We start from the raw sequence: 288,358 nt of genomic DNA on the forward strand, positions 1-288,358 counted from the left end.
TACATTTGTTCAGTATCTTGCCTTTGTCATCTATATATCTTGGCCATCTTTTCATATTGGCACTTACCAATCTACCATGTAAATAGCTGCATAGTATCCAATTTTGTGAAATAGTTTAAAAAAAATAATTAAAGAACTTTTACTTCCATTTGTTGACTTTCCTAATCAGTAGTGAAATTAACACCTTCTAAGAAAGTTTAGAAAACCTCTTCAGACTGAGAATGAGTGACATTTGTCCACCCTATAGTTGGTGAGAGGGACTCAACAGGACTCTGCACTGAGGGCAGTAGTATTTTTCACTGTATGGAAAAACAAAGAACTCTCTCCAAAACACAGTCAACATACTCAGTGATATTAGAGTTGCCAACAGGTGAGACGACTTCAAAAATAAATAAATAAATAATAAAACTTTCTGTTGTGCCAGTTTAGTAAAAGAGCAGAGACTTGATATGATTGCTCAACATTAGCTGGATCAGAAGAGAAATTTCCAGACTCAGTTACAAGAGAGCTGAGGATTCCACCAGACAGTCTGGAGACAGCTAGAAAGGGACATGAGCAGCAGAACTCCAAATCAGCAACAGCACGTGTGGAAGGAGCAGTGACCTATGGGGAGAGTCATAATTCATAGACCAAAGCTCTTCCAGCAGAGGGCAGTGCCTCAGATATCAGGCAAGGCCCAGGACAACTAGAGTCAGTGCTGGGGACTTCTCTGGAGAGATTGCACCAGCTTCTGGCGGTGGAGAAGTTGAGCTAAACTGTCCTTTGAATTCTGTAAGTAGCATTGGGGGATACTGAGGAGGGACAGTGGAACCTCACACTACTGTGATTTGCCTGTTTTCTAGTGTCTAAAAATTTGGATTGGGTATACATGTCTATTCATACAGTTTAGCCATTACAGCTTTTAACTAAGGAAATTTGGGGTCATTTTCACCAAGTTAGCCACCGAATCTCTCAGTTTCTGGGTGAACTTGAATTTTTAAAAAATGGAGTGACATACCTAAAATATAACCTAGACTTCTGACCCTGGGGCCTGTGGAACTGACACAAAGTTTACAAGTAGAAAGTCAGCAGAGGGAAAAATAATGTAAGAAGTAACAATTTTATCTAAAAATGGAAACTTAGTGTTTAACTCTGGAGTTATTGTTTTTTTTTTTAATTTTAGTGGCTAAGAAAGATGGCCTTTAAAACAAAATTTTAAAGTGGAAGAGCCAACCATGCAAAATGTTATACATGCAGATAATCAAAAATTAAATGAAAGTAGTCCACAGGCCTAGACCATGTCCAACCAACTCTTCCTTAAATATTGGTCTTTTCTGCTGTGTAGTGGTTCAAATCAAATGGGAACAAAACCGTGTAGAAAGTCTAATGCTTTTGTTTTTGAGTCTTGGTATTTTTAAAAAGAGGAGTGGCTTTAGTATTTGCTAGCGGACCAGAGTCAAGGCAGATTTGCTGGATAATAAAAGTACAGTGTGTATTTAACTGCCAGGCACAGCTAAGTAAAACACCACATATGAAATAAACGCCAAAGCCAAGTCTAAAGGCAGTCTGTATACATGTCTGAGAAAAAGATCAAGTGGGAAGAAATACCAGCAAAGATAATAAACTTCCTGAGCTGTTTTCTTTTTCCTGCAACTTTTAGTCCAGGGATGTTTGACGTTCTCCCGATTGCTAGATTATTAGCTGGCGATCCTCGCCGGCCAAGAAGCGGATCGAGTGCTCAGACCCAGCTGGTGGAGGCCAAGAAGCCAAGGGACTTCAACGGGTTTAGGGGTGGGACAGTCAGCAGCGGCTGCGGGCGGGAAAGTAGAAACGCTGGAGGTTCTCAGAGGGGCCCTTTCCCAAGGCCTTAGCCCCGACCTGAAACTGTCTAGGGCTGCCTGCCTCGCTCAGCAGGGCGCGGCCCCAACGCCACCCGGCTCGCCCCGGAGAGGTGGGACTTTCCCCACCGGAAGTGATCCCGTCCAGTCTGGGGGAACTGGGGCACCTCAGCCAGTGTGTCAGGGAAACCCTTCCGGGTGTACGCTGGGGGTGGGGGGTGGGGGGTGAGAAAAAAAAGAGGTGGGTTCGCCTAGAGTCCCTGCGGCCGCCGCCGCCGGACGGCCCCCGCCCCTTTCCCCTTGGCGAGCAGCGGCGCTGGGGCGGCCCTCGGACATAGGAGCCAGCGGGTGGCCATGGCCTTGGCTTGACAGCCTCCCAGGCAGCCGAGCTGGTGTGGACAGCTGGGTAAGCGGTGGCGGCTGCGGCTGCGGCTGCAGCTGCGGCGGCAGCAGCCTGCTCTGAGTGGGAGCTGGGAGAGATGGCAGCCAGGGCCGCCGGCTTGGGGCAGGGGTCAGGCGAGTAACGTGCGCCTTTCTCCTTTCATAGGCCGACGACCCCCGCGGGAGCCTGGGCCCAAAGACCCGCCCCGGCGGCGGTGACTGGAGCGGAGCCCGTAGGCCTGGACCGACTCCGTGGCGCTAGCAGGAAGCGGGGTCCCTGGGCCCCTTTGTGTGAAGGGCGGGGGAGGGGTGCCGGGCAACCCCTGTCTGCGGGCTCCTCCTTGGACGCCCTTTCCTCGGCCCCCACCCCTGCCCTCCTGGGGGCGTGCTCCGTCTCCCCACCCTCGCTCGTCTACTCGGAGGCTCACCCTCCTCCCCACGCCCCCTGCCTGGGCTCCAGTTCCTATAGGAAGGGCATTACCATCCCATCCCCACCCACCCGACACTCCGCTCTTTCCCCTCCCCCTCCTTTAACTTCCTCTTCTTCCCCGGTCGGGCCCTCTGCTTCTCTGCACTCTCCTCCCCAGTTCGCAGATTTCCGCCCACCTTCCGCCTAGGCTAGCCGCAGCGCAGCTAGCGGGGTGTTCTTTTCCCTACTCTGGTAGGAGTTAGAGAAGGTGAGACTCATGAGGGAATACAAGGTAGTGGTGTTAGGGAGCGGAGGGGTTGGCAAATCTGCCCTTACTGTGCAGTTTGTCACCGGGACTTTCATTGAGAAATATGACCCCACCATTGAAGACTTCTACCGCAAAGAGATCGAAGTGGACTCTTCCCCCTCCGTGCTGGAAATTCTGGACACCGCAGGAACGGAGCAGTTTGCCTCCATGAGAGATCTCTACATCAAAAACGGCCAAGGTTTCATCCTGGTTTATAGTCTGGTTAATCAACAGTCTTTCCAGGTAACCTAAACGAGTCTTGTAATTTGTTAGAAGGGGGTGTGGTAATTCTACGTTGACTTTTGATTTGCTTGAACCGTGCGTTAATGACTGTGTTTTCCTTTTCAAAGTTGGACATGGCACATTTTTGAGGTTACTCCTGGCACGGAAAAGTATCGGATGGTTTGTATAGACAGTGCTAAAGTAACGAGCGTCAACAAATATGTTAAAGTTATTTTTAAAGAAAAGAAAATGAAAATGAGATAGGTCGGTCTGAATTTGTTTAACCTGGAATATAACCTTCTGAAGTTGCTTATTCAATTCAACAAGTATTGATTAACCTACTCACAGAACAACATCTAACAGATAATCTCGGGTAAATAGAAAGCTTTGAAAGGAAAAAATTATTTGGAGCCCATTATCTCTTGAATAGATAAGACCTGGGTCTGCTTTCCTCTCCCACCCCCTCTCTGTTCTCTCCCAAGTTTCTCAACTACAGCCATAAATCTTAGTGCTGCAAGATGAAGAACTCAAGACCTGCCTTCTAGGCATTTTACTTACTTATTTACTTACTTGGGGGCATGTAGTAGGAAGGGAAGTTACCCATGGGAATGGCTAGTACCTAGAATTAATAACCACCAGAAATCAAGAATGACTCTCCTTTTCTACATTTGATCCAGATTATTTCTGGTATCATATCCTATATTTATAGAAAATATGTGAGTCTGGAAACAGTGAACAAGTGCAGATTTCTTACCCCAGCAGGGTAGCCAAACTGGATGTGGTCCAATTTCTTAGGAAAATCTGTCCTGTCCTTCACTGGGAGACAGAATGAAGATTTAACGTTATTTTAAGATATGCAATAAATGTTGCTATTTATTCTTTGAAAATAAATAACCTCATATTGACCCATTATATTGACCTCCATTGATTTAGGAAATGGATATTTTTTCTGCATTTAAGGTATGCACTTAGAGTTGCTTACTTGAGAGACTTTAAGTGCTTTAGCCTATGCAATGTGTTAATTTCACATTCTTTAATATTTTAAGTTAAATTACTATCATGAGTTTTTCCAGTACCCTCGTATAGCAACTTCAGAGATTATTTTTAAAAGATAACTTTGAAGTAAATGAATCAAAGCTTTTGGGACCAAACTAAAATTCATTTTATGTAGGATTAAATTCCAGACAAAAGTAGCATAAAGCATTTCCCCCCCACCCCAAAAGTACCAAAGTACTAAAGGTGCTATTTGACAGATTTTCTTTCTAAAGGCTTCTCAGGAGATTTGTTATTCTTTCAGCTGACCCTCTTGAGACTGGGAGTCTTTTGAAGGTTGTTTCACAAGATTTCCATTATATCCTCTTCTGTTATACACATAAATAGGCAGTATAAACCTGTAGCATTATTTCAACAGAGAGACTTAGACTCTTGAGCCCAAATTCCATAAGTTTGGATTCTCAGCTGAACTTGTGTTCTGTAAGGGCAAAGTTAAAAGAAGTTAACCTTGAAGACGGAATTGATATGGGATCAAACTAAATTGTTGCAAATATAAGATCACTCTGAATTTTTAGAAATGTTCTTGGATTCCTTGTTTTCCCTTTGACCCACCCACAAATGTTCTGTTTGTAACTATTCAAATCAAATACACATTTATATTTAAGGCAAATCACAAACAGCAAATTTGAACTTGGCTGTTAGCTATGACTTATGTCCCTTGAATGACTATTTTCTGATGTATATACAATAAATTCAACCATCATTTTCAAAAAAAAGAAGGAAAGGAAAATCACAAAAATTGTAATGCTAGAGTTAAATCTATAATATTGTCTTCCCCCAAAATTATTGCTACTGGAAAATTGTTAAGACTCTTTTCTTCTGTAATTAATTGTAATTACTCAAGAAAAGTAGTACAGGAAGGGAAAAAAATCAAGTAATAAAAACAAACATAGGCAAAGAGAAGTATGATTTCTTCCCGCCCATATTCCCCCTACATTATCCTTCTTCAGTGGTGATCACCATGACAATATTTTCTACTGTACTTAAGTATATTTTAAGGTGTTTGATTTTATTGTAATAAAGACAAACTATTCAATTTGAGTGTATTAATCTGTTTTAAAAACTGTTCTTCTAGGCATTACAAAGTATTTTTTGTTCCCACCTAAAAAACTTTCTCTCAAGCCCTCTTGCTAAATGGCTAGGAATGCATGAGTGCTGCAATCCTGTGCTTGGATAACAGGTGTTACAGGGAGCGATGACAAGCAGGCAGGTTTAGGGAGATGGCCAAACATCCTCATGTATGAATGGATTAATCATGTTTGGGAACTTGATTTTTTAATCAATATAGACTGAAGGTGGGAGAAGTGTTAATATAAGTTTTAAGGTTAGTGCACATCCTGCATTTAGCAGGGCCTATAGAAATTATCTACTTGATGGAAAAAAAATAATGATGTTTTCTTTATTGGGGTGTGTGATTTTATTTTGGATTCAGCTTTATGTACTTATGGAGGGATGACTTTTGTGATACTATAATGCTTCTGTTATGCAAACACATAATTTTTCTTTCTCTTTGTGATTCTTTGAATAGGATATCAAGCCAATGAGAGATCAGATTGTCAGAGTGAAAAGATATGAAAAAGTCCCACTAATCCTAGTAGGAAACAAAGTGGATCTGGAACCAGAAAGAGAGGTTATGTCTTCAGAAGGCAGAGCTCTGGCTCAAGAATGGGGCTGCCCTTTCATGGAGACATCGGCAAAAAGTAAATCAATGGTGGATGAACTTTTTGCTGAGATCGTCAGGCAAATGAACTATTCATCACTGCCCGAGAAGCAAGATCAGTGTTGTACAACTTGTGTTGTCCAGTAAAAAGATAACCTCAATCATGGCCATACCGAGCAGGTTAGTTGTTAATGAAACTGTATAAACTAGGTAGTGTTTTGTGTTTTTTTGATGAAGTATAACAAAAATCTGGATAACAGTAGTACATAGGATACTACCTTAAATTTCTTTATTTTTAAAATGGCATTTTCCTCAACATAAAATAGTCAATATTCAATGCAGAAAGCTTAAAAAATGCAGATAGACAAAACAAAGGTAAAAAATTGCCTAATATTCCCACCTTTAAGATTTATTTTTTGGGGGCTGGGGTTGTGACTCAGTAGTGGAGCACTTGCCTAGAGTGTATGAGGCACTGGGTTCAATTCTTAGCACCACATAAAAAACTAAATAAACAAAATAAAGGTATTGTGTCTATCTACAACTTAAAATATTTTTTAAAAGACTTATTTTTTAAACTGAATTGCTGTTCTTCCCTCTCTGCCTTATTGATAACATTTCTTTGGGGAAAGTCAAAGGACAATACACCTTCACCCTGTTTTGCTGATTTAACATCTAAAATACACTGGAGAACATTCAGAAATTGTCTCAAAATATGATTAGTTTTGTGATGTTTCCTATGCATTTATGCTATTATACTCTGGACAAGAGAGTTGCTTTAATTGAAGCCATCAATTTACCATCACCAAAGTGCTTGATTTAACAGGATGATTATTTAATCAAGTTCATCCGTACCTTGCACTTGAGGAATTTAAGTGACCTGTGATGATGATAAATTATAATGCCACAATATACGTTGACTTCATTATGAATATATGGTCCAAATGAGAATCTGGTTAAATCATTTGTGATGTGTTAGAAGGTGCTGTCCCAATTAATAATTAATGGAATTAATAAGAAAAATAAATCTTTATACCTTTCATTGAGTTAAGTGCTAAAGGTTGTTTTTAATGAAACAAGTTTTGAAAAAGTAAGATTATATAAAACTTAGCACTTAAAATGAAATTATTTTATTCATATTTTAGTCTTGATTGTAATGGAGCAAATGATCTCACTTAGACAGTAACACTTAGATAATAAGATAAAAACAAACAATATCATGGATGACTGAGAAACCACAGCAAATGCCAGACTAGCCCAATAATATCAGGAATGAAATTGATCTTTCTGAGCCAAGGCTGACCTCGAGTCTAGGAGGCAGTTTTGCAAATGGCAACAGGCATTTCAGATTGCAGAGATGATTCCTAATCAAAGGTCTGGCTTCATATGTGCTCCCGGGAGAAAAGACTAACAGTCCCTAATTTATCTTTGTAGACAAGGTCTACTGTCAGGTAGTGTCATCTTTGAAAATGAAGGATGACAACAGTGCTTCATTCAAAATGCTTTCACTCATCAGCTTTTAGCATATCAGAATATGTTGCAAACTCATTTATTTTCTTCTATCTAGGCACATCTATTATTTTTATAAAGTCACTGTTCAACTGTAGTCTAATTTTTGTTGATAGTGTCACACTTGCAGTATAGTTATTTCAGGAGGGGACAGACACGTAGGCAGTTGAGTCCCATGCTATTGCTTCTGTAATCTCTCTTTTTAAATTGTAAGCCAGCTTCAGGTTTCAACAAGTTCTGTGTGGTGACTGCATCTTTACCATTATGCTCTTTTCTCTAACTGACACCATTAACTGGGCAGAGGACATTACTATATACGTTTTGTTTTAGTTTTATCATCTTTATAAAAAATTGATCAAATCACACTAAATTTTGCCAGTTTTTTCTCATCATGAATGTAGACAGCTATAGAAGGTAAATGGAATAACAAATATTCTTATAGAGGGCCATTGTTATTAATTTGTAAAGCTTTTAAACTAATTAATAATTTATTAATTAGTTTAAATTAATAATTTCTAAAGCTTTTAAACCTTTTTTATTCTGAATTATTTGATCTTATTTCATTTTGCAGTTTTTGTGATGTGACTTATTTTTCCATTTGATTACCTCCAGGGATGCATACATAGGGATTTTTTAAAACTCTAGCCAATTATTTTTATATTTCTTATTAATTATTATAGGAAATATCAACCCAGGCATGAAGGTGCATGCCTGTAATCCCAGTTACTTAATAGATGCTGAGGCAGGAAGATGCCAAGTTTGAGGTCAGCCTGGGCAAATATGAGACACTGTCTCAAAAAATGTACTAAAAATCAGAAATTATTAATACTAACAATTACTCACTTTTCTAGTGATACGTCAAGTTCCCTGTGTGGTTTGTTGCATGGCTTTGTTTTTATCAGAGCAATACATGAATGAAGGTATAGACTTTGAAATAAAATATCTAATCAGCTGAATTTCTGAAAATATTGGAAGGGAACTCCCTGAATAAAATCTTTTATTAGAACAAAGTCTATCATATGCAGATTTTTTCCAGTGTCAAATAAGACTGGACTGCTGTGTGTTGAAATCAGTAATCTGAAGCTAGTAAAGTTTGTGATTATTCTTGCTCACGATTCACCTTTAAAAAATAAGCTAATGGATTTCAAATCTTGTAGCTTGTGAGTCATGAAGCTATGAAGTCTGTCAGTCCCAAATCTAGATTGAAGATCAAACTTTGATAGGCAAATGTAATTTGAGAGATGTTTGTTCTTCATATTTAGAGGAGTGCCTTGTCTAAGTTAGAAATAATAGAATTTAAAACAGACTGGGATCATTGTTGTTAATCTGTTGCGTTTATCTGAAAGGGAAAATCTATTAATGCTCTAAGAATTGTTCCTTATAATTTCTCACATTTATTTCTTACTACCTTTTAATTTGCATTATGGATCTCTTGCCTAACTCCTCTTTATCTTCATGGCTCCAAGGATTATTTCCTCGATTTTTACACTCACATTGGCAGATATTTTAGTGTAAGTTTGGAAGCATGACCAGATTTTTTATACACAGTCATCATTCTGATTTCTTTACTGACCTGAGGGGGGGGGTACCATCAAATGCTTTGAAAGACCTCTTTTACTGTACAGCTGCAGTATAATATAAACCCAGGTCATTGCAACTCTCTTGTTGTATTCACTACATCATAGCTCCTCCATACTGGTGTACGTAATAGGCAGTCTAGTGTTTTAGCACATTGTTATTGAGAAGGATGGATGAATAATCTCATAATATGAAAGAAGTAAATCACAGTGCTATAGGAATTCAGAGCAAGTAGAAAGCAGTCTCAACATTCTGGGCTCTTTGTTATGTGAGCCTGTCTTCTGCATTGTCAGATGTTTAGCAGCATCCTTGGCATCTACCCACTAGATAGAGATAGCATCCCCCAGGTTCCTGGCTGTGAAAAATAAGAATATCTCCAGAAATTGCTTAATGTCCCCCTATAGCAGAATCACCCCTGATTAAGAACCACAGAGTTAAAGGAGCTCAGGAGTGGTAGCATCTGAGTGAGGTCTTAGGAAAGGGGTAGGATTTGAGGGGATGTGGGATAGAGTTATTTCTAAACAAAAGGCATTTGAAGAAATAGCATGATAATATCTTAAAATAAGGGGGAAGTGCATTAAAGTTATCCTTTAAATGGACAATTTAGTATATGTTTTTGTCAAATATAGTTTTTTAAAGACAGGTTTTGAAAGATTCCTATGAGTCAGCCCGGTATTGATGAAAGTTATAAAGAAATAAAATGAGGAAAAAGGTGTTCTTTACTACAATTTGAAGGTCTTCTGCAAGATTTTATCCATTTTCCCATGTATTATGGAACTGGTTCTTCTAATAGAGTAAATGGTGCATAAGAGTACCAAACACCAGGAAGCAAACTGAAAGAACAAAGATCATTATTTATGTCAGCCCCAGTTCATTATATATGTCAGCCTGAAGAAAAAGGGAGATTCTTGATTCAAGACTAGCTCATCATTTCACGTGGCTGCAGAATTCCTGGGATGTTAACAAAGGCTCCTAAAAGGCTGAACAATCTACGAATGCCATTTTCGTTCAGCTGGACTTTTTTCTTTTCTTTTCTTTTTTTTTTTCTTTTTTTTTTTTTTTGGTGCCAGGAATTTAAACCTAGAGGCACTCTACTCCTGAGCTAAATTCCCAGTCCTTTTTATTTTTTTCTTTTGACAACCAGTTTCACTAAGTTGCTAAGGCTAGCCTCAAACTTGCCATCCTTTTGCCTGAGCCTTTGGAATCACTGGGATTGCAGGTGTGTACCACAGTGCCCAGCGGAACTTTTTTCTAAATACAGTGGAATTAATAAGCATTTTCAGGATTTTTTTAATGAATGAAAAAGGTAGAATCAGAAATGTTTCTAATCTTTTTTTTCCAGTTTTTCATTAGATACAATGTGTTGAGAATTTAGCAAATGTGAGGGGAAAATCCTCGAGATTAAATCATTGTTTGCTTTAAAATGCTGGCATTTTCATATCCAAGTTAAATATTATATCAGTAAAACACAGGTGAAATTCTGTTGTAGTAGGGAGTTTGGTTGGATACTTTCCTTTTTTCCTTCTCCTGTTCTATTCTGTGTATCACTTCAAGTGGGAGAAATGGCTTATTTAAAATTCTCATCTGTCATCCAGTTCACATGGTGAGCCAGAATGGAGTGGAAGAACTGAGTGGAGAAAGAAGCATGCTTTGGAATAGTATGTACCATGAAGGCCTAGTGTGGGTCTAGGGTAAAAGGGAAGAAAAGAGTTGCTTTGACCTCTCTGCCACCTTTCATTCTCCCAGACCTGCACTGATCCCCACAGGGTTCATGGTTTGAGACTATTCATAGTGGACAGTGTCTAGTTAGACCTGCTCTGGGTGTGAAGGTGTCTGGTGATTAGAATGACTCTTTGTATATTTGTTCCCTCTTTAATTGCTTCCTTTTAACCTCAAGATTAGGCTTTTATTGCAGAATGAAATGCATATGAGCCATTGAGTTTTACTCCATTACCTCTCTGGCTTAGAATGAACCATCAGTAGAATTAACAAAAATTACATCATGAAATTGGAGAATTGCCACCAAGGAAGTGTTCTAGCCATGCTACAGGGAATATTCTCCTCATGGGATTACTTCTCAGTGGAATTCTATAGTTCAGAAGATAATGTCACTAAGAAAAATTGAAGTCTTGTCAGCTGTTGGGAAAACTTTTCCAATCCAAAACATACTCCCAAATTCCTTTGATTAGCCACAGTGTTAGGAATATCACATTCAGAAAGTGCGATTTAAGCTGGGTGTGGTGGCACACCTCTGTAATCCTACTACTGAGGATGGCAGGTTCTAGGCCAGCCTGGGCAAGTTAGCAAGGCCCAGGTCTCAAATCAACAAAATACAGTTGAGGGGAGCAGTACCTTATCAGGTCTGATTCAGTTAGCAAGTGGGATTGGATCATTTAGCTCACACTACTGTTTATTATCACTGGACCTAGTTTCACTACTTGAGATCTCAGAATTAAATCCTTCATGTTAAACTTTTGGGAGTTTTAAGTCTAGGACATAAGGAAAATAGCTATTCCCTTCTACCCTGGGTTTATCATAAATATTTTGGGTGTATGCATCCTTTAAGCAGGATTCCACCTGCATTCATATCATAAGTATCAGGAAAATTAGGATAGAGAAATGAAACATAAAATATTTTTTTTTAAATGTAACCTCTAGACTAGGCATGGGAGCACTTGCCTGTAATCCCAGTGACTCAGAGGGCTAAGGCAGGAGGCTCTCAAGTTTGAGAGCAGTCTCTGTAATTTAGGGAAACCCTGTCTCAAAAAAAAAAAAAAAAAAAAAAAGGACCAGGAATGTAACTCAGTGGTAAAGCTAGACCCTGGGTTCAATCCCCAGTACCAAAAAAAAAAAGTAGCATCTGTCAGATAACAGAATGTCAGCCTGGTATTTCACTAATACAAATAATATTTAACTTGGATATGAAAATGCCAAGTAAAAATATGAAGGAAAATTAATTTTCAAAAAAATTCTTTGGTTAAATCCCCAGAATATCATGTTTCTCAAAGGAGAGAAAAAAGAAAAATGACTATGATTGCACATTTATATTTGCTTAAAAAAAAGGAGAGAGAAAGAATGCTAGTAAATACCATTGTATTGAGAAATGGTAAATCCAGTTAAGCAAAAAAGACATTCACTAACTGCTAAGCCTTTCAGGAGCCTTTGTTAACATCCCAGGCATTCTGCTGCCTCGTGAAATGATGTGTTAGTCTTGAGTCAAGAATCTCTCTTTTTTCTTCTGGCTGACATAAATAATGATCTCTGTTCTTTCAGTTCTGTTTGGTTCTCTTGTGTACCAATTTACCCCACTCAGGAGACTGTATTTCACAATTTACTGAGCAAAAGGTTTGGACTATTGTTTGATTGGTTTCAATTTTTTATTTTTTAAATAAAAACTTGTAAGAGTACAAAATAAAAACAATCAATTAAGCAAGTGTTTGAGCAGAAGCCTCCAGAGTTAAGATTTGTTGGGTGTCTTACTGAAAACTTGTGAGGACAAGGATAATCTGTTCTATATTGAAAGCAGCATTACACCTTTGCAATGTGTCTAGTGTCCTGTCAGTTAAAAAAGTACTAATTTGACCAGCTGCTTTTAAGCCTCTGGAATGTTTTCCTTTTTTAAATGAATAAGAGTGTTAATACACTAAAAATTTTGCTGTCACTGTGGAGCAAGAATATTTACATTCTCCCTTCTGTAAAGTTCTAAACTGAGAGACACCGTCCTTTTGGTTTAATGCAAGATTTTGCTTCAGGATTTATTACTGTACAGAATTATATTACTCTTTTGAAAAGTAGCCAGCATTAATACTTTATTTAAAGGTATATCTAATGTTGATATGTTGAATATGACTCAGCATTTATCTATATGAACATTTCATTGGATTATTGTCATTTTGTAAAATGCGGATGAAACAAATGTTAACCAGGCTTTTGTGAGGCGGGTAGTAATGAATATATAAACTTTTATTTAATATATATTATGGTCAGTAAGCTGGTTTGTATTATTAATGTTGATTTGGGTTAGATATAAATAGTAACTACTTTCTTAGTTTGATTTCAGAGAAAACCTAAACATTTTATAAGTCTTTAATATTTAAGAGACACAAACATTTGAAAATCTCAAACTTTCTGTAATTATTTATTTTGAAAAATGTAGATTCAGATTTATAGTGAATTTAATAAATTAATTGCAGGTAGTCTGAATTCCTAAATATTCTTCATAAGGAGATGAATATGTAATGAAATATTGTTCTGTTTAAATAGGTATGAAAATTCAAAGCAGAATTAAAAAATACATACGTTATTAGTCTGGATATCAAAGACACAATCCTGGTCTTCTAGACATTTATAATACTTAAGAAATGAAAATAATACATGACATTTGTACAGTCATTTTATAAAGTACTTTCATATATTATGTTACAACAACCCTGAGAGAAAAGTATTTTTATCACTGTTTTAATAATGAGAAAACTGGACTTAAATAACCCATGTCCTAATTAACAATTAACTTTAATGCAAAAAATTCTTAATTTAATTAGAAAAACTGTTTCTATGATATTTTCTATGAAGGAGGATTTTGTTCTTTTTTCTAATGTGTTTAGGTGGCAGAATTTCAATAATGATTGGAGCTACCTTCTTCAAAAGTAATCATGTTTATGATACAGCTACTAATAAAGCATTCTATCAGGCCCTTTGAACACTACAGAAGTACAGCTGTCAAATAAAATTAAAATTATGCATTTATAAACGTTGGTAGAACCCTTCCAGAGCTTCCACTGTTTTCTCTTGGCATTCTTTCCAAGTTGCTACTCTTTTGTTTCTGGCTTTATGATTACATTTTTTATCTACTATGTTAAAAAAACAAACATAATTCCATTCCCCTAGAAGCTAGTTGGTGATTCAGCACAGCTGAAGGACATTGTATCTGTCTGAATGATAGATCCCCCCCTCCACAATATTAAATGGAAGGGCAGAAATCTATCAGCTATAATAGCAGAGACTGAGGAATCCCAGTCACAGAGGTCCTTATGTTTGGGAGAATGTTTGAAAAAAAGGCATACTATAGTGGGAAATGTGAACTGCTGCTATCACCTTGCATTTAGCTCAAACTAGTGTACCTAGTAGGTGCTCAATATCTAAACTGTTTGAATCATGTTTTTTTTATTTTAAATTGCCAAAAAGCTTTCAGATATCCCAGAATGCAATGTAATTAACACTTTATGGTGAAAGTTTTTAAAGTGCCAGTTTGTCTCAATAAAATTAAATGAATAGGAAAAATTACCAAAAAATTAAATTGGAAAAAATCTATCATTGTCAAGTTTACTCATAATTAATATGCATTTAATTCTAATAGCATTCCCAGTTAAAATATGAAGGTATCAAGTTCAAAGTAGAAGCACCACTTTCCACATGTATACTCTAAGATGGTTTAAACTAGTAAGAAACATTAATATTGCATAAGTATAAAGTCTAATAAAATTTTAAAAACCCAACTGGAGTAGTTACACAGACACAGTATGTGATATCCAGTGCATCAATACTGTGCTTCTACTTTTTAATGACATTTCAGGGCCATAGAAAATTGCTTTTTTACTCAAACTGATGGAGAAAACAGTGAAAGTCCACCTAAAGATTCTTACTCTTGTTACTGCTTCTGTTTCCAGTTTTTTGAAACTATAATCTGTATTTCTATATTTTTATGACATTTTTATCTTAATTGCAGATAAAACTCAGAGGAAATTTGCACAGATGCTGCTTTGGAGAACTTTACAACCTGGGTTGCAGAACTGAGCCTTGGTAAACCTGTCTCTATTACAGCATGTTGCCATACATCTAATTAAGTGCATAAGGTCTTTGGCCTTCAAGATCCAACGACCTTAAACAAGAATGCTTAGCACGTTTACCATACGTTTAAAATCTGTTCTTTATCAATCAGTCCTTTTATAGCTTTCTAAGTTCTTATTGATGGCTAATATGCAAGGGTTAATTTTTAATATTTTCATTGATTTCTTTAATCAGTTTCTCAAGTTGTATTTATTAAATACTCAAACTCAGTATTACCTACTCAATGCCTTTTAAAAGAAAGTTATAATGGAGAAAAAATTGAGCCTTAAACAAATGGTTACTGCTGTATATTACCTCGTACCAGTGCTTCATCCTATTTGTAAAATCTTTCTCCTTCAAATGGTTGGTTAATACTTTGAGACTTTGTTTACGTGTGGCAGTGTTGTAAAAAGAAACTAAAGATCACATTTTACCTGTATGGATGGAATATCCCTTTTCCTCAAGTGCAGTTTGTGCTGTGTTTTTGTAATTAACATATTCTGAAAAGTTACTATTGCTATTGGAAATTGACTATAGACCATTTAGTTGAAGAGTTAAGCTTTCGATTCCATTAGGTTTTCACACGTGTTAATCTCATTTACAGCATCGAATTGCGGCAGTAACATTTTCCTTTCTGTGAATTCTAAATTTAGTTATGACCTACTTAGCAATGCCTTTGAAAAGGGATATTGTATCCATGGTAAATTAATTGTATACCTAAACAGAGATAGCTCAGCTTTGCCTGTCAGGCTTGTAATTGACATCTAGTAGACTTCTGCACATGTAAAATTGAATTCAAATAAAATCATATACACTTTCTAGTTCTTAATATTTGTCTTTCTGAATAACAGTTTAAAGCAATATTTGTTAAAGTTTTCTTGCACTATCATGATTGCTTTTTAGTTATTTCTCAAGAAGCATGTTCGTAGTAGAGACAAAATCTGTGTAACAGGAGGGAGAATAGCACCAAGTCTCTGGGCTATTTTTTATTTTTGCAAATGTGCTTTCTAATAGCCATTGCCTTCCACGTTGTTTACCTAATCAGCACATTTTGTCTGAATACTTGAACATTTTAACAGTAACACAGGTATAGAAGCAGAAAGGAAATTTAAAGAGTGATTTTTTTTTTTTTGGTTCAGTTTTAACATCAACGAGTGCTTTTCATAGCAAAGATTTTTCAGTTGTGTAAGGTTGACAGTATTTTGCTGTTGGATTTTATTTGATTTTATTTGTGTGCTTTTAATTTGCAGAAGTTAGTAACTGCAGCTCACCTACTGCACCAAAGTTCTCGATTTTAGGAGCCCAGCTTTAGTCATTTGAACATGCTTCTAAATAAAACAAAACAAAACCAAAACTATACTTTTGATCTATAATAACCGCTCAATAACTTTGTCAAGGAAAGCTCTAATATATGCAGTGACAGTTTATGGAAGGGTGTGGCAATTTTAAATTTATATTGTGTGTGATGTTCAAATACAGTGATATCTGTATTCATGTGATTTATTGGTCAGCATGACCATTAATTATTGAGTAGAAATTGATTAAACTTTGATTTCCTTTTTTTAAATCGTGTTGCATTTGATTCCTGATCAAATTCCCCCAAAGTGAACTCTTGCTCTTAAATTTTGAATTTTCTTATTAAATTGTAAGTATAGAAGCAATTGAAACATTGTTTTTACTATAAACTGCTTGAAATGAGTACAATTTAAGTTTGCACTTTAATACCAAACTTAAAACCAAATGCTCATTTCAAAGTAGGTTAAGTGATCATGATTTATTCTTATTAACTTTATGAAATTCTAAAGGAATCAAATAATTCATGATAAATTTTCTGCCGATTATTGATTTTTATACAGTGTTTCTTTCCTATGGATATTGTTCCCTACCCTGCTCCCCAAACCTGCTCCCCAAACCTATCTCTCTCTGTTAAAGTGTTCATTGTCATTGACCTCAGCTACAAATTTAACTTGAATTCACTTAGGATCACAGGAATCAGGGGAAAGTGATTTTAAAGGTGGTTTCTCCAGCACATTTTAAGAAAAGGGACCAAAAGTTATTTTAGCTTCCTCAATAGATTGCATGTTGCTTATTAGGATAATAAATTAATATTAAATGCAATATATGTCTTGTCTTTACTATGGCATCTGTTTAGGAGTTGTTCAAATCACTGCAGTAGGGCTTTGCTAATAAAATCATGTAACCTATTATCATGGATCTAATGTACTGTAACTTTATCGGTGAAAGGTAAAATCTCGAATAACAAGTACAAACATTGAACAATTACCTTTAAAGATTTGTAAAAGTAAATTTTTCCAATAGATTTCATTCTTGTCATTTTGTAAGACGACCCTGCAGTCCACCTGTTTGTAACTTTTTTAATAAAATAGACATCTGTATTACTGAGGTTGGTTTCTGTAATTATTTGGTGTATCACTTCTTGTTCTAGATTTCCTCACTTGTAATTCTTTTTCATAACTCCAAGTCTTTACTTTTAATAAAAATGATAATTTGTATTACAGTACATGTTTAAATGGTAATTAAACATTGTTCACTTATTTCCTTAGTCACTATTTTGACATATATGGGGGGAACTGAAATATGTCCTAACATGTAATATTTAATCAAGTGAAATAATTCATAAATAAATTGGAAATTATAAATAATGAGTAAAAAGAAGGTATAATACATATAACTTAGCACAACTGGGCTCCATCCATCATCCCATATTATGCTGTTTTAGATGCTATCCTTGCAGTCCAAAATGCCTTTTTTTGCAATGAAAGCACTGATGATTTCAGGGCCTTTCCTCTTTTTCTCCACTGCAAGAGTGGTGTCCCTTCATCCAGCAAGGTCAACATTTCTAACAAAGTGAATAACTCAGAGGGAGAGATGAGAGGCTGGAATAAGGTTTAAGAGCTAAGGGAGGGGGCTGGGGTTGTGGCTCAGTGGCAGCACACTCACCTGGCATGCATGAGGCACTGGGTTTGATCCTCAGAACCACATAAATGTAAAATAAAGATATCGTGTCCACCTAAAACTAAAAAGTAAATATTAATAAAAAGAGCTAAGGGAAATTAACCAGATCTGCACTGGTTACCATTAGAGGACTCTTACAACAGAGAGATCATGTTATCTCCTCCCCATTGTCCTCTTCATTTCATTCTTTTCCTTGGAGAAGATGTGTCTAATCTTCACACTCCTTCAGTATAGAGCATCTTGGGATCAAGATCCAACACTACAAGTCTTTTCATTCAGGTTTAAGGCAAGGACAGTATTTCAGATAGGCTCCTGCTTTCACCTGTATTTTTCTAATTTAAAATTTACTACTATCTGGTGTTTTGTATTTGATTGTCCGTATTTTATGTTGATGAAACCAAGACTCAGAAAAGTTGACTTAAGTTCATAAAGACAAGGTCAAACAAGATGTTGAGAAAGGTTCTTTTGGAGAAGCTTTTGAATGAATTCATCATTGGGTAGAGTCAGGTGGGTACTATTAAAATTACAAAGCTCATGGAAACCAGATTTTTAAAAAATATAGCAAGAAGTAGCTGTTTTAAGTCAGTGTGTCAGTCTATATGTAACAAAATACTATGAGTGCTATTTAAAGGTAATGTGTGTCTTATATTGCTAAGAGTTTATGTAAGACATAAGCTATTTTCATTATAGCTATTTTTCATTGGAAAGGCAATGTCTTAAATCAGGGATATGGCAGTCTTTGGCCTCCAGGCAGAATCCAGCCTGGTTAGTGCCAAAAGAACTGTAGTTAGATTTACCAGCTGTATCCTGAATCCATTGCAGAGCTCAGCTGCACCCTTTTTCTCCCTAAACTTCTGGTTTGAGTGGAGGACAAGACTGAGTCACATCAAAGGATGTGCAAAGAGTCATACTCCTATAAGCATTGTTCTCAATGGCCCAGGTTACCCCACTCCCAAATGGGAATGGTCCATTTGTTGTCTTATCATTCATGAGTTTTCTCTTATAGACTATGAACTCTAGGGACTTTGGCTTATCTGTAATGCATTATAGGTACTCAATATTTTATGAAATTATAGTCACAGAGTCAGTAAGGCAGTTTGCTCTTCAGAAAATTCTAACACTGCCATTTCCTGCTGATCTTTAATATTTACAGCATTCAGGTAGCATGGGAAGTGCATTTTCTCTCCACATCTTCATTCTCTATAAACCAAATTGTTTTTGTTTTGTTTGGGCTTTATGTGTTTATTTTTCCAGTCCTAGGGATTGCTCTATCACTGAACTATTCTCAACCTTAAAAAAAAAAATTGGTACTAAGGATTGAGTCCAGGGACACATAACCACTGGGCCAAATCCCCAGCCCTTTTTTATATATATTTTATTTTTAGATAGGATCTTGCTGAGTTGCTTAGGGCCTCACTAAGTTGCTGAGGCTGGCTTTGAACTCACCATCTCCTGCCTCAGCCTCCCAAGCCACTGGGATTACAGGTATATGCCACCACACCCGGCTCAAAAAATTTTTATTTTAAGGCATGTTCTCACTAAGTTGCTAAGGCTGACAATTAACTTGTGATCCTCTTGTCTTAGCTTCTTGATTCACTGGGATTACAGGTATGTGACACTGTGCTTGGCTGTTTGTTTTTGCTTTTGATTTTTGTTTATAAAATTTGTTTCTAAACTCACTTTAATGAGAAATGTATATCATACATACATGGTCTGTACAGGTACACTGTGACTGGACTGAAGCACTTATCCCTCAAGGGATAAGAATGCAATCAAGAAAGGGGATTTAATCCCATACCTGGGTTTCCTTTCCAGTAGATTCTGTAGCTTCTCTAGAACTGAACCTTCTTTATTTTTACATGAGTGGGAAATGCTCATATAAAGACCCCAAAACTCAAATATTTCCTCTTTGATGAAACAACAACTCATGAGCTCCTTGCAAAGCATCAGGTAATCCCCTTATCTATTTCTCTACAGTCAACTGCTCTGCCTTTGTCCCTGCTCCATTCTCTCATTGTACCTACTAACTAACTTGTACCCAATTTGCTTGAACCCTACCCAGCATCGTCCCTTTTTCTGTGTTTGCCATAGTTTTATGAGTAATGAAGCTATTAGAAGGTTTTTTTACTCCACATTTTCCAGCTCTCAAGACTTAGTCTCCAACTCCTTTGATACCAATAATTGTTGCCAACCAATTTTCAGGTTGTCTTTTAACATGAGGTCATACCAACAATGTCATCCCCATGTATGTGCTTCAACTTTAGTGATTTGTGCAATGATTCATGCAGTCGGCCATGTAACTAGAGACTCCCAGATGACCCAGAAAGCCCTCCAGGAATTGGCTCCTAAGGCCCTAGGTACTTAGTTACTCATACTGTGAGCCCCAAGGAATGTCCTGGGCTTAGTAGTTTGAAGCTCCTACCAGCTGCCATAAAGTTTAAAAGTTGGGAGGAGGAGACATAAAATCATGCTTAACTTTTCTTGGAACTTAAAAATGGACAGATATTAAATCTATAGTTAAGAAATATAAGGATTCCTGAGAGTTCTGATTTTTAAATAAGGGGAAGAGGGTTTGTTGTTCCTCTACTGAAGAGGGAGATCAAGGAAGCCCTGATACCAATGGGCAGTTTTCTCTGGTCCCTCCTTTGGACACATGTGTGCCTCTCTTTAGAAAAAAACTCAACTGGCTGGACATGATGGCACCTGCCTGTAATCCCAGTGACTCAGAAGGCTGAGACATGAGGATCACAAGTCTGAAGCCAGCCTTGAAATTAGCAAGACCCTGTCTCAAAATAAAAAGAGCTGGGGATGTAGTTCAGTGGTAGAATGCCCTTGGGTTCAACCAGTAGAATAACAACGAGAGAGAGAGAGAGAGACAGAGACATTCCAACTGATCTGATGTGTAGATATTATGTCATTCTCCAAGATATCTCAGAATGTTTTTTGGTCCTTTGTTCAGGCCCCAAATTATACAGAGGTGAATAGAAGGGGTGAACATTTAGAAGTCATATATGGGCTTTCTTTTTTAGTATTGGGGCTCAAACCTGGGACCTTGCACACGCCAGGCAAGCACTCAACAACTGAGCTACCTCCCCAGCCCCATATGTGAGCTTTCCCATGCTGTTTGCCAGCTGAAGCCATGGTGGTTGCTTGAGTCCCTCCGGCAGCTGGGATGAGAAGAATAAACCCTTGCTTTCTAACTCAGGAGAATCCTGCGCTCCAAACCTTCAGCAATCCAGCTGGCTAAAAAAAAAATAAAAAAATAAAAAATACAAATAGTTCCAGTGACCTAGGAATGAAAACCTGGCCCAGAAAAAAGTGATTTACCATTGACAGTAAATAGTTGCCTGGTGAGGAGGCTAACTATTCTAGACAAAAAATGGGACAAGAAGATCAGTACCTTTATTTAACATTCACTGGGTTTCAAAGTATGTGCCCAGGCATGGTGCTATGAGCTGAATTTATCAAAGGAATGCCATAGGGCCCCATTCTCTGGTGGAGTTCCCAGTCTAGCCTGGGAGACAGACTTTCAAGAATAATTATGAGGTGTGCTCTAATATCAGCATGTACCATAGGTCAGGGAACCCAGAGAAGGGAATGAATTTGTTCTCCCTGTGCAGTTCAAGGGAAGGTCAGAACTTGCCTTGTGTGTGGGTTCTGGAAGGTTAAGGAGAAATTTGCAATAAAGAAATATCAGATAGGCTTTGAAAGATGAGATTAAGAAAAGCCCTGAGAGTGGCTGGCAGGGTTGGGAGTTAGCAAGGATAGCAGAGGGAGTGCAGGGGGGAGGAAAAGGGGAGGAGCCTAGGAAACAGCAAAAACTGGAATGTAAGAGTAGCGCATACCACACTACACATGCCAGGAGGAGCCCCAGGCAGGATGCTGCAGAACAATGGCAGGAGCAGGATGGTGCTTCAGAAAGATGTCAATATCAAGGATAGCATGGAAGTGGCCTACCAGAGGCAGGATGTCTGTCAGTAGACTGCTGCAATAATATAAATGACACAGAGCAAGAGGCTTAATAGGGCACAATCAGAGAGACAGTGGTACATTAAAGTGGCCTAAGATATAAGCTCCAGTCACAAATCTGGTTGTATCACATTCTTCAGCTTATATATTTCTCAGAATTCTCCAGGATCCACTTCAAAGCAAAGACTTTCACATTCCAATGTGCTCCACCCTCCAAATTCATGCCCATCTTCTTCCATGCTTCTCAGAATGTCTGGTCCAGGTGACACCAGACTCATCATTGGCTCCTGAACAAGGCTACTCATTCCCATTCTCATGCCTATTCACAAGGTCTTCCTATCATAGGCAAGCCCTCCCCCAAGCCTCTCCCCTCTGAGGGGCTCTTTCCTATCCTCATTACTCATACCCCACCACCTTGGATCCCTGGTTTCCCTCTCATTCCTTAAAGGAAGATTTTTTCGCTCCTCCCATTTCCACTTTAGATACTACCCAGTGAATATTTATCTGATTATTTCAAAATTATGAATTTACATATCAGTCACCCCTACAAGGGAATCAGCTTCTCTTTGGAGAGAAATGGGTTCTTTTTCACCTAGTGCAGCACTGAGCCCATAGAAGCATTCAATAATTTGAGTGATTAAATAAATATTGGATATAGAATTTTATGCAACAGGACTTGATGTTATTATAGATTACAATGTGGTGGTGGCGGGGGGGGTGGGTAGAAAGTAAGTAGTATCTAGTGTGGGTAACTGAATAGTCATAAATAATTTGGTTCCTGAATGGGTTCCCCTGCTTCCACTCTTGACTCATTCTAATTTTCTTTTTTTAAAAAAATCAGTCAGAAGGATCTGTTATGAACATAAATTTACAGACCAGGTGCAGTGGTGCACACTTGTAATCCCAGCATCTCAGGAGGCAGAGGCAGAAGGATCAGGAGTTCAAGGTCAGCCTCAACAATTTATTGAGGTCCTAAGCAACTCAGAGAGACCCTGTCTCAAAATTAAAAAAAAAAAATGAAAAGGACTGGGGATTGGGCTGGGGTTGAACTCACTAGTTCCCTCCATACCTATCAGTGGTAGAGTACTCGCCTATCACAAGTGAGGCACTGGTTTTGATCCTCAGCACCACATAAAAATAAATAAATAAAAATAAAGGCATTGTGTTCACCTACACTAAAAAAATACTTTCAAAAAGGGGGCTGGGGATGTGGTTCAGTGGTTAAACAGTCCTGCGTTCAATCCCCAGTTCCTAAATAAATAAATATATAAATAGAATGTAAGTACAATCCCAATTCTCCACAGTCAAAAGTTCTCCAGTGACTAATTCTCACTATCAGGTTGGGTTCAAATTTCTTAGCATGACCTGGCCTTGCCAACTTGTCTGTCCTCCTTCAAACCACTCTGCCCTTACATCTTCCCCTTGAATGTCAAATGGCTTTGTAGCTTCTTACATACACTCACATGTCTTTGTTCATTGTCTTTCTTGTCTCTGAAATATCCTCCCTCTTCTTCTTTGCCCGTGTCCTACTGAGACATTGAAATTGCTCATCTATCTGCTTTTTCAAGACAGTGAGCTCTGAAAGGAAAAGGATTATGTCTCACTCACTAGTTCCCTCCATACCTATCACAAAGCAGATGATTAATAGGTTTTTGGAACTGAACTCAATTGGGTGAATAATGATACTATTAATAGAAACTTCATACAACAGGAGATGGTTGGGGTTAGTTGAGAATGGGAGTGTGTGTAATTTCAGCCTGAGGCATGTTGAACTGCTAGTGACAAGCGGGGAGGTAAGGTGGGCATTTTCCATGACTATCCACAAGGATTCATGGAGTGGCCCTCTTAGAGCAGATTTATATCAATTTCCATCAATGCTACATCCAGGCTGGCATGATGGAACACGCCTGTAGTTCCAGCTACTTGGAAAGCTGAGGTGGGTGCATCACTTGCACCCAGGAGTTCAAGACCAGCCTGAGCCACATAGTGAGACTGTCACAAAAAGAACTCAAATCCAGCCAAGTGCGATGCTGAGTACCTGTAACACCAGCAGTTTAGGAGGGCAAGGGAAGAGGATCACAAGCTCAGTCTCAGCCTCTGCAATTTAGCAAGCCCCTCAGCAATTTAGGGAGACCCTGTCTCAAAATAACATAAAAGGAGGAGGGGCTGTGGATATAACTCAGTGATAGAGCACTCATGGGTTCAATTCCCAGTGCCAGAAATAAATAAATAAATAAATAAATAAATAAATAAATAAATAAATAAATAGTGCTGGGCATATAGCTCAGTGATAGAGTGCCCCTGGGTTAAATCCTCAATACCAAAACAATTTTTTTAAAAGGAAAGGAAAGTAAAGAAAGAAAAGAAAAAAAAGAGAACATCAACAACAAAAAAAATCCACACCCAATGCAGAAAAGTCAACAAAATTTCTTCTAGTCTTCTTACTCTCAAGAATCAAACAAAAAGGACTTTTTTTTTTCATTTCCCTCCCCCACCCAAGTGGGGTTATAGCTAAAATCAAATAAAACTGTTATTGGGCTTTCGTTTCCCTCTAATTCTTGCAAATTATGTGGGTAAATTTTAAGTGGGTAAAAATTCTCTCCCCCCCCCACAGAAAAACTATATGTGTCTGAATCTGTTATTGCAGGAATGTGTGTTTTCCCATTTTTTTGTTTGGGGGTGAACACATCAATGCTTAAGTATCTTTCATTGATAGAAGCAGAATTAAAGGCTTCAGCTTCATATTAAAGGTTTCCATGGAGACATTAGAAACAAATATATCTTTGGCAAATAGTTCAGGTTCTGATATGTTTGTTTATTCAACATCAGAAAATAATACACAGCAGTATTATGAAAGCTAAATACAGAGATCACTGGTCCTGTAGAGGACAGTCATTCTATAGTTCCCATCTGCCCTGCCCAGCAGGAGATTTCCTCCTATTGTGTACTCTATGCTAAATGTGTCTCATTCGGAGACCAGGTGGTTTACGTTATGGACATATACCATAAACAAGACAAAGCAGCTACTGGAAAAGATCTTTTTTGATTCAAAGAAGACTTTCCTACCCTGCAGCTCTGCATTTACGCTACCTCAGGTCCCTAATCCTTCGCCCCCTTGTTTTTCTTGCAGCTTATTAAGAAAGGCCATTTCTTTCTGCCCCAGAACTCATGTTTTTCTGGCTATACTAAAACAAGTCAATTAGGCTTTTAAAATTCTTGTTCTGTCATACTCTGTGAAGGTGTATTAATTATCTTGTGTCACCTCTCTTTGACAATCTAGTAAAATTAAATCACATGGTCTCAAGGTCAATTCAATCGCTGTACTTCTAGAAAAACAATTCCCTTGCAAATTATTTGAAAAAAAAAAAAGGAGAGTAAAGGGAAGCACACCCCCTGGTTTCGTGAAAATATACTACAAAGTTATAATAACTAAATCAGTGTGATATAACTAACAATAAATAGATCAGGGAAACAGAAGCATCACCCCCCCCAAGAATCCCTGTTTATATAACTTAATACAAGAATGTATTGAAAAGTGGTGAAACAATAATACAACAAATAGTGCTGGGATAATTTGTTGACTATTTTAGAACTTCATCTCATTGCATGCATCACTATGGATTCCAGAAGGATCTGACAAAGAAATGTGAAAAAAAAAAAAAACTGAACCAGAGACCATCAAAACAACAACAGGACTGACTATTCATCAGATCTCCTGAGAAGGGAAAAGGTTTTAAGAATAAAAGCAGTAGAGGAAGCTGTGAGTGGAGCTCAGTTGGGAGAGCTCTTGACTAGCTTGTTCAAAGCCTTGCATTCAATCCCCAGCAGCCACAAAAACCAATGCAAACATAAACAGTGGAGGAAATAATAAAAGATAAAAAAAAACCTTTTTTTTCAGGTATTGGGAATTGAACCCAGGGGAAATTTACCACTGAGTTACTTTCCCAGCTCTTTTTAATCCCAGGCTGGCCTCAGCCTCCTAAGTAGCTGGGATTACAGAAGCCTGGCTATAAAACAAAGTTGTTAGATTCAACTAAATTTTTAAAACTTTGGAATAAATATAATTAATATACAAGGATTTAATAACACTAGTATGTGTGTGTATTGTTTTTAAATTTATTTATTTATTTATTTATTGGTACCAGGGATGAAACCCAGAAGCGATTTACCACTGAGCTCATCCCCAAGTCCTTTTTAAAATTTTTTTGAATTTTTGAGACAGGCTCTCACTAAATTGCTTAATACCTTGTTCAATTGTTGAGGCCAGCCTGCAACTTGGGATCCTGTTACCTCAGCCTCTGGAGTCGCTAGGATTACAGGAGTGTGCCACCATGTCTGGCAATATGTATCTATAGAGTGGAGAAGAAAAACCTGAAATGCTAAGAGAAAATTGGACAAAGAAAAATCCATAAATCAATCAAATTGTTTTTATGAATGCACAAATATACCACAATGAAATCCATCATTCTGTGTAAATAATATGCACCAATAAAAATAAAAATGTATATTACATATAAAAAATGTTCAAACTCATTGGTAAAAATTGTGCTAATAAAAGAACAGAGAATTAGCATTTTATTATTGTGTATTTAAATTTTCTTGTTTTTAAAACTTGTAACTATCATTTTATACAGTGAATGCTTCCTAATCCTCACATATTTATCATTTTATTTGTTCAGTGACCTTCTTGGGATTCAGACTTTCCATGTAGAGTCATGTTCTTTCTGCCTGGAATATACATCCTTTAGCATTTTCTTTATTGTAGGTCTGCTGGTGACAAGGTCTCTGAATATTTTAAAATTGTGTTTCATCCTCATTCAAAAATCTTTTAATAGAATAGATCATTTCAGCTTCTCCTTTCACACTGAGAATTTTATTCTAGGGTGTTCCAAGTTCCATTGTTGCTATTGAAAAATTAGCCATCCATCTGTCTCTCCTTCAAAGATAATATATTTTTAATCTGGTGTTAAACCTATCTATTTCTTTTTAAATTGTAATTGTTATTGTTTGTTATTTCTAAAACTTCTATTTGGTTCTTCGTGATATCTGCTGGATATTTTAAATTTTCTTGTTTCCTAAAGATATAATTTTACTTCTTTAAGCATATTAAGGAGAATTATTTATAATTTGTGCCTAATAATATGTAATATATTAGAGTGTAGCAAAGAAGGTCAAGAAGAGTGGTACACACCTATAATCCCAAGGGCTAGAAAAGCATGGCATGTATGTGGGTATGTGTGTGTACATGCTGACCAAGAGCTCCTCTTTATATTTCATATAAAAGACAGAGCACAAGATGTGTAGCCTTAACTTTCCAATCTCTTCAGGAAAAAGTAGTTTCTTTTTCCCCTTGAGTAAAAGAAAATCCATTTGTTCAGCTAGGCAGAAGGTTTTCTGCAATATTGGTTGGATGATTGAATTTAGATCCATGGGATTCAAAGTGCTATTGACAGAAACATAAAGATATCTTTATATTTAGAATCTTAGGACTTAGTTTTATATGATTTTGTAAAATAAGAATATGAATCGTTTAAAGAATTGCTATAAATATTCAATTATTCCTAATTTATTGCTTTCTTGTTTTTGATTGTAGGAAATGAACCCCAGGGGTTTTACCCCAATTCATTCTCTTTTTTTTTTTTTTTTGTGTAGCAGGGGTTGAAATCAGGGGCACTAAGCCACATCCCCAGCCCTTTTCATGTTTTTATTTAGAGACGGGGTCTCACTGAGTTGCTTAGGGCCTCACTAAATTGCTGTGACTGGCTATGGAGGAGCTTGCGATCCTCCTGCCTCAGCCTCCTAAGCTGCTGGAATTACAAGCATGCATCACTGTGTTCAGCTCCCCAGTTCTTTTAAATTTTCATTTTGAGACAGGGTCTCTTGTAAGTGGCTGAGGCTGGTCTCCAACTTGTGATTCTTCTGTCTCAGCCTCCAGAGTCCCTGGGATTACAAGCTTGCGCCATTGCACCTGGCTAATCATGGATCACTGATTTGCATTTGCACTCTAACTCATATACACACATACCCACTTATATGGCACACTTTTCTAGCCCTGGCCTCCATTTTTAGCTCTCTAAAGGATTTCTATCATGACTCATTGTTTTCTGGTTGTTTTTAGGGGGGGATCTCATATGTGCTCATGAATAAATACTGTCAGTTTCCTGTGGCTTTTGTCTTCTTTTTCCCAGTCTTCTGCTCCAGCTTACATCCTCTGAATGCTCTTGTGTGATCTAAGCATTGATATATTTCCTTGGCATAGTTGACAACTTATGCAATGTAATGTTGCATTTGGAACATACTGTACCACATCCATTGGGTACCAGCTGCTTCCCCTGGCTTCTACAATTCACACTAGAGACACTGATACTTCTTTGTGGATAATAGTTTCTCTGATAGTAACTTTTCCTGGATACCACCAAAAGGAGCAATGGACATAACTACTGTGACAGAACAATTGTTGACACCTTGGATCCTTGCAGCAAGGTCACTGTGGACAGTGGTGCAGCTTGAACACTGAACAAGAGATGGTTAACTAAGAGGACAAAGCGAAGTCTAAAATTCAGCCTGTGTTTCCTGCCATGCTGTGTACCCATAGTATTTTATGTATCCTAGAGGAGAGGGTGAAGACTAATTTCTAATTCACTAGCCTAGTGAGGTCATTGTCCCCTCACAAAGCTTTGGAGATACCTAGAATTGGTATACTTTACTAATTTGTACAAAGATACAGTGCAGACTAACTGTGACTCTGCGTATAAAATTAAACTAGATGGTATTTGGTATGATGAGGCAGAAAAGGCCTCCTTCTTTTAGGTTATAATCAAATGAAACCTCTGCCATTTTGTTCACTCTGATACCCCAAAACCTAGCACACAATCTGGTACAGAGCAGGTATTTGATAAATATTTGTTGACTGAAAGAATGAATGAATAGGTGGAGATCCATAGCAGTTATGCATGAGCTTTAATGACAGAATATTTTTTATAAAACAGCCTTTTCAATTTCATTGACCACAACTTCTTTCATGCCCATCAGGCTCAGATATTGAATCCACAGGGGAGACAAATTCAAGTGACAGCCACTATGCTCTACTCTACCATGCCTCTCCCCTCTAGTGACTAAAGCTTTCTTCTTGGGCCAAGTTTATATACCTGCCTCTTCTTTCCCTAGGATAAATGATCTCCCAGAAGCCTGCCCCACCAGTTTCCCAGCCATGCCCAGGCATGTGTGAATACCAGCAGCTGACACAATTTAGGCTCATGCAGAGACCCTCCCTCCCAGCAAATCTCACACATACATAACCATGTTGAATATATTCATAACCAGACCAAAGTTGCATACATGTCTGTTTGCACAGAACTACACATTCATCCTCTTCCATATATGTTAGCCTCATACATATGTTATCAATCATTCATGTAAAAAATAAGCATGAGGCTGGAGTTGTGGCTCAGTGGTAAAGCAGTCACCTAGCACGTTCAAGGCCCTGGGTTTAATACTCAGCACCACATAAAAATAAATAAAATAAAGGTATTATGTCCAACCACAAGTAAAAAATATTTTTTTAAAAAGCATGCATGTGTACATGTATACCCACATACACACACACATAAGTATATGCTCAATACACCTCTCTAACACCCTTGTTCGATAGAGTCGCTTGCCAAGGATCTTGATTTCATTTTTCAATTCTATGACAACTCTTATCTTTCTGGCTAAATTTCCCCAATCTAAATTCACACATTGGAATGAGTCTATTCCATTTCAGTAATAAGAGAAATGTGTGTCGCCAAGCCCTTACCTTTCATGTCTGCACAACCACCCTCTGCCCCAATCAATACCTTTAAGTATCACCCAGGTCCTCTGCTTTCTTGTTTGAGCCTCAGTTAGGAATTTGTGGTTAAACCTCAACTATCTTACAGTTGAGGCAGACAGATACATCCTAGACATACTAATAAATTAAATAAGTGAGTGGTGAGACAAAGATAATGTATAATGAGGTTTCTAAAAGCCAGAAAGTACTACTCTTTGGGGGCATTTGGGGGAGACTTATTGAGTGAAGTATCACTTAAACTAGGCCTTCAAGGACATGGGGACTTGAACCTGCAAGGACAGAGATAGGAAATTCCAAAAGGTGAGAATATTCACAAAGGTTCAAGAGTAGGAAAAAGTGAGGTAATATAGAAAACTGTACTAGTTCAGATGTCCAAAGTAAGTACCCAAGGGAAGCTTGACAGAGTAGGATGTGGTAGCCCTGTTGAGAAATTTTATCTGTATCTTTAGGAAAAAATCAGAGGTACCCAGTGGTTTAGGAAACTGAGGCAGAAGGATCATGACTTCAAAGTCCACCTTAGCAACTTAGTGGGACCCTTAGCAACTTAGTGAGATCCTGTCTCAAAATAAAAAATAAAAAGGGCTGGGGTTGTGCCTCAGTGGTTAAGCACCCATGGGTTCAATATCCAGTATCAAAAAAAAAAAAAGAAGAAGAAAGAAAGAAATCAGAGGCAAATAGGGTCCCACTGGCCGCTGTGCGCGTGGAAGGCAAATTGAAGAGGAGCCATGGATGCTGGTAGTAACAGTGCAAGCACCCAGCTTGAAGGTGATGGTACAGTGGATGTGCTTTGTGAAGCTGGAGAGAATGGACAATTTCAAAAGCTATTTGTTGGTGGGGGATGGGAGACTAACAAGAGGCAAGTCAGACTGAGGAGTACTTCAAGGTGGGCCTTTAAAAGCTATAGGGGACCATGGAAAGGTTGTAAGATATTGGAAGGCTTTAAGCAAGAGAGCTGTGAGGACATTAGCATTTTCCCAAGATCTTTGCAACTACAGTGTGGAGAAGGGCTGGGAGGCAAGGGAGAGGCAGTTGAGAATGTTGTAAGCATTACACAAGAGACACTAGAGGGTGGTGGCAGTGGAAATGGGTACAAGTGGGTGGGTTTGAGAGATACAGTACAGTGGTAGTCTTGTTGGAATTTGATGCCAAATACATTATGAAAGGTAAGGGCACACCAGTATATCCCACTGTGGGCTGGTGTTTGTTCTTCATAAGCTTTAACGGGAAAAAAAAAAAAAGCAATCACATCTCCTTAGTGAGCAATGACATTGCATTCTTACTCCTGGGAAAAATGTGGGATTTGTTATGAGGCCAAACACTTATTATAAGCACAGAGGACATTTATTGAATCGACATTTGGATAATGCATTTGGCCTGGTCCCCTCCACTCTTCAGATCACCTTCTCCCCATCCAGCACAATGGGAACTGATGTTTCCATCACTGGCCTCTTGAGCCTTCGGGCAGAGAAGAAAAGCAATGATGGAAACAGCTTTTTTTTTTTTTTTAAATAGAATGCTGCTTTGCTAAGTGTCACACTCTGCACATGCTTTCATTTGTTTTCCACACTAAATCCTCTTTCCAAAGCCGATAAGACAGGAATTATTATCCTCATTCTCCAGATGAGGAAAATGAGGCTCAGAAAGTCCCAGCTGGGTCACCTAATGACACAGTCATTGGATTCCAGTGCATGTAACTCCAAATGCATGCTCCATCAACTACATCCATGGTTTTCAAACTCAGCTGCACATTAAAATGATCTGGGGGAATATTTCCCCACCCTTGAAAACAGCTTTTTTGAGATATCATTCTCATCATCCAATTCACCATTTAAACTATAAAATTCAGTGTCTTTAATATATTCAAGGATAAGTGCAACTATTACCACAGTCAACTCTAGAATATTTCATGTCTTCAAAAAGGAATGCCAGCCAGGTGCGGTGGCACATGCCTGTAAACCCAGCAGTTTGGGAGGCTGAGACAGGAGGATTTTGAGTACAAAGTCAGCCTCAGCAACTCAGTGAGGCGTAAGCAACTCAGCAAGACCCTATCTCAAAATAAAATATTAAAAAAGGGCTGGGGTGTGGCTCAGTAGTTATGTATCCCTGGACTCAATCCCTGGTACCAAAAAAAAAAAAAAAAAGGAATGCCATGCCTCTTAGCTATGACATTTGTATCCCCCATTCTCCACAGCTACCCATAAACAACCGTGTATTCACTCATTTACTTACCTAATTAGGGCATGCCTGTGAATGGAATCATAGAATGTATGAACTTTTGGAACTGGATTCTTTCACTTTGCATAATATTTTCAAGGTTCATCCAAGTGGTAACATGTATCAGCACTTTATTCTTTCATGGTCAAATAATGCTCCATTGTATGGATATACCACATCCCATTTATTCTTTCATCCACTGATATATTGTGGGGTTGTTTCCACCTTTTGAATACTATGAAAAATGTCACCGTAAACTACTTGTGCACAAGTTTTTGTGAAAACACATGTTTTCACTACACTCAGACACATACTTAAGGATGGAATTGCTGGATTATATAATGATTCTATACTTAATTGTTTGAAGAACTCATAGACTGTTTTACCTGGGGAATTTTAGAATACCCTATACCCCGCCCACACCAACCATCTCCCAGCCCTGATCAAATGAATCATGCTCTCTAGGGTTGGACTCCTTTTGATTTTAATATTTCCCCTTAGGTATATTCCACTGTGCTACCCATATTGGATTCAACTGCACTACAGTAGTAACCAGTAATATCTGGCATCTCAGTAATACCTAGTACATGGAATTACTTAATATTATCTTTTATTGAAAAATCATCAATTGAAAAGACTCAAAAAAAGACCATATTGTTTCAGTATTTGTTCATTACCTAAGCCAGCTACTCTAGTAATGCATGATGCTGGAAAGACATGGTTTGACTAGAACTTTCAAGACTTGTAGCTCTCTTTTCTGGCAAAATTGATCTTTATATATATATATATATATATTATAGTTGTAATGGACAGAATGCCATTATTTTATTTATTTCTATGTGGTGCTGAGGATTGAACCCAGTGCCTCACACATGCTAGGCAAGCGCTCTACCACTGAGCCACAACCCCAGCCCAAGGTTGATCTTCATAGCAGGAATACAAGACAGCAAATATCAGGCTGGATTTCAAATGCACTAAGAAAGTATTACTCCCACACATTCTTTGTCACATTTTGTAGGATGATGCCATGAAAAGTTCCTTCACTAAGGTCTAGAAAGATGATGAGTCTTCAAAAGTTCCTTAAGAAACTGTATCCAGACATAGTGGCCATGCACGCCTGTAATCTCAGGTACTTGGGAGGCTGAGGCAAGAGGAGGATCACAAGTTTGAGGCCAGCAGAACTGTCTCAAGATAAAAGAAAAAGAGCTGGGAATGTAGCTCAGTCAGAAAGTTCTTCTGGGTTCAATTCCTAGTACCAAAAATAAAACAAAATTAAATTAAAATTAAAAAGCTGTGGCATACACCTGTAATCCTAGTACCCCAGGAGGCTGAGGCAGGAGGATAATGAGTTGAAAGCCAGCCTCAGCAACTTAACAAGGCCCTAAGCAACTCAACAAGATCCTGTCTCTAAATAAAAATATGAAAAGGGGTGGTGATTTGGTTCAGTGGTTAAGCACCCCTGGGTTCAATCCCTGATACCAAAAATTAAAAAATAAAAATAAAGAAAAAGAAATCGCAAGCTCCATCGTAGAAAGGAAGAGAACAGGGTGAGAACCAGGTGGAGACTATAGAGTTTTTTGGGGCAAGAGGTAAAGGGAGGGAAAATTGGCAGGAAGGATTGTTTGCCTTTTCTCAGCCCCTTTCTGCCCTCAGGCTGTTCCACGTTCCCACATTTCTGGAGAGTCAGATCCGTTCTGACTCTGCTGGTAGGGGACACTGGGGGAAGGGGTGGTGTGTGGGGGTGGAGGTAGATGAGGGGAATCAAACAGATACATCCTGGATTGCATCATTCCACCCAAGGAGAACCCCTCCCTGTTTGGCACAACTCGGCGCCTAGAGATTTACAGCTGAAGACTCTCAAAATATTTCCAGGAGTATGTTTACAGCAAAACACATTGAATCAATCACTAATTATGAATTCTCAGTCTACTTCATATTGCTTCCAGACCTTTGCCCTGGTGACCCTTCCTCTCAATTTGTTTTAAAAGAGGAAATGCCATACTGTTGAAATTTCAGCCAATTCTCATTTGCCTTTTTTTTTTTTGTACTGGAAATTGAACCCAGGGGTGCTTAACCACTAAGCCACATCCCTAGCCCTTTTTATTTTCTCTTTTTGAGATGGGGTATCATTAAGTTGCTGAGGCTGGCCTTGTACTTGTGATCCTCCTGCCTCAGTCTCCCAAGTTGCTGGGGTTTCAGACCTGTGCCATGGTGCCTGATTCACTTTTCATTTTCAGCATGTTGTCTGTAGCTTAAATATGCACAAAATGCTTTCATACATATTAGTTGCAGTTATGCCATTAAAAACCTTGTTTGGACTATGAAAGTAGCTCACTGGTAGAGTACTTGCCTAGCATGTCTGTGAGGCCTTGGGTTCAAATTCCAGTAACAAAACAAAACAAAATGAACAAAAACACCCCTACTACTTTGTAAAATATTATTGTCTTTATTTACAGATGAGAAAACAGAGACTTAAAAATGGTTAGATGACTTTCCCAAACACACACTACTTAGTCTTAGGCAGAGTCTTTTGACTATATGTTCTTTCTGTTCCACCCGCCAAGCAGAATATCTAATAGGCCTCTGGAAGCATTTGAAAGTTAAAGGTACTTTTTCTGTAGGGTTCTGCTTTGTTTTCCTTTTTTTTTTTTTTTTTTTGGTATCAGAGATTGAACCCATGGGGCACTTAACCGAGCCACATCCCAGCTCTTTTTTATTTTTTACTTTGAGATAGGGTCTTGCTAAGTTGTAAATGGATGAGGCTGGCTTTTAACTCGTGGCCCTCTTGCCTCAGCCTCCCAGCCACTGAGTTTTATAGATATTTTTGCTCTTAAATATTTTTAACTCCTGAACTATAAATAGGGGTAAAAGAATAAAAAGTATCACTAAGTGGCTGAGATTGTGGCTCAGTGGTAGAGTGCTTGCATTGCATGTGTGAGGCAATGGGTTTGATCCTCAGCACCACATAAAAAAAAATAAATAGAATAAAGGTATTTTTTAAAAAGCACTAAAGAAGACTAAGGAACTAGCTGAGCTTAATTAACATGAATTTATAGTGGGACTAATCTTTATTGTTTGTTTTTAATATTTGCCAGTACCATTGAATGCAATAGTTCTCAAAAATGTTTTTAAGTCTGGGATCCTTTTTGAAATGTGATAAATACAGTGCATTGTTGGGGGCTGAGGATATAGCTCAGTAGTAAAGTGCCTGCCTAGCAGGAACAAGGCCCTGGGTTCAATCCCTAGCACCAACAAAAAATTAAATGATTAACACAGTGTATTGTCTATTCAGATAAAACACATACATATGTATATGGAAATTTTTCATATAAATTTGAAACGTTTACACAGCCCATCTTTGAATTCTAGGTTATAAACCTAGAACCTAGGAACAGAAAAAAAACATAACTTTACTTATCCAGAATTGAGTATTAGCATGGCAAATATGATAGGAATTTTAAAATACAGCAAATTTAAAAGATCTATATCCAGTTGCTGACTTAACATTTCCACTTGGATACCAAATAGAAGTCAAAATTTAGAACTCTTGACTTCCTCCTTTCACTCCAATACATCTCTTCTCCAATCTTCCACATCTCTGTTATTGGAACCACTCAGTTACTGAAGTCAACACCTGAGTCATTTTTTATTTTTCTTTTTTGCTCTCATATACAACTGATCAGTTGGTCTTGTCAATTTTGCCTTCATCATGCGTTCTATAGCCATCAACTTCTCTTTATATCCACTGCCACCAGTCAAGTCTAGGTCATGTGGATGGGCTGAGAAAATTCTTCATAGAGAGAGAGAGAACATTTAAAGGGATTCTTGAAAAAGGTGGAACATTTTGTGCTAATCCAGGTAATCCCTGTGAAAGGCATGGAGGCCCCAGGCTCTGGAGGTAGCAGGGTGAGTAGAGCTTTTAAAATGGGTATAACTCTTCTGCTTCCTCTTCCTGAACAATTCAGTCCCCAAGTCAGTAAATGGTCAAGTGCATGGTGGCTTGGAGGAACGAGCAAGGGCTCTTGAAGAAAGGGGTCGTCAGACTCCCAGCAGGATAGTATATAGAGTTAGATGCCAAGCAGGTACAGTGGTTTCAGTCTGCAGTGTGGGCAGGGTGTCCACACATAAGAGAGGCCCTACATGGGGTGTCAGAACCCAAAGAGGGTAATGAGGCTGCCCATTCAGGGATGAGGAAGGCATCCATGGAACAGCAACCTGGTTTGGGGCATTGGAGGCCAAGCAGGGTAGAGAAGGAATCTACAAAATAATAAGCAAAGGGGAAAAGAGTAACTGTAGTGGAGAAGGCCAGCAGATACCCCCTAATCATAAGGAAATATTAGATCAACTCAAGTTGGGGACATCCTGTATGCAACTTGCCTATAATTTTCAGATGTAGCTGATGTTTAGAGTTGACTAGATTTAGCTGAGTGCCATGGCACATGCCTTAATCCCAGTGACTTGGAAGGCTGAGGCAGGAGGATCAGTAGTTCAAAGCCAGCCTCAGCAACTTAGCAAGGCCTTGTCTCTAATAAAATATAAAAAAAGTGCTGGGGATGTGGCTCAGTGGTTAAGTGCCCCTGGGATCAATTCCTGATACAAAAAATATATATATTTGATTAGATTTTAAAAATTTGGAAAGTAATCATAACAAATATGATAAACAAGGGGTTAATAGTATTTTTATATGAACATCTCATACAAATAGAGAAGAAAAACTTAAAACCTCAAGAAAAAGCAGTTGCTTTGTATTCATTTGAAGAATTTCATTTCTCCCACAAATCAGCCTGGTGAAAGAAAGACTGGTTCCTTCAGAGAACCCTGTACCTTTCCTTTATGGCACTTTTCCCTTTCATAATTATTGTTAAATATTTGTAGATCTTTCTGTATAATGCCTGTCTCCCATTTTTTCTTCTGTAGGCTGGAAAAAAAAGCAGTATTTCTTTTGGCTTGTTTTATGCATTCTGGGGCTCTCGGGATTTAGTACAGGGCTTGACATACAGTTCTCCATCAGTAAATATTGGCTGATTGCATAAATGGAGGTGGGGGTCAGGATATTCTATAACAGAGAAACAGGTCGTTTATGGATTGAGTCCCATGCCTAGAAGCCAAAGGGATTAGAACAATCCCTTTCACCCATCTGCTTTTGAGGCAGGCTCTAAGACAGGGAAGATCTAGCTGTCTGTGCAACTATGGGGAAATGGAACCCCTGGCAGAAATCTTCACAATGCTGGCACCTAGGGCATGGAGAAACTGTCCACTTGCCAGCAGGAGATCCAGTCTGAAAACTTGGCAGCCTCTCATCCTCACCCGGAACTGACACACATCCGGAAGAGTCCACCAACCACAAAAGTTGTCTTTGCCCTGAAGCTCCTGGCAGAGATCCAGGGTCACTATGCCATAGTGCTCCAGAGCCCAGAAGCAAAGGGGGATATTGACCAGCAGTGTGCCTATTGGAAGTTCCCCCGGAGAAAGCTGTCACATAGACCCAATTTTCTTATCTCTTTAGACAAGAGGTATGGCCCAAAGCTTTTTCTAAAGAGTTCAAGGCAGAGATGGGGGAGCATTCCAGACACAGAGAAAAGTTCAAGTAAACTTATACAGCCATAATGCACAGTGAGATCTTACAAGTATTTTGATATAACTGAAACTTTGGGGAGCAGGTGGAGCAGACCAAAAGATGAGGCTCAAAGTACAAAAGGCCAACTTCTAAATGCCTCACCAAGGGAAACAAACTTCATGCTGACGTGGTGGAGAGCCACCAATACAACCAGTTTCATGTGAGTGCCAGCTGAAGTATTATCTGGAGTGGGAGGCAAACCATTCAGGAAGCCATTAAAATGGTCCTGGAAAATATAAGAATGGCTTGATTTGGGGTAAAGGTACTGAGTACCAAGAGAAGTAAAGACCAGTTGAGAGAGGGAGAATGGACTGGGAGTGGAGGTGCAAGCCTGCAATCCCAGTTGCTCAGGAGGCTGAGGCAGGAGGATCACAAGCTCAAAGCAAACCTCAGCAACTTAGCAAGACCCTAAGCAACTCAGCAAGACCCTGTCTTTAAATAAAATATAAAAACAGACTGGAGATGTTTCTCAGTGGTCAAGCACCCCTGGATTCAATCCCAGGTACCAAATAAATAAATATACAGGGGCTGGGGATGTAGCTTAGTGATAAAGTGCCTCTGAGTTCAATCCCCAGTACCAAAAAACAAATACTCACACAAATATATCAGAGTACTAATGCTCTTTCACAGGCACACACATAAAAATAATTGAATAAATGAGTGAACACATTTTTTTTAAAAAGGCAGAACTATAGACTGGGTGTGAAGGGTATCAATGGTAATTTCACTGAGGTAAGCAATGAAGTTAATAAATGAGATTTTGGGGGGATGTATTAAATTTGAAAGGCCCACAAATTACTCTAGTAGAGATGTCCTATCAGCCCCTGGATTCACCAGTCTGCAAAGGACTAAAGCTCAGAAAAAATACAAGGCTGGAGATATGGACGTGGAAATCATTAACATAAAACCAAGGCCATGAGAGTAAATAGGATCACCTACAATGATGTCAAACAAGATCTGAAGGCCAAAGAGAGAGCCAGAAAATTTTCCATTGCTTAAAGGATGGTCTGAGGAAGAAAGGTCATTGACACTGGAGAAAGTAGCAGAGGTTATGTCTCCTATGTCAAGAAAGGGAAGATTTTTTAGATACTGGGAGTGGTCAGCTCTGTCAATGGCACTGTGAAGTACTAAAAACATCAATTGGACACAATAATTAGAAGGCTACTGTGAGCTTTTCCTAGGATAGTCACAGGGAAGGTGTAAAGGCAAAAGTCTGACACCATTAAGATTCCAAAGGAGAGATCTACAATCTGAAGATATCCCCTGCAGGAATACACAACACCTTATGAATTCCATGAGTAAATAAACCCTTGTTTCCAAAACAAGGCTATTCTAAGTAGGTGTCATTTGTAAGAAGGCGTTGCTTCAGGCCAAAGGCCAAAACATGTCTATAACTGAATTCATTCATCTGTTAGTTGAATTGTATCCCCCCCAAAAAAGAGATACTAAAATGCTAATCCCCCAGCCCGGTACCTTAGCACATGTCTTTATTTGGGAATAGAGTTATTGCAGAAATGAATTAGGATGAGGTCATGTCCTTAATCCAATGCAACTGCTCTTAGGAGACAGAGACAAAGACACACAGGGATAATGTCATGCAGAAACTGAGATTGGGGTGATATGGCTTAAAGTCAAGGAATACCAAAGATTGGAAGCTACCACCAGAAGCCACAAGAGGCAAGGAAGTCTGTACATCTCTGTTTTTTAAATCCAGAAATGTGGTAATATTGTTCCCCTGTATCCCTATATCTACAGGTTTAATACCTATTATTATTTTGTGGGTACAAGGGATTGAACCCAGGGGCTCTGAACCACTGAGTCACATCCTCAGCCCTTTTTATTTTTTATTTTGAGACAGGTCTTGCTAATGTACTTAAGGCCTCACTAAATTGCTAAAGGTGGCTTTGAACTTGTGATTCTCCTTCTTCAGCTTCCCAAGCCACTGGGATTACAGGCATGTACCACCATACCCGGCCTTAATATCCATGGTTTTAACCTGCTGCAAATTGAAAATAAAAACAAAAATTTTAAAAATCCAATTACATCTTCCTGAAGTTGTACACCTTATGTCTTGGCAGTACTTCCTAAACAATACAATATAAAACTACTTACACTTTGCCATTATATTAGGGATTAAAACTAATTTGAGATAATTTTAAATCATGGGGGTCTGGGGATATAGCTCAGTTGGTAGAGTGCTTGCCTCCCATGCACAAGGCCCTCCCATGCCCAAGGCTTTAGATGTACAGAAAAATGGAGCAGAAAGTACAGGAATCCCTACAATCACTCTCCCTATACTCCTACATTTTCACTTGCCACAGTCTCTCTTATTGTTATATTTTGCATTAATGTGGTAACCATGTTATAATTGCTGAACTGATATTGATACATTATTATTAACCAAAGCCCATAGTTTCCATTAGGGTTCACTCTGTGTTATACAGTTCTGTGGGGGTTGATAAATACATAATGTCATGCATCTACCACTATGTACAATACAAAAGAGCTTTATTGCCCTAAAAATCCCTTGTGCTTCCCCTTCCTTTCCCAGGACCACTGGCAACCACTGATCTTTTTTATTGTCTCCATAGTTTTTCTTTTCCCATAATGCCATATAATTGGAAGCATATGATATGTGACCTTTTCTGATTGGCTTCTTTCATTTAGCAATATGCATTCAGAGATCATTCACATCTTCTTGTGGCTTGAAAATTCTTTTTATTGATAAATAATATTCCATTTTATCAACACACTGAGATTTATCTGTGTTTACCTTTTGAAGGACATTGGTTGCTCACAAGTTTCAGCAAATATAAATAAAACCGCTGTAAACATTTGTGAGTAGGTTTTTATGTGGACATAATTTCTCAACTCATTGGAGCAAATACCAAGGAGTGTGATTGCTGGACTGTAGGGTAAGAATATATTTAGCTTTTTAAAGAAACTGCCGAACTATCTTTTAAAGTGTCTGCACCATTTTGCCTTCAAACCAGCAATGAAGAGGCTTCCTGTTGTTCCACATTCTTGTCAGGTTTGGGATTTATCAGTGTTTGGGGCTTAACCTATTCTGATAGGTGTGAAGCGATATCTTGTTGCTTTAGGAAATAAGCTTTTCAGAAATGAATAGCTTGAGGTTAAAGCTACAAAATTGCCAACTCTAAGATTCTAGGGACATTTCTATAAACCAAGACATTCTTTCATAAATATGTAAACCTTCAGAATGCCACAGGTAAATAAACTTTTATTTCAAAAATAAACTTTCAGTTTGAAAAGAAATACACAAGTATGTTCCCACGGGGAAAATGATGGTGGCTAGGATGTTGCAGAGTTAGCAAATGTTTCAGAGGTCAAGTAACTACTCTGCTGCATCATTGCTGTTGGGAACTAGTGTTTTATCTTATTTAGCCACCCTCCCTTTAGACCTACACCGTCCCATAACTCCAAGATGGAATTCTTCCAGTCTCCTCTTTCCCTTTCTCTATCCATCTTTTAAAGTTTCTGTCTCTAGCCTGGTGCAGTGGCACACACCTAGAATTCCAGTGGCTGGGGAGGCTAAGGCAGGAGGATCATGAGTTCAAAGCCAGCCTCAGCAATGGCAAGGTGCTAATCAACTCAGTGAGACTCTGTCTCTAAATAAAATACAAAATAGGGCTGGGGATGTGGCTCAGTGGTTAAGCGCCCCTGGGTTCAATTCCTGGTACCCCCCAAAACAAAAATTTCTGCCTCCATCAGTTTACTTCCATCTCCCCATCATCTTGCTAGTCCTGTCCTTTGCTCTGTTATCCCCAACTCCTGTGCTCCATTTCATTTCTTTCTCCTCATCTAAATTTTGGAAGTATTTCACTAAGTGAAAGAAGCCAGGTGCTAAAGACCACATGTTATATAATGCCATTTATGTGACATATATAGTATAAGCAAAGTCCTAGAAACAGAAAGTAGGTTGGTAACCAGGGGCTGAGGTGAAGGGAAATAGGGAGCTATTGCTTTCTGGTGACAGCTTCTATTTGAGGTGACCTATGATATATTTTCTGTTTTGTTGAAATCTATTGAATAGTGGTTTTCCTCTATCTAAATTTAAAAACAAGTAGAGTACTTTTTAATTTTTTTGAAAATTACATTGTTTATTCCACATGTGTGATGTTTCTTTCCTCCTGTAGCCTTTTCTAACAGTCTTCTGGGCCTTGCAGACCAATTCTTTGGGAGTATTGAGAAGGGACTATGTAAAGAACAAAGGTCGCCTGGTCTTTAGGTCCTCCATCATGAACTAGCTGAAAGTGCTTTCTGGAAATTTATGAAAGTCTCCATCCTTGACTGCATCTTTGATATTTGAGAATTAATCAGAGTGAGGCTATGGTAAGTCAAAGAAGTCAGTGAACCTATTTTCTAGTTTTCAAGGCCTACCAAGCACCAAAATGTCTGTTTGCCTTGGGATTCCAGATGCTGTTTTCTGTGACTGGAACATGGTTCTTTATCAGTATCCCCAGAGGGAATATTGTATCTCCTCAAAGAAGACTGATAATTACTTCTCTGGTGTCAGACTTTGAATCTTTGGAAATATTTTCTGTATTGGTAAATGGGATTGAGGAGAAATTTGCAAGTACTATTCACATGAGTTCCTCTGGGGCCAAGGAATACTGGTCCCTTGGTTAGTAACAGTCAAGAGCAGAAATATTTAGATTTCTTTCTGTGGAAAATAGATTTTGTTCTTAATACAATTCAGTTGGGAATTAGATGAAGTTTCTAGGGACCTTGTAGTTTGGATACCCCATGGTTTCTTACATGTGAGTGTATTTGTCGCCCACCCCACTTATAGGCCAAACACTCTACAACCAGCCCCTCAATTTCCTTATCATTTGCTCACAGTTTCTGCCTCGCAATCTGGGTCTTTCTTCTTTTTCCTTGCTTAGCCGAACACTTCCCACAACCCAAGAGAGCTCAGGACAGTTTCACTTGTTACCCTGGAATTCCTTTCATTGTCTTCATTCTCCTTGAGCTCTCTAAAGCAGTTGACATTGACCTTCCTTCCCTTCATACTTGAAGCTCTGTCCTATTTTGGAATGCTCATGATAATGACTTAGTCTCTTCTTTCTTTATAATTTCAAATTCTGAAGTTTCATTCTTCCCAGGGCCTCTGTTAATGCTTTTATGAGAAAGGCTCTCAAATATGTATCTGCAGTCCAGCCCTCTGTCCTGGGCTCCATGTACTCATATTTGACTTTCTGATACATATATTTATCTAGATAGCACAAAGGTGCTTCAAATTCAGTATACCTCAGACCAAATGTGATATCACATGCCTATAATCCCAGCAACTCAGGAGGGTGAGGCAAGAAGATTGCAAGTTTAAGGCCAGCCTCAGCAATTTAGCAAGACCCTGTCTCAAAATTAAAAAGAAAAAAAATGTAATGTACCTCAAACTGAGCTTTCCATCTCCCTTCTATACCCCATCTCCCACTTATCTTCTTTTTTTGTATTCCCTATTTTGACAAATAGTCCAATTTTCTTCCAGAGACTTAGATTTGAAACCTCAAGATGAGCTTACTTATGTCCCACTACACAATAAAATTCCAATAAATTCCATCTTTCCAATGTGTCTTGTATTTGTTTCTTTCTCCCCATCTCTACTATCATTGCTTGATTCAGGTCCATGTTACCACTTGCATATTACAATAGCCTCTCTGTGTCTCTGCTTCTTCTATTCCAAACTACATATCTTGCTGTTTTAAAAAAATCTGATCCCATCCACTCCTTGTTCATGTTGTAACACTAGTGCTGTAGAAATTTTCAAACTGTATTACTTTCTGCATCAAAGCATTTTGGCCAGCAAATTAAGTACTCTTTGTTCTGACATTCAAATCCTTCCCCAAATGACTTCAACCTTCCATTACAACCTTACCTTCCGCTGCTCCCCAGCTTGGACCTTAAGCTCCAGTCAAACATAACAACTGATTCTGCTCATTTTGATTGCCATGCCATTGTTCTCACTAATCCTCCTATCTAAAATGATCTGCCCCAGCAAAATTCTTTCCATGCTTCAAAGTCCATTTGGAACATTCACTCCTCTGGGGAATTTTACCTTTATCCCCTTAACGAGATGTCTTTTGCTCTTTTAGACATTTTGGTGCTTTCCTTGTATAGAATCTATTATATTTATGGTCGAGACCACTAGTTTTTGCACAATATCCAATCACCCCTTATTCCTTAGTAAAACTGAAATTTTAAGCTAGGCACATGACCAGGTGTGCCTTGAATAAAGACTATAATTCCTAACATCCCTTCAGACACATTTGATCCTGTGATTAAGTTCTGACCAATGGGTTATAAACAAAAGTGATGTGTGTAACTTCTGGGAAGTGTCCTTAAAGGTCAAGGGGCATGCCATCCCTTCCTCGTTCCTGCTGGCCAAAAGAGAAAGAAAAGACTGAAGGTCTCAATGTCATTGTGAATTATGGGTGACTTTAAGTATGAAAGCTATAAAAGACAAAGCAACAAAAGAGGGAACGTGGTCTCCAGCACTACTTATTACCTCTGTGATGATGACTTCTATTCTGTATGTCTAGCCTAGACCTCTGCCCTTGAGCTCCACTCATTTACGTCTTTCCTCCTGGTTTACATTTTCATTCATAGCCCCTGTTGCTATAACCACCATGCCTAGTAGTGGACTAATGGCTTTAGTGATTATTGAACATGAAAGAGAAACAAACTTCTGTTATTTGGGGGCTTTCCGTTGCTAGTAAATGAACCTGATCCCAAATAATCTAGCATAGCTCAGCCTTTTGTGGCTTGTCTTATAGATGAGGCCTTACCTTAATCCCTGTTTGACTTTTAGGACTGTTGGTATGTAATATAAAGGAACGGAAGCCTATAAGGTATTCACTCTCTAGCCTGGCAGAGGAACTCCTACTTAGTGGACTCCTCTGAAATGAGATTGCTTATAAATATGTACTTACCTTCCTGTGGATTCTAGGTTCTAACACAAACAGACCATTTCTGGGGTTCAAGAAGAACAGTGCTTCTGATCACAACTGGGGATATGTTAGAGATGATCATTTCTTTTCATTCACTTCCATTCACATGTCAGTCCCAGGGAAAGTAATAACAGTGTAGTTATTAGGACCATGGACTCTGAAAACCAATTTTTAAAACTTAATTAATTAATTTGTTTATTTTATAATAATCATAATAATAATAAGCAGATAACAGATAATAAAATACAAAATAGGGCTGGGGATGTGGCTCAGTGGTCAAGTGCCCCTGGGTTCAATCCCCAGTACCAACTAATAATAATATTATTATTGAACCCAGGGACACTTGACCACTGAGCCACATCCCCAGCCCTATTTTGTATTTTATTTAGAGACAGGGTCCCACTGAGTTGCTTAGCGCCTTGCCATTGCTGAGGCTGGCTTTGAACTCACAATCCTCCTGCCTCAGTCACCAGAGCTGTGATTATAGGTGTGCACCAACGATCTGGGCCCAATTTTATTTTTTCTCTCCCGCCTCTCCAGGGATTGAACCTAGGGTTGCCTTACCACTGACCCACATCTCCAGCCCTTTTTGTTTTTTATTTTAAACCAGGGCCTCCCTAAGTTGCTATTGCTGGCCTTGAACTTGCGATCTTCCTCTCTCAGCCTCCCTAGCCACTGGGATTACAGAAGTGCGACACCATGCCCAGTTGAAGACCTATTTCTTGAGTTCAAATCCTACTTCTACCCTATCCTAGTTCTGTGACCTTAGGCAAGCTACTTAAACTCTCTATGCTTTCATTTCCTCACCTCTCACTGAGTAACAATAATAATGCACTTCTCTGTAGACCGTTGTGAAGGATTACATGAATTGATACACACAAACACATACAATAATGCCTGACACATATAAGTGCATATTATTAGCAAATCATATAATTATTAAGAATTTAATGGAGAACAAAGTAGACATTTCTGTTCTCCTGAATCTTATAGTCCATTAGTATAAACAGATATTAAAAGATATTTAAGCAACTTTTAATTTTTTCATTTTTTATGTGGTGCTGAGGATGGAACCCAGGGCTTCATTTATGCCAGGAAAGCACAGTACCCCTGAGCTACAGCCACAGCCCTTAAACAACTTTTCATGTAGAGCTGAAATAGTGCTACAAAGTGGTTTCTGAGCTTGCATGAGGCAAAGCTATTCTAGTCCAGGAATCAGACTAGACATATATGCAACAGTGACATTTAAGCAGTGGCATGAAGAATGACTAAATTAGCCTTGGGAAGAGGACTAAGGCAAAGATAAAGAGGATAAGAGAACCCAGGTATTTTGGTGGTCTCTGGCTGGGCTGAGCTGCTTAGCCTGATGGACAACATTGTAGAAATTAAAGATGCCTACAGGAAGGACTGCATTGCTACTTCCTGATAGACAAGGATGTTAACAACTGATAGACAAGGGCCTTGAAGGCCAAGGAAGAGAGCATACCAGTGACTTGGCCTTTGGAAAAATCCTCCAATCCCCCAGAAAATTGTAGGGCAGAGTTGCACAGGCCGGGGCAGGGGGGGGTGGGGGTACATTTTTCAAGGCAGGTCAAAGGATCCGTGAGGATATTCTGGCAGGGGAGGATCAAGGCAGGGATTGCACAAAATTGGCCCAATAGCTTTTGCAGTTGAATTTTAAAAAACAGTCCTGGAATATTTAAGAAATCATATTTGCTGAACGTATGTGAAGGGTCGAGTCAAGAGACCTCAACTGCTCAAATGTATTCCTGGCAAGTACAACCTTAAATTAGAGGGGCTAAATAAAGATGTGGCCTGCCCTTTCTGAAAGTTTGCCAACCACTGATACAGATCATGTGGGACATGGGGCCTCATCTGGGCTGATCTTAGGGCAGACACTGGAACTTGCTTTCTGGCTGAAATCTCTGACATCAGCCTTAATTTTTAGTCATGTATCTCTTTTTCAAAGGCAGAAAGTACTGGGGGCCCTAGGGGAGTGTGGGTTTAGTCCTCAGCAGGCCAAAGGGTTCCTTGTCTAGAGAGTAAATGATTGATTCCTGGCTCCAAGAAGCCTGCCCCAAATTGTTCTTTTCCTCTGAATAGACCCATCATCTTCTTGGCTTTTAGAGGTGCCCTTTGACTTTTGAGCAACATCAGAAGCCTTCTTTTAGTTTAGCATCAGTAAACACTTCAGACCTCCCAGGCAGCTCAAAGTCATGCTCCACATCACCTTGTTTGGAAACATCACCATCTGGTGGACTTCACTGCATGCGCTCTCAAAGACCTGGCTATGTTTTGCCAATTGAGGGCATCCATGACTGGCTAAATATTCCAGCTGTACACTGACTTGGAGATTGGTAATGGAGGAAGCCAGAGTTTGGGGCCAAATAAGATAGAATATACTGTGTATCATGCTTCTAAGCTGAAATCTTGGCACAGTCAACTGGACATGTACTATTCAGCTCTCTCAGTAACATGAGGTGCCCCCAGGCCCTTTCTCCTAAAGAGTCTCATTGAATGCCTGTGAACCTGGACCACCTTTGCAGGGACCACAGGAAATTTTCAAAGGCAGAAAGGAACTAATAAATTTCTTTCTTTTCCTTTCATAGGTGATTGAAATCCAATCCCTGGAATCTGAAATGAGGCTAGACTGCCTTCCTTCAAATGCAGGCCCTCCCTGGCATGGTCTATCCCAGGGATTCTAGGACTAATGATCTTGTGGGCAGCCCAGCCAAAACCCATGTTATGAATCCACACTACTCAGGTTTTTTTCTTTTTTTTATCATACTGAGGGTTGAACCCTGGGGCACTCTATCACTGAGCTACATCCCCAGCCTTTTTAGTGTTTTATTTTGAAACAGAGTTTCACTAAATTCCTGAGGCTGGCCTTAAATTTGTGATCTCCTGCTTCAGCCTCCCAAGTCACCAGGTTACACTATGCCTGGTTACAAAATAGAATTTTTAAGGGTACAAAGGAATATGTTTAAATTATGGATTCATTTTAGATTGAATGATCTCATTTGTTTAGAGTAGTCTATATCAAGCTTCAATATTTTCTAGGTGGCAGAGTCCTCTTTGCAAGTGAATTCTCACTTGGAACACCAATATATTAAACAGAAAGAAAACAAAGACACAGAGGTTGGAGCTAGGCTAGATGTACAGGAAGAAAAGCAGGATTTTCTGTGGTCTCTGCTATAATGTAAGCTCTAGAACAGCAAGAATTTTGCCTGTTTTGTTCAATGCTACATTCTCAGTGTCTACAATAATGCTTCACATTGACAGGACTCAACAGGTATTGATGAATGAATGATGGATATACAGCATATAAGGAAGGTGGGCACATAATAGACATCCCAAAGATCTTGGTGATTCTTACATAAAATCCTGAAGAATAAGAACTTCAGTCTGGAAGAAGAATTGTGCCCTCCTTGGTCACCCACCTCCCTTGTCATCCTTCTTGCCTCCTAAGAACCTTCCAAAGAGGGTTAGATGTATAATGCAGAACTGGCTGTGCAGGGAGAAGAGACACTGTGCAGAGTGACTTTGGTCTCATAGCTTCTTTCCAATCTTTTCAAATACATTTGAGCAAATAGCACCATTTGCAAAGATCAGACCCAGCACCTGGTGTAAAAAAAAAATATGTACCTCAATTAAGCAAATACCCTCTTGAATAATAGTGTGTCTGTAAGGAGAGAGGCAACACGTTTGCTCAATTGCCAAGTTAAATTGGATATTTGGTTAATTGGGAAAGAACAAAGACAAATTCTGGAATCAACAGGACCCAAATCTAGGTTTGCTAGTTATTGGTTAGCTGACCTTTGGGTAAGACCTTCCTGAACTTTGGTTTCTCTATCTGCAAAACTGTCTTCATTCCATATCTGATAAAAATAGTAGCCACATCATAGGTTTGTGTGGAATTGAAATGAACTGATTAACTGATCAGAAGAATACTTAGCACATAGTGAACACTCAATAAAAACATGTCTTGCCAGTCACAGTGGCACATACTATAATTCCAGTGACTTTGGAGTCTGAGGTGGGAGGATCACCAGTTTGAGGACAGCCTCAACAACTTAGACACTAAATAGAGTGACTTTGGTCTCAACAACTTAGTGAGACCCTGTATCAAAATAAAACAATACATAAAAATTGTTAGCTAAATGCCTAAAAAAAAGGGACTGGGATGGTAACTCAAAGGTAGAGTGTTTACTAGCATGCACAAGGCCCTGAGTTCAATCCCTAGAACTACAAAAAAAAAAAAAAAAAAGGAAAAAAAAGTGACAATTGATGCATGGTTTTCTGTATCAAAAATAATGATTAATGCTATTTTGTGTCTGAGACTTCTCCCAGTAAATACAAAAACAAACAGTTCTGTATTAAAAAAAATAAAATAAATAAAACAACAAAAAGGGCTGGGGATATAGCTCAGTGATACTGTGTCCCTGGGTTCAATCTCCAGTACCACAAAACAACAATAACATCAACAAAACCCTCGTCTTCCCTTTCTTTTTTTTCCTAGAAGTTCCAGAAGTAACATATTACAAGACAAACTCTATATAGAAATCCCAAAGCAAAGATCAAAGATGGATTATGCAGAAATTCTGACACTTGAGTTCAGGGGCAAATATTAGGATACAATGTCAGCATATTTTAATTGATAAATTTCTGATGCACACACAAGGGAAAGAAGGGAGAAATTCCAGATTCTTAAATCTGCTGAGAGGTAGGTAAAAATGGAGAGGAAGAGAGTTGGGCACCAGAGTCGGGCATGTGTTACCTGAATTAAAATCCCAGCCCTGTCATTTGCTGATACTTACCTTTTCTGAACTTTGATTTTTCTCACCTATAAAATGGGGATAATAATAAGAATTTCCACATCAGGAGGCTGTTGTAAAAGATGAAATGTCATAACATATTCAAAACTCCTAAATACTGTAAGAGTTTGATGTTCAGTAGTAGTTATTCCTAGGATTATGTGCATAGAAAGAGAGTGGGTTGGAAAGAATGGCAGTTCCCCCAACTTTAAGCAGGAACAGAGATGTATTTCTAGCTAAATGGGGAAACTAGAAAACAGAAGCATGGGGGTGGGGCAGGATGGAATTTCAGGCTAAGTCCCAACCTTTTTTCTTATCCTTCAGGGAAGCTCTGGTATGTAAATTACACATCAGAGCTGGACTTTGATATTCCCACAGCACTCAGTCATTGGCTAAGCACTGCCCTGGAGGGATGTAAGCTCTCAGGCTTTTCTGATTTCCTGTGCTTTAAGAAAAAAAGGGGGAGGTGGGCTCTAATCACTCAAGGCCAGATGTCTTAAAAGGGTTACAAGTATTGACCATTGAATGCCAAACACGTTGGAGGGAAGTTTGTCAGTTTCCTACAAAACTAAACATACTCTTACCATAAGATCCAGCCATCGTGATCCTTGACATTTACCCAAGAGTTGAAAATGTATGTCCATGAAAAGACCTATGCGAATGTTTACAGCAGCTTTATTCACAATTGCCAAAGCTTTGATGCAACCAGGATGTCCTTCTGTAGGTAAATGGATAAACTGGAGTATGTCCAATCAATGGAATGTTTTTCAATGCCAAAAAGAAAAGAGCTATCAAGCCAGGACAAGACACAGAGGTACCTTAAATGTACATTACTAAGTGCAGGAAGACAACCTGAAAAGTCTACATATTATTGACTCAAGTCAGTCAATACATTCCATGCCCCCAGCCTCAGAGATTGGGTCAGAGTTGAACACATCATCCAATTCAAACCAAAAAGGGCTAAAGACACAGAAGCTTTGTTTAAAATATTGGAGGAAACAAACTTTCCCTTCCGTGCTGGATGAATGATAAAGCCCATAGCCCCAGGGACTGCAGGGCAGCCACTTTAGGAATATAAGAGTCTGATAAAAAAAATCACACTGACACCATGGGAAAAGACACAGATATGAAGATAAACTAGGTATTTTCTGCCTGAGACACTAGATCAAATATATCTATATACTTCTGGACTTTTCCAATAAAAGATGTAACAAATTCCTTATTAATTAAGCTAGTTTAAGTTGGGCTTTCTGTTACTTGTAACCAAAGACCCTGATTTATCACAGTTCTGGATTCTGGGGCTAGTACATTGTCCACAATGACTTTGGGTAGTAAGTGATTCTCTTCTTTTTAGATGTTTTCCATAAGCTTTTGATTGATGTAATTATAGTTAAAATTCAAAATGTCTTGACTACTGCTTTCAAATAGAAACAAACATGGGAGGTGAGATTGGAGTAATCATAAGATTGGAGTAATCATAAGAGTATTGGACAATTTAAACATATGCCTCCTTATATTTCAGCAATTATAAGAATTTTTTTTTGTATCTTTGAGGTCAAATATTGTTAGGCTTTGAATGTGATTCGTCCCCTAAGGATTCATGTGCTGGAAGCATGATTTCCCAGTGTGGTCATATTGAGGTGGTGGAACTTTGAAGAGGGAGAGCCTAGTAGGAGGTGGTTAGGTCATTGGGGGCACCACCCTTGGAAGAGAATAGGGTAGTTCTCATGAGACCCTGGTTAGTTCCCATGAGAGTGAATTGTTATAAAAGAGAGAACCTTGATTCTTTCCCACTCTCCAGCTCTCTGTTTTGCCATGTAATTTCCTTCTCTTTCACTTGCTCTATCATGATGCTATCCCCCATGATATGATGCAGTGAAGGAGGGCCCTTGCCAGAGCTGGTCACACTATCTGCACTTTCTGCTTCCAACTGTGAGCTGGATAAACCTCTTTTCCTTGTAAAGTAGTTAGCCTCCAGTATTTTATTATAGTAATGGGCATATATACATGTGGGTAAATGCACCAATTCTAAAAGTGCAGTTTGGCAAGTTTGGACAAATATACAACCACCAACACAGTCAAAGATACAGAATATTTTCATTACCTCAAAGAGTTTTCTTGTGTCTTTTTGTGGTCAGAACTCTCACTGCTGGTCCCAGGAAAATAATGATTTTTTTTTGTTTGTTTTCTTTTACTAGAGACTTGACTAATTTTGGATAAATGTTCCTATAAATGTGTTGTTAGCTTCATTTACATGTAAAAATAATTTTAAGGTTCATTCTTGCCATTGCTTATATAGGTTGTTGATTCCTTTTAATTGGTGAGTAGTATTCTTTTATATGAGCACACCACATTTTTTTTTTATCCATTCATCTGTTAATGGATACTTGGTTTTTTTTTCCAGATTGGAACAGTTTTGAATAAAGCTGCTATACACATCCATGTATAATCTCTGTGGAAACAATTCCTCCTGTATAAATATCTACAAATGGAGTATCTCAGTTGCATAATAATACGTATGATTAACTTTATAAAAATTGCTGCTTTTTTTCTTTTCTTTTTTTCTTTTTGATACTAGGAATTGAACCCAGAGGAACTTTACCACTGAGCCACATTCCAAGCCCTTTTTATTTTTTATTTTGAGTCAGGGCCTTGCTAAATTGCTGAGGCTGGCTTTGAACTCACAATCCGTCTGCCTCAGTTTCCCAAGCCACTGGGTTTACAGAAATGCACCATGGTCCCCCAGCAAAACCACAGAATTTTTTAAAAGTAGTTATTTATTTTAATATTCCAATGGATGTGTTGCATGAGAAATATGTCAGACTTATAGCTGTCTCACATCCTTGACAGCACTTGCTAGGGCCAGTCATTTGTAAATTTACCCAGTGGATGTGAGTTACAATATCATGCTGATTTTAATTTGCAGTTTCCTGATGATCAGATGGTCTTGAACATCTTTTCATGTGCTTATTGCTCATTTCAATATTTATTGTAAAGTGCATGTTCAAATATTTTGTCCATATTTTTTTATCTTCATGTAACACTATCTAGAGCTTTTTTATATGCTCTGGATAAAAGTCTTTTGTCAGATATAAGCATTGCATATATTTTCTCACAGTCTTTTGCTTGCCTTTTGATTTTCTAAATGTACCTTTGAATAAGTTTTAAATTTAAGTGAAATTTATCACCATTTTCTTTAAAAATTCATGCTTTTGCCAGACGTAGTAGTGCATACCTGCAATCCCAGCAGCTTGGGAGGCTGAGGCAGGAGGATTGTGAGTTCAAAGCCAGCCTCAGCAACTTAGTGAGGCCCTAAGCAACATAGCAATTCTCTGCCTCTAAATTTAAAAATAGAAATAAAAAGGGTGTAGTTGAGTAGTTAAGCACTCCTATGTTGAATCCCCAGGACCAAAAGAGAAAAATTCATGATTTTTTTGTGAACTATCATAATCAATGCTAGTTTTTCATTATTCAAAAGTCAGAGCGATATCCTCAAGATATTAAGGCTTATTGATTTTTTTGCATATATGTAAGGTAAGGTTAAAGTTTCTTTGTTTTCATATGGATATTCAGATATTGCCATTCTATTTGTTGAAAAGATTATCATTTCTTTATTGAATTGTTTTTTACCTTGTCCAAAAATCAATTGAATACTCAGATATTTATGTTTGAATTTTCCATTCTGTTCCTTTAATCTCTGCCTATCCATATGTACTGCCTTGATCACTACATCCCCAGCCTATTTTTATAGCTAAGTTTTAAAATCAGGTAACGTAAGCCCTGTACTTTGTTTTTCTTTTTCAATATTGTATTGGCTATTTTATATTCTTGTATTCCAATAGAAAATTTGTCAGTTACTAAAAATTATCTGTTGGGATGTTGATAGGCAGTGCATTGAACCTAGATATTGATCCATAGATCAATTAGCAGAAGATTGCTATCTGACCACACTGAGTCTTCTAATCTATGAAAATAAAAATCTTTCCACTTATTTAAAATTTATTTCATTTATCTCTGCAATATCCTATAGTTTTCACTGTACAAATAAAGTATTTCATTTGTTAAACTTATGTTCAAGTATTAATGCTATTATTATTCATGGAATTATCTTCTCAGTTTCAGGGTTTTATTTTGTTTTGTTTTGTTTAGGGACTGGGGATTGAACCCAGGGATGCTCTACCACTGAGCTACATCCCAGCTCATTTTATTTTTTTATTTTGAGATAGTGTCTGTTTAAGTTGTTGAAACTGGCTTTGAACTTGAGATCGTTCTGGTTCAGACTCTGGATCCCTGAAATCACAGGTGCGTACCACTGTGCCCAGCTAATTTTAGATTTTTCACTGTTAGTATATAGAAACTAAATTTAATTTTTCATAATGTTCGTTTATTCTTCAAATTTCCTAAACTTCCTAGGTCTAGTCATTTTGGGAGACTTTCTAAGGAGTTTCTATGTAAATAATTTTATCATCTATGCATAAAACAATTTTATTTCCAATCTGGATTTCCACTATTTTCCCCCTCTTTCTGTTTGCCTTATTGCACTGGCTAGAACCTCAAGTACATTACTGTATAGAAATGGTGAGAGTTACCAGGTACAGTGGTGCATGTCTATAATCCCAGTGATTTGGGAAGCTAAGGCAGGAAGATTGCAAGTTCAAAGCCAGCCTCAACAACTTAGGTCCTGTCTCAAAACTAAAAATAAAAAAGGACAATAAAAGTAGACATTCCATCCAATTCCTGTCCTTAGAGGTAAAAGCATTCACTAATAAATAATTAAGATTGTTGCTGGGCATGGTGGTGCATGCCTGTAATCCCAGAGGCCTGGGAGGCTGAGGCAGGAGGATTATGAGTTCAAAGACAGCCTCAGCAATTTAGCAAGGCACTAAGCAACTCAGTGAGACCCTGTCTCTAACTAAAATATAAAAAAGGACTGGGGATGTGGCTCAGTGGTTGAGCACCCCTGGATTCAACCCTCAGTACCAAAAAAAAAATTAAGATTATTATTAGTTGTAGGTATTTTATAAGTATCTTTTATAGGTTGTAAAACAACCTTGATTATTTCTAGTATTTTGAGAGTTTTTTTTTTAAGAGAGAGTGAGAGAGAGAGAGGGGGACAGAGAGATTGAGAATTTTAATATTTATTTTTTCTTAGTTCTCGGCGGACACAACATCTTTGTTGGTATGTGGTGCTGAGGATCGAACCCGGGCCGCACGCATGCCAGGCGAGCGCGCTACCGCTTGAGCCACATCCCTAGCCCATTTTGAGAGTTTTTATCATGAATATGTTTTTAATTTTTCTGTCTCTATTGAGATAAACATGTGATTTATTAGTTTTTATTGTATTCTTACAGTGTATGATTTTAGGGGAGAGGTTCTGGGGATTAAACCCAGGGGTTCTTTACCACTGTGTTACATCCCCAGCCTATTTTTATTTTTTATATTGAGATAGGGTCTCACTGAGTTATTTAAAGGCCTCAACTAAGTTGCTGAGTCTGGCTTCCTCCTGCCTCAGTCTTCCAAGCCACTGGGATTACAGACATGCACCACTGCGCCCAGCTTGGTATATGAATTTTATCTTGCTGCTGAAACAACTAACCATAAACTTATGGGCTTGAAACAGCAGAAACATATTGTCTTATATTTCTGTATATTAGACTTCCAACACATGTTTATTAAGCTACAATCAAGAGCTAGTTAGCAAGACTATATTCCTTTCTCAAGTCTTGGTGGGAGAATAAATTCTCTTGCCCTTTCTATCTTCTAGAGACTTCCTGCATTCCTTGGTTTGCAATTCTCTTCTTCTATCTCCAAAGCCAGCAATGTCAGCTTCAGTCTTCCCCATGTTGTCATTCTAGCTCCTTCCTCTTTTGTCTCCCTCTTCCACTTTTAAGGATGCTTGTGAGAACACTGGTCCTAATTGTATAATCCAGCATAATATTCTTATTTTATAGCCATCACATTATGAAACTTAATTTCATCTGTAACCTTCCCTTTCCTTTGGCATGTAATGCAACACATTCACAGTTCTGAGCATCAGAATATGAATGTTGGGACTGACCATTACTCTGCTGATTACAGCATGCCTCTGACCCACAAACGTATACGTTTGTTTTACATACAAAATCCATTTATCCCATTCCATGATCTCCAAATGTCTCATTCCAATTATATCAGTAACTAAAAGTAAAATAGATTATCTAAATCTTATCAGCTCAAAAATATCCTCACCTAAATACCCTCACCTAAATGATACAAATCAAGTATGGATGAGCTTTGTGTATAATTCATTGTAGCCACAATTCTTGTCTAATCTGTGGATTTATGGAACTCCAGAGGCAAGTAACTGGCTACCAAAATATGATGACAATGGTACGGAATAATAGTTATATAAACTCCTATTCAAAAAGAGAGAAAATGGCCAGGTGTGGTGGCACATGCCTGTAATCCCAGCGACTCCAGAGGCTGAGGCAGGAGGATCACAAGTTCAAAGCCAGCCTCACAAACAGCAAGGCCCTGAGCAACTCAGTGAGGCCCTGTCTGTAAATGAAATACAAAATAGGGCTGGGGATGGGGCTCAGTGGTCGAGTGCCCCTAAGTTCAATCCCTGGTATCCATGGAGGTTAATAAAAAGAGTCGTTTTTCCTTAGCAGTTTCAACATCAGGAAAGGCAAACTCAATATATTTTTAAGACCTGGAAATGATGAAGCTAGTGTACTCAGCCTGTGGAGTAACAATTCTGCCCTTTAGGTTCATGCTCTCCAATTCGTCCTTTCTTTTTCATAAAAGGTAGCACATATACAGATTATTATATCATAGCCTGCTTCCTGCATATATAATTTGGGGGCTCTGACAGTTTTCTTTCATATAATACTCTCTCTGTCCTATTTAGTCCAAGTTGGCAGTGTTTCTGCTTGTAAAAATTCTCAAGAACCTTATGTGTCTCCCATGGTTGTCACAGAGATTAACTCCATTAAGCAAGAGCTCCTCCACAGATCTATCCTAAATAATTCTATCTCTATTTTTGACAATTGCAGAAAGGGTTGAAGGGATCTGAGTTATACCATAATCTCTTCAAAAAGTCTTCTGCATCGCTGAATACAGTAGTCTCCCCTTATCCATGGGGATTACATTCCAATGCCCCTAGTGGATGCCTGAAACTGTAAGTAGAACCAAACCCTATCTATAGAGATTGAGCATTCCTTATCTGGAATGCTTGGGATCAGAAGCGCCAGAGATTTTGGAGTTGGGAATATTTGCATATACATAATGAGATATCCTGGGAATAAGAGCCAAGTCTAAGCAAGAAATTAATTTATTTCATATATACTTTAAACACATAGCCAGAGGGCATTTTTAAATATCTTATTTTAAACATCTTATTTTACCTTCATTTACTTCTCTTTATTTTACATTTATGTGGTGCTGAGGATCAAATCCAGTGCCTCCTGCATGCTAGGCGAGCACTCTACCACTGAGCCACAACCCCAGCCCCAGACATAATATTCTTAATAATTCTGTGTTTTATAGTGTGGAAATTCCCACTTGTGGAGTCCTGTTGGTGCTCACAAATTTTGGATTTTTAGAACATTTTGGATTTCCAATTTTCAGATTAGAGTACTCAAACTGTACTCTTTTTTCCCTATACATATATACTTATGATAAGCTTAAGTTATATATTAGGCACCTAAGATTAACAACAATAACTAATAACAAAATAGAACAACCATAACAATACACTATAATAAAAGTTATTTAAAAGTTATAAATTGTTTATTCTGGAATTTCCTACTTAATATTTTTCAACTGTAGTTCACTGGGAGACAACTTAAACGATTGAAAGGGAAACCACAGATAAGGAAGGACTAGTATACTCTGATCCTTTGATCTTTCTGTAGTATTAGCAAAAGGTGTCTCAGCCACACTCTCAGGTTGTGTTCTAGAACATGCTGTTTCATGAGTGAAACTATCCGCCTCCCTGTATTGGAGCTTGAACCTAGGAGTGCTTTTCTACTGAGCTATATTTCCAGTCCTTTTTATTTTTTATACAAAGACAGGGTCTCACTAAGTTGCTTAGCCTGGCCTTGAACTTGCTATCCTCCTGCCTCAGCCTCCAAGTCACTGACATTACATGTGTGTACCACTATGCCCAGCAAGCTTTCACTCAGCTTCTAGCAACTTTTGAAATATGAATAGGCTAAGACTTTCCAAATCACCAACTCCTAATTCCTTTTTGTTTAAAAATTTCCCCTCAAACTGTCTTTCCTCTTTTATATTATTATAAAGCAGCAAGAGGAAACCAGAATACACCTTGTAGACTGAATCTGGAAACCTCAGCAAAATGTCCAATTTCACCACGTATAAGTTCTTTTTCCCACATAACTGCAGAAAAGTTCTTTTTCTCACATAACTGCAGAACACAATTCTGCTAAGTTTTCTGCTATTATACAATAAACATCCCTTTCTTCCAGTTTACAATAATATGCTCCTCATTTCCTTTTGAAGCCTTACCAGAGGCATCTTTAACATCCATATTTCTAATAAGTTTGTTCACAATGACTTATTGACTAAGATGATGTGTTTCATTTACCATGCTTCTGGATTTCTTCTGAGCCTTCATCAACACAATTTAAACTTTTTTTGTAATTGTAGATGGACAGCATGCCTTTATTTTATTTGTTTATTTTTATGTAGTGCTGAGGGTTAAACCCAGTGCTTCACACATGAAAGGCAGGTGCTCTGCCACTGAGCAAAAGCCCCGGCCCACCAATGCAATTTAAAAAAAAATTTAAAATATATTTAAGTTGTTGATGGATATTTATTTTATTCATTTATTTATATGTGGTGCTGAGAATTGAACTCAGTGCCTCACACATGCTAGGCAAGAGCTCTACCACAGCCCCAGCCCCTCACCAACACAATTTTGAACATCATATTTCTATTAATAGTATGTTCAAAGCAATCCAAGTTTCTTTCACTCAGGTTTCTCACATTCTTTCAGCCTCCATCCATTGTTTATTGTTCAATTCCAAAGCCACCTCCACATCTTAAGCTATTTATTACAGCAGTATCCCACTTTCAGGTATCAAAATCTGTATTATTTTTCTATTGCTGCTGTAACAACTAACTACAAATTTATTTGCTTGAAACAGTACAAATTTATCATCTTATAGTTTTATACCTTACAAGTTTAACTGAGGTCTCACTGAGCTAAAATCAAGATGTTAGCAGGACTATATCCCTTTCTGTAGGATTTATAGGAGTATCTGTTTCATTCTTTTACATGTTCTAGAGACCACCTATGTAGTTTAGTTCATGACTCCCTTCTTCCATCTTTAAAGCCAGTAATGGCAGATCCAGTGTTTCTCAGGTAGTAACATTCTGATTACTTTCTCCTCTGTCTCTTTCTTCCTTGTAAGGATTCTTTCCATTACATTGGGCCTACCCGGATAATCCAGCATAATCTCCTAACTTTATGATCAGACTGGCAATTTTAATACCATATATAACTTTCATTTCCCTTTGACATGTAATAGAACATATTCATAGGCTCTGGGGATGAGAACATGGACATTTTAGGGGGAGCCATTATTCTGCCTATTACCTGTATCACATGAATTGACTTTTAGATATTAAGCCAATATTGTATTCCTGGGATAAATACTGCTTGATCATCATCATGTATCATCTGTTTTTTAATATCATTGAATTCTGTTTGCTATTTTTCAAAGTGATAATGCTGTGTAGTGTCTTTTTGTGTGTGTGGTGTTATAGGGTTTTGTATCAGAGTTATACTGGCTTCTTAAAAACAAGCCAGATTCAGAAAGTCAAAAGTCGAATGTTTTCTCTGATTTGAGGAAGCTAGTTTAAAATTGGAGGGGGTGGGGGAAGAAATGGGAATTCCATCAAAATAAAAGAAAGATCAGGGGTGTAGAAGAAGGGGACTCAGGGAGAGGAAGGAGGGATGGCATAAGGGAAAAACAGCAGAATGCATCTGACTTAACTTTCCAATGTGCATAAATGAATACACTAAAAGTGAATCTCATCGTCATGTACATCCCCAAGAAACTAATTTTTTAAAATGGCAATAAATAGAAAGATCAGCAGAGAAAAGGTAACAGGAGGACAAAGGAGAGGAAGGAGAAGTACTAGGGACTTAATTTGAGCAAATTATACTCCATGCATTTATAATTATGACAAAATAAATCCTAATGTTATATATAATTATTATGAACCAATAAAAAAATTAAAAGTACATATAGTCAAAACATTTGAGAAATACCCCCTTCACACATTTCTGAAAATATTTGTGAAGGATGGATATTATTTCATTTTGAGTATTTGACAGAATTTTTAAATGTTTTTAGCTGTAGATGGACACAACACCTTTATTTTATTTATTTATTTTTATTTGGTGCTGAGGATCAAACCCAGGGCCTCACATGTGCTAGGCAAGTGCTCTACCACTGAGCCACAACCCCAGCCCATTGCTAGAACTTTTTAGTTAATCCACCTGGCTGGACTTTTCTTTTCTTTCTTTCTTTTTTTTTTTTTTTTTTTTTTTTTTTTTTGCATCAGGGATTGAACCCAGGGGTGCTTAACACTAAGGCACATCCACAGCCCTTTTTATTTTTTTTATTTTGAAACAGGGTCTTGCTAAGTTGTTCAGGGGCCTTGCTCAGTTACTGAGGTTGGCTTTTGAATTTGAGGTGCCCCTGCCTCAGACTTCCATGTCAATGGGATTACAGGCGCGAACAACCACAACTAATGAGATAATTGTTTTTTTTTTAATATATATTTTTTAGTTATGGATGAACCTTTATTTTATTTATTTATTTTTATGTGGTGCCGAGGATTGAACCCAGTGCCTCACACATACTAGGCAAGCCCTCTACCACTGAGCCACAACCCCAGCCTGAGATAATTGGTTTTGATTAAAATTTTTAAAGTAGTGGTAGATCTATTTAGATTTTAAATTATTGAGTCCATTTTGATCATTTATGTCTTTCTTGAAATTATCCCACTTTATATACTTTGCTTACATCATCAAAATAAATTTATTTACAATGTTACATTATAAACTTAAAATTCTATAGTATCAGTAGTGAAACTCCCTCTTCTATTATCGTTCTCTTATTTTCTCCATTAGTCTAGTAAAGAGTTTTCAATTTTGACAATCTTTCTAAAGAGCCAATTTTTGTTTTCCTATATTTCCTATTTTTTCTGTTTTCTAATTCATTCATTACTGATATAATATTTATTATTTATGTCCGGATTGCTTTGGTTTTAATTTTCTCTTTATCTTCCATTTTCTTAAGGTTGAAGCTTAGCTTATTGCTTTGGGACCATTTTCTTTTCTGATATAAATATTTAAAGGTGTATATATACTTCTAAGCCCTGCTTTATATACATCCTATAGTTTTGTATATATTTTTTCACTTTCATTTAGAACAAAGTATTTTAACTACTGTGATTTTTTTCTTTGATCCATAGGTTATTCAGAAATGTCTTGTTTGAGTTCCAAAAATTCAGCTTTTCCCAGATTACTTTCTTATGTGGATCTCTAATTTAATTCTTCTACAGTCATAGAATGTACTTTAAATGATTTCAATTTTATTCAACTTTATTTTGATTTGTTTTCTGGTCCAGTACATGGTATATGCTAGAAGGTGTTCCATATCCAACTAAAATATGTGTATTCTGTAATTGCTGGGTGGGGCATTTATTATAAAAATGGCAGTTGGGTCAAGTAGGTTAATAGTGTTATACAAGTATTGGGCTGGGGTTATGGTTCAGTGGTAGAACAATTGCTTAGCATGTGTGAGGCACTGGATTCAATCCTCAGCACTGCATAAAAAATAAATATATAAATAAAGGTATTATATCCATCTACAATTTAAAAAAATTTAAATAGTGTTATACAATTCTGTAGAAACTTGCTTGTTTTCTATAAGTTATTGGCAATGGGATACTGAAATATCCAACCATTATTGCTGATTCATCTATTACTCTTTTCAATTCTGTCTGTTTTTTAAAATATATTAGTGATACAACCTAGGAGCATTTTACCCCTGAACTACGTTCCTTGCTACCCCATCACTTGTTGGTACTAGGGATTGAACCCAGGAGCAATCTACAATTAAGCTACCTCCCCAGCCTTTTTTACTTTTTATTTTGATACAGGGTTTCACTAAGTTGATTAGGACCTTGCTAAGTTGCTAAGGCTGCCTCAGCCTCCAAAGTTGCTGGAATGACAGATGTTCCTCACTGTACTTCTTCCCCCCCCCCCTTGGAGGTACTGGAGGTTGAACCCAGGGCCTTGCACGTGCTAAGCAAGTGTTGTACCTCAGAGCTACATCCCCAGCTCTTTCTCTGTCCTCTGTCAGGTTTTGATACATGTATTATGGGGACCTATTGTTAAGTGCAAATATGTTTATAATTGTTACATCTTCCTGGGGGATTGATCTTTTATCATATAAATGGTCTTTGTTTTCGGTAACATTTCTTGCTTTAAAGTCATTTTATTCTGATACAAATACAGCTGTACCATTCTTTCATGTTTTCTTCCCCCATATCTTTTCCCATCATTTTATAAATAACGTTCAACCTATGTATGTATTTAACTCTGTGATATGTCTCTTGCCAAGAGGATATGGTTGAACATTACTTTTATTTATCTAGTCTGGTGATTTCTGCCTTCTAAATGGAATGTTTATTTCATCTACTTTTTAAAAAAATTAAATTATAGATGGATATAATATCTTTATTTTATTAATTTATATGTGGTGCTGAGGATGGAACCCAGTTCCTCATACATGCCAGGCAAGCACTCTACCACTGAGCCACAACCCCAGCCCCTTTCATCTACATTTAATGCAATAATTGATATGGTTATATTTATGGCTTCCACTTTGTCATATGCTATTTATTTGTCTCCATTTTATTTATGCATATGTTACTTCTTATTTTCCTTCTTTAGGCTAAATACATATTTAAGTGCATAATTCATTTATTATTTTGCTTTTGATATTATATTCAGTTATTTTCTTAATGCTTGCTCTAGAATTTACAATATGCATCTTAGCTTACTACAGTCTTCAGGATAATATTAACTTAATTGAAGTAAAATTTTAAAAAAACTATACTCAAGTATTTCTCCTTTTCCTTCCCCTTTCTTTCTTTTTATTTTTTAGTTGTAGTTGGACACAATACCTTTGTTTTATTTATTTATTTTTATGTGGTACTGAGGATCGAACCCAGGGCCTCACACATGCAAGGCAAGTGCTTTACCACTGAGCCACAACCCCAGCCCCTCCTTCCCCTTTCTTTGTGCTACTACTATGTCTATAAACGTTACAAAACTAATAATATAGTGTTATTTATTGGTTATACAATTGTATGCCTCTTTAAAAGGCTGAGAAAATCAACAGATGAATGGATAAAGAAAATGGTATATATACACAATGGAATATTACTCAGGCTTCAAGAAGAATTAAATTACGGCATTTGCAGGTAAATAGATGGAGCTCGAGAATATTATGCTAAGCAAAATGAGCCAATCCCCCAAACCCAAAGGCTGAATGTTTTTTTTTCTGATATGCAGATGTTAATTCACAATAAAGGGAGGGGGTAGGGAAGAATAGAGTTACTTTGGATTAGGTAAAAGGGGTTGAAGGGAGGAGAGGTGGTATAGGGGGTAGGAAAAATAGTAGAATGAATTGGATATTATTACCCTATGTACATATATGATTACATGACCAGTGTGATTCTACATCATGTACAACCAGAAAAATGAGAAGTTATGCTCCATTTATGTATGATATGTCAAAATGCATTCTACTCGCATGGATAACAAATTAGAACAAATAAAAAAGACTGAGAAAAAAATATATATATATATATTTAGTTATCCATAGACCTTTATTTAATTAATTAATTTATATGTGGTGCTGAGAATCGAACTTAGTGCCTCACATATGCTAGGTGAGCACTCTACTACTGAGCCATGACCCCAGCCCCAAGAAAAGGAATATATTTATAGAAAATTTTGTATGTACCATTTCTGGAGCTCTTCCTCTCTCCTGGGTTATTGTTTGTCATTCCTCTCAGCTTAAAGGTTTCCTTTAGAATTTCTTTTAAGGCAGGCTAATAAGTAACAGATTCTCACAGTGTTTATTTGAGGATGTCTTTATGCTACCTTCATTTTCTAAAGGTAGTTTTCCTAGACACAGAATAGTTGGTTAATAGTTTTCTCTTGACTATGTCATTCCATTGCCTCCTGGTCTCTATCACTTCTGATGTGAAATCAACCATTGATCAAATTGTTCTTTCTATGCACCTAATGAGTAAGCTTTTTCCTGCTACTTTCATTTTTTTTCCTGCTTTTTGATGATGTGCCTGGGATGTTTTAGGTATAGATTTCTTCGTGTTTATTCTGTTTGGGTTCACTTAGTTTCTTGGAAATGTTGATGGATTTTTTGATCCAACTTAGAAAGTTCTCACCCATTATTTCTTCAGATACAGTTTCTGTCCCTTTTTCGCTAACATCTTTTCTGGCACTTGCATTATGTATACATTGGTAGAGTTGATGGTGTTCCATGGATCTTTGAGTTGCAGTTAGTTTTTCTTCATTTATTTTTCTTCTGTTCTTCAGATTGGATCCTCTCATTGTTCAGTTTTTTACATTCACTGATTCTTCTGCCAGCTTCAATCCACTGTTGAGCTCTTAAAGTAACATTTCCATTTCAATTATTTTCTATTTCCCAAATTATTATATGCTTATTTTGTATAAATTATATGTCTTTATAGAGACTCTCTATTCTTGGCATCATTGTCATCATACTTTCATTTAATTCTTTAAACATGAATTCTTTGCTTGAATTCTTTAAACATATTCCTAATGAAGACTTTTCTGCTAAATTCAACATCTGGGAACACTCAGAATCAATTTCTATTAACTGACCTTTCTCCATCCATGTGAGTATTAGTCACACTTTCTTCTGTGCATGTCTCATAATTTTTTGTTGAATACTGGACATTTCAGATAATATATAGTAGTGCTTCTGGATTCTGACTCTGTCCCAAGGGTTCATGTCCTGCTTCATTTTGCTTGTCCTGTTTGTTTCTTTGAAAATAATTTGATTAGACTAATTAGACTAAATCAATCACTTACTGTCACTCCCTCTACCTCTTTCACTTTCAGACAGGGTTTCCCTATGTTCCCCAGGTTGAGCTACAATTTCTGGGCTCCTGCTTGAGCCTCCTATGTAGCCTCACTGTGCCTGGCTTTAGACTAATTCTATACATGCTCTTATGTAGAAACACACAAACAAACAAACAAAAACCCCACCAATGTCTTGTCTTAGACTTTTTTCCCCTCATTTTTATTTTAAAAGCTGGTTCTTTAGGGATCATTACTGGACCTTTATAGCTTAGTGATCAGCCAAAAATTAGTCAGAAGTTGTGTTTAAATACATTGTGCCAGAAGACTTCCTCTCTCTGATGATGGATCGGTGTGTGGGCAGGAGAAAACATTCATACTTCAGGTTGTTTTCAAGACTTCCCAGGATTTTGCTTTTTGCCAGCCTTTCTTATGGCTCCTCTGAGTATGTGTACTGTCTTCATTAGCCAGGAATATGTGGGTGGCTTAAGCCCATTCCAATCTCTGCTGCACATGTGTATCTCATTCTACGTGGGAAACACATGAGCACCCTAGGCCTATGTCACCTCTCCAAATACCTTGTTATACTCTTGACTGGTCCAACAGTCTCTTACTTGTTCCAAATAGGCACACAACCTCAGACTACAGGATCCACTGGCTCTTCCTATTCACCTGCTACTTTGCAAAGAGAATCCTATACACTGCTGGTGGCTATATAAATTAGTGCAACTATTATGGAAAATAATATAGAGGTTCCTCAAAAGCCTAAAAATAGGTTTACCATGTGATCCAGCTGTCCTATTTATGTTTATATATCCAAGGGAAATTAAATCAGCACTTCAATAGTTCTTTATTGAAGAACTATTCAAAATAGCCAAGACATAGAAACAATTGAAATGTCCTTTGACAAACGGATTTAAAAGGTGGCATATATACATAATAAAATATTATTCATCCATAAAAAGATACAATCCTATCATCTGTGCCAAAATAGATGGAACTGGTTAAATAAGTAAGACACAGATAAATACACCATGTTCCTATTTGGAAAAAAAATGTTGATATCATAGAAGATGAGGGCAGAATAGTGATTACTAGAGGCTGTGAAAGGTAGAGGGTAGGGGAGGCAGAGGAAGGTTGGATAATAAGCATCAAAATATAGTAAGGTAGTAGGAATAAGTTCTGTGGTCCACAGCACAATAGGATAATTATAGTTTATAATAACCTATTATATATTTTATAAAGAAGTAAAGAGAGGAGTTTGAATATTTCCAACACAAAGAAATGATAAAGAGACGGAAATGGTAATTACCCTGGTTTGATTAGTACACATTGCATACACATTGAAATATTGCACTGAACTCCATAAATATGTGTGATTATTACATGTTAATTAAAATAAGAATGTTTACCATAAAATCCTAATATTTAAAAAGAATAAAATAAAATCTGATTTGTTCCAGTAGAAGTAGGGGATAGTGGAACTAAAGCCCAAGGTCACTCGTACTCTTCACTCTCCCCCCCTACTCTGACAAGTACTTCCACAGAAGCATTAGATTTCCATGAGTGAAATGGAGTTTCAAAGGACACACATATAATTAATAGTATGACTTATTTAGGTAATAAAATAGCATGTATCACAGGTCAAACATACACATATATAATGATTTTATATTTAATAGATATGTATGCATATGTGTGAATGTATGTGAGTATTTGTATATATATATATGTACATATATGATAAGAGTCATTATGTCAGGCTGGTTGAATTCACTTCAGGGGAACTTAATACCTTCTTTTTTAAGGTGCTGGAGATGGACCTCAAGGTCTCACACATAGTAAGTAAGCACCTTACCATTGAGTTATACCCTCAACTCTGTTCTTTACATTTTTTTTTATTAAACTTAAACAAAGTGGACATTCTTGATATAGTCAGAAAAATCTGTTTTGTGAGGTACAGGAAATGAAAAAAGATACATAAGATCTCTTAAGCCCGGATATTCTATTAAATCCATTGTTAAATAATAAGATTGACAACATCCAAGAATATTGGCATGTTAATAAGGAATCCTGAAATTAATCAACAGACTTTAATCTCTGGAGGAAGAAGGAACCAATAATGAAATGCCAAAAAGTGGGACCAGGACCTTGGTTGGAAGGCTTAACTTCCACCAAGATTCCTCCCAAGTGACACCACAGCTTACTCTTGTGATCTTAGATAAAATGCAGTTGTGTGGTGCTTTTTATTTTCGGAGGAAGCTCATTTTCTTTATTATTTGTAAATAATAATGATAAAACCTATGTTGACAGACTCTTCTAATTCTGTCCAGCTTACAAAGCCTGGAATCCATTGCTCACTCTCCTTCGGCTCCTCTTCTGGCCTCTTTCCCAGCTCTCCCTCTCTACTTCCCTATGTGTGGAGAGACAGAGAGCTCAGACGGGCCAGGCTCATGTTTCCAAGGGTGAGCTCAACATTGGATTTATACTCCTAAACTAGAATATGAAAATTTCCTTTAGGACAGTTTCCTGTTTTGGATCACACAGTCTATTTGTAAAATGTTGCCAGTAAAAACTAAAGGAATTAAGTCTAGGTGGAAAAATGGGAAAAGAGGCAATTCTTTCTTAACTTACCATTTTAAGCTTCAGCAAAGAAAGTAATTTATATATATTTTCTTGTTATTCACCTACTCAGCAAACATTTATTGAGTGCCTACTGTGTGCCAAGCACTGAAATACATGATTTTAACATTCTAGATTTTATATTTATCACAAAATCTCTATGAGTTAGGATTGTCACTTTGTAGATCAGGAACTGAGGCACAGGGAGCTAGAATGAACTGTCCCAGGTCACACTGTTGGCAAGATTCAAAATAGACTCTTGGTCACCAGAGCTATTGCTTCTTTTCTTGCAGCTGCTTCTCCATTTGGAGTTGTTGTGGAGACTGTGCTGTGAGCTGTCAAAATATTAGCAGAGGTATGCACCCTTGTCCATCAGATGACAGCATTTCATTTTTCTAATTTTACCAGCCTGTTTATTTAGTGACACAGAATAAGTTGATTCAATATAGACAAAGGGTGGTGGTGTTGGCTTCTTGCCTAATCTGGTTTAAATGTACTTTTAAAGATATCTCCTTCAAAAGCTACTGTTGTACTTAATGAGGAGGTACTGGAAGCTTTCCCACTAAAGTCAAGAGGGAAAAAAGGATGCCCTCTACTGCCAGGATTATTTAATATTACATTGGGAGTATTAGCCAATCCATTCAGACAAAAGAAAGAAATTAGTGTTACAAAAATTAGAAAGGAAGAGATAAAACCATTTCTATTCCAAAAAATAGAATTGTCTTGTGCCTGAAAAACCAAGAGTCCAACAAAAGGCTACTATAAATATTTAAGAAAATTCAATGTGTAAAAATTAATTCCCTCCACATATGCAAACCACTATCAATTAGATGATATAATGGCAGGGAAGTTCCCCATTTTAAAGCAACTAAAAAGATTACTCACCTTGGAGTCAATTCATAAGAAATGCATGAAGTCTATATGAGGAATACTTTCAAACACTTTGATGTTCATCATCTAAACTCTTTGGAAAATCTTAGCATCACGAGAAATGAAATGAACAGACATGTAATATAATATGAGGTATATAGCAGTGGTTATGAAGTATCCTTACCAAGAAACTTTAATGTGAATTTCATCAGGCATTTATAAGAAATATGAAGAGTAGGAGAACAAATTAAATGACACCATGATGAAGCAAGCAGAAGATTCCAGAATGTATAACATTACACAGAACAATTGGCCTAGTTTCTTCAATAAATCAGAGACATAAAAAGGAGGGAGGAATACTGCTACAGATTAAAAGAAGATGAATAGATTTACCAAGCAAATACAAAGTGAGGTCCTTCTATTCTGATTCAAACTCATCAACTTAGAAAAGGTTTTTCAGTCATTTGGGGGAAATTTAAAGATGAACTGTTTATGATAGGGGAATGAGAGTGTGTTTGACAATTTTGTTAGGTGTGATGACTTTGGGGTAATACAAGAAAATATCATGTTTTTAAAGAAATGCATAATAAATATATTTAGAGGGTGAAATGAAATGAAGTTTGAGATTTGCTTTAAAGTAATTTGTGGGATAGAGAGGATGACAAAATCTTATATTATTTGTAGTAGTTTACTAGAGCTACTATAACAAAATACCACAGACTGGGTAACTTAAACAAAAAAACTTGTTTCTTACAGTTCAGGAGGCTAGTGTTCAAGATTAAGGTGGCAGCAGGTTTGGTTTCTCCTCTCTCCTTGGCTTGCAGATGGCTGTGTTCTCACTACATCATCCTCAGTAGCCTTTCTTTGTGAACACATCCTTGCTGTTTCTCTGTCCCACTCTCCTCTTATAATAAGAACACCAATCATGTTGGATTAGGGCCCACACTAATGGTCTTATTTAACCTAAGGATCTCTTGAAAGGGCCCACTCAAAATACAGTCACATTCTGAGGTACTGAAAACTCAGGGTATCCAGGGAACAAATATTTTCTCTGATAAGTGGATGCTAATCCATAATGGGGGAGAGTGTGGGATGAGGGGAGGAACTTTGGATAGGGCAATGGGGAGGGGATAGGGGCAAGTGGGTAGGAAAGATGGTGGAATGAGAAGGACATTATTACCCTAGGCACATGTATGTTTGCACAAATGGTACAACTCCACTTCATGTACAACCAGAGAAGTGAAAACTTCTGCTCCATCTGGGTACGATGAATTGAAGAGTGTTCTATTTTCATGCATAACTAATTAGAACTAATTTTTAAAAAAGAAAAAGAAAAGTCAGGGTTTCAATATATAAACTTTGAATGATTGTGTAAGGGAGTTTCTTATACTACACTCTTTGCTTTTATGTATTTATAAAAACGTCTATTAGAAATGACAGCATTCTGGGGGCTGGGGTTGTGGCTCAGTGGTACAGCGATCGCCTAGCACATGTGGGGTGTTGGGTTCAATCCTGAAGACCACATAAAAAAATAAAATAAAGGTATTGTGTCCAACTACAACTAAAAAAAATACAATATTTTAAAAAAAGAAATGACAGCATTCTAGGGGCTGCAGTTGTGGCTCAGTGGTAGATCACTTGCCTTGCAAGTGTGAGGCACTGGGCTGAATCATAGCACCACATAAAAACAAATTAAGGCATTGAGTCCATACACAACTAAAAACAATATATTTTTTTTAAAAAAGAAATGACAACATTCTAGAAGAGGACGTAAAAGCAGTCCTAACCCCAAAACATTGAAAAACAACATCTCCAATGAATAGGAAGACTCATCATTAGAAAGATATCCTTTACCCCTAAGAAAATTTACAATTGTAACATATCTTAACAAACATGCCAACATTCATTTCTTGGAACTTAACAAGGTTATAGGTATATAAGAAATAAACAAATAAGAATCAGCAGGAAAACTGTACAAGGAAGCAACAGGGTGGGGAACCATGTTGCTAGATATTAAAACATATTCAAAAGACTAAAAAATTAAAAGAGTATGATATTTGAGCATAAATGAAAGATAATATAAAGCCCCAAATAGACCCAACTCATATGGAAATTTAATACATGATAAAGGCTGCTTTCCATATTAATGGCAATAGAAATGTTCTTTCTAACCAATGATGTCAAGCACTCTACTGCTGAGGTATACCCTCAGCCCAAAGAATTAAGTTTCTTAAAAGCAAAACTATTTAAGTACTAAAAGAAAACCCTGAAGTGAAGAAAGGCTTTCTAACTATCAATCAAAATTTAGAGACCAAGAAAGAGGTATGGAGATTCCTCAAACAACTAGAAATGAAACCATATATGACCCAGTTATTCCAAAAGAATTAAAATAAAAAAAATTGATACTTCCACAATAAAGTTTATAGTCACATAATGCTGAGGGCCATTGCCAAGTAGGAATGACGCATCGAAATTTCCTTGCCAGCGTATCCCATGTTACTTAGAGGAAGGACTCGTGGAAATGGACTTGCCTTGGACATTCGCTGTGACATTGCATGTATGTTTGAGAAAGGTGACCCTGCTCAAGGACCAGGGTGGATCCAGGTTTAGGGTGTATCCTGCAGGTTTTAGGAAGTATCCTGCTCCTTGGGTTTAGGGCATTCCAGGTTTAGGACAATTTGGGTTTAGGGCGTTCCCGATTTAGGACAATCTGGGTTTAGGGCAGTTCCAGGTTTAAGGTTATTCCTGCTGGGAATAGGGCGTATCCTGCTGCCTGAGTTGGCAGTTGAGTTCTCCTGGAATTGAGAAGGTATTTGGGATTAAAAGCCTGGGGGAGTACGTGTATTTTGCAGCAGAACTTGGATTTCCCCAGAACGTGTGAGTTCGGGAATAAAGAATTGCTGTTTGAATCTACAAAGCTGTGAGTGGCTCATGATCTTGTGCCCAGCCAGACTGCGTGCGGCAACATAATTCATAATAACCAAGTTATGGAACCAGCCCAGATGCTCATCAATAGATGAATGGATTAAGGAAATGTTGTATGTATATAAAATGAAGTTTTACTTGGCCACAAAGAATGAGATTATGGCATTTGCTGGTGAATGGATGAAATGGAAAGCATCATGCTAAGTGAAATAAGCCAGAAGCAGAAAGTCAAGGGTCCACTGTTACCTTTTAAATATGGAAGATAGAGTAAAATAAGAAGGAAAAGGAAGGGTCAGACATCATAATGATATCAGGAAGATCAGTAGAGTAGAAGAAGGAGATTGAGAAAGAGAAGGAGTAGGAATGAGAAAGGGGAGGAAATGAAGAATGAATTTAACAAAATTATGCTGTGCATGAATAAATACACCACAATCAATCCCACCTTTATGTATATGTATAATGCAACAATCAAAACTAAATAAATAAAAGAGTGAAAGGAAGACCAATAAAAGAAGGAGAATAGCAGTAGGAAGGAGGGAAGAGAAAGCAGGGTAAGGTCGCGTAGTGTGCACTGGGGAATAAAATGAAACAAATTATATTCCATGCATGGATGATTATGTCAAAATAAACCTTAATGTGATGTTTAATGCACTAAGGAAAAAATTCAGAAGCCATTTTTAAATGATTGACAAATTTCATTACACAAAAATATAAAACTTCTCATGGGAAAAGTACGTACGTATATGAGTTTGCACACCCTGTAAGCAAACTCAAAAGACAAAGCAAATGAAAGGAAAATACTTATAATTCCTGTCCCTAATTTTAATTAATTAATTAATCAATTTTTTATTTATTTATAGCATATACCAGGCAAGGGGTCTACCACTGAGTCCTATCCCCATCCCCCACTAGAGACTCTTAAAAAATTAGGGAAGGTTTGGAGGTATCACTCAGTGGCAGAAGCCCTTGCCTAGCTTGTGGAAGGCCTTGGATTCCATTCCCAGCACTGCCAAAGAAGAAATAAAGATCCTAGAAATCAAGGAGAAAAGACAATAAACTAAAATTTTAAATGCATATGTGGATTATCATGAACAGATTGTTCACAAAAGAATTCCATAAATCCCTTAAACTTAAAAAGATGTTTAACTTCTCTTGTTATAGAAAACATTCTAATTTTAAAAAATACAGATTTTTTCTTATTAGTTTGTCAAAATATCTAAAATGTGACACTATGCTTAGTCAAGCATGTGGAGAAAACAGGTATTCCTCATATACTGCCATTAGGATCGCAAGGGCTACCATAAGATAGCACTGCATGCTGATTGTATGAATAGTGATTCACTCCCACCATCATGGAGGATAGAAGCTTAAGATCAAGGTGCTGGCAATAGTGATTTCTTCTGAGACCTTTCTCCATGGCTCATAGATGGCCATCTTCTCTTCCCTGTGTCTCCACATGTGGTTTTCACTATGTGTGTCTTTATTCTGATGCCTTCTTATTATGAAGACACCAGTCAGATTGGATTAGGGCCCACCCTTAACCACCTCATTTCAGTTTAATTATCTCTTAATTATCTCTTTAAAGACCCTATCTCCAAATCTCTAAATCCATTCTCATTTGGGATGGGGGTAAGGATTTCATCATATGAATTTTATGGGACATGATTCAACCTACATCAGTCCTTATGGAGAGAAATCTAAAAATAGCTAGCAAAATTCCCAATGCATTACACTTGACCAGTGACTCCACTTCTGGAAATCTGTTCTACAGATACACCTACACAGATGTGAAATGACATATATTTGGAGACTTTTATTTCAGCCTTGTTGAGGCTGAAATGTTAATTTCAGACTGATTGAGTAAATTATGGTTCATGTATATGATGCAAAATAATGTAGTTGTAAAAGGAAATGAGGAAGTTCCCCATGCACAGCTAAAGGGAGATCTCCATGATAGGGAGGATTTGGAGGTATTGCTCACTGGTAGAAGCCCTTGCCTAGCTTGTGGGAGGCCTTTTTTTATATATAAAAAACAGGAAGACACCAGTGTAATAGCCTGTTACCTAAATAGAATAAATGTATCCATATTTGCTAGTGCAGTGCTTGCACAAGAAAATACTGATGCCTAAGCAATGACAACAAAATAATGAAATTGGTTACTGATGTGGGTATAATGGAGACAAAAAGGAGGGGACAGGAGTAGAAGTTATATTTTCTGATATTCCTAGTTATATAGTTTCAAAATAATTAAAAGGGAGGATATTAGTTTTCATTTTCAAATTATGTAAACTTAAAATCATTAAAGGGCTATATATTAATATATGTATGTATGTGTATATATATCTCCAGATATATATGTAGCTTTTCAGCCCATAAAATAGTACAATATAAGACTAACCATAATCCTTTTAACTTTTGAGAATGGCTATTCTCAGTTTATTAAAGCTTCTTCTAGGGTTTCCAAATTATGCTCTTGTGAAATAAAGAAAATTTCCAGGAGTAGGAAATGCTTTCCTTTCTCTTTGGTTTTCTTTGCAGAAAGGAACTGAGTTTTAAATCCAGTTGAGTTTGACATTGACCAAAAAAGAGGCTGCCCAGATGCTATTGATCCCCAGCACTCGGCAGCACAAACGCCCTTGGGCGTGCATCACTTCAAGCAAACAGAAGTGGGCCCCGCTGAAAATGGGGATGCCTGGCTGGGGGTGGGGGGACCCAAGTACACTGCATCCAGCTGAGAGTGAGATTCCTGGAGCAAGCCCCCTTCCTGTCACAGCACCCACAGCACTCTGAGCCTGCTCGCAGCCCAACGGCCTCTCCGAGGATGCTACATTTAAAAGTGCAGTTTTTGGATGATTCCCAGAAGATTTTTGTGGTTGATGTAAGTGGAAATCACATTGCTATTATTCCTTTATTATTCATTCAATAATGATCATTTGTGGACAGCCCATTAGCCGCCGATGTTATAGCTTCTTTAGGACTGAATGAAGGAGGACTGTGGGTTTTAGCTTGGGAAAAGGTATCTGTGTTTAATATCACAATGTAGCTCGTGTTTTCCCACTAAGCTTTCTTCTAGAACATGTTTTCTTTTCTCAAGGGACAATGAAAGTGGATTTTAAAGATATGCTAAATGTTTGTAAAAAAGCAAAGCAGCAATAACTTAGATCTTCTACCCAATAAGGAATTATTGTTCATTGGAATTATGTGCGTGAGTCTCACCCCCTGAGCATTATGTGAGGAAATAACTGTGGCTCTGAGGGAAATGAGAGGGGGAAAGCTGCCCTCCTTTTCTGAAGAAAACCTATGGGTTATTGGGTGTAGAATTATGCAGTTCTAATGAGAACCTCAGGAAGAAATGACAAGTATGAAAGAAAAATAGGATAAGAGATGATTTAGTTTGATTTAGTACTTATAGTTCAGAGTTCTTAATATAATTCCTAGCTACAAGATGATTGCATACAATTATACCTCATCTCTTCAAGAAAGAACAAATGTATTAAGCACATCATTGGGTGCTCATGTTCCAGCATCTTAAGATACGTACATTTTGATGTCAGGATTTATGTATGAGCATTTTGAAACGTTCTACATTTTTATCGGAAGCAAAAGCTGCTATTTGCTCTGATATTTATATTACCTACTAACAAGGAACAAATAGTTCATTTTCCTTGAAAGTCATACAAATTCTGACTGTTTTATGCATAAACTGACAACTACTGTAGCTCAGCAGTGGTGTTGGGTGTGTGGGTTGCCCATTTTTCAAATGAGTATTTCATTTTTATTTGGCTCATGGGCTTGGGGGGGTGATGAATTCATGGCTTCGGCTGCTGTTTTGTCATCTCTTCCTTTCAGTTTTATGTGCAAAAGGCATTTCTAGGTCCACGGACCTGAATGATTTGTTTTTGTAGCAAATAGCTTCCATTAGAGGTACAAGGCACTTCCTATTCTTTCTTGGAACTATATTGAAGGGGTGGAAAATGTCTTTTGAGTAGTTTATCCATTTGCAGGCTGGTGGTGGACACTTACAGTGCTCCAGTACCTGAATTAGTGAGCTGGGTATTCAAAAGACACTGCTTTAGGCTAAGTTTTTAATAGACATTTCAAGCAACTCAAAGAGAAATCTTTGACAAAAAGTGACAGAAGAGTTTTCTGAATGTGCAGTTTGAGTTCAGATCCAATTAGATGGGGAGTGGGGAGCACAGTGTGATAGCTTCATAAACTTCACCTTCTGAAGAGCCGATTCCAGCAACTTGAAGCCAGCATAAGTTGGCTTCAAGTCAAATTGTCTCTTTCCAGCTGCAACACATTGTGTTCCCTGGAAAGACAATGGGAGAGATTTGATACCCTGCAATTCGGGTGTCAAGCATCTGATCCCTTTTGCTCTGTGGAAGGCTGCTCAGTAAGTAGCAATCACAGTATTATGGAGAGTGGCAAAAGCCCTGGCTGCAGTCCTATGCGCAGCTTGTCCCTGAGGGGACAGAACCTTGAGTTAGCATGCAGTCATCCAACAGTGTCTTCTCTCCTTAACGTGATGTTGATGATGATAGTGATGATAATAGCATGGGTAGGGAGTGACTGGTGTGTAGCACTTTAAAATTTACAAAGCAATTTCTCATCCATTAGTTCATCTGATCCTCCATTGCCCTCTGTGAGTGAAGGTAAGAAAAAGATCTTTTCCCATTTTGTAAATTAAGACACAGAGGGGGGTGCTTCGGGGAGCTCTAGTGACTTGTGCAGGACCACATAGCATGTCAGTTCAGCACTGGGACTTCAATCCAGACATCTTCCCACTCCCCTGCATAATTGTATTCAGAAGACTCTAGGCCTGAATATTAATTGCTTGCATATTATTTATTTTCTATCGAACTCAAAGAGCATATAATTTGGCATACAGTGGACTTTTGATGACTGTTGTGAACTAATCAGTATATCCTTTCTTTATGCATGGATGGGGAACTATGTGGAAAAGTGGTTCCTAGAAGCCAGGGGGACCATGGCATGAACCTTTTCACTGATTCAAATGCCTCAAAAGCCACCTGAAAAATATCCTCTTTATTAGTACTACCATCCTAAATAGTATGGAGAAATGTTTAGAATAATAATGAGAACTCATCACTAGCTGAGAAAAGCCACATGGAGGGGCTTTTGGTGCCAAACTTAACTGACAGTCTCAAGAGGCATGGATCATCCCCAGGGATAATTTTCCTTCAAGATAAACTTCAAGAAAATAATTGGTTGCATGAGGAAAATAAAAGACTCTTGTTCATTCGTGTTGATTTTATAAAAAGTACAGTGGTAGAAATACAACAAGGACATGTGATCAGACAGAATTATGCCACCAGTGGAGGCTATTTCACACCAGAGACCTTTATCTAATCCCCCATGGCATTATCTTGGTGGATTTGCCATTGTCCAAGATCTGGCTCAGTCCTACATATAAGTCTGATTTATCAGCACTCTACAAACTGAAGTCAGAGGCGGACTGTGAGTCAGAATGCCAGTGTCTCTCTTTATAGTGGGGTCAGGGACACTGGAGTCTTCTCATTATATTACACAGGAGACAAAATGATGTCAGAAGGGTCCAATCTGAGAAATTAGATATATGATGCCATATTCAATAGCTTGATAATGTCTTCATCTCCACAAGAGCCCTGTCATTGAGAACTTTTATTCACTTGTGCTTTAATTTAGTCATTTATTTAACAAATTATTATTAATAACTTAACATATTCAAAGCACTGTTATGCACACAATTGGCTTTACAATATGAGTAAATAAAGTTCTTAAGCAAGGACATGCTCTGGTTTGGAAAGTGATAACTGATAACTACCAATTTGGCTTCAGGGATTCATTTTTCTCTCAGTGCATGATTGGGGTGTGTGTGTGTGTGTGTGTGTGTGTGTGAGAGAGAGAGAGAGAGAGAGAGAGAGAGAGAGAGAGAGAGAGAGGTTTCTATTCTGTCTTTAACCTGTTATTACCATTAGTTAATTACTAGAAAGAGTGACTGGCTCTAGAGGCATCCTGTTTATTTGAAGCTTCTTTGCATATTTGTGCTCTGGGTACTGTGTGTTGATTTTATAGATGAACTCTAAAAACATTAGTGAACCTTTTGCTTTATGAATTTTCAAGAGCATTTGAAGATATGAGGATTTAAATTTGCTGAAATGTGCTAACTGAAGTATTGTCCAATGAAGAAAATGGCTTTAGTGAAAATGTCATCTTGCTTTTTAAGTCCTCATATTTGTTTCATAAATCTGATCATTGTTAAATATCAGCATTTTTCTTAGTGTTGCTCTTATCATGGATACTGTTACATCCTCAAACAATCAAGGAGAGCCTTCTAAAGGATGATGTGAGTGGGTGGGCAAGAAAATAAGTAGAATAAAATTATAATTTAAAAATTGCCAGGCATGGTGGCACATGCCCGTAATCCCAGTGGTTCAGGAAGCTGAGCAGGAGGATCGAAAGTTCAAAGCCAGCCTCAGCAACTTAGTGAGGCCCTAAGCAACTTAATGAGACCCTGTGTCCAAATAAAAAATAAAAATGCTGGGGATGTGGCTCACTGGTTAAGCACCCTTGGGTTCAATCCCTGGTACCAAAAAAAAAAAAATCAATTGCAGGTTTTAGTGTAAATCCAGTTTTGCTTCTTCAACATGGGGACTAGAATTTTCTTGAAAGAAAAAGAGAAGATAAGGCCCAAGCAAGCGAAGGTTTTAGCTTGGCAGTGAGTCCCTCCAATTCACACCTACACACACCACATAAACCAGTAGTAGTGACTGTGAAGTCAGAGAGGAACCTCATTTTAAGCCAGAATTATTTGCTCATCTCAGGTTTAGAGCCTAAATCAAAATAAGAGATGGAAATATCTCTACTCTTACGCTTACCTAATTGCTCATTGATCGTGCTGGCCACACTGTGGTTATTCGGTGAGGGAATATAGTGAGTCAGCTCACCTGATTTCCCTTCTAAGCCCACTTAAAGGCCACTACTTGTCATATGCTAAAAAGACAGAAAGGAGGCAGTGTCAGGAGTGGGCATTGTTCAGGCCAAATAAGAAAACAAAGAACTGACTAGTGATTTATTTTTTATCAGTGGTGGTATTATTTATCCTGGGGATGTTTGTCCAGGAGGTTTTCTTTATTCTTTTCAATTTACAATGATGAGGGATCTTTTGTAGCTTGTTCAATTCAATATTAGATAACCTTTTCCCCAACTTCATTGGGCTAAGTTCTTGCAACTCCAATGACAGGAACTGCTTTGGTGTAATAGAAAACACCTGGATTTGAGGCTGCCCAAACTGGACCCATTTAGCTGTGTAATCTTGGGCCAGTCCCTTATCCCCTTGAGCTCCCTGAATTGTTTTGAGGAATAATATAAATAAGATAATTTTTATCTGAAGCCTGATAAACCAGGGTAAATTTGACTCTGTCACTTATAAACTGTGGGGCCTTGGGGAGATTATCTGAGTCTTAGTTCTGTCAACTGTAAAAACCTAGACTTAAGGTATCAGGAAAAACTTCCCAAAGAATAAACCATTCTGAGTTGCTGAGTAGGAGCTAAGAAGGTGAAGAGTGGGAGCTAGATTGTTGGGGGAAAATAGAATGCTAATCGACACAGAGGAATATGTGAAGGCCAATGCACAAAATACAGTGTGATCCTTTCACAGAATAAAAAAAAATATCAACCTGAGTGATGAGTGGAGTGCTGAAAGAAACAGAGAGAGTGACCAGAAATCACATCTGAATAAAAGAGCCAGGAGCTACATTATTCAAGCACTGTGTCCTATATATAAAGACCTTTATCCTGAAGGTGGTGGAGAGCCACTAAGGGATTAATATAGCTCAAAGTGGGAATATTAGCACCTGCTTAGCAATTCATTCATTCATTCATTCATTCATTCAACCAATATCCAAGTAAAGTATGTGTTCTAAGTGGTGAGGTACAATCTGGATAATGGCATCAAGTTTAGTGATTCCAATTTTACGTGGTTAGATTACCTACCTCCTAATACCTGTGACCAAGCATCAGTGTTCTAGTGTGATGGGGGCTGGAGGGCCAAGGATATGCTATCTCAAAATGTGTCAACTTGGGATAGTGATTATTTTGAGCTTAAATCACTTTAGGATCTGAATCTTCAGAAAGGGACTCTTGTACTGAAGAAAGCCATAAAGATTACTTCGTGTGGGATGTCCTTCACATACCAAGGCTGTGATCACCAGAGACTGGGTCATTAGGGCTGCAGTGAACCTTTATAAACAAACTCTTTGAAGTAACCCTTATCTTCCACTAGTTTCTACATGCCTCCCACCATATATTGCTTCATGACATACCTAGAATTTACTACTCTAGTCCAGATATTTATTTGTCATGTTATTCCTTCATAAGTTTATTGTTATTTGTCTAAAAAGTATACTAGAATCATGCTTTGGTCATTTCTTTGAACTCTAGTCTCTTTAAAGTTCTCTATGCAAAATTAATAAAAGTCTTTGCTTTTCTCTTGGTAAGCAGATCTTGTATTAATTCTTATATCCACCCAAGGAACCCACACAAGAACCAAGGGAGGCTGGGCACAGTGGTGCACATCTGTAATCCCAGAAACTCAGGAAGCTGAGGCAGGAAGATAACAAGTTGGAGGCCAGCCTCAGCAACTTAGTGAGATCCTGTCTTAAAAAATAAAAAGGGCTAGAGACAGAGTTCAGTGTTTACACCGTCCCTGGGTTCAATCCCCAGTAACCTCAGTAGTAAAGAACCCCTGGATTCAGTCCCTAGGACTGATGGGACGGGTCTAAAGGAGATAGAATAATCTCTCCCTCTTCCCTATAGGATCTGAATTTAGTCAATGGTGAATACAAACAGGAAGGATGAATAACAGAGAGGGAAATGAGGTAGAATTTCTACAACCATTTTATGGTCCCCATTTGGACATGAAGATAATCAGAAGGAATGTAGATAATCTTCATGTTTCTGGCTGAGGTAACTGGTCACCAAGGTAGAGAATAGAAAGAGCAAGTTTAGGGAGACAATGATCAATTTGACTTTGGATTTATGGATAGGATTGTGGAGAGAAAGAAACACAGTTGGACTTGGGCAGACCCGAATTGTTGTCCCAGCTCCAACAATTTTAAGGTGTGGGACTTCAGGAAAATCACTTCATCTCTCTGAGCCTGTGCCCTTATCTGTAAACTGAGGATGATTGTAGCACCTACCTCACAGGCCCCTGTGAAGATAAATGGGATAGCAGAGGTAAACTGCCTGACACAAAGCAGGTGCTCCAGCTTGTGAAGCCCCCCTCCCTTGCTTGCAGACTTCTTTAACTCTACACTTTACAAAACAAGGGACAAAAGGCTTTCACCTCCACTTGGAGTTTCATTTGCTAATGCTTGGTTTTGCAACCCCCTCCAGGCCATAGAGCTGTACTCCCCATGTCTGAACTTCCTCTGGGACTTGTGGAGGTTCATTATATTATACTGCCTTTCTGCAGGATTTGGCTTCTCATTAATCAGCAGCCCCAGGGGATTTACTCTCCCCTCACTGGAGTCATTAATCCTGGGAGGGTCTATGATAACTGTCTAGAGTTACCTAAAATAATGTAGGACTTCCTTTAAGGAAGTGGATAGAAATAGCCAAAACCTTTGCATTTGACCACATTTGTAGATTACTCTGTGGCCACTATTCACAATAATGTTTGTTGCTCTTATGGGCTTTTTGTTTTTGTTTGTTTGTTTTTTGTTTTGTTTTGGTACTGGGAATTGAACCCAGGAGCATTCTACCTCTGAGCTACATCTCCAGCTCTTTTTATTTTAAGACAGGGTCTCACTAAGTTGCTAGGATGACCTTGAGCTTGTGATCTTCTTCACTCAGCCTCCTGATTATAGTAATATCAACATAGATGATAACAACAATATTACTGAATATTCATCCAAAATAGTACTTAATACAGACTACATTCTATGCATATTTTGCATGCCCTTTCTTACATAATTATCATGCAAATCAAATTAGTGAGGGTCACTATCTAGGGCAGTGACATAACTTTCTGTGAATCAGTTTTCTCATCTGGAAAATGGGAATAATGTTAGTATTGCTGTTACAAGTACATAGTATATGTAAAAGAGCAATGCCAGTGAGTGCTATATCAGTATTTGCTGCACCAAGGCCTCATGAAATTGTGTCCCATTTTAGGTGGTGAACATTCATCCTGAGAACTTATGTCCAAACAACACTATTCCAAGCTGATGAGGCCTGAAATACTATGTTTATCTCTATTTTTACAGCCATATATATTAGTCATTTTTTTTTGTTGCTGTGACCAAAATACCTGCGCAAAACAACTTAAAGGAAGAAATTTTATTTTGGCTCACAGTTTCAGAGGTTTCAGTCCATGGTTGGCTGGATCCACTGCTTTGGGCCTGTGCTAAGGCAGAGCATCATGGTGGGGAGTGTGAGTTACAACAAAGCTATTCACTTCATGGTGGCTAGGAAACAGAGTGTGAAGGAGAGAGGAAGGGGCTAGAGTCAAGATATAGTCCCCAAGGGCATGGCCCCAAGGACTCACTCATTTCAACTAGGTTCTACCTCCTATAGTTTTCACCATCTCCCAGTAGTCCAATCAACTATAAATTCATCAGCTGATTAATTCACTGATGAGGTCATCATCCTCATAATCCAATCACTTCCCCAAAGTCCCACGCCTGAATATTGCTTCACTGGGGATGCCTTCAATATGTGAGCCTTTGGGGGACATTTCAGGTAAAAACCATAACAACATATAAAAATGAGGCACAGAGTTGTTGACTTATCCAGGATCCTATTGCTATTTAGTCAGAGGGTGACCTGGGGTTCAGGCCTCAGTCTATCTAGCTTTGAAATCCCAGCTGGGCTTTGTTTAGGCAGGGGCTTATTACTCCAGTGTGGTTGCTTTATGTGCAGTGAAACTTTTTGGTTTTGCAGGACTTCATGATGTATTCTCCAGTCCCTAGCAGCCTGCCCTACACTGCTTATTCAATCCATATTTGTTGATAGATGGACCAACAGATGTGGCCAGAGCAGCTCGCTTCCTGCCCCATCTATGCTAAGAAGGTCAAATGAAGGAGTTTCTAAATCAAGTCTTAATAATCATCCTGGATTCATAAGGTCCCAGCCTAGCCAATGTTGGCTGTCTCTTTGCCAGGGATTTATTTGTCATTGCAGGGGGGAGTGCCATGCTCCCTGGCAAATGCTTTTGTTTAAACTGATTTTGCTCTGTCCCTCACATCCTAAGGTTTGTTGTTTTGGGGAATAAATTGAATTGAAATAGAAAGAAAGTGCTTGTGCTGCATCTGGCCCCAGGCCAGGTTGAGCAGTGGGCCAAGTGTGGTTTGGTGCTGCCCATCCCACCCCTCTGGGGGCCCCTGGGCTTCTGCTGTCACCTGGCTGCCAGGCTGTCTCCCTGCTTGAGCTCAGAGGACAGGCCTGGCCTGCAGCCTTGCCCCTCCCACCTCTCACCCGCTTCATCTCTTCCCATCCCCACAGCTGAAAGGAAGAGGGAAACAAACCCAAGAACTGAAATGCTGGGGGAGGAGACTAGGGAACTGGCTTTGGAGCCAGGTGGGTGGCGGTTGGGTGTTTGTTCAAGTCTGTACTTGTGGGAATCCCAGGGCATCCGGGTGCTGCAGAGGCCTAGCTGAGGCTCCCTACTGTGCAGCCAAGAGCTCTTTGCTAAAGGGCAAGATTCCTCAGAATTCTATAAGCATTTATGCCTTTTCTCTAATTTCCCTTTTCTCTAATTTCTCTTTCATCATTGTGTGACCTGTCACAAACACCAATACATTACACTCTTAAGGGCCTAGCTTTAACTTGTGCTTTAAGACAATGAAGTTGTCAATTGCAATTTAGAGGAGACATTGTTCAAACTGAATGAGCTGAGTCCTATGTCTTGGGGTCAAAGGGTATGGCCTGAGGGGCAGAACCACCTGGGAGGTAGCTGGACTGGCTGGAGTCATTTCCTAAAAGGGTCTGAAGCCCCGCAGCCCAGCAGCAGAGAGCTATCCTTTGTAATCCTAGGTGCCACTCAGCAGCTTTGCACCAGACTGTCAGAACAGGAAGAACATTTGGTTAGACCAGTTCTACTGCGGAGAGATCCACACTTCAGAGTTCATTTGCACCCCAGGAAGTAGTGCAGACTTGGCCCCTGGGAAGATCTGCAAGGTCCGGAAGAATGGAAGGTGACAGGCGTCATGGAGGCACTTCTCTGGGAGCTGTGGATATATAGCTTGTCTGATTCTAAACACAGCTGCGGTGCAAAGTCTTCAATTATTTCCCCCACACAATCTTATTCCGGTTTCTTTTTCTTTATTCCCATTTTTCCTCATTTCCTATTTCCTCCTTCTCTTCTGGGTCTGAGGTGTGGAGCCAGAAAGGGGGAGGTCTGTCAGGCCCTGGAAGCACTTAGGCATGGCGCCTCACTACTAATCACTGGGCTTAGCTGTCTCAAACAAGAGGTCCTTTGTCCTCTGAGATTCCTTCTATGATGACGAAATTTACCTTTCAACAGACTTAAACATAAGACAAAGGTTCTCTAGAACTCTCACGCTCTCGGAACATTTTAAGTGATTGAAAGAGCACTGTCAATTGCCTTTAAAGCCAGAAGATACCATTTCCTGACCTAACTATATTCCAGGAATTTCCACTTATCTTTTTCATATGATCATTAGTTAAGTTTGGAAGATAGGCATGATTATGCCCCTTCATTCATTCATCACTCATTTAACAAGTGCTTGCAAACCCTCACTGCCCAATATGCACAGATAAGTAGGAAATAGCACCCATCCTCCAAGAGCTCACAAGCTAGTGAAAGAATCAGACACATAAAAAATGGGCTGGGGTATAGCTCAGTAGGACAGCGCTTGCCTAGCTTATGTAAAGCCCTGGGTTCCATCCCCAGCAACACACACACACACACACACACACACACACACACACACACACACACACACTGTAAATGGTGAAGAGTACCAAAAAAAAAAAAAAAAAAAAAAAAAAAAAAAAAAAAAAAACCAACCAGCAGCAAAGATAGTTTTCCTGGCACAATGGAAGAGGAGCACTTGGCACCTGACTCAAATTGAAGTGTGTGTGTGAAGAGTGGTCAGGCAGGGTTTTGTGAGGGAGGTAATGTCTGACCTGAGCCCTAAATGACCAGTACTCATTACTTAAGTATGTAGTGGGGAGTTGGGGGGATGAGAGGAGCAGAGCTGAAGGTTGATCCACAAAAAGGGAGAAGCAGGGATAGTCCAGTGGAGTAGTCTGATTGGATCTTAAAGGTGACAGATGGAGGGGAGAGTGGCAAGAGTCTGAGAGCTAAGAGAACCAAGTCATAAATGGGCTTTTTCATACAAAGAAATTAAGGTTCAGCAAGGACAAATATGAGCCCAAGATCACAATTGCAAGTAGGTTATTTTTGGTGGTGGGGGGGCGGTTACGGCTCTGGAGTCACAATCTAGCTACCACTGAGCTACATCCCCAGTGCTTTTTATTTTTAATTTTGAGACAGAGTCTTGTTAAGTTGCTCATGGCCTCGCTAAGGCCTCGCTGAGGCTGGATTTGAATTTACTATCCTCCTGCCTCAGCATCCAAAGCTGTTGGGATTATAAGCATGCACTACCACACTCCACTGCAAGTAAGTTTTTGAGTCAGAAACTGAAAGTAAATATTCGGACTCCAGAGCCCAACTCTCTCTCCCACCAACCACCAATCTCCTGAATTCTGAATACCCAGTTTGGGGTCAGAAAATGCTTTCACTGTTTTATGAAGTAAGGATAATCACAGTCATGAATTCTTTCCACAATTTATATCCATGTTTCAGTATTTAATGAAAAATGTTCATAAAAGTTAATTAAGCATTTTAGTATTCATTTGTAAGTCTCAAACAAAAACAAGACAATAAACAATGCACCCTAAATAAGCTGGAGAAATTCAATTTCTGGAAAAATGTATCCTAAGGTTATGCTATAAAGATGGATGTACATCTTTGTGTACTAAGGTGTTTCCCTTTGTGTTGTTTGTAATGGTTAAAAGAAGAATACAACAAGGAGACATCCTGTACAGTGACTAATAATATTTATAATCTAAAACTAAGTTTCTAAAAAGTTCATCACCAAAGAGTATTATGTCACATTTGATAAAGGGTCTCACAAATTTGCTGAGGCTTGCCTTGAATTTATAATCCCCCTGCCTCAGCCTCCCAAACTGCTGGGATTACAGGTATGCACCACCACCATACTCAGCTGACTGTCTCATAATGGATGAGATTATGAGCACATTATTTCTTCTCCCTGCTTTTCTTTTTATTTTTCCCCTGATTTTTTAATGAGCATATATTCTTTTGGAATGCAACCAAAAAATAAAAACCAATAAAATAGACTTCATTTTTTAAAACTATCCTAATGATAAATATGCAAAATAATACATGTGTTAATTAGCTCAATTTAGCCATTCCACAATGTATACATATTTTAAAATGTTGTGTTGTACATGATAAATATGTGTAATTTTTGTTTGTTCATTAAAAATACTAGGCCTGGAATGTACCATAGCAGTAGAGCACTTGCCTAGTATGTGCAAGACCCTGGGTTCTATCCCCACCACTGCAATAAAAAACTAAATAAAAATTAAAAAGTACATCATGTACAACCAGAAGAATGAGAAGTTATACTCCACTTGTGTGTGATGTGTTAAAATGCATTCTACTGTTATATATAACTGATTAGAAGAAATAAAGAAATAAAAATTATAAAAATCCAAAAAGTAATTGCTGTATAAGTCCATTTCCTGCATAAGCAACCAAAATAGAAAGTTCTCTCAAAATGTCAGAGCCAAAGTTTCCAAAGTGCTTACAGTCACATTACATGATATGCAGAGGTTCCAGGCACCTGTCTCCAAATATCAACTCCATTGCCCACTAGTCCACACTAACCATTCAATTCATTTCCAAACCAAATAGTAATGATAATAGCTAATATGTGGCAAAAGAATGTTTATTATGTTCCAGGCACTAGTTTAAGTATTTTGCATTTACTAGTTCTTTGAAATCCTCAATAAAGTTGATGCTATCAATATTTCCATTTGACAGGTAAGAAACTGAGAAGAGGTTACATAACTTACTCAAAGTTGCAGGCTGATAAGTAGTAGAAACAGGATTAGAATAGTGTGTTCTGGGTCCAGAGCCCTTGCACTTCATCGTTTTGTCCTTCTAGAGCCACTGTGTTGGAGTTGTGTCAGCATTTCACATCTTTGAAAGCTCTCATGTGTTTTGGGAATGGTGATACTAAAAATGCTCAGCAGTTGGCAGGGAAAACTGACTTGAGGCAGCAGAACCTGCCAGAGCCATTAGGAATATTTCATAGGACAAATGGACAATGAGGGAAAATGATTTAGAGAAATGGACAAACTTTAAAAGGTATATGGAAACTGGGCATGGTGGCTCATGCCTGCAATCCCGGTGGCTCCGGAGGCTGAGGCAGGAGAACTGGGAGTTCAAAGCCAGTCTCAGCATCTTAGCAGAGAGGCCCAATGCAACTCAGAGAGACCCTGTCTCTAAATAAATTATTTTTTAAAAGGGGCTGGGATGGACTGGGGTTGTGGCTCAGTGGTAGAGCATTTGCCTAGCATGTGTGAGGTACTGGGTTCGATTCTCAGCACCACATAAAAATAAGTAAATAAAGTAAAGGTCCATCAACAACTAATAAAAATATTTTTTTAAAAAAAAGGGCTGGGGATTTTGCTCAGTGGTTAAGCATCCCTGTGTTCAATCCCTGATACAAAAAGAAAAAAAAAGAAAAAAAAGTATGTGGAATCTGAGAATTACATGAGGCCCAAAGAAAGGTCATTCTTTGGAGCTCAATGGGTAGGATTGAGTCCCAAAGGGCACAGTAAGTACTGCTAATTCTGGGAAGGCAAAGTATGTCTCCTGAATAGTTACTGCTTAACCTGAAATATGGTAAATGCTCAATAAATATCTGTTGAATCAATGAAATAATGATGTCTGTTCTTGCTCTCTGCTGCCAGGCAGCTAATTCCTGCTCAATTGAGTTAGCTACTAAGATGTCAGTTTGCTGATAAAACATGCTAGGAAGTAAAATCTTTAAGTCAGGAGGGATGTGGCACAAACATTTCATGTATTACAGTAACAGTTTTCTCTGGACCACTCTTGTGCATATGTAAAATTGTGGTCACAGTAAGCCCTCACTGACTATATGAAATGGAGTTGCCAGAAATGAGAAATGCCCTGCCTCAAGCCCTCCCAAAGAACAGGAGATGAGAGGTCATCTGCACTCCTAAGGCTCCTCAAGTCTTTCAGTGCATGCCATTGTGAACATGTTTGTTCATTTCTGCACTTGCAGGAATGTGGATTAGAGCCTCCTAAATTGGAAAAAGCAAATGTCAAATTCAACATTTAGAAGAGAGGAATATCCTTGGTTTTGATTTATAAATAGCAATGAGTCAGCTTAACCAGATCCTTCTGCACAAATAATTCCACCTAAGCACTTAAAGGAGAAAGGTATTGGAAAAAAGGTTGCATTGGAAGGGTACAAATAATTTTAAGACATGAAGGTTAGTATTTCTTAGGACCCACTTTCCCACTGAAGATTATTAATATGTTAAAAATCCTGCTACTACTCCCATCTCAGTTTCTCCATAATTCTTCATTTTGTAAGCTAAACGATGTTTTCTCTTCCCTTTTTATATCTTAAACACTTAACTGTGTAATATTTAAATGTATCTTTTATTTTTTAATTTTTTAGCTGTAATTGGACACAATATTTTATTTATTTTTTTTATGTGGTGCTGACAATCGAACCTAGAACCTCACACATGCTAGGCAAGTGCTCTACCACTGAGCCCCTAACTGTGTAGTATTTAAAGGAAATATATAAATTTAAAGTGTTCTATAAGGCAGGGGCTGGGGTTGTGGCTCAAGTTGTAGCGCGCTCGCCTAGCATGCGTGAGGCATCAGGTTTGATCCTCAGCACCACATAAAAATAAAATAAAGGTAATGTATCCACCTAAAACTAAAATAAATAAATAATTTTTTAAAAAAATATTCTGTAAGGCAGACATTGTGGCATACACCTTTAATCACCTCCTCACAGGAGCAAAGGCAGGAGAATCACAACCTCAGCAATTTAGTGAGATCCTGTCTCAAACTAAAAAGTAAAAAGGGCTGGGGATGTAGCTCAGTGGTAGGATCCCTGGGTTCAATTTTAGTACTTCAAAATAATGATAATAATAATAATAATAATAATAATACAATACAATACAAAAGGCTGAGGAGGTAGCTCAGTGGTAGAGCACCTGTTGAGCATGCATGAGGTCCTGGGTTCCATTCCCAGCAACACACACACACACACACACAAACACACACACACACACACACACACACACACACACTACTTTGCTTGGCTGTGCTTGGACCTGGGTACAACTAAAGAACCACAGACAGTTGTTTTGCATTATGCTGTATGCCCTAACAGGAGAGATATCATATTGAAATAGTCTTGAGGACAGAAGATGGCAGAGGTTCCCAGATCTGAGGCCAGCCTCAGATCAGGTCAGGCCAAGAAGAATATATAAGGGCAGAAATCTGCAAACAGGCTCAAGATTTAAAATTATACTACTAAGCCACATGTTCAGCAAACCTATATGAAGCACCTACTGTATATACAACATATGTGGCAATAAGTCAAGAGTAGAGGAAAGCTAAGTGGAGTCTAACTGGCTATCATAGTAGGTCCAAGACATGCCGAGGAGAAGAGACCCAAGTGAAGAAACTAGATGAACAAGGAGTCAGAACCTTAGGCAGATGTCTAGGGAGGAAAAGTGGAGTGAAATGACAGGCCCTAAATGAATGGTATTAACTGTGAAACTTGGCAATGAGCCAAGTTGATACTGAGGCAAGGGCTCCAGAGCAGAAAACTGGTCCCTCAGTGTGGTCCACAGGTGTCAACAAGCAAATACACCTGGTTGACATGAGGATGTTTAAGGGTTAGGGGAGGAGAAACTTGGTGCATGGAGATTAGCATGTTCACATGACCTCTCAACATGCTAATCAGAAACCCTTAGAGGTTGCTTTCTGTTTGTAAATTTTTCATATCTAGTTTCAATAAATGATTTAACATATTTATAAATACATTAGAATATTCTGGAGGCAAAAAGAAAATTAAAAACTTAACCATGATCACATTACCCTGATTTAAACACTTTTTGTATATACTTTATATATTGAAATATTACTTTCTACTTTCTTATGGATCTCTAAACTCCACATGTGCTTCCCCATTACACTTAGTTTGCAATTGTTTCCTGAATATATTCAAAGACTCTCTGTTCAGTTGATGCTGATTCTCTACAGCAACCCTAATATACTAGATTTCATGGCCTCATATGAAGTAGATTTTTTATTTTTATTTGTTACTGTGGATTGAACCCAGAAGTGCTTAACTACTGAGCCATATCCCCAACCCTTTGTATTTTTTAGTTTGAGACAGGATCTCACTAAGCTGTTAAGGCTGGCTTTGAACTTGCAATCCTCTTGCCTCAGCCTCCTGAGTTGCTGGAATTGTAGGCAGGCACCACCATTCGGAGTCTAAATAGATATTTTTAAAAGGCATTATTCCTTAGGGACTTCTTTGTAGAGATTCAGGGAAATGCACAACCTGCCACAACAGAGTGGGTCCCTACCTGCTCACACCCTAGCTGGGCAACACAGTGAGCACTCTTTCTAAATGGAGCAAAGCTGATTGAAGGAAAGAAGAGATAGGAACCGGGAGCAAGTGAGGAAAGGGAGGCTAAAAGAGGAGAGACATTGGAGTAATAAGCAAAAGGAGAAAATCAAAATAACAGAATTTAAGTGTTAGGCAGTGTAGCTCAGTGGTAGAGTGTGTAATTAGCATGTGACTAGATCCCCTCCCCAGAACCATACAAAATATTTAGGTATTTATTTCTTTCTTATCCTCCATATACCCAGATATTAGTTTTTCCTTTATATTTAAGGATAGCCTAGTGTATGAAATGAGAACATTATTGGAGACGAGAACACCTGGGTTCCATTTCCAGTTCTGCTATTCATCTGCTGAAAGATCCCAGGCAAGTCACTTTCTTGATCTGGATCTCAATCACCACACTTATAAAATGAGGGCTTTGGAATATGTGATTTCTAGTGGTCTCTTGTGTCTTGGGTGTCTCTTATTGCTAGATATATACAGAATCGATTTCAACCTTAAAAAAATTCCAACTACCATTTAGAATCTGGTTGTGCCTTATGCACAACACATGGATTCAGTGCTAAAGTATTACGTGGAACAAACAATTATAATTGTTTTAATTACCCAGAGTAGCTAGTAATTTCGACAAGACTTGGGAACACTGTCTTGAGAATGCTGTTATTACACTGTCACTTTGCAACAGTTTTTCCAGTATAGGCATGATAATTTCAATGTCCCAGGAGTGGAGGCAAGATTGCTATAAGGATAGTAATCTTTTGGAGGTTTTTTTTTTTTTTTATTCCCTTAGTTAAAGGGTAATTCTTTTTTTTTCTTTTGTATTGGGGATTGAATTCAGGGATGTTTAACCCCTGAGCCACATCCCTAACCTTTTAAAATATTTTATTTAGAGTCAGGGTCTTGCTAAGTTGCTGAGGGCTTCACTAAATTGCTAAGGCTGTCTTTGAACTTGTGGTCCTCTTGCCTCAGCCTCTGGGATTACACATGTACACCACCATACCCAGATAAAGGGTAATTCTGAGTGGAGAGAGTCTCTTACCTTCCATCCAACTTCTGTAGCAAAGAATGTGAATCAGATGCAACCTGTCCAGGTCATTGCCAGGCCAACCTAAGGCCTCAAGGCAATGACACATGTAGCTTTGAAAAAATGTCTGCCAGAAAGTATCACCTATCAGGTAAGATTGGCTATTTAATTCCAGAGTTCTCTTCCTAATTTGGTTTTATTGGTATCAATACGGTAAAGGGGAGGTGGTCAGGCAGCCACAAAATTTGATTTTCCAGGAACCCCCAGGACAATTACATGGGCCAGAAATTTTTCTGAGCAGTTAATTCTAAGCAACTTTAAGCCTTCTATTATTCACATATGCAGCAATTTGAATTGCTTTATGTTTTCAGAAATCCAATAAAACCTAGTTGTAATTGGTGTAAATTTCACAATGCTCACACAACTGTAAGATAAGTTTTTCTTTCTGCTTACCCTCATTGGGAAATCTTAAGTACCCAGTTAAACCATGCTTCCCTTCAGGGATTATGGCTGAGTCCTATGGGTACTAGAGAAAGGGCTTGGGTTGACTTGTTCTTTCTCTTTTTTTCTTGGGGGGTGGATACCGGGGATTGAACTCAGGGGCACTTGACTATTGAGCCACATCCCCAGCCCTATTTTGTATTTTATTTAGAGACAGGGTCTCACTGAGTTGCTTAGCACCTCACTTTTGCTGAGGCTGGCTTTGAACTTGCAATCTTCCTGCCTCAGCCTTCCAAGCTGCTGGAATTATAGGCATGTGCCACCACTGGAACTCTTATCTTAACTGCTGCTACCTGGTAATTAGGCTCTTGAGGATCTCAGCAACTTTTTTAAAACCAGGAGTTAAACCCTCAAGGGTTACAGCCTGGCCAATGAAGTTCTTCTGCCCTGACCTAAAAGAACTCCCTTTCCTATTTCCCCAGCACACACTTTCAAATTCTAAAAACTGGTTACATCCAACTATATTGGTAATTGTAAAATGTGTAAAGTGTGTGCTTTTTTTTGCAATGTTAGAATATTTGCATTTTTAATGAAAACAGTCTTTTTAAAGAGTTTTAAATGTTATTTATTTAGTTGTAGATGGACACAATACCTTTATTTTGTTTATTTATTTTTATGTGGTGCTAAGGATCGAACCTAATGCCTCACATGTGGGAGGCAAGTGCTCTACTGCTGAGCCCCAGACCCAAACCCCCCCAAGAGTTTGTTTTGTTTTGTTTTGTTTTTAAGAAGCAGCCTAAGCCAGTGTGGTGGGGCACATCTGTAATCTGAGCTACTAAAAAGGCAGAGGCAGGAGGATTGGAAGTCCTGTAGCTCAGTCATCAAGCACCCTAGGTTCACCAAAAAAAAAAAAAAAATTGTCCCAGAGTTTAATCCCCAAGAGGTTTCTGGATTCCCAGAAGTAGACTGTACATGATAAGAAAGAAGAAATGCTTGCTTTGGGGGGAGTGGTGTCCATGCTCTTTGAAAATGAGGTACACACTTACCTATTGCTTGTTACAAACAGTTGGGCTGAAGTGAAAGTATAAAGATGCAGAACGAGATTTCACTACATGTCTGAAATTAAAACAGCATCATCAAAAACATGCTTAACTTGGATATGGACCAAATAGGACCAAAACACAGAAATATGTCTAGACTGCCTGTTCTACTTAGCATAAGTCTGATCCTCTACTTAAAGAGTGCTCTGTTTGGTTGTGGGTTCCAAAATGCAATTTGGAATTTGGGATTTGGAGAGTCAAAAGAGAGATGGAAATTAGGGAAAAGTGACCAGAAGGAACTAGTTCATCATGGCCTCCACAAAGATGCTCAGTGGCAACCATTTGTATTATTATAGATAAAACTGTTTTCTTGCCAGTGCCATAGGTGATTGGAGTCAGTTGCAAAAGAGATAAAACACAAAGAAGCTTTGAGTGTCACCACAGAAGACCCGAAAGAAAATGCTAGGTGGATGACTTTAAAAGGAAGTAGTTAACACCTCAGAGGTGGAGTGTCAAAAGAATATTTGATCAGTTTAAACCAGTGGAAGGCTTTAGATATGACAAACCATGATTTTCTTTTCTGATCTGTGCAGAGTAGGAAGTGTCAAAGAGGGGTTCATATATATATGGATCAACGTGGAATGTTCAAACAACCTGCTTTTGGACAGGTCAGGGTGGGAGCAATTCAGTAATTAGGTTTGAGTGAAAGTAAGGGAGAAAAGATGCCTGGTTAGTCCCTGGCTGTACGTGTAGTTGGTGGGACAACTGGTGAAGGAACGAATAGCAGGGATGAGCAAAGTGGTGCACGAAGTGAATAAAAAACTGCAAAAGGTGTGGTGTTTGCAAACCCTTACCCTGACAGAATGCAAAATGGAGAGCAAGCTTCCAAGGCCTGTAAAGAGAATACTAGGAGCCAGGCGCAGTGATGCATGCCTGTTATCCCAGCAGCTCAGGAAGCTAAGGCAGGAGGATCATGAGTTCAAAGCCAGCCTTAACAACTTAGTGAGACCTAAGCAACTCAGTGAGACTCTGTCTCTAAATAAAATATTTTTAAAAAGGGCTGGGGATGTGTGGCTCAGTGGTCAAGCACCCCTGGGTTCGATTCCTGGTACCAACAACAACAAAAAAAAAAAAAGAAAAGAAAAAAGAAAGAAAGAAAAGAAAAAGAGAGAGGATGAATAGCAGGAATCTCTAGGATTCTCCCTCTTTCTCCTTAAATTCTATTGCATCCACTATGAAGACACGTGTCACATTTTACCTTTTCTATTTTCGCTAGTACTACCATCTTCTCTCATCTGAACTGCGATGATAGCCTCAGATTGTTTATTACCTGTTTTCCCTCCTTTTTCACCCATCTCTTTCAACCTTGTTTCTCAAAGTACACTCCACAGACGGAGCAGCATCTATCTCACCAAAGAGCCTGATCAGTTCTCAAAAATGCACGTTCTCAGGCCCTGCACACAGCTATTGAAACTGAAGCTGCACTTTCTCATTTGAGAAGCTGTGCCCCAACTATTTCCATGACAATGCTTCTAAAACACAACTCTCAACTATATCAATTCCCTGCTTAAAACTATTTAATTACCCCATCCCTATCTTGCCGCAGTCTGGCTGGGCACAATCCACTTGTCTAGCAGAAACAAACTTTATTTTTAGAACTGCTGCACCACATGGGCTCTTGAGCCTCTCAACCCCAACTCCTCCCGCTCTTGAGGCCTATTGGCTGGATCGCGTGGGCGGAGCCAAAAGAGTCCCCCAGTGAGCAGCTTCCTGGTCTGAAAGGGCAGGGAAACAGCCCAATGAGCATCACCGCAAGGGAGCCAATCAGCTGGAAGTTTGCTGGGGCCCTTTCGGCTGTGGCTCTCAACATCATCTTGCTCCCCATCCCCACCTTACTCCCCATCTTCATTGCACGTGGCTTTGTGTGCCCCAAGAGGTATGTATGGCTCCTGCCCTTCTTTTCAGTTACTATATCTCACTTTTTCCTTTAGCAACACCAAACTGCTTGCAGGTTCATTGTTCACACCAAGTTTCCTAAACTCTTCTGCCTCTGATACCCATCTTTCCCTCTCCTCATTTGGTTACCTCCAACTCTTGCTTCATGACCGATTAGGTGTCTCCTCTGTTAGGAATCCATTACCATCTTTTTGGGTTTGGTGCCTGTTGAATGCAATTTCATGATGCCTCCTGCCTACCAGTCTCCACAAAGGTACTTGGTCCAAACTACTGTTATTAACTATTGATGTGCCTGCTTTGTCTGCCAGACTGTGTGCTAATGCCTGTGTCTTGCTCACCACAGTCTCCCTGGACACTAGGAGAGAACCCAGCATGGAGCAGCTGCTCAGTGTGTTGAACTAAAGGGATAGTCAAAAGGGTCAAAAAGGGTAAAGGCAAATTCAGAAGGACAAAGGCAAGCATGGCAAAATTAATCTGAGTTTTAGCAGATGAAAACCACATCAGGAAAACAAAAGAACTCAAAAAACGAGAATAAAGAATGAGAAAAATTCATGCTAAAGGAAAAGGTGAGGGGTTGGCTTTTAAAATGTTTCTGTCACTAGGTGTGGTAGCACACACGTGTAATCCCAGCGACTCAGGAGGCTGAGACAGGAGGATCTCAAGTTCAAATCCAGCCTCCGCAATTTAGCAAGGCCTTGAGGAGCTCAACGAGTCCCTGTCTCTAATAAAATATTTTTAAAAGGGCAGGGGATGTGATTTGGTGGTTAAGCACACCTGGATTCAATCCTTGGTACCAAAATAAATGTTTTAAAAAGTTTCCAGGTTTGGTTGATAAATTATATGGTCACTCTACAAATAGTCAATGGTTATTGAGTTCTTCCTTTGGGCCAGGCACCATGTAAAGCACCAAACATGAATATTCTCATTAGATACTCAGTATGAATCCCTTTTGAAGCTGAGGTACATCACAGAGCAGAAACTTCATCCCTTTAAAGTGTACAACTAAATGGTTTGTTATATATGCACTATGTTGCACATCAAATTCCAGAATTCTTTCATCACCCCAAAAAGAAACCCTATAATTAGCAGTCATTTGCTATTTTCAACCCCCGTCCCCCAGACCCTGGCAGACATTAAGTTGATTTCTATCTATAATGGAAGTCCCTATTATAGATACTTTACATAAATGGCATCATACCATATGTGGCCATTTGTGTCTGGCTTCCTACCCTTCTATTTTATAACTGAGGAAGCTGAGTCTCATGGATATGAAGAAACCTACCCAAGATCATAGAGGAGTTAGAACTAGTCTCAGGTGTGTCTAGCTCCAAAACCCATATTTTTAGCCACAGTGATATGCTGTTTCTTCCTACTTATTTCAGGTGCTCAACACATTCTTGGAATTCCTCTTTGACCTTTTGTAATTGGATGCATTCTTTCCAAAATGCATCACAAGTCTTCATTACTTGAGACTGGACTTAGTGTTTAGAAAAAAACAAGAAATGGTAAAGTATGGTAACTAAAGTGCTATGGACTGACTTGGCTTCTCCCCAAATTTGTATGTTGATGCTGTTACCCAAAATGTGATGGTGTTTGGAAATAGGGCTTTTAGAAAGTATTTAAAGTTGCCAGTACAGTGATGGATGCCTATAATGACAGGTAGACAGGAGACTGAGGCAGCAGGATCACAAGTTCAAGGCCAGCCTCGGCAATTTACCAATACTCTGTCTCAAAAGAATTAAAAGGGTGTGATGGCACATACCTGTAATCCCTGCAACTTGGGAGACTGAGGCAGGAGGATCACAAGTTCAAAGCCAGCTTCAGCAACTTAGTGAGGCCCAAAGTAACTTAGCAAGACCCTCTCTCAAAATAAAATATAAGAAGTACTGGGGATGTTGCCAGTGGTTAAGATTCTCTGGATTCAATCCCCAGTATTAAAAAAAAAAAGTAATTAAGATTAAGTGAGATCATAAGGGTAGGGTCCTTATCAAATGGGATGGGTGGTCTTATAAGAAGAGGAAAGAGATCTCTCTGTGTTCTTTCTGCCCCTCACCTCATGTAAGAACACAGTGAGAAGGCAGCCATCTATAAGCCAAGAAGAAAGTCCTTACCAGAACCTTACAAGGCTAACAATCTCATTCCAGATTTTCAGCCTTTGGAATTGTAAGCAATTAAATTTCTATTATTTGAGTTGCCTACTCTAAGGTATGTTGTGATGGCAGCCTGAGGTGAGCAAGATAGTCATATTTGGGGTTAAAAAAATGAGATAGAACCATCATAAAGGATGAGTGATTAGCATTTGTAATGTTGAGAACAATTTTGTAAGGGAAGCATAAATATTTTGAATGTCAGAACATTAGAAATAGAGAATCATCTATAAGACACTTCATATGACATGCTTTTAACTGTTATAGAATCCATTGCATTTCTCTATAAAATATAATAAACACAAAGAAAAAGTAAAAATAACCTATTCTACTAGGGCTAATAATGTGCTATATTTTATTCCAATTTATCGTTTTTGAAATCTTTATTCATCTGGGTGCAGTGGCTGTGCCTGTATTCCCAGCAGCTCAGAAGGCTGAGGCAGAAGGATCGCAAGTTCAAGGTCAACCTTAGCAACTTAGTGACACTCTATCTGTAAATTTATAAAGTATAACAAAGGCTGGGGATGTGGCTCAGTGGTTAAGTGCCTTTGGGTTCAATCCTGGTACCAAAAAATAAACAAAATAAATCTTTATTGTACAGTTCAAATATTTTAAATTATGCAGTGAGATACATATATATTATAATCTCTTTTTTCTTATGTTGTCCAATCACTTTGGACAACATTTGAAAAAAGAGATTGTAATTGATAAAATTTCCTAAAGCAAAAACCCATAATAAGGGCTGGGGATGTGGCTCAAGCGGTAACGCGTTTGCCTGGCATGCTCGGGGTTCTGGGTTCGATCCTTAGCACCACATAAAAATAAAATAAAAGATGTTGTGTCCACTGAAAACTGAAAAATAAATTCTTTCTCTTCTCTCTCTTTAAAAAAAACCCATAATAAGTCATATACATATATATGTGAATACTCTAAATTATTTATTTTAACATAAAACATGTATATTTATATTCACATATACCATCAATGATTTCCAGCATTGGTTTATTTAAGGTGGAAACAGAATGTAGATGCTTGGGAATCAATTTGAGTACAGAATCCTTTCAGATTTTGATATATTTTCTCTTCCAAACTTTTACTGCTACCATAGCCAAAACTATTAGACAGCACAATTTTGCAAATTTCCCCAAGTCTTACAAAAATATCAACTTAATTTTCATAGAAACAACTCTTGCTTCCACTGCTCATAATAATTTTTGATATACATATAAGTTAACTTAATTGCAATTAAATATAAGTAGTAATGTAAAACATATGTTCAAGAAAATTATTACTAGTCAGCATGGGACTCAACTGGTGGATGTCAAAATACACAATCATACTAGTGTAGTATGCTGCCCATGAGCTTTCTTCATAACATGGACATATGCCAATATTTTTTCATTTTTTAAAAATTTATTGTTATTGTTGATATTCTTATTATTATTTTATGTGTGTGTGTGTGTGTGTGTGTGTGTGTGTGTGTGCTACTGCCAATAAAACCCAAGGGTACTCTAAACCCCCAGACCTTTTAAATTTTATTTTGAGATAGGGTCTCACTAATTGCAAAGGCTGGCCTCAAGCCTGAGATCCTCCTGCTCCAGCCTCCTGTGTTATTGGGATTACAGTAACATGCCACTGTGCCCAGCTCTACCAATATTTTAAAGTGGAAATGGAAAGCATTGTCTTCATCATTAAGCAGAAGCTGGTTAAGACAGTTTCTACTGGGGCTGAGGATGTGGCTCAGTGGCAGAGTGTTTGCCTAGCATCTGTGAGGCACTGGGTTCAATTCCCAGCACCACATATAAATAAATGAATAAAATAAAAGGTCCATACATCTAAAAAATATATTTAAAAACAGTTTCTACTGTCCTTGCTTATTAAAAATAATAAATTAACAGACATGCACAGCGTGAAAAGTTAAAGTCCCCCATTCTCTCTTCAATAATCATGCCATTAACTGCTGCACCTCATTTCATACCCATTTCATTGCATTCATCTATGCACGTGCCGAGCTTACATCATATGATGTGGTATGTGCTGCAATAAGAACTTAAGGTGAATTATCTTGTTTAATCCTCACAACAAACACATGAACCCATGAGATAATACCACCATTATCTCCAGTCCATAGATGAGTAAACTCAGTCTTAGAAAGGTTGAGTAATTTTCCCAAGGTCACTTAATGACAAACTATTCTTCCTCCTGAAAGGATTACCATACTACCTTACTTGGATCAAGTTTAATATTTGGGTCCATTTATCTATTTATTCAGTAAACATTTATTGAATGTCCACTCTTTGCCAGGTACTGTGCTTAATTGCCAAGTATCCAAACACATTTTTTTTTCTTTTGTGGTACTGGGGGTTGAACCCAGGGGCATGCTGCTACTGAGATACTTCCCCAGCCCTTTTTATTATTATTTTTTAAATTTAGAAACAGGGTCTCAGTAAGTTGCTGAGACTGGCTTCAAACTTGTGATCCACCTGCCTCACCTTCCCTCCCATGTAGCTGGGATTACAAGTATGCACCCCACATCCAACTAAACACAGGATTTCTGTATTCAGGTCCCTGGAAAAGGTACATTGTTCTGGGAGTTACATGATTGCCCTAATTCTTTCAGTTAGAAATCGAGTAGAGCAAGATTACAATTCAGGTCTATTTTAACAAATTGTTATATGACAGCTCTAGGTGCATAGAAAGTTGTGTAGACTTTTTTTTTAATTTTTTAAATGTTGATGGACCTTTATTTTATTTATTTTCATGTGGTGCTGAGAATTGAACCCAGTGTCTCACACATGCTAGGCAAGCACAGTACAACTGAGCCATGACTCCAGCCCCTGTAGATTGTTTTTTGAGCTAGCCATTTTGAATATTGTTTCTATGAGAAGATGAATTGTCATTGCTGTTGTTGTTTGGTACTGGGGATTGAACTCAGGGGCACTTTACCACTGAGCTACATCCCCAGCCAATTTTATTTTTTATTTTGAGACAGGACTTCAGTAAATTGCTGAGGCTGGCCTCAAACTTGCACTCCTGCTGCCTCAGCCTCCTGAGTCACTGGGATTACAGATGTGCACCACTGCAACCAGTGAGGAATGAGTTTGGAACCCCCAGGAATCAGTGTGCAATGGTTATGACCCAGTAAATTAGACATTATAAATAAAAATTCACATGTGTTTTTGTGTATGTGTGTGTGTGTGTGTATATATATATATATATGTATATTACAGTACTCTACTATACATTTATTAATTTTACAGTACTCTAATCTAAGGAAGATGATGGCAAGATAGGATTCGAGGATGGAATTCCAGTTTCTTGAGAAGGGTTGACTGGTGGTACAGAATTTAGATCCACTAAGGATCTTGATTAGAATGTTGAAATGTGCCAACTTAAACAAGAGCAAGAAATTGTACAGATAATCAGAAGTTCACAAAAGAGAAAATAGAAAAGTCATAGATAAGGTAATATCATGACAAAGATCATCATGACATGAAATTGGAGGAATTGGATCATAATGTTAAAAAAAATTAAAAGTTGCATGTTCAGACAGAACCAAGACCATACCTATTATGCAACACATTCCAGAAGTCTGGCCAATTTGAATGTACACTATGGAGGGCTGAAGGGAAATACCTGTCCAGGACAGAGATGAGGGTGAAGGACACTAGCCATGTGAGTGCCTGACCTGCAAATGCATAAATGCCAAAGGCTTTTAGAGTCATTTGGCAACATATACAGGGATGAAAGAATCAAGGGATTATTCTTATAAACATGGTATAGGATCTTGCTGAAGGGAGCAGAAAGCCTTGATTTGAAACCTTAAAAGGATGGCTATATATTCTTTGTGACTACAGAAACATTTAAATATACAAACACATGGAATGTGGCAGTGTTGATAGGGTGGATTAAGTGCCCTGATGGAAAATAAGAATAAAAATGAAGAGGAAAAAGGAAAATCTTGAGTGTCTTAAATTGTTTGCAAAGAAACTGGAGTCTATGACGGAATTTAGTCCTTGTGACTGAAATATGTCTTTGGTGTTGGAAAAAGTATTGCTGTCATCCCTCTCTCTTTAGAAATTCCTTTTTTTTTTTCAATAATAAAAATCCCGTGGCAGCTCCTTGTCTGGAGGACTTTAAAAATAGGAGCGATTTCATCTGTCTGGAATGGTCTGTGTCAGCACTTGCCCTAGGCAAGGTTGCTACACAGGCAAAACGCCCCCGCCCCTTCCCCCTACCAGGCACCCTCATCCCTAGCCCCCCACACCCTTGGCAACCCCCATCCTCAGGGCTGACTCTGACTTCCGGCCTGGAGCTCCCTTGTGAACTCCCACATCAAATCAAACTCCTTTCCTCAGTACAGCAGCTCTCTCTCCAGGTGCTAGGGATGCAATAGGTTTCACCCTTTGTGGCCTATTTGCATTTAAAAATAGGATCCTGGTTAACCCAAATGAATCTTGAGTTGGTGGAGCTCTGGGCTGTGTAACCAAGTGGAGGGAAGTCCAGGGGGAGAGGGGTGTGTTTTTGGTCAGTGGGGGAAGGGGCGAGATAGGCCGCCTTCCTGGAAGCTATTAAATCCCAGATGTGGGCTCTTTTCAGTGAGCTGCTGCCTTGGGGTGGGGGTGGATGGACTTTCTGACCTCTCAAGGTTGCTGTGGATTCTATGGGTCGGTGATTTCCCTGCACCCAGCTTCCTTTGCAGCGCTCCGGGCGCCTCGTGACTTGGCTTTAACTAGAGGTTTTCAGCAGTTTGTCTTTGTGCGTATCAGCCAGGGCCCAATTTTCCCATCACGGTCTTCTTTGCAAACAGCAACCCTTGGGTTTGGCAATGGTGGCGGCTGAAGATTAGCCTCAGCCATACTAAGTTCAAAGAGATTTCCACAGACAGCTCTTCAAAGCTCTTGTTCTCAGAGACGAAGTCTAAGGAAGGCACTGCTTCATGCTCTCAGTGTGTGTGGGCTTTATGCAGAAATATTTGTGGCCTTATGTGAAAATATTTGTGGCCTTATGTGAACAGAGACTCCAGTATGGAGACTTGGTGGGCAAAACTATCAAGCAAAATCTACTCAAGGAGTGCATATGATTAATTTGGTCCGATTCATATTGGATTAGCAAACATTCAAGGTTTCCTACTATGTGCTAGGTTTTGAGTTGGACTAGATGGGTAAAAGGAAAAGAAAGCATGGTCCAGGCATCTTAGAGCTGGGGTTGTGGATTAGTGGCAGAGCACTTGCCTAGCATACGTGAGGCACTGGGTTCGATCCTCAGCACCACATAAAAATAAATAAATAAAATAAAGCGACTGAATCCATCTACAACTAAAAATATTTAAAAAGAAAGAAAGAAAGCTCAGTCCCAACTGTGAAGGAATTCAGTCTAGGGGGAAGATAGACATTCAGCATAAGAAGCACCATGTTTGAGGTGAGCCAGGGTGCATGGGAGCACAGGGGCCTGCCCTTGGCCAATAAGGCTGATAGCATCAGAGACAGCTCCCCTGGGGAGATGACATCTGAGCTGAGTAGGAGTAAGCCAACCACAGAAAGGTGGGAAGGAAGGTCTGTGGAGAAGGAATGACATGAGCAGAGGCAAAGAAGCATGAAGCAACTTGACATGTGTGGGGAACTTCCAGCAGGCTGTGATTATTAGGGGAAAGTGTCAGGGAGAGGGGACAAGAAATGAGGCTGGAGGGGCAGATCATGTGAGCGAGAGCCCAGCCTCTCTTACTGAGGAATATAAGCTTTATCCTGAGGAGAGCCTCTGAAGGATTTTAAGCAGGGGAGTAAAGGGTCAGATTTACATCTTGATTAAACTAACTGTCAATTGAGGGAAAATCATTCAAATTGCCTGTGAGATGAATTGATTAAAATTTCCATTGAAAGGGTAAATTTGCAGATCAAGCCATAGTTAAGTGCAAGGCTCTCTTTTTCCAAGAAGAGCTATCATTAAGCTGAGGCTTTTTCAGGGATGTTGCTGAAACCATGTATACATAGATGCACATATGTGTTTGTAAAGCTCCCAACATCTTTTAGGAGGAATCAGGTCCTTTAAATGATGTGGTGGGTAAAGGAAAGGGGCTTTAGGAGAGTCTTGCTGCTTCAACCCTTTATTCCAAACTGCAGTGACAATATAAGGTTAAGAAAATGCAAACTGTGCTGTGATCTCTTTGTTTTGTTTAGCAAAAGTCATCTGGAAAGGCACTGTTTAACCTGAGTTGCAGCCATCTCAATCTTGCCGAAAAGGAATATTTTGGGTTAGAATTCTGCAGCCATTCTGGAAACAATGTAAGTTTCTTTTATTGTAGGCTTTTTGTGTGTGTGTGTCTAGAAATGCTTGCAAAGGCAGTTTGCATCTAGGTATGTAGGGCTCAATCCCTTAACTGAAAAATGAAACACCATTTACATACACCTTACAAAGTGATAGAATGTAATAACTATGCCCCTTCCTCCTTGTTTATTAAAAGTCACCTCAGTTTTTCAAACACAAACTCTTCTACCACATGCTCCAGTTTTGTCACTCTCTGAACAGTTCTCCACACTGTATCCATTTTGACTTTCCAGAGGCTGGACCTCAATCCCCAGAATTAAGGCTCCTGACCTCCCCAGAAAATCTTTAGGGGATTCTTCATTCCTCTTTTTCAGTCCTAACATTCACGATGTTCTTTTACTGTGTCCTGCGCTGGCATATCTACTCCAGAACCTTCCCAGAAAGGCTCCTCAGGTCTATTAAACAGTCCTTTGGGGGACAGTAGGATTCAAAAATGGAGCCAAATGCCTTCATTAGTCTTTGTAGCAATTAATGAGACTTGTGTGTGACACCTTTGTCATCCAACTGAGGCAGGGGAGCAGTGATTCAAATGTCAACAACAAAGAGTTTATAGATCAACAACATTCACTGTCATTGGAAAAATACTAGTGGGCAGATTGTGGTGAAGGTACATCGTCTCTATGACACTGCTGTTTGTTTCCAACTATCTTTAGAAAGCTAAATAGTCCTGGTATTTATTTCATGTTGCCCTTTTTCTGGTACCAAAAGAAAAACTGCTGTGCTCAATGCTATGTTCTACCAATTTTTTTTTCATTGATGTTATTACAGGTTTGGTTGGAACTTTTGAAACCCCTAACAAAGCAAGTAAAAAGTAAGTATGGAAAATCATTTAAGGAATATAGTTTGCAGTTCACACTTGAAAAATATTTCAGCAATCCCACACTATTCCTTACCTTAACATAAGGGGAGAAAAGGACTTTGACATATTATCTCAATCCTTCATACATTCAGTATATTTGGCAATTTAGAAAATTGTTTTAATTTTGCCTGAGATGAAGGAGATCATGCCGCTGGATCTTTGAGTACATCTGAAGAACACTGGTAATTATGGCGCTCTGGGGATTGGCTCTAGGAATAGATCTCATGCTCTGGCACTGCAAATCTTCAAGCATCCTTAATGTCAATCTGCAATGCCATTCACTTTCTGCCTGAAGAGTCATTAGTTTTATGCCATCACAAACACCCCCCATTTGCTTCAGTTCATATTCGAGTGCCTTCTATGCATGAAATATTTCCTCCTATAGTTCACTATCTAGTGTGGTTGTTCTCAAATTTCAGAGTGCCTTAGGATCACCTGGGGTTCTTGCTAAAATACAGATTCCTGAACCTTATTTCTGGGTTGTCCACCAGCAATCTGCATGTTTAACCACTTCTGCAGGTGTTTCTGAGGCAGATGGACGTCAATCAACACTTTGAAAAACACTGTTCGGTACCTCTTTTCCTGGTTCCTCTTCTCCCACCTGCTCTTTACATGTGGGTGCTTCTCACAGTTCTGTTTGTTCCTGCTGTGTAATGATCATCTGTCACATTATTCTAACAGCTTCCAAACTGATTCTCCCCAATCCATCATCTACATTACTCCCAAAAGGGATCTATTGAAAATACAACCCTGACCACATTGGTCTCCTGCTTAAAATGCTTCCTGGCTCCCTTTTACCCACCAAGTAAAGTCCAACCTCCTCAGCATGATGACCCAAAGCACTGGTTTCTGACTACCTTTCTAGCTTTGCCCCTTTCACCAACCATTTGTATTCCTATCTCTGCTGACTTTAACAAAACTAACCTCTGGTGTAGGTGTGATAGATAAAATATAGGATGCCCAATGGAATTGGAATTTCAGATAAAGAATGATTTTTTTTTGTATGGTACATCCCGTGTAATTATTATTTAAATGAAATTCAGATTGAACTGGGATTCTTGCACTTTTATTTGCTGAATCTGGTAGCCTTGTTCCATTCTCAGCTCCTCTAGAAAGATTTCCTTGACCGTCTTCAAACTTTTTTCTCCCTTTTGTGCTTTCCCAGTACTCAGTGCTTACAACATTTTGTGGATTTGGATTTGTCTATCTAGATATCCAACTCACCTACCACATTGGCAGCTAATAGCTGCCTTTGTATTCCCCTTGGCACATGGTAGGCACCCAAGAAATATTTACAGAATATCATTTATTGAATGGCACTAATGCTATGTGTATGTAGTTACTTGTTTCTTCTTTTTAGGTATACATAACAGTAGAGTGTATTCTGACATATTATACATACATGGAGCATAACTTATTCTAATTAGGATCCTATTTTTGTGGTTGGACATGATATGGAGTTTCACTGGTCTTTTATTCATATATGAATATAGAAAAATTATGTTCAATGTGACTACTTTAATTCTTTTCTTATTTGTGGTGTTGGGGATGAAACCCAGAACCTTGTGCATGCTGGGAGAGTGCTCTATAACCGAGCTGCACATACCCTTGGCTCAAGTTTCGTATTTTCAAATGCAAGTAGGTGCAAAAATAGGTAGATATGGTTCTTCTAGTGTATATTTCAAGATATAGGCATTGGTCTACACTGCTTCTAGTTCCTTTATGAGAGTCTTAAGCCAAGTGATAATCATGTGTTCCAGCTTAACTTGGGTCCTTTTCTGAAGCAGGAATGCAGAATCCCAAGCAGCAAGTGGTAGATTTTTTTGAATAGGACATTTCTGAGGACAAATAGTAGGCCCCAAAGGGGGCACATCTTAAAAAAAAGAAACTATAAAGGAGAGTGGGTAGGAGAGGGGTGGGAAAACTTTTCCAATTCCTGTCCACATAAAGACACTATACAAATGAAAAATTGAATTTAAAATAAAAGTCTAATGGAAAGGACTAATAGAAAGGGGAGGAAAGTAAAGAAGTAGGTGTGGGTGGGTGGGTGTCTGTGTGTGTTTCTGTGTGTAAAGACCTGTAACTGTTATGATGGACATTTAATTACAACTTATGGAGATATTGTGTTTTAAGATCCTAAGGAGGTTGTTTTCAAATTTATGGTGAAATTTTTCCCAGTGGACCCTGGACATCTTCGGGAAGAACTTACAAGGTATAGTACCTTTGTGTCTGCTGCATGATGTTACTTGAGGATCATCATTCTCCATTGATTGGGAAGGGGCTTCTAGCTCCCCTTAGCAAGACTTGGCTCTATGTCACTCTCTGGGAGATGGAAAGGAGCAGGAGAGAGAAAGAGCCTGGCTGGTCTCTAAGATGTAAATCTTCAAAAGTTTGGAGCTTCAGGGAGAATGAGGGGTGATATTCTAGAAGTGGTAGCAAACCTGGCTGACCCTTAGGGGTTATGTTATTAACTGCTACAGCAATAACCATGCTCTCCCTCATAGCATGTTTCAATAAGTATAGGCATGATACCAGCTGATTTCTGTGAACTTTGAAAATAGGCACGTGTGTGTATATATATATATATCTCATAGGTAGAATCCGAGACATTCTGTAATGATGATGTATACTTATGAAAGATGCCCTTTGGAATGACAATGTAAACCTACTTCTGCAAAAATTCATTGTCAATACAATACTCCCCCAACCCCTACTCTGCTTTCTAGACTTAGACTCTTAAACATAGAACAGATCTAAGAGATAACCCAGTCCAACCCTCTTGGTTTACAGATGAGGAAACATGTCCTGGGAGTTAAAATGATTTGGCCAACATCACAGGATGTTGGCAGTTATTCTTCCTGACGTCTCCCCTCCTACATGGTTCATAGATAGTTCAACCTCACCCCTTTCATACAAGGAAACTTTTCTGAGAGGTCCTGCACAAGTCACTTTTCATAAGCCTCTCTCTTCCTATTTTTCTCTCCAGATTCTCTCCTTATTTGTGATAACCTGATATCTTGGTATTTATGTTAGTTCGCATTCATAAACCCATTTCAGTTAAGTTTTAAATTATGACCAATTTTGATGGAGATAAACATATTCTCTTCCTCTCCCTCAAAAAAAAAAAAACAACCTGAGAAAATCAATGTGATGATGAATGATTCATCAGCTGTTCAGAGGAAAGATTTGGTATTTGTAGCAGGCAGCTGCCTTCTTAACAGCAAGGAACGTGTCAAATGACAAGAAGTTTCTTTCTTGTTAGGAACACAAAGAAATTCACTTTCCTTTTAGCAACTGAACTGATTTTTTTCTCATTTCCATCTCTGTTTGAAAACAGGCAATGGCAAAGGTTAAGTTCCCTTTCGCTTTTCCCCATTGGTACATTTAAGAATACTTAACTGGTTGAATTCATAAGGATACTTGTTTGAGGCTAATATGTGGATTTCTGTGAGTGGTGTGCAAATATAATTTTTCTAATTGAGTCATTTCTAATGCATTAGGGAGCTCACAATTCTAAGGATTATAATGATTAATGCTTTTGTAAACTGAATAATCATCTGCTAAATTTTTCAATCTGTATTTTTGTCTATCACCTGCAATTAATTTTGATCCACCACATGGCCTTCAAGGCTTAATTAGTTACCAAAAAGGTCAACTGAACTTCATTTAGAAAATCACATTTTAGTCAGGAGTGGTGGTGCACAGCCATAAGCCAGCTACTCCAAGATGATGAGGCAAGAGGATCATAAACTAAAGGCTAGACTGGGCACTTAGCAAGACCCGGTTTCAAAGTAAAATAAAAAGGCTGAGGATGTAGCTGACTTGCAGAGTGCTTGTCCAGCATATATAAGGCTCTGGGTTCAATTCCCAGTGCCAAAAATGATTGTATTTTATATAGGGAAGCACCCACTGTAGATATTCAATAAATGTTTTAATGTATAAAATAAAATCAATATTTTATCTTGGACCACGGAAGAAAGCAGTGGTGGAGACTTTATTATAGACATTTTTTCCCCCAAAGTTGATTCTTCTTTGATAAGACCTTAAATGTGTGGGACAAATGCTATTTGTTTGGTAGAGGCCCAAATACCAACCTTCATTTTAAGGGTCCCTGGTGAGATGCTGGTGGGGAAAAAGGCTTAATTCCATTCAGCAAATGTTCCTTATGATACCTCTTCTGTGTAAAGTGTTGGGCTGGGCTCCAATGATAGAGATAGCAATTCAGGCAAAGGGAATAATGTGGGCAGAAGCCTGGCCCCAAGTCCTTGATTTCTGAAATCATAATCTTTGGGTGGTATGACCTTGTTAAATCATGTCACCCCTCTCTGTATAAGTGTAAACCAGGCTAATCATTCCTGGTCCACCAACCTCCTTGTTATTGCAGAGAGTACTTGATAACACTATTTTGTTTGTGGTGCTGTGAATGGAACCCAGGGCCTCATGCATGCTAGGAAAGCACTCAACCACTGAGCTACACTCTAGCCTTTGACTGTACTTTCTCAACAGTTCAGTACTGGCCTCAAAAGTGCCTTCATTCTTGCTGGCTCTTATTTTCTCTCTTGTTTGGAATGTGGCTTTGCTACGTGGCAGAAACTACCAGAGAATGATTGGCCACTTCCCTCAAGTTGGCGGGAGGATTTGGCCAGGGTGACTCCTAATGGCTGCAAAAACTGCCAAAATGCTGGATCAGCACTTTGTGGTCTGGGGCTGGTTTGAGGCTGAAGCAAATCTTAGGCATTACTCACCACTGGGGGTGCCATTCGTCTCTTGAATTATCTTGGGTCTGGCAGAAGTGAAATGCTCTTTCTTATTCCTGTTTCTCTCTCTAAGAGATTTTTCCCAACTTCTTTGCAGGTATCTTTTTACTCTTCAAATAAAGAAGGATTTGGCTCTAGGAAGGCTTCCCTGCAGTGACAACTGTACAGCGTTGATGGTATCTCACATCTTACAATGTAAGTAACTAATGTCTGCTTTGGGGCCTATCAGCCAGATGGAGACCCAAGCAAAAGAGCTGAACATCCCAGTGTGAATATCACTGTGTTAGGGCTTAAAAGGACAGACAGCCTGGATAAGATCTAGAGAAACAGCATGGTGCAGCAGAAAGAGGCTGCTTCATTGCAGCCATTGAGATTTGTATCAAATTCTGTTCTGTCTCTACTACTTCCTAACTGTGGAGGGCAAGTCCCTTTCCTTCTCTGAGCCCGAGTGTCCTTGTCTTTAAAATAGAAATAAGAATACCCTCTCACAGGGTGGTTCTGTAGATTAAAAGTAAATGCTGATTTTCTTTTACCTCAGTCCAACCTGCCCCTCCCACTGCCCCTGGGCTTGCTGTCCAGGAACTGGTTTGGACAAATCTGGGCATGGACTTTGCCAGGCAGGCACTGACTGCCTCTGTTTGCCCCCAGGATACATCTCTGGTATGTGCTCTCTGTAGCACACTGTCACGTTCAATATGATTTCTGTGTTGTTCTTTATCATGGTTTCAGAGAACAAAGCACAGAGTACAGCAGGTGGAGAGAGGCTAAAAGGGAAAAAGGCCCCAGGCATCTATTAGTGTTCCCCATATCCTAGCAGCCATAGTTGGACTAGGCTGAATAACAAAAGTAGGCAGAGGAGGCAGAACAGTGGGGGCCTGCCTGGGAGGGTTGACACTGGACAGGCCAGGCTGCTTCTGTAGCCCTAAGGGTAGGGTCTAGGCAGCTGAAGATAACATCTCTTCTTCTAAGGCCAGCTGGACTTTCTCTCTATTTTAGAGACCTCCCAAGAATACACTGTTCCTTAGTAATCCTGCAGGATCATAACTTCAGTTTCTTGTTTCATAAGTTCATTTTTGACCTCTGCCCCCTTACCTTTCTGCCAGTCCATAAATGGTTGATTTCACTAGGAACTCCAGAATGAAGTGCTTGGATGCAGATGGTGTCTGAATCCATGTTTATCAAGGGACTCCTGGCTGGGACAAGTAAAAAGAACTGAAGTTTATCTCAGCAAGGCAGAGGGCAGTAAGAGCAATAGTAATCAGGGAAGGCTGAGGGAGGAGGTGGCTTTTGTGCTAGACCTTAAAGAGAAACTGGGGAATTGGATAGATGATAGGCAGAGAAAACAGCATGAAAGAAATGGTGGTGGGGCAAGAAGCAGCATATATGGAGGATGCAGAATGTCCCAGTAGAGCTCAAGCATGGTGTCTATTTAGGAGAAGTAGTGGAAAGTGAAGCATCATTTTGAAGATCCTGAATGCCAAGGTCATTAACCATGTGTCCAATATTTTGTTTGGCACTGGGATGTGGGGCCTGGGTAGAGCAGATGGAGGAAACATTGTTGGAAAACATCTTTCTCCATTGGCTGCCTCTTAAAGTAGCAACCAGGAGGTTGGGGTTTCTGGGTGGCCTTTTTTGGGGGAGCCCAATTTCATTCTTAACAATGCTGCCTTATGTGTTTGAGCATTCCCTAGTGGCCAATTTCAGGCATAGCATAGAGCCCTTCAACTTTCCCAGGAGTTATTTTGTTTATCAATAGAAGCTCTTTCCATAGGGGAGCTGTGGAGGCGGAACTAAACTTCCAGTGAGTTAGCTTTTCATAATTGATCCTGGTCAGGCTCACTGGACACTAAGATAGTATGCCGGTCACAACCAGATTGCTCATTTATCTGTTCATTTATTCACTCATCCAATATTCGTTGAACACCTGCTGTATTCTAGGCATTCAAGAACCCCGCATCCTGACGTTCTTACCTGCTTAAGTCTGTCTTGGAACTCATCTTCTCTAATGGGACATTTCCTCTCAAACACAATTTATACATTTCAAATGAAGCTTCCCCCTTATGAACTCCCTTAGTAACGCTTCTTTGCCATTTATTCAACAAAAATTCATTTTTGCTTATCAAATACATGCCATGTACCAGATACTATTATAGGTAATTAAGGCCACAGCAAGGAATTGAAACAAAAATCCTCACCCTCATGGAGTTCACATGTTGACAGTGTTAGAAGGTGATGAGGGCAATGGAGAAAAATAAAGCATGGAAGAGAGATAAGGGATTCTGAGAGTGGGTACTGAATATTTAAATAAGGTGGCAAGTGGAGGTAAATGTACTGTGAAGGGAACAGTTGAACAAAGACTTGTGGGAGGTGAGAGACCAAGCCATGCGGCAAAATCTGGTGGAAGAAAGTTCTAAGCAGAGAGAACATTCAATGCAAAAGGCCTGAGGTGGTAACATACTATGTGTCTTGGGGAAACATCAAAAGCTATTGTGACTAGCTAGAGCTGAATGAGATGCAGAGAGATTAATCCTGAAGGGCCTTAGAGACCCTGTCTCTAAATAAAATATAAAAAGTGCTGGGGATTTGGCTCAGTAGTTGAGTGTCCCTGAGTTCAATACCTGGTTTTAAAAAAATTGAAAACCAAATCCTAGGCACTCACCTGTAATTCCAGCAACTCAGGATCCTGAGGCAGAAACATCAAAAGTTCTGGGCCAGCCTCAGCAACTTACAAGACCCTGTTTCAAGAAAAGAAATAAAACATATTAAAGACATACAGCTTGACTCTAAATGAGATGGGAAAGTATTAAAGCAGTTTAAGCAGAGGAGTGAAATAATCTGAATTAGATTTTAACAGGATCATGTTAGCTGCTGTGGTGAAAATAGATCTGAGGAGGGAATGGTGGGAGTGGGGAGACCAGATAAGGGGAAATTACAGGAGAGATAATGATAGTTTGGACCAGCATGGTGATACTGAAAGTGCTCATGACATTTGTCACCTTCTGTTATTGGTGATATTTACTTATTTGTATGTAATAGTTCTCTTCCTAACTTGTCATAGTTCTGCATGAAGAGAAAAACAAGCCCAGTCTTAGATGTTCTTATGTTTTCAGCATGGGGTCTTGTGCTTAATAATTCCAAAGTCTAGGGTTGGGGATGTGGCTTAGTGGTAGACAACTTGCCCAGGATGCGTGAGGCCCTGGGTTCAATCCCAGCACTGCACAAACAAAAAGCAAAAACAAACGAATATACTAAAGGACTTTAATATCTACTTAGTCACTTAAGAAGGAAGAAAAATAAGCCAAAAGTTTGATGTGTCATGTATTTTTTAATGGCTCTATTGATGTAGAATTTACATACAATAAATTCACCTACTTAAAAATGCATAACTCAACTCTGTAAATTTATAGAGTTGTGCAACCATTACCACAATCCAGTTTTAGAACATTTCTATAACATCAAAAGAGATCTTCTTTGATATAAGGAGAGTAACTAAGAACAGAGTAGGGACGAAGAGCATGAGAAGAAGATTAACATTAAACAGGGATGAGAGGTGGGAGGGAAAGCAAGAGAGAAGGGAAATTGCATGGAAATGGAAGGAGACCCTCTGGGTTATACAAAATTACATACAAGAGGAAGTGAGGGGAAAGGGAAAAATAATACAAGGGGGACAAATGAATTACAGTAGAGGGGGTAGAGAGAGAAGAGGGGAGGGGAGGGGGGATAGTAGAGGATAGGAAAGGCAGCAGAATACAACAGACACTAGTATGGCAATATGTAAATCAATGGAAGTGTAACTGATGTGATTCTGCAATCTGTATATGGGGTAAAAATGGGAGTTCATAACCCACTTGAATCAAAGTGTGAAATATAATATGTCAAGAAGTATGTAATGTTTTGAACAACCAACAATTAAAAAAAAGAGATCTCTCAGGCCCATTTGTGATCACACTCTGTTCCCGTGCTTGGCTCCAGGCAACCACAGTTTATTTTCTGTTTCTCCATATTTGCCTTTTTTGTACATTTCATGTAAATTGAATGATAAAATATGTGGTATTTCGTATCTTTTTCTACTCACCATATTTTTTAAATTCATAAATGTTTCAGTTTGTTCCTTTCTGTTGCTGAATAGTATTCCATTTTATGTATGTACCATATTTTATCCATCTAATCACCTGGTCATGGACATTTGGATTATTTCCAACTATAATAAATAATGTTATAAACATTGGCTCACCAGACTTTATATGAGTACCTGTTTTCATTTCTCTTGGGAAGATTCCTGAGTGTAATTGCTTGGTGTTGTGAAATACTTATGTTGAATATTTTAAGAAACAGCCAAACTGTTTTTCAAATTGTTATATTAATACCAGAAATGTATAAGGTTTTCAATTTTTCTATACCTTCATTAATATGTGTTTATGAAGACATATCTTATTGCAATTATAATTATCAGCATTTTCCTAATGACTAAAGATTTGACACCTTTTTGTGTGCTTATCACTGTTTGTTTTTGTAAAATGCTTATTTAAAACTTTTGCCTATGTTAAAAGAGTTAGCTTACTATCAACCTTTTTTGCAGGGGGAGGTGCAGGGTACCAGAGATTGAATCCAGGGGTGCTTAACCACTGAGCTACATCCCCAACCTTTTTTTTTTTAATTTTAGTTTTATTTTGAGACAGAGTCTCACTAAGTTGCTAAGGTTGGCTTTGAATTTGTAATCCTCCTGCCTCAGCCTCCCAAGCTGCTGGGATTATAGGTGTGCACCACCAGGCCTGCCTCATTTGAGAATTTAAGACATTAAATTTGTCTTTTGACCTTATTTCTGGACTCTCAATTATGGTTCATCAATCTCAACGTCTGTCCTTTTATCATTATTTACACTTACTTTATTGTTGTAACTTTGTAATAGGTTTTGAAATAAGCAACTGTATATACTCCAACTTTATTTTTTCTGCAAAATTGTTTTGATTAATTTGCATCTCCTCATTTCTATGTAAATTTTAAGCTTATTTATTTTTACCAAAAAAAAAGTCTGTGGGATTTTGATGGGGATTGTCCTATGTTTATAGCTCAATTTTGGAAAAAGTTGCCATCTTAACAATAGCAAGTCTTCTAGTCCATGAACATGAGATATCTTTCCACTTGTGTAAATCATTTTTCAAAATTCATCAATGTTTGTAGTTTCCAGTGTACAAGTCCTACACTTCTTTTGTTTGATTTATTCCTCAGTATTTTATTCTTTTCTTGATGTTACTGTAAATGCAACTATTTTCTTAATTTTATTTTCAGATTGTTCATTGCTATTATATACAAATATATTTACCTTTTGTATATCAGTTTTTTCTTGCTGAACTAATTTATTAGTTTTAGTAGTTTTGTGGGTTCTTTATGATTTTTGACATACAAGATCATGTTTACTCCAAGTAAAGACAATTTTATCTCTTCCATTTTTGAGCACATCCTTTATATATCTTTTTGCCCAACTGTAATTACTAGAACCACCAGTATCATGTTGGGTGAGATAGCAAGAACACATATCTTTGTCTGGTTCCTGGACTTAACAGAAAGCATTTAGTTTCTAACCATGTAGTATGATTATAATAGTAGTTATAAGATTTTTTTCCCATATTTTTACTGGTACATTATAATTATACATAATGTGAGGATTCATTATTACATACTCATATGTGCACACAAAATAACAATATAATTTGGTCAATAACATTCCCCAGTATTTCCTTTTTTCCCTCCCCTCCTTAGCCGTAGGTTTTTTCTTTGCTTATTTGTTTTTTTTTACAGGGCTGGGGATTGAACTCAGAGCCTCACACATGCTAAAGAAGTGCTCTGTCACTGAGCCAAGTGTTTTTACCATAAATGGGTGTTGGATTTACTCATTGCATTTTCTGCATCTATTCAGAAGATAATGTATAATGAGTTGGGGTGTTTTTTTGGTGTGTGTGTGTGTATGTGTATGTGTGCATTTGTGTCCTTTATTATATTAATAGGTGTATTACATTAATTGATTTTCGTATGTTGAACTTACCTTGAAATCCTGAAATAAATCTTACTTGGTCATAGCATACAATCTTTTTTTTTTTTTTTTGATGTTGGTGTATCTTTATTTTATTCATTTCTTTATTTGTGGTGCTGAGAATCAAACCCAGTGCCTCACACGTGCTCTACCACTGAGCCATAACTCTAGCCCCTGCAATGTTTTTTATTTAATGTCGAATTCAATTTGCTAGTATTTTATTGAGGATTTTTGCCTCTGTATTCACAAGAGATATTGACCTATACTTTTCTCTTCTTGTTGATGTTTTTATCTGGCTTGGGTATTGGGGTAATACTGGGCCCCTAGAAAGAATTGGTAAGTATGCCCTTCTCTATTTTCTGGAAAAAAAACTGTGAAGAATTTATATTTATTACTATTTTGAACATTTGATGAAATTAATTAGTGAGGCTATCTAAGCCTGATTATTAGTGAGATTTGTACATTTATCAGTATTGGTAAAATAAATGAACAAATAAATAAATTAACAAGTCATTGTATTGGCCTTTATAAATGTTTGATATATGGAGATTTTCATCATAATGTGATTTTGAAATATACATGTGTACCTTAATTGTCTAAAGATGACCAAACTGTCTGTCCAAAATACAAATAGAACACAAAGAAAGAAAAGAGAATATCAACAAACAAAAATCCTTCTAGCTCTCAAACTAGGTACCCTATTGTTCACATATTTTGCTTACCACAGGATTTCATGGAGAGTCTATTTACGCTTTTTAAATTTTTATTTATTTGTTTGTTTGTTTATTTATTTATTTATGGTACTGGGGGTTTAACCCAGGGGGTACTTTACCACTAAACTACATCCCCAGTACTTTTTATTTTTAATTTTGAGAGAGGGCCTCACTAAGTTACTGAGGCTGGCTTTGCACTTGCAATCTTCCTGCCTCAACCTCCCAAGCCACTGGGATTACAGGCATGCACCACCGTGCCCAGCAAGAGTGTATTCACTCTTATACAACATACACTTCTAATAGGTGTGGAGATCTGATTTTCCATTTTATGTTAGATGAGAATTCGATGACCAGGAAGTAATTCATATAAACCTGATACGAAAAAAGCAAAAACAACAATGGTAACAACAATTTAATAAAACAACTATAAAGAAGACAAAAGAATCCAAATGTCAAAGCAGCCTGAGGCCTTTTAAATTAGGGGCAGATAATCCCTAAATACCTCAATTGCCTGCATAGGCATAATGCTATAAAAAGTATTTAAAATAATAAGCTGGAGACATCTAGAAAAGAGTAAATTATGATCATGCATACACTGCTAGGTATTTGAAAGCCCAGAATAATTTCCAGAATGATTCATCTCCTGGGGATTCCAGATAGCTGGGGATTTACTAGATTTCCAATGTATAGAGTGATAAATTGGCTGAGACTGGTTTGCATTATAGTTAGCATGTTTATTCCTTTTTTCTTGATAATATATGATCAGAGTGGAGTGAAGTTGGGGGGATGAATTAGTCTACTAGGGCTGTCAAGGAAAAATACCAGATACTGGGTGGTTTAAAGGAGAGAAAATAATTTTCTTATGATTCTGGAAGTTCAAGATCAAGGTGTTGGCTTGTTTGGTTTCTTCTGAAGCCTGTCTCCTTGGCTTACAGATGGCTGTCTTCTTGCTATGTCTTCACGTGGGCCTTTTGCTGTGCTCACATCCCTTGCATCTCTCTGTATGTCCAAATTTCCTCCCTTTATAGGAACACCAGTCAGATTGAATTACAGAGCTCCCAATGTCGTTGATTTTAACTTAATCACCTCTTTAAAGGACTTGTCTCCAAATTGAACCATGTTTGGTGGTCCTGGAGGTTAGGATTTCCATATTGGAGAGAGAAAATTCAACCTCTAACAGGGGCTAGTTGGAAGTAGGAGATATAAGAAGAATGTGGGAAAAGAAAATCCCAACAAAACATGCAGCTATAATCTTGGTAATAGGTCTGTTGCTTACTATACTGAAACAGCATATACCAACTGCTCATATTAGAATATCTAGTGTCTCTACCATAAATTCAGTCAAAGAATAGATATTTATCTCTGTGTTCTTATTTTTAAATTTTTTTAGTTGTAGATGGACACAATGTCTGTAACTTACTATACTGAAACATCAATACCAATTGCTCATAATTTGAAAAATAGCCAGTCGGTCCTCCCCTACAGAAATACACATATATGTATAGCATGAAGTCAGAGGCATGGAGCTACAACTAGCTGCAAAGAAAGAACTATTTGGGGGAGATCATTAGGCTGAGTTTGCTCTTTGGAACTTCTAGAGCAAGTATATTAGGGCATCTAAAAGATGTAGGCTGTGACACTGTCCAGGACCTCCAGAGACACCTTGAGGTGTACAAAATGTGCAATGCTTCTGTTCATTTCTGTTTGCAATGGCTGAGTTGCTTAGTTCCTCGATGGCAATGTGAAAAATGTCACTTTCTTTTGTCATGCAGCAGAACTGGGAGACTTTCATGAAGAAACAGTCAAGAAACATCTGGCACAAAGCCGGTACTTACCAAACCAAGACTGTTTAGAGAGCAAGATCATGCACTTTCATCAGAAGCACATGTAAGTACTTTAACTGGCACCTGCTTCCCCAGTGGAGGACACTAAAGCTGGGAACAGATTCTTGAAAGCAAGCCCTTAAGCCTGAGAAGCTTCAGGCTCAAGAAAACACTGACCTCCTCATGGAGCTCTCAGAGTGGAGGTGTCATGCGTGCTGGATTTATTAGGCTCATAAATTCTTTCCCCTTGCAGTGGCAAAAATCCAGCTGAATCTGATATTCTACTACTGGACATAGCAAGGAAACTGGACATGTATGGCATCAGGCCCCACCCTGCCAGTGATGGTGAAGGGATGCAGATTCACCTGGCTGTTGCACACATGGGAGTCCTGGTGTTACGGGTAACAACTCTTTCCTTCCAAGTCCTTCAGCTTGCCAGGTTATCTCCACTCAAACTTGGGTGTCTGTTCCATGGGTGATCACAATACTCAGTTTTACCAATTGCTATAAAGGGAAATAATGCTTGAAAAGGTCAGGGGTAAGCCATCTCCCCTCAATGCATTTTGCTTCAAGGTGCAATCTGTAAATAACTATCTACATTCTAAGGGGTTCACACATTTGTTGAGGCCAACATGGTAGGGAAGTAAAGTCAAGAAGCTCTTTGGAACTTCTAGAGCAAGTATATTAGGGCATCTAAAAAATGTAGGCTGTGACACTGTCCAGGTCCTCCAGAGACACCTAGAGGGGTCCAAAATGTGCCATGCTTCTGTTCATTTTTGTTTGCAATGGAGGTGCCCAGTGCTAGCTGGCAGGGCATTAGTGCTCAACCTTGCCACTGACTATTGCGATTTACTGGTTCATTCTTTTCCCAGGACTTTGTTGTGAATAAATCACTTGTAAGAGAGAAGGGAGATGACCTAAGGCCCACTGACCCCCAAGACCAAATTAGAACTCTGGAGTTACCAAACAGGTCATGTAAGGATTCAGCTAAGAGAATCTTGGCCTTCTCATTTATTTGGTTATAAACTTTTCAGCATGAGAGTCAGTCACACTGATGAGCAAAAGACTCAATGGAGTAAAATAAGCAAATCCCAAAAAGCCCAAGACAAAATGTTCTCTATGATATGCAGATGCTATCACACAATAAAGTGGGGATACAAGTTCATTGGGTTAGACAAAGGGGAATGAAGGGAAAGGAGGAGCATGGGAATAGGAAAAATAATGGTATACATTGGACATAAATTTCCTATGTTCGATTATGAATTCAACACCAGTGTAAGTCCACTTCGTGTCCAACTGCAAGAATGGAAAATTACACTCCTTTTATGTATAATATGTCAAAATACATTCTATTGTCATGTATAACTAAAAAGAACAAATTTTAAAAGCCTCATATGTGTTTATCCAGGAGGGCCTTGTTACCCTTCCCACTCTAACCCCTGGTCCTTGCCATTTCTTACTGCACTGGAAAAGATGGGAATGGTAGCAAGGTAGAGCTACCATGTTGCTTGTGATTTCTTTCAATGTGATTATTTCTGTAGGCAGTTGGGAACAATACAGCTGATGTTACTTAGAATATGTTGTGTCTCTACCCTAAATTCAGTCAAAGAATAGATATTTATCTCTGTGTTCTTGTTTTTAAAGTGTTTTTTTAGTTGTAGATGGACACAATATCTTTATTTTATTTATTTATTCATATGTGGTGCTGAGAATCGAAACCAATGCCTCACATATTCTTAGCAAGTGCTCTACCATTGAAACGCAACTCCAGCCCTCTGTGTTCTTTATCATATTCTTTCTTTTTTTAAAAGGGTTTTTAATTATTTTTTAATATATGACAACAGAGTGCATTACAATTCTTATACACATATAGAACACAATTTTTCATATCTCTAATTGTATACAAAGTATGTTGACAGCAATTCGTGTCTTCATACATGTACTTTGGATAATGATGTCCATCACATTCCACCATCATTGCTAACCCCCTGCTCCCTCCCCTACACCCCTCTTCCCTATCTAGAGTTTGTCTATTCCTCCCATGCTGCCTCTCCCTACCCCACTATGAGTCAGTCACCTTATATCAGAAAACATTCACCATTTATTTTTTTGGAGGATTAGCTAACTTCACTTAGCATTATCTTCTCCAACTGCATCCATTTAACTGCAAATGCCAGGATTTTATTCTCTTTTATTGCTGAGTAATATTCCATTGTGTATATATGCCACATTTTGTTATCCATTCATCTACTGAAGGGCATCAACTACATCCTATAAAATTGAACTGTTTTAAAATGTGCAAGTCAGTAGTTTTTAGTGTATTTAGGGAGTTAGGAAGCCATTTATTTATTCATCCTTTTTTCAGTATATTCTTTGTGCATTCTGTACCAGGCACTAGGGCTACAGAAGTAGATAAGAATGATCCTGAATTCATAGCACTTGGTTTCTAATGAGGAGAAGACAGATAGTTAAATAAGTAATTACAAACAAGGGCCAGGAGTTTGTGCTAGAAGTGTAGGGCACTAAGATAACAGGTGAGAGGGCCTTAACGTTTAAGCCAAGACCTGAGGAAGTTATCTAGGCCACAGGGCCAGAGTTGGGAGTTAAGGAAGGTTGTTTCAAAGAAAGAGAGAACAGACAAAAGGCAGTCAAGAAACTAACATTGAATGTGAGAGAGACTTGGTCCCAATAGTGCTATCAGACTTTTAAATAATCAACAAACTAATAAATGTGGTGCTTGTAGGGAATGGTTAGGTGGGAACAAGAGTAGGGGTGATGGTGGTGAGAGTGAAACTTCTCAATGCTACATATCTTTTTTTTTTCCGTGTGTGTGTGTGTGTGTGTGTGTGAGTGTGTGTGTGTGTGTGCGTGTGTGTGTGTGTGTGCATGCGTTTGTGTGTTTTGCAGGGAGTACTGGGGATTGAACCCAGGGGCACTCCACCATCCCCAGATTTTTAAATTTTTTTGATACAGGGTCTTGCTTAAGTTTCTGAGGCTGGCCTCAAACTTGGCTTCAATACTATTTATATTTTGTGTGTGCTTTTGGTTTTCAACCATGTGAATGGATTACTTCTTGAACAAACAAATAAATGAAAAAAACAAGGTAAGCTGTTTACGCAGACCAGGAGATCCAAGAGAGTACAGGGGAGTTAGGAAGGGACATAGGCTGCAGGAATAAGAATATTCTAGAGAAGGCATTCACAATAGACAAGAAATAGAAAAATTGTGCTCTATATGTGTAATATGAATTGTAATGCATTCTACTGTCATATATAACAAATTAAAATAAAAAATAAATAAAAATAATAATAAAAAAGAAATGAGAGCCAGGGCTGTAGCTGAGTGGTAGAGCACCTGCCTATCATGTGTGAAGCCCTGGGTTCGATCCTCAGCACCACATAAAAATAAAGGTATCATGTCCACCTACAATTTAAAAAATATTTTAAAAAAAGAAATGACCTAAGCCTCTATTAACTGATGAATGGGTAAAGAAAATGTACAAAAATATACAAGATGGAATACTATTCAGTCATAATAAGAATGAAATGCTCTCATTTACAACAATATGGATGGAACTGGAGGCTCTTATGTTAAGTGAAATAAGCTAGGGACAGAAATGAAAGTACTAAAAAAGTTGATGTTGTAGTTGAGAGTAATGGTTCCCAAAGACTGGAAAAATAGAGGGAGGGAAGGATGAAGAGAAGTTGATCAATGTGCACTAAGTTACAATTAGATAGGAGGAAACAGCTCTGGTGTGCTATTGCACAGTAGGATGACTATGGATAACATTTATGTCTTACATAATTCAACAAAGCTAGAAAAAGTATTCTGAATTTTTTTAAACATTTATTTTTTTAAGTTTTAAGTGGACACAATATCTTCATTTTACTTTCATGTGGTGCTGAGGATCGAACCCAGGGCCTCACGCATGCTAGGCGAGAGCTCTACCACTGAGCCACAACCCCAGCCCTGATGTTATTTATTTATTTATTTATTTATTTTTAGTTAGAGGTGGACACAATGTCTTTATTTTACTTTATGTGGTGCTGAGGATCAAACCCAGTGAGTGCCTCATGCGTGCTAGGCAAGCAGTCTGCCTCTCAGCCACAGCCCAAGCCCCTGAATGTTTTCATCATAAAAATATTTGGTGAGGGTTGTGGCTTTAGCTCAGTAGTAGAGCACTTGCCTAGCATATGTAAGGCACTGGGTTCGATCCTTAGCACCACATAAAAATAAATAAATAAATAAAGGTATTGTGTTCATTTACAACTAAAAATATTTCAAAAAATATTTGATGAAATAGATATGATTAACCTGGCTGGAACATTGCACAATTATATATGCAGTGAAACATCACATGGTACCCCATTAACATATATCAATTTTAAGTTTTTATAAACAGCTAAAACACTAATTTAAAAAGTGAATCTTTTCAGCTGGGTGCAATGGCACACGCCTGTAATCCCAGTGGCTTGGGAGGCTGAGACACGAGAATCTTGAGTTCAAAGCCAGCCTCAGCAATAGTGAGGCACTAAGCAACTGAGTGAGACCCTGTCTCTAAATAAAATACAAAATAGGGCTGAGGATGTGCCTCAGGGGTCAAGTGCCCCTGAGTTCAATCCCTGGTACCAAAAAAAAGTAAATCTTTTCTTCAAAGAAAATGAATATTCTCAAGAAGGTGCTATCAAAGCTGGTAAGAAGGCTTGTCTATGTAGAAGGTATTTTGAGTAAGGAGAATGAGGAGAAAGGTGTAGATTTGAATGAAAGAGTGTTTTTTTGTGGGGGGGAGCAGTGGGAAATACAGCTGTATATTCAATAGAAAAGTAACAGGAAAACTCAGCCAAGACTTGATGATGCAGGCAGTGAGGAATTATTAAAGGTATTTGGGTAAATGGGGTGGCAGGAGAAATATGTCTTTTTTTTAGCAACTGACTCTGCAAACATGGGAAAGAGGTGAGTTTCATGAACCTATTAAAGTAATCCATTTCTACTGTGATCTCACTGTCTAAGCCAGAAACCATCCCCAGAGCAGTCTTGTGGCCCACCTGAAACACTTGGCCATAGCTTCTACTTAGCTCAACAGGATCATTCTATGCAAGAGATGGATCAAAAATAGTTTCATTCACCAGGGGCTGTGGCACATGCCTGTAATACCAGAGACTCAGGAAGATAAGGCAGAAAGATCACAAGTTCAAGGCCAGCCTCAGCAACTTAGCAAGATCCTGTGTCAAAATAAAAACAAATTTAAAAGGACTGGTGATGTAGCTCAGTGGTAAATTACCCCTGGGTTCAATCCCCAGTACCCCCCCCCACACACACCACACAGTCCTATTTATGAAGTGCATTTTCAATCATATTTGCCCTGTTTTACAAGCCAAATTTTGCTTACACAGACTGAAATCAGCTACATGTTTTATTACAGGGAAATACAAAGATCAATACTTTCAACTGGGCTAAAATCCGCAAGTTGAGTTTTAAGAGAAAACATTTTCTTATCAAACTTCATGCCAATATCTTGGTAAGTAGATTTCTAATAAATTCTTTTGCTTTTCTGTTCACTTGGAATTTCTTGGTTGCTTCTGCAAATGTTTTGAATATAAGTAGTGAAAAGCTGACCAGCCGTGAGGGGTGATATGCCCCCTCTCTTGCCTCTACATAACCAACCAGAGCTTTACTGACACTATTAGCAAAGACAAAACACTAAGAAATCTGATTTGTAGTTCAGAATGAGTAAAGTAAGGGAAATCTCTGTGGAAATAGTTTTTGAGGGGTTTGATGAGTCAAATGGGAATGAATGATTAGAATTAGGACTATGGACCGAATCACTTGATGTTCTCCATTGCATTTTACAACATATATCTTTTTTAGAGGTTTATTTATTTTTATTAGAGCATTATAGTTATACATAGTAATTGGCTCATGGTGAAAATTTCATATATTCATGGAATTCAAATTCAATTTCCCCTTTCCCTTCCCCTCCTGCCTTCCTCTGTAACTTTACCTATTTTTCTTGAGAAAAAAATTGTTGAGCATCTACTACATGCCAAAGCCAAGCAGGATATGAGAAGTGGGTATACACATAAGCAAAATAAGTAATCATTGGGCAAGTTTGCATCATACAAGATGAGACAAAGATGTGAGAAATGATATTGTTTTATAACCATAAAGGAAATGAAACATGTGTATCAAATAATTTTTGACCTACAGAAGGTCCGTTTGGGCTTCATTCTCTGAATCTTGGCATTATATTAAAGTGTTCATTTGAGCAGTTAAGGAGACTGTATCCAGTGGGAAATTCATGGTCAGCCGCAGGGGCTGTAAGTAGGAACCTGGAAAGAAATGAGACAAGTGGGAAGGTCAGTGCAGTGGGTTGGTGGGGCTGTGGAAAATGTGACTGTAATCATGCCATGTAGCCTTGGGCTAAAGGGGGTATATAGTGAGTCAGGGGATGGGAAGATCTTGAACTTTAGGTTTGGAAGGCCAAGGTCCCCAAAGACAGATTGAAATATGTTAAAAGAGCAACACAGAACATCATAGAGCAAGATAGCATCTAGAGGAAGAAGTGTTTCTTGCTGGTAAGTTAAAAAGCTTCATGGACATGTAATCATCCTATAAACCCTTCCATCTGTAAGGAAATCTCCTCCTCCCTCCCCTTTCCTGTTGGTCATTTATAACTTCTTGTCACCTTGAAAGGATGCCCTTTGATGTTCATTTTAACCTGATTTACAACTTCATAAAAATGTTCCTGGCAGAGAAGGGGTGGGGGTTAAACAGTGTCTAAGGCTAGTGTGTAAAGCAACACTGACTTTTAGAGAAGGCTCTATTTGAGAGCAGTGGCCCTGTCTGTTCCTCTGAAGGTTGCCAATCATTTGGTCTCAGTAGGTGTGAAGCCTATGGGGAGCCGAGTGGGAAATCAGAAGCCCTATAGTCCCTGGGACTGAGAGCTTGGAAGGCATTGGGATTCCAAAGTCTTTAATATTCTGGAAGAATGTTTTGCTAGATGTAAATTGCTTTACATAGGCGTTGTGCAAGGACACCTTGGAGTTCACAATGGCCAGCCGAGATGCCTGCAAAGCTTTCTGGAAGACTTGTGTGGAGTATCATGCCTTCTTCAGGCTTTCTGAAGAGCCCAAATCAAAGCCCAAAACTCTACTTTGCAGCAAGGGTTCCAGTTTCCGCTATAGGTAATTAAATACCATGCAGTAGTATACTACTTCTTTTTAATAACATGGGAGGCAATAGGAGTTGTTCAAATTCTAGAAAGAATAAAGAATCTATTTCAGCCAGTCACAGTGGCACATGCCTGTAATCCCAGCGGCTTGGGAAAGTGAGGCAGGAGGATTGCAGGTTCAAAGCCAGCCTCAGCAACTAAGTGAAGCCCTAATCAACTCAGTGAGATCCTGTCTCTAAATAAAAAAATAAAAAGGGCTGTGGATGTGGCTCAGGGGTTAAGTGCTCTTGGGTTCAATCCCTAGTACCGCCCCCCCCCCAAAAAAAGAATTTATTTCAGTCACTTGAAAGATTGTACTCTTTACTGCTCACTTTTGACAAGATGCTCTAAGTCAATATTTCCCAATTGGGAGACAGGGGGATGGCGGCTTACCTACTTAAGGGGTTGGATCAGAATCACAACAAGGATGAGGGGGCATAAGCAGTTTGAGAAAATATATTCAATGAACCTATTGTTTGTCTTATATGCGACTTATATGCAAGACTTGGGAAGGAAAGATCAACAACATCCTCTGGTGATGTTAGGCAAAAGAGCAAGAAAGCACTGGAGGGGATAAGGGATTAAAAAGGTTGAGCAATATTACACTAGCAGCTCCTCACTACAGGTCACACCTTGGAGGAATGGAAGTGAGGTCGAATTAAGATCTTGTTTTTACTTGAAAACACCAGCCTAGGAATGCACTGCAAGAAGCTTTCAAAGCTCTTAGCTAAGATAAAAAATTCTAATCGAATGCTTCCACATAAGGAATTCGTCAAACAGTGGAAGTCTGCCCCAGTAAGAATTGAGGTATTTTTAAGAACGTATTTTTGATGGAATCTTTCCAAAATGTATTCTACAAATCCCTGTCTTCTTGAACAGATGATACTGTGCATATTTTGCCCTTTCCTTAATGACCTGAGTTATTATAAACATCACTTATTATCCTCTGCAGGCAGCTGTAGTGCAGTGACGGCCTCAGGGTGGGGGAGGCAAGTCAGGCCTTGCACTTCAGTGATAAATGGCTCAGACTTTCTGGGTTTTATTATTTTTGTGATATCTTTCTTGGCTCTTGTTTCTCCCACCAGTCAGCTGCATTTCTTTGCTAGTGTACAACTGACTGGAGCTATCCTCTTGTGCTGTTTAGTTAGCTGCTTTTTTCCTGCCATGCATTTGGGAAACAGATAATCAGTCAGTTGAGTTTTTAAAAAAATTTTGTTTTAGTTTCAGATGGATACAATACCTTTAATTACTTATTTTTTAATGTGGTGCTGAGAATCTAACCCAATGCCTCACGTGTACTAGGCAAGTGCTCTACCACTGAGCCACAACCCCAGCTCCAGTCAGTTGACTTTTTAAATTTGTAGAAATGAAATGTCTGGGGGGGCTGGGGTTGTGGCTCAGCAGTAGAGTGCTTGCCTAGCACGTGAGAGGCCCTGGGTTCGATCCTTAGCACCACATAAAAAAAAATAAATAAAATAAAGGTTTTGTGTCCAACTATAACTAAAAAATAATTTTAAAAAAGAAATGTCTGGGTTCTATGTAGTTAAGGTTGCTCTCTTCCTGGTTCTTGGATAGGTGGGCATTACCATTCATGTGATCTTCAACAAGTCATGACCTATGTAATTCATCTAGATGCTTTTGGTTTCAACAGTAACTGAGGCTCGAGTTTTAGTAGCTTATTGGATTATTTATTAATTATTTGAACTCATCTTTGTAATAGTGGAAGAACCCAAAGGCAGCTTTTGGAATATGGGAATAAACGGCAGTTGAAGAGCTTGCCATTTGAAAGGTACATGCTTTTGTTTCTCCCTCTCATGCTGACTTCAAGTTGAATGTACAGTTTCATACATATCCCACTATTCCCATGTCAGCCATTTCAATGACTTCTCTATTTGGGGATTTCAGAAAGCATTACCCGTCTCAGTATCATGAACGACAGTGCAGGTCCTCACCAGACATCCTCTCTGATGTGTCAAAACAAGTAAGATTTCTGAAAATTCCTACTTCTTTAAATACATGTAATTCATCCAAATTTCAAATGCTCCCAAAAATTGATTCCGCACAATCTCCCACTGTGTCTAAGGGTTATTCTGTTCCAGAAGGTTAGCCTCCTGGGGAGGGCTGCTGGCTCAACCTTTCTTGGCCAAAAGAAGACCATTTAGTAAACTCCCACTGGTGTGTACCTTATAGACTAAAAGGCTCTGGCACATTTTCAAATTGTAACCAGTATTGTTAACATCTTGCAAAATGAAGATCCAAATCAATTTCTATGGCTTTGTATTTTTAAAACTAAAATCTCTGCTTTTCTACCTATGGAAATTTTAAGGCTTAGAGGAAGGTAAGAGGTCTGTGTTAAGGTTTTAAAATAATTTTGCTGCTTAACTGTGTTTAAGTGAAGGAGAAAGTTGCCAGTTTTATAGTATCAATCTTGTTAATCACTTTTCTTTGGATCTTTCTACAAAAATTAATTATATAAAAAATTAATTATAGGTCTCATAAACTCTCATGCCTTCATTTCAAGTCAGTTTTTATCCAAAAGCTATCAGAGGTATAATGATGAAAGGTTCTGTCCAGTATATGAAAATTTCATGCCATTTATAGACTTGTTCCCAATCATTTTACAGAAAATAGGGAGGAGGCTGGAGCAAGAAAGTTAGGAGACTTGTCTAAGGTCACACAAAAGCAAGACAAAAGCAGAGTCCGGACCAGGCAGGTTTTCTGGTTCATTGATAAGAGCTACTAAACGAAAACTGCTTGAAGTACAATGTTGCCTCAAGTCTATTGCATACTTGGAGGCCAGAAATGGGATGTAACTGAGAAAGAATAGTCTGTCATATTCTTTTTAATACACAATTTAGAAAATGGTACAAGTTCTTCTCCTTTCCATATATATTTGTCAATCCTGGAATATAACATGGATTGAACTAACTTTGTGGAAAACTACTTTTCAAAATTCTTGGCTAAGATAGAAGTGTGATCCCCACTCCAGTCAAATGGCTTTTTCCTTTTTTTTCACCAACATGTCCTTTCTTTCAAGGTGGAAGACTTGAGACTAGCATATGGTGGTGGGTACTACCGAAATGTGAATGGAGTACACGCATCTGAACCTGTGTTAGACAGTAGGAGGAGGAACTCTGCCGTGGAGGTGACGTTTGCAGCTGAACTGGAGCGTTCCAAACCAGAGGCGGATCCCACATCGTTACATCAGTCGCAAAGCAGTTCATCTTTCTCTTTTCTTTATTCAGATCCTGTCTTTAACACTGACCCTGATCCTCAGCCTGATCCCAGAGACTTCTTTGAGCAGAGAAGTCCTCTAAGCTCCTTCCGAACAAGCTCCAAGTTTGCTGACCATCACATAAACACATCTTCTGGCCTCACAAGTGGAGTGAGTCCAGCAAGGCAGCTAACTTACACAGATGTGCCCTATATTCCTTGTACTAGTCAGCAAGTGGATATTATGCCTCCCCAAGTCTTTTTTTATGTGGACAAGCCACCTCAGGTGCCCAGACGCTCTCCAGTCATGGCAGAGGAAAGGGCAAGACCAGACAACTACTTAGAGCCCTCTGCAATAAAGCCACCCAAAAGGAGTCCAAGGAACACCAGAATAAAAAGCTTTCAGCAAGACCTTCAAGAACTCCAAGAAGCTATGGCCAGGACTAGTGGTAGGAACAATATCAATTTAGATCCAGAAGAGGAAGACCCAAATTTAGAAGACGCTTTTACATATAACATTCAAGAGCAAACCCCCAAACGGTCCCAGAGCCAATCAGACATGAAAACTATCCGTTTTCCTTTTGGGTCCGAATTTAGACCTTTAGGGCCTCGTCCCGCTCTGAGTCGTAAAGCAGACCTATTTACATGTATGTTTGCAGAGCAGGAGTTCCCAGCAGTTCTCATGGATCAGAGCACAGCAGAAAGATACGTAGCTAGTGAATCCAGTGATTCTGAATCAGAGATTCTTAAACCAGACTACTACTCTTTGTATGGCAAAGGAAAAAAGTCACCCATGGCCAGAATCCGTTTGTCTTCTGGTAGTCTCCAGCTAGATGAAGAAGATGAAGATGTTTCTTTCAACACACCAAGTGCTGAAGACAGGACTTTACTAAAACCATGTAATTACTTCTTAGCTTAAGTATGAATTCTGTGAACATTTCTGAGTCAGTTCTATGTTAGAATCTTAGGTAGAAAATAAGGAACTTTCTTACAAACCATTTTCTTAGTCACTCTTCATTGGAAAGATTCAGCTGCTGCCTCATTCCCTGAGCTTCACTCTTCTGTTCCCTCAGAACAAACTGGAGCATGTCCTCTCCTCCCCAATACTATGGCAGGGTGTGGGGAGTATTTATCAGCTCTGTTATATATTTCTTCATAGAGTGATGAAAAATGCAGGGCAGGCTGTTCAATAGTGAATAGTGAGTATGGATTTACATATGGATTTGGCTTCTAATGACATATTGTGATTAAGTAGACTGTGGCTATCTTGGTTATTTTGTACATTTTTAAATAATACAAAATAAAGGCTTCAGTCCTCATTATTTGTGGGGGACCCAGTAAAAGCAGTCTTGTTATTTGCTAAGGACTTTGATTTTACCATTTTTATCTAGGGGAGCATGGCCCTCTACAGCCTCAAAAACAAGGTGATAGCATAGATCCTCTCAATGGAACGGATGTTTTTAGAATATAAGACTTGGCAGAATTTAAAGCCCAGGAAATTAATGTATTAGGCCCAATTTCTACAGCCAGATATGGGGCTGATGAGGATATTATGTCTGATGTATAATTTTTCTATTCTTAAACATCTACCATATGTAGTGAAGGAAACAAGCTAACAGATCAGTTTGTTGACTGAATGTCTTCTGCCAGAGAGGTTTTTTTTTTTTTTTTGGCCATATCTTGTTGCATGCATGTAGGCAAGAAAATGAGATTTTTTTAATAAAGTGTGATGGAAATCTACTCAATTAAAAAACAAGGATGGTCTTCCTTTTGTTTTAATTGATTTCAGAAGTGATTGGTTCTGGCCTATTAATAAGGGATAGGACAGTTACAGAATAGGGAAAAGAAGGCAAGTGAAAATTTATGGTCAGGATGGATAAATGGAATTGAAGGGTAAATATTAATGACATCAGACTGCATAAATGAACTAAAATTATATTCTTGATCAATTCAGAATTTCTCTAATAGTCCTCCTAAAGGTATAGCATTCCACTTGAGAACTTAATTTTGTTAACTGATCTTAATATTAAGTCTAACATATTTATAAGATAATGTTAAACACAACGTTCAAAGAAAGGAAGGAATTATACAAATAAGCTATTTTTAAATATAACTTAACAGAGAAAAGATAAATCAGTTTCTTTATTCTCCTAGCCCTTACATCAGAAAAATCCCTTTTAATATATTTCATTCCATCCATTCCCTTTCTGCTCCTGGAACCATATCCAATAACTCACAAGTCTAGAGTAGTTATTGAATAAGAAGAAGATATTGAAGGACTGGGGATTTATCTCAGTGGTAGAGCTTTTAACTAGCATGCACAAGGCCCCGAGTTTGATCCCTAGCACCACAGAATTTTTTAAAAAAATTAAAGACTGATCACTTATATATTAAATCTTGGATCTTCAAGGATCTTATATATAGATCCTTGAAGCTATGAAGTTCACCCACAATCTTATATCTAGAAAAAACTCAAACTCCTTTATGCTATATGCTATTTCTTTTCTCTTTTACTGAAAATCTTTGCTAAATTTATGTTTTTTCCTAAGAACTATAGGGCTTAAATCTGTACATGAGTTTCTAATAAAACGGCAATTAAGGAGACCATATAATTTATTGTCTAAGCCAGGACATTTTGGAAATGGTACTTAATTAATAATTCTGTCAAGATAGGAGGCAGAAATCAGGACAGATGGTCACTGTAGCTGTAATCAATCCTAAATAAAAAGTGAAGAGTATCTTTTAGTTTCAAATAAAAACTTTGGTTATAATGTTCCAATAATAAATTAAAAGTCAAAGGAGAAATGTTTTGAAATGATTAAGATACCACATTATACTCCCCTCAAGAAAACAAACATTTGTAGATCATGAAATTAAATATTTATTTTCAAAACCCCCAAAACACTGGAGTATGCTTCACCTAGAAACAGTTTACAGGACTAAAAACTATAATGAGTAAGCAGTACAATTCATATCTGTGATGCAGTTGTAAAGTTTCAAATAATCAATTTATAAACTTGTTGCTTTTACTTTTACAAAAATATTCATTTAATCCATGATGAGTTGCAAAATCATTTTGAGAGTGCTACAGATTATAAACTTTAATTGTGTTTCAGATACATAGCAGGTGAAAAATTTAACTGAACCATTACTTCAAAATACAATTAACTAAAATTAATTTTTACTGCATAGGCACCAATGACAAGAAATTTCTTGGCATATTATACCACAATTTTCTCAAGTGTTTATATTTTAAAAAGAGCATGTAATGGCTACCTTGATGAAAAACTGTATTCTTTCCTTGTAGAACATTTTCTTTTAATATTTGGCAATTACTCAGATTTCTTTTTAAAAATGATTTTTGTGCAAAATCCAAGTGTGCAGACCCAAACAAAATATTAACTATTAAAACTAATTAATATCAATAATTCTACAACTACTGATATACAGCCCCAGTTCAGCACTTAGCCAGGCATAATATATATACTGGGCTTAAAAGAAAGAAGGTTATTATCCACTCAACAGTACCATAAATATAACTAAAAATTAACTGTACAGTCTAACTTACCTTTGAATGGACAGAAATCATCCTGTACTATGGTTATTTTCATATGAATTGGAAAATGCTTGATATACCCTTTCAGAAATGAACATATGATGCTTTTGTACTGATAACTATGATGAACAAAAATGAATAAATAGTTTACAGGACAATTTACTGCTATGACAAAAATATACTGTGTAAATTATATTCATACCTGTTGATCAGGTATTTAATCACATGACAATCAGCATTTTTTCAAGCTCTCTAAATCCAAGCATATGTAATTTGACTTAAAGATTTAAAAAATGAAGCCAGTATAATTCCTCCATTGTTACCAAAAACACATCCTTGGCTAAATGATTTTGCTTTAAAATTTCTAACCATTTAAATAAGGGTTGATTGTGTCTTCCATCTAAACAAAAAGATAAATACTGTACACCAAGAGGTACTTCCGTTGCTACACGCTGCCTGTCAACGCCTCAAACACAGGGCTCTCAAATGTGATAATCATTGAGCTGCCTGGAATTCATACCAACTTGGTATAAGAATCAATACTTTTCCAGGTTCAATTTCAAAGAGCTTATTAAAAATTTGTTTTAAGAAGATGTGTCTTACTTCCACTATTCCACAGATAGTCCTTTTTAGAATATGCTTGTGTAAATAAAAACTTTTGAAGCTCGATGATTTACGAAAATTGAATATTTAGGATGCCGTTGAAAGACCTGTATGTTTTATGAGTGTACAGTTAACTAAAGATCAAAACATGAAAGGTATTCATCCTAGTAACTTAAGAAATAATGATACCTAAAAGCAAAACTGTATCTCAACATTTACTACAATACAGGTGAAACTATAGTATTAAAAGTTTTCCTTACAAAATAATCTCTTTAAAATATAAAATGATAAACACCATCACAAAATAGTTGAATAGCTTCTTCCAAATCTTCAATGATGCAAAGATCCAAAAGGCACATGGAGCTCACGAGTTAAGCATTGTTAAGCTTGAAGTAGCTTTGGTGGGTTACTCTGGGTCCGTATGAAATTGAAGCCAGAAATACTTTCTTAGGTGGATTCATCTGCAGAACACCTATAAAATTAAGAAAAACATAACTTGATGTACAATTATGCATGTTTATATTTCTCACTTATACGAACTCTGTAATGAAGGATCTGATTAAGCCAAGGAGATAGGTATTTTCAGTTGAGTATTGTCCTAGAGACATTAAAACACAAGCAAATCCAAATATCCCTCTGTATTTGATTTCACAACTTCCAACTGATTCCTTTGCATACTGGAAAATGGATGGGAGTTTTCCATTATAATCTAAGGGATTTTGAGTTTATGAATACAAGTGGGCTTTATCGGGTAGAAAGATCTTTGAGATTGTATGATTTTACAGGTCTCATGGTTTGTTCCAACTTAATCCCACTTGACATCATGAATACAAGAAATACAAAGGGGCACTGAGAAGCAATATAATGGATTTAAGTAAAATTTGTATCACTTCATAGCTTGCTTAAGCTGTATTGTATGTGTACATACAAGTCTTATTTAATAAAATAGTTTTAAAATTGGTTATAAGTTCTTCAAGTAAAATCAAATTAATAGTTCAAAGATACAGTATAGAAATTGAAGTCAAACAATTGTATTGTCTAGACATAGTCCTCTACCTAAAACTTTTCCCTTAACTTTTCATATTGGACTTCAAACTTAGGAACATAAGCACTGGAAACTATGTGAACAGTTGTGTTTCTGCAAATTCTGAGCCCAGTATCAAGAAAGCATTCCTAAATAACATTACTGTAAGTGCTCAAATAAGAACATGTGCAGTGACCTTTTATCTATACTAGTAGCAGAGAAAAGATGGGGTCAGGGGAGAATCGGGCCATTCATTCATTACTGGAAAACTACCTCCTCATGTCTAAAGAAAATAACTTCAAAAGTTATGATTAAGATGGGCAACAATTTTCAAGCATACAACTATTTTTAAAATGACATTTCAAGCTTACTTTTGAAACTTTTCAATTAATTTCTTCACCATTTTGTCAGTGATGCCAGGACAGGCAGCTTCAGCCACAGCAATACTTTTCTCAAGTTCTTCAATTGCCTGATTCCTGCTTGCATTATTCTCATCCTGCTGTTTAAGCTGAGAAAGAATGACAGCTGTAACATCTGAAATACTATACTATTTAAAATAGATATCAAATGCTCAAGAACTTGTACTTACTTCAGCAAATGCAGGTGTGATTATCATAGACAAACAGCTCAGAGTTTGCACAAGATCTTGCTCCTTTGAAAAAATAATATAGATTACACACATAAAATTAAAATAATCATTCATGCTTTTCTTATTTTATGACAAATGGGAATTAATTTGAATTTGGCCCAGGAAAGACCTAAGATACAGCAAAATCCTATGCTTCTTCCTATCATGAATTCCCCTCCATAACCAAGAAGGCTTCTTCTAAAATTACAATAGATATCTATGATTCCTTGGGCTTATTATTTCTAGGTGAAACACATTTTAAAATACCAATGACCACTTAAATGACTTTATCTTTTAAAATTAGCTCAAAACTAATGATATGGGGCTGTGTTGTGGCTCAGTGGTAGAGCACTAGCATGTGTGAAGCACTGGGTTCAATTCTCAGCACCACATATAAATAAATGAATAAAATAAAGGTTCATCAACATCTAAAATTTTTTTAAAAAACTATGATAAATGAAGCATACTACATGTTTAATGAGGCAGACAGATATTTAGGGGTACTGAATCCTAATAATTTTTAGCCATATAATCTCACTACATAGTTGGAAAAAGTCTATTAAGAGGAAGTGATAGTTTCCATATACATACTGCTCCATTCTGTAGTTTCTTTGGATCAGGCTTCTTTCGCACAGTGGTAAAACTCCATTCAGGATGAGCATTGTTTTCCCTGCTGGTGGATTCCCTAAAGAGATTGCCAAAGATACGTCTGTAAGTTTATAAATAATTCAGCATGATAAAAACATCAAATCAATGCAAAGATAATTATCTCAATGTTTAAAAAAAACATAGCATAAAAAAGCATTTGATCTCACTTTCAGGTACATACATTTTACCAAAGAGTAATGTGTGTCTATCTTTCTATCCATCTTTCTGCCTGCTTGTCCTTCCTTCCTTCCTTCCTTCCTCCCTCCCTCCCTCCCACTTTCTTTTTCTTTGTAATATTGGGGATTGGACCCAGGGGTACTTTACCACAGAGCTACACCTCAGCCCTCTTTATTTAATAATAATAATAATAATAATAATTATTATTATTATTACTACTACTACTACTACTACTACTACTACTACTACTACTACTACTACTACTACTACTATTTGGCACCAGGGATTGACCACTGACCTTAACCACCCAGCGTCACTTAATCACGGAATCACATCTCTAGCCCCTTTTATTTTTTATTTTAAGACAGGGTCTTGCTAAATTGCTGAGACTGGCCTTATACTTGCGATCCTCCTTCCTCAGCCTCCTGAATCAAGTGGTTTTCAATTCTAAGTGTGCATCAGAATCCCATAGGAATACTTCCTACATATATACATACATACATACATACTTACCCATCCCCCACCACTCCCCAGTTACTGAACCAGGACCTCAAGCAGTGCAGCTTGTGGTCTTAGGCTTCATTGGGTGACTCACAAGGACACCTAAGTCTAGTTACACCATTAGAACAGGGTACAAACTATTCTGATATATTTTACACATTTTGAATATTGGGGATTTTTTCATAAATGTGGGAATCTAAGAGTATTATCTTTAAAAATTTGGTCTTTCCTTTCTTCCAGTTTGCCTAATGAAAGTGTAAATTATGGTGTAGCCTAATTATTCTCCCAGTCAAAACTAAATTAGAAACCTAAAGTCTGAATTTTTTATATAAATGCTTCCATTTAAAAAAAGCCACTGCAACATTTTAAGGGGTGAAAATCATATATAAATGGGTATTATTATTATTATTTTTGTGGTGCTGGGGATGGAACCCAGGGCCTCACACATACCAGGCAACTGCTCTACCGCTGAGCTACATCTGCAGTCCATGTATATTGTTTTTGTTGTTTGTTTGTTTGTTTTTTGCAGTAGTAGAGATGGATTCTGGGGCCCTGTATATGCTAGGCAACTGAGCTACACCCTCAGTTCCCATAAATAAATATTTCAATGTACCAATCTGATCACAGTTTGGTGCATGATTGAGACTTGGGAAAGCTCAGTTCTCCAGAGGGATTTTGGAGGTTGCCATCAGAGTGTGAGAAGATATAGCTCCTTACTTTTTAGGGTACTGGAGGTTGAACCCAGGGACATTCTACAACTGAGCTACATCCCCAGTTCTTTTTATTTTTTAATTTTGAGACAGAGTCTTGCTAAGTTGCCCAGGCTGACCTCAAACTTGTGATTCTCCTACCTTAGCCTCTTGAACTACTGGATCACAGATGTGCTCCACTGCATTTGGCTCCTTATTACTTTTTGCAAACTAATGTTAACACCTTTAATGAAATTTTATTCCAAAATTTTGTAATATGCTCAAGTATCCACTAGGGGTTAGACCAAGACCATTTAAAACTAGAGCTATTCACTTCCAAGAACAACATGTTTCCAAATTCATTGTATTACACAGACTGTGACTGGGGAACTTTCAGTTTCTATAATGAAACCTCAGAATATGGTTAATGTTTCATGCTAATGCAAGCATACCAGATAATTGTTAAAAGACACAGTGTATTGAAATGGGCTACCTACATACAAATTGAATAATTTGTACATACGAATCAGAGCCATCAGAATCAGATTCATCATCACTGTGTCCTTCTGCCTTCCATCTCTTAAATCGATCGATCAGTTCAGTCAGATAAGAAGTCTTCTTGGAATTTTTTACAATGAATTTATGTTTCAGAAGTTCTTTAGCTGTAGGGCGCTAAGGAATAAAATGAAGAATGCATGACTATATCAAAGCTCTTTGTGAGTGTAAAAAAAAAATCACTGGAACTAAAAGTAAATCTATAGACAGGAGGAAAACTAAAATGTAGGAAAATAGCTAATTCTACTTTTTAAGTGGCTCAAGGCAACCACATTAAATTCACTACGTTTTTACACCAATTTGGTAAAACCCAAATAAACCAGAAGGTAAAGCTTTCTCAAAGGCACATCAAAGGATTTAGAAAGTAAAAATGTAAAAACATCTCAAAATAAAGCTTTAAAATACTTTTATTACATTTACTGTAAGTTGAAAAAATTCATGAAAACTATCAAGGCTATAATTTTGTTATCATCTGCACACATCTTAGGAATGCCTAATTTTGTTATTATCAGCCCACATCTTATTATCCTTTCTCTATAAAGCATCGATTCCTATTGTGTCTAAATGCAAACAGCAGATGCTGTGGGCGATATTTTCCCTCTAGCATTTTATTAATATCAGAAGGTTTACTATTAACTTAAAATTAGTTATATCAAGTTCTTGTATATTTTTAGTCTCTAGAAATCACAAGGCAGCTTTAATTTAAACAACAGCAAAAACAACTATAATAAAACTGCCAAGTAAATGAGAGGACTTTACTAGACCAGGAAAAGTATAAAACTTCATGTTGAAGTCTCTGAATATTAAATAAAAAGTAAACACAAACTTTCATGAAAAATGATAACATGGTTGAAAGGAATCATCGTGAACATTTTACACATGTACTTTAATAATGACATAAGATGAATTTTATTTCTCAAATTTCTTTCTCCTTGAAATAGGAAATGATCAGTAAACAGCAGGAAGCTGGGGACCAAGAAAAAGATACAGGGGAAGGAGTAAAGTTCTGGTTAAGAACTGACTAAGATCAGCAATGTAGAAGGAAGAACTAGGTTCCTGGATAGATTTCAGCCAATTTTCACCTCATTCTATTCCCCACTGTGGAAAAAGCCACCTCTACTCCAAATAGATCTAATAATGGAAAACAGATAGTAGTAAAAGAAATAAATACTCACAAATGATGGATCTTTATTCAGGCAAGCATCAATAAACTCCTTAAAAGACTTAGTAAAGTCTCCAACAAGAGTTGGAGGATTGTTTTTTGGAATAAGAAACAAAACTCTCATTGGATGCATATCAGAATTAGGCGGCTCTCCCTTGGCTAGTTCAATAGCAGTAATTCCCAATGACCAAATATCAGCCTGAGGTAAAAGAAAGAAAAAAATTCTATTACCTTGAAACTTCATTCCAGTATACTGCCACAAAAGAGTCTGTAGAAGGTAGTGGTCCTATAGTTTTGAAAAGTCTGCCAAGATCGGTGGCATTAATAAATTGTTATTAATAGAATTCACTTATTTTAAAATGTATTGGATTCCATACTTTATGCCAGGCATCATTCTAGGCCCAGAGGATTCAGGTGGTAAAAATGCTAGACAAAAATTCCTGCCCTCAAGGGGCTTACATTCTAGTATGAGAGACAGAGAAGAAACAAACATGTCAGACAGTGATAAGTTCTGTGAGGAAAATAATAAAGCAGAATAAAGAAATAATGAATAAGAGGGTAAAGAAGTTTGCAAATTCACATGGAAGGTCTGAGAAAGACATCTTTGTGTCTGTGATGTTTAAGCAGAGACCTGATTAGAAGAAGGTTATTCCAGAAAGAGGGAAGAGCAAGAGCAAAGGTCTTGAGGCCAGAGTATACTTGCTATGCTTGAGGAACAACAATGAGGCCACCACGACTGGAGAGGCAAATAACAGCTGGAGTTACAGTAAGGACTTAAGATTTCATTCCAAGTAAGATGGAAAGTCATTGATGTGAACAGGGTCCAAATATTATTGGCATCAAGGGAATTTATGAGGAAGCAGCAAAATATGACATAACTTTTCCTTAAGAAAGATTTGATAAAGAAGGAAAATAAGGCAGTTCTTTAACTAGGATAGCACCAGGACCCTTTGCTCTTGGCCGTTCCTCTATCTGAAATAAAATTCTTCCTATCAGATCTCTGCTATATAAAATTTATTCATAAAAACACAACAGTTTAGACAAGCAATCCTTTACTTTTGAGTCATAAGCTGACTGTTGAATAACTTCAGGAGCCATCCAAAATGGAGTTCCCACAAACGTGTTTCTTTTAATTTGTGTATCTGTCAGCTGGCCAGCCACTCCAAAGTCAGCAAGTTTAACATCTCCTTGTTCTGAAAGCAGGACATTGGCAGCTAGGAGGTAAAGAAAAAAGGGCAAAAAAAATTCAGTTTCTGCAGAATGCATCTATTTTTCTAAGATTCATATTAGACTGCTATATACCTTTTATGTCTCGGTGAATTTTCTTTTCTGAATGCAGATAGTCCAGACCTTTCAAAATTTCCTTTAGCATGGTAGCGATCTGGAACTCATCAAATGGACCAGCTCGCAGCTTAAGGGGAAAAACATACACACACTCACACACAAAGTTTGCAAAATAAAATTCAAGATTGCTATCTTTGAAATAATGTAATCACTTAGGTATATGAAACAATTGTTTATTAAACCAATATTTAAACAAATGAGGAAATTTTTTAAATATGGGGGAAGAAAGCAAAAGAATTTTAAGTCCCAAGGCTGAACAGATTTTTTAAAAGATTAAATTTAATATTTAAAGATAATATAAACACTTTTTCCTTGATACTAGCTTCAAATTCTGGAGTTCCTGAACTTTTTACATTAGAGATTTAACAAATATGTTTAAATGGTGATAGTGCTAGCTAAATTGTTTTTCTGATTGGGGAAAAAAATCAACTACTTACATGCTGGCATTTGTTATTAAAAAGTTACTAAATATTGACATTGAACTGATTTTTAGATCAGATAATCTGTAAGATTTCCCCAGCAACTATCTGATCATACAGGTCAACTACAGTAAAGTTATTTAGCATTCTGTATGTTTCAATAATATTGTAAGGAACAGAGTCTTGTTGAGACTCAAATTTTAAATTTATCCATGAATATAATAATTAAACCATTCAGACTCATTGTAAAACAAAATTTGAATCATGGAGGGATAATATTTTTCAAATAAATGTAACACATTTCCCTTTCTATCCCCATCCCTGTACTGAAGCCAATAGTTCCAACTGGAATACAAGGAAAGCAAAGAGTAGGTTTCAGAACTTGTAATGGAATATCTGAAAATTTCTCTTTAAAATAAATGGTGATTTAAAAATTCTGGTACCTCATAAAGCACAAACAGTGGACTGTACAATATTATTACAGGAAAGGGTGGGAATCTAAAGTCAGAGCCGAGACACAGTTCTGTTTGCTGGAAGGAGGAAAGAGGTGGTGAAAATCAAACATTGCACACTCTGCCTCACACTGGGAGGGATTCACAGCTCTTTGGCACCTTGTGTATTTCATCTTTCATGAATGCCATATTTATGCTGAATAAAGGGCACTTTCATGTCAGAATTTAACAGCCTAAAATAGGACCCATACTTTGGTCTCACCATTTAATATTAACTCTAGTCTGGGTATACAGTATACTCCAGGGATGGCTGCAATTCAATAGCTCCCTTTCCTAGGCAACATTATCTATTTATTTCCAAATCTATCAACTTCTACCCCAAAAGTTCCTTTCTGAAACAGTACTGAAGTGGGGCTGGGGTTGTGGCTCAGCAGTAGAGCGCTCATCTAGCACATGGGAGGCACTGAGTTTGATTCTCAGCACCCCATAAAAATAAATAAAATACAGGTTTGTTTCCAACTACAACTAAAAAAAAAACAGTACTAAAGTAATTCTAAAAGGTGAAAATGAGATATTATTTTATTGATGGCTGGCAACAAAATTCTCAGGTACTACCAACTAACTGAGGGATAAACATATTCATAAGACTGGTACCATCAAAAATGTTGGCAGGGCTACAGCATGCTGGACAACTGTAGCAGTGAAATGGCCACGGGGCGACAGTGAATCAGGGAAGAAAAAAAAATCACCCACACTAACACACAGAAAACTGTCTCAAATCTTGTAGTTAAAATGGCTCCTTAGGCATGTTGGTAGTGATGAGAAAAGGAGAAGAAAGGGAATAGGAAAGAGAAGGAATGTAAAGTAGAAGGAATAGAGGTTTTTTTAAAAAATATATCTAACACATCTTCAGGAAAGATTATGCCAAGATTGTGGTTTATTGTCCTTAAAGTGCATAACTGAACTTCTTTCCAATGACTGAACTTCTTATCATATCTCTAATATGTAACACTTCTGTCCCAGGACAGTGTACAGGCTTTGTGTAATTTTGCCTCTATTATGAAGAAAGCATATGCAAAAGAGGGACATGTGCTCTTTCAAAGATTGTACCCTTAGGCAGGTGTGGTGGTACACACCTGTGATCCCAGCAACTTGGGAGGCTGAGACAGGAGGATCACAAGTTTGAGGACAGCCTCAGCTACTTAGTGAGATTCTGTCTCAAAATTAAAAATAAAAGTAGAAAGACTGGGGATGCAGCTCAGTGGTAAAGCACTCCTGGGTTCAATCCCTAGTTCAAAAGGAAAAAAAGGAGAGAGAAAAAATGAAAACTGTACTCTTGTGGACCTAGGCCTGTGGATTTTCCCTACATTCCTTTGACTTTCAGCCAGTCAGTCCCTAATACAGCATGTTATATTATGCCTTCTTTTACAGTTAGCAGATTGTTTCCAACATTTTTTCTTGGTGCTCATGTTTTATTCTGTTTACTTTTTTATATGGGTTTTTGTTGTAAGCCACTGTAAATTCTTTTTGGAAAGCAATGGGATATAATAAACTCAATAAAATAATATATAGTATGCTCAAAGTTTGTTCAGATGCGACAAATGGTTTTTCAAGAATGAGAGAGACCTTTGAGGTACACTATGTATAATGCTGATATAAATTACAAATCATAATGTTATGTTATTCCATTAGTCAGACACCAGTTTAAAGTGATAAATACTCTGTTCAACATCTCTCTTTGTTTTCCCTTGCTCCTGGTAACAGAGTCCTCCTCTACTACTATCATCGTTCTTTCTTAGATTCCCCAAATGACAGCACTCATTTCTATATGACTATACATGGAAAAGGAACAGCACATTTTTTCAGCACTAGCTCTCCTTTAAAAGCTCAGTTCAATGAGGTTTACAATTAAATCACAATATGATTGAATTTTAGAGCTATGAAAACAACAAAAAAAAAGTTCATTAATCAAATTTCTTCATCTAACATTTGAGGAAATTAAGGCACAAAGAGATTATCTTGCCCAATTTTAGTCAACTGTCAGTGGTAGAAATGGGACTAAGAACTAGGTCTTTATATTCTCAGCCAATATAGTACTAACAACATTTCAATTCATTTAATTTATTCTAATTGCCATTTTTATCAGGTAGAGTGCAGAATGGCAGGATGAGATCAAGAACTCACAATCATTTCACTCAGGATATCGATTAGGGCTATTAGGAAGGGTTAGGCCAGTGTTCAAATGCTTGACGTTGCTATTAATGATCTTGATAAACAGATTGGACTAGCTTTGCCAAAGCCTACAAAATGGAGAAGAGAAATGGTGAGTTCCATGGGGGAACAGATAAGGTAAATGATAAATTTGTAAAGGCTTCTCAATATTTTAAAAGTAGAAGGAGGTTCTCAGAGCAATTGAGAGGCTTCTTCTAGGGCTAAACAATAAACTAATGTAATAATAAGACTGACAAGGCAAACAGAAATGAGATCATTTAACTTTAGGAATGAAGTCTGACTCTATATGCATGAAGAATATTATACAAAGAAATGCCAGTGGTGTTCTTGCACTGGAGAGGAGAGAAAAAAAATGAAATTAAGCTTTAGGATATGAGAATTAGATTAGAGACAAGAAAGGATTACCAAATGTGGCAACTGATTAAGCTAAAATGAACTCCTAGAAGTAAATGAGGCTTTCCAGATCAAGTTTATCATGTCTTTTTTTTCAGTACAGTTCTGCCTAAAGCAAAGAAAATTTTTTCAGTCATTTCCGTTCATAGTATTAGAAACTTTGACTCATCAGTAGTCAGGGTTAAAATATTTTAAAAATATCTAATCACCTTCAGGTAGGAAAACTCATCTTCACTTAAAAAATAAGAATTAAAATATTACTTAATGAGCCTAACAAAACACTCTTTTCTTAGACATAGCATGCTATATAATTTCAAAGGAAGAGGCATGTAAATAAAATATATCCTATAGTATTAAAGATGGAAGAGAACTGAAAAATAACTTACTGCAACTTGTTTTATGACACACCCAAGTTCAGGGAGTTCCTGGGTCTGGTTGACAGTCACAGTTTTAGTTGAGCAAAGCTGGCCCTATAACCTTAAACCCCTATAGACTGACTGACCCAGTGGTCATTTCATAATTCATATTTAATCTTATAATTAAAGCCATATTAATAAAGATTTTAAAGGGAAGAAATCAACATTGATAGTATTATACTAACGTGGGGGAAAACCATCAGTTTTTTTCAGAGGCATTCTGCACATGAACATATCTTCATTGAATGGAAATTTTCCTGTACTCTGCAGAACTTCAGCATTCTTGATAATGGCCCACTAAAATGGCAGTAACACTTTCAGTCATTTTAATAATCCAAAAATGCCATCACCTTTCCAAATAACCTACAGTGGGGCAGAGAGAAATCTGTACAGAACTGTATCTGTAGGCCTACTTGGTCAAATCCCTAAAACCAATGTCTTAGTCACTTTGGGCTGCTCTACCTGAATATCATAGACTGGGTGACTTAAAACTGCAAATACTTATTTCTCACTGTTCTAGAGGCTGGGAAGTCCAAGATCAAGGTTCTGGAAGACTGAAGTCTGATGAGAGTACTCTTCCTGGTTTCCAGATGGCCATCTTCTCAATGTACCCTTGCAGGGTAGAAAGACAGCTAGAGGGCTCTCTGGAATCTCCTTCACACAAATGCCATTCCTGAGGGCTCTGCCCTCATTACCTAATTACTTTCCAAAGTCCCACCTTCTAAGACTATCACACTGGAGTTAGGATTTCAACATACGAGTTTGTGGGGCACACAAATATTCAGTTCACAATCACTTTTAGTGACAGTTATCACAATTATATATTTTTAAAAATCTAAGAACTCAGTCTTAGAATAAGCTTGTAAAAGTCAAACACAAAACTGACAGTAATTAGCAAACACTCCACTCCTAATTTGGGGCAATCATTTTATTAAGCTATTTGTATTTCTTATATACCATAGATTGTCAGCAACAGATTCAAATCTGCAACAAAGAAGTATCTACATAAGAATTGTAATGCATTCCACTGTCATATTAAAAAAAGAATTATCGACATAAGTGCCATGGTCCTCAAGGAAGAGTTTAATTTGAACATATTAACTAATACAACCACTTAGCATTGCTCAAAAGTCACTGCTTACTTAACATAAAAGAACAGTTAAAAATGTTTGTGTAATTATTTTAAAATACTTACAAGATCCAGTGCTGAACCGCCACCCAGGTATTCCATTATTATCCATAATTTTGAACCCTGTAAAGCCATGGAACAATTTAATAATTATAAACCTTAGCCAAAATAGCATACTAATAAAAAGTTAAATCTTACATACTAATGCAATGATTCTAAAATAGATGTTTAAAAGTGGTTGCTTGGAACACAGAACATATTTTTTCCATATACCATTATACAAAAAAATAAAATTCTGAGCCTAGTCTTGCAATTCTATTTAGCCTTTGATATAGCTAAACAAATACAGTATTGTCTGTTATTGTTAAGCTACTAATAATCATTACAAAACTGAGAAAAAAATCCAAAGTTTGCAATTGTTATCTTGAATGATAATACTAAAAGGAAAAGATAATTACAATAAAGAATGAGAAGAAAGGACACTTATATAAATGGATAACGAAAGGGGAGTGTGTAGCTCAAAAAGCATATGATTACTCCAGGAAAAATTAATTTCATTTTGACCAGAACAAGAGTAATGAGGTTTATGGGGGAATATATGTATATGAATTCTAAAACTAGTATACACACATACACACCATTCTCCTCTATCAGTTAAACACTGGAATAAAACACTTCCTTTTTTCAGATATAGCTTGAAATATTAAGGATAATTCTTTCTCCATACCATTTCATGAATGATATTCTCTATTTTTGAGAACACATAGCTGACTAGAAATCGAAAGGTTGGTTTTATTATACTAGCAGTAGCAAAGTTGTGAATGAATTATGTCCCAAAAGTCCATTTTTAAGTAAGTTATTCAAAAGCAAGCATTTTTTTCTATAAAAAAAATCAGGTTTGGGATCATGGAGTTGTCTCCCCAAAAGAAAATGTTAACATAAATATATCCATAGTATATAGCATGAAGAATATTGGAGAAACTCACTACTACTTATAACTTAGCAATTTTTCTGGGGAAAAAATATATATTCAGTGTTGTGCTCCAACTTGGGATGCCAGGAACACATTTCTCACCTTTACAGGCCCAGCTGTGGGATGAAGATTCTCAAGCTACTGCTGGTGCCCTCACTCTAAAATCCCTGGGAAGTACTGAGGAGTTCAATTTAAAATTTGTCAAGCATCTCCATGGGGCTGGAATTTTATTAAGGCAGAGAATGGAAACTCTAGTGACACAATGATGAGTCAGGGGAATGTTCCAAGGTTGAGGAGTCAGAGTTAAGTTGAAATTGTAGTGTAGGGGCTAGGATGTGATCTAGAGCTAGGGGCTGAAGAGGGAAAGATTAGTTCAGTTAAAACAGACGGATTCTACTTTCTTAATGTTGACACTATATACAATATATAAAAGAAAGAGGAATAGAGCACCACCATCCTATCCACTTCCACTAATCTTAACATCTGCTCTGTTTTGCCTTAGCAGGTCAACTTGAACTGAGGAAAGAAAAAGCTGAACGTCATGTGTGCATGGAAGGAAAGAGGAAATAAATTTCTACAATAGTGGGGAGGGAAGCAGAGATCTAGGAGTGGTTCCTGTAACTTGAATTTATGCATAGAAATTAGGCATTCAGAACCAGAGAATTATAAACCTGATACAACTTTTTTTTTTTAAAAGTATTTCCTGCCACTCAAAATGGTACATGCCTGTAATCCCAAAGACTCAGGAGGCTGAAGCAGGAGGATTGCAAGTTAGAGGCCAGCCTCAGTAACTTAGTGAGGTCCTGTCTCAAAATTTAAAAATAAAAAGATTTGAGGATATAGCTAAGTGGTAGAACACCCCTGAGTTCACTCCCTAGTATCACACACATAAAAGTGATTCTTATAATGGCTTACAGCTTAAGAATATTTTCTTTTACCATAAGTCTGTTTCCAGTAAGTACTATATTCTATCATATGAATGCAGAAAGCTTCCCATGCCCTGACATTTTAAAACAAGATTTTGTAAAATTAGTTTATCTGTTTTAAGGTTCTTTATGAATGAAAAGCACCTGTTTTTCAAGTCTAAAAACAATGTATGCCCCTTTGCTTATACCAATTCAAAATGGAAACTTCCAACTATCACCAAAAGGTATTCATAAAAAGCTGGATATGTGACCTTACAAAACAGTATATACTGCTTAGTTATTAAAGTTGAAACTAAGCAACTTCCAGATCTGAAAATAAGACTTACTACCAGAAGAACTTTTCAGTAGAACTAGGTACTCCTCTGACACAGGGAGTGGCCAGAGGTATCAGATAGCTTTTCTGACTGCCTCCTTTTGATTGTCACTCCTGGAGACAAGCATCACTGGAGGATGGCCAAAGACCTGGACATCTGGAAGACTGTTAGGCGGGCAGGAGCCTGAAGCAAGGCCTAGGGAGCAAGGTAGAAATGGCAAATTGGCAGGGCTTCTCCCTGCTCAAGGCAACTTAATGAAAACACTAACTACAAACAAAACTAATCTAAACTAGCTTGCTACTATTTGGAGGGAGGATGTGTAACGTCTCAGGTTCTATCTTCAAATTCTACAAAAAGGCTTTATTGTTGGAGGATACAAATAAGTGGTTGGTTTGCCTTTTAAATAATTTAAAGTGCTAAGATGGTATCTACATGCTGGTTTACAATTCTAAAAGAGCCAGGTGAGTGTAAACCGTAACCATAAACTTCGCATACAAAATTCCATCTCTCTGCTTATAAATGAATCCATACATTTGAACAATGGTTTGGAGGATTAAGTTTTGAGTCCTATATCAACATGGGTTTTCAGTTGGTATTAGGAAATTGTTCCTAAATTCAGAATACCTAAAGAACAATTGCTCTAGCTGGCATGGTGGTACATGCTTGTAATCCTAGTGGCACAGGAAGATCAAGAGTTCAAAGCCAGCCTCAGCAAAAGCGAGGCAATAAGCAACTCTAAATAAAATACAAAATACAGCTGAGGATGTGACTCAGTGGCCCAGTGCCCCTGAGTTCAATCCCTGGTATCTGCTCCAAAAAAGAAAAAAACAATTCAATATACCAATTGTATGTACGTATAAGAGAGGATTATTTATGCTACCTATGTGTTCAATTAAGTAGCTGGTCTATTAATCCAACAGGCAATAATAACACTGACCACATCAACCAGCAAGTGCAATTGAAACTAGCCTGTCACAAAAGGACAAATATTCTTTGATATCACTTATATGAGGTACCTAGAATAGCCCAATTCACAGTGACTCAAAGTAGAATGGTGGTTTCCAAGGATCAGGGAATGGGGATTATTGCTTAATTACCTATTAATTGGTAAAGATGTTCTGGAAATAAATGGTGATGACTACATAACATTGTGAATGTACTTAATGCCAGTGAACTTAGAAATGGTTAGAGTGGTATGTTATGTGTGTTTTATCATAACTGAAAACCACAGAAAACAAGATTTTATCGAACTGCAAGGGACAGTAGAGATTATTTTTGCCTAGAATATGGCTAGATACTTTACCACCTCTGAACCATTTCCTTCCAGTTTGGAATGCCTTGTCCCTACCCCAACCTCACTTTCCAACTTTCATCGCAATCATATTCAAAACCTAGATCAAATGTTAGCTCCTCAGTTTTAGGGTTACTGCCCTTAAAGTACCCACAGGTAAGTAGGTAATAGATGAGGCAAACTAGCAATACATATCTGAGACTGACAAGAGTCTTGGACCAGAGGCATTAATTGTCAAAATAAAGTAGATGAGGGCTGGGATTGTGGTTCAGTGGTAGAGCACTTGCCTAGCATGTGTGAGGCACTAGGTTCAATCCTCAGCACCACATAAAAATAAATAAAATAAAGGTCTATTAACAACTAAAAAAATATTTAAAAAACAAATTAAGTAGATAAGATTGACTAGGGCAAAGAAACAGAATGAGAGGCACTCAGTAAATACATGTCTGTTAAGCTGAATCTAATATGAGGCTTCTTAGAGATATATTTTGCTGAGGCTGGCTTTGAACTTGCTATCCTCACACCTCAGCCTCACAAGCTGCTGGGATTATAGGCATGCACCACCATGCATGGCAAGGTATATTTATTCTGAGAAAAGAACATTTTGATAAGGAGAAATATATACTGTCCTTAATTTTCTTCAATAAATTATATAATTATAGTTATATAAATTATAATAAATTTTCTTTTATTTAACTATAAAAAATTTTCAACAAAAGAATATTCTAAAGACACTGAACATATACCAGATATAAGCACACACAAAGCTTCAGTGAAAAATGAAAAGGCCACAAAAGTGTACAGAATTTTTTCTGGAATATTTCACTTTATTCATTCAATTCTTTTTTTAAAATAAATTTCAGTGGTGGCATATGTATGTCTGTGTGGAGGGGGTGATTATTTCCTTAACATAAACAGAAATCTAAAGGCAATTTTTACCAGCAAATAAAGGCATGATTCAAATTCTACTCAATGCTTGAGTGAGCTTCATTTTAAGATTTACATTGAACTAGAAAAATATTTAAAGATTATAAAAGATTCTTCCAACATTATGAGATCAGAAAGGAAGGGTTTGCTTATTTTAGCACTCTTCATAAAGACTAACTTTGTCTGTCAAGAAACTCTGCAGTGAACTAAAATTAAAGGAAAACACTGTGGTCACACTGATGTGTTTGTCTGGTTTTTACTCTTGTTTTTAAAAATGAAGTTATACACTGAGCTCAGTCAAAATGAATACCTAGTACATTTTTGCATGTCTCAAGGAAATCACTACAATTGCATACAGTTTTAGAGAGTATATAATTTTCTCTCAAGTGCAATAACCTTTTCCTCCAGCTTATGGTGAGGTCTTGGTTATGTGTGATATCCTGTGTAAGGACAAGCTGAGAAAACTGATACCCTACACTGTTCAATTAACTTGACTCACAAAATCTTCTGTCATCTGAAATGTAAGGATGGATCAAAGAAGGTACACAGTTGATTGACAGTGCAGTTTTCTGATGTTACTTAGAGGATGTGGCCTTGAATTACATTGACTGCATTAAACAGAATCCTGTTATATGTGATTTTAGTTTAGGAAAAAACTCAAGTCTACACAATCACTGTAAGATTTAATATAAATGGAAAACAAGTTGTTCAATTTTAAAAAGTGATTCAAATAAATAGTATTAAAAGACCATATTTTGTTTTCTGTGTGTGTGTGTGTGTGTGTATATATATATATATATATATATATATATACATATATATATGTATAGAGATAAACATGTGTATCATACATTTATTTACTTTAAATAGATAATTTTATCATGAAACAATAAGTTCTTCACTGTATTTTTTTTTTGCAGTACTGGAGATCAAACCTAGGGCCTCATGGATGCCAGGCAAGTGCTCTACCACTGAGCCATTCCCATCCCCAAAGTATTCTTTTACTAAGAGACTTCAATTAATGATTGAGAAAGGAGATAAAAAAAATTTCAATTAATCCATCAAGAACATCTTGGACAATGGTGTTTTTTCTATTATCACCAACTAGTCTTGAGTATATTCTACAATCAAGATTTGGTACAAAAATTAGTTTATATTTATTTAAAGATTAAGTAATTACTAGATGAATAGTACATATATAATGTGGTGCTAAGTTTTGAAGAGAATTTTTTTAAATGTGAAATCTTGTAAAAATAGAGTTGTAATACATTTTCTATGAGACTGAATATGAATAAACAAAGGCTATAACTAGTAAAAAGTTAAATTTCTCATATCAGTAGTTATTTCCAATATAATAAACAAGACCTATTTTAAATAGGGCTTATTAAATATTTTAAGTCAGTCACCAAAAATAGCTTATCTGTTATATGGGCGTAAAAATAGCAAGGGTTCAGGTTTGCTTTAAACTGGGTCTGGAATTACCAGTATTCTATCCAGAAAGAGTCAACCCAAAAGAACAAATCACACACATACACACATACAAAAAAAAAAAAAAAAAAATCTTAGGACTGCCTACAACAAAGTCTGTTGTAGGAATTAGAAGGGGGACTTAAAAACTATTGAAACTGAATAATCATGAGATTTCTCTAACTTAATATTAACTGCTAAATTAGCCTTTTAGGAGTGAACATGAAAGCCAAAGGACAAAAACTCAGGTATGAGGTAAAATACAGCTAACACTTAGAAAGAAATGCTGAAATTGAATAAAAATTATCAGTATTATTACTTCCTTTTTGAGGACTTTTTTTTCAAATTATTCTCAAAAACAGGATGCTGGCATATTTGTGCCTCATCTGTATTTTAGATGCACTTTAATCATAAAATTTGCACCATTTTTATGCATCTAGTACAGTGTTTAATATAGTGGCTGTTTAAGGATTAATTCTACTATGCATACACTCTCTATCTAATTCATATAATGTTAAAATAAATCAAACTTGTAAAAAGGCAAGGAAACTGATGGTAATTTTTTTTTTTTTGGTACCAGGGATTACTCAGAGGAAGTTTATCACTGAGCCATATCCCCAGGCCATTTTTGTATTTCAGAGACAGGGTTTCGCTGAGTTAGAGCCTAAGTTGCTGAAGACGAACTAGTGAGATTCCTTTCTCAGCCTCCCAAGCCGCTGGGATTACAGGCGTGCGCCACCATGCCTCACTTACATAGATATTAATTAATATAAATACTGATAAAGAAAGCAATGACAAAGTGAAGTCACTAAGATGGAGGAATAAAAAAGAGCGATCTTTGCAACATCTGCCACACAGACGCAAACCAAAATAATCCTGGAATGGTTCAAGGGCCCTTTTAAGAAATTGAAACACTACAGTGGAGCATAGGAAGCATTATACACCCATAGGAAGGATTACAGGTGGATCTAGTATACCTGAGATGCCACTGGACCGCTAGGAACAAAGAAGTAAGGCAAGAATTATTTATCAGTTTCATCATCACCGGGCTCCAGATTCATGAAAGATGGCTGCCAGGCGAGTTCACATACCAAATGCGCACCCGCTTTGTGGCCGTGCGCGCGCTCTGAAGTTGTACACACATGCTTTGCAGCTATGAGCGCATGCTCTTTGCGGTTGTATACACTGCCTTTGCAGCTGTGCGCATGTGCGCTCTGCAGTCGTGTACACACACGCTTTGCGGCCATGCGCAAGCGCTCTGTGGAGGAAAGCCCACACACACGTCATATGCACCCTTGCCAAAACCAAGGTTTCTTTGCTTCCGTCCTCACTCCGCACACTGGTTCTGAGGCCACTGAGAGACAGCAAGTACTCTGGAATCTGGAATGTAACCTTGCCTCAGACGATCCATATTTAATGGCTCACACCAGGTCTGCGCCAAGGTTGCTGTGCGCATGTCTACACTGCAGACATACACTCAGCCCAGAGTTAGGGTCTAAATTGTAGCGGCACTGCAGCCAACCTGAAAAGTTGAGACAAACAGATCGCCACAACAAGCTAGCTCCCTTTGGGCCGAATTTTTTGCACATGCATGCACTCTGGACATCTTCTCAGAGGTCAGTGAAGTAGTCTCTTCTCTGTCCCATAGTAGCTTTGTGTGTGTGTTGCGGGGGGTGGGGGGTTGGGGGTGTGTGTCCATCTCCATCTTTTTCACAAACACCGGCGCCTTGCATAAGAAACAATACTAAGCAATCCCACCCTTATAAACTCTGAAAGTCTAATACTGCTTTCCTTTGAAATTTTTCAACATGGGATTAAGCAATTTTTTATTTCTTTATTTTTGGTGCCAGGAGTGAACCCAGAGGCATTTAATCACTGAGCCATATCCCCAGCCCTTTTTATTTTTTATTTTGAGATAGGGTCTACCTACATTGTTTATGGTCTTCCTAAATTATTGCTGAGGTTGGCTTTGAACTCACAATCCTCTTGCCTCAGGCTCCCAAGCTGCTGGGATTAGAAGCATGCACAACCACACCCAGTAAAAGTTTTTTAAAAAACATTTTTAGTTGTATATGGACACAATACCTTTATTTATTTATATTTGGTGCTAAGAATCAAACCCAGTGACTCATACATGCTAGGCAAGTGCTCTACCACTGAGCTACAACCCCAGCCCCAACAATTTTATTTTAAAAACAATTTAAAACCCAACCTAGAATTTTCTAGCTATTTATTCTTTTTCTTTATCTCTTTTATTTTTATTTCTTCTTTTTAGTTATATATGACAGTGAAGTCCATTTTGACATATTTATACAAACATGCAGTATATCTTATCTAATTAGGATTTCAGTTCATCTTAGGATGTACATGGTATTAAGATTCATTGCAGTGTACTCATACATGTACATAGGAAAGTTATGTCAGATTCATTCCACTATCTTTCCTATTCCTAATCCCCCTTCCTTCTCTTCATTCTCCTTTGTCTAATCCATTGTAGCTATTTATTATTTACATTTCAATGGACACAAATCCTGACTTTTACCTCTGGAACCCAAGAACTCTTGGGTTTTACTAAACAAAGAATTTTCTGTTATGCAGTAACATCTCCATCTGCTGGAAATTTAGGTGGCTGCTAATTACATCATCTTGGAACCAGGAAAAAATCCAGCTTCAGCAGGGGGTCAATATTGTTTCATTTTATTCCATTTTAACAAAAAGTTGTTCCCCTATAAGTTCCATATCCAAGATTCAACCAACTATGGGTCGAAGAAAACCTCTCTACTGAATAAGTACAGACTTTTTTGTCATTATTCTGTAAACAATACAGTATAACAGCTACTAACATAATATTTACAATGTATTAGAGAATAATCTAGAGGTGATTTAAAGTATAAGGGAGGATGTACATAGGTAATACACAAATACTATGTCATTTTATATAAGGGACTTGAGCATCTGGGGATTTTAGTGTCTTGGGAAGCAGGGCCTACAACCAATCTCCTGAGGACAATAATGAATGAATGAGTACATTTATCATGTGCTTGAGATGTGCCAGACTCTGTGTCTGTGCTGTGACAAAGAAACCAAGACTGGTTAAGCTAAACTGCCTGCCATCAAGAAGCTCACAACCTGATGGGAGAGAAAAATGCAAACACCTTAACTCAATGGAATAAGAGACATACTTAAAAATTTCATCAATTCTGAGATTCAGACAGAATGAACTATTGAAAAGAGTTTGCAGGAACCAAGGAAGGTTGGCTTTTTCCTGACAAAGGATATGTCTCAAGAGCCAGCTGCTCCATTTCTGCTCCTCCACTGAACCAAAAGTTCAGGTATAGAACAGTGTACAGCTGAGTGCTGAGATATATTCAGGATACAGTTGCTAAATCTAACAACAATTTATTTGGCACTATAATGGAGGGAGCTGGATTCTGCCTAAAGGACAAAGACTGCCAAATCTTAATTTGAGACATTGCTTTTCAAAAACAGAATTTAAAAAGAGAGGAAGAAAAACATAATGAAAATACCTTATGACTTAAATAATATAGCACACACATTACCTTTAAATATGACCCATAGTATTTTGTTACATATGAGCTGTCACATTGACTCAAAACAGTTATTTCTTGTTGAATGTCTTCTATTTCATCTTCGGCTTCCTCAAGGTCAATGATTTTAATAGCAACAACTTGCTGAGTACGGTTATCAATTCCTTTGAAAACTTCTCCAAATGAGCCTTTTCCAATGCGTTCTAATTTTGTGAACAGTTCTTCTGGATCTGCTATATTATTCTATGGAAGAAAGAACACAGATGATTTTTTAAATGAAGGAAAATGAATCATAAGACAAAAACACTTTTTGTATAGGTCTTCAATTTTTAATATTTTTAATTGTATGTATTTACTGGGTATAGTGTGATCATTCAACACATATACAATGTGTAATGATCAAATTTCATCTCCTTGAACATTTATCATTTTTTAATTTTTTTTAAAGCTTACAAACTCCTTTGACTCTTCTCCACAATTGCTTTGTTAGAACAACTGTAATCTCAAACAGCCAGCTGGTCCACATTCTACTGGATCACCCACACCAAAAGGGTTTAGCTGATGGTGCTACCACTAACAATCCCATACAGCAAAGTCTCTGAGGACTGCCAAAAGATCAGATATATTTTGGAACAAAGCAAAGGATTGTATATAGTTTAGACATTAATGCAAATGTAAGAAGAGTTTTATAAGCATTCTTTGTGAGTATGGTGGTGCACACCTATAATTTCAGTCATTCAGAGGCTGAGGCAGGGGGATTGCAATTTTGAGGTCAGCTTCAGCAACTTAGGGAGACTCTAAATTTCAAAATTTAAAAATGACCGGGGATGTAGTTCAGTGGTAGAGCACCACTGTGTTCAGTCCCCAGTACCTAAAATAATAACAAAAGAAAACAACATTCTCTCAATATTACCTTTGAACTCTCCTCTGTCTCAACTCAGACCTGCCAAAAAACCCACCTATAATTCTAAGCAACAAAGAACACAAAATACTTCTGATCCTTTTTTTTTTTAATGTAGGATCCTATTTGTGTGAAATGTTCTCATCAATGGCTGAAATGTTTTTGTCTTTTTCGTAATAGCTATTCTAACTGGGGTAAGATGATACCTCATTGCAGTTTTAACTTGCATATCTCTGATATCTAATAAAGTTGAGCAATTTTTCATAAATTTGTTGGCCATTTGAATTTCTTCTTTTAAGAACTATCTGTTCACATTTTTAGGATCCTATTTGTGTGAAATATTCTCATCAATGGCTGAAAAGCGATTCTATGCCTTTATTAAAGAACTGTTCTCCATGCTGAGGAAAGAAATCTACCAAAATATACTAAGCCCATATATGCATATATCACAATTAATCCTGCTTACATATATAATTACAATGTACTAATTAAGATAGTAATAATGATAATATCAGTAGAGGAAGCAGATCGGGGGGAGGGGAGAAGGGACAGAAAAGGTACTGGGGAATAAGATTGATAGCATCATGTTATGTGCATATATGAATATGGTGTAACAAATTCCACTATTATATATAATTTTAATGCTCTAATAAAAATGTTAAAAAGAATTATTCCCCAAAAGCACAGGAAACAAAAGCAAAATTATGCAAATGATATTATATCATATCAAGAAGCTTCTACACAACAAAGAAAACAATAAAGTTGAGACAAACTACAGAATGGAAAAAAATAAATGTAAATTATTCATCTGATGATGGTAGATGAACCTACATAGTGGAACACTTGTCTAACATGCATGAGACTCTGGGTTTGAGGCCCAGTATTGTTTTAAAAAACAGAATGTAGGAACTTTGAAAAGTTTTTAAATATACAAAAGAACTTTCACAAATTATTTCACAGTGGAGAATAATAATATTAACACTTTTCTCTGATAAAATCTGACATGAAGCAAAGGTTTTTAGATTAATGAATGTATAGGCATGACTTAGATTTATAAATTCACTGTCCTTTCCTGATATAGAAATATTCTTTTTCTTTTCTTACAATATACAACTTTAAATTAAAACCTTACTCCCATAAGAATTTTTTTATACTTCTTAAACTTTTAATGTTGAAGACATACTTCTGATCAAGTAGCATCTCAAGATGTCCAAGCCTTCCCCCAAAAGCATATTATTAAATTATTCTTAAGTATTTTATTAGTCTAAAACTTTGAGTTCTGCCAAAATATAAGAGGATGCAATTTAGTTCTGGTGAGCTAAATTATAATCGACTTTGTCTATTGGACCTAGAATATCTGTTCATTTTCTATAATTTTGCCTAGTTTTACCTTATCATCAATTTCAGCAGATAATTATGGAGTTAACATGTCCCTTATATCTTATTATTAAAGAGGCCATTAAGGTTTATTTTTCTCTTATCAATTTCTTTGCTCTGTGATAACCAAATACACACACTACTACCTTAGTAAACTGGTTCCTTTTGAGGTAACTTCAAGACGTACTACTGCTTTTAAAGAATTTTATCAACTTCTCTTTTTCAGCCTGCCTAAAATACAGTTTGCACATGATGTATTTTACTTTATAAGCTTCCCACATATTCCTGTATTTTTTCCATTTCTAAAACATGCACATTCCATATTGGAGGCTCTTTGATACTTCAAGCTATATGAATATCCTCACCTATCTCCAGAATGCACATGAAACAAATACACCTTGAGATTCCCATATGGCCTTTTAAAAATAACTTGAAGACTTCCAGTAGGTTGAACATGCCTCTTTAAAGCTCACATTTTGTTGTAATACCTTCTCAAAAACATGATTTCCTTGATGTCCTCTTTTATCAAGCTATTATATGTATGTATTTCATTGTGATCATTACTTTATTACTATTACACAGTGGTGATCCCATAGTTACCTCTTCCTACTTTTGGTGATGTTTTTTTGTTTTTCTACTACCCTGTGGTAAAAATTTCTACCAAATACCTTGGTGATGGGTTCAGTTTTATATAACTTCCCAAATTCAGTGACCTTGGAAATTTTTCTTAAAAAAAAAATGTGTCAGCCTGTTCATATTAAACATACTAAAGTTTGGAAATAAACCATTGATGAAAACTACATAGTATACACCTTTTGATAACATACTCTGGGAAGTGTGTATATTCATTAACTCTATAACAAGAATCTTCTGTTGTTAAGAAACAAAAAATTAAATCCTAATCTTCCTAATTAGTGTTTTAGAAGGATTTGACTGGAACAATCAGCCCCAGGGAGGATACAGCTGTGTCTTGCTTTCTATAATAAATGGATTCTGGCAAATATGTAAATCAAGGATTTAAAAATCAAGTCACATTTTGCATTTTAAGGAAGCTCTAAAGTAAATCCTGACTCATCAGTATAGTTTAACATTTTATTGGAGATGGAAACAACCATCATTTATACAATGTATCATACTTCCTACTCTTATTTTGGGTCTAAAACTTATGCAAAACATTATCTTTAGAGAGAAAGGAATCATGAAAACAAGTTTTCTCTAGCATAACTTCACTTCTGTAAGCATTTAAGGAATGGGGATCCTTACCCAATTTACCAATTTCTGAATCCATGATAGATAACAGCCAAGTTCTAATTTCTCCTTCAGCATTTTAAGCCAAGGCATTCTAAGTATCTTTAGTAAACACAGGTTGCTTTGTTGTTTTTAGTAGAAGGGAAAAAGTCAGGTAAATAAATGGTAAACAGGGCTGGGATTGTAGCTCAGTGATGGAGCACTTGCCCCTCAGGTGAGGCACTGGGTTCGATCCTCAGCACTACATAAATAGAAACAAACAAAATAAAGGTATTGTGTACACTATAAAAAAATAAAAATAAATTAATAAATGATAAATACCCCAAATAATGCAATTAAAAAACACCCACATAAAGATGCTGGTTTGTCCATGGCATTTGCAGGTAAATGGCTGGCGTTGGAGAAGATAATGCTAAGTGAAGTCAGCCAATCCCCAAAAAACAAATAGCGAATGTTTTCTATGATATAAGGAGGTTGACTCATAATGGGATTGGGAAGAAGAGCATGGGAAGAATAGATGAATTCTAAATAGGGAAGAGGAGTGGGAGGGAGCAGGGGATGAGCGAGGATGATGGAATGTGATGGACATCATTATACAAAGTACATGTATGAAGACTTGAATTGGGTGTCAACATACTTTATATATAAACAGAGATACAAAAATTGTGATATATATGTGTATTAAAATTGTAATGCAAAAAAAAGAATAGTGTTACCTTAGATTAGGTAGAGGAAGTGAAAGGAGGGGAAGGCAAGGGATGTGGGGATAAGAAAGATAGTAGAATGAAACAGACATTATTACTTTATGTATGTATGTGACTGTATGACCAATGAGATTCTACAATATGTAAACTCAGAAAAATGACAAATTATATCCCATCTATGTATGATATATCGAAGTATATAAGTGCATTCTACTGTCATGTATAACTAATTAAAACAAATTAAAAATTTAATTTTTTTTAAAAAGATGCTGGTTTGTGCCAGGTATGATGGCACATGTTTATAATCTCAGCGACTTGAGAAGTGAGGCAGGAGGATCACAAGATGGAGGCCAGCCTCAGCAACTTAGCAAGACCTTGTCTCGAAATAAAAAAACAAGAAGAGCTAGCAGTGTAGATTAGTAATAAAGCACTCCTAGGTTCAATCCAAAGTGCCATACCAAAAAAAAAAAAAAAAAAGATGATTTGCCCAATCATTCCCATTACTTTTGTAAACTAGAAGAAAATCAAGTCAGCATCCTCTCTACTCCAGATCTAATATTCTTTTAAGAATATAGAATCTCTAAATGTTACTATTTATGCTGCAAATTAAACTTTACTACTTTGTTTGCATTCCTTTCTCAAAGCCATTGTCTAGGAAGGTGTTGTAAAAGTTGTGTAGAAGCTAATACAACGTAAGAAAACTTCATATTGATTTACAGGTAATGGTAGAGGATTTCTAAATGTGGGTCTGTGAAAGTGAAAACTTCATACAGATCCACCTCAGGACACTCACATTAATACTTTGATTTGCTTTACCTGTTCAGATTGGCTTCAATCTGCATCCTTCACTATAACAAATTTAAATCATACAAGGTATTATTACCACTAACCAACTATTCACTAGGGAATTATTCTGAAGAAGCCTAAAAGGGGAAAATTTTTTTATGGTGATCACCTTGCTTTTCTACTATGGAAAGTCAGAGGCAGATGGAAGAAGACTTTTTGGATTCTCAAACCACAATTTAGTTTCTTTTTTATTAAAACATCATAATTTTACATAGCAATTGGGTGCATTCTGACTGGAGGAATTCTTAAAAGTTCTCCAAGTGCTCACCAATTTTGGCTGTGCATTGAGAATCACCTGGATAACTTTAAGAATGCAGATACTCAGGCTTTATCCCAAAACCATTGATTTGTATATTTGAGACTGGAGCCCCATGAGTATTTTGAAAAAGCGACCCAGATGATTACCATGTCGTCATTTTGGCATCAGGCTTAAGATCAACATTTGGAAACTATAGAGCAGACAGATGTGAAATTTGTATTCTTGATTACAGGAAACACATTATCCTTACTTTTCCCAGACAAGCATGGGGGTCTCATCTAGTTCTGTATACTAAATGAACAACTTGGAGATTAAGATAAAATCAAGAAGCTGAAAATGGTGGCACACTCCTGGAATACCAGCAACTCAGGAGGCTGAGGCAGGAGGATCACAAGTTTGAAGCTAGCCTCAGCAAAATAGCAAGGTCCTAAGCAATTTAACAAGACCCTATCTCAAGATAAAAAACTTAAAAGGGCTGAGCATGTGACTCAGTGGTTAAATGCCCCAGAGTTCAATCCTCAGTACCAAAAAAAAAAAAAAAAAAGAGGACTTGATACTTTGATACTTACATGTTTGTGCCTGTACTTGAAAATCAAGTCTCCAACACTTCAAAGGATGCGTCTCTAAAATTAGCCCTTATTCTCAATACTAGAAACATAATATTTGTTGAAACACAAGCAATATATATCATGCTTTCTAGGTGTAATCATTTTTAAACATTGTTTTTACTCAGTATAGTCTATGAATATTCTATAGGTTAGGATGCAACTGGTGATAGAGTTTTGAGGTTAAGAGCCAACACTGATGAAGGATAAAAGTTAAATCTCTAGTAAGCAGGAGAAAATGGGTCCATTGTAGAGGGTGACATTAGGAATGGGTGAACAAATCAAATAAGAAAATTATAGACAGATTTAGAATAAAATTTTTTTGTACCAGGGATTAAACCCAAGGGTGCTTAATCACTGAACCATATCCACAGCCCTTTTTATTTTTTTATTTAGAGACATGGTCTCACTAAGTTGCTGAGGCTGACTTTGAACTCACAGTCCTCCTGCCTCAGCCTCTGCTAGAATTATAGGCATGTGCTACCTTGCCCAACGAGAATGAAAATCTTGAAAGCCAAAGGTGGGGAAGAATGTAAGGTAAAGAATCTGTTTCTTGGGCTGGAGTTGTGGCTCAGCGGTAAAGTGCTCACCTAGCATGTGCAAGGCCCTGGGTTAGATCCTCAGCACCACATATAAATAATAAAATAAAGGCATTGTGTCCAACTATAACTAAAAAATAAATATTTTTTAAAAAGAATCTATTTGGGGCTGGGGATGTGGCTCAAGCAGTAGCGTGCTCGCCTGGTATGCGTGCGGCCCGGGCTCGATCCTCAGTACCACATACCAACAAATATACAAACAAAGATGTTGTGTCTGCCAAAAACTAAAAAATAAATATTAAAAAAAAATTCTCTCTCTCTCTCTTTAAAAAAAAAAAAAGAATCTATTTCTTTGAATCCGAAGTAGCTAAGAGCACTAGTGTGAAAATATAGTAAGTTTAAGGAAGAGAAAAGAAATTTCTCAAAGGATTTGATCAGGAAGGGTTGAGCTCAGATGTTCTTAAGGAACCTGCAAGGCACAAAAGCAAGCAGAGCAAGGCTGAACTCATAGCCATCCTACTTAATGAAGCCCATGCAATGAATCCTCTCAGCTATAACTTTTTGCCATAACAAAGGCTGGCCTGTCTGAGGACCCATCAGCGATGCTCTGATGAGGAGGAACACGACAGAAAATGATGAGCAAAGAGTGTGCTAATGATATCAAGGCTTAAAGAGGAAGACCTCTTACTCTCTTCAGATTCTCACGTGGTAATACTAGGACTGACAAACAGTGAAAATAGGGAATGCTAACAATCACCGAGAGTAACTAAAAACTTCAGCCTAAGAGTGTACTAAAATTGAGATGTACATCTAATTAGCTATCTATTTAAATCACTCAGATTAGGTCTCCTGAGCTGGAGATGAAATGCTTTTCTGGATGACTCCCACATCTATACCATTACCTATCATCTAACAAGCAGAATGGATATTAACAAAAATCATCCTCTATTGGCTTCATGCGCCTCATATTAAATTATTGTTTTGGGTTGGGGTTGTGGCTCAGTGGTAGAGTGCTTACCTAGCACGTGGGAGGCACTGGGTTTGATTCTTGGTATCACATAAAAATAAATAAATCAAATAAAGGTATTGTGTCCATCTACAACTAAAAATATAAATAAATAAATAAATTTGTGTTTTTTATAATCTCCTATATTAAGATTTTTTATTTGCTCTAGGAATATTGCCTAAAAGTGTTGAGTGTTTCCTAATCAAGATAACTCCAGAAAGAAAAAAAAAAGTTTAAAATCAACAGTCATGTCCTTCTTAGCACTGCTGAATTCAAGACCACAGGATGCTATCTTTTGTAAGTGCTACATATCATCCTGCACAACTGCCTTCTCCCTCAGCATAGACATTTAGAGCTGGAAGGAAATACATAGATCATTCAATCCAACCCACTATCACTACCATCAACAACAATGCTTGCTATGTCCTAAACTAATATCACTTGAAAATCAAGTCATCGACACTTCAAAGGATGCATCTCTAAAATTAGCACTTATTCTCAATACTAGAAACATAATATTTGTCAAAACACAAGCAAAATGAAATTTATGATTATGAAATTTAAGGTTATTTATGTCAAAATGATGGTAAAGGAAGAGAGGTTAAGAATGAATATAGAGTCTTGGAATTATAGTCTTGGAATTATAGACTCTTTGAGATGAATAGGAACTTGGCAAATATCTTATCCAAAATCCATTTTCTCTAACACAGAAAGAAGTAGCCTAGAGAGATTATAAATTCTTGAAATATATAAGACATTAACCAGTGGCAAAATTTACACTTGAAATCTGATTTCCTGACTCATGTGTCTAAAGTTCCTTTGCCACAGCTTAGATTTGTAATTTAAAACTATACTCCCTTTTGCTATAAACCCCAAATTATTTCCATCATAAACAGATCATACAACTGTCCAATGTCTACTTTGTAATATCCCAATATTTAAAGAAGTTGAAAAATTTAAAAGTGAAATAATTTTTACAATTTAATATGGGACTTTTCTATTCTCCAAATGATACAATTTTATTATTTTTAAACAATGATAAAAATGCATCGATTTATCATGTTTACAATACTGTTGAAATACATTTTGGCATGCTGAAATCAGGTAGTTATCATTTTTGTGGCAAGGACATTTAATATCCAGTTTCTTAGCATTTTTCAAGATGACTACATATTGTTACTAACTATGCTCACCATGATGTACAATAGAGGTCTTGAACTTACTCTTAACTGAAAGTTTGTACCTTTTGATCCATCAGTTGCCAGAACATGGACAAACCTGGAGGGTGATATGTTAAGTGAAATAAGCCAGAGACAGAAAGATATTGCATGATCTCACTCATACATGGAATCTTAAAATGTTGCTCTAACAGAACTAGAGAGTAAGTGACTACCAGGGCCTGGGGCACTTGGCAGAGGGCAGGTATTAGGGAGATGTTGGTCCAAATGATATAATTCCTTACAATTTTGAACCACTGTGCAACTGGTTGACCCTGTACATATCCATAAATACCACAAATTTCATATTAGAATCATAATGAAAAGTAATCTGTAAGTACCTTGACTTTCTGTCATAGTTACTTGACCCTATTTTTTGTTTTCCATGTCAGTAACTAGGCTGGAATCTGCTAGTCTCTAGAGTGTAGGAGGCAAAGTAGTGATGGTATTCCATATCATAATTCCCATAGGATCCAATGGCAGGAAGCCACTGGCTCCAATTTCAGCTCTATCAGTGATTTATTGTAGACTTCAGTAACACTAACACTAAGGTTTTTGAATTTGTCCAAGAATAAAAATAATATTTAACATCAAATGTTAATCTTGTGCTATTTCATGTAGACCTAGAATTGTTTAAGTGGCTGTGTGAATGTTCAGATTTATAATGAGAAGGATAAAATAAACTCCCCATAAATCTGTCTGAACTCTTGGAGAATAAGATGTTAGCAGAGTGTTTGTCTACTGTGTATAACCTCAAGTTCATATTACAATTATCTGATAAAATTGTATGGATTCCTTAAAAAGAAACCCCTGTGATTTATATTCCTGAAACAAAATACTTAGCTTCACCATATTTTGCATATGACAGAATAAGAACTAAGATAAAATTTAAATATGTCTATGTATGTTTCAAATTAAACATGAAGAATTTGGCAAGAGGTCAGATTCCTTTAGGTGGTCAGTCATGGAAGTTTGCATTTCCATGTTTATAAGAGCTAAAAAATATGTAAGTGTATAAAGAAAATGTCCTCAGTTTATCTATTTTTGTAGTTTAATCACATTCTTACAACTTTCTCAAAGGTTATTTTAACTTGTCTTTGCATCGTAAAGTAGCAACTGAATTGCCAGATTTTATATACATGCAATGAGATAAATGAAATGTAGTCAGAAATGCAGTTATAACAACTCTGGGCTTCCCATGGTCATCAACAGCATATGATCAACTCACAGTTGAATCCCCTTCTGTACTCACTCACTTAAAAGGCAGAGTTTTGAGATGGATGAGGCTAGCCCTGCCACTGTGATCCTAATAGCAATGCATGAAGTCAGAGGTCTCATACAGCATTGTTTTGTACTCTTGAAGCAACCATTTAAACTCTGAGCAATATTATGCACAGCAACAAGAAAAATGTGTTCATAAAGCAGAAATACAATTAAATGTATAAGTACTTTTTCATCTCCCCTTTATTTTATTATTCCTATTTTTAAATGCACCTCATTAGCAAAAATATTTAGAATGCAAATATTTTAGTAAAGGATAACTTCATTAAAATTATTACCAAAGGTTTTGACATAGCTGTATGAATAACATAGCAGTTTGAGGAGTTTCCCCTGATTAGCAATTGTGATTCTACTTCATCTTTAAGAACAAAAGAATAATTGAAAATATTCCTTCATCTTAATTCCTCCTACTCAAGGGAGGATAGGAGAAGAGCTTCCTCTCTGCCTCCCAACTTGCATTCTTCTCTTTACTCAAACTCAGATCACAAGAACAATGAAACCAGCAGGAGCCATTCTCGCCAAAGGGTCCCCAAGAATGCAGTTCTTTACATATGTTTGTAAGTCAGTTCAATTTACAATGGGGTAAAGTAGAATGAGACATTTCTTTGACTCTGTTGTCACTTTATCACATACCACATTTTTGTAAAGCAAGATGAAAATACAGAAAGAATGAGAAGAAATTTAATCAGACCTTCCCTCATATTAGAAATCCCCAAGCAAGAACCCAAGTCATAACAGGCAGCACTTTTATTAACTTCATTTCCCACATATGGAGGTCTTATCTCCCTGTTGTTTTAATTTAGACTAGAAATATCAGATTATTTTGTTCAGCTAGGTAAATCATCCTTGGATCTCAGACCTCTTCAGTGAAAGGAAATAACAAATTTTGTCTTTTCAACCAACTCCAGGATCTGAAATTTCCTTAAACCTTTAATTATATCCATGGGGAAGGGGAAGGAAACGTCCTGCAAACAATCACATTTTTCTCTCAATAAACCGAAACTCAAGGCTATCATCACAATAAATGCTGGATGCAAATTCCATCACATCATTTAGCTCATTTCTCTCTAACCTTACAGCCATTCCAAAGGAAAAAGGAGGTCTGGTTTCACATAAGTATTACAGAGGTAAAGAGAGCAGAGAGGTCAGGCAAAATTGGCTTAATTTTGCTTATCCCGGAAATTGCAAGAAATCAGCGATTAAATGTCAGCTTCACCATCTGTATAATGAGGGAGAGAGGTGGACTCATGATCTCTAAATCGCTTCCTGTTCTGATGCTGTGTGAATCTGTGAAGTATTAGGAGGCAGGTTCCTTTGTTCTTCTCCCTTTATCACTTGTTTCACCAAACCTAGTTTATATATAAACATATAATGTACTTTTTTTGTACTGGGGATTGAACTCAGGGGTGTTTTACCACTGAGTGAACCCCCCAGCTCTTTTTATTTTGAGATAGAGCCTTGCTAAATTGCCAAAGCTGGCCTTGAGCTTGTAGGCATCCTGCCTTGACCTCTAAAGTCACTGAGATTATAGGTATACACCACCGCACCCAGCCTTGTTTTGAAATATAAAAGTAAGGGATGAACTGGCATTGGCTCCATAGTCAATTCTACAACAGTACACAATGGCTAAAAGGAAAAGTTTATAACACCCTGCAGTTCCAGTTAGAAAATCAGAATCACTAGTACGCTGCATTCAAGTCTCAATTCTGATATAGTAATGAAGCAGGTTCAGAAGCCAAAGCAGGATAAAGAGCTGTACAATGCAGGAGTCAACTCTTCAGACTAATCTCTGCCCCTCACTCTGTCCTATTATATATGAGTGACTATCCCCAAGGAAGTCAAAAGGAGCTAAGAATTCAACAAATACAGGACATAAGTTTTTATTAGTCTTCCTGTCCTTAATCATTAAGTAAATTCATTCAGAAGGTAAAGTATTCACAAGGTAACAGTTTTATTTAATCATAAATAGAACTTCAACATCCAACAAAACAAAGTGTCTAAAGGGAAAATTCCAGGGCTATCTTAACCATATCTCAAGCCCAATGCTTCAGTAGGTAGTAGCTTAGACACACAAAGTTAAATGCAATGCTTCATTGAGGAATGACTCTACTTTTTTATTTTTGAATCTTTTATTCTCACCAGTTTCTCAATCTACCATATCCTCCATCTATATCTATAATATCTCCTCCATCTCTGAATGTCCCAGTATCTTTAATTAAAACAACAAAACCAAACTTTCCAATCCCCCCTGGAATCTATTGCTTCATCCTCTGCCCTCTCAAAACCCTTTAGTCGTGCCTCCTCTAAAGCATACATTTATTATGTTTGCAATCTGTTTCATTGCCATGACTTTTCTATCTTCAACAGTAAGATCATTAAGGATATGGCTCTCTGTTTCACTCAGTGCCAGGTACCCTCATGGTACCCAGTACATTACTTTACACACTGTGGCCCTTGGATGCTTGTGGAGTGTTTACCTGGAAGACTACCTAAGATGAAATCTTTGGCATGAGAATATACTTTTATTTGCAGTTTGATTTCTCACTTTTGGTACAAGAAACTACATTCAGTGAGCTAAAGGATGTTAAAGAAGGTATAAAAATTTAAGCTGATCCCTATCCTCACATGTGATTAAAATAATAAAAGCTTTTAAACACCTGGAGATTTTTTTTTCTTTCAACTGGAGAGTTCAGTAGGTTGCAAAACAGCAGTTCTTGAAATAATATGAAGGTCTGCACAAACAAAAGATGATAGTAGCCATAAGCAGGCACAGGGTACATATCTCCAGCATATGCAAATATAATTCTGAAAACACATCTACAATCACAATTAACCAGGGCACATGACTACTGCATGTCCTGGAGCCATCTTGGATTTCGTATTCTAATGTAAAGATTAGAGGTCTCCAAGAGCCACAATTTGCATTATTACTCTGCTGTACATGTCTTTTAATTTAGCTGGGCTAAACCCATGTAGAAATATATAATTCAACCTGGGGTCTGATTTAACCATGAATATTAGTGTTAAAATTAGAGGGATTATTACTGACTAGACAGGATGTTACATAAATATGGTCTGGGATTGATAATAAGCCCTAACTATAAAATATTCATTCAGAAAAGGAGAAAAGGCCATATGATGAAAGGAAGACAAAGGTTCTGTTAATATATAAATGATAAAAAGCTATGCTAATTTATTCAGGCTATTATTTAATCAAACCCGCACAGGGCACTTAAAAGTGATGGACAACGAGAGCCCCATTTATGCTACCCATATTAGCGGGAAAATAAAAGGATGTCATTCGAGTACCTTTGGTTAGAATAATAAGCACCTTTGGTTAGACTCTAAGGCAGCAGCCCTTTATAGCAAATATCGAACTATCATGGGTAATGTTATGGTGAATCTTTAGCACACTTATTAAAATGCATTGGATTAAAACAAAATTGATTTGCTCACTGCCTATCTTCCTTCTAGATGCAGAACTCCAATTAAAATCAATAGGTTTGAAGCTGGTAAGCACAGCACTAAATTATTAACACCATGAGTTCTTTTAGAAAATTAACACTGATTGAAAAAGTGGAATTTTACATAGACTTACCTTTTCATTCTTAATGAGAAAGTGGCTGCAGAATAATTTCCTTCCAACATTTTCCTCCTTAATCAAATCTATGCTCTGAATGAATTTAATCAAATAGTATTTGCAATAGTTACCCAACGGAATCTTGAGACTAAGGAAAATTATCTCTTGGGTCCTGCTGGCTTTAACATTCTATGATCACAAGAAAATGATACTGATGGCACGAAGGCATCAATAGCAATATGATTTTAATCTTGGCAAGCACTAAGAATGGAGCTGAGGGGAGATTATAGTGTACTTTAGAAGAAAGCTCTCTTTTAAGTTCAACAATCCACTTTTTCATTTCCTCAAAGTGAAAAATATCATCAGAGTGTTTGATTATGTATGTAAGTCTGTGTCTAGGGCTTAAAGAATCCTTATTGTTATTTTTATAGCCTTCTTTAAAAGATTTAGAATAGTAATAACAAAAAAGAATACACTCTAAAACCATGTATTCTTGGTACAGGTATGTGAAACCTGCTGACCTAACCAAAGAAGACCACTACAAATGAGCATAAAGATTAGCTCTGTACTGAGCACCCGACACACACCACTTATATGAGAAAGTAGCTTACATTAACAAGACAGGCTGGCTGGAAGATGATGATTTTATTATTCTTTTGTTTGCACAGAGAACACCATTCATTTTTTATAAAGCACTAAATATTGTCCTATTTCCGTTTTACCAAAGAATTGCAGCTTAGAAACGCATCTACATTTTACTGTGAATTAATCTCCTCTGAAAGTCCCTCAACATTTTCTGAACTGAAAAATTTTCAACTTATCTCCATCCTGCCCCACACCCCACTGTCCTCCTCAATAGCAATTAGAATATGCTAATCTCTATAGGTACAGATTGACCAGTATTTACACCCATTGATCTATGTTGATACTGCTGAAATCTGTAACAATTTAAATGTTTGATAGAATATTGCTGAAATCTGTTTGTAACAATTTAAATGTTTGATAAATGTCCAAACAAAAGGGGAAATGTTACTGAATTATGACATATCTGCTAACATAAGTAGAATCTTCTAATTTTTTAACAAATATCACTATTAACATAAAGCTATTTCCATGTTTTCTACACAAATATGGCAAAGTGAATACAATCCATTTATTAGGTGGCATTTATAATCCTTGTGTATTTAGCAATCAATTTAACAAAGCTTTGATTCTTCAATTAGTATCAGTATCCAGTACTAAATTTGCATAAATGTACAAAATATGATGTTTCTTTCTTTTTTAAAAAAAAAGGCTATGTGGTCTATTTAGGAACTTTAAAGTGCATCATGATTTTAGAACTGGACATGACCATTATAAAACACTTGACTTTTTTGATTTGATGATGAGTGATTTCTAGTTGTGGCTGGGGTAGGGAGAGCAATGACAAGTAACCTCAGGATAGAGACAAATGACAAAGTTCCTTAATTAGTTCTTGACTTGCCATCACCAAAATAAGCTTGATGAGCAATTCAAAGGAATTAAAATGCTTGGAGCAATGTCTACCCAAAAAGATCTGTGATCTACAACTTGAGCCGACTTGTACCCTATCATTTTCCAGTCCTACCCAGAGAGAAAGTACCATTCACGAAACAAATCCTCACTGCTTGCCCCATAAGGACTTAAAAAGCACTTTGAAAAATACAACCTCAAGAAGTCCCTTTGTCCTTTCTTGCCTCAGCTAATTTTTTCCCTCTCTTTCTTTCCTTTCATCACACCTAGTCTTAGAATCAGCTCAGCCACTCAGGGATGCCTTTTCTGACCATCTCTGCAGCCAAGCTTGACTCATCTTTCCTGAGTTTCTGCTCAGGCTGCTAAGAAGCCACTGACAGCTCTCAGCAGATGAGTGAAAAAATAAATGCTGTGTTTCAGGTAATTCCATCATGTCTGCAGGCAGCCTTGACTGTACTTAGTGATAAAGGCCAGAATAGCATGATAAAAGAAGGGACGATGCCTGACACTTTCTGGGGGAAATTGCTGATAGAACTTCATGATTAACTAAACATGGAGAGAAAGGAAATCAGCAGCAAGTTCCAAATAAATGCCTGCTGGGCTTCTCTTCCCTTGATAATTTTTTCCCTTGATAATTTTCTGATTCACCAATACATGTTTTATGGCCTGGTACCTCCCCCCACTAAATCAAATAGTTAAGTGGCATTTGGTAGAGCCTGATTATTTCATGTGCTATGATCTAATAATTTTAATGCATTTTTGATTAAGTATTATTCTCCTTACTGCTGACAAGGTACCTGAGATGTTAATTGTAGGGTGAAGACACTTACTCAGTACAAGAAGGAAACAAATGTGATTATATCTGACACTTAACACTCGCTATTCACTTTCCTTCTCTAATAGATACGGCTGTTTAATTTAAAATACTGATAAAAGCAATTAATGCCCTCTCCTTCCCCCCTTAAATTCCTTTATAAAATTCGTCCACTTTTATTTTCTTTTTCTAGAAACTGAGAAAAATATTAAAAGGTATCTTTATACAAACACATTTATCATTCATTATCATTACCAACACAACTTGCCATATAATTCAATGGTTAAAATTTATCTTTAAAAAATAGACAAAAATACATCTCCAAATTTACTATAATCTGAGGTCTTTCCTTGAATTCAGCATTACACTACTGGGACCAATATGCAAGTTAGTTGCATTAGTAAACAGAAAAACTTATCTATTTTCATACAATATCCCCAGCCTCAGTGAAAATACCATAAAAGCCCTCCTTTCTTTAGAATAGCAATTCTCAGTGGTGTTCAAGGTTCTAATGTCAGGAAACTTTTCTGTATAGGGCCAGATAATAAATATTTTAGGCTTTGTGGCTCAGGTATACTCTATAGTCTCTGAGTATCCCATCTTCTTCTTCTTAGCAATTCTTGAAAAGTGTTAAAAAAATATTTTTAGCTTGCAGGCCACCTACAAAACAGGCTACAGACAGAATTCTGCCCTTGGCTGTAGTTTGCCAACTGTCACCCTAAGGAATCCACTGGATGTAATAAATTAACTGCTCTGTAGTACATCTAGAATTGGTCTTAGTTATGTGTCCTTCTTCAGAGAATTGAGAAAAGAATAATTCAAATCATGTTCCCTGTTTTATGGTTCAGAGAAGAATTCTGATTGAGAAAGTCTGAGTTAGATTAACAACGCTCCAAACACACTACTGAAAGAAGGGGAATGATTATTATTTTCAAACACATAGAAATTCAAAAATATTTCCAAGGGAGAGCTTAAAAATATAAAATTTCAAACAACTTTTCTTCTGAAACACAAGGCAAACATTATAGCCTTAATATATCTTAGTAGAAAATTAATTACACAGAGTCAAAAAATAATTACACATTAATTGCCTCAGTAGAAATTGAATTACATCTAATTCAAAATTTGCCTGGAATGAGTACCAAATCCCTTTGATATATAAACAAGTGTTACTTTTTAATTTTTTACAAATAATAATCTAGTCTTAATTCCTAAGCAGGATCCCCCAAAATTCAAAGTTTAAGGGTTTTCTATTCAATCTCCTCATTTCACATTTGAGGAGATGCTTGCAGGCATTATTTCAAAGAATATACTGCATTCTTCATCCTAGCAAGTAGGAGGAAATGATTTAATATCATACTGGGGATAACAATTAAATATTCTGGCTTGGAAAACATCTGATCATATTAAGTAAGAATATTCTTTCATAATGAATACATCTTCTTTTCAGATAATGGAGGTTTTTGCCCATGGAGTCTAAAATGGCTGGTGGTGTAGTTCAGTGATACAGCATTTGTCCAGCATGTGTAAGGTCCAGAGTTCCCTCCCCAGCACCACAAAATTAATTAATTAATTAGAAAGTCTCAACCTGTGCCTTACCTTTCAACCAGGATCATCCTTTACACTACAACTTCATAACACACTCATCAAAAAATACACACCAGATTAATCAAATTAAAATGCATCCATTTAAACAGATTGACCCCAAACCCAGGCAGGTTAAGCAGACAATGGGAGAGAGTTGTTTCTGCCTTACAACTTGAAGAAGAAGCTGTAACCTCTGGACAGAAAGAAGTGAGTTTTGTTTTGCTTTCTTTTTTTCAAAGTAAGATGACATTTATACCTTTCAAACCACCAGAAAGTTAATGTAATAGAAACAATATTTAGCATTCATAAGTATTCTTAGAAATAAAAGTGAATTGTACTACCACTACCTAAAACTCTTTTCTCAGCCAAAGCAGAAACGGTGCTAAAAAGTCATTAGGCAAACTTATTTTCAAGTAAATCTGAGATGCTACACAGCCTTGAAATGCTCCAAAGAACTATTTTAATCATTCCCTGAGGGAGACCTTTAATGCCAGAATCTACTAGAAAAGTAACAATGATATTAAATCCAGTCATTTGACAGTGAGTCTCCTCTTTTGCCTTCCCTCCCCCACAAAAATAGCCGTCCAAATTAACCAAATAAAACCTGTGATATTCTGGCATTTTCCCTTGTTAATGAAAAGGACTCCTTTACCTTCTAAAGGGGGGAAAAAGGCCACCCAAAATGACTCCAGTGTCTAGAAACAATTTATTGGGACAATATACATGCCATCAAAATTGCACATCTTAAACAGAAAAGCAGTTGAAATCACTCTCCCCATGTCATCAGCTCTTCCCCTGATCTTCCCCAAGCTTCCTCCCAACCAAAAAGACACTTAACAAGACATTTTCTTGCCATAACCAATTAATTATGTAAATGTAACTTTCATTACAGAAGTCATAAGCAACAAGAAAGAAATGAATTACTATTACCTCCCCAATTTCCTTTTCTGTTAGCCTTTTCTCCTCTCTGCAGAAAGTAGAAAAATTTCCCATTCTAAAAAATATAGAAAGAATTCTCAATCTTTAAAGCAAAAGACTACTTTTTCCCTTTCCTTGGAAATACTGTCTTTCTGTTCTTCCAGACTCCAACACCTCTTTCCTCACCTACATTTTCTGTTTGCTCATGAGGCAGCAGTAATCCTCTGGTATTATGAAATTCTACCTTCCCTAAGCAGGGTTTACACCGCAGCCTCCAAAAACGATGCCCGAACCTCAGCAGATAGAAGATCCATAGCAACAGCGGTAATAGTTTTTTTCACTTGCTATTACCAGAAATCACAGTCCAAAAAGACGACCATGGAGGTGTCACCTATGCTAAAACCTCAAAATTGATTCATTATTTAACTAGTTGAATCCCACGTTTTTCATTGTATGTGCCCTTTGGGAAGCTTGTGACAGAGGAAAAAAGATCTTTCAGTGACAGTCACCATTTTTCATAAAGAGATAAATAGTTTTTTAAAAAAGCAGCTCTCTGGGTACAAGATTTTGTCACTGAAACAGATTCCAATGCCTGGTCTCCTCTATAGTGTGAAGTACCCATAACAAATTTAGCTTCAAAATAAGTACTTAGACAATGTGACAAGTTTTTGTTAAGTAGAAGTCATTTGTATACTGCCCAATAGCTCTGATTTTACTAACAGGTGAACAGATTTACATTTATCAAAGGCAGTTCCTTTGATGCAATGATTCTCTGTAAGACTATTCTATGGGAGAAATTAAGCAGAGAATTGGAAATCTTGATAAATGTAATCCTACATAATGTTCAATTCTAATTCACTAAAACTGCTTAACAGTGGTATTGAATTTCATTAAAAGTCATTTCCCATGATCTGTACCCTGTATGGAACAGACTGCTGTGAGTTCAATTTCTTCAAGAATAATAGGGGATTAAATATCAAAGGCAGAAAGAACCAGCCATGGTAAAAGTGCAACATGTGTCACAACATAAGTACAACATGTAAAATCCTGATAATCTCATTATGCATAGGTACATACACACATTTAGAGTACATATTTTAAATGAGATAAGAATTCTACACATTTACTCTGTTTTTTATATAATAAAAATATTTAGGGCTGGGGTTATGGCTCAGTGGTAGAGCATTCGCCTTGCATGTTTGAGGCACTGGGTTCGATTCTCAGCACCACATGAAAATAAATAAAGTTCATCAACAACTAAAAAATTTTTTAAAAATATTTAGCAACCTCATGAATATCAGCATTTCCTGACTATATAGTTTTTACATAAATTTTACTTCTTTTTATATGCATGTGTTTTTATTTGTTCTTTTTAGATATACATGACAGTAGACTGTATTCTGACATATTATATATACATGAAGTATAACTTATTCTAACGAGGATTCCATTCTTATGGTTATACATGATGTGGACTTTCACATGGTATATTCATATATGAACATAGGAAAGTTATGTCCGATTCATTCCTATATGTTTCCTATTTCCATCCTCCCTCTCTTCCCTTCATTCCCCTTTGATTATCCAATGAACTTCTATTCTTCCCCCACCCCTTGTTGTATGTTAGCATCCATATATGCAGATCTTAAATAACACTGTCATAGTTTTCTACTTCTTGAACTTAGTAACCATCCTATCTTTTACACATTTCTCTATTTTTAAAAATAATTATATCTGGGGCTGGGTTGTGGCTCAGTGGTAGAGCACTTGCCTAGCATATGTGAGGCCCTGGGTTCAAACCTCAGCACCACATAAAATAAAAGAATAAAATAAAGCTATAAAAAGTAGTTATATCTACAATTGGTACAACTGATTAAAACTCAACTGGCCAATATTGAGCCTTAGTTTATTTTTAATAAAATGTTTTCAAATTGCAAAATATACTTCATGTGGGACACTTATTATGTGTGTATAAATACAAACATCTATCCATCTGTCCATTCATTCATCTATCATTTTCACCAACAAAAACCTAATTTACCATTTATTTACAAGAATAAGTATCCTGGAAGAGATAACTACGTGAAAAGTGGGAAATATAAAAATTTCTTTAAAAAAAATTTTTTAGATGTTGATGGACCTTTATTTATTTATTTATGCATGGTGCTGAGAATTGAACACACATGATAGGCAAACGCTCTACCACTGAGCCACAACCCCAGCCCAAGGTAAAAACTTCTTAATTTTTACACCCAAACAAATTGTATTCCCTAAAAGGGAAATAGGTCTCTTAGTAATTCTATGGATTTATTCTAACAATAATTAAATATGACTTCAAGTAGTTTTAAGAAGACATTTCTATACATGATATTGAACATCCACATAGGTGGAAAATCTTTGATTCTAAAGGATGGATTTATTTTCGTTGGCTGTCTGTTCATTTTAGAAATTGAAAAGTAAGCTAGGTACAAGGCTGGTGAATGAGGTGGGTAATCACATTTGCTCACACTGTTTGGTGTTGGCAAACTCATTCGATATTTGCTTCTCATATTTTCAGTTCTCATCATATGTTTGAACTAAATTCTGAGCTTTCCTACATGGTACCTGTTGGAAAGTGCTAATATATTAATCTGACAGGTATAAGGAATATTTCAGGGAGCAGAAGAGGGCATTTAGAAAGTGGTTTGATATTTCCTTAATGACTCAGAATTAACTTCCTCTTCCTTCCAGGAATTTACACATGCAATCAAAAGTTGGCTTTGGAATGTCATGATTGTGAATGAGTAATTTTTTAATATAATAACAGCCCAGAGATATTAAGTTCAGTTTGTTTGATTGTTGAGATAGGTAGAGTTCGGAAGGGGTGGTAATGGAGGGAGAGAAAAGTATTCTGAATAATAAAAACTGGTGAGATGTGTCAAAATAGGAAAAGGTCTTAAAAAATCACCATTGTCACTTTTGGCATTTAAGATACTGACATTTTACTTCATTTTAGTCAAGTTGCATTTTGGAAGCTGTAAACATACAGATTTCAAGTACAGTAACAACTCCACAAAATATTTATTTCTAAGATCTGATCATCTAAGAAGCTTATCCAGATAAACTATATATAACAAAACTTAAGATATTAAATCAATAAATAAAAAACTGAAGTACTTTACTTATAGCACATATGGGTCAATGACAAATAAGAAGAATGGGCATCTGCTGCCTAAATTACAAACCTACTTCAACTGAGGAAACTACAAGTCATGGGTGACAGTGAAATTTTGGAAACTGTAGAAACTGACACAAAGTTATATTCAGCTTCTTGGAAGGATAATTGGAAATCTTGTTATTTTCATCTCTCATAATTTCATCTAACTAGGTATATTCATGCAGGATTCTCCTATCTCCCTCCATCTTCTCTCCTGAATAAATTAATAATTGCTTCTGCTTGGTTGTGTGACCAGCACTTCAAATTCAGTATTTCTAAAACTAAACCCATTTTCTTCCAAGCTCAGCCATGTCTTTAACTCTTGAATATCTCATCAGGTTTCTCCTCTTGCCATTCAATTAGCAACCCAAGGTGTCCAAAGTCTTCCTTAGTGATGCTCAGAGTGGTTCCCAAACCTGCAGAGCAGTTAGGAACTCATTAAAAAAATGCACCCCAGACCACTAAATCATAAACACGGAATGGGCCCCTTCAGGTGGTTCTTATGCAGGCTCAAGTTTGACCATCCTTGCCCTGGATCAAATCCTTATCAATTAAATCTTTCAGCCTTTCTCTATCTCCAACCCAGGCTGTTTGGTTTTTGGAAGCCATATGCAGTCTTCCAAAACAAACAACATTGCTTCCATCATTTCACTGTGTTGCTGAAAAACTCCTTATTATCCATTGAAGAATGCATGTCTCAGTCTGGCATTTAAGGCCTTTTACAACCTGGCCAAAACACAGTTTATGCCAATAGGCACCTACTTCAGAACTCTGAATCTTGAGTGTGCCTACTTGTTATAGTTTGGGTGTGAGATATCCCCTAAAAGCTTATGTGTAAGACAATGAAAGGAAGTTCAGGAGTGAAATGATTGGGTTATTGGAGGCTTAACCCAATCAGTGAATTAATCCCCTGATGGGATTAACTGAGTTGGGAACTGAAAGCCATAGAATGTGACTAGAGAAGGTGGGTCACTGGGGGCATGGCTTTGGGCTATAAATTTTGTATCTGGCAATGGAGTCTCTCTCTGCTTTCTGCTCATCCTGTGAGACACTTCCCTCTGCCACACTCTTCTGCCATAATATTCTGCCTCACCCCTAGCCCTGAGGAATGGAGCCAGCTGTCTATGGTCAGAGACCTCTGAAACTGTGATCCCCCCAAATAAACTGTGCCTCCTCTACAGTTGTTCTTGTCAAGTCTTTTAGTCACAGTCTTTTAGTCAAGTCTTTTAGTCAAGTCTTTTAGTCAAGTCTTTTAGTAAAAGCTGCCTAAAACATTATTTGTGTCTTTTCTCCCATTGGTCTCCCATTCTGTTTTAAGGGTTTAATAAAGGTGGCCCTGCCTAGAAGCAATGGAATGCAGTGGCAAAACACAAGTGGCTGGCATAAAGATATTCATTCTGTAAATGATAGCTTCCTTAATTAAGTCCAGTCTTCCTCGGGATGCTTGCATTTACATCAGATTCTATCTCATTTGGGATTCATCATTTTTGCTTTGCATTGTAGGATTGCTAAGAATGTAGGTGTCTAGTCATTTCATTAGAGTATAAACTTCTTGAGTGAAAGACTCTTATACCTGTTATATCTTAAAGACAAGCATCAAGTCCTATGTTCTACTCAAAATAAGCCTTCCTAAATTTGCTGCTAATAATCTAGCTTAAATCAAACTCAGTTGTTTCATGAAGACTAAGCATTAAAAACCTTAAGCCTGGTTCACTACTGTCCAACTTGGGAAAGTCCAATATATTACCATTTGCTGACAAGCACATAGAAAGGCTCAAATCTAAGTTCAAAGGATTTGAACTAGAGAAGCAAACAGGACCCTAATTAATGGGTTTGTTAACTATTTTTCTCATGGGGTCAGTAGCATTAAAAAGCATACACTGGAAATGCGCTTCTTTTCCTAAGGCTGCCAGATACACTGACTATAGTGTCTTTAAACACAAGAGGTCAAAGTTCTATTTTTTTCACCATTCTTAAGTAGCATGTGTTCATGCTTTACTGATTGGTTTCTTTTGTGCTTTTGCTTAAAGTTAAGGCAGGCAGCAGGAAATTGAGACCAGGGAGTCGAAAAAGTTTCCCAGCTCTAGTGGGCAGCAATAATGATAATGCAGAGGCTTTGGGAAAAAAATTTTGACTTTATGATTTCTATTAGTCCAGCTCCCCCAAATTTTCTTGCACTGATAAGTTTATACCCCACCTCATTATCTTGATTTCCCATCATGCACTGCTGTTATTTATACCATACTGCATCAAATAGTTAAGCCTAGCTTAATGTACGTACTGTAAACTGATATGTTCCAAAGCCAATGGTTTATTGGAAAGCTGGGGGGAGCAGGGTTAAAAAACCACTAACAGAGCAACTAAAAAATGTATTTTCAAAGAAAAATCTGGATGATTCTAGATGTCCTTGAAGTATTTCCTCCACCTGCCAAAAATTCACTCCTAGGATTATGTTACCAGGCACTATTGAAACCTGGTAGAGTAATTCACTAGAATACTTAGAAATGTCCTAACACACCTAGTGTGGTAAGGATTTCAAAACCAGTAAAACTTCATTAAGTTGATACTGGGAAACTGTTTCTCAAATTCAAAGCAACTGTTATACTTTGGCTAGACACCCTATTGTAATAATAAACAAACTGAGAAAATCCAATGATGGTTGGTTTGAGCCCAGCTTATTTCAGCCCTTTGTATTTTCCTTTGTATTTTAAATTAATAAGGTTTTACATATTCCACGTCCCCCTACCCTAATTTTCTTTAACAGATGAATAAACAGAAGAGAGAGGGAAAATACCACCAACACACAATCTGTTACAAAGATAGTTTGAAAATTTTTTTCTAAATATTTTTCATCAGAAACATACAGGAACAAAACACCTTGGATTTCTCAACCACACATTTTTGAAGTTACTTGACCAAAAGGGGGGAACGTGGACACTGAAAAAGCTAATTAGAATATTTTCAGCTCTTTCATCTAAGCTGTCTACAGTTTTGTTTACTCTGAGGCTCAGGAAGTAGGAATGACAATTTTGTTCTAATTTTACCAGACTATCCCAAACTATGCCATACTAATGGCTAATCTGATATTTTGCAAAGTGAATCATTCTAATTCATGATCTTATGATAACTGAGGAAAAAGAAAGGGCATCAGGCTGTTGTCAGGGAATGCTGGAATAAGTCCAGAGAAGGCTAAGGAAAAGTTCTGGGCAGCAGCCTGGAGCTCTAGGTAATATGGAGTAATGTGGAGAGGGTGTGGTGGAGAAAGGCAGGCAGGAATAGGAGGAGGAGGATAGAATCTGCTCCATGTATAAGTTTTCTGATTTTTTTAACATATCAAGTGATTTACCTCCATCATATGAAGTTTTGGGGAGGGAAAATAAAGAGAATCATGGATAGAGATGGCAAGCAATATGTTGACAGTCTTAATTTTTAATACAATTTTGAAGGCATTTTCCTATGTGATCACTCTTCCTATTTCATAAGATTGTTGAGAGAAATTAGTTAATATCTTTAATAAATATTTGATCTGGTACATATTAATTCAAAGATATGGTCCCTACCATATAACACCTTAGTCTAAAATAGCAGATGAAAAGTGAGATATGTTCTTAAGATGGGGCCAACATTTTAATTACATGTATTTTATTGATATTTGTTTGTTTTAAAGCCAGTTATTTCATGGCATTGCTCCAGAGATATTGCTTTATATGTACCCATGATACAAATTGTTTGGGACTTGTGTAAAAAATGAAAAGGAGTTTGTTGCATCATACCTAATAATAGTATTAATTTTTGTTCTCCTTATTCCATTTTCTCACAATAACAAAAGTTAAACCACCACTCTTTCAGAAGATACAACTCGGTCAAAAACTATTATGGAAATGCCTAAAATTCTACTATTAAGTTTCCATTTCTTTAAGGCTTTATTCCTGCTGGAATAGTTCATACACTGAGCCATTAATAAAAACATGTTAATATGAATGAAATTGTGTGATTCTAATGTTACAGTTGGAACAGGAAAATAAAAAAGTTTAAAAATTATGTTAGTTTGTCTCAGCCTCCTGAGTCACTTGGATTACAGGTGTGCACCACAGCACAAGGATAAATGGAATTTCTTGTTGGGAAATACCCAGAACTCAGTTTAGGTCTATAGAGAGGAGCTGAATAACAGAACGTTTGGGAGTCAGAGTAGAGGGTTTTGGATACAACTGAGGAAAGTGGGGTTGCCGTGATTGGGGTTCAATAGAAAAATCTGGGTTACCAAAGCAGGAGAGGGTTGAGATAATGACAGTGTTTTCATGTAATTAGCCTAACATTGTTTTGCAGGATGAACTGTCCATATACATCATAACACATTTTTTAAAAGGAAGCCCAAAATACAATCCGCAGATGATAGTTAATTCATCAAAATAACCTCTCATTGAGGCAAAGAAAATGCAGCTTTTATTATTCCCTATTTTGTACATGATTTGCTCAAGGTTACTGAATAAATGAAAGAATAAAAAATAACAGTATCACAATGTTCAATGGTTCTAAATTATTTTCTCTCATTTTCTATGACTCAAGCAAGGGAGGTACATGATGGACCTTATACTCAAGTGCCATTTCTAGACCCTCATTACTGATCAAGTCACATGTCCCACTGTGCCCAATTCCCATTTACTCTCCCCAATAGTCCCTAGCCCCTACTTCAAACCTTCCAATTACCCCCCCCCTTCTAAGGTTGGCTTTGATTCTTTTTTTCAGCTGGTCTTCTGCTATTATGATTAGAGTATTCAATCCATCTGTATCAACCACTGGACAACTGAGACACTGGTTTGGGTTCAGCAATTCAAGACAAAGCTTGTTACCTCTTTGCACCTCAAACTGCAAATCTAATTAGTCCCTTAGGAAGGTATAAGAGATAAGAACTCCACATGCTAGATTCTGATATCAAAAAGAATTCCTTCTCCAATTTGGTTTTTCTAATGATTGTTAAAGAAAGAACCACCCCCAACCCAGTTACCTCCCCCTCTACCTTAACACGTTGTCTCATTGTTCCATGCTTCTCAAAGATATACTTCTTTTCTCAAAAACTTCTGTTTCCTGTCTCATGAGGGCCCTCATTTCCATACATTCTCTCTGGTATCATGAACCTCTACCTCCTTGAAAGCACCCCATCCTTCATTTTCAAGTATGGTACCTGGCATATACTAGATGCAAGGTTAATGTCTGATGAATAGCTAAAGCTCCAGTTCTATATGGCTTAACTACTTATGTGACATATTTACTTTGTTATCCCTTTGTTACCTCAAAATTTGTGAGCCTGGAATAGAAATCATTCTACCAGATTAGGCTCTTTCCCATTATATTCTAATTTCTTTCAAATGTACCATAATTCTCCCAGTTTCGCAAAGAATTTATCTCCTTCTGTAACTAGCTAATTATTAACTCTGCCAAATTTTTTTCTTCATATTACTAAGCATATGGAAGGCAATCTGTCAATGTAAGGCTCATTGCATCTGTATAGCTAGGATTGACCCACTGAAATAGCCTCTTTAAGTCAAACTGCCTTAAATTTCTTAACTCTCCTGTTCATCCATTCATCCAATATTAAGTTTTCTTTTCCTGCATAATAACTTTTTTTCATTGAGTATCCTTTACTCAAAAATGTTTAATGGTTAGTTCAAAGGCTAATAAAATCTTTCCCTAGGAGGATGCATGGGGGCAGGAAAGAAAAGGAATGAGAAGGACATCATTATCCTAGGTAATGACTGCACGTATGGTGGGATGCTGCATCATGTGCAACCACTGAAATGAAAAGTTGTGCTGCAATTGTGTACCATGAATCAAAATGCATTCTGCTGTCATATATATCTAATTAAAATTAATTAATTAATTAAATCTTTCCCTAGCATTTGAGGACCACCACAATTTGAACTCAAATCAACTTTTCCAATCTTATCTCCTATTACTTCTCTAGGGATAGTCTTCATCATGACCCAAATGCCTTTTGTCACACTCTCAGTGTGTGTGTGTGTGTGTGTGTGTGTGTGTGTGTGTGTGTATGTGTGCATGCGTGCACATGTTTACCCGTGCACATGTACCCTCCCCTATATATCTATCTATATATAATTTTGCTCAGGGTATTTCCAAGTAAGGAAATACCCTTCCCAGTATAGATCTTAACAACAATTTGGAAGCTTTCAACTCTTCTAGTCTGAAACTTCTATTGTACTTACAGTAAGTTCCCAGATTTGGCATTATTTGATTATTTCATATACCAGCTTTAAGAACCCCAAAAGATTTTTAAATCCATAAGGGCAGATCATGTAGTATACTTTACAGAGCCCAGCAGTAGGTTTACCAATGCCAGGCAATGTTTTCTATCCATTAGTTTAAAAAAAAACAATTCAGTAAAGTGTTCATTAATCCTAAAATTTTATTACCACTCATTTCCCAAATAACAACCACTGTTAAACTGTACCACCTTGACTATATTTAAAGGTAATCAAAAGCTAATTTAAAATTGTTTAGCAAAAAGTTTAAAAATTATTTAATGAAAGGTATAGCACAAAGCATAAAACAATATTTAGTACTCCAATTCAACATTTAACTTTATTTCCCCACCTAAATTTATGCGAGCTCTAAAAATTAGAGTATTTGTCTTCATAAATGCTAATGCAAGTTCCAAGGGGAAATATCTTAAGCTTTTAAGTGTGATTTATAACTAAAACTTCAAAGAAAAAAACAGGGTTTAAATCATTAAAGAGTAAATATTTGGGTGGAAAGAAACAGGTTTATTGCTTTATTATTTTTTTAAAGTTATACTTTAAATGTTGTTCAAGAGTTTAGCTCCTGGGGTGGAAAATTCCTTTAGTTATACACTAAAGAAGCAAGCACAAATTAACTACAAAAAATTCATACTCTCAACATTTGTTGTAATAGGGCAAAAATGTTCATTACCACAATATTAAGAAATATCAACAATATGAGTTTGAGTAACTAATTCATAAGGAAGAGTTTGAATTGGACTAAATCCTGGGTTTTCTCTGTTCACTCCAAGTTTCTTTTCTATTTTAAACTAGTGGCAACAGAAATTTCTTTGTTTGAAAGTTAGGAATGCTGAGGTCTTAAGTGATAGAACAGGTAGCTCAGCTTCTACTTCACAGCTCTCCTCAGAGGGAGAAAAACATTGTGGATAAAGCAGTTTTGTTTTTATTTCTGGAAAAATCATTTTTCCATCAATCTTCATAATTCTCTAAAATAAACTGTTAAAAAGTTGTGGGCAAGTAGGCTACTTTGCCCTGGTTTGTGGAAATACTATACATTACTTTCAAGAACACATGGGTAACTCAACTTTTCCTCTAAAGGCCTAAAAGTTGCTCCCAATGTTAACAAAATTTCAGGCAAATGTTACCAGTTCATGATATATTTCTACATCTCATCTGCAATACTTTTGCAAAAGAATAGTAAAAGTCTAGGTTCAAGGGTCACACTGCATGCCATCAAATTTATTTTTAGGAGACTGTATGATTTCAACTATGGGAAAAACTTTTTTGTTTCACCAAGTGCTAAAGAATCACATCTAAAAAGAAAATGGAAATAAGTCAAGAATTTGCTATTTTTCATTAAGGTGGGGAGAACGACAAATAGTCTTCTTTGCTGAAAGTTACCACAACTTTTAGAGGGCATAAATTGCAAAGCAAAATTTAAAATAATTTAAAATATGTGGTTCACATTCTAACCAACCTTAATTAAGATTTAAACATTCAAGAGATATCCAACTTAGATGATTAAGCAAAGCAGGAAGCAATAAGAAACACTGAACAACAGTTCTTAAATCATATAAATCAAATAAAATCAAGAAAAATGAAATAAAGACAAGAAACCATTTTCTCCTCAGCACACAGAGTTGCCCCAAATCACAAATGATGAACGGGAGACAAGGCTGACGCACGCACGCAGTCGCACGCACACAATGGAGAAAGAAGCATGCAGACCCTCAGAGACAAACTTTACACATGTAATGTTCTATTCTCCACCCAAAGGAAAGGAGAGCGCGTGGGGGGGGGCGCATTACACTTTCTTCCAGATCAGATGGAGCAAAACGACAGTTAGTACTGCAAACTACAATTCTCTTGATATAATCAAAGGCATAACTGAATGAATGGGGTGTGGGGCAGGGTGGATGGAGGAAAGGGGGGAAGGGAAAGAGGGGGGAAAGTGTCTGAGAAGAAAGTTGGAGGAGGTACTTTGCAAGCTTGAATAGATTAACTTCAAAAAAAAGCCCTACTATTTCCTATTTCACATCCTCCCCTAATTTTTATGAAATATACACGGACTTCCTGGGACGCAACCCAGACTAGCCTTCAAGGCAGCTGAAAGGCCTAGGGCTTCAGACACAGCAGGAGTCCTCAGCTAGATATATGCCCTAACACAGATGGCCCCTTTTGTGGGAAAATGATTTGAAAAATCACTTTTGCCACTGTGTGTAAAATAAGACCAATTGCTAAGGAAAGATGAATTCTGTGCATCAATCCACAGTGCTTTGATCTTCTACTAGAAACATAAGCTGTGTACCACTCAAGACTTTTTTTTTCTTAACTTGAAAAAGTTTGTTTTCTCATTTTCAGAAGATCATGAGGGACTGAGGCTTTAGTGCTTTTTAAGCTTCTGACTTGTTTTTAAATGGATTGTTTAGGCTACCTAGCAAAAGCGGGTAAAGCGTGAATGCTTTAAAAAGTTAATTAGGATTGACATCAGATAGGCTGAAATGTACTGATTTTAAAACGTAACAGCATAAAAAAGTCTCTGGATACAACTTTCCTTTAATAAAATGAAAATATAATGGGGGATGGCGATGAGATCTTGAGTAAGAAGTTGGGTCCCATGCAGTGGTCCCGTGTACTGGACAAAAAGCTTCCTTTAATCACATGCAACAATCATCTTATGAGAAAGGCAAGGAAGAGGGGGCTGGGAAATGATCACCTCCGCCACTTTGAACAGGACCCTGCATTTCTCACACCACTATGAGCCAGCCCAGGTGGGGGAGGGAAATACAACTTCGCCCTTAAGAAATAACACCGAAAGGGAAAAAGAAGTCACCTCACTCTTCTTTGCTCTACACACACAGGAAGAGCCCAATTCAGTGCCACCACCACCCCCTGTCTATGCCCCGCCCCAACTTGTGTGTGTGTGTTGGGGGGCACGACTCGCGCTTTATCCCACAAGTTCCGAGATACCTCCATCTCTTCCAGATTAAGTTCCCCCACCCCCAATCCTCCATGGTGCCACGCTCAAAGACGCAGGTGTCTCTGGTTCTGGCCTATTTTTATACCCTCCCCCCTCCCCCCCCCCAGCAAACCCCGTCTAGTTGCACACCCCAGTCCCTCCCTGATTGCCCAGCGCAGAGAACGACCTAGCCTAGACGCCAGGAAAACACCTCAAGCCCTACTCCAGGGTCACCTGGCCAGAGCGCTGGGCCCTGCCTTCAGGGGAGACCTGGGGCCGCCCCCTCGTCGCCGGTGCCTAGTGCGGGGCGCGCACTGGGCCCCCGAGCAGTCACGTGGGAGGGAGGGGAGGCCTGGGCTTCCTCACCTGCATCCCAGGCACTTGGACAGCCACCGGTGAGTGGGCCATGAAGGCGACTTCTGCTCCGCACTGCTTCTGCGGTGGTGGCGCCTTGGGTTCAGGCTGGCTCCTCCTACAGGGGTAGCTCGGCGGCCCTCCCAGGCTTTTCGATCGGGGCCTGGAAGGACACAGAGAAGTGGGCTTACTGGGCTCGTGGCTTGTAACCCCGGGCTAGGAGGTGGGCGGTTCGCGGCGCGGCTCCCTGGGACTCAGTCTACCTTTCTGGTGCCCGCCCGCCGCTGTGGCCGCCGCCTCCGCTGCTGCTCCTCTTCCTGAATGCAGGGCGCTGTGTGTGGCGGTGGCTGGGACCTGGGCTCGAGTGATGCCGCTCGTCTGCGCCTCGCCGCTTTAGGAAGAGGAGGTGGAGGCGCCCCAGCAACCCGCCCGCTCGCCTGGCCTGGGAGGCGGTTGGGGGCGGTTCCGCAGTTGGCCCTGCCCCCGCCCGGCAGCCAGGCGGTGTCGGGGGAGCTAAAGCTCCAGGCAGCGAAAGGGTTTGGCTGGGGTGGCAGGAGCCTGAGAAGGGGGGGAATCTCCGGGCAAGCGGAGAGTAGGACCCCGAGAACGGGAAACCTGGAACACAACTGGGCCTGGAGAGAGAATGAAAGAGTTTGGGAGACCCTGGGGGTATGAGGGTGTCCCAGACGTGGCCACGTTGCAGGCAGGCTTGCGAGGCTAGGGCACTTGAAGCCTCCGAGACGTCTTGAGCTGAAACTTGGGGAGTGTTGGAAGTTTTCCTTGGCTCCTCCACCTGGCCGAGGGTGGGGCCACGCAGAGTCGCAGAGTTGGTAGACCCCAGCTCCTTCTCGGCGAACCGTGTCCTCAGCCGCGGGCCGAGCCACTGGGCAGATCCGTAGTCTCTCTCCTGCTTTCCGGTTTTCCCGCCCGCCCACATGCTTCAGGTGACTTCAACCTGAGGCTTCTCTACCTCTTGGACTACTAGTTGGGAGATGGCCAGGCTGGGCTTCTCGGCGCCAAGTTCTGCACGTGTGAAGGAGAGGGAAATGGGAAAACAGATGGTATATCGGCAGAAAAATTAATGAGGATAATAGAGGCAAGGGAAATGAGATTGGATCATTAGCAGCAGCAGTACATGTTATTGAATTCGGCATACACAGCCATGGTTTCCACAACTCTCTGCCTCCGCCCAAGTTTAAATTCCACTCCAGGAACTCTTTTGAGACCCTGATAATAACAAAATAACAATGATATTAATAGCAATTACAGCAATCTCATTATGAAGCCACTTTTGGGAACACACAACAGGTTAATTACATTTTTAAAACATAATATCTAAGAGCCAATCTTAAATGAAGATGAAGTTCCTTACCTTGCAGTTTGTTAGGAGTCTGTGTACCTAATACAGTGTAGGAGGGGCTCAAGTAGACACTGAATCAAATTTTATTATTTTTAATGTTTCTCAGAGAATAGCATAGGGTTATTATCAATGTCACCATCATTGGTATTGTTATTGAGGCTCTGAGGATTGAACCCAGGGCTTTGTGCAGATTGTGCAAGTGCTCTACCACTGAGCTACATCCCCAGCCCAATATCGTTGTTATTAATGAATCATTTGTTCTGTGCAGGCCAGTAACCACTAAATGCTCTATGTGTGTTGCCTTGTTGAATCCCAGCACATGCCCCCATTTTACAGAAGGAAAAAAAAGCTCAACCAGGTAAATATTTTAATCAAACACCTAGAAGTTGTAGAGCTGGGAATTCAGACCCAGGTCTCTCTAGTGATCAACTTCCTACTTCCTGTATGGTTTGTGTTTGTTTTAAAAGGTGATAAAAGATTTATTTCCGAGAAGGCTTGCTCACACTTAATGCTAGCCTGGCCAGAAAGCTGCAGTGCCTCCTAAACTTTATTGACCATAGAAATTTCCAAGGATTTTGTTGTTGTTGTTTGCTTTGTAATACTGGGAATTGAACCCAGGACTTGGCACATGCTAAGCAAGAGCTCTACCACTGAGCTACATCCTCAGCTATGCCCCCACAGCTGATTTTGATCCCACAAGTCTGAAGCAAGCCCTAGGTTCTGCATTGCTAACAAGCTCCCATGTGGTGCTGATTCTGCTGATTCTTAGATCACACTTCCAGTTAGCATGGATCTGAGTCAAGCTCCATCATTTAAGACACACCTCAAGTGAGCCCATTGAGCCTTCCTTGTTACTCTAAGCCCCCCTTCAAATTCTCTTATTGTACGTTGGTGGAAGCAGCACTTACATTGTAGTTCTTTCCTCTTAATTCATGTGTTTTTTTTTTCTGTCCATCATGATTACTAGATCCTTGAAGTGACAGATTCAGCTTTGCTTACATGAAAATTATTCAGGTAGAAGGGTGGCTCTCCAAAGCAAACTTTTTTTTATTGTTTTGTTCATTGTTGTAACCTCAGAGCCTAGAACAGTTTGTGGCACATAGTAGGCTCTCAACCAGTATTTGTTGAATGAATGAATGAACTTCCTTTGAATTCTTCATTGAGGGTATTAGGTGCATAATAGGTACACCGTATGTTTTATTGATGCCAGGCTAAACTCCTAGGAACTGCTCTGCTAAACCATTAAATTGGTCACTTAATGTGTTAACACTGTTCATTTTTTGCTTCCTAAATTCTTTCCAGTTTAATTTCACAATTACCTAAGAGCAAAGTGTGTGTGTGTGTGTGTGTGTGTGTGTGTGTGTGTGTTTCCTGGTGCTGAGGGGTTGAACCCAGAACCTCAGGCATGCTGAGTAACTGCTCTACCAGTGAGCTACATTCCCAGCCCAGGATGTGTAATTTTATTTTTTATTTTTTATCTTTTTTTAATATTTATTTTTTTAGGTGGACACAATATATTTTCATTTTATTTTTACGTGGTGCTGAGGATGGAACCCAGTGCCTGGCACATGCCAGGCGAGCACGCTACCACTTGAGGCACGACCCCAGCCCCAGGATGTGTAATTTTAATAAATAAGTAAATTAAACATTTTAGACAAGTGGTTTTCTCTGACATCATTCTGGGCCAGAGTTATGTTATAATGTGGAAGAATGAGTGCTAAAGTTTAAGACCTAGACAACTGAGATATTTCCAAAGAGACATTGCTTAGTAAGCCTTTTGACTTTTATTCAGGACTAGTAATTTTAAATAAACCATCTCAGGTTGTTATTTTTGATATAGTTTGGATTTTTTCAGCACTGGGGATGGAACTCAGGGCCTTGCACATAATAGGCAAGTTCTCTACCACTGCACTATTGCCCTCATTTGTGTTCTTATATGAAGTTCCTTGTGGTTTTTCTTATACCTTTTCCATTATATGTGCATGTATGTATATGTTGCACATATATGTATGCATGCATAAAAATCTTGTGAAGAGGTCAACATTTGAAAACAATTCAAAGTTTATGAGCACTAGGAGCTTTTTTCTGTCTTGCATTATCTAAAATTCACGAGACCACAAGTGACTTCAGAATTTTCTGGATTGGGGCCTTTTGCATAGACTTTACCAGTTGACCATTGCCTAATATGAAAATCTGAAAACTGAAATGTTCCAAAATGTTTGAGCACCATGTTGACACTCAAAAAGTTTCTGATTCCAGTGTGTTTTGATTCTTGGATTTTTCAGATTAGAGATGATCAGTTTGTGCATTAATACCACACCTATGCCTCTTGGTAGGCATATAGGGTGTAACAGAGTACCTCACATAGATTTTGGTACATGCTTGATTCTTGTGACCTGAGTGACTATGAATACTTAGTAACTATATAAAATGGTTTTTCACAGATTGTGCAGTCATTGGATTACAAGTTAATATCCTTGAGCTCAAAAAAACTTTATTTAAATTTAGCTTCTTTGGTTCCAATTTCCTGATATTTTTCATACCTTCAACATTAAATATTTAACATTACCCATGTTTATAAATATTTACTAAATGGACTGGTTCATAGCTAAAGTGTTAAGTAGATAGAAATGGCCAAATATTAATGTAGGCAATAGTGAGGTAATACATTAAGTCCATGGTTCTCAACCATGGGCAATTTTGCTTTCTAGAGAACATTGTTGGGTGTCACAAAGAGTAGTGAGGATGCTACTGGGTGGGTAAAGGCCAGAAAGGCTAATTATCCTACAACTAATTATCCTATTGTTGTGGACAATCTCCACAACAAAAAATAATTTAGCCCAAAAGCAAATGGGGCTGAAGCTTGAGAAACCATCTGCTACACTCTCAATATTAGGAGCTATTAAGAAACAGACTTGGGGTTCTCTGTTCCTTGAGGATTTCAGTTTAATGTGATATCTGGGGCCATAAAAAAAGTGAGTAGTGGAAACAAAGCCAGTCTACTTTTTTTGTTTGGTGGGTAGGTACTAAGGATTGAATCCGGGGGTAACTTACCACTGAACTACATCCCTAGCACTTTCTATTTTTATTTTGAGATAGGATCTCACTAAATTGTCCAGGATGGCCTTGAACTTGAGATCCTCCTGCCTCAGCCTCCTGAGTAGCTGGAATTACAAGTGAGTGCTACTATACCCAGCCAAAGCAGTATTCTTATGTTAACATTGTACTAACCCACAGGTCACCTGCCCCCAAAGAGTAAATATAATGACAAGAAATTCAAGTATGCTTTTGTTACTCCTGCTTCAAAGTAATATTGAACAAAAAATAACTTTAAAGGAAAAAATTGACTTGTTTAAAAAACAGTCACCGAAAGTGTTCTAACATACCAGGCATTAATTACCCAAGAGCCTTCAAATATGGTAACTCATAAGTTAAATTTGACTTTTAACTTCACTTTACAAAATTTAAAGATAGTGTTTCACATTTTGAACTTTCACATTTTTAGCCTAATGACTGTGTTAAAATATATAAAATATGTAAAAATATAATGGTAAATGATACAATTACCTGAATTTCTTTCCATTATCGGGATATTGAAAATGAAGGGAAATGATCTGGGCAATTCTAGAAGCTCACCATCCACTGATAGAAATATTTTGATTCAGGCTATGAGACTCTGTACTGATATTTGGAACTATAGCTTTCAAGGATCCTTTTTTTATTATTAATAAAAGCATATGTGATACCTCACATCTCCTCTTTACTCTCTGTGGGTATCAAATTGGAAACCATGACATAATAGTTCTTGCAGATGTTGTATCCTCACTATAGTTCCAGCAAAGCATCCCATAGAAAAATCTATTGAATCAGTTCTTGGTCAGGGAACATTAAACCTGTATAATTGATGAATTCTCTAGAATAACCTTGTACCTTTTGGGGCTTGCACAATACTCTATCATAGCATCATTTATAACAGAAACCATACTATCTGAGACTCTGCACAGCTGAATTTTCTCACTGGCTTTACTTCCTGACACTACTGAGGGGAATAGAGCAACAGAGGAGGTGGGTGGAAGCAGATGCTGCTTAAGTGGTTTCCTGCTTATAGCATTTGTTATATGCTTACTCACTTTGAAATATTTGCATTCAGGTACTGAAAGAATCAAGCTCAAAACTTCTTGTCTTTACCAATTGGTTACAGAGCTGAGAAAGGTAAACATGGCCTGGACACTTTTGTTCACATGTAGGGGTAGCAATCAAAAGATGGAATGGCCAGCTGCAGTGGCGCACACCTGTAATCCCAGCGGCTCAGGAGGCTGAGGCAGGGGGATCGCGAGTTCAAAGCCAGCCTCAGCAAAAGCATGGTGCTAAGCAACTCAGTGAGACCCCATCTCTAAATAAAATACCAAATAGAGCTGAGGATGTGGCTCATTGGTCGAGTGCCCCTGAGTTCAATCCCCTGTATCAAAAAAAAAAAAAAAAAAAGATGGAATGTTCAGAGTTCCTTTCCTGGTTCCAGTTTTGCCACCTGTCCAAACTGTCCAGTACAAAGCTACTGTTGACCTTTAGATGACTTGGACCCAAGGCCTTACAGCCTTCATAAGCTTACTCCCAGTCTCCTCGGTGCCAAGAGGCACACTGCTTGCTGCACTGGTCATCCCATAAATGACCATTTTCTCTTGCTCTGTGGGTACATGAAAAACTTTTTTTTTTTTTTGGTAAAAGTTTGAAGGTCATTTTAGGGGGTAGCTTTGGGAGACTGGGCTCTTTGTAATGAGCTCAGATAACTTCTTTGTGCTCTCTAGTGTATATTTTTCAGTCACAGGGGAGCCTTTAAGTGGGTTTCCATGAAATGATGTTAAATAACCAACCTGGGTGATATTTTTCTCCTCTGGGTTGGCTTTTGAAAGTATATTCAATTGACCACTTGTTCTTTAATTCATAGGCTTCTCAAGAGAATGGTTCTAGTCAAAGGTGGCAGTTAAAAACAGGAAAAAAACTGGCAGTTAAGACCAAATAGGAAGTGGCTATGCCATCAGCTCACACTGAGGAAAAGGAAGTTGTTGCCAGGACCTCTAAGAAAGGCAGTTGTGTAAAATTACCACCCTTCAACTTGCTTAGCTGAGGTTCTGTCACCCTGTCGTAAAAAGTTCCATAGTTTTGTATTGCTAGACTTCAGAGAACATGAACACAGTAAGGGCATGATAGGCACTCCTGTGCAGGACTGTTATCAGAGACTACCAGAAGTTTCGAGGGGGGGAGCAGGAACTCAACATCGTAAACAAGCAAAGTTGCCATTCCACCCTTTCTTATTTCCTGGCCCACCTTGATATCTTTTTTTTTTTTTACATTAGGATGTTATGTGATGAGATCTACCACAAGGATCCAACTGTAGCCTATAATGAAATTTTCACTCAGAAATAGAAGTCAGAATGTCTTTTTACACTTTCATTTTGGCCCCAGATCCAGCCTAAGCCACACCACCTGTCCCATTTCCTCTCTCCCCACATCTTTTCTTTCTCATATAATTCTCGAGCATACTGTGAGGCTGGGTGCTGAGAGTATAAAGAAGTGCAAGGACCTTGCTTTCTCCCAGGAGAATGCCATAAGCAACAAGGAATATTCAAGACAATATGTAATTATAATGGAAGTCTATTAAAAATACTAGAGCAATAAGCACCAGAGAGCAATTCACTTTACCTGTGTAGATCCTGGAAGGCTTCACAGAGAAGGCAATATTTGGGCTAAGCCTTGAAAATTGAGTAGGAGAGAGCCAGGAGGAGAACTGAGGAGAGGGAGTGAAGGAGGGAGGGCATTCCAGACAGAAGGACAGCAAAAACAAAGGCCTAAACCAGGCCTTTGTACCCCCCATCCTCTATGATCTGGTTAAAAGAGTCTGCTATCAATTCGTACAGATTCTGAATTTGTAGGTCTCAGATGGAGAAAGGGCAGTTGTGTTTTATCTTTTTAAAACATTGGGATAATGTGTACTCTTGGTTAAGAGCCACTAGTTTAGAGAAATGACAAGCTTTCTTTGAGGACTAGCTGGTAGTTTGCTTGTGAACAGGCAGAAACAGTACATGAGGCATCCCTGCATGAGGCTGGAAGGATAAGTTCAGGGCAGACCATAAGTCTCATATGCCATTCTGCAGTTTCCATTTGATCCCATAGGCTCCTAGGAGTCCTGAAAGGCTCTAAGGAAGAGAGGCATTTGATCCAGATTTGTTTGCTTTTTTTTTTTCAAAGAAAATTCTGCTTAGCACATAAAGGGTACAGTGGATATGGGAGACACTAGAAGCAGAGGGACCTATTAAGAGGTCGTTGTAAAAGTACAGAAGAGGGACTGAACTAAATTAATGACTGTGAGAATAAAAAGGAGGGAGTAAATTCCAGAAACAATCTGAAGATAGAATCAACAGTACTCAATTGATTGGACATGGACAGGACCAGAGGGAGAAGTTTAAAATGCCAGAGACATCTAGCTTAGGAAATTGGGTAAATGATGTCTGAAACTGAGCCAGGGAATATAGGAGGACCAGGACTGGGGGAAAGAAAAGGTAGTGAGTTTGGGTACTCTGAGTTTGAGGTGCCTGAATGATATCTAATGGGACATATCCAGTAGGAAGTTGAAAATAGTAAAAGGCCGGGTTGCGAATATAGATTCCACAAGTGCAGATAAATCCTTTGTAACCTCATGGCAAGGTATCAATAAAGGACATAAAAAATAGAAACCAAGTTGGAACCATTCACTTCCCATTTAGAAAACCACTTCTTGAATAACTGTCCTATGTTTAGGGCAAGTCAAATGCTGCCTGTGCCTACTGGTATCATATCTTCCTGCAGAAACTGTACCATTTTCTTCAAAGTAGTGATTGTTAATCTTGTGTCTATAAGATTATATTACTAAATATTTCTGCTGTGTTCCTGCATACATAAATTGCTCTTTGAATGCATGATAATGACAGTAAAGAAAGGAGCAGAGTAAAGGATAGAAATGATGTGAAGAGATCTGAATGCTACATTGCCAGGTTTTCTGGGATAGTTTTCTTGCGTGCAACTGTAAAATAGATTATTGTGCTCCAGAACAGTTTGTATTATATTTCCCCTCCTACACTCAAAAGAAAATGAGGTGGGAGATGACATGCATGCCTGGTCTCACGAAGCCAAGTTAGTGTCTTCTGCAATGGAAAGAAAAACAGGAACAATTTATTGTAATCTAAAGCACAGATTACTGGCAAAATCACGATATTTGCCTGCTGTGAAAGTACACAGAGACTTTAGTTAATATTTCTCCAATTTTTCAGAATCATTCATACTGTTCTGGTTCTTTCATTCTTTCTGTGCTATTGACCTTTTATGAAACTTCACACAGCTCTATAGTTTACCATATGTGAAGGTAAGCATTCAAATGGCTAAATGCCAACTTGAAATTAACATAGATAAATCATGCTTTCCATAAAAATTGTGAAAATAGTGGTAGACATTTACAATATGAGATCATGAAAGCAGATACAAATAGATTATATTTTAAATGTTTTGTACACTGCATTTTATTATGTGTTTGGGTTTTTCCTCAGGTGTTACAAGAAACTGAAATATACCAGCTCTTAAATTTTAATGTTTCTTCTGCATCTGACAATATACAGATTTCTGCCATGCAAATATAGAGAAATGGGTACTTACCATGTTGTGGAAGATGGATTTAGTTCATGAAATATATTTTTTAAAAAGATATTTTTTCTTATTTTTCCAGACCCTAAAAAACATAAAAAAGGTTATTGCTGTATGGAAAGGTCATTTATATGAACAAAAGAAACTGTAGCTGGGTTATAAAATTCTGGGTTATTGAATATATTTCCAAGTGAAAAAGTAAGGTATTCAAAGGAATATACATAAAAATGTTTCACTATCACTCCTCTATTTTGGTTCTGCACATAGTAAATGAGGCATAAAGTAATTCTTTCATTGTCCTTCTTAAAGGAGAATCCCAAGCCAAAGTTGAATTAATGTAAATGGAGGAATGAATTAATTACAATAGCTATAATACTTAATCTGTGCCAGTTATGTAGCAATTTACATACTCAATCCTTGCAATACTCCATGAACTTGGTACTACTATCATCATTACATCCACATAATTCCCATTTTGTTTATTTATTTATTTGTTTGTTTTTATTTTACTTGTACTTGAACACTATACCTTTATTTTATTTATTTATGTTATGTGGTGCTGAGGTTCAAACTCACACATGCTAGATGAGCACTCTACCACTAAGCTACAATCCCAGCCCCACATCATTCCCATTTTACAGAGGAAGAAACTGAAGCACAGTCAGATTAAGTAACTGGACAAAGGTAGGGATACGAATTTTAGATACACAATGAATAATTCTGCAAGAGACATTTAGATTCATGTTTTAAAATTATTGCTTATTTGAATTTCTAATTCATCAGGCTGTCCTATATTTTTATTTGCTAAATCAGCCAACCCTATATGTCAAAGTAACACAGTTATTAAAAGTTTGAGTCAGAACTTAAACCCAGAGAGTGTAATATCAGAATTCATGTTTTTATCCACTATACTTATACTAATTATAATGAATAGAGAGTAGAGTGCATTATTATGTATATGCTAAGTATTTAAAACAACCATGACATATATATATTATTCAGCCATAAACAAGAATGAAATTATGGCATTTGCCATAAATGCATGGAACTAGAAACTGTCATGCTAAGTGAAATAAGCCAATTCCAAAAAACCAAAGACCAAATGTTCTTTCTGATATACGAATGCTAACACACAATAATCGGTGGGGAGGGGTGGGTAGAAGTTCATTAGATTAGACAAAGGGTAATTAAGGGAAGGGAGGGTGGATGGGAATAGAGAAGACAGAAGAATGAATCAGACATACTTCCCAATATCCACAAACAAATATACCACCAGTGAAACGTCATATCATGTGCAACCACAAGAATGGGATCCTAATTAGAATAAGTTATACTCTGTGTATGTATAAAATGTCAGAATACCCTCTACTGTCATGTATATCTAAAAAGAACAAATTAAAAAGAAGAAGAAGAAGAAGGAAATAAGGAAACTTGAAAATAAAAAGAAGGAAAACAACCATGACTAATGGATAAACTTCATGGGCAGGATCATAGGTTTTTGGTAGCTTTGAATTTATTCTAATTTACTCTGATTGTTAATATAATTTTATCACAATATTGTTGAGTGTGAATATTGTTCCAAAAATGATAAGATCTGTGATTCCTTTGAACTGATTTTTCTGTCAGTGCTCTTCAAGAAAGAGATTAAGGAAAAGTGTGATTCACTGTAATGAGAGAAATTAACTGATCAGTATGTTGTTCAAAACGCCTTTCTCTTCCATCACAAAGCAGTTTTGTGTTGTTTATAAAGAATAAGTGCTTTCTTTCAGTAAGAGCTTTTTAAAAGAAAAAATATATATTTACTTATATCATTTTCTTTTGATATTTTTACTCTAAAACAGGCAATGAGACATCTACTTTTTGAAGATTGTTCAATTTAATGGAGAAATATATGGGCTTTGGAGCCTAATGTACCTTATTGGCTGTGCAAACCTGATGTTAGAGACTTATTTTCTTCAACTGCAAAATGGAGATTATTAATTCCTATGTCAAATGGTAATTCCTCTCTCTTATCCATTTGTACCTTCCTCTGAGCATCTACTACTCTTAGCAACCCTTATGAATCTTTGATAATCTAACCCTTATTTACGTAAGCATTTGACTTGCCCAGCAGTTACACAACAATAAGGGGCAGAGGCAGATGGAATCCAGAGGACCTAAAATGCTAAATGCTTTCCTTTCTTCCATGATTTTCTGAATCCCTAAAATGTTTAGGTTACAACAGAAGACTACAGTGTGATTTCTACTCTTAGAGATTACTTGGAAGGATTTTTAGAGAATGCCTTTAAAAAAGAAAAATGTTCTTAGAGTTTCAGATTGGATTTTTAAAATGTTTTAGTATCTTTTAAAGGATACAGAGACAAAAATAGATGGCAAAAATAAGGAAATTACGTTATTAAAGCATTTTTCCTTTTTTATCCTCTGCATATGTGTGTGCATGTGCACTGAATCAAGGTCTGATGATGTATAATGAGGGGAAATGCAGAAGTAGATGTAGTTAGGGCCAAATACAAAGTCATCATAAGATTAGGAAGCAAATAGCTGGGCGTGATGACACATGCTTGTAATCCTAGCAGCTCGGGAGCCTGAGGCAGGAAGATCGGGAGTTCAAAGCAGCAACCTAGGGAGGCCCTAAGCAACTCAGCAAGACCCTGTCTCAAAAAAATGAAAATGGCTGGGGACGTGACTCAGTGCTTAAATGCCCCTGGGTTCAATCCCCAGTACAAAAAAAAAAAGAAAAAAAAAGATTAGGAAGCAAATAACCTTCCTACTAAGAAAGATTCAACTCTGAGAGGTGGTATATAGTATACTAGTGAAGAACAGACTCTGGAGCCAGGCCATTTAGGTTCAAAACTTGAAATTCTAGTTTTCCCTGCATACTAGCTCCGTGATCTTCACCAAGATAGGTTTCTTATACCCCAGTTTTCTCATCTGTTCAAAGAGAATAATAAAAATTCTTGCTTAAACAAGTTGATTTGAAGGCGAAAATGAGTGATTTTTTTTCTTTAAACTTTCACTAAAGTATGAAATGCCTACAGAAAGATGCACAAATTCTAGATGGCCACCAACTCACTGAATTTGCAAAGTTAACACATTCATGTATTTATCACCCAGATCAAGGAAAAACATGCTGCCTGCACCCAGATGTCATCTTGATCCAGTTGCTCCCTCCCCCAGCCCAAAGTTATCCATTTCCTTATCTTCAAACACTGTACTGTTGTTTCACATCATGTACATTTGAGCTTTAAATGAGGATCTATATAAAGTAGAACAGTTCCTTGCACATAGTAAACACTGTATAAATTTGGCAATGTGATTTTGACAATAAGAAGGAAATAGATATGTTTTGAGGATAGATTTCTTAGTAGGAATAATCAAAAGCAAACTTCTGAGGTAAGGAATATGACAATAAAGTTAAATGCAAGCCAATTTTTAAAATTGGAGTTCTTGAAAACGTTTCCCTTTCATAAATTATATCTATTTTTCTTCCCATGCATTCCATGGGAAGAAAAATTAATTCCTCTTGAGACATTAGAGAAAACATTCTCCCAAACATTTTAACATAATACAGAATAAGAATGTTATTCTGATTGTTAAAAGACTATTAGATGAGGGGGCTGGGGTTGTGGCTCAGCAGTAGAGTGCTTGCCTAACATTTGTGAAGCACTGGGTTCGATTCTCAGCACCAAATAATAAATAAATAAATAAACAAAGGTATTGTGTCTCACTACAACTAAAAAATAAACATTTTTTTTAAAAAAGACTATTAGATAAAAAATGGGTTTTGTCTGAAGCCTTTTTAGGACCTGATTTCCTTGTTGAAAAATGAAGAAAATTAAGCTATCTCCAAGGTTCTTTCCATCACTGACATTTAATGATTCTATGAAAAATATTCTAAAAAAACCAAAATCTGGAAATCTCTGAACCATTGTTTTATACCTAATTAATCAATTTAGAGTCACAGTCAAACATGACCTTTTACAAGGAAGGCAGCAGGGTTTCTGTGAGAGAAAATCATGTCTAACTAATGTATCAGTGCTCCTCAAGAGAGTAAATAACATATGGGCAAAGAGGAACCTAGGGATAGAATTTAAAAGACTTTTCAAAAAGTCCTTGACAAGCTTCCATATTGTTGACTTTTTGTGTTGTAAATGAGTCCCTGTGAGATTTGGGAAAACACTGTTTTCAGGAAAGGCAAACCAATTTAAATAATGAATTGGAGGATAAGAAGAAGTGGGTGCTTCCCTGGATGGAGAACTTGGTGCTATTATCATCATCACATCCACATAATTCCCATTTTGTTTATTTATTTGTTTGTTTTTATTTTACTTGTACTTGAACACAATACCTTTATTTTATTTATTTATGTTATGTGGTGCTGAGGTTCAAACCCAGCACCTCACACATGCTAGGTAAGCGCTCTACCATTAAGCTACAACCCCAGCCCCACATCCCACATCATTCCCATTTTACAGAAGAAGAAACTGAAGCACAGATTAAGTAACTTGTCCAAGGTAGGGATGGAATATCAAATGCCAGTTAAATATGAATTTTAGATATACAATGAATAATCCTCTGGGTCCAAGCTTATTTAAGCATTATAAATGGTGTATAATAAGGCATACACAATAGTATTGCTTTTCTATTAGAAAGTTATAATTACACATAATAGTGAGATGCATTATGATATATTTGTACATGCACATAACATAATTTGGTTGATTTCATTCTGTGCTTGTAGCTGGCGGTCAGCTTTTCTCAGTAGTGAAATGCCAAGCCAACATAGTCTAAATAGCAAGAAAATGTCTTAAAATTTAGGGAGTAGGGAAAAGCAGATCATCTCAGTAAGGTCAAACATTTATCAAAAATATTAGTGTACAATAGACATAAATGTGTTGTTACCTATAGCCCTGGAAACTGATCTAGGAGTTGAATGTTATTTCTAGATCAATTTCAACTCACTGTTGAAATTCTGTGCATCCATAGAAAATAGACCAGAAATAAAAGAAGAGTTTATCCTAGTTTTGGAAAAATATTAAAATCTGTGCAGCCACGTCTGGAACATATTGTTTAGTTCATAGGGTCACAAATCAAGAAAGGCAAAAGGCAGCAAGAATGAGGGGATAAGCTGAGCATTGTAGCACATGCCTGTAATCCTAGCTGCTTGGGAGGCTGAGGCAGGAGGATTGTGAGTTTGAAACCAGCCTCAGCAACTTAGTGAGACCCTAAACAAATTATCAAGATCCTGTCTCAAAAATAAAATACAAAAAAGGGCTGGGGATGTGGGCCAGTAGTTAAGCACCTGTGGATTCAATCCCTGATACCAAGAAAAGGGAGGGGGGGATGAGAAGGAGACAAACCCAAAGAATTAGCATTTATTAACCCAAAAAGATGGAAATAGAGGCAACAGCCAAAATTAATATTAATGCAATAGTAATAATGATCACTTATTTAGAGCTCACTCTGTGCCCAGCACATGTCCAAGTGCTTTACACGCACTCAATCATTCACTATTAAACCTATGAGGTAGGTTCCACTACTTTCCTCATTATAAAAGCATCATGAAGGGTATGTACAGAGTAAATAGTGATCAAAGCTATTTACTGGCTAGAACTCAGCGTAGACCTTTAAACCAAAAGACTGAAATCCAAGACAAACAAAAGGATGTAAGACTTTATACAGTGGGCAGTAAACCTGTGGAACTAACCACCTCAAAGAACAGCACACGTTGAGATGTAAAGAGATTCAAGAAAGATCTAGACTACATTCCTGGAAAATAAAACTGACATATCTTACTAAGAGAGGCTTAGGTTTGTCTTAAACCTTTGAGGCTGTCATTAAGGAGGACAACCACATTCCCTCTACTTCTACTGCCAACATGGCACTTAGTCCCCCTTTAAAAATTCTGGGTTGGATGGACCAGAACTTTGGCCAACTGTGGCTTTTCCTTTTTAATCATGACATAAGTAGGGGAATAGTACACAAACTCCTGTGGCTACCTCAAGATGGTTGTAATTTACACAATGCTTGAATCTATTTTAATTGATAGCCTAAATTAGACAGAATTCTATTTAAAGCAAAACCTTTTATTCTGTGGAAATGGAATCTTTTTGAAAAATGACTTACTGAAAAAAAGAATTGCCATAAAGAGAACAGTTGGAGGCTTTTCCCTTTAGCACCTATCATGGCCATTTTTCTTTTAAAAATATACGTCAGAGCAAGTATTTCATGCAAGGAACAACAGGAAATTAACTTGAAAGAGAATCCCTGTGTAAAAATCCTCCCATGAAAACTCACGTAATGGGTCTGGGGATGTAGGTCAGTGGTAGAACACTTTCCTAGCATGTAGGAGTGCTAAGTTTAATCCCCAGAAGTGCAAAATAACAACAACAATAATAAAAAGAAAATAAAAGTTAAAAAAAACTTACATAGTGGTTTCTCTGACACATCAGTCCTCATGAAACCCAATAATGGACCCATCCAGTGTTGCTCGGAACATCTTCTGTTTTACTGGAGTAACACTGGTGATTTCCCCCAATTGCACTAGCATCTTGCCTTGCCTTTGTGACCTCTATCCTAATTGAAACAGTGTATGTGCTCTGAGCAGAGGAGAAAAGAAAGACTGGGAGTGACCATACAGTTCACAAAGAACAAGTCTTATCAGTGGGGAGGAAGTATGAAAAGAAAAATGAATACAGCTTGGAGAGCTGAGAAACAGAGGAAGGGAAAAGGTACAAATGAAAAGCTATGAATGCTCTGTCAGTATATATCATATTTCAATCTAAACATGGTTTAAAGCTAGGTGTGGGGATACACACTTGTAATCCCAGAGATTCAGGAGGCTAACACAGGAGGATCACAAAATTCAAGTCCAGCCTCAGCAGTTTAGTGAGGCCCTAAGCAAATTTATACCTAAATATAGTGAGTCTCAAAAACTAATAATAAAAAGGGCTATGGATGTAGCTCAGTGGTACGGCACCCCTGGGTTCAATCCCCAGCAATAAATAAATAAATAAACAAACAAACAAACAAACAAATAAATAAATAAATAATGTATATATATAGAGAGAGAACTAAATATGTGTACTTGGGCCACAAGCAAAATGATGAAGGCAGTTGGTCAATCCTTTGAGATCTCCTACTTCTCTTAGCAAAATTTTAGTCTACCTCTAATCCCCTCAACCTAACTCTGTCCTCTGGCTACCCAAAGCTCATCTCTGTAGCCACACATGTACTCCCCCAGGAAGTGCCCTGGTTCTAGGCCACTTTCATCTCTCTTGATCAAAATGTATCTGTGTTCTGCCCATTTGTTACCCTGAATTGAGAACATTTTCATCTTAATAGAAAACAAGTGAATATTTATTAAATATGGCTCTTTTAGTTGCAAGTAGAGATAATTTGGAAACAAATCTCCTTGTACCCTCAAATAGCAGGAGGAAAGCCGACAGTCTTTGTCTAAGACACAATTTGAATTTACATTTCCTCATCTGTGAAATGTAGATGAACAACTTTCATTCCTATTTCAGTTTAGAATACTTTCATATACGTTCACCCACTTGATCCCCAAAGCTATCCTCTAAGGTAATTTTTGCTTCCATTTAAAAAACAAAACTGAAGCACATGAAGGGTAAGTAATTTGTCCTAGGATGATAAGTGAAAGGGCCCATGCAGAAGAGTGGTAATCAGACCTCCAAGATAATGAGTTGACATGTGATCACAGAAGCTCTCTGGGTGATGGTGACTGGCACAGGAAGTCTGTATCTGTGTGGAGACAGGATGGAATCAATGTTGTGAGTCTGGATATTCCAGTCACAGAATCCTAGAAATGGATCCTAGCTATAGCCATGGATCCCTTGGTTAAATCCCCTTCTCTCAGTCTACATTACCTCATTTGGAAGATGAGGCCAATAATTCCCTGCTTAGAGTGTTGTTGTAAGGATTAAGTGAAACAGTGGGTATAATATGCTTAGCACAATACAGAACTCATGGGAAATAGGCAAAGATGTGGAAGCTACTGGAATAAAAATTAGTACTAATATTTGGTGCCGATGCCAGTAAACTATGTTCAGAACATAGTTTACTGGCCCAAAGTTAGAGCTAGCCACTAGTGACTAGGCCATGGACAATGTGAACCAAACATAGTTGGCACACCAAGAAAAATGAGACTGTGCTTTGCAAGATGAAACCAGTCAAGGCTACCAGGAATAGGTTGCAGTAGCCTTAGGCTGGTGGTTCTCAAACTTTAGCACAAAATAAATCCTCTGGAGGGTTTGTTAAAGACTGATGGCTATGCCCTGCTCTCAGAATTTCTGATTCATTGAGTCTAGGGTGGGGCCTGAGTATTTGTATTTCTAGCAAGTTCCCTGGTGTTAAGGCTGCTGCAGATCTACCTAGGAAGCCCTCTTTGAGAATCCTTGTCCTGGAATAAAGAATCCCAGGACCTTAGTCCTGTCCAGAGTTTCCTTGTTCTTGTGTTTTCTTTCCTTAGTACAAACCACTTGAAAAATGTCAACCCTGTTTTGGTAGAACAAATGGAATTGCCCATAACTAGTCCAAGAAAGTTAGGGAAATCAGAGGACTGCTGAAAACCAGGGTTAGTTGTGACAAAGATTTGCCCAGTGGGAAGGCTGGGGAGAGGCCTTAGGATAGAACAAAGGTCAAAACCCAAACAGGAAAGAGTTAGAGGCAGCTTAGATTATTGACCCTTTCCCAGCTTGAATTTTCCAATCACGAGTTTTTTGTGCTTAAACTTTTTATCCCTTATACAACAACTGTCATATTTGGTGAGGACACAAGAAGGATTCACTGTATTTTTGCCTTTTTCCTCCTCTCTTGTTTTAGTCTTTGTTAAGCATATGGCCAGCATGTACATCTTGGAGAGCAGCAGCACAGATTATGGCAGTCTGAACAACAACAAAAAAATTGACCGAAATTAGACATCTCTCTTGAGGCAAAGTATGTGCTCTGTGCTCTGTATCATGTTACAGCAAATTTGAAAACCAAAGGTTATGTTCCAGGTTACTGCCTGGCAGTTGTCAGTAACTGAGCCTCTGCTACCTGTTAAACATAGTTAATGAAGCAGTCTGTGTTTATAAATTAGAGGATTTGTCTTTGAAAATAGTAACTCAATAGAATGAGAAAGATAGCTTCGGATTTAAACTTCTGGATTAGAAGTCATCTGCTCCACGAATTTTGAGGGGGTGAAAGAACTTGGGGTTTTACCTATTAATGAGATTATATATTTAAACTACAAATCTTGGGAAACTGAAACACAAACATGAAACTCTGCTGTAATTACAAGAATGTAAGTTTCTCCAGCTCCTGAGGCAGAGATACTTTGGCTTAGGGATGCGATACAGGGTGTCTGGGCCTGCTCAGTGCTGTTAAGCTATCAGGTATTTGCCTGTACCAACCTGCCCACACTACATGAAAACAGGCCTCCCTCATTCTTTCAGAATTCATGGTTTCTGTCCTGAACCATTCACCCCAGCTTATCTCATACTCCAATTCCTAACTCTTCCTCAGTCTGTTCTAATTTCTGACTGCGTGACTCATTTTTCCTCCTACTGCCTTGCCTCACCCTAGGATCTGGCACTTGGTATTAGTTCTCTGACTTGAACCTTTGGCAGTCCTCTTTGGCCAATCATGAGAATCCCTGCTCAGCTACCCTATTCTTATCCATGGGAGAGTGCCCCAGTGGGACCAGCCTTCTCCCTGAGCCCTAATACTTTCATAAAGATCCCTGTGGAAGATACCCGTGCCCAGTATACCCAGTCCTGGGGGCAGAACTCACACTGGAGAGATTTGTGACTCCTTGATATCTCTCCCCAAAAGAACAGAAAACAAATGGAAAGGGAAGAATCTAGTTGCTCAATCACTATATACAGAAGAGCCAACTGCATTTCTGCATCATCTAAAAGTACATGAAGAAGAAAAGTAATGGTTCCCAGTGTATAATATTTAGTAGTTCTTCCTTCTCAAATGTGAAGAATTACTATTTATTTCTCTCTCTCCTTCATATCCACATATCCTCAACAGCCCACCCATTGATTAATTGCCATAATTATAAATTATGCCATCTATATATGTCTTGGATCCATCTTTCTTGCATGAACTACTTACAACCACATACTAATAACTGGTGTCTCTGCCTCCAGTGTCTCCTTCTACCCACCATCCTGCTATTCTATGCTCCTCACCCCTGCCAATCCATTTTCCACCAAAAATCTTGTTTTTGTACTAGGGATTGAACACAGGGGCACTTCATCTCTGAGCTACATCCCCAGTCCTTTTTTTAAATTTTGAGACAGGGTCTCACTAAGTTATAGAAGCTGGCCTTGAATATGCCATTCTCCTGCCTTGGCCTGCCAAATTGCTGGGATTATATGTGCCACCATGCCTGGTACCAATGGAATCTTTCTAAAATAAAGGTCTGATCATGATACTCTCATTCTTAACATTTTTTCCTTCCATGTATTATGCATCTGTTTGTTATTTTATATGTATATATGCATATATATTTAATCAGGACAATAATATTAACCTACTCTATCTGTATTATATTTTAGAATATTTTTAGAGTGATTGCATTATTTTTACAACCCTGTCACTTAGATAATATTTTATCTCTCTGTCTTAGGGGAGTATACTTTTTACTTATAGTAAATGCTACATGGTTAAAAATTAAATTTGTATTGGATCTCTTTGGGTTAATGAGTAGATTAGCTAATCCCAAAGAAAATTCAAATATTCAGTTCCAGAGAATGAATTCTGTAGGTCTTATTTGGATGCTGGTACATTTCAGTTGTTTAAACCATGCAATTACTGAGGTCAAAGTTGGTCATTCAATTCTCATTTGTTTAAGTTAGGCTCATTGAGTTTCATGGACATAGTCTGTAACCCTAACCCCAGCCTGTTATTTCACAATTGCAGTTCCCAGTGGAAAATGGATAAAAGGATATGGATAAATCCATACCATGACTCCATCCTTATTACTTGAAAATGTAAATATACTGATAGCTTCACAGGGTTACAAAGGTTTATAAAGGTTTTGGTATGTGCAGTTATACAAAGAAAGATGAGTAACAACCATTTAGATAAAGAGATAGCATGCTTCTCCAAAATGGTACCGTGAGGACCCTAAAGGATACTCTAAATAAATATAAATATCTAATTCTAGAAGAAGTTTTCTATTTAGACAACTCTAATAATGCTAGTTTCCTTCTAATGATGGCTTAGATAACAATTACTAATGTAGCTTCAAATAATTCCTGAAAAAATATACTTATTAATCTCTACATTCTTTCTGGAAAAATAATGTAATATTGTCCAAATTAAAATAGCTTTTAAATTCACAGAGGTCATGAGCATCAGGCTGAAATGTATGTACAGAGGGCATAGCAAGTAAGTTAGCACTGAGAAGACCCTGACCTGGAATTTTCAGATTCCCTCTTATTTGCAAGAATCCAGTGTTAAGATATAATTATCTATGAAAAGAGTAACAAATCATTGTCAGTCATTATCACCTAGGCATGAATTAATTTATCAGATTCTTTCCACTTAATGCTTATCTGTAAGAAGTGCCTTAAGAAGACATCTGACCAGTGTATTTTGAGAAGATAGTAGAGGCAAAAGTTCATGTTTCCAAAGAACAGACTTAGATTGTATCCACAGATGAAACAAAGCTAGAGGCAGAAGCAAATATTACCTAACTCACCTAGGGACTGTGTATGATCTTTGGTCAACCCATAAAAACAAGATACCATTTCTTCACAAAAAATAGTATAGAAGGAGAAGATATGGTGCATACTCCTTTTCAGGACAGGATAGCAGTCTGAGGGCAAGACATCACTGATGATAATTCAAAGGTCATGTTTATTATTATTTGTGTAAAATTTTAATTGATTGTTCAGAGAAAATAACATTTGTGTTTGTGTCTTCCTTGGACCCAAGGGTATTTTTCTTGTTAAGAGTCTGCTGATTAGCAGATATAAACAAATCTCAAATCACTGAGTCCAAACCTTTACATTTTTAGAACATAAACAATGAGCCCTTACCTATGTGATTAAAAGCAGGCCAAAACACCAGTTTTGATGGAATGTTAAAAGTATGGCTGTTAACTGTCACCTGCACAATAACCCCTGACAGCCATTTCCTGCTTGGCAGCACAGGGAAGAGGGTTGGAGAGTGTGGATGATTGACTTGTCATCTTGACTTGTCATTAGGACTTGAAAGATCCTTTCTGCTTACCTGTCCTGCACAAGTAACACTTTGTCTAATTATGAGACACATCATATGAATAACTCATTCTAAAGAACGAAGTCATAATTTGGTTCTGCTAGATTTGAGAAATGTACGTCGTTAGGGGCAGGTGGTGTTGCTTAGTGGTAGAGTGTGTGCTTAGCATGCTAAAAGCCCTGAGTTCAATTCCCCAGTATGCAGGTATTCTCTTGCTCTCCCCTCTCTCTCTCTCTCTCTCTCTCTCTCTCTCTCTCTCTCTCTCTCTCTCTCTCTCTCTCACACACACACACACACACACACACACACACACAGAGAGAGAGATACACATATACACAAGAAATGTAAGTTTTCAAGTGAACATAATAATGGTTAACATTTTTATCTTTTACCTTCTAACATATCATGCATGTTTGCATACATGATCACATTAAATACCTACAACAGACATGTGAGGTAGCTAATTTTGCTTCTGTTGTGAGAAAACTGAGTTTCCAGAGTTGAAAAGATTTGTTTCAAACCTCACAGCTGATAAGTGGTGAGCATTCCAGCTTGAACCCCAAATTCTAGGCTATTGGTATCACAGCTAATGTTGATTAACATAATCATCATGTATGAGTGTTCCCAGTCTAAATTCTTGTGTCTGACCTGTCCTTCAAACACTTTTTTTCTATTAGTCATGAGATGCTATTTATTTTGCTTCCATAGTGGTCCTCAAATCTATCAACTATTGAACTTTCTATCCCCACTTCTGGTACCCTAGCATAGGCTCCTGAATTTCCCTCTTGGATTATTGCAATGGAATCCTATTTGGTCTGTTTGTGATCTTCTGATCTTTGCTCCAGATTTCTGCTAGAGTGAGCTATTTAGAAGTACAAGTCTGAACATGATGATTCTGTGCTTAAAATCATGTGGTGGCTCCTGATACATTCAGAATAAATTCTCAAGTCCTTAGCAGGGCCATGCTTCATCTCTTCTTCCCTTTCTCCTTCTTATACACCCTATTCTCTGACAAGAACTAGCACTCTTCTCCCTGAATGTCTTGTGATCTTTTTCTTCCGTTCTATTAGAAAAAGTTCTTCCTCCTGTCATCTAACTTATTATGGAGGAACAGCCCATAGCAAATGTCTTCAGTGAGATTTTTACTACCCTGAGGTAGTGCCTTTCATTCATCTCCATGTAAATTCCTGCCCTGGCACTTAACAGGTTTAGTTATAGTTATTGATTTACATATTCATCCAACCCACTAGACTGAGATAAGAGGGAAAGTCGTGTCTCATGAAATATATTCTCAGCATTTTTGCCTACCACAGTGTTTGTAACACAATAGGGAGTTAAAAAGTTAATTATATCAAACTCATAAGCATTCATTACTTATCTACTGTATGCCCAGCTTTATGCAGCAAAGTAAGGAATTAGGTCCAAGCTTTGCTGCAAAGAAAATTGCACAATTCCTCTTGCTGAGAAACAGCATAAAACATTCTCTAATTGAGATTGTATGGTACTGTCTACAGCAGTTCAGAAGATTTGAAACTAGGGAGGCTCTTTGCTATAGAAGCAATGATTACTTAGGAAGGGTCAACAGTAAGTGAATATTTACCATATGGCAACTGTCATAGTACTCATTGTAAATTAGATTTAATAAACTCAAACTCTTTTTAAGGGTGAAGGTGGTTTGTGTTATTTAGGGAGAATTTCTATCCCCCAGGAAAGTGACTCAAGGAAAAGTACTTAGAAACTGAAAATAAATGCCTCCTAGTGTTGGGAAGCAGAATTCTACCTGGCTGGGATGTGATATAATTGGAAGGCCTTCATTAAGGGAATCCATATACATTACGTCCATTGAGGAAAATAAAGCATGCTTGATTTTTATTTTACCAGTCACTTTGAATAAAATAGGATAGATATTGGGTACAAACTACTAGGCTGTCTCCTTTGAGTCAACACTGCTAATACACTCAAACAGAATGTAGGCCGGTGGCTTTCCTTCTCCTGATTTTCACCTGCTACAAGAATATAGCAAACCTCCATTAATGTTTCCGTCCATCATTAGATAGCTAACTGGGAAGCTAAACCCCTCATCTCTAAAATGATTATGAAAAGCTACCCAACTACCACTACTGAAAGTTGGAATTATTTTCATGTGGCCAGGTGCTGTGACACATGCCTGCAAACCCAGTGACTTGGGAGGCTGAGGCAGGAGAATCACAAGTTCAAAGCCAGCCTCAGAAACTAAACAAGGCCTTAAGCAATGTAGCCAGACTCTGTCTATAAATAAATTATTAAAAAGGGCTGAATAATTATACCCTATGTATGTGTATGATTGCACAAATGTTGTAATTCTGCATCATGTACAACCAGGGAAACAAAAAAGATGCTCCATTTGTATTAAAATAAATAAATAAAAATTAAAAGTTTTTTTTAAAGGGCTAGGGATGTTGCTCAGTGGAGGGCCTAAGCAAGTTGATGAGGCTGTCTTTAAACTTGAGATCCTCCTGCCTCAGCCTGCTGAGTCGCTGGGATCACAGGCATGTACCACCATACCTGGGTAGCCTTTAAAAAGAAGGAAATCTTGCCATTTGCAACAATAAGGATAAACCTTGAGGACATTATGCTAAGTGAAAAAAGCCAATCACAGAAGGACAACTAATGTACCACACCATCCCTCTCTCTTTTCTTTGCTGAATTTTTAAAAAATTATTCTTTAAATGTAGGAAATGTCCAGTTTTTCCTCTTATATTTTTCCAATTTAACCTCATTCAACACTTTAGCAATATCAGTATTTTTCATAAGTGTTCAGTATATGTTCAATATTTGTTTCAAATTCCTTAGAAGTAATTTCCATCACCCAAAAGCAAAAATAACAAAAAGACAAAAGAAAACCCCCAAATTCCATAGAAATAATAATTGCCTCAATTACATATTCCTTTTTACATATTTATTATTTCTATTAATACATGTTTATATATTAAAGATGAAGCATAGTTGGATTAGTAAATTGTATCATTAAGTTCTTAATTTTACTCAATGGATAAATTCAGAATAAAAATTGAAAGAGTGGGGATGGGCACCATGGTACACAGTAATCCCACAATTTGGGAGTCTAAGGCAGGAGGATCACAAGTTCAAGGCCAGCCTGGGCAGCTTGGTGAGACCCTCAAGCAATGTAACAAGACCCTGTCTCAAAATAAAAAATTACAAGGACTGGGGTAAAGTGCTCCTGGGTTCAATCCCCAATAAAAAAAAAAGAAAAGAAAAAGAAAACAGAGGGCTGGGGTTGTGGCTCAGTGGAAGAGTGCTTGCCTAGCATGCATGAGGTACTGGGTTCGATCCTCAGCAACACATAAAAAATAAAGATATTGTGATCACCTATAATCAAAAATATATATTTTTAAAAAATGAAAACAGTGAGCTGGGGTTGTGGCTCAGTGGCAGAGTGCTTGCCTAGCAAGTGTGAGGCACTGAGTTCAATCCTCAGCAACACATAAAAATAAATAAAAAATAAAGGTCCATCAACAACTAAAAAATAATTTTTTAAAAAAGAAAACAGAGTAAACAAGCTATGATAGTAGAATGTAGGCTGGCAGACAGATTTTCTGAGGAGCTAAAAAACAAGGAGAAAAACACAACAATCCAAAGCAGAGGATCCTAGATGCATGGCAGTAGGTAATGCTAGGCAAAGCCTCCTAGGATCTTGTATAAGATACATAGAAAAGTTCATGGAGAGAGAAAGAGGTGGATCATGAATTGGGGCTGGAAGTTAAAAGCAAAATTCATGGAGCAGAGTAGTGGGAATGTGCTGGGGATAAAGGGACTGACTAGATAGACAGAAATGGGTTCCACTAGGAGCAAGTGTATTCCTTCTGGGGTTGAAACAAAACAGAACCTTACTTCTCCAGGAGCCATTATGAGAATCAAAGACAGTAGCTTTACCCTGGACTGGAGGGTGAAAGTAAGTGAACCCACCAGAATCTTCATCACTCTAAGCCCTGTGATTAGAAGGGAATATCAGAATGGTCAAGAATACGAAAAATAATAAATGTTGGTGAGGATATGGGAAGGAAGGCACCGTTATAACATTGCTAGTAGGACTGCAAACTGGTTCGACCACTCTGGAAAGCAGTATGGAGATTCTTCGAAAAACTAAGGATGGAACCACCATTTGACCCAGCTATCACACTCCTCGGTATATATCCAAAGGATTTAAAATTGGCATACTACAGTGATGCGACCACATCAATGTTTAGAGCAACACAATTCACAATAGCCAAGCTACGGAGCCAAACTAGGTGCCTTTCAGCAGATAAATGAATAAAGAAAATGTGGTTTATATACACAATGGAGCATTACTCAATCATAAAGAAGAATGACCATGACATTTGCTGGTAAATGGATGGAAATGAAGAATATCATGTAAGTGAAATTAGGCAAACTCAAGCTAAAGTAAAAAAAAGGGGGGGATAAGATTATATAAAGAACCAATCAAATACAAATTAATACACCAGTGAAAGGAAATCAAGTAGAGTAGAGGAAGAAGAAGGGGAAAGGGGGAGGAGGGAAGGAGAGAAATGGGATAATGAACTGAAATTGATTTCCATGCATGTATGAGTTTGTTGGGATGAACCCAACTACTATGTAACACTATAAAGCTCTAATTTAAAATAGAAGAAATGCAAGCAGATAGATCCTTATGGGATCCACCCAGGGCTTATATCTATGCAAAGTGAGTCATATGAACTGTATCTGAGAGAACTTTGCTGAGTTATATAGTACATAGCTTGGAAATTCCTTATATTGCAAAGAAGTTTAGTTAGAAATCTTGCTTTGCTGATTCCAGTAGGCAAGATGAAAGGGAAGAAATGCTACTGAAAAAAAATCCAGATAGCCAGGTGAAAATGGGAAACTTATAACCCTGAATAAAGAAACCTCCAACCCTCACATATAAAATCTTGAGAACCTGAGATACTAAAGTGGAGAAACCATTCCTCAAGGCTGAATTCCCACCATAGTTTCTATCTTTCCCGGCCTTGTGGAAGTACACATTGTAATTGAAATTAAATGTTGTTTTTTTGGAATGAATAACATTTTATCCAGTTCATTAACTTTGTTTCCACTAATTTTATAAACATCCAGGGTCTGGCACCTTGTCAGGAGATGGCATGTATGGATAAACCTAATCCTTAACTCACAGAAGCTCACATTTACTTGGGCACAAGGTCTTAGATGAGGATAGTATAGGAAATTTATCTTATGAGAAGGTATGGGATGGCTAAGGTAAGATGGTAGAGAGGAGAGGATTTGCTGGAGGTTTGGCAAAGTTCAGAGCCTGGAGCTCTATGTGACATGACTATTTAAAAATCTAAGCACCAGGGGACATGGGAGAAGGCTGTCAAGACAAGGACTTGGAGGCAGGGAAGATGGTAAATTCTGTGGATTAGAGGACAGATAACAAAGCATATAAAGAAAGAGGAAAAAGCCAAATCTGGAAGAAACTTAAGTTTTCTGAGTCTGAATTCATAATGGATAGAATGTCTCGGAGTGAGTGAGAGGGAGATACAGAGATACAACTAGCTAGAGAGACGGAACACTTGAGGTTCTACCAACCCTCTTAACCATTGGTAACAGGGTGGAGACTCTAACCACTGAAACAAAAGCAACTAGATCAGTGAGCCTAAATTGAACTTTAAAAAAGAGGAAGTGAGGAAAGTTTGTTTGTGAGCTCTGGTGGCAGGAAATCCTGTGACTAACCTTATTTCACACATCTCAGATTATTCAAAGGGATCTTAACATTTTTACAAACAGTAACTTAAAATGGAAGGGGTTGTCTCAGAGGCACTGATGTCTGGGAAGAGTAGACACCCTTGGTAAGTAAACTAATCCAATTTGAGATGCTCTTTACCATGTGAAGGGATGCTTTAGGGAACATGGCCCCCTGGTATTTCCAATCAATAGAGTAATGCAGCATTAACAAATGGGATTTGACTGTATTGAATAAAAAGGCCAACATATTGGAAACAGATGAAATCAACAGGCTATTTTCCTTTTACTTGTAGAAATGTTTTTTATCAGGCTGAAAGCAACCATTACATATGAGCTATTAATCATTTTCAATAGAACTGTGGAAGTGTGGTCTGTGGTGGGAAAGGCAGGGGGCTGAAGAGTAGGTGAGGAAGGCAGAAGATGATAGTGAGATCAGGCAATCACAAAACAACAGCATTCAGACAAGTGATGGCATGTTTTTGTGCAAGGGCATAATAATGGAAGGAGCCCCTACGCTGGGCTAGGCTGGCCCATTAGCAAAAGGACTTAAGGTTCCAGCCACCTGGAGCTCTAATTTCCAGCTGAAGGTGCGATTGTGACAAGAAGGGGATTGCAAACTTATCTTCCATCAACCCTAGGTGAAAATATGCCCTGGGCAAACACACAAGCACTTTGCTTTTTATATTCTAGAAGTGTATATAAAGCATGCTCGGTTTTCTGAAGACAATTAAAGAAGAGTGTGAAAATTGTGTACCATATGTGCTGAGAGCGGGCATGGTTCAAGCCAACTGGCTGGATTTCTAAATTGCCACAATCTAGCAGGACCCTTGTTACAATACATCACATTGCTGCTCCCCTTGATGGAGTCAACAGGATTCTCACCAAGAGTCCAGTCTCCCTTTCAAATAGAATCAGCTACCTAGAGGTGCACAAACCATGTCAATACTCATCTTCCCACCTCCCATCCAGGCCATGCAACTCTGTGGGCAGCCCAGTTTCAGAAAAGGCTGAAATCCTATTTACAGGCCTGACTTGCCATTGCATTCATGGACAGGTGAGAGCAGGGTTCTTCCCCTGCTGTCTGAAATCGTTTAGGGGAACATGCTGTGTTCAAAGAACTCAAACAAGAAGCAGGAGGAGTAAATAAGTTTGATATTTACAGGCACACACTGGAAACTAGTTCTGATACAGCCTGGTGGTAACCTCTCAGGGCTCTCTGCTCTCCAACTCTGTAATACCAGCCAGCCACCGGATCTGAGGGCAGGTCAAGGTTAGAGACCCCACTAGCCTGAAATAAGGACTCCCAGTTGGTCTGGAGAGGTTGGGATCACATCTGCACCTGGTTCAGGCAAGTTGTAGGAATTTGAAACAAGGGCCAGGCAGAAACTAAGACAAAGGGATGAGACATCCTGACAAAGGGAATAGCATGAATAAAGGCAAAAAGATAGGAAGACCCAGAGCACTTGTGAGGGATAAGGAGGATCTGTGCACAGGAAGATGGGAGGACACAGAAATCAACAACCTAGAGAACAAGCTTCCACACCCAGGAAACCTTGAAGATTATCCTAGGCTGAGAACAGGAAGGGGTGGTTCAAGGAAAGAGCTTGTTATCATTGAGTACAGAGAGAAGAAACAGTTACCTCAAATCTTGGTGACTGTGTTGATTACAGTGTCAAGTTTAAGTGAGAGTTCTGGAACTAGAAAACAGGATGAAATTTTGGGATTCAATTCAATACATTTATTTCAATTCATTTATTGAAAGCCTATTATTTGCAAGGCATTCTGAATCTGGAGTGTGACCATTTGAAACTCAAAAATCAAATCAAGAGTATAAACTATGCCAGATTTCATTCTGTCAAAAATCCAAGTATGAGGGAATCTATAAACCTGACTGGACATATGATGAACTGTTGACCCATTATGAGTATAACAACTATATTTTATTGATCCTAGATCAGACACATTATGTGTGAGATTTCTTTTCTCAAGGCTGAACTTACTTACAGTTATTGAAACAACAAATAACATTTAGCTCTACATTTAATGATTGATCTTTATTGAAAGTAATAATCACAAATTAAGAGAAATACAAAATACAGCAATAAAATGTATATACAAATAGAATGCACAGGAACTAAAGAATTAGGGAGATATGACTTCAAATTCTTACTAGCTATGTGACCCTGGGAGAATTACTAACCCTTTCTATGCCATAGTTTCTTCATGTGTAAAATGGGGACAGGAAAAAATACCTTTCATTGGGTGCACTGACTATAAACCCAGAACTCAGGAGGCTGAGGCAGGAGGATCTCAAGTTCAAAGCCAGCCTCAGCAATTTAGTGAGGCCCTAGCAACTTAGTGAGACCCTATCTCAAAATAAAATATAAAAAGGGCTGGGGATGGGCTCAGTGGTTAAGCACCCTGGATTCAATCCCCAGTATCAAAGAAAGAATACTTTTCAGAATTACTGTGAGAATTGAATGAGATAATGCACATAAATATGTAGCAAATTGTCAATATGTAAGCAAGAGCTCAAATGACAGTTTTTATCTTTGTTAGTTTTATCGCTCCTATGCTTTTGAAGCTTGTAATGTATTGTTCCATTTATACTTTCTTTTTGAACATCTTCAGTTTATTTCAGAAATCTTTATCCTTAATTTTAATAGTGTGCTTTGCTTGTTCCAGAAATCCTTATCTTTTTTTTTTTTTTGAAGTAACTTTTTCAAACAACCCTAGGCAAACATTTGAGTATTCATTCGGGTTAGAGGAAGTTCATATTTTTTCAATGATCAGGAGTGGCTTTTCCTAATTTCCCTACTTTGACAATTTGTGAAAATAATCCTTGATTCCAACATTCCTACTTCATAGTAAAATGAAGAATTTCCCTTACGTTTAGAAGATTCATATTCATAAGAGAATCTATTTAAGTATATTCTACTATCTGATTTGTAATTACTCTCTCCCTACTTTGTTAAGTCCTTAGTAGGTTATGATTTTCAAACCAAAGTTTCATTATACAGGTAATTGTAAGATAAAATGGCAAAAGCACATAGGAAAATATTCTGTCTGATTTCGGGTCCTTTATTAACTGACTCAAAGATAATAGTGGAGTCTTAGCTTGGATTCTCCAGGAACTGGATACTTGGACAGGGATTCAAATAAGAGTGGATATTTATAAAAGAAATGAAGGCTGTCAATGAAGAATGTGCTATTAAGCCAGGTGCCACCATACAGGACTGACCATTATATTGGGAAACAGTGCTAAACACTCACCTGACAAATATCCACTTGAGGAACTGGGATATCTATACCACAATTCATAAGTCACATCTCACTGTGTTAATTTACTGGCATTTTTCAGATTGCTGCACATGTAGATGGTTGAGAGATCTGCAGTTCAAGGAGAAGAGCCCTGGAATATTAATGCATTAATGTGACTTGTCCTGAGAACATGGGAAGGTTCAAAAGATATGCATGGGGCCCTAACAACACCTTGCTATGCCAAGAGAAACTCAGATGGACTTTTGTTCATGGGATGCCAGGCTCCTGGGCTAAGGTTTGGGCTAAGCTCTTACTCTGATTCTGACTCTCTTAGCCTGTTGCTTCAATCTTTTTATCTGCACTAGCACTTTTTTTTCTTCTTGCTACCAGAATAATAAGATCTGACAATGGAGGATGGTCTTAGGGGCAAAAATGGAGAGAGAACTTCAGAGAATCAAAATAAGAGCATTTTCTTCTATATTCTGAACCACTAGCCCTAGTCTTTCTTTCTGCACTTCTGTCCTCTTTTCACCTTCTTACCTCATAGAAGGAATCGAACCAAAACAGAATGAGAAGAGGGATACAAAAAAAAAAAAAAACAGAGGCAATACCTGTTCAAATTTCATGGAAGCAAGAGAGACTGCCAGGAGAGATCACAAGAGTGAGCAGACTTAATCTCCCAGCACAGTAGACTAATACAGCGTCCTGAAAAATCATGACTGTATTACTCAGCTCTTCTTCAATGTGGATAGGAGATGATAGGAAGAGAGGATGAAGTGGGTGAACATTACAATTTGCCTTGCTAAGGTCTAATTCAGAAGCTTTTACACTTTATTCCCAGATGTAGTAGATATTTGCTACAGTTTTTCTATCTAAGATTGAACTCCTCCTCCTTAGTAGTTCCTTAGTCTTCTTTGCAGAGTCCTCCATTACTTGTGGTCTTGGTAAGAGGCAGTGCCTAGCTTACATTACAGCATCCAAGGGACCCAAAACTTGCTTTCTGCATCTCTGTGAAGCCACTAGGCAGGCATGTCATTACCAGGAAAACATAGTAATAAATTTGCATAATTGTGGAAGACTTGGGGCACAGAATAGCAACTACAATCAATCTATAGTCTTAGAATAAGAGAATGAAAGGAAGAAGTGACTTGACTTACATGGGTGTTAGAAATGAAATGTTTTAGAGTTAAACAGAAGGAGCTCTCTGTGTAAGGGTCATTTGAATGGTTTTATCACATTGGAAGTGAGAACAATGATGATGATGATGGTGACAGTGGCAATGATGATGACAGTAGTGGTTAACGTTTACTGAGTGCATTCTTTGTGCCAGGCATTTCATACCAGTAATAGAATTATAATCCTATAATAATATAACAATCCTGTGATCTAAGTGCTATTATGATCATTTTTCAGAATAGGAAACTGATGATTGGAGAAGTTAAGTAACTTTCCAAAGATCATACAATTAGCAAGTGGGTTTCTAATCTAGTTCTGTCTGACTTCAAAGCCTAAACTCTTTATCATCATGCTGGACTACTGCTTCTCATAGGCAGGAATTCCAATCACTGAAATGAGTTTGGCTGAAACTCATGAACAGTAGAGAGTCCAAGGTAATGAAGAGAGCACCATTAAATTAGCTGACCACAGAGTGTGACCTGGGAAGAGAGGCTGTTGTGACCAAATCATGTGGTCATGATTCAAATGAAATGGGAAGTACTTAGTGATTAGATGTTACAGGGAGGATGAAGAACCGGTTCAGTGACTTACTGGAGTCATGTAGACAGCATGAAAAAATGATGTGATTAGAGATGAAAATGCTGAGTCCAAAATGGCATGTGCTGGTCTGTGACTTACATTGATTTAAAGGATCCAGCTGCTGTACCTCATACCATTATCTTCTTCAATATTCCAGTTGATATCCCGATTTTACCAAATCCCACTGTAGTCCTGACTCCAGTTTTGTTCTTCTTCTGATCACTCAAATAGAGTTTAAGTTTAATCCTCTATTTTTCCCATGCAGTTCTAAGTTCCACTGGGACAAAATTAGTGGGATAATTTAGTTGCTGAGGCTGGCTGCACACTTGTCATCCTCCTGCCTCAGCCTCCCAAGTCCTTGGGATTACAGGCATGCACTACTGTGCCTGGCTTGAGGAGTTCTAATAATGATGATTTGCATATTTCAAATATAAAAAATATTTAAATTCTGTATCTGAGTGTTACTAAGGGTTTAGAAAGGCTGCTTTTGGGACTAGGCATGAGAACTGTGACTTTATGTCAGGTTTTGTGTGTGTGAGTGTGTGTATGCGTGATTTGCAAGAGCTCGCATGTGCACATTGCCCCCTTTCCCTATGCTTTGCTGTGATTAAAATATCACAGAGCAGCCCCCAGCAGGAAGCTGGCAGATACCCTGAGGGCTACTAGTAGTGTGATATTCTTAGAGTTGTGAAAAAGAAACTTGAGAAATCATGTTGAAAAAACTGTTTCTAATCTATTTGGCCCTTAGGGGGTATCATATGGATGGATATAAAATTCACTCAGGTATCTAACCTCAGCATAAATTGGAAAGGATAAGACATAGTACCCCTTCCCCCTACATACCCTTACAAACACTTCTAAGGAAACTTTGTTTACATTAGTGGCAGGGGAAATATGCTTTCACGTGAGTTGCAAAAAGGGATGGACAAAAATGGCCTTCAGGCATCTCAGCAGCTGTGTGAGCTCCATATTTGTTTCCTACATCCTGTATATCTAAGGGTACCTCCCTCAGCTCCCATCATTCTGAGAATCCAGAGGTGAGAGTGAACTTGGAGTCTGGGTAAGTCCCAAATCAAAGGTTCACTATTGTTGCAAGGAGTCATAGCATTTATTTAAATGACTGAGTCAGGGGGAACAATGAGAATCAAAAACATTTTTTTTTTATATCAAGGATCAAACCCAGGGGCACTTAACCACTGAGCCACATCCCCAGCCTCTTTTTAAGTTTTATTTAGAAACAGGATCTAGAACTCTAGGAGACAAGAAGAAACTTCAGAGAATGAATGGAGACCCTGTTTCTCAACCTTAGGGTAAGAGCTAGAAGGAAAAAGATGGAAGAGAATCGATCTCCCAGGTTTCCTCTCCTACTGCCATTTTATGGATTGGGAGAGTGAACAGAGAGAATTCCCTGCCCTTTAGCCTTCTATCCTAACAACAACAACAACAACCACCCCTTCCCTACACTTAGTTCTGAGTGATGCATATGGAGTTAGCAAAGTGTGTCAAATTGTAGTGTTACTGTCAAAGATTCTTTGCCCTTCTTGCCCAGCCATGTAAGGTTTGGCCAAATAACTTTTTGGCCAGTGAAGTATGTACATAGGTGATGGATGTTAACTCTGAGTCTAACTTATTATAGATATTCAAAGGTCTTTGAAATTCCCATTTCACTGTATCACAAGACCAGCACTTCCCGAAAGGAAAATTGTTCTTTCAGCTGGTCTCAAATGAAGGATCATGAAAAAACAAAGCTGAAACTTTCCCCACTATAATTGAAGCAAGAAATAAATTTGTGTACTGTAGGACACAGATGTGGGAATAATTTTCATAGCATAATTAATGAATGGTGACTGAGATAGTGAGACCATTGACCCTGGTAGTTACAAGAAGTGCAGGGGCTAAGGCAGCAGAGATAATAGGTATGGAGAAAGCACCTGGAAGGAAGTGAAGTCTAGAGTTCCAGAGCGATTTCCACACTCTTCTGAACCTTCAGATCTATGCCAAGTATCCTTCACCGAGTCCCAAAGCAAACCAGATTTTAAAAGACTGCATTTTTTATTGAATCAAGAAAATTCCTGGGATAGTTGTTGAAAGACTTTGTAAGCACCCAGGTAGGACTTGTTCTAGAGAAGAGGTTTAGATTTATTCTAGTTCTAGCCTAAATGACAGGGTCTCAGCATCCCTAAAAATGTTACATACTGACAAGAACCCCACAGGATCTCTAATGAAGACTAATTTCTGACCACCCACTGTGTGGCCAGTTCTTAGACCAAGCATCATTCTGGATTGTTTTGTTCAAACCATCTGGGGGCAAGTTTCTGCCACACTTCCCCAGCCACACCTCTGGTCTTCCCACAGAACATGTCCCCTGCACCCTGAGCACACTTGTGAGACTATCCTAAAGGGCCCTCAGCTAGGATGGGTGGGGCCACAACTTCCCCACCCATTGCTTCTTATTGGTTGCAGACACCCACGTGATCGTCAGCTGCATTCCCATTGGTTGGAAGGTGGAAAGAGGTGGGTCCTGCAGAGGCAGTCTCAGTCGGGGGAGGTTAAGGCACACCTGTGAGCCCGGGTGGGGGCGCCATGACCCTGGCTCACCTGAGGCAGATCCGTGGTCCCACCTGACAGAGGCTGAGGAAGAGAAGCAGAGGGGTCACAGGGGGCGCTGTGACGCTAGGGCGTCCCACAGAGGAGGCCTGGTGCTTGGTCTGTGTGGCCAGGGCAGCCCCCAGGCCCGTGGTGGTAGCAACATGCTCAGGATCCTGAGAAGGTTTATGGCCTTCCTTCGGAAGAGGGCGGACCCTGATGAGGGGCAGCAAAGGCTGCTGCAAGGTAGTCCTCTGTGAGTCCCCTTGGCCTCCACGGGAGGAGCCTCCTCAGAGGGGGCCTCTCCTCAGCCCGCCCGGGCTCACGGGGCTCACGGGGCTCACGGGGCTCACGGGCTCACGGGGCTCACGGGCTCACGGGGCTCACGGGCTCACGGGCTCTCAGGTCTCCGTGCTCACGGGGCTCACGGGCTCACGGGCTCACGGGGCTCACGGGGCTCACGGGCTCACGGGGCTCACAGGCTCACGGGCTCACGGGGCTCACGGGGCTCACGGGCTCACGGGGCTCACGGGGCTCACGGGCTCACGGGGCTCACGGGCTCACGGGGCTCACGGGGCTCATGGGCTCACGGGCTCACGGGGCTCACGGGCTCACGGGGCTCTCGGGCTCACGGGGCTCACGGGGCTCACGGGTTCACGGGGCTCACGGGCTCTTGGGTCTCACGGGTCTCACGGGTCTCACGGGGCTCACGGGCTCTTGGGTCTCACGGGGCTCACGGGCTCTCGGGTCTCACGGGCTCACGGGGCTCACGGGGCTCACGGGGCTCGGGCCTAGTCGGAAGGGCAGCGGGGGGCGCTGCCATGGTGCGCCTGGAGTGAGGGTGGCCCAGGGTCCTCCGTGGAACCTCGACCTTAAGTCTCCCGTTGGTCCAAAGGGGAAGGGTGTTTGGACGGCCACAGAGAAGCTGTGACAGAGAAGGCCCTGCGGCTGCCGCCTCCTTGCGTGACACCCCTTTCCATTTCCGTGAACCGCCCTAATTCGGGGGTGAACTTGGTCTCTAACCCAAATAGGCATGTATTTGAAGCTGAGGGCTCAAGTCTTACGTCTCCCGAAACCTTTTACTGCTCCCGGGAGATGTTGAAGGATCTGGAGATCCTGCTGGTGATGGTGAGGAAGGGTCATCGCAGCCGTCCTGGAAGCTTAGTCTCCTGCATGCAGCCTTGGTGATCGCATCAACATTCACGCTCTCACTTGGGCAGGGCACTCACAGCTCCTAACAGGTGGCATCTATGTGTCAGTTAATACTCGCACCAACCCCGAGGCACAGAAACTTATCGACATTGTTTAAAGGTGAAAACAGGTCCGAGGAGTGAAGAAATGTTTTCAGGGTCAGTGTAGGACTTATTTGTAGTGGGCATTTGCATTGGAGCTTAAATGATGTGATCTTTGTTTTTCTGTGTCATAGGTGACAGCAATTTGAGAACTACACAGGAGGTTGTGACAACTTTCTGTACTGATTATGGCCGGATTGATGGGTCCATCTACTTCAATACTGATATGACTGGCAGTGTGCCTCTGAAAGCTGGTCAAAAAGTTACTACACTTGTGGAAGAAGACAAAGCATCTCCTGTTGAAAGCGATCAAAGTAAGATGGAGGGGTGGGGATGTGGCTCAGTGGTAGGGCACTTGCCTGGTATGCATGAGGCCCTGGATTTGATCACCAGCAGCCAGCTGTTCCCTCTCCCACAGACACAATAGTTAGACTTTGGAGACAATCTCTTATCCTAGTGAGCTTTCAATCTTGTTTCTTGGTTTAATACAAACACTCATGGGACCTGTTCAGTAGAAGTAGAGTGAAAACTGAAGTCTCACTTTCCTCAGCCTATAGATTCTTCCAAAGTTTGTAGTGGTTTTGTTTGCATACCAAAACAAATATTTGTCTGTTTTTCTGGTATTTAAACAATATTATTAATGGGCGCATTGGTACACACCTGTAATCTCAGCTGCTTTGGAGGCTGAGGCAAGAGGATAGTGAATTCAAAGTCAGTCTCAGCAACTTAGTAAGACCCCAAGCAATACAACGAGACCCTGTCTCTAAATAAAATACAAAAAAGAGCTGAGGATATGGCTCAATGATTGAGTGACCCCTGGTTCAATCCCTAGTACCAAAAAACAAAAGCAAAACCAAAAACCAAATATTGTTAATGATGGTATTATTGGATTCTATAAAATCCTTTAATTTTCCTGGTAAAGAGCTGTTTACTGGCTAGGGTTGTGGCTCAGTGGTAGAACACTTGCCTAGCACATGTGAAGCACTGTGTTCAATCCTTAGCATCACAGAAAAACAATAAAATAAAGGTATTGTGTCCATCTACAACTAAAAATACATATAAAAAGATCCTTGGGCTGGGGTTGTGGCTCAGTGGTAGAGCAATTGCCTGGCATGGGTGAGGCACTGAGTTCAATCCTTAGCACCACATCAGAAGTAAATAAATAAAATAAAGGCATTATGTCCATCTACAACTAAAAAAAAATTTTTAAAAATCCCTTTTCTAAAGTATATGTTCAAGGTGAAATAAATATGTCAAACATGGTGCATTTTAAACTTCTTAATTATTATAGTTTCATTGAGGTAGCATCAACGTACCATCAAGTTCTAAGAGTGCAATTAAATAACTTTTTGAAGATGTACAGAGTTCTGTAAGTGGTATCTCAGTCCTAATATTTACCATTCCAATAGCTATTATCAAATTATTCTTTAGCTACCTTGTACTAATGGGTTCTCTCAGCAATAGGCCCTGAACTGCCTTTTTACCAATATAGGTAGAGATGGGAATTTTCCTGATGTAAAATCACTGCCAAAATGAGTAGTGAAAAGCGGTGTCATAAACTTATTTGGACTTTCTTCAAGTCTTATTGTTAATAGAGCAGCTTTCTCTTCTTGGAACTATGTGTACATTAAGGATGTCACAGCCTTCTATATTAGAAAAAGGAAGTCTTTATTGGGAATATCCATGTATGGAGTTCTTGCATTATTTCATCTAACACCATCTTTTTTCTTTGTTGTATGCATTTAATTTTCCTGTAGGATAAATATGTCCATGTTGTCCATGTGGCTTTTGTGTTCAGCAGGAATTCTTGGGCTCATTCCAATTCATAATGTATACACACATTAACTTGCCTTTTCTTTTGAAAGTTCTCTGTGCATTTACATTCAATAAGCCTGGATTTGATTTAGATGAGCAGTCTGTGAGAAGAACCCATATCTTTTCTTGCTAATTGCTACCCAATTGTCCCTTACAGTGAATTGGATAATCAATCCACATTATCCCCCTGTTGATGAGAAAGGAAAGGCCATGTGTATCGGAAGGTGTTTTCTCATAAGCCTTTGAATCTGTCTGTATGTGCTACTATGTTAAGGTGTTAGCAAGGGAAAAGAAAAGGAATTGGGAGAGGAGTTTGATGTGAAATCTGGGTGGGGGTAGGATGCAGCGAGGCTGTAGCCTGCTGTACAGTATGGCTGTGAACTAGTGTGGAGTCAGGGCACAGAGTTATAATAGAGTATGATGGACCACCCACTTGGATTCTGACAGAAGTGGTGCTGGATAGACAGCCAGAACCCTGGTGCTTCCTTCCTCAAAGAAAGTGAATCTGGGCAAAAGGACCTTGAGATTGGTATTGACAGCTGGAAAGACATCAGTTTTGATATAGGAGTAGCAATGAAATAGGCTTTAGAAAAGACGTGGAAAAAACTTTACACCTTGGTGGCTCGTGTTTCCAACAGAAATCTTTGAACCAAAAAATATCACTTCTAGGACTTTGGCGCTACAGAAGTCAATGAGAGGGGTAGGCGAGGCATTGCAAAGGATACAAACTAAATAACACATAATATGGGATTGGATTGATTAATTATGACAATTCATTCATAGGGATGCTATATTACCCTTTCAGTAGTCTTGTTTTATGAGAAAGATTAGTACCTAAAACCTTTAACACTGTATGGCATATTAAGTTTTGTTTTGGAAACTGGACATATGTATTTATTCACAGAAAAAATGTCTGGAACATGGTGAATAAAATAATATAGTCGATACCATAATATATTCTAGGCAATGGAAAACTATAAATGATGGGTGCTTGTTTTCTGCTTCATATTCATCTGTCTTTTCCTCTTTGTCTTTAATGAACATGTAATGAACATATATTGTTTGTATAATTAAAAACAATTTTTTTGGTACAGGAGATTGAACACAGGGATGCTTAACCACTGAGCCACATCCCCAGCTGTTTTTTAAGTTTATTTAGAGACACAGTCTCGCTAAGTTCCCTAGGGCCTCCCTAAGTTGCCTAGGGCCTCACCAAGTTGCCTAGGCTGGATATGAACTTGAGATCCTCCTGCCTCAGCCTCCCAAACCACTGAGATTACAGGTGTACACCACTGTGTCCACCAGCCCACCAGGCTAAAACCAAGTTTTATTTTGGGAACTTTGTAATTAAAAGAGTAGGCCACAAAGAATCTTATTTGTATAAGGAAACAGACCTCCTGGGATAAATAATGAAGGCCTTTAGCATGGTAGGAATAAAAATATAAACAAAGACAGGGATACAAAAGGGATTTCAACATACACCTTTGACAGGAACTCTAGGAGAGACTTCAGTGCTTCTTCCATGACACCTATTTGGGGCCCTTGAGAAATGCACTTGACAGGGCACTAGATGGGGACCTTCATATGCCCTCTGGTCTTCATATTCATACCTAATTCTACAGCAAAAGGAAAAACAAAACCAAAATAGGGTATCTTTCCTAATTAAAAATAAATCCCATTAGATTAGATAAGAGAGTATTACTAAGTGAAGGGAAGAGATGCTTCCCTTTGGGGATCCCTATAGCAACTGTGATAATAGTAACAACATCAGTGGAATGGTGACAGTTGCATTAACAGTGTTGAAAGAAGTTGACAGTTTGGTAGAAATACTAATAGTAGTAGTAATAGTAACAACCATTTATGGGGCTCACTAGGCATCAGGTCTCCTTTGTATGTTATCCTAATCGTATGGAGTAAGTACTATTTTATCTCCAATTACCTATGAAAAAACAGAATCAGAGAGGTTAAGTATCAGGCCCATGGTCATTTGGGTGCAGCCAAAATTTAAACTTTTTTATTTTTATTTTTTAACTTTATTTACTTATTTATTTTTTATGTGATGCTGAGGATCAAATCCAAAAATGCCTCACACATGCTAGGCAAGCACTCTACCACTGAGCCACAACCCCAGCCCAAACATTTTATTATTTAAAATTTAAACATTTTAAATCCCAAACCTCATGCTTCTAATCACTGGGATGTATGGTAGTGAGAATTGCCAGAGAGCATGGATTTCCTGATATGAGGCTTGGAGTTCCAGAACATTTCTGATTAGACCTAAATATACCCCTCAGAAAAGCTGCAGTAACTCAGTGAAAGAAAGGTGGCTTGATCTTTCCTTTCTCTTAGATCTAGTTTGTCCATGTGTGAACTTAGGTCATTACAGAGCAGTGGGTAGGACTGCCCCCTAGAAGAAGTTTTGGAAATTTATTGGGGCATGTTAGTTGTCTTGTATATTTTTGCCAAACCTTTAGATATAGAAATAAATGTTATTTTACAACAAATTGCTTTCCTTTTCCCCTTCTGTTACATCACAGGGCATTATTTACTTTACTTGTTTATCTTTTTAATTATGCATAAGCAGGTTAAATCACCAATGTTTTTCATTTCAGGATGATGGAAGGAGTTAATTTTTTAAAAATATGCTTTCAGTTGGAGATATACACAATACCTTTATTTTGTTTATTTGTTTTTATGTGCTGCTGAGGATCAAGCCCAGTGTCTCATATGTGCTAGGCGAGCGCTCCACCAAATGAGCTACAACACCAGCCTCTGAGTTAATTGGTTCTCTAAATTTTTTTATTTGTTCTTTTTGGTTACACATGACAGTAGAATGTATTTTGACACATCATACATTCATGAAGTACAACTTCCAATTTTTGTGGTTGTACATGATATGGAGTTACACTAGTCATGTATTCATATGTAAACATAGGAATATCATGTATAGTTTATTCTACTGTCTTTTCCATTCCGTTTTTTAACAAAAAAAGAGGCATTAGGCAGGCACACGCCTGTCATCCCAGAGATTAGAGAGGCTGAGACAGAAGTATAGCAAGTTCAAGGCCATAGGGGCAACTTAACAAAACCCTGTCTCAAAATAAACTGTAACTCAGTGGTGGAGTACTTGCCTGTCCATTCCATTCTGGGTGGAATACCTAGTACCATGGGGAAAAAAGGAGGCATTAGCTTAAGAACCACTGTTCTAGAAGATTTATAATGGTCCCTCCAGTTATAGTACTCTGTGGCTTGAAATCAGGCTTGTGGCAAGTGAAACAATGCCCAATATCAGCAGGCCTGCTTCCCTGTCCATCCTTCGTGTAGATGTACCCAGATTGCCTATACCAAGAGCACCCTGAAGCTAGGGCACTACTGCCACCATCTAATGACACAGGCATTTCTCCACAAAAGACTACGTAGTTTTGGACTTTGATTACTTTCTTTTTCTTTCCAGTATTGGCCTGTTTCTGCCCCTTGAGACTAAGGGAAAACAATTCTCTTTGCTGTTCTGGGCCAGAGGGATGGGATGATGGAGAAAATTCATTGAAACAAGTTATAAGCATGTCTCTCAACTTCTCTCAGGTGAGCTCAGGTCACACTGATTAGATCTAACCACCTAACTCCACCCATGGTACCAGATTATGCCTCTCCAAATTTGAGGAACTCTTCATCCTTTATCTTTAGGCTGGCCTCAGCTACAACCCTTGAGTTTCAGTCCAAGACTTCTTATGAGACAGGCAGCTAAAATCAGTTCCATGGTTGTGTCTTTCCAAGGCTTCTGCCATCTGCCACCGTACTTTGCCAGAGTTGCCGCCAGAAGCTATTTGTTCTTCTAAGCCATTTCTGAACTGACCCCTAGCTCACTGCCTTCCCCAGCTATTGCAGCCTGTCAACTCCTTGATCTTGTCATGTAACCTCATTTTCCTCATGCAGCATTTTTTTCTGTCTGTTATGGCCTCTGTTGAGTTCAATTCCATCATCTTCCTAGGCAGTGGGCTTCTCATTTGTCCTATTGGTGATGAGCAAAGTCACAGGATGTTCCAGGAGAATAGGACACACTGGTGATATTTGCTGTCATATTTGCTGAGTTGAACCTACTAATGCAGATCCTGGCACAGAGTGGACACTGATTGTAAAGTCCATATTTCTACTTACTATTCAATTAGAACTGTGGTGTCTGCTTGGTCCACAGATACTTATTGAACCTTGGGATTTCTGTAAGAATACTGATTAGTACTGGGACTCAGCCGGGTCTGCACCAGGTACCTAAAAAATCTGTAGATTCATTTCTAAAGAGTTCCACAAATCCAAAAGAATAATTCCATCAAGGCCCATACCAACCATTTGCAAGGAACAGCTTGTCTTAGAATGGGATAAGAAATGAGAAAGAAAGACTATTTCATTTTTATTCCTCTCTCTCCCAGTCTGAGAGCAAAGATCACCTTAGACTTTCATGTCCAGACTTTCAAAGCTACCCACAGCTTAAAATTTAGTGTAAATAGGACTCTGTAGTTAAAATTCATTTCAGTATAGTTATTCAGTATATTTTTCTCTTCAGAAAATGGGAAAATAGAACTGACCTGTGAGTCACACATGGAAAGTATTCATCATGATGGTACAAAAACATATTTTGAAAGGGTATCCAGATAGCTTTGTGCTGTTTCCACTGTATTCCAGGGACTAAGAAGATTGATGTGCACTCTGAAGGGAACAGCAAAATTTCTTACTGTATAGGACACTGCAAGGTTGTACTTTAGTTTATATATTTATGAAAGTTAGTGAAACTTATGGCTTTGGACAAAGTGAGTCACTCTCTGGGCTTCAACATCTGCATTTTTTAAATAAGGGTATGGGACATATGGATGTCTGTTTTCTTCAAAGAGACACTATTAAGAACATATAAGCTTTGAAACAGATAAACACAGATTTCATTCATGTCTCTGCTATTTGGTGGCTATGGGAAGGATGCTCAGCAAATCATCTTTCAGCCTAAGTTCCTTTATAGGTATATTGGAGATAAAACTCATTTTATTCAATGAGAGAGCATAAAACAGCTAGCACAGTGCTAGAACTCAGTGATTATTAGTTTCCTCTTCTTCTCCCTTTCTTCTTTCCACTTTATTTTGCAACCATAAATTAATATCAGTGGAGTGTTAAAAATGTACATGGGAGCCAGGTGTGGTGGCATGCTGCTGAGGCTGAGGCAGTAGGATCTCAAGTTTTCCTTCTGCAGCAATAGAGTAAGGCCCTAAGCCACTTAGGATGTACATGATGGTGAGATTTACTGTGGTATATTCAGATGGGTACATAGGAAAGTTAGGTCAGATTCATTCCACTGTTCACTTTTCCTGTCCCTCCTCCCTCCCTTTCAATCCCCTAATCCCCTTCTTCTATTCCACTACTCTCTCTTCTATTTTCATGGAATTCTGCTCCCTGACCCCCCTTTTCTTTTCTTTCTTTCTCTTCTTTTTTTCTTATTTTGAATTAGCTTCCACATATCAGAGAAAACATTCGACCTTTGACTTTTGGGGACTGGCTTATTTCACTTAGCATGGTAGTCTCCAGTTTCATCATTTACCAGCAAATGCCACAATAACATTCTTATTTATAGTTGAGTAAAACTCCATTGTGTGTGTATATATATATATATATATATATATATATATATATATATATATATATATCACATTATCTTTATTCATTCATCTGTTGACAGGCATCTCAGTTGGTCTTATAGCTTGGCTATTGTGAATTGTGCTAGTAAAAACATTGATATAGCCGTGTCACTATAGTATGGTGATTTGGGATCTTTTAAATGTTTATTAAAGAGTGGGATAGCTGGATCATATGTTCCTAGTTTTTTGAGGAATCTCCATACTGCTCTCCAGAGTGGTTGCACTAATTTGCAGTCCCATCAATGATATATGAGTATACTTCCCTCCCCCCCCCACACACACATCCTCTTCAATATCAAAATTAAAACATTTTAAAGTCCTAGGGATGTAGCTCAGTTGTAGTGCAGTTGCCTAGCATACATGAGGCCCTGGGTGCAATCCCCAATACCAAAAACAAAAAAAAAAGTATATGATTGAAGCTACTTCCCTATTTAGGATCTGGAGGCTTAATATAATGCTCCTTCCATCCATTGCTGAAAGTACAAAGTAATACATACATCAGATCACAGGGAGCTTGTCTCCTGAGAGCATTTAGCCATGGACCTGGCAGCATTACCAAGATTTCTGTCTCAATGCATGTTCCCAGATTCAGTACTGTCTACTCCATGGCTATAAAGCTGACCAAAATCATAAGATTAGAATTTGTCCTCTCATACTTTGGATTAGACAGAGAGGAGTGAAGAAAGGGGAGGGGGTATGAGGGTAAGAATGATAATAGAATGAATTGGACATTATGACATGACCCTATGTGCATTACATGACCTGTGTAACTCTACATCATGTACAACCAGAAGAATATAAAGTTATACTTCATTTATGTATAATGTGTCAAAGTATTCTACCATCATGTATAACTAAGAACAAATTTTAAAAAAAGGATTTTCCCTCTCTATTGCTTCTCTTTTATAAATTGGACAGATTAGGATTCACTTTGTTGACTATAGGTAAGAAGTCAGAGTCTACTTAAATCTATATCAATAATTTTTATTTCTGGGTCTAATTGTATATACATTGCCCCGTCCATGAATTGTACATTCCTGTTGCTTAGAGCAGATATAAATTCCATTAAAAAAAAAAAAGCAGGGCTTAGACTGGGGGTGTAGCTCAGTAGTAGAGCACTTGCCTAGCATATGTGAGGCAGTGAGTTCACTCCTCAGAACTGAAATTTAAAAACAGCAGAGCTTGTTTCTATGGGTTTTATAACTCTCCATGGTATGTACTTTAGTGTTTTTGTGGTAACTAGGAAGCTCAGTTACTGTCTGTGTTATTCAGTGGTTAAGAAGGCAAGCTCTGGTATCTGACTTCTTAGGTTGGAATTTCTATTCTGCCAACTTACTATATGATCTTGCTTAAGTTTAATTAATTTTGCTTCATTTCCTTCATCTATGAAATGCAGATAATAATAATGCCTGCCATATATATTTGTTGGGGAGATTAAATGAGATAATGCATAGGAAATATTGCATAAAGCAAATATTCAATAAATATTAGGGTTTATCAGGATTATCATTAACACTAGTATCACTATTATTATTAGTGCCCTTTACTAATAATAGTAATTAGGTGTATATCTAATATCTAGTCTACATCTTGTTTTATAAAGTGTAGTTGTAGAAAAAAATGCTTTATAGTTTTTATTTGCAATGACATTTTTAGCAACAGAGTAACAACTTATCCTAAAATATTTGTTCACAGCCAAAATGTACTGGATGGGTTCCTGGCCCTGTCTTTGTACAAAAATCTATTCAATATATATTTAATGAGCACTCACTGTGTTTCAAGTAGATTTGTAGTTTTCTACTGTTTCATGTAGTTATATAGCTTCCCATGATATGTTTTCTTGTGTGTGTGGTGCTGGTGATTGAACCCAGGGCCTTGTGCATGCAAGACAAGCACTCTACCAACTGAGCTATATCCCCAGTCTCCATAATATGGTTTTATTTCCTAATACTTTAATCAGTTTTATTGTGAACAAACATAAACACTTGTACTGGAGTTTAAGAGGATTAATAAATATGTCTGTTTTCTAATTGAGGTTAGAACAAATTGATAGAGCCACGGGTCAGGCATATGGCAATCAAAATAATCTTTACTACTTAAAAAGTCACTGGAGCATGTAGTTTGGGTTTGAGAGCCTAACCAGTGCTACCTCCCCCTGACACCTGCACTTTGATTGAAACCTATAAAATTTTAGGTCTTCTCCATTGGATTATATCTTGTAACACAAGCCTTTTGGAAAATGGATTAAGCAGACCAGAAAGAATTCTCCCACAGAGACAGACAAATCAAAAAGGAAGAGAGGAGGAGGCCAAGGCAAAGATACCTAGGTTATTCATTGATCTCTAATTAATTAAGTATCCAATGGGGAATCAATGAATAAGAAATGAGGAAACAGACCAAGAATGATTAAGAAATCTCTTCACACGCAGCCATAAAGGGTAGGAGATTGAGTGGCCCACAACCTTCCCTAGCTTTTTGCTCTCTTAGTCATTACCATACCTGCGGTATGGTTCTCCCATCTGAGATAGGCAATCAGTGGCCTATGGAGAGTCCCTCCTTCATGAGGGCATTTTCCTAGTACCATTTCTCATTGGAGGTGACCTACTAGTACTACTTGCAGTCAATGCTGATTTTTTTTTCTTTTTTGCTTTCAGAAATGGTTAACAACAATACATTAATTTTAGAAAGACTGAAACCTAAATGAATATGTCTGGAGAAGAACAAACTCTGGGAAATTATATTAGTCTATTTGGCAATGAACCTCAAGTGAACCTTTCCTGCTCTTGCCAACCATAATACATTTCCCTAGTCAATTTACTCTTTTGTTCTCCTAGACAACTATTTCACATCATCTCCTCTTTCTTCAATCTCCAACATTTCCTATCCCAGACTCACTCTCAGATGATTTTGGAGACTTGGTATTTCATTGAGAAAAATAGAAGCACTTAGAACAAGTTTTCAGAATCTCCTATTATATCATGTACTCACCTACTGACCCATTATATTCTACCTTCTTTTTGTTACGGTGGATACACTGTCCCTGCTCCTAGCAGAGGTCCTCTCCTTGTACACTAGAGCCAATGCCCTCTCCCTTATTTGACATCACTCCAAAAATTCTTCAGTCTTTCCCATGTTATTTTTTTCTTCCTTTACCAGAGCTTTCCCATACTCAGACATTTCTTCCATCCTAAACACATAACAAAGCAAAACCCCTGTCTCTGTGTACTAATTCCCTCTATGTACTTCCCTGTCTCTCTTCTGCTTATAGCTATACTCCTTGGTAGTGTTATTTATATTCCCTGTTTTCATTTCTCTCTTCCCATTCTTTCATGAACCCATTCCAATTAGTCTTGCTCTCTGTACCTCCATTGAGACTGCATTTATCACAGGTATTAATGACCCCCTTGATGCAAGTAACTGGATTTTCTGTTCTCATCCTTTTAACAGCATTTGAACTTGGCTCTCAGGATTCCATGTTCTACTTCTCTGATTGTTCTTTCTCAAATGTTTTTGCTTATTTCCCCCCTCATCTTCCTGGGTCCTAAATGTTGGAGCTTCACAGGGCTCAATCCATGCTATAACTCATGCTCATGACTCCTATTTTTATTTCTGTGGCTCAGACTTCTTATTGCAATGGTTTCTTAACTGGTCTTTGTGATTTGTCTCTTGTCTCTCATTTCATCACCAGATTATTTTCTGCATGGAAGCCATGTGAAAACTTAAGTGAAGGCTGGGGATGTGGCTCAAGCGGTAGCGCGCTCGCCTGGCATGCGTGCAGCCCGGGTTCGATCCTCAGCACCACATACAAACAAAGATGTTGTGTCTGCCGAGAACTAAAAAATAAATATTAAAAAATTCTCCCTCTCTTCTCTCTTCTTCTCCTCCTCCTCTTCCTCCTCCTCCTCCTCCTCCTCCTCCTCCTCCTCTTCTTCTTCTTCTTCTTCTTCTTCTTCTTCTTCTTCTCTCTCTCTCTCTCCCCCCCCCCTCTCTCTCTCTCTTAAAAAAAAAAAAAACTTAAGTGAGCCTGGATATGGTGGCATGTGCCTGTAATCCCAGTTATTCGGAAGGCTGGGGCTAGAGGATCACAAGTTTGAGGCCAGCCATGATAACTTGATGAGATCCTCACTCAAAATAAAAATATAAAAAGGGCTGGGGATATAGCTCAGTGGTAGAGCACCTCTGGGTTCTACCCAGTACAAAACAAACAAAGAAACAAACAAACTTAAGAGATGTAAGTCATTCTTGCTCAAACATTCCAATGGTTTTCCATTTCTCTCAGAATAATACACAAAGCTCTCTATCCAATTCATGACCTATATGACCTGGTTCCCTGTTACTCCTTTGCTTTCATCACTATTGTTCCTTCCCTTGCTCACTCCTCTCCAGTCACATAGGACACCTTGCTGTTCCTCAAGCACCCTAACCTTTACCTTAACTTCTTTGCATTTATTATTCCCTCTGCTCAGGCCACTCTTCTCCCAGATGAGCAAGGAAGGCCCATCCTTGACCATCCAATTTAAAAAGCCACCATTTCTCTTCACATTCCTTATTTCTACTCAATACTTAATATGATCTAACTCATTATACATTTTACTCATTTTTTCTTACTAATATTTTCTGCCTACTCCTCCTAAAACTGAAGCTGCTTGAGGTATGAAAAGAGGGATTTTTGTCTGATCCTCACTGTGCTATCTTCAGTACATAGAGATACTTAATGTATCTGTGTTTTATAAATGAACTAAAGGCTTAAAACCTCAAGACTTTAAAACCTTAGAATCTGTTCTGCTAATTCTCAAAACTTATGTCCAGTTAGGTTAAGCAATGTAGTTCACTAAAGATTCTGCAATGAGATTAAACATCAAAGTGAGGAGACAACAGCTTAGAGATGTACTGAACTGGAATGAAAATCTTCCATTTGGAAGATTCCAGGAAAAATTAAAATCACAAGGAAAAATCTATAGAAATTAGAATTATACATCAAATTCTCTTGTTTCTTTAATGTTTTCAACAACCAAAACATTAGAGTCATATGACCTATGAACTTAAACTTGACTAGGAATTCTACTCCTGATCAAGATGGAGTAAAGGGATTCAGATTTATCCTCCTGCCTAAAAAAAAACTGAAAAACAAACAAAATGTATGAGTCAGTGGTTTTCATGACACTGGAAATCAGGCATCAAATGCAAGTTTTCCTAAGAGGTGGCAAATAAGTGAGGTTGGTATATGAGTTCCCTGACCCACTGCCTTGAGACAGTTCCCAGATGGTGCCAAGAGAGAGAGCACAGCCAGATCCTAGCCAACTCCTAAGTTCAGGAAATGTTTAGAGTCTTGGGAGACAAACATGGCAGGGAAGTGGAGAGGAAAGAATGCCCTAAAGATCTGCAAAGGGGACATCTTGAATATTCAGTAAATCAGCACATACACATGAGGAAAATAATGAAGGCCAGGAAAAGAACCACTCAAAAAGATTAGGAGTCACAGTGCTTGCTGTTCATACAGGGCTATAATGATGCCTATTCCCAACCAGGCAGACTAGAAAGCCTCACAATTGACAGGGGATGGGGTAAAGTACTTAGAAGGGTCTTGCCTCAGTAATGGGGAAGAATTAGCCCTAGACTAAACACTACTCTGGACCTGTCCAACAAATCATAAAATTAAGACCCAAAGGGATGAAACTGTTTCCAAATAACAGTGTCCTAGAGGAAAGTTCAAGAATATTTATAGGAATACAAAAATATACAGTACCCAGCAAGGTAATATTCACAATGTCTGGCGTCTAATCAAAAATTACCAGGTGTGCAAAGCAGCAGGAAAATACAACCCATAATGAGGAAAAAAGAAAATCCATCAATCAAAACCAACCCAGAGCTGACACTACAAGTAATGTTCAAAGATTCCTTCAGGCAGAAGGCAAAATGATACCAGATGGAAATATGGGTCTACATATACAAGTGAAGAGCACCAGAAAGGTAACTAAATGGGGAAATATATGAGACATTTTTCTTTCTTATAATTTAAAACTCTAAAAGATAATTGAAGGTTTAAATGAAATAACAATGTACAATGGGATATGTAACATATGTAGAAATAAAAGGTATGATAAAAAACACAAAGGCCAGGAAGGAATAAATGAAAACTCAATTGGAAGAAATTTTCCCCAATGATGATAATAACAATACAATAACAGTACTATCTTTTCCTAGTATTTTGACAATTTCAGGTTTTGAATTGCTCTGTTTTTCTGCAGTAGGGGACCATGCTCCAGTGTTGGATGACATTACTTTATCCTTTCAGAAAGCTTCAGCAAAGTTTCTAACAACTGAGTTTTCTTAAGATTCCTCTCTTTCTCTTCTCTGTGTGCTGAGTCTGAGTGTTATCCTCAGTTGTACCTTCTCTTTGCTTTCTGTCTCAGACTTTTTAAAAAACGTGCCCTAAAGTTTTGCCCTGTGGGGGTTCTCCTTTAATGAGGGACATGAAACCTAAGTTGTGGTTCTTTCAAAAATGTCCACTGTGCAGAGAAATCTTGTCCACTTTCACCTCCCTAAATTGCACAGTCCTGCTCAAAGCAACATTTAAAGACCAGACTGTTATTACCTGGTTAGATCCTTTTTACTGTAGTTTATCTCTGCTCTGCCTTTTCTCAGAGACTGAGTCCCATAAACTTTGGTACATATTTCTTTGTATGCAATTATTTCTTGCTTTTTACAAAAGTTGAGTCACCCTGAAACTTACTGAATAATTCTTGGAATATATGATGCTGATCTTATATTCTCCATTCAGTCCAAATTTCGTGAAGTCACTTCCTTCAATTGCCCTTCTCTTTCATAGTGACTCCTATCTTTTATTATTATTATGCAATTTACATGGTGACTTACAGCACTAGCAACACACATTGCATCTATAATATGATTTATAGAGGATAACTTAAAAGAGTAACAGAACTTAAATGACCCAACCAAGCCACCATAACTATGGGATATCTATTCAATTGAAAGGATGTACTTGAGCACAGAAGAACTGGAAGATAAGAGTAGAGGAAAACTTGCCATCACTTTAAAAAACGTGTATAGGCTTGAAAAACGAGTTGTTTGCAATGGTATATTACTCAGCAATAAAAGAGAATAAAATCATGGCATTTGCAGGTAAATGGATGGCGTTAGAGAAGATGATACTAAGTGAAGTTAGCCAATCCCAAAAAAACAAATGCTGAATGTTTTCTCTGATATAAGGTGACTGACTCATAGTGGGGTAGGGAGGGGAAGCATGGGAGGAACAGACACACTCTAGATACGGCAGAGGGGTGGGAGACAAAAGGAAGGGGCAAGGAGTTAGCAATGATGGTGGAATGATGGACATCATTATCCAAAGTATATGCATGTAGACATGAATTGGTGTGAACATACTTTATATACAACCAGAGATATGAAAAATTGTGCTCTATGTGTGTAATAAGAATTGTGGTGCATTCCGCTGTCATATATTTAAAAATAAAAGCAATTTTTTTAAAAAAAAAAAAGAGTTATTTGTGGGGCTGAGGCTGTGGCTCAGGGGTAGTGCACTTGCCTGGCATGTGTGAGGCACTGGGTTTGATTCTCAGCACCACATATAAAAAATATATATTAAATAAAGATCTCTCAACAATTTAAAAACTTAAAAAAAATTAGTTGTTGGTTCATCGGGGATGTTTAAGGAGATGCCTGGAGGTGATACCTGGAGGTGAATATGGTATCACCACCAAGCATCTCCTTAAACAAACTCAGTCCTTTGGAACCAGTTAACTCTCCTAGAGGACAGAGATGGAAGGGAATCACCATATCTTTAGAGAACAAAGATTTGTCTTCCCTCATCTGTGGGCTCACTAGTTAGACCTCCATACATACACTTTTCCTTTTGTAACTGTTTCATTTTTCCCCCACACATACATCTATCCATGTTATAAGATCTCAGTCTTTCTTTTAAAGACATTTTTGTTGTACTTTTGCTTACTCAGTCCAATTACTTATGGGAGTAACCAATATTTTTTTATTTGTAGATGGACACAATACCTTTATTTTTACTTATTTATTTTATGTGGTGCTGAGGATCGAACCCAGTGCCACACAAATACGAGGCAAGTGCTCTAACACTGAGCCACAACCCCAGTCCTCAGTTTATCTTCTTTTATTTGTCTTTCATTCTTTTATTTATTCATTCATATTTTTTTGGTACCAGGGATTGAACCCAGGGGTGCTTAACCACGGTGCCACATCCCCAGCCCTTTTTATTTTTTATTTTGAGACATAGTCTCACTGAGTACTTAGTACCTCGCTGTTGCTGAGGCTGGCTTTGAACTCATGATCCTCCTGCATCAGCCTCCCACGCCTCTGGCATTACAGATGTGCACCACCACGCCTGGCTTCTTCGATTCTTTTTTACTTGACTTTAAGACCATGCTTAGGTCCTTCTTAGTTTCCTGAGTGAAACTGATTTTTTGTGACAAAATGTTCTAGGCACAGACCTTTATTTTTCTTTTTGCAATTTTCTTCTTAATTTAGTTTTTAATTGCCATAAGTTATATTGACTTTGGCATACAGTTGTATGGTTCTATGGTTTTTAACACAGGTATAGATTTATGTAGCCATCACTAAAATTGAGATACAATTTTATAACACCAAAAAACTCTCTGTGCAGTCCGTTTATTGTTATACTCTGCCCTCATTCTGAACTACTAGAAACCACTCGTGTGTTCTCTACCCTTATAGTTTTGCCTTTTCCAGAATGTCATATAATCATATTATAATGAATACAATCATTTAAGATTGCCTTGCTTCACTTAGCATAATGCCTTTGAAATTCATTCAAGTTGTTGTGTGCCAAATGCTTGTTCTTTTTATGGTCCAGTGGTATTCCATTGTACAGTCGTACCTACCAGTTTTTTCTCCCATTCATCCACCCATGTAAGGACGTTTGGGTTGTTTCCAATTTTTGGTGATTATCAAAAAAGCTGCTATAAACATTCAAGTAAAGCATTGGTATGTTAACACACATTTTAATTTCTCTTATGTAAATACTCAAGAGTTGGATTGCCAACTCATGTACAGGTGCACATTTTAACATTATAAGAAAATGACAGTTTACAGTATATACTAAAGCATTTGCACCAACAATGTATAAATTTCACTTGCTTCATGTCCTTGCCAACATTGAGTTTTCTCAGTAATTTTCATTTAAGTCATTCTATTAAGTGTGTAGTGGCATCTCCTTGTTGTTTAAATTTGTATTTAGCATATGGTTAATGATGCTGGACATCTTTTCATTGCTTTGGTGAAGTGTTTGCTCAAATGGATTGTTTTGAGAAATGTTTTGTAAGTCTGTTAGTTCTAATTGCTTTATAGTATTGTTCAAGTGCTCTATTTCCTTATTGATTTTCTGTCTAGTTGTTCTTTCCAATTTCTAAAGTAAGGAGTTGAAGTCTTCAAGTTTTGTTGTACTATTCCTGCCTTAAATTCTCAGTTCTTGCTTCATATAGATTAGAGGTCTATTGTTAGGTATGTATATGCTTATAATTGTTACATATTTTATGGACATTATCAATATGTAATGTAGGTCTTTGGAATTACAGTAACAGTTTTTGATGTAAAATCTATCTTTCTCTGAAATTAGTATAGCTACCACCAGTATATTTTTGCAGTGAATATATTTCCAACCTTTTACTTTCAATCAGTTTGTGTTGTTGGATCTGAAGTGAGTCTCTTGTAAGCATGTATAGATCATGAATCATATTTATTTTTATCCATTCTCTAATCTCTGCCTTTTAATGGGAATATTTTATTAAGACATGTATTTATTGATAAGAAAAGATTTATTCCTGTCATTTTCTTATTTGTTTTATATATGTCTTTGTTGTTTCTCAATTCCTAGGTTATTGCCATCTTTTGGGTTTAGTTGGTCTACTATAGTTTACCATTTAATTTCATTCTAATTTCCTCTTGTTTATTTTTAAGTGACTTTCTTAGTAATTACAATGAACGATTACAATTAGTATCTTAAACTGTAAGCATCAAATTTGAATTAATGCCATCTTATCTTTAATAGTATACAATGATTTTTTCCTATATATTCTCCTATATACCTGCCTTTGGGGGTTATTTTTGTTTAAAATTACATCTTTACACATTACAAGCCCATTAACATACATGAAAATTATTGTCTTGTGCATTTGTCTCTTAAACCATATAAAATGGAGAGTTTCAACCAAAAATACTATAAAATAGCTTTTATATTTTCTGTGTAATAACATGTATCAATGTTCTGTATTTCTTTATATGGCGACAAGTTGCTGTATAGCTTTTTTTTTTTTTTTTTTTTTTTTTTGGTACCAGTGATTGAACCCAGAGGCACTTAACCACTGGGCCGCATCCCAGTCCTTTTTTATATTTATTTAGAGTCAGTGTCTTACTGAGTTGCTAAGGGCCTCACTAAATTGCTGAGGCTGGCATTGAACTCGTGATCCTCCTGCCTCAGCCTCCTGAGTCGCTGGGATTATAGGCATGTGCCACAGCACATGGCTTATATAGCATTCATTTATTTCTAAAAAATGGACTCCTTTTAGCACTTACTGTAGGGCAAATCTACTAGCAATGAATTATCTTAGATTTATTTATCTGGGAGTGTTTTAATCCCACTTTCATTTTAAAAGGATAATTTTGGCAGATATGGAATTCTTGGTTGACAGGGTATTTTTTCCTTTTAGAACTTTAATATGTTGTATCATTGCCTCTGGCTGCATGGTTTCTGATGTGGCTTTAACTATTAATATAATTGAGATCTCTTTTACATGATGAACAACCTCCCCCCCCCCGCGCCTCTCTCTCTCTCTGTTTTTCCATGCCCCTTCCCCTCTCTTCAATCCCCTCTGTCTAGTCCAAATTACCACTATTCTCCTATCACCCTTACTATAAATTAGCATCTGCATATCAGAGAAGACATTTGGGCTTTGGTTCTTTGGGATTGGCTTATTTTGCTTAGCATAATATTCTCTAGATCCATCCATCTACTGGCAAATGCCATAATTTCATTCTTTTTAAAGGCTCAGTAACATTCCATTGTGTATATATACTACAGTTTCTTTATCCTTTCATCTGTTGAAGGGCACCAAGGCTGGTTCTATAGCTTAGCTATTGTGAATTTAGCTGCTATAAACATTGATGTGGCTGCATCTCTATAGTGTGCTGATTTTAACTCCTTTGGGTATAAACCTAGGAGTGGGATGACTGGTCAAATGGTGGTTCAATTCCAAGTTTTCTGAGGAATGTCCAAACTGCTTTCCGTAGTGGTTGCACCAATTTACAGTCCCATCAGCAATGTATGAGTGTACCTTTCTCCCCACATCCTCATCAACATTTATTATTGCTTATATTCTTGATGATTGCAATTCTGACTGGAGTGAGATGGAATCTCAGTGTTGTTTTGATTTGCATTTCTCTAATTGCTAGAGATGTTGAACATTTTTCCGTATATTTGTTGATCAATTGTGTTTCTTTTTCTCTGAAGTGTCTGTTCAGTTCCTTTGCCCATTTATTGATTAGGTTATTTGTTTATTTATTTATTTATTTATTTATTTATTTATTTATTTATTTGGTGTTAAGTTCTTTGAGTTCTTTATATATCCTGGAGATTAATGCTCTGAGGGGTTTGTGGTAAAGATTTTTTCCCATTCTGTAGGCTCTCTCTTTACATTATTGATTGTTTCCTTTGCTATGAAGAAGCTTTTTAGTTAGATTTCATCTCATTTATTGATTCTTGATTTTATTTCTTGCCCCTTAGGAATGTTGTTAAGGAAGTCACTTCCTAAGCCAACATGGTGAAGATTTGGGCATACATTTTCTTCAGTTAGATGCAGGGTCTCTATTCTAGTGTCTAAGTCTTTTATTTATTTATTTATTTATTTATTTATTTATTATGATAGTAGAATGCATTACAATTCTTATTACATATATAGAGCACAATTTTTCATATCCCTAGTTGTATACAAAGTATATCACACTAATTTGTGTCTTCATATACAGGTGTGAAGATAATAATGATAATAATGATCATCACATTCCAGATCATTTCTAACCCCATGCCCCCTCCCTTCCCCTCCAACCCCTCTGCCCTATCTAGAGTTCCTATATTCCTCCCATGCTCCCTTTCCCTATCCCACTATGAATAAGCATCCTTATATCAAAGAACACATTCAGCATTTGGTTTTGTGGGGATTGGCTAACTTCACTTAGCATTATCTTCTCTAACTCCATCCATTTATCTGCAAATACCATGATTTTATTCTCTATTATTCCTGAGTAATATTCCATTGTGTATATATGCCACATTTTTTATCCATTCACCCACTGAAGGGCATCAAGGTTGGTTCCACAGTTTAGCTATTGTGAATTGTGCTGCTATAAACATTGATGTGGCTGTGTCCCTGTAGTATGCTGGTTTTAAGTCCTTTGGGTATAGAACGAGGAGAAGAATAGCTGGTCATATTGTGTTTCCCTTCCCAATTTTCCAAGAAATCTCCATACTGCTTTCCATATTGGCTGCACCAATTTGCAGTCCCACCAGCAGTGTATGAGTGTACCTTTTCCTCCACATCCTCTCCAACACTTATTGTTGTTTGTCTTCATAATAGCTGCCATTCGGACTGGAGTAAAATGAAAACTTAGAGTGGTTTTGATTTGCATTTCTCTAATTGCTAATGATGATAAACATTTTTTCATATATTTGATGATTGATTGTATATCCTCTTCTGAGAAGTGTCTGTTCAGGTCCTTGGCCCATTTATTGATTGGATTATTTGTTTTTTTGGTGTTTAACATTTTGAGTTCTTTATATACTCTAGAGATTAGTGCTCTATCTGATGTGTGAGGTGTAAAGATTTGCTCCTAAGATGTAGGCTCTCTATTCACCTCACAGATTGTTTCTTTTGCTGAGAAGAAACTTTTTAGATTGAGTTCATCCCACCTATTGATTCTTAGTTTTAATTCTTACACCAGAGGAGTCTTATTAAGGAAGTTGGGCCTAATCCCATATGATGGAGATTATGGCCTACTTTTTCTTCTTTTAGATGCAGTCTCTGGTTTTATTCCTAAGTCTTTGATCCATTTTGAGTTGAGTTTTGTGCATGGTGAGAGATAGGGGTTTCATTTCATTTTGTTGCATATGGATTTCCAGTTTTCTTAGCACCATTTGTTGAAGAAGCTATTTTTTCTCCAATGCATGTTTTCGGCACCTTTTTCTAATATAATTATAATTTTGTGGTTAGACTCTGTGTTCTCTATTCTGTGCCATTGGTCAAACAGTCTGTTTTGGTGCCAATATCATGCTATTTTTGTTACTGCTGTTCTGTAGTATAGTTTAAGGTCTGGTATAGTGATGCCACCTGCTTCACTCACTCTTCCTGCTAAGGATTGCTTTAGCTATTCTGGGTCTCTTATTTTTCCAGATGAATTTCATGATTGCTTTTTCTATTTCTGAGAGGAGTATCATAAGGATTTTGACCAGAATTGCATTAAATTTGTATATTGCTTTTGAAAGTATGGTCATTTTGATAATATTAATTCTGCCTATCTAAGAGCAAGGTAGATCTTTCCATCTTCTGAGGTCCTCTTTGACTTCTTTCTTTAGGGTTCTGTAATTTCATTATATAGATCTTTCACCTCTTTCGTTGAAAAAAAAGTTTATTAAATTCTGTCAACTTAATTTATTTTCTCAAAGAATCAACTTGTTGTTCTGTCAATTTTTTCAATTGTTTCTTTTATTTCAATTTCATTGATTTCATCTCTGATTTTAATTATTTCCTGTCTTCTGCTGCTTTTGGTGTTGATTTGTTCTTCTTTTTCTAGGGCTTTGAGGTGTAATGTTAAACATTTATTTGTTGACTTTTTCTTCTTTTAAGGAATGAACTCCATGCAATGAACTTTCCTCTTAGAACTGCTTTCATAATGTCTCAGAGATTTCGATATGCTGTATCTGTGTTCTCATTCACCTCTAAAAATATTTTAATCTCCTCCTTGATGTCTTCTGCAACCCATGGTTCATTCAGTAGAATATTATTTAGTCTACAGGTATTGGAGTGGATTTTTTTCTTATTTTATCATTGATTTGTAATTTCATTCCATTATGATCTGATAGAATGCAGGGTAGCATCTCTACTTTTTATATTTGCTGAGTTGCTTTGTGGTATAGTATATGATCTATTTTATAGAAGGATTTGTGTGCTGCTGAGAAGAAAGTGTATTCTCTCATTGAAGAATGAAATATTCTATATATGTCAGTTAAGTCTGTTATTGATTGTATTATTGAGTTCTATAGTTTCTTTGTTCAGCTTTTGTTTGGAAGATCTATCTAGTGATGAAAGAGGTATGTTAAAGTCACCCAAAATTATTCTGTTGTGGTCTATTTGACTCTTAAACTTGAGAAGAGTTTGTTTTATGAACGTAGATGCTCCATTGTTTGGGGCATATATATTTATAGTTGTTAAGTCATGTTGGTGTACGGTTCCCTTGAGCAGTACGTCGTGTCTTTCTTTATCCTTTTTGATTGACTTTAGCTTGAAGTCTACTTTATTTGATATGAGGATGGAAACCCCTGCTTGCTTCCACAGTCCATGTGAGTGGTATGATTATTCCCAGCCCTTCACCTTAAGTCTGTGGATGTCTTTTCCTATGAGATGAGTCTCTTAGAGGCAGCATATTGCTGGGTCTTTTTTTTTTTTTTTTTTTTGGCCCAATCTGCTAGTCTATGTCTTTTGATTGGTAAGTTTAGACCATTAACAGTCAGGATTATTATTGAGACATGATTTGTATTCCCAGCCATTTTTGTTTATTTTTGGTATTTAATGTGACTTGGTTTCTCCTCTGATTAGTTTAATACCTCCCTCTGCTGATTTTCATCATTGTTTTTCATTTCCTCTTCTTGGAATATTTTGCTGAGGATGTAGTGCAGGCTTTCTAGTTGTAAATTCTTTTAATTTTTGTTTATAATGGAAGGTTTTTTATTTCATCATCAAATCTAAAGCTTAGTTTTGCTGGATATAAGATTCTTGGTTGGCATCCATTTTCTTTCAGAGCTTGGTATATGTTGTTCCACAATCTCCTGGCTTTGAGTGTCTGGTTGAAAAATCTGCTGAGATACGAATTGGTCTCCCCATATATGTGACTTAATTCTGCTCTTTTGCGACTCTTAAGATTCTATCCTTGAGGGGAGGGGGGATAGTAGGGGATAGGAAAGGTAGCAAAATAAAACAATTACTAATTGTGCATTATGTAAAATTGTGGATGTGTAACCAACGTGATTCTGCAATCTGCATTTGGGGTAAAATTGGGAGTTCATAACCCACTTCAATCTAATGTATGAAATATGATATGTCAAGAGCTTTGTAATGTTGTGAACAACCAATAAAAAAATAAATAAAAAAAGAAAAAAAAGATTCTATCCTTATTCTTTATGCTAGACATTTTCATTATAATGTGCCTTAGTGTAGATCTGTAATAATTTTGTACATTTGGTGTCTTGTAAGCCTCTTGTATTTGGTTTTCCAATTCATTCTTCATGCTTGGGAAATTTTCTGATATTATCTCATTGAACATATTGCTCATTCCTTTGGTTTTAAACTCTGTGCCTTCCTCTATCCCAATAACTCTTAGATTTGGTCTTTTGATGCTGTCCCATAATTCTTAGATGTTCTGTTCATGGTTTCTTACCATCTTCACTGTGTGATCAACTTTATTTTCCAGATTGTATACTTTGTCTTTATTATCTGATGTTCTTTCTTCCAAGTGATGTAGTCTGTTGATTATGCTTTCTACTGAATTTTTTATTTGATTTATTGTATCCTTCATTTCAAGGATTTCTGAATAGCTGAGGTAACTCCAGATAATACTTAAGGTGCCCAAAGATAGAAGTAATGTCTTAGTGCCTAAGTCTTTGAGTTGATTTTTGTGCAGGATGAGAGATAGAGGCTGAAATTTTCTACAGATTTCCAATTTTCCCAGCACCATTAGTTGAAGAAGCTATCTTTTCTCCAATGTACGTTTTTGGCACCTTTGTCTAGTATCAGATAACTTTATTTATGTGGGCTTGTCTATGCATATTCTATCTGTAGCATTGTTCTACCTATCTGTTGTGGTGCCAATACCATGCTGTTTTTGTACTGTGGCTCTGTAGTATAATTTAAGGCCTGGTATTGTGATGCTCCCTGCTTCATTTTTCTTGCTAAGGATTTCTTTGGCTATTTTTATCTCTTATTTTTCCAAACAATTTCATGATTGCTTTTTCTATGAAGAATGTCATTGGGATTTTAATAGGAATTGCATTAAATCTGTATAAAGCTCTGGGTAGGGACTTCTTCAATTTCTTTCTTTAGTATTCTGTAGTTTTCTTTGTAGAGGTCTTTCACTTCTTTTGTTAGATTGATTCCCAAATATTTGTTTTGAGTCTATTGCAAATAGGGTAATTTTCCTAATTTCCCCTTCAGTGAATTCATCACCGATATATAGGAACACATTTGATTTGTGGGTATTAATTTTATGTCCTCCTACTTTGGTGAATTACTTTATTAGTTCTAGAATGTTTCTGGTGGAATTTTTTGATGTTCTAAATATAGAATCATGTCATTACCAAATAGTGACAGTTTGAATTATTCTTTTCCTATTTGTATCCCTTTAATTTCTTTATTCTGCCTAATTGCTCTGGCTAGAATTTCAAGGACAAGGTTGAATAAAAATGTGAAAGAGAACATTCTTGTCTTTTTCCAGTTCTTAGAGGGAATGCCTTCAATTTTTCCTCCATTTAGAATGATGTTGGCCTTGGGTTTAGCATAGATAGCTTTTACAATGTTGAGGTATGTTCCTACTATCCCTAGTTTTTCTAGTGTTTTGAACATGAAGGAGTGCTATATTTTGTCAAATGCTTTCTCTGCATCTATTGAGATGATCACATGATTGTTTTCTTTAAGTCTATTGAGATGATGAATTATATTTATTGAGTTCCATATGTTAAATCAACTTTGCAACCCTGGGATGAAGCCCAGGTTATTGTGGTGTACTATCTTTTTTTCTGTTTTTGTATGTGCTTTGCCAAAATTTTACTGTGAATTTTTGCATCTGTGTTTATCAGGGATATTGGTCTGAAATTTTCTTTCCCTTATGCGTCTTTGTTTGGTTTTAGTATCAGAGTAATACTAACTTCATAGAATGAGTTTGGAAAGGTTTCCTCCTTTTCTATTTCATGGTATAATTTGAAAAGTATTGGTGTTTATTCTGCTTTGAAGGTCTTGTAAAACTCTGCTGAGATTCTGTCTGGTCAAGGGTTTTTCTTAATTGTTAGGCTTTTGATGGTGTCTTCTATTTCATTGCTTGAGATTGATCTGTTCAAATTGTGTGTGTCCTTCTGGTTCAGATTGGGTAGGTCATATGTCTCTAAAAATCTGTTGATGTCCTCAAGACTTTCTATTTTATTGGAGTATAAATTTTCAGAATAGTTTCTATATCTTCTGTATTTAAGTAGTATCTGTCATGATATTTCCTTTTTCATCACAAATTTTAGTAATTTGAATGTTGTCTTTCTCTTTGTTAGCATGGCTAAGGGTTTATCAATTTTATTTATTTTTTCAAAGAACCAACTTTTTGTGTTGTCAATTTTTTGAATTGTTTCTTTTGTTTCAATTTCAATGATTTCAGCTCTGATTTTAATTATTTTCTGTCTACTACTGCTTTGGTGTTGATTTGTTCTTTTTCTAGGGCTTTGAGATGTAATGTTAGGTCTTTTATTTATTAACTTTCTATTCCTTTAATGAATGAACTCAATGCAATGAACTTTCCTCTTAGCACTGCCTTCATGGTATCCCAGAGATGTTGATATGTTGTATCACTATTCTCATTTACCTTAAAGTATTTTTTCCTTTATTTTATTATATCCAACCTCCTGTGCCCCCCAGTCTGCTATTAATGTCCAGTTTTAGGTTCCAGTAAAGTACCCCCCACCCTTTTATGTTCACCTGCCTTGTGGAGAAGCTGCCTATCTGCTTTCTTGGATTCATGCCATGGAGCAGACAGGATGGTGACCTCCTATATTCCACCATTTTGGATCTCTCCTGTGTTTGGTTTTTGACAGTTTAATTAGAATGTGTCTTAGTGTGTATATAGGTTTTAACTAGTGTATTTGTTACTGTGACCAAAAGACCTCACAAGAACAACATACAGGTTCATGGTATCAGAGGTTCAGTCTATAGATGGCAGACTTCAAAGCTCTAAGCCCAAGATGAGGCAGGATATCATGGTGGAAGGGCATGGTGGAGGAAAGCAGCTCAGGACATAGCAGCAGGAAGCAAAGAATGCTCCACTTACTGGAGACAAAATATAAATCACAAAGACATGCCCCCAGTGACACTCCTCCCCCAGCAACACCCCACCTTGCTTATAGTCATCACCCAGTCAATTCATATCAATGGATTAATCTACTGATTAGATTACAATACTCACAATCCAATCACTTCACCTCTGAACATTCCTGTATTGTCTCACACATGAGTTTTGGGGGAACACCTCATATCTAAACCATAATGATTTCTTGTTTATACTACTTGGACTTCATTGCACTTCTTTAATATGTGAATTTCTATATTTGACCAACTTGGGAAGTTTTCAGGAACTATTTCCTCTAATATTATTTCTTCCTCTTTTGCTCTTTTCTCCTCTGGGATTCCCAGTATGCATAAGTTGGTATGCTTGATGCTGTCTCACAGGTGTTTTAGACTTTGTTCACTTATTTTTACTTTTGCTTCTCATAGTGGATAGTTCTAGTTGAACTATATTCAAGTTCAGTGATTATTTCTTCTATCTGTGCACATCTCTTGTTGAGCTTCTCTAGAGATTTTTTTTCACTTTAATCATGTATATTTCAGTTTCACAATTTATACTGTTTCTTTTCACAATTTCTCTTTACTGAATTTCTCTATGTGTTGAGAAACCATTCTCCTGATATTTCTGTAATTATTTGTCCATAATTTTTCTTAGCTCTTAAAGCACATTTCAGACAGTTGATTTATAGTCTTTATTTCATAAGTCCACGATCTGTTTCCTCATGATGGTTTCTCTTAATTTCTATGAATCAGCTTTGCTTTCTTATTTCTTTTCATGCTGCATAATTGTTGTTGGAAACAGGACATTATAAATATTATGATGTAATAACTCTGGAATCAGATTTTCCCCAGCCCCAAATTTCTCATTTCACCTCACCCCCACAAAGGCATGCCCCAGCGTGTTTTAGTTGTTCATTTTATGACCTTGCTAAACTATTTTTTTTGTGAAGATTATATTCTTTGTCATATGTAGTCTCCCAAGTCTCTCCTTTCCTCTAGCTTGGTGATTAGCTAGTGGTTTGACAGAGATTTCCTTAAATATTTGGAGCAAATAAAATAAAATACTATCAAAGTCTTTGCAGATTGGTTGTGAAGTGGCACTCCTTCAGTCCTTGGCCAAGTGATTGAAAACTTTGCCTTAACCTTCATTTCTTGTTTACTCTAAGCCTAGTTGTCCAGAGATGAGAGCTTTAGGTATGCTTTAGTATTTTCTGAGCATGCCTCTGGCTCAGAGTGTGCATCTCTCTTTTTTTTTTAATTTCTGTGGATATATGAAAACTATTTAATTCCTCTATTCCTCGAAGTATCTCTTTCTCTGGCTTTTCCTTCCTGTATGTCTATTGTTTGGCTATTTTATTGTGCCCCAGGTGTTAGCAACATCCTCATTTTCATTTCATTGTTTTAGAAGAAGTTTCTTTGTAATTAGTTCTCCAATCTGAGAGTTCCAAGTTAGGCAAAGTCAAGACAAGCACTTTTCATCAGTATGTTTGAGTGCTCTTAACCAGGTATAAACAGACAAATACAATTCCTTAAGAACAAGTTTACATTCCTCTGTTTGCAACAAAGAACCTACACCTGGAACACTGGCTACTACTGTCATTGGAGGTTGCTACCATGCTGAAGACAGGTACTAGAGAAAGGTAAGTTAAAACGTTGCTAGTGTTTCCTACTGCATTTTAGTAGCCTGGTTAATCTGTAGTTTGTTTATTGTATACCTTTGACGATCTTCCAGAGTTCTGGTAAAATGTTTGCTATTTTTTTTTCAGCATTTTTCTGGAGCAAAGGGCCCTTGAAGTTTCCCACTATGCCTTTTTGTTTTCTAACATGACTCAAGTTGTTTCATTTTTATTTAGTTTCAGTTTATCAATATTTAAACTTTGCTGAATCATGATTTTGATGTCATGCTCAAGAACTCTTTGCTTAACATAAAGTCTTGAAGGCTTTCTCTATATTTTATTCAAAAGGCTTTATAATTTTTCATTTTATATTTAGATTTATGACCCATTTCGATTTAGTTTTTCATTGTCCATGAGAACTAAGTTGAAGCTTATATGTTTGTATATAGGTATATAATTGTGAAAACACCATTTAATAAAAAGACTGTCTTTTCTCTGTTTTATTTTATGCCATTTTCATAAATCAATTGAACATAATTTATGGGTTTCTTTCTGCATTATGTAGTCTGCTTTGTTGATCTATATGTCTGTCCCTTTGACAATACCACATGGTTTTGATTACTGTAATCTTGGAATAGGTTTTAAACTCTGTGTAATTCCTCTAAGTTCATTTTTTCTGCTTCATAAGTGTTTTAGCTATGTGCTTTTCCATATGCATTTCTGAGTCAGTTACTTGATATCTACAAAGAATTCTACTGGTGTTTTCATTGCAGTTGTATTCAATCTATAGAAAAAATTGGGGAAAACATTTTTACTTTGTATTTTCTAATCCATTCTAATAAATTCAAAACAGAGCTTTATTTGAATTTATTTTAGATTGTCATTATTTCATCAATATCTGTAGTTTTCATATATCTAAAAATAATTTTTAAAAGAATAAATAAATCTGTAGTTTTCAGATCCTGTATGTACTTTGTTAAATTTATATCTGTTTCATTTTTAGGAGCTATTGTAAATTATATTTTTTAAAATCTCTTTTTCCTATTGTTACACTTCTAGGGTATAGAAATACAATCCTGAAATCTTCCTAAATATGTTTATTAGTTCTAGGAGTTCTTTTGTATATTCCCTGAGATTTCATTTGTAGATAATTATGCTCTCTGCAGATAGAGAAAGTTTTATGTCTTCCTTTCTAATCTACATGTCTATTATTTCTTGTTTTGTCCCATGATTCTGACTGGAGTTTCTAGTTCAACATTGAAGAGAAATGGCGAGAGTGGATATTCTTCTCTGTTCCCAGTCATGGAAAGAAGGTATTCATTCAGTTTTTCACCATGACACATGATGGTAGCTGTAGGGATTTTTTCAATATCTTTTATCAGGTTGAGGAAGTTTCCTTCTATTTCCAGTTTGCTTGCGGCTTTTAAGCAGGAATGGATGGATACTGGATTTCTGTAAAAAACCTTTTTACAAAAAAGAAATTACAAAATGATAGAATCATATGGTTTTTCTTCTTTAGACTATTATACTGTTGGGTTGTGTTGAGTGATTTTTAAAAATATTGAATTAGCTTTACATTAATTTGATATATCCAACTTGGTCTAATTGTATGGTATTTTTGGGTTTGGGTTTTTTTGTTGTTGTTGTTCTTTTTAGATATACATGACAGTAGAGTATTTTTTTATTTTTTAGTTGTAGTTGGACACAATAACTTTTTATTGTATTTATTTGTTTTTATGTGATACTGAGGATCGAACCCAGGGCCTCACACATGCTAGGTGAGTGCTCTACCACTGAGCCACAACCCCAGCCCAGTAAAGTGTATTTTACAGGGATTATAACTTCCCATTCTTGTGGTTGTACATGATGTGAAGTTACATTGGTTGGGTATTCACATATGCATTTGTGGATTTGATTGGCTAATGTTTTGTTGTGAATTTTTACTTTATATTCATGAGGGATATTGATTTGTATTTACCCTTTTGTGCACTCTCTTTTTCTCATTTTGGCATTAGTGTAATTCTGGTCTGAATGATATGAGTTGGTAATATTAATTTCCGGTTTTGGGAAGAAATTATCTAGTATAAGAGATCAATATATTTTACTAATAAAACTTGTTGTCCTGCATATTTTTATTTCAGAAGATGTTTAACTACAAATGAATTTATTTGTTTGTTTGTTGGCACAGGGGTGGAAAACATTGACTTCTGCATGCTAGGTAAGTGCTCTACCACCAAGTTACTTCTCCAATACACAAATTTATTTTAATAGTTATAGGACTATTCATATTTTATATTTTATCTTGGGTGAGTTTAGGTAGTTTCTGGTTTAAAGCAATTCATCTATTTCATCTTTTCAAATATCTGTGACTAGAGGTGATTTTAGTATTTTTTTTTTTTTTTTGTACCAGGGGCTCTTTACCACTGAGCCACATCCCCAGTCCCTTTTATTTATTTATTTATTTATTTATTTATTTATTTATTTATTTATTTATTTATTTTGAAGGATCTCACCAAATTGCTTAGGGCCTAGCTAAGTTGCTGAGGCTGGAATTGAACTCATGATCCTCCTGCTTCAGTTTCCCAACCCACTCAGATTATAGGTGTGTACCACCACTCCCGGTTTAATGTTTCTTATTATGCTTTTAATGTCTATGAGATTTAGAGTTATGGCTATCTTCAGTCCTGGTATTATTGATTTATTCTCTTTCCTTTTTGGGTAATTTTTGGTAGAATTTTATTAATTTCATTGATCTTTTCAATGAATCAACTTTTGATTTTTTTTAATTTTTATGGATCACTTTTCTGTTTTCAAAGAATGCAGAATGTTAGTTATTTTCACCTTTATTACCTGTGTTAGTCTTCTCAGGCTGCTACAACAAGATACCACAGACTGGGTTGCTTAATAGCAGACATTTATTTTCTCAGAGTTCTGGGGCTGGAAGTCCAAGATCAAGGTGGTGTCAGATTTTGTTTCTGGTAAGGCCTCTCTTTCTACCTTGTACATGATCTACTTTTTTCTATATTTTCATGTGTCTTTTTCTCTGTACATAGGCAGAGAAAGACCTTGAGTTCTGGTGTCTCTTTGTCTTCATATAAATTCCATATATTCTTCATATAAATTCCATATTAGAGCCACAACTTTATGATTTTAATTGCTTCCCTAAAAGCCCTGCCACCAAGTATAATCATATTGGTGGTTAGAGCTTCATCATATGAGGGAGGCACCATTCAGACTATAAAATTCTTCTAAAATGACAATGAATGGCATATGCTTCTGAAACAATAAGAGATTACTACTAGACCATTCATTCTCTGTTGCATAGAATATTGTCTTGGAAAGGGGTTATCAGAATCTATGAGAGCATTATGTATAATATGTCAAAATACATTTTACTATCATGCATAACTAAAAAGAACAATTAAAAAATTTTTAAAAGAAAATTTAAAAAATAATCTATGAGAGTGTGCTGGGATGGATGTTTCTGTGTGTGTATGTGTGTGTGTGCCTAGCATATATCAATTAGTATATTTTATACATGAAATATATATTCTGTTGTTGGGTGGAGTACTCTATAAATGTCATTTAGAACTACTTATTTGTGTTTCTTAGTTTTTATATAACTTTGTAATGTTTTTCTACTAATTCCACTGATAATTAAGGGAGGAATGTTGGAGTGTCTAACTATATTTATAAATTGGACTATTTATCTTTTGTCATTTTTTATTTCATGTCCTTTGAAGCTCTGTTGTTAGCTGCACACACAATTAAAAATGTTTATGCCTTGGTTATTTGACCTTGTTATCATTAAGGAATATCCCTACTATCCCTGGTTCTTTTCTTTCTTTCCTTTGAAGTATATCTCTTTTTTTTCACTATTAGGGATTGAACCCAGGACACTCTGCCACTGAGCTATATCCCCAGCCCTTTTTATTTTTTTATTTTGAAACAGGATCTTGAGAGGCCCTGATCCTCCTGCCTCAACTTCCTGAGTCACTGGGATTACAGGCATGAGCCACCATGCCTGGCCCCAAATCCTCTTAGTTTTCCTTCATCATGGATGTCTTCATTTTATCTTTATTCCTGTGAAGATATTGTTGCTAGATATGGAATTCCAAGTTAACAGTTCTATATTCCCCATTCAGTTTTAAAATGCTCTGCCATTTACTTCCGATATCCATGACTTCTGATGAGAAATCTATTATCATTTAAACTGTTGTTTCTCTGTGTGTAATGTGTTAGTTTTAATCTAGCTGCTTTAAGTATTTTTTTTCTTTTAGTTTTCAACAGTCAGATTAAGATTAACCTATGTCAGCTGGGAGTGGTGGAGCATACCTATAATCCTGGCTTCTCAGGAAGCTGAAGTAGGTAGATCCCAAGTTCAAAGCTAGCCTCAGCAATTTAGTGAGGCCCTAAGCAATTTAGCAAGACTATGTCTGTAAATAAAACTTTAAAAAGGGATGGGGATGTTGTTCAGTCATTGAGTGCCCCTGGGTTCAATCCCAGGTACCAAAAAAAAAAAAAAAAAAAAAAAGATTAACCTATATCTAGGTTTTGGTGGTTTATTCTTTGAGGGGATTGTGGAGCTTTGGGATTAAATTTTTACCATAAATGGGATGCTTTCAGTAATTATTTCTCTTTTTTCATATTTCTACTGGTGTGTTGTAGTTGTATATAATGGTGGGATGCATTATCATTGTTTTTCAAAAATTTTTTAGCATCACACTTTTGTTTTCCTCTTCTGGAACTACAGTGATAGAAATTTTGTAACTTTTTTTTTTTTGGTTCTACAAGTTCCTTTGTTTTTCAATTTGTTTTCTCCAAATTGGATAATTTTTTCCATTTCTATATAAAAGCTCATACACATTAAAACATGAAGAATTGGGAATGTATTACCTCCTAACAGTTTCCATTTCTATGTTATTGTCAGATATTCTGTCCTACCAGGTGTTGGTTATGCATATGATGCCATATTTGCTTTCTTGTATTAAAATGAGAAATGAACTGCATCCATTATTTATAACCCAAATGTTGGTGTAGGTATATTTGTATCTGAAGGAATTTCTAGATATCTTCCATTTCATGATAAGAATTACTGTGACTGTGCATGTCCTGAAATAAGCTGTTATGTTTCTCACATGCCCACCAGTGTTTGATTTACAGTTATATCTGGGAATATAACTCCCTTCCTTTATATATACATCAAAAAATCTTTTTTAAGGGGTTAACAACTTTCCTTAAAATAGGCTGAGATCACCCTCCTGCAGGTTTGTCTCTTGAGCCGCCTCTGTTCTCTTTATTTTCTTTGTTTCTTTCCTTACATAAGCAAAGCAATTAAACTTCTTTTTCCTTTTTCTCAAAACAAAAAAAGGCTCAGATGTGAGATGCACTCACTCAATTGCCAGTGGTTCATTCTTTTTAAAATTTTTTTTAGTTGTCGATGGACCTTTATTTTATTAATTTATTTATATGTGGTGCTGAGAATCAAACCCAGTACCTCACACATGCTAGGCAAGTGCTCTACCCCTGAACCACAACTCCAGCCCCAAACCAGTGGTTCATTCTTTAAATTTGGGATTGATTCAAACCCAAGATTTTTTTTTAGAATGAGTGATCCTTTCCTGGGGAAATTAGCATCTGGGATAAAACCCTGCTATATTTCTTTAGGGAATCTTTGGGTTCTTGCTGAATCAGTTTTTCCTCTGGGGCCTTATTCCCCCAGCCTCATAACATCTCAAGTCCTCCAAAACTATCTTAGCATTCAACTTCAAGTAAGCTCCCTGAAGAACTTCGTTGCAAATTTATTTCCCAAGCCCTTGACAACCCTCTAGCTACCAAGGTAATAAAACTGTTTGGGGAGGTTATTGCATTAAGTAAAGTGAATGTGGAAAATGAATAAGGGCAAGTGATGCATAAAATTGGGGAGTGAGGCAATGGGGAAGATGGCTATTCTTGTCAGAGGTATAGTTAAGGTGTGCTAGGAATTATAGCGTCTGGTGGGAAATACCCCTTGGTAAAATACATATATGTGTGTTTTTTTAAATAGTTAGTGGGGGAGCATCTGGATGGAGACAAAAGACAGATATAAAGAGAGAGAGAGAGAGAGAGAGAGAGAGAGAGAGAGAGAGAGCGCACATAGGACCGAGATTGAGAAATAGAGAAAGAAAGATCTTTTTGACTTCTTATTATTTGCCAATAGGAAATAGATTTAACAAAGTTTCTCAGAAAATAATTATTCTCTGAAGTCAAAATTCCAGAAGTAAGTCTGGGCAGCTAAAATGGATAACCTAACCTTGTATGCAAAACGAATAAAGAGGATTAACTATTAAATGAATTTCAACAAGGTATTTAAATGATAGTTCAAGAATGTTAGGAATCAACAGTCCAGCCTTAGGGCTAGAAATGTATGTGCATGCTGCTCTAGAACTCAGTAGGTTATAAGTTAGCATTCTTTCAATTGGAAGCAATAGGAAATCCAACACAAATTGGCTTATGGAGAAAAGGGGAAATTTATTGACTTCCAGAATGGAGACGTTTGGAGGTAGTAGGGTTACAGCCATAGCTAGATTCAGATCTCGATAATGGATGTGAAGGGATAAGTCTGTCTAAGAGAAAGAGGGTTTGCTGTAACATAATCTTTCCTTTAAATTTTTTTCTGTATTATACAATCTTGAAGTTGAAATTAGTCTGTCAGGGGTAGAGTATATGAGATTCTGTATGTATATGCATTGATGCAGTTACATGATAAGGGGTCTGAACCATAAGAAACTAAGTTGAAGTTGCCAAAAGGCACTGCTCCTGGTGTGCAAGGATAGCAGGACACTAGAAGAAAGGGTTAAAAAGATTTAAATCTTTTAAACCCAGTGCTGGCACTCCCAGCACTGTTTTCTCAGCCTTGCCTCAGGTAGCTGAAGATCATCTCACTATAGTTAAGACACTAGCCCTAAACTGAGGGGAAGAAATCCCAGAAAAGCTATCTGGGCTGTAGAAAATGGCCAAAGAGAACCTGGCCTCTGCCCTGCATTTCAGCTCCTTTTGCACCTGGGGAAGGGGTGGAGGCTGCTAGCCACAAAGAATGTAGTAGTAGGTTCCAACACTCTCAGTTTATGACCTGAGTAGACTGGCAGAATACATAACCACACCCAGAAAAGAAAGATTGAAACTAATGTCAACCTGTGTTGTGTAGGCAGCCTCTGCAAAGGGATCTTCAAGAAAGCCTAAAGAAAAGGATAGAAAGGGCCTCCTCCATGAAAATGGAGACAGGTCAGGCTCAAAAATATCCTGTGCTGGGCTGGGGATGTGGCTCAAGTGGTAGCGTGCTCACTTGGCATGCATGTGGCCCAGGTTCGATCCTCAGCACCACATACAAACAAAGATGTTGTGTCCGCCAAAAACTTAAATATTAAAAATTCTCTCTCTCTCTCTCTCTCTCTCTCTCTCTCTCTCTCTCTCTCTCTCTCTCTCTCTCTCTCTCTCTCTCTCAAAAAAAAAAAAAAAAATCCTGTGCTCCAACCCCTTAAATGCAACCTGGGAAAAAAAGATTAAGGCAGTTTTTGTTTTGTTTTGTTTTTGTTTATTTGGTATATGCTGGAGTGATCAACCCTCTCCTGCGGTAAAATCTATTGTGTAAATTAAATGTACAGATAACATTCATAAGGTCTGTTTCAGAATATGAATTTAAGAAAGGGTCTGAAACTAAAAAAGATAAAAAGTTAGAGGTATGTAAATATATATATATATATATATATATATAATTTTTTAGGTACTGAGGATTGAACTCAGGAGCACTTGACTGCTGAGCCATATCCCCAGCCCCATTTTGTATTTTATTTAGAGACAGGGTTGCTTAACAACTCACTTTTGCTGAGGCTGGCTTTGAACTTGCTATTCTCCTGCCTCAGCCTCCTGAGCCACTGAGATTACAGGCATGTACCACCACACCCAGCTGGAAATATATTTTAGCATGAAAAATTAGAAGGTAAATGATAAAATAATATTCTTGGGCTAAAGTCCAAGATAAAAGAGGACAAAACTAAGGATGTGAAGAAGTTATGAATGTTTAAGTAAATCACAGAGGATTTTGAGAAGGTAAATCTCAAAAAGTTTGTTTTTGTGATTAAAGGCTATAATTAGCAGAGTCAGTTAAAGTTACTTGAACTTTAATGTACTGATATAAAGCAAAGTCTGACACATTGATCTGCTCTTATCTATGGATAATTTTCTTGTATTTGTTAGGTATTTTACTTGGGGAAACTAAGTCTTAGAAAAATTTTTACCTGTTTTATACCTGTGTATACCTGTTTTAAAGTCTCAAATGATTACTTTATAATTGGTTAAACAAACAGGAATTATTTAGGTTGTAACAATATTGTTGAGACCCAAAATATATGTGACTAGGTATATTCATCTGAGAATTATCTAAGTCTTGGCTAAGTGTTATGTAAAAGTATTAAGTTTATGTAAGTTTACTGGCAAGATAACCAATAAGTGCTCTTTTTTTACATTGTATCTGACATAGAAGGATCACACTGTCATTTGAAGGCTGGTCTTATATCTGCTTGCTTTGGCTAAATCAATTTCTGATGATTAACACTGTTTACTAAAAGTTATAAGACATTTTAAGGCTATCCTTTGATTTTTGTTAACCCATTCAGACCTGTAATTATTGTTACTGTATACTCTGCATTCTAAATTGTACTTTAAAAGTTAAACTTATTTAAATGTAAAGCTTCGGAGAGTACTTTGCCAAGTTGGTGTTCTACAAATTAAAATTAGGTGTAGCAAAATTTTCAAAATTCTCAGGATTGTAAGAAAATAACAAATTTGGTATTTATTTGATGTTTTATAGCTGGATAAAGAAACCTGTTGTCAATAAGTTATATACACAAATTTGTGTTACTCTTCACACTGGAATTGGAATGTAAATGTATTTTTGGAAGGTATTAAGGAGAGGCTGATATGTTTAAAAAATATGACATTGTAAAACATGGGAGCATTCTGCTACTTTTTCCACAAAAAGAAATTTAAAAGCTCTCTTAACCTTTCTTTTATTCATGTTTCAAATATAGTGTTGTATTGTGTTATTTGTGATGAGCCCCACCTTACCTGAGATAAGACACTGCCTCCCACCTTACTCCATGTTAGAATGGCTCCAAAATAGGCTAGACTTCAGCTCATTTAAAGTTGTATTCAAAAGACTGATTTTTGTTGTAAAGATTATTGTGATCTCAAATGGGATATAACTAAGTAGAGGTTCAAGATTATAAAAATATTTTTTCTTTGTTCATAGCTATTACACAAACTGAATATGTTTTTGCTCTGTTCATTTTATTTTGTATTTTCCTTATAAAGTTTATAACAGTTATCTGTTAGTGTTTTTCAAAGGTACTGCTTCTAAAAAAAATCTGGGTTAATTTGAGATAATAAGTCATCATCTATAGGACAGATAGTATATAACACTGACTTCTAGTATTAATGCTAACCCCAATTAAATGAAAGGAGTAACTGTAAAATTATAGATATTGAAGATATAACCTGTACTCCCTCCTTAAGACTGTGAAACTGGCTTGGTGAGTGTTTAAAACCAAAAATTTGGAGACCACAGTCAAGGAAGTAAAAGGACCAAGGAAAAAGAATGCAACATTTGGTTCTTGCCCTCTAAGGTAAACCAGGAGCTAGAGAATGACAAAATCTCTCTCTGAGCCTACAACTCTGGTGAGTCATCCGATTTGCTGATCAGGGAGATGGGGAGAAACCAAACAGTGCACATTCTGCAAAGAGGAGGGTCATTGGAGATGGAAATATCCCTGATGCTTCCAAGAGAAGCCACATATGGACAGCCAGACCCTGACTGACCCATCCTGGCAAGTGGCACCAGTGGTAGTGGAAAGCTAAAGGAGCCAGGAGGCTTCACACATGCTCCGAAGAGTGATCTCTGAATAATCTCAGCTGACTCTTAGAAGTAGATAAGAACAAGGTCAGTTTTGACCAACTTGGTCTTAAACACCTGGCAGGAGAGTATAGCCTAAAAGCACAGTCCTTCATGGATGTTTAAAAGGAAAAACATTTTTTTTAATTTTACTTAAGTTATATACTTGTGTCAGCCCTACCAAAAGTAACTAAAGCTGGAGGTTATAAGGAAGGGTTTTTATGTGAGAGTTAATAATAGTAATGATCACAAGAGTTCCAAATTTGTCCTGACTTATTTTGAATCTGATTTCATAGACCTACAAATCTTCCAAACCTCTTACATTGATGAACTTGATCTGTTTTTCACTAATAAGATTAAGTTACTGTCCTCATGGTTTTCAGAGACTGGCTGAAATACTAATTGTTTTTATGCTAATTGTTTACAAAAAAGTAATGCTTTTCTGTCTTTATTGTTGTCTTAGCATGATCTCTGCCCTACATGTACCTTGTCCAGTCACCTGCCATGGATCACTGTGGATCTCTGGACTGCTCTGATGCTGAATGCCTTTAACTGTCCACACCCCACCTGATAGAGAACAAGGACTTTGGGTTACTTCCCCCAACTTTGCCCCCTTTCAGCAGGAAGTAGCTTGGATATGTCATTGCCTACTTCCCATACAAATAGAAGTTAGAAATTGATAGTGGGGAATTGTAACAAAGATTCATTTGATGCTTTGACTATATCCCATTGTGGGGTGACCAGCTCCCTGCCAGGGTAGGTTCCTGCTCAGGAGGTGTGAGCTGCCTGGGAAGTAAAATGTCTGAAATAATTAGTAAGAAATAGAGACTAGAGCCAGAAAAGAAGTAATCCAGATTTTGAGGATGGCACCAGAAGATCTCAGAAATGACTATCTCCCAAATTAACAAGTGAATTACAACTTCAATAGAGAACATGTGGAATGTAGCCTTTGAATCACCTCTTTAAAAGTCCCCTGTTCCTGCTGATGGGCAGATCATAGCGTTTGGGACAAGAGTCCTTTTATCAAAACTGTGTCTTTGTTATTGGATTGGCATCAGAGACAAGGACCAAGCTTTCAGCAACATGCAGAATGTCTAATTTATGCTCTGAGAACTAGCCAACCTGGATGTCATGTAAGTATATTATGTCATTGGTGTTTTGGTAGGAATTGCATTGAATATATAAATTGTTTTGGGAAGAATGGATATTTTGACAATATTTTTCAATGCATAAATATGAGAGATCTTTTCCTTTTTGTGTCTTCAATTTCTTTCATCAATATATTATGATTTTCATTCTAGAAATCATTCACTTCATTGACTAAATTTATTCCTAGATATTATTTTGTAGTTATTGCTATGGGATTGCTTCAATAATTTCTTTCATACAAGTTTGTCAGTTTATAAAACCTACTGATTTGGGACATTAGTTTAATATCTTAAAATCTTACTGAAATTTTTTATTATTTCTAACAGTGTTTTGGTGGAGCCTTTAGGTTTTTCTATGTATAAAATCATGTCATCCACAAACAGGTATAATTTCATCTCCTGCTTTCCTATTTACATAACCTTTATTTCCTCCTTATTGCTCTGGTTAAGACTTTCAATAGTATATTGAATAGGAATGCTAAAAGTAGAGATCCTTGATTTGTTCCTGAATTTAGAGGAAACTATTTCAGCTTTCCCCTATTCAGTATGATGTAGGCTCTAGGTTGTCCTATACTGTGATTATTGTGTTGAAGTTTATTACTTCTATAAGTTTATTACTTCTAATTTTTTGAGGTTTTTATCATAAAGGGATGTTGAGTTTTATTGAATGCTTTTTTTACATCTATTGAGATGTAGCACATTCCTGTAATCCCAAATATTGAGATGATCATATGGTTTTTATACTTCATTCTGTTGAAGTGATATGTTTTTTATCAATTTGCATATGTGAAACAATTCTTCCATCCATGAGATAAGTCCCACTTGTTCATGTTGTATGATATTTTTATATCTGCTTTTGCATTTGTTTTGTTAGTGTTTGAGAAGTTTTGTCTCTATTCTTCATTGGAGTTATTGATTTGTAGTTTTCTTTTTTCTGTTGTGTCCTTGTCCGGTTTGGGTATCAGGGTAATAATGACCTTGTAGAATTAATTTAGAAGAGATTCCTCCATTTCAGTACTTTGTAATAGTTTGTGTTAAATCTGTGCTATTTCTTCTTTAAATATTTAGTAAATTTAGCAGTGAAGCCATATGGTCTGGGGTTTTATCACTGATTCAATCTTGTTGCATATTATTGGTCTGTTCAGGTTTTCTGCATCCTCGTGGTTCAACTTTAGTAGATTATATGTCCAGAAACTCATCAATTTCTTTTAGGTTTTCCATTTTGTTGGCATATAATTATTCTTCTTTCCTTTTTTCCTTGGCTAGTCAGCTAAATTCTTGTCAATTTATCTTTTCAAGAATCACTGGTTAGCAGGGCACAGTGGTACACACCTGTAATCCCAGCACCTCGGGAGGCTGAGGCAGGAGGATCATGAGTTCAAAGCCAGCCTCAGCAACTTAGTGAGGTACTAAGCAACTTGTGAGACTCTGTCGCTAAACAAAATATAAAAAAGGGCTGGGGATGGGGTTCAGTGGTTAAGCTCCCCTGGGTTCAATACTCAGTAAAAAAAAAAAAGTTAATATTTCCAAAAATTTCATCACAATTCTTAAATATTCAAAGCTCTCAAGCTCACTGTGGTGGACTCAAGTTTTACAGAATTCACTTTTTCTGGAAAGCTTGGATTTTGTCACACATGGTAATATACTCCTGTAATCCCAGCTACTTGAGAGGTTAAGTCAGGATGATGGCAAGTTTGAGGCCAGCCTCAGGAACTTGGTGAGGCCCTATCTCAAAAAACTAAATAAATAAAAAGGGCTGGGGATGTAGTTCAGTGGTAGAGCACCACAAGGTTCAGTCCTCAACACCATAGGGGGAAAAAAGAGAGAAATGAAGAAAGAAAGAAAACTTGAATATTATCAGCAACAAATGCTGCCATGTCTTTCCTTTGAAGCAACAGACATTTTTTGTTCACTGAGAAAATGTCTACAAATTCAAGTCTGAATATGCCATAAATTTGTCTCTCAGTCATTATTTCAATTAAAAATGGCATTCTATTGGAAATGCTAGTTCAGCTTGCAACTCAAATGTATAATATTTTTTCTTTATTCAACCACCATACTTAGGTATACATTAGAAGTCCTTTATGTGTACTTACGGTGGTGTTACACAGAACATAAAGAGAGATGTGTATTTGAGGGTTGATGTTTAATAATTTACTTTCTTCATCAAGAACATTAAGTAAAACTGACTCCCTCCTTATCTTCAAGTACATGTTGATAAAGAATATGACTAGCTAATTAGGTTTTGTGCCCCAGGTTTATTCTTCCTTAGATATCAGCAGTTTTGCCACCATTTCTTTTGTACCATCACTGCAAATGTTAACACAGTGAAAAGGGAAAGTTACTTTTTACTATTATTATAAAAATAGTTTTAACCCTGTGGATCTTTTTGAAGAGTCTCATTAACTATCAGAGGTCTATAGACTATACTTTGAGTGCCACTACTCTAGAGTACTATTAAAAGAATAATAAAAGAATGTATAACTAACAAGCTGATAGAGAGGAAAAGAAGACCATGAATAAATACCTAATAAGACAAAAAAGGAGAGCAAAATAAACATATAGAGGTAGGACATATTACATTTGTAGATTTAAGAAGTTCATTACTTGGTCTTCCATGCAAGTAGAACCTGGCCAGTACTTCTAATCATTTTCTCTGTTTCCAGACAGTATACTGAGTTCAGTTTATCCTTAATCTGGAACTCCTGTTTCAAGTGAGCCAAATTAATGATGGGAACTAAGATCATTGTTTAAAACCATTTGAAAAATAGGTTTAGAAAGGAATGTTGTAGAAAATAAACAACCCCTACTTTGCTAAATGAATAAGGCAACTCACATCAATTTACTTGAGAATGGGGATTCAACCCTGTAGATGAAGATCTAAGATGCGTACAGAATATTTCAAAGAAAGAAAAATTATTCCAGCACATAGCATCTCAAGTTCCAGGAGAATGTTGTGATTGGCATATTCATTTGCTTTCTATTTTAAGGCAAATCCAAGGACAAACAGAAGAAGCTGAGGAAGTGTCCTCTAAATTTCCTTTCCCCAAAGACAAACTGTCTAATTCACTGGACTAGACAGTTGTGGAATTCATCACTAGTATCTTCACTGCCCATCTCCATTGCACAGGTGTGTTTATCTCATTGATTGGTTGTCCATCAAATCAGAATCTAATCTATCTCATTGACAGGCCACGTCTCTGAAAATATGCCTTCATTAGTTTGCTAGGAGGTGTTTGTCAATTTATTTTGAGCTGAATCACAGATCCCCCACAGAATTATAATATAGTAGAGTTGGAAGTGACCTTTGTAGACTTTTCTTCTAACCTCCTACCTGGCAGAGAAATCTCTTTTACCTTCTCCATGTTTAGAGGGTCATACAACATGGCCTTAGGTACTTCTGATAACAGGAAATTCACTAACTTGTGAAACAGGATATTTTATTTATAGTCTGTTCTATTCCTTAGGAAGATCTCTTTGTATAACCAGGACTCCTTAGAATTTTCATCTCACTTGGTTCCCATTCTGATTGGCAACTTCACAGGACAAACCTACTCCTTTTTTTGTTTTCCCAGCTGGCCAGCTACTTTTTTTTTAATTGATTCTCTGTTTTTCATCCCATATTCAGATTTTCATTAGAAAACTGGGCACTGATGCCTCTGGAAAGTAATCTTGAAGAGTCTGTGGTAGAAGGAGTGAGGAAGAAAAAAAATCTATGTCTTTTAAACAGTGTTATAGTAAACATAGATGAATGCCCAGTTTCCTTGAACTAAGCCACTCTCAAAGTTTCCACCACCTCCCAATAGCACCATCAGTTGAGGAGTTTGGGGGAAACATTTGAAATTTAAACCATAACATGAGGGTTACTATTTTGATTGAAACCCAGGTGTGTATGTTAATTATATACTAATTAGAACTAGTATGTTTGTAATGCAGGTTGGCTGGGCTAATTAGATCTATGAATCAAAACTAGATATTCAGGGGCTAGAGATATGGCTCAGTTGGTAGAGTGCTTGCCTTGCATGCACAAGTCCCTGGGTTCAATCCCCAGCACCACAAAAAAATAGATATTCAGAAATAAGTTTAACTAAATTCCTACTCCCAGTTCTTAGCTGTATGTTCAGCTGCCTCCACAGGAGAGTGAAGTCTACGTGGCGTGGTGTGGGGGTGCTATGCAGGGTAGGAGAACAGAAATCTTTAGGTCATTCTTCAGGCTCATACTCCTCCCAATCTTGCAGATACTGGAGCTTCTTTTGGCATCAGTAAGAGCTTAGGATAGCCTGAAATATTCATATGTTCAATTTCCATATTTATATTTGTGAAGAAATTAGATAGAGACCAGGGAGAGTAGGAACTGTTAGGCACTGAGTTCACTTTCATGAAATGTTGGACCTAGAGACAGAAGGTCTCATGGTTACTGCTCAGGCCTTTCTCCTGGAAGTCATCAGACCTTTCTCCACACCACAACATTGGCTTCATATAAAAACAAGTCTCTGAGGCCCACACATTTTTCATTATATCATGGACTACCTGCCCCAACCTGCTTTGATTTTTGCCTGCCAACTTATTCTTGATCTTCCCAGTTTCTGACCTTATAACCTATCATTGCCAGTAAAGCTTCAACACTCAATTTTAGCACTGCTCCCTCAACTCTGGCCTTCATATTACAGACTCACCAATGATTTGAATTCTCTCTTGGATTACTCATCATTGGCTTTTAAACACAAGAGGAAGCTATTGGTAGTGAAGGTCATCTTTGAAATGGAGATCATGAGATCATGAAGTAAATATTACTAAAAGCCTCTGGGAACCTACAGATAAAATGGGATCTGTTCTTCTGGAGTTGATTTCAAAACTACGTAGACAAGATCATAACCTACCAGTACAAATAGTTTTTCTTCTTCCTTCAAAATCTGGATTCATTTTTTCTCTTTTCTTTTTCTTGTCTAATTGCCCTAGCTGGAATCACCAACACAATATTGACTAGAAGTGACAACACCAGACCATTTTTTTTCTTGTTCCAGATCTTACAGGGGAAGCATTTAGTCTTTAAGTATGCTGTTTTTATCATGGCAGTATACTGAATTTTGTCAAAGCTTTTATGGGACAACTGAGAAGATCATGCTTTTTTGTCCATTATTTAGTTAATGTATTATATTACATGTATTGATTTTTGTATATGTAATCAACATTGTATTCCTAAATTAAATCTCAAATGATCATTATGTATGACCTATTTATGTTACTATATTTGGTTCACTAGTATTCTGGTGAGGATTTTTGCATCTGTATTTATAAGGATATTGGCCTATACTTTTCTTGTGATATCTTTGTCTGGTTTTGATATCAGAGTAATGCTAGCCTCATAGAATGAACTGCGAAGGGTTTCCTCCTATTCATTAGAAGAATTTGTGAAGGAGTGGTGTCAATTCTTTAAACATTTGGTCTAATTTCCTAATTAAGCCATTTGAGCCCAGAGCTTCCTTTGTGAGAAGTTTCTTCATTACTCATTCTATTCTTTTACTTTTTATTTGTCAATGCAGCTTTTCTATTTTTTCTTGAGTCAATTTAAGTATTTTGTGACTTTCTAAAAATTTGTCTATTACATCTAGATTACTCAATTTGTTGACATGCAGTTCATAGTTTTCCATGCAAATATTCTTATTTTCTAGTCATTTACAAATTATTTCTTTTATTTCTGATATTAGTAATTTGAGTCCTTCTATTTTTTTCTTGGTTAATCTAGCTATAATAGTATCAATTTTATTGATCTTTCCAAAAACTAACTTTGGGGTTCATTGATTTTTTTTTCTCCTTTTTTTCTGTCCTCTATTTCATTGATGTCTATTCTGATCATTATTAATTCATTTTTTTGCTTTCTTTGGATTTAGTTTGCATTTTTCTAGAAGTTTAGGTTATTGATTTAAAGCATTTAAACCTATAAATTTTTCTTTGACCACTACATTAGATATATTCCATAGATTTTTTGGCATATTGTGTCATCATTTTTATTTATCTGAAAATATTTACTAAATTTCCATGATTTCTTCTTTGACCCACTGATTACTTAGTAGTATGTTCTTTAATTTCCATATACTTTTGAATATCCCAACTTTTTTGTTATTTGTTTCCAATTTCACTCCATTGTGGTTGGAGAACATACTTTGTGTGATTTCGGTCCCAGAGTGACACTGCATGAGGTGGTGGGAAATAGAAAATTCAGTGGTCGTTTTCAAAATATAGTATTTATCCTTGATTAAGATATAAGATCAATTGTAGCCATTTTAACTATAACCCTTCCCTTTGCCCACCCAAATTTTAAAGTTAGCCAATCACAGATGGTAACCCTGAGTTCCTCCTATAAGAGCAAGGGGTAGCCCTGCATTAGGTGCACTTGCTATTCCAGGTTTGATAGCACGCCCTCCTGGCAGAAATAAAGTTTGCCTTGAACGAACTATGAACAACTGCATGTTAACAAAAAGCTTACACCACATGAGTGGAAATAAATTGGGGAAGAGAGTCACAGTCTGTTCTGCTGTGTCTATATGGAATAGAGCTTCTGCAACATAATGTTGGTAGGAATGAGAAACACCAATATCCTGTTCCTCCTAGGTGAAACTGTATCCCCAGCCTAGGGTATAAGAAACCCTGTCTTCTTGGTTGCACATACCCAGGGTAGACTTTTCATTATCTGAAACTGAGAGAGGGGAGAAGGAAATGGAGTAGTTGAGGCTGTTTCTGAGATTTAGAACATTTCTTGAATGGATTAAAAATAATTTTTATCAGTTAAATTGTCATTTGACTATGGAGAACATATATTGAACTCCTTAGTGTATGATTCCAGAAATTCTATATCCCAAATAGCATTTTTATATACAAAAAAATTCCAGAATGTTTTATTTCACTTGTTACTTTTCCTAATATTCACAAGATTAAATGTATTTAAAATGTGCCCAATGAGGCTGGGTGTGGAGGCACACACCTGTAATTCCAGCAACTCTGGAGGCTGAGGCAAGAGAATTGCAAATTCAAGGCCAGCCTTAGCAATTTAGCCAGGCCCTCTCTCAAAAAATAAAATAATAAAGGACTGGAACTTAATTCAGTGGTAAAATGCCCCTGGGTTCAATTCCAAGTACAAAAAAAAATGTGCCCAAATGATCTGGGCTCCCTAGAAATGATCCATAAATTCAGTAACTTCTAAAAGTGACTGTGTTGAATCAGTGGTGGTCCTGGCACGTTCCATATTTTAAAAAATATTGTAGATAGATAGACACAATACCTTTATTTTATTTATTTATTTTTACGTGGTGCTAAGAATAGAACCCAGTGCCTCACACGTGCCAAGTAGGCACTCTACCATTGACCCACGCCTCAACCCGTATATTCCATTTTATTCTTGATTTTGACAAAGATCACCAAAGCACTCCTATGGCAGGTCAATAGGTCAATGCCTGAAAATTTCTAGTGCCAATTAATATCTATATAATCAGGAAAACTTAGAAAGTGAATTTACCTATTTGACAAGAATGAACACCCTGAGTATCTGGTCTACCTTAGATTGCCTTGCCTTATATGACCTTATTCTAGGATTCCAGAGAAATTTGTGATGGATTTGGAAATGCTTTTGCACACAATGAAGAAATTCTCCTGCATTATGAATGGGGATGATTGATTTGGTGCCTAATATCTGATTTCCTGCCACATTTATAGAGTGCCTTCCCAGATCAAAACTTATTGACACCAACTCATTGAGCACTTCTTTTCTCCTCCAAAGAAAAATGGGCCCTTAACTTCTGATGAGGATACCATGGTCCTTACATAATGTCCTTCTAAGAATTCTACTTGCCCATATTAATATTTGTGAATAAACTTCATGGGGCAAGGATCATTGAAAATTTAAGAATTTCAAGTCTTTACATGATGAAGATAAGCTCATGCTAAAAAAGGTAAAATAATGATCAAATAAGCACTAGATAAATTCCTTCCCTACATAATCCCCAGTCAAGATATTGTATAATTCTGGTCAAAGCAACCCAGATGATATACATTGAGAGACTTCAGTGTACATCAGAAACTTTCAACACTCTCTAGGATTCACTCTATAGTACTGCTAAGAGAATATTTCTTCCCCAGAAAGAGAGTGCTTCCATAAACTCTTCTACATTTTGAAGATAATGTTGGGAAGGAAATTCTGCCCCTCTGTCTATCCATTTCTTGCTTCTGCCCAATGAAAGAAGAATAATTAATGTGATCAGTGATCAACTAACATCCATTGAGCCGTATTAAACAAATGGGTGGAATACAAGTGATTTGAAAACAAAGTTAGTCTTATTCATTCTCTCTTTCTGCCTTTCAGTGCTTCACTCATAGATTGATAAATGTGTAAACAATGTGAGCAGTTACCTGCTCCCATGTATAAGGATCTGTGTAAACACACCTGGGTTAGGGCATACAGCATACCCTCCATATGAAAACTTGTTATCTTTCCTATATCTCTCTTTCTCTCTCTGTCTCTGAAACACATTCTTTTTCTCTTGCTCTTGCTGTTGGCTATGTGTATAAGTCAAGCCTCTGTTCCTTAGAGATGGCTTTGCAAGCCAGAGTCTGCCCAAGCAAGTCTCAAAATCTTGTTTCAGCAAATTAATGAGATGTTATTTTTGTGTCAGTATCCAGCCATGTTCTCCAATCTAGCTTTTTTTAATTGTTTATTTGTTCTAATTAATTATACATGACAGTAGAATGCTTTTTGACACAACGTACATAAATGGGATATAACTTCTCATTCTTCTGGTTGTACATGATGTAGAATCATGCTGTCATCCAATCTAGCTTTAATAAGAGAAACATATGTTTTGGTGTAATTGAGCACTTGCCTTGTTCACTATTAAATTAAATACTCTGATCCCCCATTTACCTATCAGCTCATTATATCTGTTTTCTAACTGAAACAGAACCCAGAATGGAAGAGTGAGTCTTAGTTCCTCTCTCCAATTTACTAAAGCTACTAACAATTCATTCCACAATGTTGACAGTCCCAGTAAACAACTAACTACAAAGAAGGAAAAAATATATGGGCCCTTGAAATAGCCAGTCTTCAAGTTCCTTGATGTTTTTATCTCTACCCAGATTCCCAACTGTTATCTACTGTGGTTTTGTAAACTCCCCCACAAAAGAATCTATCCTTTTGATGCGGGCTGTTCTTGTCCCAAGAAGACTCTGACTCTAGCAACTTCATCCAAGAGCTTTGATTTAATCATAATATACATCTGGTGAAAGATATGATCTCATCTGGAAAGTACTAATAAATGATAAAGATGATTCATACAGCTGTATTCCCAAAAAGGAAGACCTGTACTCATGAGCTTATGTCACAATAACAACAGTGTGGCTCTTTCAAAATAGAGAATAAGGCAAAGTCTTCTGCTAGCTTATTGACACCAACTCATTGGGCAGTTCTCTTCCCCTCCAAATAACAGCCCAATATTTTTATTTTAATTTTTGGTTTTATTTCTAATAAACACACTTTTATTTTATCTATTTATGAGATAGTTTGATGTTTTAATATCTATATATTGTGGAATGATTATATCAAGTTAATTAACATATTACCTCACATCCTTATTATTTTGTATAGTGAGAACATTTAAAATCTATTCTTATAGAAATTTTGGAGTATACATTATTATTAGCTGTGGTCACTGTGTGCTGCAATGGGTCTTGTAAACTTATTCCTTCTAACAGAAACTTTGTTCATTTTGATCAATATCTTCCCTACTACCCCCCACATCCTGACCTAGACTCTTCTAACCACCTTTCTGTCTCTACTTCTATAAATTCACCTCTTGTAGATTTCACATATAAGTGAAATCATACAATATTTGTCTTTCTGTGTCTGGCTTATTTCACTTAGTGTAATGTTCTCCAGATTCAATCATGTTGTCACCAATGATGGAATTTCCAAAGACTGAAAAGTATTCCATTGTGTATATATACCACATTTTCTTTATCCATTCATTCATTGCTAGACACTCAGGTTGAATCCATGTCTTGGTTATTGTGAATAATGCTGCATTGAACATAGATGTGCGGGATCTCTTTGACATGATGATTTTTTATCCTTTGACTATCTATTCAGCAAAGGTCCCATGGTTTCTTATTGGGTCACATTTGGTCACATGACAACCCATAAGATAATCATTATGGCCAGAGAGGTGATGATTTGCTTGGGCCAAAAAAGATCTATCCCTATAGCTAAGAATGGAGGTCAGTTTCAACCAAACCAAATAGGTTAGGAGTTGAACAAACTGAGACATCAAGCAAAAGATAAAGTGATATTGCTGGAAGACTGGAGAATTAATCCTGTGGAGACATCATGTTCACTGTAGTTTCCCCTTTAATCACAACTCAAGATCTCTCTTTGGCTAAACTTATCATTTACAGTCCTGGATAAATACATTTCAATTTATGACTTCAGCTGAGTCCTGAGATTTATATAGGCTTTCTGCCTAAATAGTCAGTATGCCCTGCTCAGTGACCAAAATATTAAGCAAATATGGAGAAGATACCTGGTAAAAGAATTTTTTGCTGTCCTATCTTTAATAGATATCCAAAACACATTCTAGCTTGACTAAAAGTGAGGATTGACTGGATATTCAGAGTTCGTTCTTACTCTAACAGTGTGTTATCTGTTTTATGGCCATAGATGTATTTTGGGATTAAGAGTTAAAGTAAGAAATTGTATATATGGGTTAGCATTGGGTTCTAAAAACCAAGAGGATGAGCCAACTCAAAAGCCTTTGGAACAAACAAACAAAAAAGTCTTCCATAATCATGGTCAAGGGATAAAATGGTGCCGGGCACTGTGGCACATGCCTGTAATCCTAGCAACTCAGGAGGCTGAGGCAGGAGGATTATGAGTTCAAAGCCAGCCTCAGCAGATTAGTGAGGCAGTAAATGTGGTAATTGCTAAAATGTATAGAGGCAATGCAACTCTAAGGTATACCAGATACTAAGGGTGTTCATTGCCGCCAAACAGGTACATTCACTTTCTAGGTTTTTCCAGATTATATAGATACCAATTGGCACTAGAAATTTTCAGGCCTTGACCTGCCATAGGAGTGCTTTGGTGATCTTTGTCAAAATCAAGAATAAAATGGAATATACAGGCTGGGATTGTGTCTCAGTGGTTTAGCGCCCATGGGTTTGAACTCTGGTGCCAAAAAAAAAAAAGACAAAATGGTATCTCCAGACTTTTAATGCTGCCTATGTTGTTTGAATAATTCCTGACTGCATCTATTTTAGCTACACACAATTTCCATGATAAACAAGCACTCCAGTCAAATATTTTACTCAGGGATTCTTATCCACAAATTGATGGCTCACTGGGTTGTGGTGGAAGAATCCATCTCTACTTAATAAATGCAAATTAGGTTAAGGTGGGCCAAGATGGTGAAAGAGTTGAAGAGCATCTAAAGATATTGAAATGCCTCAATTGCTTCTTGAATCGAAGAGATTATAGCCACATCTTAGTCATTTGTTTAGGTGGTTGGGTGGATGGTCAGATAAATTAGTGCAATAAAACAATAATTACTATTTATTACTAATAACTGTGATATGCACTATATTATTTTGCATGCAATGTTCAATTTAATTTTCTTTATTTTTTTTCTTTGTAGTGCTGAGAATTGACTCAGGGCCTTATATACTCTGAGCTCTAGCACTGAACTTTGCCTCCAGCTCCCTGTTTCATTTTCTTAGCAACACTAAGGAGTAGTTACTATTACTATCCCCTGGCCTGATCAGAGACAGAGATGGGACAAAATTAAGGAAGAATGATTCTGAATTAGAGCAGAGGCCAGAAGGGATGGAATCACTTTCCCAGAGTGTCCAGAAGACAAAGAACCAAGCCACAGACGGTCACTCTCAGGCCTTCAAATCTAATGTAATTTCCCACTAGGTTGGAAACTTGCTTTAGACCAGTAACCCCTTCTGTTCCTTCCATTTATCTCCCTTTCAGAATGGCAATGTCTGTGCTATACTGTCTCACCATTGTATTTTGAAAACAGATAACTTGTTTTCTATTTTCACTGGTCTGTGGACAGAAAGGAATTTTGTTCCAGGATGGACCGTACCCAGAGTTTCATTCATACATAATTTAGCTGATGAAATTGGGGGAAAATTTTTGAGTTGATGATACTTAGATGAGGTTTTGGGTTTAGAGTTAATACTGGAATAAGTTATCTGGTGAATTGAGATCAGCTGAGTTTGTTTTGTGTGTAAGGAAGTTGGGAAACCAGAGGAAGAATATACTGGAGTGAATAATGTTCCCCCAAATCTATTCCATCTGGAGACTGTGAATGTTACCTTATTTAGAAATAGTCTTTGCAGATATAATCAAATTAAGATGAGGCCATACTGGATTAGGGTGGGCCCTAAGTCTAATGCAACTAGTTTCTTATATATAAAGAGGGAAATTTAGATACAGAAACATAGATGTACAGGGATAAAGGCAAAGGGAAGATGGAGGCAGAGTTTGGAGTAGTGTTTCTACAAGGCAATGAACACCAACTATTGCTGGCAACCACCAGAATCTAGAAGAGGCAATGATGGATTATTTCCTAGAGCCTTTGAAGGGAGTATGGCCCTGTCAAAATTTTGATTTTTTGACTTCTAGACTCAGAACTCTAAGAGAATAAATTTCTGTTGTTTATATCTACCCAGTTTATGTTACTTTCTTATAGTAGTCTAGGAATCTAATGAGAAATGCATGTAACTTTACCAGGTAGGGTTCTGAGGCGAGAGGAAATGTCTTTGTGGTTTATATAAGCATAAGAGACCTTTGACACTCTCCCAGAGTTCCTTGTACATGGGAGTAGTAGAATGATTTTCTTTAACATGGAAATAGTATAGGACTTGGAAGCATTGCATATCTAAAAAGTTTTAAGCTTCAGATAGTAACCATACTTTTCTTTCTTTCTTTCTTTATTCTTTTTTTTTAAAACAAAGGGGTTTTTATTATTTTATTCATTCTTTAGTTTTTGGTGAACACAACATCTTTGTTTGTATGTGGTGCTGAGGATCGAACCTGGGTCGCACGCATGCCAGGCGAGCGCGCTGCTGCTTGAGCCACATCCCCAGTCCAATTCTTTTTTTTTTTTTTGTAACCATATTTTTCTATTCCTTTTTTAAAATATTTTTTTGGTTGTCAATGGAATTTTTATTTATTTATATACAATGCTGAGAATCGAACCCAGTGCCTCACACATGCTAGGCAAGCATTGTACCACTGAGCCACAACCCCAGCACATAGTTTTCTATTCTTGATCATGGGAACTGCCAAATTTTCTTCTCGGGTATTGGAAAGGGGAAAAAAAAAAAACCACTAACAGTTTCCAGATCTAGAGAGATTTTCAAGTAGGCAGACATTCAATTCAACAAAACTTGAATGACACAAAGCAAAGGACATGCAATAATTAGCATGTCAGTCATTCCAGATAATACTGAAGATAAGATTCTAACTGTCCCTCCTACCCTAATGCCTTTGCACCTTGTGTACCCCTCCAAACTTAAATATGACCTTTTATGCAAGGTGGAGGACAATCAAAATTCATTTAGGCTTTTTCCCTAAGTGGGGATATCCTGAAGGAAGATTATAGTGTACATCAGAACTTGTATGGGAGGAATGCTCGTAAGATACCACATTCATTCATATTACTTATAGCTCTCAGTACAGTTGAACTAGAAGATCAAACAAAGATATTGAATTATAAAAACTCTAGTTCATTGTTTCTGATTATTCATACAGAATATAAATGAGTGAGATATGATTCAGCTCAAAAAAGGATGTATGTAAAAAGTTGGGGGCTGTATACAAATAAATGAGGAGCTGGAAGTAGAAGGTGATAGGTTTTACAACCTCCTTGACTTGAAATGAGTCTGGGGTTGTATGTGAGTTTCCTACAGAGTTAAGGAAAGTGTATATGACAGAACAACCAGATTTGGTGTCTCTCTCTCTCTCTCTCTCTCTCTCTCTCTCTCTCTCTCTCTCTCTCTCTCTCTCTCTCTTTAAATATGTTTTAGTTGTAGATGGGCACAATATCTTTATTTTATTTATTCAATTATTTATTTATTGCTGAGGATTGAGCCCAGTGCCTTATGCATGTGAGGCAAGCACTCAACCACCAAGCCACAGCCACAGCCCCAGATTTGGTCTCTTTCTCTATGGTGAGATGTGGTAGAATAACCTTTGATCTAGTTGAAGATCCTCATTTAGATCATATAGTTCCTCCTGAAACAGATTTGTGCCTAATGTCAAAGTAGTATTAGCTGGTATAGAAAAATGCAGTAGTGAAACTCATAATGGCTCTAAAAAAGAGCTCTAAAAAAAGAGAGCTCCTTGTGGAAAGTATAGGCAAACTCTTATGGCTTTTAAGCACTATAATTACTTTACATACTTCCTTGGGGCATTGGTTTGAGGATTTGATGTCATGGACATACAGATCTGAATTTGGAGAATCTTAAAAATGTACTCTTCAAGCCTGAATAATTTCATGTGATTCAATCTAATATAACATCTGATCCACGAAGAAATAGCCTAAATATCAAAGGAATTATAAGACCTAATGAATATGTACAGGCAGGACCAAAGCAATCTAAGTAGGGGTGCTGTGTTAAGATCAGGAGATAGCAAAATACAAGTCTGAAAAAGAAGAATTCACTGTTGTTGGGGGAATTTTCTGTGCATTGAAACATTTTTTTAAATGTCTTAACTTGATTCCAAACTTAAGAAAAGTCACAAAAAATGGTACAAAAAAATTCTCCAGACTCCCCAAATATTAATTTTTCTCCATATTTGCTTTATCCATCTCCCTCCCAATTCCCTTCCTCTCTTTTTTCTATTCTTCTCCCCTCTTTTTTCTCCCACCATATACATACATATTAATGATTTGAGAGTAAATTGGAAACATTATGTCCTTGAAAGATAAATTCTTTAATGTATACTTCCTAAAATTAAGGACATTCTCATACACTTACAATACAGTTATCAAATTGAAGAAATTAACATTAATGCAAATTTTTAGCTAATCTTTTGGCTTTATTCAAAGTTCACCAATCTTTGAAAAATAGCCTAGTTTGCTATTTTGGGGGGGGGAATCAGATCATAAGAGGCATGTAGTTGTCACATCCCTATAGTGTACTTTATTTGTGAATTCAAATCTAATGTTCTGACAAGATTTTTGAAGCTGATCCTAATATTTACTCAAATAGCTTTTTGAAGACTGGCTTTGCTGAAGGGCTACCAAGGTAGAGATACCTGAATTTTCCTGGTATAGTATTGAGAAAGTAAACTCAGGGAGCTATAATGGATTTATAATTTAAGACTCAAAAGCTCAAAAAGCAACTCTATCCTAGGAATGCCAGAGGCCACCTCTTTAATAAGAGGATGCACTAGTGATAGAAATACTACTAACTTAGAGCTCAGTGACAGTTTTTATCTGTAGACTACAGATGATGGTATGAGATTCTGCCATGGAAGTGAGTTCTATACTATCAATTTGGATGATGAGATTCTGAAAATATAGAGGGCAGATGGTAACTCTGAGCCACCAACCATTATTAACATAATAGGTAGCAGGGGTGAAATGATAATTACCATGCTTTGATTTAGAGAAACCTGCCACAATTGAAATAGGTCATAGTGTTCCTAGATGGCAAGCAAACTAGTCTATTTTTCAATTGTTTATAATAAAAAATTGAAAATATAAAGTTGAAGATCAGAAGATTGATGTCAAATTCTTCCTCATGCAATTCCCAGATCTAAATTGCTCTTAGATCTATTGATTAAAGATGATGCTGGGATACTTCAAGTATAAACACTGAATATGCCTTTGGAATTTCTGCTCTCAGCCATTTTCCAAAATAGTTTTACACTAGAGAAAGGTGATATTCAGATTTTAGGACTGTTCTAGAATAGACTATATAGAACTAATATTTATCATAACTCTAAAACACTATCATGGTCCTCTGATTAGGGTAGAGGTTTTCAGAGTCAGACAAGAAATATAGTTTTGGCCCAAGCCTATCTTGTAGTGGGCAATGGGTCCACATACCCATTTGTTTTTTTCTCTGGTCTCTGAGTACATTAATTGGCATTCTTGGATGCCAAGAATGAGACATCTTTCCCATTGTTTTTCTGACCTATGAGTTAAGAATCATTATAGTAGTAAGGACCAAATCAAAGTCTCTCAACCTTCTGATGGATTAAAATCAGAATAAAATTATATTCTTAGAAGCACAACAGAAATTACTATCACCATCAAAAGATATGGTCTCCTCTCTCAATTTTCTCCTCTTGTCTCTGTAAAACCAGGTGGTTCATGACTAGTAAGTGAGTACTGTAACCTCAGCCATGTGGAAGCCCTGATTGTGATTGCCCTGCTGGATATAGTATCTTTCTAAGAGCAGATCAATTTAGTCTTTTGCACTTATTGTACAACTATCATTTAAAAGAATGCTTTCATCTTTATGCACATTAATAGGGAGGGTTGAAAGCAATTCACATTTACATGGCAAATACAGTGTCTTGTAAACACTCTCTTGACTCAGGGCTGAGTTAACTTTTTGACACATTATGGTCCATAGGAACCTTGAATACCTGTTGAGCTGAAAGGGGCAATATCTTGAATGAGATACTTGGTACCAAAGGTCAGAGACAAATACCATAAATATTCATGGTCCTGCTATATTAGTGAGATTATAAGGAGAGTCTGAAACATGCTGAGACATTTTCCCAAGTAAAGAACAAATTGTTATATCTTGTACCTTCTACCACCAAAAGGAGGCATTCTGATGCCAGCAGAAGAGTAGTTATATAGACCCATAGGGCTATGGAACAAGAACATGCCATCCATAGCAGAAAAAATGCTCTCTATTTAAAAACCATCTTCCAATTATGCTGCTGGGTCATAAGTAAGACTGGGCAGAAGATACTTTGAAAACATCATGATATGGGTGTGAGCATATCTGCCATGTCATTAGTTTGAGTAGATACAGTAACGATCTATTTTACCCCCTACACAATGAAGAAATATATTTGGACCTGCCTCAGATGGGTCCAGAAGGTATAAATCACATCAAGTTTGTTGCATCATTGCTTCTTCTTCAGCTCTCACCAAGTAATGATAAACATGAAATTCAGGATAGAGAGTCCAGAGTTTCCATTCAGAATTAGATTTTTCAAGGTGTGCTAGTGATTGAACCTAAAGCTTTATGCCTTGCACATGCTAAATATGTGTGTGCTCTACCACTGAGCTATACCCCCAACTCCCAGAAATAAATGATGAAGTTTGTACCCTGCCTAAGAATATTACACCTAAGAGAAAGCTATTTATATAAAAAATATTTGACCTTTTGGATATTTCTTAGTTTTATTGTAAAGTTATTGATTTCAAAGACAAGTAATTTTTGTATATTTATTACAATAATTCTTTGCCCATTGTTAAGAATGCTCTTGTTCTAACAGAATCAACATCTATAGAAAGAATTTTTTATAGTTAGAAGCAAATTCTTTTTCTGATATGCTGGATACATATTGTTCTTTTGACAAGTACAGTTGAGAGTCAAGTTTAATGATTGAAAGACCTTGTTGATCTAATAAATTCTAAAATAATCACTGCTTCTAAACTAGGAACTTGTAAATAAAATATGGAAATCTAGAATTCAAATCAAATGTATAGTTTCAAAAATATCCACTTAAATTTATTTTCTCAGCAAAACTTGATATAATGTTTTAAGTAAAATAAAGTCCCAAAGCAGATATTTTATACATAAAGTCTACCTCAAAGCCTGGATGGTATGATTATGGAATATGGAAAGCCCATGGACCTGTGTGTGACAGGCAAACAGAGGGGTGTTGAAGAAGCATTAAACTGGAGAAATAAACCATGAAAGGGGCTGAAAAGAGTAAAAGGGATTGTTGAATTGGTACCAGAGCAAACAGACATAGGAACTAATTAAACCATTTCAAGGATGGCAATATATGGTATATATATCCTATATACATGGCACACATCACTAATCAATCATTACATCCTATCCCCATGAGCTTGGACAGAACCTTTTAATTATTTTCAACATAACACTTCAGATAGCTACTTTTGCAATTGATCAGAATTAGCAAATGAGATTAACCTGTTTTCCACCTTTCATCTATGCAAACCAAATTGGATTATCACTCAGAATAAAAGACTAATGAACAAGAAGAATACTAGCCAAAATCTAGGATATTGGAGGGGAGGAAAAAGAAGGGGGTGTAGGGATGGGGACTGAAATCAAATCCCATGCATGTATGGTTTTGTTAAAATGGATCCAACTTCTATGTATAATGCTCTAATGAAAAACATTAATAAACAACAACAACAAGCCAGGTGTGGTGGCCCACGCTTGTAATCCCAAAGGCTGAGATGGGAGGATCATGAGTTCAAAGCCAGAGCCAGGAGGATCGCGGGTGCAAAGCCAGCCTCAGAAAACCAAGGCACTAAGCAACTTAGTGAGACCCTGTCTCTAAATAAAATTCAATATAGGGCTGGGGATGTTGCTCAATGGTCAAGTGCTCCTGAGTTATTTCCCCAGTATCCCCCAAAACAAAAACAACAACAAATCTAGGATGTAGGAAAGTTACCCAGTAATCAAACCTGAGTAGAGCAGCATAATAAGAGCCACAGAATGCTGTGGGTGTAGCTCAGTGTTAGAGTGCCTGTTTAACAAGGGTGAGATTCTTGATTTGATCCTCAGAAACCCCTATACACAAAAGCCATGGAACAAAGAAGGACTGATTTCAAGTCAGCTAAAGAAAATGACTAGTAATAATAAAAGTTTAAATATTAATTTGGACAGGTTTTGCTTTAGCTCCCAAAATATTGAAGCAGATTTATGTTCACCATTTAACCCATAGTGGGTTAGTGCTATGTGATATTTTAAGAAGTTTTGAAATATAGAGGTAACATGCAATAATGAAAAGGGACCTGAAGGTGATAGGCCTCTTTTCAGTGTGATTACATTGGGAACACCTAAATAAATGCAGTAATCTCCACTTGAGCAGTGCCTTGAGCAGAAATCTTCACACAAAAGAAAAACTATAAGCCTTAAATCAACATCATCAAGAGAAGATCTTGACCATCCATTAGCTACCACTCTTTAGAGTTTCTTTGTTCATCAAGAATTGGTCTTTTTTAATTAAAAAAAAACTTTATTTTAGTTATTTATTTATTTTTATGTGGTGCTGAGGATCAAACCTATTGCCTCTCATGTGCTAGGTGAGCGCTATTCTGCTGAGCCACAACCCCAGCCCCAAGGATTGGTATTATAACAACATGTACCATAGGTGAAGTCATGGGAATTCTCTGGAAAGGAGTTATAGATTAGCCTGTCAAATATTATTATATTGTTCAGGTGAGGTTGAGTGTGCTGGTGGAGGGGACATTTCTGGTGAGAGCGGCCAAATAGGATAAAAATAAGCTACATGCACACTCATAAACTATAGAACTTTTTGAGGTACCTGGTGTAGTGTCACATACCTGTAACAGCAGCCACTTGCAAGGCTGAGACAGGAGGCAAGATCAAGGCCAGCATCAGCAACTTAGTGAGATCCTATCTCAAAATAAAAGATGAAAAGGAAGGACTATGGTGTAGCTCAGAGGTAAAATGCCCCTGGAATTGATCTGTAGGACTGCAAAGAAAAAGAAATTTCTGAGGTGGTGAAAATGTTTTACATCTATACTGTCCGATATGATATGTATTAGCTACATGTTGCTATTTAGTACTTGGATTGTGGCTAGTGTTACTGAGGAGCTGGAGTTTTCATTTCCCTTCATATTGATTTAAATGTATGTGCTTATCTGTAGCTAATTAATATCATATTGGACAACACAGCTTTCTTTAATATCATATCTAGTATTCTGAGTCATCTTCACTTTGGTGTCTTTTACCACCTTTTCTTAAAAGAGTGTTTAGTGGGATCTCTGGAATCATTGAGATTCTGGCAAATTAATTTTAAAAATCATTGATGTATAAAATACATAGTGCTATGTAATTATTTTGATCATTTAACTTGGCTTTTCTATGTTTTCAAAATGCTTGTCATTTCCCAACCACTACCGCCCACAAGAGCATCCATAAATTCATGTTTAATTTCTGACTTTTCACCTAACCTAATCCTTAAAGAATGGTAGAACTTTCGCATGGCCAATATCTATAGACTCTTCTTACCTTATCTGCAAACCTAGCTCACCGTGACCTGTCTTATTTACAGAGACAGTTATCTCCAACAGGGAAGGGTTGGCAATCTTTTTGTAAAAGGATCTCTAGAGAGACACTTTATCCACAGATCCATACTTTGGCCTATGTGTGTATATCTTGAAGAAGCTGTTTCAAGCTGTAATCAACCACCCTGTATAGGAATGGGAATTGTTGATTCTAACAATTGGAGTAGCCACGTCCACGAGGCTCAGTACTGGTGACCATGAAATCAGAAGATAGCAGCTTGGAAAACTTCAGATAATTTGGAAGTTCAGCCAGTGCCAGATGTGATAGACCCTGTGTTTGGGAACCCCACAGCTGCTTTTATTCTGTTCAGCATGCTTTCTCTTCCTTTTGGTAGACCACCAGCTGTCCTATGTGCCTCAACTCAAGTTACAATAGCAAAGTTCACTTTAGCTCTGGGAAACTGATCCCTCTTAACAACTCCATAGCAAATTCCTAAAGAGATGACCTCAATTACAAACTGTCTCTGTTAAAGTAGACTTATTGGGCCTACTTAGAACAAAACTGTAAATGGCTTCCATTGCATCTGTAAATGGAGTAACTTGAGGAGGGACTTTTCATAGCTGATTTTAGGGACTCTGGTTCACAGCATGTAACTAGAGGCACAGCCACCTACTCAGGGTTATTTGGAGGGCAGTCCCTGCAAGCAGCAAAGTGGCAGGTGTGATCTCAGTGACAGCTGCCTCTAAAATACACAGTGCCCACAAATCTATATGCATGCTATTTAGAAGTTAGTTGAATGCTTCTTTGTTCTCCACAAAAATCTTAAAATTTTCCCATGTTATCCAGGACATCTTCTTCCACGTTAATAATTGGAAGTCAGTAAAGCAGTCTCTCAGAGATGATCTTAGTCCTTCACTCATTGTTAGTGTGCCATCTCACATATAGAGATATTATATATACCCATTCTGTACATAGTGTAATTTGAGAGGCCTTACTGCTAAGGTTTTGCCTATGGGAAAGTCACTTTAGTGGTGGAATTTGAGGGGCATTGCTACTATGACATGAGACATTAGTGGGATTGGTGGAATGGGAAAGACATTTTAACTACAGATCCATAAGAAGTAGCCATCCTCCAATGCATAAAGTGTGGTTGGTGCACATCCCAGAAGCACTTATGTTAAAACTGTAACACTACTGAGAAGATTAGCATGTCTCCTATATCTAAAGTACAATGTGATAGGTGCAAGTGCTGTAATTTGTGGGTTTAGGTTAATAGAATATAGCATGTTTTCTCTATATATGAATTTGACTTATGTGCATATAATGTTAGAAAGATGTGAAGTGCCTTTGTGCATACAACATGGCAACAATTAAACATGTGATCTAACCAGTGATCCCTGTGTAGTGTGGTTTTCATATAGTCTGGTGTGTGAGAGAGTTTTCCATTGGTATAAAGCTAGAGAGAGCTGGCTCAATAGTGGGACCAGCAGTAGGGAGAATCCTCTATATCATGTACTTCAGTGTTTTCAGGTGATGCCTATGGAAGTAAGACACAGTTTCTGCACTTGAGGGCATAGTACAAAGCATGTACATAATGAAACCAGAATGTAACATCACTTAGTTAACATTAAACAGGTATACATGAGAGAGTGGGAGCATTCAGAAAGCCATAGTTGCCCCAGTTGCCCCTTGGACTTAGTTTGGGAGTATTTATGCATTGGCCAGGTGACCTAAAACACTATTTTATTTGGCAATATTTGTAGTCACCTGTCTACAGTGACAATTGAGGGCCTGCCTATCATGACTTCAGTGAAAAAGGTAGAGTCAAGCTGTCAGTCCTGGAAAGGGCACCAACTAGTGTCTTCCATGAGGGTATTTCATTTAATCTGCTTTTGATTTGCATTACATTCAATTTCCTTTCCCTTCATCTTTACAGATCAGCATACTCCCAACAATCCAACCAACTACCTTCTCTGATTCTCTATACTGGGGCTACTAAAAGCTTCTTGAGAAAAATATTAAAAACCTATTGATGGGCTGGGTTATGGCTCAGTAGCAGAGTTCTTGCCTCGTACATGTGAGGCACTGGGTTCAATCCTCAGCACCACATAAAAATTAAAAAAAAACAAAGATATTATATCCATGTATAACTAAAAAAATATTTTTTAAAAAACTTGTTGATTAGTGTCCAACTTCTGTTGAATCTCCTTCACACTTACTGGTAATCATTCTTTTCTCACCTTTGTCCAGTGATCCTCCCAAACCAGCAACATCAGCATCATCTGAGAATGTGCTAAAAATACAAATTCTTGGGCCAGCCTCAGCAACTTAATGAGACCCTATCTCAAAATAAAAAGGGTTGGCAAATACCAAATGTCTTCTTTGATATAATGAGAACAATCAAGAACAGAGCAGGGAGGAAGAGCAGGAAGAAAAGATCAACATTAAACAGATACACTAGGTGGGAGGGAAAGGGAGAGAAAAGGGAAATTGCATGGTAATGGAGGGAGACCCTCATTGTTATACAAAGTCACACATAAGAGGTTGCGTGGGGAACGGGTAAATAAACAAGGAGAGAAATGAAATACAGTAGATGGGGTAGAGAGAGAAGATGGGAGGGGAGGGGAGGGGGGATAGTAGAGGATAGGAAAGGTAGCAGAATACAACAGTTACTAATAGGGCATTATGTAAAAATGTGGATGTGTAACAGATGTGATTCTGCAATCTGTATTTGGGGTAAAAATGGGAGTTCATAACCAACTTGAATCTAATGTATGAAACATGATATGTCAAGAGCTTTGTAATGTTTTGAACAACCAATAAAAAAAATAATAAAAAAATAAAAAGGGTTGGGGATGTAGCTCAGTAGCAAAGTGAGGCTTAATCCTCAATACTGAAAAAAGGGGACAATATCTGCTAAAGAAAAGACTGGATTAATTAATGTTGGAAAAGGAAGGATCAGACAGAGCAGGTACCTTATGAATGTGCTGTGTCAGAAGCCTTTGGGAGCTATTTGGCCAAGACAACAATGAAAAAGATTAGGCAAGTTACATAATGTATGTAGCATCTCATGGGGAAAAGGGAGAAAAGAATTACAATCTTGGCCATGACTCTCAGCAAAAGCATAAATGCCAAGTTCATAAATATGTATGAGAATTGGGATTAAAAATGGCCAGAAGGATTGCTAAAGTACAGCATAAAAGAGAAGGCAAAGAAACAGAAGGGAAAGAATAATAATTTCAGTTTATCTTTTTTATGAAACTTGATATGATGGAAATTTAATATTTGTATAAACAATGTTGAGAAAACATTTGTTAATATGTATGATATGCAAAATACTTTAAAATAAGAAATTATAAATACAAAGAAGAATAATATATACAATAGTACTTCTAAAATGATAAAGTATTTTCCATACAAAAGATCATTTTTATCATGAGATGGAATCACCTCAACATGGGATTTGAAGGTCTGTTGCACATTAGATCAAAGAAGGTATATGCCTGTAAAATGAAATCTGAGGAGGAATTCCTGGATTATGGTTGCATATGCTCTATTTTATGTATTAATTCCATTCATCTTATGTGACAAGAACCAGGAAGAGTTAGGCCACACACAAAAAATGTCATTTATGCCCTGAAGAAGAGCCTCTCCCAGTGTGCTACTCTGTGGTTCTATCCAGCACTGCTCTCTTGTATATTCCGTTTTGGGCACACTTGTGGCCTTAAAGCTTAAAATGGTTTGCAAGCATTCATATTCTGTCATTAATCAAGATGAATGCTGAAGAGTACTTGATTCCATTTTGGTCATGACTTCATAGGTTTCATAGTAATGTGTTACAGTCTACTGTATATTTGTACAATTGCTTGGAAAAGGCCTTTCTGCTCCTCGTTTTAGGACCTCAGGAGGCAGGAAAGGCTGATAAAATTGCTTACGCTATTATTAGATCCTGATGAAGACAAGTACTTAACTAGGTTATATCAATATATTCCTGGTCAATTGTCAAACCTATAATTAGTCTCATTATTCTTATTACTCTCATAAATTACATAAACTGGGTGATTGACTGAAACTTTGACAGAAAGAGGTATTTATTGGTTTATTTATGCACATAGGCTGTATCTCCTCACAAAGTAATTTTTGCCAATTTTTCAAGCAAACTGACTGGCCAATTCATTTCTTTTTGTAAACTTAAAATCAAACAAGTTATGATGTCAAGTGACTAGCTTGAATTTCTTTTGCTTTTCAACCAGGTTTTCCAGAAGTCAATTTAGTACAACCTAATATGGTAACGTCATGTATCTATATGTTGCTAAAACAACTGTTCAATTCAGTGAAAACAAACCGGTAAACATGGCATGAAATAAATCCAATGTTCAGTAGATTTACTAAAATCTCAGTCTTTGCTCAATTATTTTGTCATCTGTCTTCTACTGACAGTGGCTTAATCTGTGTAGATCCTCCATTTCCATATAGATCCAAACAAAATCTTTTAAATAAAAAATTATTTCATAAAGCCAGTGTTTACCAGAAATTCTGAGGCAGTACTATCCAAGTGTGGGGATGCATATTCCCAGAAGCCTCTAGGAAAAAGTAGAACAAAGCCAATTAGGGTCATATGATAGCTATACAATAAAGCAGATGAATCAATGAAGACTCTTTCAGGGCTGGGGATGTGGCTCAAGCGGTAGCGTGCTCACCTGGCATGCGTGCGGCCCAGGTTCGATCCTCAGCACCACATACCAACAAAGATGTTGTGTCCGCCGAGAACTAGAAAATAAATATTGAAAATTCTCCCTCTCTCTCTCTCTCTCTCTCTCTCTCTCTCTCTCTCTCTCTCTCTCTCTCTCTCTCTTTCTCTCTCTCTCTCTCTCTCCCTCTATCTCTCCTCTCTCTTTAAAAAAAAAAGACTCTTTCAGCTTTAGAATTTTCTTACTTAGGCATAGCATCAAATCCCCATAAATTGTGGAAAATAAAATGTGGTATCCTTATACAATGGAATATTATTTGGTCATGGAATAGAATGGAGTCAATGACACATGCTACAATAAGGATGAACCTTGAAAACGTTATGCTAATTTTAGAAGCCAAACATAAAAGGACACATATTGCATGATTCCATTTATATGAAATGTCCACATAATAAGCAAATCTGTAGAAATGGAAATTAGGTTAATGGTCACTTAAAACTGAGGGGGAATGGGATAATACTCAGGCAATAGCTAAATTGTACAGTTTCTTTTTGAGGTGATGATAGTATTTTAAAACTGGAAGTTGCACAACTCTGAAAATATTACAAACTTTTGAATTGTATAATCCAAAAGGATGAATCACATGGTATGTGAATTATTTGCCCATAAAATTGTAACTTTAAAAATCTATAATTTGTCTAGTTATAACAAGGTCTTGTCCAACTGTTTTCTTGAACTCCAAAGGCTATATGGTCAAATGGAGATAAAGAACATAAAATCTTTAGAATCATTTTTATTTTAGTTCACATGCCTGCTTAGCTACTAATAAGCTGCATAATCTTAGAAAGACAGTTTCCTCATATGTGAAATAAGAGTATCACCTACAAGATAGCTCCAAGAGGGCTGGGGTTATAGCTCAGTGGTACAGCACTTGCCTGGCACATGTGAGGCACTGGGTTTGATCCTCAGCACTCATAAAAATAAATAAATAAACAAATGTATTGTGTCCATCTACAACTAAAAAAATATTTTAAAAAGATAGCTCGAAGAATAAGGTAAGATAATTTACATAAGGAGCCTAGCACAGTGTGTTTTGAACATTTATAGAAATATTTGCTCCCTTCCCACTTTCATGCCTCATGTACAATTTCTCTTCTGCTCAGATTTCATCCTTGTGAACATAATTCAAAATGTCATTGCATCTCATTCTTCTATGTGAGATTACTGCATTATCATGAAACAAGGCAACTGAAGTTTTAGGTTTGAATAACGACTAAAGAAAACTTGACTCTGTAAGTCATTAAAATTTGTCTGTGTGTAAGTGAGTGACGCAAAAAGAGAAGACAAATTAGGGCTGGAGGACAGCAACAAAAAAGTGCACCTCATTCATAACAGAAGCATTTTGCAGTTGGCGACACCCCCGCAAGTGACTAATCTCCAAGAAGAAATTTGATTCCTTCAACTGCAAGGAAAAGAAGTTTAACACAGGCAGCTGTGGTGATAAATCTTCCTATCAGTTGTGGTTATAAGGCTGGAAAATCTTGAGTTAACTGTGCTGGTGAATCATGCACATTTATTTCTACTTGTTTAAATATATTTTCCTTTATTTACACAGAGATGGCTTATAATAAAGCTACCATTAAACACTGGTGTCAGAAAACCACCAACAAGAATTCATTTTCTAGCATCATGATAATAATACAGATGCCAATTCATGGCATATAGTTTTCCTTTCTTTGTGCAAATATTAAAATAATATTTCTACTTGAAGTGCTCAAGATATTTTTGCCTCAATCCCAGACACACAAAAATAAGGAGAGGACTTTTTGACTATATGTAGACATATTTTAAAAATTAGTATTTGCCAAAAATGTACATTTTACAGACAGACCCCAGATATTTAACTAGGTTAAAAAGAATCCACAATTCAAATATAACTGTGGAAAATTGTGGTGATTCAAAAATTCATAACCTCAGTCTCAAAGTACTATTTCTACTTAAGAAACATAAGGGAATATGTCCTTGCTTTATATTTTAGTTGCTTAATACAAAAAAGGGTTTGGGTTTGGGCAGGAGTACAGGGAAGGAAAGAGAAGAATATATGATGGTGGAAGAGTGAACAGTTGCTATATTTAGCTAACTAAAAGTAGTATTCACTTTCATATTAGTGTATTTAATGAGAATTTCAAAGAAATTTTTGTTTAGCAATGACAGTGGGGAATCAAGATCAGATTATCTCCTAAGAGAAATTTTTTCTATTTTTATTTTTCTTTAGTTGTCAGTGAACCTTTATTTTATTTATTTATATGTGGTGCTGAGAAGCGAACCCAGTACTTCATACATGCTAGGCAATTGCTCTACCACTGAGGTACAACAACCTCAGCCCCCTAAGAGGAATTTTGCCTGGGCAGTTTTTCATTTATTTTCAGTCAAGTAGATAGTTGAATCTACTAAAATAGTACTATGAGGGTCTGAGTTAAGAATTTTACTTTTTCCACCTTTATCCAGGCATTATTGACAAATAAAAACTGTTGTCTAAGGTGTACAACACAATCGTTTTATACACATACACTGTGAAATGATAATCATGGTCAAGCTCATTAATAAATATATTCATTGACTCACAGTTACATTTTTATTGTGGTAAAAATATTTAAGATATGTTCTTTAGACATATTTCAAATATGCAATACAGTATTATTAATTATAATTACCATGCTGTTCATTAGATCTCCAGAACTTATTTATCCCATGAAATCAAAACTTTGTAAATTTTGACCAGTATCTCCCCATATACTCCATCCCCAGCACCTACCAACAACCATTCTCTCTCTACTTCTATGTATTCAACCTTAGGTTCTACTTACAAATGATATCATGCCATATTTGTGTTTCTATGTCTGGCTTATTTCAGTTAGTGTAATATCCTCCAGTTTCATCCATGTTGTCCCAAATGATAGGATTTATCTTTCTAAAGGAGGAACAGTTTTCCATTGTGTATGTGTATGAACATTTTAAAACATCTACTTATTGGTTGATGAACACTTCAGGTTGATTTTGGATCTTCATTGTTATTATGAATAATGTTGAAGTGAATATACAGAACAGATATCTCTTTTGTGTGTGTGGTGCTGGGGATTGAACCCAAGGCCTTGTGCATGTGAGGCAAGCACTCTACCAACTGAGCTGTATCCTCAACCACGAGAACAGATATCTCTTGACATACATATTTAATTACCTTTGGACATGTATTCAGAAATGGGCTCATATAGGAGTTCTATTTTTTTTTTGTGGAACTTCCTATCTTTGATAATGGCTGTACTAATTTATATTCCTACCAGTGGTGTACAAGTTTTCCCTTTCTGCATATTCTTGTCACTACTTCTTACCTTTTGTTTTTTGTGGTTTTGATAACAGCCATTCCTAATAGAATGAGGTGATATCTCACTGTGGTTCTTATTTGCATTTCCTTGATGATTAGTGATATTGAACATTTTTTCATGTTTGTTGGTCATTTTTTCATGTAACTGTTGGTATGTCTTCTTTTGAGAAATGTCAATCCAGGTTCTTGGTTGATTTTTTAAAGCAGGTTGTTTGTTTTCTGGCTATTGAGTTGTTTGAATATATATATATATATATATATATATATATATATATATATATATATAGTTGTAGTTGTCAATGGACTTTTATTTTATTTATTTAGTTTTATGTGGTGCTGAGGATTAAATTCAGTGCCTCACACATCGTAGGCAAGCACTCTACCACTGAGCCACATCACCAGCCCCTGAGTTTCTTATATATTTGCTATATTATCCCCTTATCAGATATATGGCTTACAAATATTTCCTCCCATTCTTTAAGTGGCCTCTTAACTCTGTTGATTATTTCCTTTGCTAGAAGAAACTTTTTAGTTTCATGTAATCCCATTTGTATATTTGTATATTTTTATATTTTTGCTTTCATTTCCTATGCTTTTAAGGTTATATCCAAAAAAATTATTGTTAAGTCCAATGTTATTGAACTTTTACCCCATGCTTATTTCTACTATTTTTATGGTTTCAGGTCATATGATTAGTTTTTTATTTCATTTTGATGTTTTTTATGGTATGATATATGAACCCAATTTCATTCTTGTGCATGTATAAGTTTTCTCAACACTAGCTTTTGAAGAAACTATCTTTTCCCCATTGCATCTTCTTGATATTTGCCCAGATCCATTGATTATAAATGTGTGATTTATTCTGGAAACTTTTTTTTCTTTCATTTGTCTGCATGTTTGTTTTTATGCTAGTACCATACTATTTTGATTCTTATACCCATTCAGAGAATCAGGGGTGGGCTGACTAGAGGTTTCTAGAGTGGGCTTATCTGGCACCTGGGTCCACAGAGGCTGGCCTTGTTGCTGGGGTTCTCAAGGATGGGCCTGGTGTTAGAGTCTACAGCAAGTCTGGTGCTCATCTCACTTTGTTTCTCCCCATGCACATAGTATCTCTCTCCATGTTTTATTACGTGGGTTTTGGAGAAGGGTGATGGAGTAATGTATAATTATACTTCTTACTCTCTTAGTGTGTCTTTTCTTATTTTTGTGCCCCATTGAGTTGTGGTTATCTCTTACCTGGTTTCCTTAGCTCTTGTGAACATTTTTTTGTATAGAGATGATTGTTTGAATTGATGTTGTTATAAGTGGATGAGCCCTGGAAACTCCTATTCTACCTTCTTGCAGACATTAACACTCTCAGTATTCCCTGAAGTAAGAATTCAAAAGATATAGATGTCTATCATAATATTCTGGCCCAGCCCTGCTACTATAGTTTGAATTACCTAACAAGATTCATGCTGAAATTTAATCCCCATTATTAGGTATCAAGAGATGAGAACAAGTGCCACCCTTTAAGAGGTGATTAGGTCTTCAGGGCTCTGCTCTCATTAATGGACTAATCTATTCATGGCTTAATGGCTTATCTCAGAGGTAGGTTTGTTCTAAAGACCAGTTTAGTTCTGTATCTTGTATGTGTTGCATCTTACTATCTGATGCCCTGAACTACCTCTGGACTCTGCAGAGTCCCTACCAGCAAGAATGCCCTTACTTGAAAGAGCTCTCAACCTTGGACTTCTTAGCCTCCAGAGCAATAAAGAATTCACTTTTTTTTTTTTTTTTTTTTTTGGTACCCAGGATTGAACCCAGGTCTCTCTGAGTAGCTTAGGGCCTTGCTAAATTGCTAAGGCCAGCTTTGAACTTCTGATCCTCCTGTGTCAGCCTCCAGAGCTGCTGGGATTACAGGCATATGCCACCACACCTGGCAAGAATACATTTTTAAAATAATCAGTCTCTGGTATACTGTTACATCAATAGAAAATGGAATAAGACACTTTCTTAACTTTTAAATCTT

The 288,358-nt window shown here is 37.4% G+C and overlaps 3 protein-coding genes and 1 non-coding gene across 5 annotated transcripts; 2 read left to right on the forward strand and 2 right to left on the reverse strand.

Annotated features, from left to right (window-relative positions):
- Window positions 1–640: 640 nt before the first annotated feature.
- On the forward strand, window positions 641–17,162 carry Rap2c (RAP2C, member of RAS oncogene family). 2 transcript variants are annotated; one of them, XM_013363966.3, is made up of 4 exons: window positions 641–771; window positions 2,365–3,157; window positions 5,718–6,029; window positions 14,659–17,162. In XM_013363966.3, the coding sequence occupies exons 2-3, from the start codon at window positions 2,885–2,887 to the stop codon at window positions 5,994–5,996; spliced, it is 552 nt and encodes a 183-aa protein (XP_013219420.1). In that variant the 5' UTR covers window positions 641–771; window positions 2,365–2,884; the 3' UTR covers window positions 5,997–6,029; window positions 14,659–17,162. The 2 variants fall into 2 exon arrangements, with proteins under 2 accessions (XP_013219420.1, XP_005337753.1); XM_005337696.4 differs by lacking the exon at window positions 641–771 and adding an exon at window positions 2,012–2,223.
- An 85,136-nt stretch (window positions 17,163–102,298) lies between these two features.
- On the forward strand, window positions 102,299–128,355 carry Frmd7 (FERM domain containing 7). The gene is made up of 11 exons (XM_040285581.2): window positions 102,299–102,363; window positions 103,175–103,217; window positions 105,399–105,477; window positions 108,120–108,217; window positions 116,539–116,653; window positions 116,843–116,990; window positions 122,012–122,107; window positions 123,610–123,773; window positions 125,520–125,588; window positions 125,705–125,780; window positions 126,837–128,355. Exons 3-11 carry the CDS (start codon window positions 105,425–105,427, stop codon window positions 127,929–127,931), a joined length of 1,914 nt encoding a protein of 637 aa, XP_040141515.2. The 5' UTR covers window positions 102,299–102,363; window positions 103,175–103,217; window positions 105,399–105,424; the 3' UTR covers window positions 127,932–128,355.
- Trnaa-agc (transfer RNA alanine (anticodon AGC)) lies at window positions 120,483–120,555 on the reverse strand. The gene has a single exon. It is a non-coding gene; the product is annotated as a tRNA-Ala (tRNA).
- A 1,514-nt stretch (window positions 128,356–129,869) lies between the features above and the next one.
- On the reverse strand, window positions 129,870–183,982 carry Stk26 (serine/threonine kinase 26). The gene is made up of 12 exons (XM_005337697.4): window positions 183,786–183,982; window positions 183,535–183,685; window positions 152,399–152,629; window positions 143,007–143,063; window positions 137,858–137,966; window positions 137,612–137,769; window positions 136,569–136,754; window positions 135,362–135,510; window positions 133,415–133,508; window positions 132,785–132,847; window positions 132,567–132,703; window positions 129,870–131,643 (listed from the first exon to the last, which is right to left on the reverse strand). Exons 2-12 carry the CDS (start codon window positions 183,574–183,576, stop codon window positions 131,619–131,621), a joined length of 1,251 nt encoding a protein of 416 aa, XP_005337754.3. The 5' UTR covers window positions 183,577–183,685; window positions 183,786–183,982; the 3' UTR covers window positions 129,870–131,618.
- Between the last annotated feature and the right edge of the window lie 104,376 nt (window positions 183,983–288,358).

This window comes from Ictidomys tridecemlineatus, chromosome X, assembly GCF_052094955.1.
Source record: "Ictidomys tridecemlineatus isolate mIctTri1 chromosome X, mIctTri1.hap1, whole genome shotgun sequence".
In the NCBI taxonomy this organism is placed as follows: domain Eukaryota; kingdom Metazoa; phylum Chordata; class Mammalia; order Rodentia; family Sciuridae; genus Ictidomys; species Ictidomys tridecemlineatus.

What these genes read in the sequence shown, in the direction of transcription:
- Rap2c (XM_013363966.3), top strand. Translation starts at nt 2,885, where the DNA reads ATGAGGGAATACAAGGTAGTGGTGTTAGGGAGCGGAGGGGTTGGCAAA. An exon ending in TTAATCAACAGTCTTTCCAG is followed by an intron (nt 3,158 to 5,717) that starts GTAACCTAAACG and finishes TTCTTTGAATAG; the next exon opens with GATATCAAGCCAATGAGAGA.
- Frmd7 (XM_040285581.2), top strand. Translation starts at nt 105,425, where the DNA reads ATGGTGAAATTTTTCCCAGTGGACCCTGGACATCTTCGGGAAGAACTT. An exon ending in CACTTTCATCAGAAGCACAT is followed by an intron (nt 116,654 to 116,842) that starts GTAAGTACTTTA and finishes TTCCCCTTGCAG; the next exon opens with TGGCAAAAATCCAGCTGAAT. An exon ending in AAGAGCTTGCCATTTGAAAG is followed by an intron (nt 125,589 to 125,704) that starts GTACATGCTTTT and finishes TGGGGATTTCAG; the next exon opens with AAAGCATTACCCGTCTCAGT.
- Stk26 (XM_005337697.4), bottom strand. Translation starts at nt 183,576, where the DNA reads ATGGCCCACTCACCGGTGGCTGTCCAAGTGCCTGGGATGCAG. An exon ending in TCCAAGTGCCTGGGATGCAG is followed by an intron (nt 152,630 to 183,534) that starts GTGAGGAAGCCC and finishes TTTCTTCCATAG; the next exon opens with AATAATATAGCAGATCCAGA. An exon ending in GATTCTGATGGCTCTGATTC is followed by an intron (nt 133,509 to 135,361) that starts GTATGTACAAAT and finishes CAATCTCTTTAG; the next exon opens with GGAATCCACCAGCAGGGAAA.